Source organism: Rhinoraja longicauda, chromosome 21, assembly GCF_053455715.1.
Source record: "Rhinoraja longicauda isolate Sanriku21f chromosome 21, sRhiLon1.1, whole genome shotgun sequence".
In the NCBI taxonomy this organism is placed as follows: domain Eukaryota; kingdom Metazoa; phylum Chordata; class Chondrichthyes; order Rajiformes; family Arhynchobatidae; genus Rhinoraja; species Rhinoraja longicauda.
In genome coordinates, this window is record NC_135973.1 from 20,985,812 (window position 1) to 21,274,169 (window position 288,358).

The window sequence follows — 288,358 nt, forward strand, 5'->3', positions numbered from 1 at the left end:
ACCTTAAATAGTTCTTACATAACAAAAACATTTATAGGAGACCAAATAAAATTATATTTCTCAAGCAGAAATGTGAAAGACTTAGCAGGACAGGCACTATTTGTAGAGAAAGAGCTAATGGTTAAAATTGATAAAGGCTTCAACCTGACCATTAATTTGAACTTTTCAAATTGTCAGCAGTATTTTGCTTTTAAATATCAAAACAAGCATTGTTTAGATAGCGAATTAGGGTGGAACTCTAACCTTTAAAGAAAAATGCAAGAGCTATTTCTCTTCCACAAACAATGCCTCGAGGGCATCAAACATTTTTATTTCAGATTTTGAGCATCAGAAGTTCACAAAACTTCATTTTTTATATTGAGAGAACAAACTTCCATTTATAATATATCATGTCGGAACATTTTTGATGGAATAAAAACTAGGGGCATCGATTGCTGTCAATTCAATAAAATTAACAACTCAGGGTGGGTATGAGACGCTGAACTTGCAGAACAGATCACTTATTGAACAAGCTGTTTTTTAAATAAAAAGTTACAACCTGTTCAATGTGGATCATGAAATGAAGGTACAAATAATTTGGTACTTTATTTCCAACTGTCTGCAAAAATAATCAATTTAAATTTGGACTTAAAAGCCCATTCTTTTCAAAGCTTTAAAACAAATTGCAATTGGAAGCAGACCCTTTGAATTACCCTAATGAAATGAGCCCAGTATAAATATCAGAGTATTACCGACAAATACACTTGCCTTTAGAAAATTCAATCAGGTATCACTACTTGTAACACAATACATGCGAATGGATGGAACTAATTTCAATGCAGCATTTTCAGCACAAGACTCAAACATTAATGCTGTTCACACAAACCCTCGTCATCTGTCCTCCCTGACAACAAATATTCAGTAGAGATCCACTAAATTGATTTCTTTTTCAAACAACTTCAGATAAAAACTTTTCTAAGGAATTAATCACCAATACGGCTCTCTCAGGTCTAAAATTTGAAGCTAAATTATTTTCTCAAAAGACACATCATTCATAAGGTTGTCCAACATTTGCAGAAGACAGGAATGGCGATTTTGAGACTGTCACACTGGTCTGCCCACAGACGATACATTACCAGTACACCTGGAGGGAATTCACTTACCTTGCATTGGGTTATCATTTGCACCAAGATACCAGAATAACCTCTGCTTTGTATGTTATCCAGTCAAATCTTACCACACACAAGTATGTCAGCGGCACAAAGGAGAAGGGTGCAGATTCAAAAAAGTGCAAGAGGTGCAATGAGGTAGTTTGGAAGATCAGGAATTCATCTGTAGCATTCAAGAGTCCATTTGAAAGTCTGATAAAGGGAGGAAGCCATTTTCATGAACCTGGCAGCATATGTTAACTAAAATACTTTAATTATCAAATCCTTTTTGGACATAATACATGGACTGATTGTCCTATGGAATTAAAATGATACTCATAATGAAAGAGACACTGGCTCAGAAAGCAGGGGCAAGAACAGGCAAAAAGACAAAAGTGGTGGAGTAATTCAGCGGGTCAGGTAGCATCTCTGGAGAACATGTACAGGTGGCCCATTCAGGTTGGGAATCTACCCTGTCCATGATTTCCAGGGATGCTGCCTGAACCATTGAGTTACTCCTGCACTTTGTGCCCTTTTGTGTAAACCAGCAACTGCAGTTCCTTGTTTGTACGCGAGAACAGGCAAGCATCTTTAGGTACCTTAGGTAAGCGATGAACCCATCTTTTCAATGCATGTTATTTGTATTTCTACCACCACAAAAAGAATTACTGCAAAGCAGAGGCACTGATCTCAGATGACTCAACCCATTAAATCAGTAAATCAACGTATAAATGTAAACTTTGTCTTTAATTCCCATTCTGTCTTTTTGTTAAGACTGATATTATAGTCTGGGCAACATGTTGCTCCCAGTAGCTGATGGGATGCTCATCCATCCAAACCTGTGATGTGGGGACACAAGCATTGCCCCCACCATGGTGTGCACCCACTTCTATCAACATCCCCACTCAATTACCCTGCACCTTGCCTCTCCTTTGTACACATCTCCCATCCCCGAGTCTCACATCTTCCTTTTATCCCCCTCTCCTCGCCCGTCTTGTTCCACCCACATCCCTCCTTCAGCTTTGCATTGCACTCCTTTTCTCTCCATACCCAACACCCCTTGCCAATCTCCCCCCTCACCTGTGTCCACTTATCAATTGCCAGGCTTGCCCCCCCCCCCCCCCCACTACTATCGGTATGAAGACGCTGACCCGAAACATGACCTCTCCATTCTTTCCACAGATGCTGCCTGACCCGCTGAGTTCCTCCAGCACTCTGTGTTTTGATCAAGCCTGCAATGTGCCAGCTTAACCATGTGAAAGATCAAATAAAGTAAATACAAAGTAGCATCTTGTCCATTTACAGCAAGAAACCGGTAGACAGATGAAATGAGGAATCAGAACAGAATATCATATCTGAAAGATTAAACTCAGTTTCGACAACTCCCACGTCAGAAAAGCTCAGTGGCCTGAAACTAGGTACAGATGCTCCCTTTAGGCTTTGATGTGAATGCTGTGTGTTGTGAAAGCAAAGGCATTAACACCTTGTATTATATACAGTTCTTTTAGCTTTACTTGTTTTACATTCTACAAATTTCACATGCTACAGTACAATGTGGGCAGGTGGTTTATTCATCTCTCGACCAACCCAATTAAAGTTAAACACACTTCAGTACAGCCCTGAACCACACGCACACACACACACCCCCATGCACGCACGCACGCAAACACACACGCACGTACGCACACACACTTTCCTGTAAGAATCACACAGATTACATTTTTGTTTTAACTTGTTTTCCTGATACAGGACCATAGTTGATGTAGTTTGAGTTGTCACAGTTTGAGTGTGTCTCAGTTCTACTATTTATTGGCAGGATCAGTTTCTGTCTGCAGTTAGAAACATTTAAAGTGACTTGTAGTTGGTAATGGGGGCTGGAAGCATCTCATGCAATATAAAGGCAACTGCTGCCCTGCTGTAGACCACACCCAGCGTAAATGCACATCGGGAGTTTGTGTGATCGAACCAGGGCGAGAAATTCAATGGTCCAGATTAAATTACATTTCTTTCTTTTAAACAATATACTCTATGTACATTTCAGTACAGCATTGCCCCAAGGAACATTTTAAAACAATAACATTAAAAAGATTTACATTCTAAAGCCCTTTTGTTTTCATACACAAATTATAATTTGTGAACTTAAAAGACAAGAATTATACAAACCATGTTTAAAATTAAAAATCTTGAGAACTGGAACAAATGTTCAGAATTTGTTATTCTAGACCATCTATCTTTGAAAAGAGTCTTAAAAAAGTTTCTAGTTTCAGACAGAATCCCAATACAAATAAGCCACTGTCGAGATTCCTCTCATTAGCCTAAACTGTTCTGCTTCTACTCTTTGACTGCTTTTGTCCTTGAAAAGAAAAACTTTGGGTTTGTGAAATAAAATTTAGTGCTCGGTTTATTAAGACAAACCAATGATTTCACAGTCTAATGCACTATTCTTGCACACCAAGTAGCCGTTTCCTGGTCCTTGTGTTTTGCACCAGTTTGCACCAGATAGTTGACCACTAAAAATTACACATAACACTAGTTATCAAACCTGAGTCTGTGGGTGAGCAGCATTCGAGTATTTAAAAAAAAATTCAGGGTGACCATTTATATATTACAGCTATTTATACAGTATTTGTACAGTGTTCATCAAGGAACAGAAACTAACAATCCTTTTTGGATTTTTGTCACTAAACGTGTAAATTAAAAAAACTCCCCAAGAAGAAAACTAAAAGTGTTTCCACCCGGTTGGTAAAGCTCTGTACAGTAATTTAGAGGAATACAGCACTGCGTGCGGATCCCATAGTGTGAACTCTGTCAAGTTTTGTCACATTTTGTGGATATCTAAAAAAAAAAGACAGAAGATTACAATTAGGCTCAGCAAGAACAAAAACATTTGCACTGCCCAGGACTCTGTTCTATTAATTGAGTGCAAAAACCAAAAATAAATATTTGGTGTTAGTGAAAAATACTTCCAGATTATGGTACACCTTCCAGCTGTAGAAACAAGGAACTGCAAATGCTGATTTACACTAAAGGACATAAAGTGCTACAGTAACTCGAAGGGTCAGGTTACTCCAGCATCTCTGGAGAACATAGATACGTAATGTTTTGGGTCAGGACCCTTCTTCAGACTGATACTGAATGAGTCTGAAGAAGGGCCTCGACCCAACGCCAATCCATTCCTTCCTTAGCTGCTGTTTGGCCTGCTGAGTTACTCCAGCAGTTTGTGTTTTACTCAAGATACCAGCATCTGCAGTTCCTCAAGTCTCCGCATCAAAGATTGGATCTGATCCTACTGCAGATTTCCCAGTTTTTTTATTGTGGCAGCAGGGCAGGAAACAGCTGCAGGAAAACTGGGCCGCTTCCTCTTTGGTGTGATGTTCTGCAGCTTCACAGTCCACACAAGCTCTGCAGTTTGTCTAAACTGTGGCAGAGTCTTAATTCATTAACAGAAACCAGGTGCACAAATTAATAAAGGATGCGAAAAACTCAAAAGAAAGCAAAGGGGCAAGATCCCAGTGATTACAGGATACGGACCGCCCAAGGGGATTATTTTTCTAGTGGATAGAAGACTACAGCATAGGAACAGGCCCTTCGGCCCATAATGTCCATGCCAAATATGACGCCTCATCTCCTCTGCCTGCACGTATGCCAATCTAAAAGCCCCTTAAATGCCACTGTTATCCCTGCCTTCACTATAACCCCTGGCAACACATTCCAGGCACTCATCAATCTTGTCCCGCACATCTCCCTTAAACTTTGCCCCCTCAAAGCTAATGCCCCCTACTATATGACATTTCCATCCTGAGAAATGAGTTCTGTCTATCCCATCTATGCCTCTCACAATTTTATACACTTCTATTAGGTCTTTTGTGTTCAGAGAGCAGAGTGAAATATCCCAGAGTGGGTGGGAGGTTTATTAGTATTAAAAATGAAACAGAAATCCATTGTACGGTGATCAAAGGCAAAGCTAATTTGTTTAAAGAGATCAAGGCACTGGGTCTCTGGGAGTGGAATCGGGCACTGAGCCAAGGGAAATACCTGGAATAACAACACAGAGATGAGTTCCTGAATCACAAAACATGGCCCTACTCACAGAAGGATCATAGCTGGGGAGGCAGCCACATGGTCCATTGAGTTGATGCCAGCTCCATGTAAAAGCAATCTAGAATCTCACATCCCCATCCTCTCCCCACTGCCATAGCAACTCTTTCTGCTCCCTTTTGGATGACCTCCACTTCTACCCCAGCAATGTATTCCACACTACTCTTCTGTTGCAGGGAGAACCACCAGAGGAGGTAATTGAGTCAGGTACTATCACAACGTTTAAGAAATATTTAGACAGGTACATGGATAGGGTAGGTTTCGAGGGATATGGGCTAAATGCTAGCAATTTGAACTAGTGTAGATGGTACATCTTGGCCGGTATTGGGCAAGTTGGGTCGAAGGGTCCTTTTCCATGCTGTATGACTCTAATCTCAGCGAGTTGGACAGATATATGGCTCCCATTCACCTCTTCTGGACTCTGTCTGAAGGGGTAACCCCTTTGGAATAATTAAGGAATTAATTCCATATATTGCTCTAACCTTTTAGTTTCCCCAGTTTGCCACCCTGGCCTTTGATCATTTTTCTAGTAATACAACCATACAGCCTTTCTACTTTCGCCATCCTTCTCACCATCTCATCTCCTTCCTTTTTTCTTGCTTTGGTTAATCCCTAGATGTCAACTGCAGAAATCTCACACACTGCTTTACAATGTTTTGTTTTGTATTTAAACCTCTTGCTTTCTTTATCAGGAACTTAATTCCCCTTAGTGTTTTAAAGGTCCTAAAACGGATTGTCGTTAAGTAGGACGGGCTTATTGGCTTTTTCTCAAGACAATATTAAATGCACTTTTCCAGCTCACCCGTTGTTCTCTAGCTTTGAAAATGTCAGTCTTAAATGATCTTTGTTTGCACAAAATTAATCTTGAACAGGTCCTGGTAGGCAGAGATTGTATGAATGGGGTAATTCATTAAAAACCAGCACATTCCTGTGCACCTTTTGATCACCAACCTGTATTAAAGTTTGCCTTCCATGCAGGTGTAGTGAGGTTTCTGCTCTACACATCTCTTTTCATCGCTCTGTAAAACAAAACAACTACATGTACACAAGACAGAACAGCGGGCAGCTGTATCAGTTTACATAACAAGCACTTTTAGTTTTAGGTTTTAGAGATACAGTATGAAAGCAGGCCCTTTGGCCCACCCAGTCCACACTGACCATCGATCACCCGTTCACACCAGTTCAATGTTATCCCACTTTCTCATCCACTCTCTGCACATTAGGGGCAGTTTACAGGGGGTCAATTAACTTACAAACCCACACAAACGCGTGCAGCGTAGGTTTACTAGGTTAATTCCCGGAATGGCGGGACTGTCATATGTTGAAAGACTGGAGCGACTAGGCTTGTACACACTGGAATTTAGAAGGATGAGAGGAGATCTTATCGAAATGTATAAGATTATTAAGGTGTTGGACACGTTAGAGGCAGGAAACATGTTCCCAATGTTGGGGGAGTCCAGAACAAGGGGCTACAATTTAAGAATAAGGGGTAGGCCATTTAGAACGGAGATGAGGAAAAACTTTTTCAGTCAGAGAGTTGTGAATCGGTGGAATTCTCTGCTTCAGAAGGCAGTGGAGGCCAATTCTCTGAATGCATTCGAGAGCTAGATAGAGCTCTTAAGGATAGCGGAGTCAGGGGGTATGGGGATAAGGCAGGGACGGGGTACTGATTGAGAATGATCAGCCATGATCACATTGAATGGCGGTGCTGGCTCGAAGGGTCGAATAGCCTCCTCCTGCACCTATTGTCTATCTTTCGGATGTGGGAAGAAAACAGAGCAAAAGATGCAGAGGAAACCCATGCAGTCACATGGAGAATGCCAAACTCCACACACGTAGCGCCCGAGGTCTGGATCAGACCTGGCTCTCTGGTACGGTGAGGCAGCAGCTCTACAAGTCGAGTCAATGTGCTATAAAATAGTTTTACACACAAATGATGCGATAACTGAGAATAAGATAAAATTACATGAAGAACATGGAACACAACTCCAACTGTGTAGTACAGAACAAGCCTCTCGGCCCATAGTCTGTGCCGAACATGTTGCCAAGACAACTCTGGTCTGCCTGCACATAATCCATATGCCTATCTAAAAGCCTCTTAAACACCACTATTGTATCTGCCTCCACCACCAGTTCCAGGCACCCACCACCAGCTGTAAATAAAAACTTGCCCTGCACACCATCTTTAAATGTTGCTCTCTCACTTTAAAGTTATGCTGCCCATTCTTTGACAGTTCCCCCTCGGATAAAGGCTCTGATTGTCCACTCTATCTATCCTGTCATAATTTTATACAAGTCCATCAGGTGTCCCCTTACACTCTAATAATGTTCCAGCAAAAACAATGGAATTTGTCCAACCTTTCCTAATAGCCAATATCCTCTAACCCAGGCAGCATTCTGGTAGAAATAAAAGACACAAAGTGCTGGAGTAACTCAGCAGGTCAGGCAGTATATCTGGAGAACATGGATAGGCGATGTTTCGGGTCAAGACCATTCTTCATTCTGGTAAACCTCCACTGCATTCTCGCCAAAGTTTCATCATCCTTCTTGTAATGGGGCGACCAGAACTGTACACAATATCCTAAATACGGCTGAACCAAAGTCCTACAAAGTTACAACATGATTGCCTGTCTCTTCTACTCAATGCCCCGATCGATGATGGCATGCATTCCACATACATTCTTTACCACTCTGTCTACATACGAGACACACACACCTCATCTTTATTTCCAGACAACAATTTACAATGATGTAACTATTTTCCCGGCTACCGTCTTGAACAAAATACCGTGAAATCCTGCACCAGTCAGCTTAACATTGAACAATGTGTACATACCTTCCGCCTCGTAGAACCTCTGAAAGAACTAACACCAGAAAGACTGCTCCTGTTATCTGCGGGACAGCATTCCTTGTAACTGTGTGAGTAGTGTTTTTCTCGTACTGTCAAAGGAAATCAAACGTAAATTGGATGAAGTTTTTCAAAATCACAGCTAATATTCAAAGATTCCATTTCAAGTACTCCAAGATGCGAGTGTAGATTATAAACATCAAAACGACAAAACCCACAGCTTTGCAGGACAATAGAATGGAGCAAGAATATTTTCTCAAGTACTAAGTGATACAAAGATAAAATCAGCTCCCTAATTGAGCCAATGCCCCCTCCCTCTGGGCCAGCCATTAATAAGATGGCTTCTTGGGGTGTTTATCACATCTACACTTGCTGAATGGCTACAGGGTCAGGCTTAATGACTGTGATAGGATACCGAGATTCATAACCCAGGGTAGGTACTGTCCGATTCACCTCTACCACATCGCGAACATTGGACTTTGTCTAAATTGTCTTAAGTTCATAAGTTATAGGAGCAGAATTGGACCATTCAATCATGCCCGATCTATCTTTCACTCTCAACCCCATTATCCTGCCTTCGCCCCATAACCCCTGACATCCGTACTAATCAAGAATCTGTTCATCTCTGCCTTAAAAATATTCATTGACTTGGCCTCCACAGCCTTCTGTGGCAATGAATTCCACGGATTCACCACCCTCCGAAAAAATAAATGCCTCCTCAGCGCCTCCCAATTCTGAGGCCCTGGCCTCTGGTCCTAAACTCTCCCAATAGTGGAAACGTCTTTGGAACTGATGGTGGAACTACAATGCTGAGAACTACATTCTGCACCCTGCATCTTCCCCTGTGCTCTACCTACTGTATTTGAGTTTGTCTTGATTGTATTTATGTATTGTATTATCTGATCAGATAGCATGCAAAACAAAACTTTTCACTGTACCCCTGTACACGTAACAATAATAAACCTAAACCTAATGACATTGGCTCGTCTTAATGTCAGCAGTGAACAACAGCAAGGCATTGTTCTGCCACTTGGAATGTTTTAATGGCAAGGGTGGCACAGTGGTGCAGCTGGTAGAGCCGCTGCCTCAGCTCCATAAACCCAGGTTCGATCCTGATCTCGGGCACCGTCAGTGGAGTTTGCACATTTTCCGTGACCATGTGGGTTTCTTCCGGGTGCTCCGGTTTCCTCCCACACCCCAAAGACGTGCAGGTTTGTAAGTTAATTGACCCTCAGTAAATTGCCCCTAGTGTGTCGGGAGTGGATGAGAAGGTGGGATAACATATAACTGGTGTGAATGGGTGATCGAAGGTCGGCATGGACATGATGGGGTGAAGAGCCTGCTCCATGCTGTATCTCTAAACTAAATGGGACACTTGATTCCACTAACATCATAAAAACAAATTCTTTCAGCATCATTGAAAGCTTATTGAAACTAAATCTTTGAATTGCATTAAAAAACACTCGCCTCCTACATTCTCTTGCTGTCATTCACGGTGGCTGAAAGGACAAGTTCCACCTGTTCTTTGTTAAATTCCAGCAACACAAAGAATAAACTGGCTGAACTGGTCAGCCCAGTGCTGCAGAGATCTGGCCGGCAGCTGTCAGTGTGGAGGAGGAGTTGTGGTGACAGAAGGCTGTCGCAGCCGCCCAAACTAAAGGCAGGCTTTGTGTTGGCACGCATACCAAGAGCACAATGCAACCCATGGTGCAATCAAGCCTGTTTGTGGTGGATAGCACACTGAGAATGATACGCTATACACAATCTCACCATGCCTTTATGGCGCGGCACTTTAATGGCATAATGGACCTAAAGAACCTCTTCAGTGCTGTATTAGAACATAGAACCATACTGCACAGGAACAGGCCCTTCAACCCACAATGTCCGTGCTGGACATGATGCCAAGCTAGACTAATCTCCTCTACCTGTGCCATTTTTTCTAACTCCTAATATTCTGAAAGTATGGACCTTCTTTCACCTTTGTAATGTTCTGATAAAAGACCATTGACCTGAAACATTAACTTGCTCTTTCAACAGACGCTGCCTCACTGATTTCTAGCATCTGATAAAGATTCCCGACCCAAAATCATGTCCTCCGGAGATGCTGCCTGACACACTGAGGTACTCCAGCACTTTGTGCTCTCGGCAAGATTCCAACATCTGCTGTTCCTTGCGCGTTATTTCAAACTTCCACCACTCTCAACGTTCTTGGAACTCCTTGCACCTGCTAACCTTGGGCTTCTTGTGAAAGGACATTCTGCTTTTCTATTCTTCCCACTAATGTGGCTCACCTCATACTTCCCTGTGGTTTATACTCCATCTGCCTGTTTTTTTAACATCTGTTGCTTAACCTCTTGGCCATTACAGACAACCATCCTTCCCACTTATATTGGAAATTACACACATTACTCAATGTCTTTATCCATGCCATTCACAGACTGCAAATAGAACATAGTGCACTACAACACAGGAACAGGCCCTTCGGCCCACAATGTCCGTTCTGAACATTACGCCTAGCTGAACTGATTTAATCTGCCTACACACGATCCATTTCCCTCTATTCCCTGTGAATATCTTTCCAAAAGCCTTTTAAAGGCCACTGTGGTGTCTGGCTGTACCACCAGTTAGATGCGTTGCCCCCCCCACTCTGTAAAAAAAACTTGCTCTGCAAATTTCCATTAAATTGTCCCCCTCTCGCCTTATTGCAATGCCTAATTTGGACATTTCCACCCTGGGAGAAAAGGTTCTGAATGTCTACCCTAATAACCCGAGGCCTTGAATAATCACAGCCATCATATCCTGTCAATCTGACTTGGTTTTGTCTCTTAACCAATCTTCTATTCTTAATAATATAGGGAATTAGGGAAACAAGGGGAAATGAACTGTCTTTTATCCAGGGTAGCGAATCAAGAATCAGAGGCCACAGGCTGAAGGCGAGTGGGTAAAGATTTAATAAGAGATACAAGGAACAACAGATGTTGGTTTACAAAAAAAGACAACATGCCGGAGTAACTCAGATGGTCAGGCAGCAACTCTGGAGAACATTGATAGATGATGTTTCGGGTTGAGTCCCCTCTTCAGACTGTGCAGAGGCCTGAACGGAAAAGTCACCTATCCATGTCCTCCAGAGAGGCTGCCTCACCCGCTGAGTTACTCCAGCACTGTGGATCAAGACTAGATCGGAACCTGGGAACAATTCTCTCCACTCAGAGTGTAATAGTTTGATGGAACAAGCTGCCAGAGGTGGTGATTGTAGCAGGCACAATAGCAACATTTAAAAGACACATGGTCAGGTACAAGGATGGGAAAGGTTTAGAGGGATATGGACCAAATGCGGGCAAATGGAATAGATTAGATGGGGCATCTTGGTCAGCATGGGCGAGTTGGGCCAAAGGCCCTGTTTCCATGCTGTATTACAGGTGCTCCCCAAATTACGATGCTTCGACTTTGTGATGGTGCAAACTGCAGTGACCCGCAGCGAGGTTCCGGCCACGTGATCGGGTGTATTAAATGCATTTCGACGTAGGATATTTTCGGTTTGCGATGGGTGTCTCGGAACGTAACCCCATCATAAGTTGAGGAGCACTTGTACTCTTAAAAAATATGACCCATCTCATGATCTCGTGCAATCACTTTGAAAGAGGCAATTTCTGCAGCACTTTTGGTTTTTGGCTTCTATTGATTTTCAATGAGCAGAACTAATTTAACGATCCTCGTCAAAACTTGACATTCAAGGAGGAAAGCTGAGGAAAGGTAACCAATTTAAATCAAGTTAAATATTTTTAATGGTAACATAACAACTGACTTACAGTGTTCTTTATCTGGTTTTGAATGTCTGTATAAATCACTGCCGTTTTCCAACCTCTTCCTGGCCCACTCAGTGTGACGGTCAGAAATCGATCCGGATCCTGTATTGTCTAGAAGATGCCTGCTAATGCCTCCATTATGCTCGTTCAATATTTCCTCTGTAAAGCAGTAGTATTATGATAAGGAATCATCAGAAAAAGTGGCATTACAAATTAAAATATTTAATAAATGTTTAAATCTAGTCCAATGATTCAATGGTCTATGTGAACAATGGATTAGGTGTGCAAATGGGCTGCACAGTGGTCGGTCTGCTGCCTTGCAACGTCGGAGACCCAGGTTCGATCCTGACTCAGGTGCTGTCGGTGTGGAGTTTGCACGTTTTCCCTGTTACCTCGTGGGTTTTCACCAGTTTCCTCCCACATCCCAAAGATGTGTGGGTTTGTAGATTAATTGGCTCTCTGTAAATTGCCCCTAATATGTAGGGAATGGATGTGATAATCAGACAACGTAGAACTACATTGAATGGCACAAACAGGAGTTTCGTGTACTGGTCCAGTTGCGCAGATGTAGAACAGCCACTGAGAACATTGTGTTGATGTCTTGCCAACATCCCACTCTCACCTACCTCCCTGCCACCCACCTTTCCAACCTCTTCCACCTTCCTCCCACCCCAACACCACAATGCTCACATTACATTAGGTCTTATATTTCTGGTCAAGACATTGCACAATTTCACGATTGATTGAAAGATACCGCATAGAAGCAGTCCCTTCATTCCACCGACCCAGGCCGACCATCGATCACCTGCTCACACTAGTTCTATATTATCCCATTTTCTCATTCTAGGGACAATTTCACTCTAGAGACAATTTTTACAAAGGTTAATTAAACTACAACCCACACTTTTTTGGGAAGAGGAAACCGGAGCACCCGGAGGAAAGTCACACGGCCACAGGGAGAATGTGCAAACTACGTACAGGCAGTACCCGAGGCCAAGATCGAACCTCTCTGGTATTGTGAGGCAGCGGCTCTACCAGTTGCACCACTGTGCCGTCCTTCAATTTTGCATGAGTTTCAATTTGTAGACTGGCAAGGAGAAAACAGCATGTGCTGGTCTGCCATTGGGAGCCTGCTGTTTCCAACAGGGTGATTGGAATATGCATTAGCCTGTCACTTACAAAAATAGGATCTAGTTCAGATCCTTGCATCGTCAGGAACAGCCCCAGACAAAGACTAGTTTCCCCAGGAAATGTGGTTAATCAAGGAGTTAATTTTTAAATCAGGTTTAAATCTTAAACAAGATTCCAAAGTGAGTTGTGCAGCTGTTAAGACCACTATCTCCAATGCAACAATGTAAAATGTTGACATTTTGAATAGGTCTAATAACTAGCACAAGCTAACAGCATTCACCATGTTCTCTGAATTTACTATGATTTTTTCTGACCGAACACATTCCTTCTCTCCTGAGATGCTGCCTGACCTGCTGAGTTACTCCAGCATTTTGTGAAATAATTAAGCTCTAGGATACCAACAGCGACAAATAATCGAAAGTAACAGACACAATGAGCTGCAGGTGCTGGATTCTAGCGTAGAACACAAGGCGCTGGAGTAACTCAGTGCACCAGGCAGTATCTCAGGACAGGGCCGAGCAAAAATATGAGGAATTCTATGGTTCAATTAAAAAAAAAATTATTATGTGTACCAAGGTACAACAAAAAAACGTTTTTTTGCATTCAGCTCAGCAAGACTATCCCTGTACACCAGCACAGCCCCCCCAGCTAGTACAGAATGTACAGAACATCCCACTGAATCCATCACTTAAACTGAGGCCCTGATCTTAAATCAGTTAATTAGGTTAACCTTTTAACAGAAATGTCATATTACTGATCACAACTGATCACATTTATGCCTGGCATATCTGTTCCATTGGATAGCGTTGCAAAACAAAGCCAATCACTGTACCTTGGTACACAGACAATAATAAACCTAATCCCAAAGCTGAACTCAGTATTACATCCTACCTCTGCCTTGGAGGTGAGGACCGTTCTGCTTGTCGTCTGTGTGTGCAGCTTTATCTTTCTGTTGCATTCGTAGGTCGCACGTGAGTTTATATCTGTGCATCTTATCTTCAGGGCAGCTGCTTTGGGCTGCTTCACAGATGCGCTCCCGGTCAGCCGTAACGCTGGCCGATTTCACACTCTGGTGCTTCCTGGAATGGTGGTGATCTTTTTGGTAATGGCTGTCTTTGTCATCGTGATGTCGCTTCTTCTTCTTCTTCTTCTTCTTCTTTTTCCTGTGTTTTCGTTCATCAGTTCCAGAACCTAGTTCAGACGTATGCAACGGATATTGCCTAGAAAATCGTACAGCAAAATAAAAATGACACCGTAAGTGAAAAGCATTTGTACTGACTGCCCAGACCAATTTTTCAGTAGAAAGAATTGGTACTCAAAATTCTGGCCAAGTTTCTACTGAAAATGTCAGCACTACCTTCAAATCTACAAGTGGCACAGTGGTAGCGTTGTTGCCTCACAGCGCTAGCGATCCAGGTTCGATCCTGACCCAAAGTGATGTCTGTACAGAGTTTGCACATTCTCCCCGTGACCATGGGCGTTTCCTCCTGGTTTCCTCCCACCTCCCAAAGATGTGCAGGTTTTTAGGTTAATTGACTTCAGTAAATTGCTCCGAGTGTGCAGGATGCAAAACTAGGATGACATAGAACTAGTGCACAGGTGATCATTTGTCATTACTGACCCAGTGGGCTGAAGGGCCTGTTTCCACGCTGCATCTCTTAACTAAGGCACTTTAGAGGTTGCTACTTAGAAATTTGCTGTTCTTCGAACTGAATTAATTTTGCTAAAAACTTTTTCTAAAGTAGTCTTGCTTTGGGGTAGACGACTTGTTACTGTTACATATCTCCAGTGGCAATCAAATCCAAATATGAATCGCAACGCAATCAAGTCATGAGTGGCATGCTGGCGTAACTGGTAGCGCCACCACCTCTATGTGCCAGCAACCCATCTTCAATCTTGCTACCTGGAATATTTTAACTGGTAAGGGTGGCACAGTGGCGTGGCTGCAGCTCTCAGTACCAGAGACCGGGGTTCAATCCTGACAGTGGATGTTGTCTGTGTGGAGTTGGCGTGTTCGTCCATCGAATGTATTTTAGAACGGGGTGAGGAAGATTTATGATGTGGCCAGAATTTGAGGGCCGAGGCTATGGAGGGGTTGGGCGGGTGGGACTTTGTTCCTTGGAGTGCAGGAGGCTGAGAGATGATCTTATAAGGTGCATAAAATCATGAGCACGGTAGCGCAGCGGTAGAGTTGCTGCTTTACAGCGAATGCAGCGCCGGAGACTCAGGTTCGATCCTGACTACGGGTGCTGCACTGTAAGGAGTTTGTACATTCTCCCCGTGACCTGCGTGGGTTTTCTCCGAGATCTTCGGTTTCCTCCCACACTCCAAAGACGTACAGGTATGTAGGTTAATTGGCTGGGTAAATGTAAAAATTGTCCCTAGTGGGTGTAGGATAGTGTTAATGTACGAGGATCACTGGGCGGCACGGACTTGGAGGGCCGAAAAGGCCTGTTTCCGGCTGTATATATATGATATGATATGATGATGATATGAGGTGAATAAATAGGATAAATGCAGAATATTTTACCCAGGGAAGGGGAATCGATAACAAGAGGACATAGATTTAAGTTGAGAGGAGCAAAATTTGATAGGAACCAGAGGGGCGACTTTTTCCACTCAGAGGGTGGTGGGTATAGGGAACGAACTGCCAGAGGATGTAGTTGAGGCAGATAGCATAAGCACATTGAAAAGACACTTAGACAGGTATAGGAAAACATTTAGAGCGTTATGGACCAATTGTGGGCAAATGGGACTAGCTTGGATGGCGACCATATTGGTTGACATGGACAAGTTAGGCCAAAGGGCCTGTTTCCGTGCTGCATGACTCCAAAGTTTTGGGCCAAACATCTTAAGACAAAATTTTGAGCTTTAACCACATGAAAGTCATTTTACCTATGATTTCTATCTTTGTGTTTGTCTTTTGACGCCTTTTTCTTCCTTGATTTCTTGTGCCTTTTCATTCTCCTCTCTTCGGATGGCCAATCCCGGGTGAACCTTTTCCATTTCCGTTCGCCATCACTGTCACCAGTCTCGCTGTCGCAGCATTTCCTTTTACGTTCGCCTCTGTATTCCAGTCCGTTGTACTCAAACTGATTGCTCCACGGCTTCCCAGTGGAACTCGAGCTGTATTTCTCTCGGTGAAAATTATCCTGGTAAGAGTGATGGGAAGACAGCAGTGGCTTTGAATTGCAGTAACTTTGCCTGTCAGGTGGACACTCATTATCTCTTTTATATTTATCAACTCTCCCATCTTGATGGTCTACTTTGTGAGACCAATTACTGTAACTGCAACTTGATTTTTCAACCTCTGTTTCATTTTGAGATAACCTCCTTTCTCTCCGTTCCCTGGACCTGTAGTTGGAGTCACTCTTGTAATTATCCCGTTGCAATAGTCTACCTTTCTCTTCACTGGTCGATGCCCTACTCAGAGGTTCTGCGTGGACAGTAACAGTGCTCTCCTCCTGAATCCTCCTTTCCTCTGGACCAGCTGTAACTCTGACTGGTGAAAGGACTGCTGTTTTGTAAGTGTTGTCAAGTTCTGAATTGCTGTTCTTATTTTGATTGGAGCTCTCCTTTACAGTTGCGGTAACCAGCCCAGTTGGTTCCTGCTCTGGTTTCTGGTGTGATTCCTTTTTGATAAACTCTTTCTGAAGCCAAACTTTGTTGACAAGTTGGCCATTTTCCTCAAACACCCGATTCTTCTTTTGATCATCCGTTTCCCTATCAATCTGATGTTTCTCAGTTGAACGATCGTATTTCCCCACTGGAGAAGTTTCATCTTGACTTATATTTGCCTTATTATGAGCGTGGACCGCATTTGCTTGGATACCACTGTCCAAGACGCCTTTATGGTTGGAATCAGATTGAGGTTTAATTCGGTGATTTTCCATTTCCGACAATTTACTGGCAGGATCTTGGCTGGACTGTTTACTATTTTCAAAACTGTGTCCATTGGTCGTGTGGTCCATCGCCCAGCCCTTTGTGCTCTGACTTTGTTTGATTCTCTCTTCGGCTTGTTTCTCAATGTCTGTTTTCTCCTGGATGGTTTGCACATTGTGAACAGGACTCTGTTTGATGGGGATACTGCTGAGAACACAGCAGTCGTCAGCGTTTCTCTGAAAATCACCGTTACCTTTACAGGGATCAACTGGGGATAATGTAGACATTCCATCAGCGGCTTCCTGCAACGGGGAACTCAAGCTCGATTCTTTCTTCGTCAAACACGTTTGGACTGTGTCTGCATCACCACCACCACCACTGTGATTTATTGCAGAACTGCTCTTTGATAGGAGAAGCAGGTGGTGTTCATTTCCCCTGTGTTACAAATGTTTTATTAGTGACTTGAATAGGAATTCAATATGAACATTGCAAACAGCTGAAAAAGTACTTATCCTGCTGTTGTAACATACCCAACTGTATTACAATCCCTCCCTTCACCCCTCTCCCCACCCCATTCAACCTATATCCCTCCCTCTGGCTTTACATTTCACTCCACTTCTCTTCCTTATTTGGCACCCTTTTGTCTGCTTTTCATCTCGACATCCACTCATCTGCCAATCAACTCTTCAACTGCTGAGGGTCTCAGCTGCTGACTCGGGCCTGCCAGTAGATGGCAATGATTAACTCACAGGGACATGGATCTTGTGTGGCACTTCAAGGTTTGGATGAGATGGTTGACCAATTTTTAAATTACTGGGGCATCAGTTTATCCATTTTTTTTTTTTAAACACACACAGGTCAGAAAACCAGGAGTTCACTTCTCTCCGAAGAACTGGCCAGGTGATCTCTGCTTTACTGTGGTTTAGGGCAACGACAGGAACACTGTCTTAGATAAGAGTCTATACGTGTGTATCTCACTGCTTAATTAGATGAGACCTACAGGTATGTAGGTTAATTGGCTTGGTGTGTGTGTAAGTTGTCCCTAATGTGTGTGTGCAGGATAGTGTTAATGTGCAGGGATCGCTGGACGGTGCGGACTCGAGTGGGCCGAAGGGCCTGTTTCCACGCTGTATCACTAAACTAAACTGAGTTATTCAAAGCCCTGACTAATATTTTCCCCTCAAATACTGCTTGCAATTATATCATGCACAAAAATGATGTCAGGGTATTTTAGAAGTTAAGTATGTCAAAAGATACCAGAGCATTACCATATCAAATCAGATTGGATTATAAATTTGCTTCTTAAAGTGACCCAGGTTGTTCCTGCATCAGAACTGTTCCTCAGGACTACTGATCTTACCTGGCTTCTTCACAGCCATTTTTTCTGCCTGTAGAGTTGAACATTGTGTTTTCTATGTTTGGATTCTGGACAGAAGGACGGACCTGCAGTGATGAAAAGTTTGAAACAATCACCAACATGGCACAACACAGAACCAATAAAACAACTTGGGTTTCTATTAGTGTGGCAGTGAAGGAGGTGCCCTAGTAGGCCAAATGATGGCTAAGGAAGGTGTAATCTCAAGAGGGAATCAATGTGGTGAACTGTTTAAACTTTAGGATGAAGGGGCTCTGGTTCCATTATTCCTGGATTACATTTTTTTTGGGGGGACATTAGGCTTGGGAAGAGCATAATGCAATTTAACTGGATAACTTTGCCAAAATAAATAAAGTATTGAATTTACAGTGGAGCTTGGTTTAGCACTCAAGCCTCATCAGAAATGGCATTGTTCATGTATGTAGCGTTAGAGGCCATTACTGCATTATGTATTTAGAGATGGGATGGTGATATTTTGGATTGGCGGGTGAGATTCATTCTCGCTAGAGAAGGCCACTTTGATCTGGCCCACAACATCCTGATGCTTGTCCAAATCCTTAGCTCTGGCCTTCAGGGTTCTACACTGTGGTTGATCGAAACCGCGTCACAATTCAAATATCTGCTCCTGATGCCATCTACTGGCCAATCTCTGAATAGCCACAACATCCCAAAGTCAGTCAGACAGCGTGGAAACAGGCCCTTCGGCCCAACTTGCCCACACCGACCAACATGTCCCATCGACACTAGTCCCACTAGTTTATTCATCTCAATAAATAACCTTCACAGAATTACTGAACCCACACTGGACATCCATATCCACTCACACAAGTTCTGTTATCCCACTTTCTCATCCACTCCCTGCCCACTAGGAGCAATTTACAAACCTACAAGTCTTAGTTACTTTGGGAGGAAACCTGAGCACCTAGAGGAAACCCACACGATCACAGGGTGAAATGCAAACGCCACGAGGTCAGGATCAAACCCGGGTCTCTGACACTGTGAGGCAACCAGCTGCACCACTGAGTCGCCCATTATGTGCCATTTCACCCATTTCCCTTCCTCTAGCTTCACATTTCACTCCTCATCTCTCCTTATCTTAACAGCCTTATGTCCTCTTTCCATCTCTGGTCTTTATCCAACCACCTGCCAAACAAAATCCCTTCACATGCTGTTTGTGCCCATGTATCACTAGCCAGGCTTTGTCCCATTCCCACTTATTTTTCAGCTTTCTGCCCCCTTCTGCAATCATTCTGAAGGATCCCAACCAGAAAAGTAACCCATCCATGTCCTCCTGAGATGCTGCCTCACCCGCTAAGTTACTCCAACATTTTGCGTCTTTATAAACCAGCACCTGGAGTTGCTTCTCCCCATGTGCATATACAAAAGCCCTCCTGATGCGGAAATATACTAGAAATGATAATAAAATGTAGCATCATTTATAGGATCCTAATATTGAAAATAAATTTTATTCCTCAGCACGTTTTAAGCCCAACCAGATCAGTTGGTTGGTGCAGGGAATGGAGGGATGAAGATTATGTGCAAGCAGATAAGAGTTGGTCTTGCATTATGTTCAGCACACACTTTGTGGGCAAAAGGGCATGTTCTTGTGCTGTACTGTTCCATACTCTACAGCTGGCGAAAGGACAGTTGAAGTGGCAAAGTAGTGCAGCGGTAGAGCTGCTGCCTGAAAGCGCCAGAAATCTGGGTTCGATCGAGACTTTGAATGATATCTACGTGGAGTTTGTACGTTCTCCCTGTGACCGTGTGGAATTTCTCTGGGTGTTCTGGTTTCCTCCAACATCACAAGTGTGCAGGTTTGTAGGTTAATTGGCCTCTGTAAATTGCCCCGAGTTTCTAGGATCCAAAAGTGCGATAACAGAACGAATGTACGGGTGATTGATGATCAGCGTGGACTGTGGGCAGAAGGGCCCGTTTCCTCGCTATATCTCTAAACTAAACTAAGCTGTTAAAAAAAATTCCAGGCCTCGCTCTAAGTAGGGAGAGCAGATGGAAAACAAGTTTGAAAGCAAACAAATGTGAATAAATATAACTTTAGCAGACTACTAACTTCAACAGTGGGTGGTGATCCCTTTGCAGACAGATCATTTGCAGGGCAATCTGCAGACAACATCTGAGGAACAATGGGTTCAGATGCCTGATGCCTGCCATTGTCCCTTGTGCCCCTAAGTGCATCAGTGGCATCTATCTCAGGCGGCATTTTTGGGCAAGAGTCATCACTGGTGGCTGCAGACATGGAATTCATTTTGAGATACAGGCTGGGTCCAGTTCCATTAATTGTTCTGTTCAGGGACTTTGCGTAGCCATTCTCCTTAATCAAGCCCTTGGGCTCTTCATCAGATTCCTCCGAGGATTCCTCGTTATACGGAACTAAAGAACTGGCAGGTCCCTTGGACTGACCGTTCACCATTAAGTGAGAAGAGGCGGTGTTGGACTCCACGGATTGAGTGGCTACGACGGTAGCAGCAGGTGGAATGGAGGGTGGGGATGCAGCAGCTGAGGTTCCCGAGGTAGATGGTGAAACACTGGTATGGGAAGCAGTGGACGGAGCCTTGTATAGGTTTTCCAACGGACTACTGTGGAGCTTGGTCGGGGGCTGGGCCTGTCTCGTCCCTGGCTTGGAAGGCTGTATACTGAAGGAAAGCTTTTGCCGTTTGGACGATTCGGGCAAGGTGGTGGGCCTGGGCAGTAACCGACTCGGAGAGGGCCCAGGAGGTGTAGAAATTGTCCTGCTGCCACTCGTGCTGGCTGCTGCATTATTGTGAACATCTTTCAGAGAGCAGTTCCCATTTGTTAAGTGATTTGATTTCTGTAATACAGGAAAATAATTCATTAAACACAAAATGCAGTGAACAAAGTTAATGCTAAGTTTTAGTATTAATGCAGTTTAAAACCAAACTAAAACAGCACAGACTATCTATGATCAATAAAGAAATAGCATTATAAAACACTGAAATAGGCCCGGTAGACCAACTCGTCCCTGACCAAGATGCCACTTCTGAGCTAGTCCCATTTGCCTGCATTCAGCCCATATCCCCCTAAACCTTTCCTTCCATGTACCTGTCCAAGTGCCTTTTAAATGCTGTTGTAACTGCCTCAGGTACCTCCTCTGGCAGCTCATTCCATATACCCACCACCCTCTGACTAAAAGAATTGCCCCTCAGGTTCCGATGAAATCATGACACAGAGTGTTGGAACAATTCAGCGGGTCAGACAGCATCTCTGAAGAACATGGATAAGTAACGTTATTAGTCAGGACCGTTCTTCAGACAGCATTACTTCTACAGATGCATAACAGAAGTATACATTTGGGTTGCATAACAGCCTGGTTTGGAAATAGCTCTGCCCACGACCACAAGAAATCGCAATTGTAGATGTAGCCCAGTCCACCACAGACCTTCCTCCATTGATATTTCCCGCTATCGTGCCACTCTTGCCTCCCCCCTGCACCCCCATCTCCTTCCAACTACATTCCTCCCTCTGGCTTTGCATTTCTCTCCTCACCTTATCTGACACCCTTTTGACCCTTTTCAGGTCCGGCCTTTGTCCACCCATCTGCCAATAAAACCTCTTCTTCTGTTTCTACCTATCACTTGCCTGCCCTCACCTCTCTTCCAGCTTTCTCCCCCCTCCTACAATAAGTCTGAAGAAGGGTCTCGAGCTGAAACGTCACCTATCCATGTCTTCGCTTGATGCTGACTGACCTGCGGTGTTATTCCAGCACTTTTTGCTTCACTGAGGATTCCAGCATCTGTAGTTCCATGCGTTTCGTTTATCATTCCTACCTTGGTCATTTGCGGGGAGAGTTGTGGTCCAATAAATCCAGTGAGAGTTTGGTTGTTGGTCAACCTCTGATTGACAGGCGGCCTTGGAGATGACTGGCCCATGTGATTTGAATGCTTTGACCCATTTTTTGTGTCATGCGATCTGCAAAAAGGATGGATCTTTGTTTTAGGAAAAATGGTAACAGTCCTGAGCATGTGGAAATTCCAATTCCCAAGTATTTTGAAAGTACCTGATGTAAAACAGTACATAAGCTTGTTGATTCAGCACTGATCGGATGTCACTTGTAGATACAAGAGAATCGTTCATCTGGTACCATTGTCCATTGCTTGCCTGGGAATACATGCATTTCCAATTTCAAATATAGTTGCTAACATTTGAAGACTTGTGGAAGTTTCCACCAACAAAATCATGTTCTGAAGGCAAGCAACTTGCCCGATTTACAGACTGTAGAGAACTTTTGATGCAAATACTTTTCTAGTAATGTAATCGCTTTAAGTAATTACCTTGATGTAGCAGTAGTAATGTCCAGCATGACAGCTGAAGCCTGAATGTACCAACACTGCATACAAGGCATACACAACTGGCTCTCCATTTGACTGGGACATGTAGGGCCGAACGTCCAGATACTCAGAATACCGCACTTCCTAAAACCAATCAAAACAAAAATAATCGTTCACTTCCTAAAATGGTATTGCGAATGGCAGATTTCCCTCCTTGTATTCTTAACTGATTAATTCATCTGCTTGTGAGGGAACGATCAATGTTGTTCAAGTTACAAAATATTTGTTATAAAGAGCAGCTTTATCGGGCAGCTAGCTAGTCTTGTGGCACAAAACACAAAGTACTGGAGGAACTCAGCGGGTCAGGTAGCATCTGTGGAGGGAATGGCCAGATAATGAAGGGTCCCGACCATTCCCTCCACAGATATTGCCAGACCCGCCGAGTTACTTCAGCACTGTGTTTTGCTCAAGATTCCAGCATCTGCAGTTCCTTGTCTCTTCAAAGTTTTGTTGCACATTAGGAATCCTTGTGCATTAAAACCCCAAGGGTACTTCTCGTCATTAACTACTTTGGGATATTGCAAAGTAAAGACACTATAAATTGCTTACATAGCAATAAAACAAGGTGTTCTGGATCAGTGTCTTCCTCTGAACACCACCCTATATCTTCAGCAATCTACATGAAACGGGACTGTCATTTTGCCCTATCACAGAAAATATATAGACGCTGTTTGCCTTCAGGCAGATAGAATGGTTATTCTTAAAGGGTCAAGCAATATTGATGAGACATAAATAAAAAAAGCAACACAAATATCTCATTTAACCAACTAAAACTTCTGTCCATAAACCGCAACACTGGGTCTCAGTAGAAACTTAATTAAAATAAGTATATTCAGAAGAAAATAAATTCAACAACTTGTTGTCCTTAATTAGTACCTGCACTTAATTCCTGAAGAGCTGACCAAAATGCATTCTAGGCAAAATACTGGGTTAAGAGGAAGTGGTCAGAGATAAAAACAGAGTATACCATCTGCCCCTCCAAATCTTCTCTGACATTTTTCACGAGCGTGGCTGAACTAACTGCACCCCATTTACTTGTATTGTCCCTATTTCTCACGACTACTTTAATATTCTAGAAATCTTTTTATGTCTAGTTCAAATAAATTGAATGACCGAACTCTCCAGGGTAGAAAATTCCAAAGATTCATCACCCTTTGAATGAAGGATTGTATTTATGCACGGTACATCTGATCTGTTTGGAGAGCATGCAAAACCAAACTTTTCACTGTATCTCAGTACAGTTGACAATAATAAACCTTAAAACTTAATACCTAACGGAATTTGTCCTCGCCCCAGTCCCAAATAGCCTACTCCCTATTCTGAGACTATGACCACTGGCTCCAGACTCGTCAACCAATTTGCCCTGTTGGGTTCTATAAGAATATTTTAGATCGCAAAGAGATTACATCATATTCTTCTAAATTGTGGAGAAAAAGGGCAAAGTCTATTAATTTTCTCCCCATTTAACTAACCTGCCATCTCTGGAAACAGTGAGTCGGTGAATTGTTACTCTGTTCCCTCTACGCCAAGTACTTCCTTTGAGATGAGAGCAAAATAATACTCCTGCTGCAATCTCACCATGTATATTTGCTGTAAGGCAGCTTTCACTTCTACACTAAATTATCTGGTATGAAAGTTCAAATTTTCTTTCTTGATCACTTAGACCTGTACATTGTCTTTCAGTGACCTGTGTACAAAGACAGGTCTCTTTAAACATCAATAAATTACTTTTTAAACAATGTACTTGTGCTATAATGCTCAACCAAGAAAACCAAGCCCAATGCCAAAGTGGTATCCAAACTGCTTTTGCACTTATGCTATAGGACAATAACAAAAGCCATGTTCAGTAATGTAACCTAATCTCTTAATACTCTGCTATTTGATTCTTTGCACCAAAATGGATAAATTCGCTATCACATTACATCTGCCATGTTCTAGCCCACTCATTCAGCTTGTCTATATCCGCTTGAAGCCTCTTTACATCTTCTTCCCTCAGAATCCTATCCAATTTACTGTCACATAAATGAATACAGAAATTAGAGGCTGTGAACAGGGCAAAGAGAATATTTTAACATGCATTTTTAAGGCAGTCATCATATGGAATAGCTTGCCTCAAACATTGGTGCATTAATTTCCAAAACAGTAAATACCTTTGTGATCTTTCCACCTGTAAAGTTAGCAAAGCGCTTTAGAGAGAGTGTCAGCACATTTGATGCTCGGTGGATGGTGAATCTCTTTGAGGCAGGCACCATTTTCTTACACCTAGTTTTATTACAAAAGAAATGCTATATTAGATAATTAGCCCACGATCTATTTCATATTGAATGAATTTAATACATAGCTATCATGTGGCTTTGTTCATTATTTTTAAAATAACTGTGTCTGAGTGCTTTTCAATGCAGAAGATTTATCTTGCAATGGATCAGGTGTGCTTGAGGAACTAAAAGTCTGGTGTTTCAGGTGAAAAGTTGTCACAAGAATTTGTCCAATGCATTTGACGTAATTGGCAATTTCTTTCCATGGATTGTTTTACAGAATCTCTTTAATCGTGCAAGTGTTTGGCTGACAAAATTATACCGTGACAAACTGTAAATGAAAACTCAAATTAACAGTCCATATGTACTTTATAATTAAAAAAGCAGAGTAATCGCAATAAGCATGTAATTACAGCAAACCCCCATTATAATGGGCCATGGGGGGAGGGGGGAGGAAATGTTGTCTACTATTGCTGACTGTCCACTATATCCGAGCAAGTGATCATCATATTAGTAGTGGAACTACTAATAACTACAGTTGCTGGTTAATACACAAAACAACACGATACAAAGTGCTGGAGTAACTCAGCAGGTCAGGCAGCATCTATGGATAACACAGATAGGTGACATTTCAGGATGAGACCCTTCTTCAGTCGCTTGGTCTGGAACTGGGCCTGGAATCTGGCTGGCGGTGGGGGAGAAGCAACAGCAAAATCAATGGTCATGGACTGAGGGCAGCTCAGTGGCGGTGGCAGGCACGGCCTGGAAGTGGCACGTCAGCTGCGGTTGTAAGTGGCAAGGGAGGCTGCGCGTGCCTGGGGTGGTGTCGACACCTGTCAGTAGGTCCTTCCGTTATAGCCAAAATCCATTATTAAGAGGTCCATTAAAACTATGGTTTATTGTACTTTGTTTTCCCCACAATTCCTCACATTCAAAACCTGGATTGAGCGATCATTTTCAGCTATTTACGATGAGAAATCATCTCTGGTTCCTCTGTGCAATAGAGGAATTCTAAATAAACACTTTAAATAATTTGAAATTACGGTCAGACTTTACATATGTACTCAATACAAAGTTTGCTTACTGTAACACAGCAGAAAATGCACCAGAGATACTGTTCTGGACTACTCTGACAACATCCCCAAAACTTGCGACCTCTACCATAGGAAATAAGGACAGCAAGCATGTGGGCAGCACCACCTTCAGAGCCATGCACCACCCCGATTCAAGAATTAGTTCTCCATCAACACTTGGGCCAATTCCTTGAACTCCCCCTGAACACAACTGCGGGAGTATCTTCACCACGTTGTAGCACAGGTACAGGCCCTTCTGCCTATGATTTCTATGCAGACTGAATGTCTCCATGCCATTACAATAATTATTAAATAAGGCATTTGTGTATTTGTTTCTATCCAAACCTTGAGTGTTGCAATCTTCATTTTCTGCTCTGCAAAATGTTTAAGAAGTTGGTTAAAATTGTGCATGCTATCTCCTGGTTTGTGGTGTGAGAATTAGTACAGTTGGACACTTGGTCAGCATGGACAGATTGGCATAAAAAAGCCTGTTTCTGTGGAGTACGGCACTATGAATGTACTGTTAGCTGCCTAGCCTTCTTGATGAAGGCACTACTTCTGGTTGTAGTGATCCTCTACTGACATAAACAGACATTGAGAAATACAAAATCCATGTCAGTTCTTGTCAGATCTTTGCAGGTAGCTTTCAGGTCAGTGAATGCTAATGCTTGCCACTGTCCAGAAAACAGGCCTTTATTCATGTTGTTCACAAAAATGCAAGAACTAATATTTTGAAGCAAAATGGTTATGCACAAAATGTGCAGTATATCTAATAAAAACATCCCAGATTTTATTAATTTATGGAATGAACAGATGACTCACTCGTGGCCTGACTAATGCCTTAGTGTTTCCCAAATGCTTTACTGTTGAATAATTAAAGTGAACGTCACACAGCATTTATAGACACAGAATCACAGCATGGAAAAAGGCTCCTCAGCCCACAGAATCTCTGCTGGCCATCAAGCACCTATCTATACGAATACCATTTTCCAGCATTTGGCCTAACCTTCTGTGTCATAGCTTTTCTAAATACTTTGTAAATGTTCAGAGAGTGCCACCCCTCTATCTGGTAGACTTCAACCATCCTCTGGGTGAGAAATCATCAAGACCGCTCTAATTCTTCCTCTTAACCTAAAGCTGTGCTCTCTGGTTGTACACATCTTTGCGAAAAGTTAGGTTTCTCACTATTTCCTCTATCCATGCCCCTCATGTATATCTCAGTTAAGAACACTCCGTTTCCCTCATCCCTCCTGTCGCACCTTTAGCCTTCTGTTCAGCAGAAAATCAAACCCAGCCTATCCCTCTTTCCTCAAAGTGGAAACGCTACTCCTGACAACACCCTAATTAATCTCCTCTGCACCCCCTCCAGTACGATCACTGGAGTTTTATGGAGTGATACCATACCCTCTTTGCTCTTAAATTCTTCTCCCCTGTTAATGAAGCAAAATATCACAATTATCTTTTTAACTATCTTACCTACCTGTGCTGCTGCCTTCAGGGTTCCTTGGATATGTACACCAAGGTCCCTCTGTTCCTTGTTATTTCCTCAGGTCCTATAGTTATTGTGCCTGTTATAGCCTTATCTGAAAATGCATCACCCCACTTATTCCAGCATTAAATTCCACCTGCCGCCACTCTTACCAACTTATCAATATTGTTCTCTTGTTGAAAACTACCACCCCTCGATTATCAACATCACTGCTGATTTGTGTTACTTGTCTAATCTTTAAGTTACCACTAATTAAGCCAAACACAAGTACAAAAGATAGAGCAAAGAGAAAGATACCAGAGTGCAGAATATTGTTTCTCAGTATTGTAACATAACAGATCCAGAGAAAGCTCCAATGTCCACAATGAGGCAGGTTAGAGAATCAGGATTGTACCCCAACTTACAATAAGACGTTCAGAAGTCTAATAACAGAGGGGAGGAAGTGGGGTGGGTAACTTTCTTCCACTGTCTTATGGACAAAGTCAGATAGAATGCATTGAGATCATCAATGATGATTGAATGATAGAATGCATTGAGATCATCATGGAGTGACATTTCTTTTTAAAAAAAGAATGAAAACATCTCTTCGGCCCACAAAGTCCATGTTGACCATCAATCATCCATTCATACCAGTTCCATGTTATCCCACTTTCACATACTCTCGCTAGAGACATCGCAATTTACTGAGACCAATTAACCTACAAACATGCACGTATTTGGGAGGTGGGAGGAGCCTGGAACGGTGGACCCAGAGGAAACCCACAGGGAGAACGTTCAAATCCACAGACAGCACACAAGATCAGGATCAAACCCGGGTCTCTGGTGCTGAGGCAGCAGCTCTATCCGCTGCGCCACAGTGCCACCCCTATTGGACTCAACTGCTGTCGCCAGCAATACTGCCCAAATTGGCCGTGTAGCCCGTTATAGCAAACAAGCCATGTCTCTAAATAACATCCATTAATCTGGAAAATTTGCCTTCCTAGTTCCAAACTGGCTGGATTATCAGTTTTACTTCACATGAAAGGTCACAGTCCATGTGGAATCAGTATGTCACACACAAAAGAGCAATTCAACTGTTTGCTAACAAATGTTTACTGCAGTAACAAGTCAGTTTACTCACTTGGTACATTTGTAGGCATTTTCTCCATCAAGCTGCTCAGGCTTCACAAACTGCTCCAGAGCTTTTGTGATGTTTGGTGCCGTCTATAAAATATTTCATATATTCAGATGAGACAAAATGATAGAATTCCTAAAAAAAATCTAAACACATTAAAATACATAAATTCTTCAAAATATTTTAATAATTTTAAATTTTGCAACCATCAAGAACTGGTCCTAAAATGGAATTCAACCAAAATTCACTTGCAACATGAAACTTAAAAGCAGCACAAATCAAAATCTAAACTGAACAGAAATTCAATTATAAAATAAGCATGTAACCAAGATCAGAATGGACTTTAGAATGTAATCATTACCATCTTTTATTATCACAAGCTTTGCAGTAATACAAAGTACTAAATGCAATTGGATGCATCATCACCCTGCCCTTTCTATCAGATGTATGATGTTAAATTGCAACACCAATCTTTTAACTTCCAGACTTTTTACAATGGAATCATATAATAATTTGGCAAAGACCGTGTTGGCTGATACACTTATGACTGCATCCAAAATCCCTACAAAAGACCACGCAGTAATGTAGAACAATTCCACCTACATTGCAAGCCAAAAACAGAATCAACTAACCACACTGGTCATTTGGTCTGTACAGCTCTTTGAAAGCTTTCCAATTAGTCCTACTCAACGGATCTTTCCCCACAGCCTTGCAGTAATTTCTTCTGCACTTTCCCAAGATAACTTTTTAAATATGGAGGGCAGAATTGGCCATAATCCAGCAATTGAGCCCAAACCAGAGACATTCCATGTAATTTCCATTCAGTTTCGATTTAGATTAGTTTATCATATAACCACAGTGCAATGAAATTCCTTGTTCACATGAAGTTCATAGAGTATACAGTTTATGGTAATGATAGCTATTACAATAATTATAACAACGATTATAAAATAGAAAGGTGAAATAAAATGTAGTGCAAAAAATTAAAATTCAATAAGTTAAAAAACAGTAAAAAGAGTTAAATGTATACGGCAGCATCTCCGGGAGGTGTGTGAAAGATTGGTTCAGGAGCATGAAGGCAGTGGGGAAGAACTTGTTCTTGCCTTTTTTCATCTACAGTTTGCTTCCCCCCCCCTCTACTTTTAGTCTGAAGAAGGGTACTGACCCAAAATGTCACCTATTCTTTTTCTCCAGAGATGCTGCTTGACCTGCTGTTAATCCAGCCTTTTATGTCTATATTTGATTTAAACCAGCATCTGCTGTTCCTACACAAGCTGTTCTTAAATCTGGATATCTGGGCTCTTAAGCTCCTGTAGCTTCTGCCAGAAGGCAGAAGAGAGTAAAGGGAATAAGTAGGAGGGCCAGACTTCCTGATGCAACACACCGTGAAGATGGAAGGAAGTGATAAGCCTGTGATGGACTTTTTCTGTCTGCTTCTATTTATAAAGATAAGGATCATGATGGGTTGGTTAGATACGATTTATTTGAAATGCTACTGACAAGTGCACACCACTCTGAGTACATGGACTGTCCACAAAGACAACCGCATAGTTTGCTACACTGGAAACAACTATAACCTCTGAGCAGTGTTACTAATGCAAGGAAAATGCTTAGAGGAAGCGAACATCTGGGTTACGAAGACCAACATCGACTAATGGAAAAAACATGTACAATACAGAGACAGGGAATGGCTTGTTAAAAATGCAAATGTAGTATGCTTTAATACCTTTATTTCCAGAGCAATATCCAAATATGGGTCATATGTGTCAGAAACTCCTTTGCAGTTTAAGCATTTAACTAAAATTAGGAAAAAGAGTTAGAAAAATGTTCTCGCTCATGGATAATACAAAATCTTCAAGATTTTATTTTTTAAACACAGAACTTCAGCTTAATACAATAAACATGCAACTTTCAATGATCAGGTAAATTGATGCCTAGAAAGCAAAAAGCAGTTTTGCATTTATACATTAAATTTTTTTAATTTAAGTATGTAAAATAATGCTGATCTTTGCAAAAAAATAACATACCTCTCGACCTTAAGTAACCTCCAAAAATTTGATATATCATTGTAGTGGCCTGTGTTTGTCTATCCAATCTACAGAAGTACCAAAAAGAAAATTCAGTATATTTTTAACTCTAAAATTAGTCTTCGGATATAATTATACACATGTTGGTAGCACAAAACACTGGTGTTGACATGTTATCAGGCTTCTGAATGGTCCTTCCATAAGCTAGGGTACAGTCCAATTCTCTACCTCATTGTGGTCTAAGAATGTCCCCTCGCTATACCTATTGTAGCCGAGTTTGGCTTGATTGGCATGCAAGCAAAGAATTTTTCACAGTACTTTTGGTACACATAACAAACTTAAACCTAAATACAATACCTCAGACCTAGCTCCTAAACCTCGCTTAGGTAAAATGTGATACTAGACACAAGCAGCACAGAATAATACCAAACACAAACACAGAATGATTTGGGAAGCCCAAAACAGTTCATTATCAATTATTCCATACAGTACTTGGTAACAACAGAAACACAGAGCATTTAAAAATCCCACCCACAAGAAATTGAACTGATCAGACTACAAAGTCTAGGAATAGGGTACCGGGTGTGAACCCCAGTGAAACAATGGTCGCTTTAAATTAAGTAGATGTCTGCCAAGTTTTATTTTAAATGACATATATCTGACTTTATTTATAAAAACCTTCCACATTAGTGTGAAGTGCACGGAAACGGGCCCTTTGGCCCAGCTCCTTCAGGTTGGCTAACATGCCCTATCTTCCCACCAGTTACATCTTCCCATCTCTATCCCCTTCCACCTTCCGCAGAGGCCTCTCCCACTGCAATTCCTTGGTTCATTCATCCCTTCCCACCCAAACCACCCTCTCATTAAGTACTACTGTCTTTTCATCTCTGGCCTTTGTCCAACCATCTGCCTATCAACCCCCCCCCCCCTCACTTGTATCCACCTATTACTTGCTAGGCTTTGTCCTACCTCCCCTCTTTCAGCTCCAACAATCAGTCAAAAGAAAGGTCCTGACCTGAAATGTCAACTATCCATGTTGCTGTCTGACGCGCTGAGTTACTCTAGCACTGTCCTTTCTATTGCCCCATTTAAGCTAGTTCCATTTATCTGCATTTGCCCCATATCCTATCCATGTATCCAATCCATTGTCCAAGTGTTGATATAGTACCTGCCTCAACTTCCTCCCAAGGCAGCTTGTTCCATATACCCCCTATCCTCTGAATGGAAAAAGCTGCCCCTCAGGTTCCTAATAAATCGTGCTTCTCTCACCTTAAACCTATGTCCTCTGGTTTTTGATTCCCCCTACTCTGAATAAAATACTCTGTGCATCCACCTTATCTATTCCCCTCATGGTTTTATACACCTCTATTATCTTCCACTTATCCTATAGGGACCTTCACCTTTTTGCAAAACACAAATTGCTGGAGTCACTCAGCAGGTCAGGCAACATCTGTGGAAGGAATGGACAGGTGACCTTTTGGATCGGGAAAGCACTAGTTTGCTTTTAAGATAGCATTGTAGCCATTCAATATATTTTATCGTGCCATGATATTTTACATTATGCAGCATATAAATTCAATCTTTGCATAGCCATTAATATTCAAAATATCAAAAAGTACTGCTCAATCTCAAAACCTATAATTAGACACTCACTTGTTGCTTCCATTTAGGCATGCTTTCTGGAGAGCATCCACTGTGTAACGGAGAAATTCATGTGCATCTTCCTGGTTTCCAAATCGAAAATGTTTAGCTATTCCTAAAAGAATGCAAATTTAACAATGGAATTGACTGGTAACCATGTTCAGAATATTTTGAAAAATTAATCTTTTAATACAAAATGCGTTTTCGAGCTCGTTACCATGGCAAAAGTTTATTCCGACAAGTTTAGGGGGGAAACTAAAGGGTAAAAGAGAATTTTGACCTGTGCTGAATTGGCTGACCAGAGACAGGGCTATTGTCTTTAATGCTCTAGGGAATTGGGGGAAAAAGTCCTGTCTTGATCACCATTCTAATGGACACTGCTGAAACACAACTGAGGGCAGGTCCAAGCTCAAGTGTGATATAACCTATCTCTAATAGTATGTGAACAAGACTACTGATCAATAACCCAAATATCAAGACTGCAGATAACTATTCCTAAAGCTACTGCCCATAAGAAAAAAGATGGGCTACCCCCAATGGTCTGGTTTGAACTTGAATGTAGATTCAAGCTGTAGTTGGCCATATATTATGTCAGAGAACATGAGAGATCAGTTTAACGAACCAGAAGAATGTAAATCAGGCAGAGATTGTAATGATAATTCATTTTAATCCACTGCAACAGCGGAAGTAATCAATGTGCGTATACTAACACATGCAGTCACAGGTGATGGAGACAAGGAACTGGTTTACAAAAAAGACAAAGCGCCGGAGTAACTCAGTAAGTTAGACAGCATATCTGGATGACATGAACAGATGACTTTTCGGCTGGGATTCTTTTCAAGAGTGAAGAAGGGTCACGACCCAAAATGTCACCAATCCATGTTATCCAGAAATGCTGCCTGACCCGCTGAGTTATTCCATTCTTTTAGTGTCTTTTTCGGTCAAAGTTCAAATACTGTGCTAAATTCTTATGTCCAATGTACATCTTGTATACGAGCAATGAACTCCAAAAACTATTGATCTAGTCACAATGCAATAAAAATATCATTTATTTGATTTATGTAACACCAACTGAGACCATTGTTACAATTGTTCATGTTGATAAATGCAAACCCCTGGAAGTTCAAAAATTCCCAGACTTCATCTGGATATCCCAAACAGTTCAGCACTAAATACAGGAGCTGCCAATTAGTAAAATTCATGAAGCAAACCTTCAGAATAAAATGTAATAATATTTTTATTTTCTCTCTAGCCACAACGAAATAACAGTTATCAATTAGGATTAGTTTAGTTTAGAGATACAGCGCAGAAACAGGCCCTTCGACCCACCGAGTCCATACCAACCAGTGATCCCCACACACTAACACTATCCTACACACACTAGGGACAATTTACAATTTTACTGAAGCCAATTAACCTACAAACCTGTACGTCTTTGGAGTGTGGGAGGAAACCCACGCAGGTCACGGGGAGAACGTACAAACTCCAAACAGACAAGCACCCGTAATCATGATCGAACACTGGTCGCTGGCGCTGTAAAGCAGCAACTCTCCCGTTGTGCCACCGTGCCGCCCAAATATACACATTCTATAAAACTCATCACAGAAGAGATCTCAGATTATTCCCAATGAAATATGAATAGCTGTTTCAAAGAATTCTATGTGAACTTAAGAAACAGATAAGAAATGGGAAGTTTAATGGTTTCACTTTCAGGTACCAGTGTAAAACACTTCCCTGTATAAATACAATAAGTCACAGCACCACCAGTCAATTGGCTGATTGGCCACTCTATTGGCTAAAGAATCTGGACTATTTAAGTTTGTTATAAAATTGCCTGGCAGTTCTTTTAATATTTCTATTTAATGCACAAGTGTGCTAATCTTTTCCTGAAACTCACCAGTTCCATTGCACGCAATTAAAGAAGAATTCAAAAAGACTAAACGCCAGGACAACTGCACTACTGTAACATCATAAATTGAGTAGTTGATCTGGCAGGTGTGCCTTCACCTTTTAAACAAGGCATACAGTTCATTTCAGCTGCCCAAGTCAGCAATAAACAAACCTGTTCCTGCTGAACTAATAGATCCAATTTATAATTTGAAATGATGTATTTGCTATTTATTAAAGTGATGCCTAGTCATTTATGTTATCAAACGTTAAATTAAAGATGCAAAATAAATAAGTACCATATTTCAAAATGCAGAGTGGCTAACTTTCTACAAATTGCCATAAAACTGATGCATACTCAGCAAATACAGAATTAGACACAGAGGATGGTCTGCGTATTTATAATTTTAATTAAACTTTTCTTCTGATGTCTGCAGTTCCACCATTTCAAGTTAAATTCAAAATGTGTTACCAGTTATTATTTTACATGATGACCCAGTACATAATTAAGTTATTCAAAAGAGAGAACTTTCAAGAGGTTACCGAGACATTAAACCTTGGGAGTGTAGCAACAAATTCAACTCCTCTTAGATACGAACACCAGCTAATTCTGTGGCATTAAATCAATCATCGCACATACACCAAAGATACTCTGTTTATAGAGGCAGCTCTAGTTTACTGTCAATGATCGACTCTTTGAGCAATTCATTATGAATAAATTATCCAAATCCTGAAAATATTTAAATATGTTAAAGGGAACTACTCAGTTAAAACATCATCTATTTCATGTGTCACTGGAAAATTATACAGTAATTCAAAATGTTCCACCTTTCTGGAACACAAAAGATTACATTAAAAAAAAGGGCAGAAGCTTAAAAGCAAAGAATCAAAAGAATAAAGTACACTGTAATTAAAAAGTTATATTAAAACGGGGCCTGATTTTCAGCAATTCAGCACTCGCAAAAAATGTGTTTTAGCACTTTTATGTAGGTCTGTCACTTTGCAATGAATTTATTTTTGGCAATTTTGCAAATTTGAGCATTGATCAGGATATCAAATTAGTAATCACAAATGCAAAGTTTTCCCATTTTTAATGAATGCATCAAGTGTAGAGGAAGTTCCTTATAAGTTTGGTAAAAATCTAATAAAGTCTAACTTACTGAGGTCACGATTCAGTGCTTAGGTGCTGTATCCAGTTCACCTACTGATTTATCAAAAGGTACCACGAGTCTGAAGAGAAAAATCACTGATCAAGTTTGGTGAAAATCAGATAAAATGTTAAGTTACTGAGGTGATAAGTTAGCGTTCATGTATAAGGTCTACAGAAGCACAGTCCAGCACACCAGGCATGCCATTTTCAAAAGGAATCCGAGATAATAGATAGGAAGTCACGAGTTCTGTTTAAGTTCTCATGAGTTCTCGGGTTATTGGGATGAAATATCAATGAAGTGCTTTTACACAAATAAAAAACAAACCTCCAAACCTTTTGTATCTTTAAACTTAGCTTGTATCTGGTACAGCATTTTTAAGAATCCTCCCATCTGGTCCACTGACTTCAAGGGAATATTGGGTCAAATTTTGTGGAGTACTTGGATTTTTTAAAACTAAGGATTTTGGGGAAAATTGCATTCCATAAAAATTACAAACCAGTAGCCTAGTTAGCAGTTTCAACTCAAAGTCAGCAAAATTCTCAAACTCTAGACACACACAGTGGAACTTCCATTATCCACATTTCAATTATCTGCCAAGACTTTTGTACAAAATCTTACCTTACTACACAGCCTGCTAATATCAATCTCCTTCAGACAGAAGTTAACCTTAGGCATAAAAAAGATTAAATTTAGTTTTTGTTATGTGAATAAATCTTTTCTGTGCCAAGAGTATTCTTTTACGCTACACATTTCAAAATTTGTGAATAGTGCTATCAATTGTCAATATTTACTGCAGAATATCACATTAAAGCAGATAATTGAGGTTCCACTGTATTGTTATTTTGACAGTTTATTGAATTGAGTTAACTCAAGAAAAAGCAGTTCTTACGTCTGAGATCATTAATGACGGACATAGGCTTGATAACATTCCCAGAATTGGAAAAGACCTGGGTAATATGGTTCTGCATCATGCACATCATACAGAATCCCTGTTCGTTACCTATAAGGAAAAATAATGACAATTATTGCCTCTTAGTGAATCAGACAATGTACAGTGTTTATTGGGAAATTAGCTAAGTCGGTGTACCCATCCATTGTTAAACAGTATGACCATACCCTAACACTCACGTCACTCATTTTTCTTTCAACCTACACCTGCTAAAGTTCTCTCACAAAACTTACTCTCAGAATAATCCGAGTCCCATTTATGATCTTCTCACAACAGCAAAATGTACAAAACTAAAATTCCCATTAATACTGGGATCTTAGCAGGTCATTGCGCTTTATTGAAAAACAAAACTGCAGATGCTGGAAAACTAACACAAAAACAGAAAATGCTGGAAATACACAGTAGGTCCCATGGATATGCAGGGAATGGTGGGAGGTGGATTACATTCAGGCGGAGGAGATTGGATGAACTTGGCATTGAGTTTGACACAGACATTGTGGGCCACAGGGGTGTGCTGTTTTATATTCTAAATGGGACTAGGATGCATATATTGGGCGGCATGATTGAGCTGGTGTGCAGGGCCTGTGTCCATGACGATGAGGTCAGGTGGCATTTGTGTGAAGAGAAACAAGAGTTAATATTTCAGGTTAGAGACTTCTTCAGAACCATTCTAACAAAGGGTCTCCAACTTGAAGTGTTGATTCTGTTTCTCTTCCCACAAATGCAGCCTGACCAGCCGAGGATTCCCAGCATCTTCTGTTATCCCTCTTCATTGTTAGCCTCCATGAACGCCTCCCGTTAACTAACTTTGCAGGCTTCCACTCTCTAAACAATGTTGCTAGTGATATCTAATTGTGCACAGAATCCCTCAACAATTAATCCCTGTCTGTGTGCTGCCTACAGTGTAACTCGTACATGTCTTTGGAGAGGTAACATCCAGTACTACAACTCTCCCATCTACAATTGCTCTCAGTTTTAACTATATCAGTGTGGTCAGGCTGCCTGTCCGAGATCTAGCACAGCAAGGTTTTCAATTTGGCCAAGCTCACTGCAACAAAAACTGAAGTCATCGCATTTGGCCTTCATCAACAAACATTTGTTGTTGCAACCCCCTCCAGCTGCTTTCCAAGTCACTCTCCAACCTTTTGACTCAAACCTCACTCAAATCTCTCCTCGTCCGACCCTAACCATCTAAAACCAAAATTTCCATTACAGAACCCTTTACTTTTCCTTTTATGTTCTCAGCTGTTCTTAGTTTCTCCTCCTAATCTTGTTTTCACACAATCTAACCTTCAAACATCACATTAAAACATTTGAAATATTCATATAAAGCACCACTATATTCCGTTTGCAATAATATTATTCACATTAAAAATGCTCTAACATAGATGCTGAAAGTAAATATTGGTGTAGGAAGGATCTCACTTTCAAGCATGTTTGGACACGTTCGATGCAAGGCTGCGGGAGATGCACCGTAAAGGGTCTTCAAAGACGAAAAATAACCTCCAGCACTCCAGGAATTTCATTTAAACTACTCTTAACAAGAGGGCATGTGCGAACAACAGAGTGCTGATGCCAAGTTGTTTTAACTTCATGTTTAAAATGCCTTTGGCAACAGGCTAGCACACTGGGCAATTAGCTGAAGGCACGTATATTAACTCCTAACCATGAGGGGTTCATCAACTTTTAACAGAAACAAAAATCATCCCTGCCTTTGATAATGCAATTCTGGCGAACATTCTTAGTCAGAGTCAAAGTCATACAGCATAATGACAGGTCCTTCGGCCCAAATCTTCCATGCTGACCAAGATGCCCCATCTAAGCTATCTCATTTGCACGCGTATGATTTTATACACCTCCACAAGATCACTCCACAACCTCTTGTGCGCCAAGGAATAGAGACCTAGCCTGTCCAACATCCCCCTCTAGTTCAGGCCCACCATTCCTGGCAACATCCTCAAATCTTCCCTGCACTCTTTCCAGCTGTTCAACACTGCCAACTTAATGAGCCCCAAAGCTGTACCGTGTCCTGATTTCCGTTCACACATCACCTCCAGTATGTAGGACGGAACTGCAGATACTGAAGATAGACACAAAGTACTGGAGTAACTCAGCGAGTCAAACAGCATCTCTCGAGAAAAAGGATGGGTGATGTTTCGTGTTGGAGCCCTTCAGACCTGAAGCAGGGTTCCAACCCGAAATGTCACCCATCTTTTTACTATAGAGATGCTGCCTGACTCGCTGAGTTATTCCAGTATTATGTGTCTACCTCTAGGGTTCACTTCATTGTAGGACGACAGGCCTATTCCTGCACTGTACTGTTTGTTGGAATCACATCTATCCCGCTGGGCAAAATGGCAATTTGGAAAAACTGCATACTTATTTTAAACTCTTCTCTATCATTGAGGCGTAACCTCAAGGAATATTTGCACACTTCCCAATCTGATCTCTCAATCCCATATTAAATTGTTCCATTGCTGGTGGCTGCGCTTTCAGTTGTGAAGGTCCCAAGTTCTGGAATTGTTTCCTACAATTTTTCCACTAGCTTTCTTCCTGCAAGAAGCTCCTTAAAACCTTCCTCTTTAATCAATAGCAATCCGAGAGACCGGTATTTTAATGCGTATTCTCAAGAGGGGAGGGAGGGGGATTGGAAAGAGAAAAAAATATCTGGAAACAGATTAGAAAATTGCTAAGGAGAGACACAAAGTACTGGAGCAACTCCACGGGTCAGTCAGCACCTCTGGGGAAAAAGGGTAGGAGTTGTTTCTTCAGACTGAAAGTAGGGGATTGGGGGGGAGGTGAAGAACTGGGGGAGAGAAAATTGCTATCTACATACATGTTCTGGAATGTTCCCGGGACAGCATGTAGTTTGCAAGTGGCGGCGTATAGGTCAAGCACTGCAGAGCAGAATTCAGGAAGCAGGTGTTGCCCAGGTTTTGGAGGCCAGCTCCAATTTTATGGATCTGCTGCCATTTCAACAAAATCTTCTCTGTTGGAAACAATATTTTCTGTGGGGGTGCTATCCCATCGCCACTGCCCAGCACATCTGAAATAAAAATGGTAAAATAAATGGAGATCGCATTTCAGATTCCTCAGCATTAAATAAACATTATATATTGGGCATATTACTTTCATTAAAGGATGTTTATAATAACAATGTTCTAGCTGAGAATAATTGGTCAGGATAGATCAAGCTAGATGACCACTTTGTGGCAAGTGAATAAATCTGACTTTTCGTCCATAACTTATACGAATCTTGGTGGTGAAATCACCCTGCTTTCCGAGTGTTCACACCCTATACCTTAGGGGCAATTTTACACAGGCCAATTAACCGACAAACCTGCACATCTTTGGGATGTGGGAGAAAACTGGAGCACCCAGAGGAAACCTGTACAGTCATAGGGAGAACGTACAAATTCCACACAGACAGCACCCAAGGTCAGCATCGAACCCAGGTCTCTGGTGGTGATATAGCAGGTCTACCAGCTGTACCACAATGCTCTGAGTGAAGTTGAGTATACAATATACTACTTGCTGTGTTATATCCCCACCCAACTTCCAATTGATTGGCAAAATCTGCTGCCAACACACACAGTACATTAAAAAAAAGCAGGATTCTGCATCATCTGTTTTACTCTACACACAGTTCTTTAGAATAAATTAAAAGGCAAAAATGAATGGTAATTCTTGAGATCTGCCTGTCATATTTAGCTTAGTTTAAAGATGCAGCGTGGAAACAGGCCCTTTGTCCAAATGAGTCCACGTTGATCATCAATTACCCATTCGCACTAGTGCTGCTATCCCACTTTCCCATCCACTCCCCACACACTAGGGGCAATTTAAGACGCCAATGAACCTACAAACCCGCACATATTTGGGATGTGGAAAGAAACCAGAACATCCAGAGGAAATCCAAGTGGTCACAGGGAGATTGGGCAAATTCCACACAAATAGCACCAAGATCAGGATTGAATCAGATCTCAGGCTCTGCGAGGCGGCAGCTCTACCAGCTGCACCACCCTAAATATCATGGTAGAATTGCGTGTTAACTAAATACATGCTTTGCACAACAGAGCAGTATCTGAGTTTTCAGTAGCTTGTGCTCAAGTCAAATTTAAGCACACCCACACTAGGGGCAATTTACAGTGGTAATTGAACAAAACCAGCATATCGAATGAACATGGGAGGAAAGTGGAACATAGGGGTAAATCCACGTGGTCACAGAAAGAATTTGCAAATTCCATGTAGGCAGCAGCAGAGGTTAGTATTAAATCCCATTTGTGGAATGGGGACAGCTGCAATACCTGCAGCAGCTCGATGGTGCCTCGTCCACAAATCACTGTTGGTCATACATCACAAATACTAACTAGTAACCACAAATAAATATTATTTAACAACTTCCCCTCAGGCAGAGGCAGTGTTCACCAAATATTTGAAAGAGGATTCAGCATAAACATCCAACATTTCTACTCTCAATACCCACACACATACCCAAGTAGTTTCATTTCTGTCACATTTTCTGAAGGAAAATAAGTTTTATTTACCTTTTAAAATAGCTGTGGATTTATTGCAAAATTTTGAAACGTCATTAATTTAAGCAAAACAGTACAAGCTGATAAGGACATGAAATTTAGCAATCCATAAGTTAATAAATCCTATGTTTTGCATGCTGCTCCAAATAGTCAAACAGACACTGAAAGCAAACCAATATGGATAATCAAAAATATTCTTGAAGTTCAAGCAAATATTCTACAAGCAAACATACAAAAAAGGGAAATAGGAATCATGCACAAAAGTCAAAGTCAAGAGTGTTTAACATGTGTAGCGACAATGGAGAATGAAATTCTTACTTGCTGCAGCTTAACAAGCCCACATATAGAATAACATACAGAAAAATAATCCAGGAAGATTTCAGAGGTCAGTAAGTGTTTGACAGCTGAAATATTTTGAGCTATCCAAGGACCTGCTTATCAGTACAATTGCTGCACTAGGTAGAAGGTTAAAAAACCAACACACAATTTGATCATAATCTTGACTGACAACTTAGTGCATTAGTGCGAGTGCTATACTGTAAGGAGATGACAGCTTTTAAGTGCAACATTAAGCTGAGCTCCTGTGGCTGTTCATATAGATGCAAGCGATCCCATGGCGCAATTTGAAGATAGGAATTTAAGCTTTTGCACACTACACACAAGCCTACAAGTCAATCACCTCACTGGCTGTTGAGACTTCACAGTATGCAATCGACACTTGCATCCATCTATATAAAATGAGTAGATTTCAGGAGTAATTGGTTGTGAAGTGGCAAGACAACCGATGAGCAAGTTAAACCATGTCTACACAATACAGGAAGGAATACAAGGACCATTTGATATAGTTAATGGGGAGCAAATTGGTGGATTATAAACATCAACCTGAATTACCTCAGAGAAATTACCCGCCCTTCTGGAAATATAATGTAAAAGTATGTTCTTCTGTTCCATAGGGAGTGGTAAGAAAAAAAGTTACTTAACTGGTTCCAGTGTAAATGCATACTAAACATAGAAACATAGAAAATAGGTGCAGGAGGTCATTTGGCCCTTCGAGCCAAATTAGTACTACTAATAGGGTATTAAAACTGGCCAGCAATAGGAATACATCGCCCATCAACTCCACTGACTGCATCGATACTTCACGATGCCTCGGCAAGACCACCAGCAAAATCAAGGACGTCTCAACCCAGTCATTCCCTCTTCTCCCCTCTCCCAGCAGGCAAGAGGTACAGAAGTTTGAAGATGCGTACCTACAGATTCAAGGACAGTTTATTCCCAGCTGTAATTAGGCAGCTGAACTGCCTCACTCCAGCTAGAGTGCGGTCCTGACCTCCCATCTCCTTCACTGGAACCCTTTAAACTATCTTTAATCGGACTTTATCTTGCACTAAATGTTGCACCCTTTATGCTTTGGCTGTGCACTCTGGATGGCTTGATTGTAATCATGTATAGTCTTTTCTTTGACTGGATAATACACGACAAAAAATAAAATACAGGACAAAAATAAACTAAACTAATGGCTGGAACTTATCTACACAACCATTTTTCAGATATAATAGATTCTGCTGTGCAGGTTGAGAACAGGAAGAGTGACGAGGAGAAATTTTTACCAAGTTTAAGTAGAATATTGTATTCCAATTTCTTTACTTGCAATAGGATCAAAGGTTCTGTTTTTGTCTTAAAAATTGAGAATTGCCACTGCAGTGCATCTTAAAGATAGTAGCCCAGAAGATGCCTGGCTGCCTTGTCCATGATCTCATCTCATATCTCACCAACATTTCAACATCACTGCAATCTGTCATTCCCAACCCAAAACCCTTAATTCTGTTAGCTCTTGCACCCTGCACCAGTTCAATGTATTTCCTACAGTTGGGAAATATCATGATGTGGATTTTTTGTGACAGGAAAGCATGGAGCACAATTTAAGGGTCAAAGTACAGAAATGAAAAGTGGAATTGCCCTAATAAATATGGTGCAGAAAACATTATCATTTTGAACTGCAGAAGTTCTTTTGTATTCAACAATATTTTCTCTCTTACATTCCATGTCCCATATTCAGGATTTCGAGCAAATTACTGGGATTAATCAGTGGTCCAACAGTAAACCCGGAGCAAATGATCAGCAGAACATCGACGTCCATCAGACAGTGCTTTGCAGAAGAAACGGCATATAAATCATGTACCACCACCAGTGCATGGTTTACAAATTAATGAGAAAGTGTGCAACACAGCATTTAGGTTTTGTCACTGAGAAAGTGTAATAATGAAGGAAATTCAAGTGCTGAATTAAAAAGACAAGCGATTTTAACCAAAAGAACATCAAGGTAGAGACACTAGGAACTAAAGATGGTGGTTTACAAAAAAAAGTGCCGGAGTAACTCAGCGGGTCAGGCAGCTTGTCTGGAGAACATGGATAGTTGACATTGTGGTTGGGAACATCATGTCACCTATCCATGTTCTCCATAGATGCTGCCGGCCCTGTTAAGTTTCTCCAGCACCTTGTCTTTTTATAGAACACTAAGTTGGGTGGCAATAGAGAGAGAAAAAATTGACCCTGTTGTTCAAATTGAAGCATGCATCAAAAAAGAAATAAAAGCTATTTTGTCTCATCTGGTGGGCAAATGGTTTCAGATAAAGGAAGAAAAACACACGGAACTGTAAGTTTGGCATTACTTTAGACAAAGAAAACTTAATTGAAAACTTACTTTGATCTTTTTGCACTGGTTGCTTTGATTTCTCTTGAAGAGACATTGCATTGGTGTATAAAGCAGTTCCAGGCATAGGTCCTAAGATTTTGTTCTTGGGTACCTCAGTAATGGGAGATGTTGCACCCCAACTTGCAGTTCCTGGCTCCATGTTCTTCTCCTTGGCGATTCCAGAGAAAGGTGCCACGGAGCTGCAGATCTGGTTCTTGCAAGCTGCAGTGTTCGACGCCTCAGTCACTTTATCAACTATGGTCATTATTCATTTCTGGAAGAATACGGTGCAAAGAAAGGCTGTTATCCACAAGGTCACCTTTAACTATTAGATCATAAGACATAGGAGCAGAACAAGGCCATTCAGCCCATTGAGTCTCCTCCAACCATGGATAATCTATTTTCCCTTTTAACCCCATTCTCTTGCCTTCTCCCCGTACCCTTTGATGCCCATACTAATCAATTTCCAATGTAACAATACCCAATGATTGTAAACATTGCCATCTGTGGCAATGCATTTCACAAACTCACCGCACATTGGCTAAAGAAGCTGAACTGTTTACCTAATCCATAATAATTTTAACAATCACACATTCTTTAAAATGTTTCCCTCTGTATAAATGTTGCCTTAAACACGTGTCAAACACGTGTCTCCTCACCACTGCTCAACTTTCTATTCATGCATTATTGTTTAATGAAAGTATTAATACAAGTATTAAGGTGCTTTGTAGGAGTATTATCAAACAAAAAATACTGATTCTGTGCCACACAAAGTGATAATTGAGCATATAAGCTAAGATTTTAGATATACAGCGTGGGAAAAGGTAATTCGGCCCATCAAGTCAGCGCTGACCAATGATCACCCCATACACTAGCACTATCCTACACACTAGGGACAAGTTATAAAACTACCAAAATCAATTAATCTACAAACCTATACAATTTTGGAATGTGGGAGGAAACCAGGGCTCCTGGAGAAAACCCACTCAGTCACAAGGAGAGCATACAAATTATGTACAGACAGCACCAATAGTCAGGATCGAACCTGGGTCTCTGGCGCTGTGGGGCAGCAACTCTACCGCAGCACCGCAGTGCCACACTCTCCACCCATTATTTTAAATACAATTTCTCCATTACAAAGCTTAAGAAAATGGTATGTTTTACAGGGAGGTTCTGAGAGAAAGAGGGGCAGTAAGGAACCGGGAAGATTTGGCAGTCAAAGGCCAGCATGAAATTTAAGGCCAGAAAGAGTGCAAATATCTCTGAGGGTGATAGAGCTGGAGGAAACCTCAGGGATAAGAGAGCAAGCATGTGGAAGGATCTGAAAACGACCATGAGAATTTTAAAGTCAAGGCAAATTGCTCAGGGGAGGTAGGTGGGTGTATGAAACTTGGCCTGAGTTAGTACAGAGATGGAGCTTTGCACGAGCTTCGAACAGAATGAGGAGGTCTTTCAATTAGTTAAGTAGTAGTAGTAACAGGCATGGATAAAGCTTTTGGTGGATGAACTGAAGCAGTGCCCCAATTAGTCATTATATTTTCCTCACAAAATGTTAAAGGTCTGAGTATAACCATATTCCTTTACACTCATACTTTTGATTACTAATGCCTCAGTAGAGAGGAAAAATTCATCAATTAATCTTGAGATTCACTGAAGAACAGCACCTCACTTTCCGCATGGATAGCAATATACCCCAACGGAATGAAGATTGATTTCTCAAATTTCAAGTAGCAACCCCCCGCCCTCTTCTCTTTCTCCTGCCCCCCACTCCCCCACCCAGGTATGCATATATCTATCCACCATCTCCCACCAACCTAGTCACCCTGCTCCTTTCCCCTCTGCCGTACGCTCATCTCCCATTCCCATGTCCCAGATTTTTCTTTTCACACTCTCTTTCCCCTTCCACCCATATCTATTTACACGGTTATTTATTTTTCTTTACATGGTTGTCCAAGAGTTCTTACTTCTTTCCAATTTCTGTCATGGTCAAGTACGGGTCATTACTTTTGCACAAAAAATAATGTAGGGTACAGAAATGGAAGTTTCCTAATAATTTTCTGCCCAATACAACAAATAAGAAATATAATAAAAAAGGAACAGCAGATGCTGGTGTCTACCAAAGATAGCCAGAATGTGCTGGAGTAACTCAGCGGATCAGGCAGTATCTCCGGAAAAAATGGATAGATGATGTTTAGGGTCCGGACCCTTCATACTGAGATATCAAACAAAAAATGTCTTCTACTTCTGGCCACAGCTTAATTGCACACAAACTAATTAAAACAACCCAGGGAAACAACATGGGTGGGCTAGAATGGAAATTGATATATAGAACATAGAACAGCACAGGAACATGCCCTTCAGCCCTTAACAGGTGTGCTGAACATGTTGTCAAGATAAACTAATTTCATCTGCCTGCACGTGATCCATACTCCTCCATTCCATGCATATCCATGTGCCGATCTAAAAACCTCTTAATTACCAACATATAAAATATGCTGGAAAGTTTTATGAACAATGAGTATGTCTATCTTTCATCCCTCAACAGGGTCAATGATCAGAATTAAAATCTGTTAAAAATCTCCAAATTTAGTAAGTGAATCCGAGGTACATGCACCTTACTGGACTCCTAAGGTATTGAACAATAACTTTTCTTGAGAGTCAGAGAGTTACACGACTTCTGGGATATCCAAAGGGTATCAACGTGGTTGATGATATTGTTGGCATGTTAGCACTGGCTGTTCTCTCCAATGGAGAGGTTCCTAATGTCCACTGTTCTACACCCGTGATGGTGCCATTCACATATGGCAAAGGAGGAGCAAGGACTTCAGGACAGCTGTATTCCCTCCAAGTACTGGTTGTCAAAAACCATAAGATAGAGCGAAGCAATCAGGGTCGCTGGAAGACGATTTGTAGTACTGTCATTTATCATTTTGTGCTATTTATGTTTGAGGATCTCCAATGTTTCCAGATTCACTTCTCCTTTGACCTACCCTGGGAGTTAGCATGACTCAAGATCATAGCAGAATGACATCAGGAAGTAAGCAGCAGAGTTGCAGGGAGAACCTCCCCAAAGCTGACAGGTCTTGCAAAAAAATTGAGCGCAACAAAATCTATAGGTAAAAGTCATAAAAGCATGCTAACAAAGTATATGAAAAACTCAATACTCAATCCAGCTATTACAAAATTGATACAAGTAGAAAATTGCACAAAAGCATATTTGTACCAGCCGCCTACACAGAAAGTGGCAATGAATGTTTTACATTCACTGTACAAGGCAGCACAAATGGAAGAATGAGATACAAAAGAGCAGGGATTAAAATGTTAGCATATATTTTACCTCTGAGGTTTCCGCCTGCTTTAAGACAACCATCATTGCTGTGCATTCATTCAAGAGAGAGCTAGATAGAGCTCTTAAGGATAGCGGAGTCAGGGGGTATGGGGGAAAAAGCAGGAACGGGGTACTGATTGAGAATGATCAGCCATGATCACATTGAATGGCGGTGCTGGCTCGAAGGGCCGAATGGCCTACTCCTACACCTATTGTCTATTGTCTAAGGAAAGCAATGTAACATGCCTTAATGACGACTGTCCAGTGGCTCTGACATCCACCATCATGGAGTACTTTGAGAGGCTAGTCATGGTGCACACCAACCCCAGCCTCCCAAACAACCCTCGATTCCTTGTATTTTAACTACCATCACAACAGGTTCACTGCAGACACCATTGCCCTGGCTCTGCACACATCCTTGGAAGGTCTGGATAACAAGGACATCGATGTCAGACCTCCAATTATTGGCAATAGCTCCACCTTTAAAGCCATACTTCCCACAAAATTCATCTCCAAACTCGTGGATGTAGGACTCAGCATCCCTCTTTGCAACTGAATCTTCAAATTATGACTCACAGACAGCAATCAGTAGCAATCAGTAAGGATAGGCAACATAACATACACCACAATAATTCTCAACAGTAATTATAAGGCTGCATTCTCAGTCTCTCACTATACTCCCTTCGCACACACGATTGGCCAAGTTCTGCTCTAACTCCATTACCAGTTTGCAGTGACACCTCTGTACTGGGCCGTATCTTGAACAGTGCCAAGGAGAGAAAGAACTTAGTAATATGGTGTCAAGATAACAACCTCTCCTTCAACGTCAGCAAATCATGGATTTCAGGAGGCGGGGTGGAGTGCCGCAGTTTGCCTCATGATGCTGAAGTGGAGATGGTCAGGAGCTTCAAGTTCCTAAGCAAAAAAACGACAATTTATCCTGGTCTAACCAAATTGATGCTACAGCCAAGAAAGCACATTATTGCCTCTACTTCCTTGGAGGTTTAAGGAAATTCTGCAGGTCTCCAATGACTCTAACCTATTTCTGAAGATGCAGAATACATCCTATCTGAAAGCAGTAGGAAAAAAACGGCAGATGCTGGTTTAAATTGAAGGTATGCTTCAAAATGCTGGAGTAACTCAGCAGGTCAGGCAGCATCTCTGGAGAGAAGGAATGGGTGACGTTTCGGGTCGAGACCCTTCTTCACACTGTTATCAGGGGAGGGACAAAGATAGATAGTGGGAGAACTGGGAAGGGGGAGGGTATAGAGAGGGAAAGCAAGGGCTATCTGAAGTTAGAGAAGTCAATGTTCATACCGCTAGGGTGTAAACTACCCAAGCGAAATATGAGCTGCTGTTCCTCCAATTTGCGCTGGGCCTCACTCTGACAATGGAGGAGGCCCAGGACAGAAAGGTCAGATTGGGAATGGGAGGGGGAGTTGAAGTGCTGAGCCACCGGGAGATCAAGTAGGTTAAGACAGACTGAGCGGAGGTGTTCAGCAAAACAATCGCCGAGTCTGCGCTTGGTCTCACCGATGTAGGGAAGTTGACACCTGGAACAGCGAATACAGTAGATGAGGTTGGAGGAGGTGCAGGTGAACCTTTCCCTCACCTGGAAAAACTGTTTGGGACCTTGGATGGAGTCGAGGGGGGAGGAAAAGGGGCAGTTGCAGGAAAAAGTACCTGGGGAGGGGGTGGTTTGGGTGGGAAGGGATGAGTCGACCAGGGAGTTTCGGAGGGAACAGTCTCTGCGGAAAGCAGAAAGGGGTGGAGATGGGAAGTTGGGCCAGTAGCGGGATACCGATGCAGGTTGCGAAAGCCATCTCACTATCTGAAAGTATGATAATTTCATTTGGCAACTACTCTGCCAATGACCTCAAGAAATTGCAGAGCTGTGGACTCTGTTCTGTCCATCACACAAACCAGCCTCCCTCACATAGACTCCATCTAGACCACACTGCCTCAGGAAAGCAGCCAATATAATCAACGGCGACTCACATCCTGAGCATTCCTTCTTCCCACCACTCCCATAAGGCAGAATATATTAAAACATGAAACTACACACCAACAGATTCAAGAACGGCTTCTTCCCCACTATCATGACGATTGAACGAACCCCTCACAAACTAAGGAGGTGTTCCCAATCTCTTTGCAGCCCTTCCATTTTTAAAATCTGCAATTTCTCCAAAGTTGTATCATTGCATTCTGCATCTGTTTCATAGAACATCAAACAGTGCACTACAAGAACAGACCCTTCGGCCCACAATGTCTGAGCTAAACATAATGCCAAGACTAAGTCTTATCTGCTTACACATAATCCATATCCCTCCATTCCATGCATATCGATATGCCTATCCAAAAGCCACTATCATATCTGCCTTAACTACCAATTCCAGCAGCATATTCCAGGCACATACCATGCTCTGTGTACAAAAAACTAGCACCACACAGCCCCTTTAAATTTTGTCCCCATTTCATTTTGCACCACCTGTTATATTTGTGTATGGTGTGATTGTACTCTGGTATAGCATGATTTGTCAGGACAGCATACAAAGTTTCTCCCTGTATTTTGATACTCGTGACAATAATAAATACCAAGACACTGATGGATCATCTGATCTTGCACGGTGCTGTGAGCTCACAAACTTGTATGAGAGAAGAAATAAAGGCTGGAATTTGTATCCTTCATTACTTTCCTTAACTGGAAGTGTGGTTGTGCGGATGATGGAGAAACTTTGTTTAAAGGAAACACTGAAGTCCAGAGGACATGGGAAAACCACTGAGGAAAAGACAATAATTTCCACCAATAAACTATTATTTGTAGACTAAATAAACTAAATTATTTAAACTGAGGATCAACAGGGTATCATTAGACAGAGGTCAGTCCCTCTCCCTGGGTGAAAGAGCAAGATTAAAGAGTCTTTAAATTTAAACAGCAATTTTGATTAATGAGGATTTTTAATACAAGTCTGGGTATAACTGAATGCATATTAATGGTTAAAGGCAGAAGTACTTTTTAAATTGGAACGGTGTGAATTTTGTCAGTTAATCAGCCCCAGGGCAGATCAACCAAATAACCGTCAAACCAGCATACCAAGTGAAGCCCAAAACTTCCATTTGTTCATTTTTAATCATTTATTTAAAAAAAATTATAATGATCAAAATGCAGTTTTAAACTATTTACGATTTCTTTAAAAATGCACCCTTTTCCCTATAGCTAATGATGTCTAGAGGTCCACTGTTAATTGAAGTAAACTATACTATATTTCTGAAGGCCTGTATAAGGGAAGAGGAAGTATAGGTTGGAATTTATATCCTTAATTACTTGCAGTAACAAGAAACGTGGTTGTGCAGGTCATGGAAGACCTGAAGGCGGGACTGAGACAGGGCAAGGACGACTACAGGAGGAACCTGGAGCTGAAACTTCAGCAGAACACAATGAGGGATGTGTGGAGTGGTATGAAGAGCATTACAGGCTACAAGACCAGTGGCCTGGGGAGGGAAAGCAATCAGGACTGGGCCAACGAGCTAAACCTGTTTTTTAACATCCTCCCCCCTGCTCCCCGACAGACTCTCCCCCTCAATCCCCCTGGTCCACTTCCTCTGCCCTTTCTTTGTCGCACCTGACCATCAAGGCTGAGCAGCTGTGCAGACTCCGCCCAGGCAAAGCCACCGATCCCGATGGTGTCAGCCCGAGGATACTCAAGGCATGTGCCAGCCAGCTGTGCTGAGTATTCCAGCACATCTTCAACCTGAGCCTGGAGAGGGTTCCTGAAATGTGGAAGACATCCTGCCTGGCCCCTGTACAAAAGAGGATGCACCCAGCTCCTCCAATGACTACAGACTGGTGGCGCTAACCTCACACATCATGAGGTCCCTGGAGAGGCTGGTGCTCACTCACCTGCAATCCCTGGTTACCTGAACCCCTTGCAGTTCGCTTACCAAACAAAGATGGGGGTTGAGGACCATCATCCACCTGCTCCAAAGTTCCTACGCTCACCTGGATAAGCCAGAAAGCATTGTGAGAGTTTTGTTTTTTGACTTCTCCAGTGCTTTTAACACCATCCGGCCTGCACTGCGAGGGAGCAAGCTGACGATGATGGGGGTGTATGCTCTATTGGTGTTCTGGGTCACCAACTACCTTACTGGATAACCACAATTTGTCAGGCTACAGAACTGTGGCTCGGACATGGTAGTGATCAACACAGGGGCCCCAGAGGGGACAGTCCTCTCCTTTCTTGTTCACCATCTACACCTCGGACTTCAGACATAATTCGGACTCCTGCCACCTGCAGAGGTTTTCAGATGACTCTGCAATTGTGAGGGGAGGGAAGCTGAATACAGAGGTATAGTTAACGACTTTGTCAAATGGTGTGGGCTAAATCACCTGCAGCTCAACACCGACAAGACGAAGGAGTTAATGGTGGACTTTAGGAGGAGTGCAGTAACCTCCATCAATGGTGTGGATGTGCAGTTTACCAGGGAGTACAAAAACCTTGGAGTGTACCTGGACAGTAAACTGGACTGGTCCAGGAACACTGAGGCCCTGTACAAGGAACAGAGCCGGCTGTACTTTTTGAGAAGGCTCCGCACCTTCAACGTCTGCAGTAATATGCTGCAGATGTTCTACCAATCGATGGTAGCCAGTGCCATCTTTCTGACTGCACAACTGGGCTATCTCGTGCAGGTTTCGCTCGCGTGAGTACTGGTTGCAAAATAGTTATTTAGATTTTTATGTGGGCTAGTTTGGTGAGATGATCCATGTCCAAGTTGTCGAGCTGTGACTTGAAGAGTGACAAGGTTGGTGCACATCTGGTGGTGTCGGGAAGGATGTTCCATGGATATAGTGACTATATGTAGCTATTTTTGTTTGCTCTAATTCTAGTATAAATGAAGTGACCTGAGGACTGTCTTGTAAATTTCTGGGTATGGGAATGAATAAAGTGAGATGTTACTGGGGATGACGCCATGTGTCTCTTTGTAGACAGCACATAAGCGGGCTTTGGTGCGTCTTGACTCCAGCGACTCCCAGCCAAGGCGATTTAACATATCAGTCGCTTGACTGTCTTGAATACTTGTCACAAACAAACCGTGCTGCACACCTCTGAACCTTGTCATGGGTGTCAATGTTATTTTTCTGGTGAGGGTTCCATATTGTCTGGTAATATTCCAACAGTGGGTGGACAAGTGTTTTGTACCTCCTTTGTTGGTTTGTCAGAGCCGGATAAATTTCTCCAGAGAAGGCCCAAAGTTTTGTTTGCTTTTGTGGCAATCTGGTTTATGTGTCTGTTCCAGGATAGGCCAGATGCGAGTTCAACTCCCAGGTATGGGTGGTGATCAACTTCTTTACTGCCATGTGCTGGGCCAGCCGGGTGAAGGCCGCAGACACCAATAGGATTAACAAATTCATCAGGAAGGCTGGCTCTGTCCTTGGCGCAGTTGGATTCATGGGTCGTGGTCTTGGAGGGGTGGATACTCCTCAAACTGCGGAGCATCCTAGACAATACAGCTTACTCCCTCCCTGACACACTGGTCAACCTGAGGAGTACCTTCACCAATAGACTGGTTCCACCAAGATGCAGGACAGAATGCCACATAAGATCCTTCTTCCCTGTGGCTGTCCAACTCCCCCCCCTTCTGTCATGGGGTAAACTGAGACTGACCCCCCCCCCCCCATCCCAATCTTTGCACATTCCCAATTCTTTCCACTTGTCACTTTAATTTCATGTTACACGTATTTTGTGTTTTTGTGACTGTTGGCAGATCAATTTCCCTCCTGGGATAAATAAAGCTCTATCGTATAAAATCGTATCGTATGGAGAAGACAAGCTTAGTTCAAAGGATACACTGAAGAATGGGGGAAACTGTTGAGGGAAGAATAAGTGGTGTTTAAGGTGAGAATGAATTGGGTAAAGAATCAATCGACAGAGGGCAATTCTATGGAAACAAAACTATTAAATTCCTATTACAATTGTCTTATTGTAGTTCAATGAATATCTTTTCATGAAGGCACTCCATGTAGGCAAATGTCAATAACCTTGTTGGTATAACCTAAAAGGCGACATAATTCTCATACAATTTAGGTTTAAACATAGCCCTTACCACCAGGAAGAAAGGTTCTTTGTCAACCAGATAACATGCTTGAAAAATCTCACTCTATCTAATGGGTAGGTGCCATCTTCACAACTCCCTGTAATATGAAACTGGCTGTTTGGAATCTAACAAACTAGGTCAACTGAAGTCTACTGACTACTGCAACTAAGGGACATTCTAAGCAGGTAGTGACCTACGGTATACTGTAAGCAGACTGTATCAGATAAAGTAGAAGACCATTTCATTTTTGAGCATTAATGACCTTGATAGAACAAAATATTCACTGCAAAATACATAGTTAAAATACATCAATTCAATTAGATCAAATGCTTTAAAAGGTGACTTTAATGAATTTTGATTGCCAAAAGCTACTTCCTTGCATTCTTCAGCAAGACCTCCTGAGTAAAGTGGATGAACTGAGCAATTACTATAAGCAATGGTGCACACTGCTTAACATGCAGCTGAAACATGTCAACACCTTTGTAACATCCGGAACTGCAAATAAAGACAATTCATGCTCACACTGGCTCGTAACACCGTTGTCAAAAGCAAATCGCGCAACCTATTTCGGTAAACTTTTCTATTGTAATTTTTATTTGTTTGGTCACCGGGTGTGAATATCGCTGGCAAGGACAGCAGTTGCAGTCCTTCCCTACATGTTTCTGAACTGACCAAAAGACACTTGGGCAGGTACATGGATGGAAAAGATTTAGAGGGATATATTAGACCAAATGGACCCGTTGGGCATAAACCTCTCCTGCATTGGTGCAGCACCCCCCCTCCCCTCCCTCCTCCATCCTCTTCCCCTTCAACCCCCCCTTATCCTCCCCCCACCCCCTCAGAGATAGATTTAAACTTCAAAATGTGAACAACTTAAAAAATATAACACCGATTTCAATGAAACTTCTTCCATTAGCACCAAAGGAACGACGGTGAGTAAGGTGGGCCTAAAATTGTCGCGCTATCGTGTACCCGTTTGGCTGTAGTTCAGGAACAAACAAACAAGCGAGTTTTAGTATATAGATAGGCAAAATGTGGGCAGGTGGGACTAGCGTAGATGGAGGTGTCTTGGCCGGTATGGACAAGTTGGCCCATAAGGCCTGTTTCCCCCCCAAATGAGATTAGGTTTTTATTTTGTACTAGACCAAGTGGACCCGTTGGGCCCAAACCTCTCCTGCATTGGTGCAGCACCCTCTCCTCCCCCACTCTCCCTTCCCCTCTCCACTCCCATCTCCCCTCTCTCATTAGCACCAAAGGGATGACGGGGAGTACGGTGGGCCTAAAATTGTCACGCTATCATGTGCCGTTTTGGCTGTAGTTCAGGAACAAACAAACGAGAATTTTTGTATATAGATTTCAAAATGTTATTCAATTATTAAATCAAATTCCTTGGCTACCATAGAAGGATCTTAACACAAGTCTCTGGATCAATGTCCAGACCTCTGAGTCTAATCCATAAATTAACCACTATGCTACCATACTTTAATGTGCAGTATGGCTGAAATTAGGAAAATCGTTGAGAAGCAAATTTTATACAAGATGATATTAGTTTACCTACGGCTCAAGGAAACATTAAATATTTGTATTATAAATAATACGCTAAGCACAAAGTACTGCAGTAACTCAGTGGGTCAGGCAGCATCTCAGATTCCAGCATCTACAGTTCCTTTTGTCTAATTAAGTAGTTAATATTGAAGGTCTTCGAATCAGGACAGTTCTATGTATTCTTCACACAAAATCTACAGTGTGCTTTGATGTTTCAGAAATATGCTTTACGAAGTGATGATTAAAAACTGATGTTAATTGAAGAATACTGGAAAATGATGCTCTTTAACAGCTTCCAAATGATTTGAGCAAACCAGGGGTTGATAATAGGCTTATTCTCTATATTGTAAATAACAGTTACATTCCAAAATTATGAGGCACTCATACAAGCAGCATACTTACTTAAAATGTACATTTCAAATATTCACCTCTAACATCAACATTAATAGTCATCCACAGATCTACTCATTACACTGTACAAAGAAATGTTCATGTTAAACCTGAACATAGCCAGTGTTTTCGTTCCACAGCACTTGTCGGCAAACCAGGTTTCGATGCTCAGCAGAACATGAAAATGCAATTTAAATACTCATTTAAGTGACAATTTAAACTTGCAGCAAAATATTTAATTTTACAGCAAACGTCTTCACAGCCATACATCATAATAAATTCCATCACACAAATGCAAGTCTACCTTTGGAAACCTGACATTTTAAAAGCTATACGGATTGGTGATATTAGGAAAATGTGTCCTCTAAATTAATGTTGTGTCATTTCAATGACACTGGCTGAGGATGCTACATAACCTCACAAAAGATAAATTTTGATGGACAGCCAGTCAAGGAAGCAGAATAGCAAAAATGTACACATACTGTTTTCCTTCATTATTTTACCAAAGTTCACATCCACAAACCGAATGAATATCGCAGTCCCAATTCATCCATTCTACATCAGAAATGTAGTTACTCACATCCAGATTCCTAATTAGTTATACGTGACTCATGACCAACGTGCCTCAAAAAGACAGCCAGCATCAGAGACCCACACAACCCTGACCACACACTCATTTCACCCCTGCCATCGGGAAGAAGGTACAGAAGCCTGAAAACAGTAACTTCCAGGTTCAGGAACAACTTCTTCCCTGCAGCCACTGGGCTATTAAACACTACAACATCAAATAAGCTCCCAACTTCATAGACTATTATTGTTATTATTGCACTATTATTGTATGTTTATGTGTACATATACATACACACACTGGACATTTTTCTCATTTGTTATATTGTTTACAGTGTACTATGTTTACATGTTCCGCTGCTGCAAGTAAGAATTTTATTGTTCTATCTGGAACATATGACAATAAAACACTCTTGACTCTCTTGGACATAATTGCTCTAAAAAGGGTACAAAATGCTGGAGTAATTCAGCAGGTCTGGCAGCATCTCTGGAGAACATGTTTAGGTGACATTTCAGGTTGGATCATTTGATCTGAAATGTCACCTGCCCATGTTCTCCAGAGATGCTGTCTGACCCACTGAGTTACTCCAGCATTTTATATCCTTTGGTGTACACCAGCATCTGCAGTTCCTTAATTCTACACTTCTAAACATCAATGTCCATGTAAAGTGCACTTTATACAATTCTCATTTAAAATGCTTTTTGGTAAACCTGCTAGCTTGAAGCATGAAACATAAAATTCTTTAACACAGTACTTCACATGAATGCACTTGAAAGGCAAGAACAAGAGTGCAAAACTAGCATAACTTCTAACCTGCAGCACATGTCTGAGGGACAAATCTCCATGCCACTTAAAAAACACTTGCAGGAATGTGGGTCTCCCAGGCTGGAATGGGATTAAATGACAAGAAAGATTGCCCTAAATCTGTGTAACAGTTGGATAGAATTTGCTAAACTATGCCAGAAAACATCCAAGAATTAACCAGATCGCTGAAAGACTATGTACTGAACTGAGCAACGGTGGCAATGAGCAAAACGTTTTGTTAAGCAATCTAATAACTTTGTAGTCATTTTTAAATGTTTGAATTTAATCACTTTAGTTGTGCATGACATTGTGGAGGCTGCATTAGCTTGTGTTCAGATTGAGTTCAGTTTTGATCATCCTTCTTTAGGAAAGATGCAGTTAATCTGAAATGAGTGCAGAGAACATTTACACGGGTGTCAGGACTTGAGGGGCTGAGCTATAGGGAGAGGTTGGGCAGGCTAGGACTTTGTTCCTTGGAGCACAGGAGGATGAGGGGTGGCCTTATAGAGATGTATAAGAGAATGAGGGAAATAGATAGGGTAAATGCACAGAGTCCTTTACCCAGCATAGTGGAAATCAAGAACCAGGGGGTAGAGGTTTATGATGAGGGTGGTCAGATTTAATAGGAAACTGAGGGACAACATATTCACTCAGTGGTGGGCATATGGAACAAGAAGCCAGAGGAGGTAGCTGACACAGGCACTATAACAACATTTAAAAGACATTTGGACAGGTACATGGATAGGAAAGATTTTGAGGGATACGGGCCAAATACATGCAAGTGAGGCTAGTGTAGATGGGGCATTTTATTTGGCATGGACAAGTTGGGTCTGTTTCTGTGCTGTATGATTCTAATACTTATTCAATTTGGCTGTAATATTTTTTATAGATACAGCTATTCTTTGGTACTAATCGGCATAAAGACTTGCATGATGGCGTATGTATTCCATTCAGAACTCTCAAAGCATTTGGCACTATAACGACATTTTAAGACATTTAGACAGGTATATGGATAGGAAAGGTTTAGAGGGATATGGGTCAAATGCAGGCAGGTGGGATGAGCAAGATAGGGCATCTTGGCATGGGCAAGTTGGGCCAAAGGGTCTGTTTTAGTTGAGAAACATGCCCTTTGGCCCACTGAGTCCACACCAATCATTGATCATCCATTCACGCCAGTTCTATGTTATCCCATTTTCACATCTACTCCCTGCACACTAGGATCAATTTACAGAGACCAATTAACCGAAGAACCCAGAGGAAACCTACACCGTCACAGTGAGAATGTGCAAACTACATACAGACCAACCACACTCAAAGTCACACTCCAACATGACCCCACTATTGGCCACATCTTCCCATCCCCTCCCCTTTCTGTGTTCCGCAGAGACCGTTCCCTCTGTAACTCCCTGGTCCACTCGTCCCTTCTTACCCAAACCACCCCATCCCCGGGCACTTTCCCCTGCAACCGCAGGAAATTCAACACCTGTCCCTTTACCTCCCCCCTCAACTCCATCCAAGGACCCAAACAGTCTTTCCAGGTGAGACAGAGGTTCACCTGCACCTCCTCCAACCTCATCTATTGTATCCGCTGCTCTAGATGTCAACTTATTTACATAGACGAAACCAAATGCAGGCTCGGCGATCGTTTTGCTCAACACCTTCGCTCAGTCCGCCTCAACCAACCTGATTTCCCGGTGGCTGAGCACTTCAACTCCCTCTCCCAGTCTGACCTTTCTGTCATGGGCCTGCCTCCTCCAGTGCCATAGTGAGGCCCACCGGAAATTGGAGGAACAGCACCTCATATTTCACTTGGGCAGCTTGCAGCCCAGCGGTGTGAACATTGACTTCTCCAACTTTAGATAGTTCCTCTGTCCCTCTCTTCCCCTCCCCCTTCCCAGTTCTCCCTTTATCTTCCTGTCTCCACCTATATCCTTCCTTTGTCCCGCCCACCTGACATCAGTCTGAAGAAGGGTCTCGACCCGAAACGTCACCCATTCCTTCTCTCCTGAGATGCTGCCTGACCTGCTGAGTTACTCCAGCATTTTGTGAAATAAATACCTTCGATTTGTACCAGCATCTGCAGTTATTTTCTTACACTCAAAGTCAGGATCAAACCCAGGTCTCTGGTGTTGTGAGGCTGCTGTTCTACCAAGTACTCCACTGTGCTGCCATCTCTCTTCCCCCAAAACAAATATGGATAGAAAGTCAAAATAAAATTGCACAAAAATATATACACAAGAGTAATGCCATCAATTTGCATTCAAATCAAGATGGATAAATAATTTTGTATTGAAAAAGATTTAATATGCAGTTACTTGAGTTAATGTAGTGACTAGTGGGGTGCCGCAAGGCTCAGTGCGCAGTTTAGGTCTCCTAATTTGAGGAAGGACATTATTGCTATTGAGGGGGTGCAGCGTAGGTTAACCAGGTTAATTCCCGGGATGGCAGGACTCATATGATGAAAGAATGGATTGATTGGGCTTATATTCACTGGAATTTAGAAGGATGAGAGGGGATCTTATAGAAACATATAAAATTCTTAAGGGATTGGACAAGCTAGATGCAGCAAAAATGTTCCCATGTTGGGGGAGTCCAGAACCAGGGGGTCAGTTTAAGAATAAGGGGTAGGCAGTTTAAGAATAAGGGGTAGGCCATTTAGGACCGAAATGAGGAAAAACTTTTTCACCCAGTTGTGAATCTGTGGAATTTTCTGTCACAGCAGGCAGTGGAGGCCAATTCACTGGATATATTCAAAAGAGAATTAGATATAGCTCTTAGGGCTAATGGAATCAAGGGGTATGGGGAAAAAGCAGGAACAGGGTACTGATTCTGGATGATCAGCCATGATCATATTGAATGGCAGTGCCGGCTCGAAGGGCCGAATGGCCTACTCTTGCACCTCTTTCTATGTTTATATGTTAAGCCATAACATTACTGAAAAGATCTAATGTTATAAACAAATTGTCTCACAACATTTATTAATTTGAAAAAAACCCCATTTCACTTCCAATTGTGATCGTGATTGGCATTAATAGGACTAAATCTTACACCTGAAATTCTGCCCCATAGTATTTCTGAATTTTAGAGCAACGGCAATCGCAAAAAAACCTTAGGCATACATTCCAAACAAAATTCCATTAAACCAAGACCGGTGGCGGGGATTGCACGCTCCTATATTTGCGAGTATAAAACGAGCAATTAAAAATATTTGCAAATAGATCACAGAAAATAAATTTAATCGCTTGTCAATACGATTCGTAGAAAAAGATCAAAAAGGAACCACAAATCGGCATAAAGGTGGAAAAGAAAATCTTTTCAGATGCAGATCCCCATTCTTTTTTTTCGCGTTCCCGGATACTATTGGTTAGTAAAACGCGCGACTGGTTGTAAGAGTGACTTGTGGAAGAATTCATTCAGAAAAAAGACAAGGCAGACACGCTGAACCCAACCCTGGGAGAAGCGGGAGGAAGAGGAGCTGTGCCTTGCAACTGGTTCAGCCTCTCCTTACCCTGTACCCCGTTACCTTCAGACACCCTTTCGCCCTTGAAAGGGCTAGGTGGGATTGATACCTCGGTGCGTTTTTTTAATCAATTAAAGCCTGCACAAGGGAAACAAAGCGGCGGCTGGCTGACACGCGCAAGCGCGCACACGTGGGCGCCCGGCCGGCGCCCTCAGTCCCTCTCTCCCCAGTGAATGGGTCGGGAGTGGCGGGAGAATGGACGCGAGATGGCTTGGTGAGGAGGGGGTACACCCTCGGTAAGGCGGAGCTGGCCAGCCCAGGCCTCACCGGGAGCACAGGCCCGGGGGGAGATAGGAGAAGGGGAGCAGTAACCATGGAGGAGATTCGCCGGCAAGGCCGGTAAGTGAAGCGCGGCGGGGAAGGTGTAGGCCTCGGTTGGCAGTTGGATAAGGGTGCGAGGCGTCTCCTACCTAACCCGCCCGGAGCCCCCGGTATATCCCGCGAGTGTTTCCATCACGACGGCGGTAAAGGCTCCCCTCCTCCTCAACGATTACGACACGGGGCGAGCTCACAATCAAGCGCATCCGGGCACCGCGGCCCGGCCCACAACGCACCGCGGAGTCGTGGAGCAGCTGCTCGGCAGCGCCGCCGCCGCCGGGAGGACAACGCTGCAGCCGTGGCTGTCGCAGCAAAGGGCGGGAGTTGCTCGGCGGCAGCGCCACCGCCGCCGGGAGGACAACGCTGTGGCAATGCCTCGTCACGGTAACTGCTCGGCAGCGCCTGCCAGTGCTGAAAGGAGGACACTGCAACCTAAAAGGTGCTCGGCAGCGCCGCTGCAGCTGGGAGGAGAACATTACAACCATACGACTGCGGTGGATTACTCTTGATTGTGCTTCTGTGATCCTTGGTGGGAGTTGGTTATGTGCAAACAGATGACCAGTGTAGCTGGTGCATTGTTGGCCGATGTTGGCAGAAGAGTCTGTTTCCACACTACATCACTCTATGACTGCAACTCATGCATCAAAAGAGATGCTGATCAAGATAAATGAAAGAGAACTAGGAAGGGGGAGGGATGGAGAGAGCGAGAAAGCAAGAGTTACTTGAGGTTAGATAAGTCAATATTCATACCGCCGGGTTGTACGCTGCCCAAGCGACATACCACCGGAGTGTAACCAGCATAAGCGTAACCTTCCTAGTTCCCTTTTCCAGTCTGACTGTCCCCAATTAAATTGTATCTGTTTGCTTCGTTGTCACCTTCTCCCAACTAACAATGATCTCTCGTTTTTACACCCTTCTTTATCTGTGTCTCCCTCTTCCCCTGACTCTACCTGACGGGTCTCGACCCGAAACGTCACCCACTCCTATCCAGAAATGCGGCCTGTCTCGCTGAGTTAACCAGCATTTTGTGTCTATCTTTTTTCTTTCTCACTCTCTCCCTTTTCTGTCTTTCTCTCTATCTACCTTTCTCTCTCCCCCTCTATCTCCCTTCTCTCTTTCTCCCCCACTCCCTCTACCTCTCTCCCCATCCCCACTCTCTAGTCTACCTCTCTCCCCATCCCCACTCTCTATTCTCCCTCTCTCCCCGCCCCCTTTTTTTCTCCCTCCCTCTCACCCTCTATCTTTCCCCCTCTCCCTTTCCTCCTCTCTCTCTTTCTCTATGCCAGTGTGGCTGACACACTTTCTACCTCTACCTCTACCTCTGTGAGGCTGACACCTCCCCTCTCTCCCCTGTGTGACTGGTACACTCCCTCCTCCCCTTTCTCTCTTCTCGTGTGATTGACACACCTCGTCTCTCCCTCAGCCTCCGAGCCGGGACCAGGGCAGCGGTTGCGGCCGCCTCCCCGCTCATGTCGAACGAAAGCAAAGCGCGGCTCGGGCCCGACTCCGAGGCCTCCCGGCCTTGCGAGGAGGCGGAGGCCGGCGGCGATGGGCGGCAGAAGTGCCGGGCCAGGTTGGCCTTCACCCCGCCACCCCTCTGCCCGCCTGCTTTCGACGGTAAGCCGGCTGTTCGTGGTTTTTAGTCATAGGCACATGTAAAGAATTAAGGGATATGGATTATGTGCAGGCAGAGCAGAGGAGATTAGTTTAACTTGGCATCGTGTCCGGCAGGGACATTGTGGGCCAGAGACGGTGTGTTAACTGTTTCAATGCATTTCCCCCAATGGCAGAATCCGATCTGTTGGAGGGCTGTGATCTGGTGGATTGCCGTCGAGAGGTTCCAACTCTGATGGATTTCACTGCGGCGATTCCCAACCAGCTGCTTCTGGTCTCACTTCTGGAACATCTCTGTTTCATCTACGAGAGAAATCCTCGCAGATCCATCGTCCTGTTCAAATGTAAGTACTGTGGTGTGGAGAAATCTAGAGCACGGAGCAGCGGCCACGATGCAGGATGTTTTGTTTCGAGATACAGTGTGCAAACAAGCCCTTCGGCCCACCAAGTCCGTGCCGATCAACAATCACCCGTACACTAGTTCGATCAACCACACTTGCGACAATTTACAGTAACCAATTGACCTACAAACAATAGGCAATAGGTGCAGGAGGCGGCCATTCGGCCCTTCGAGCCAGCACCGCCATTCAATGTGATCATGGCTGATCATTCTCAATCAGTACCCCGTTCCTGCCTTCTCCCCATACCCCCTGACTCCACTATCCTTAAGAGCTCTATCCAGCTCTCTCTTGAATGCATTCAGAGAATTGGCCTCCACTGCCTTCTGAGGCAGAGAATTCCACAGATTCACAACTCTGACTGAAAAAGTTTTCCTCATCTCAGTTCTAAATGACCTACCCCTTATTCTTAAACTGTGGCCCCTGGTTCTGGACTCCCCCAACATTGGGAACATGTTTCTTGCCTCTAACGTGTCCAACCCCTTAATAATCTTATACGTTTCGATAAGATCTCTCATCTTTCTAAATAGTGTATAAAAGCCTTGTCGCTCCAGTCTTTCAACATATGACAGTCCCGCCATTCCGGAAATTAAGCTAGTAAACCTATGCTGCACGCCCTCAATAGCAAGAATATCCTTCCTCAAATTTGGAGACCAAAACTGCACACAGTACACCAGGTGCGGTCTCACTAGGGCCCTGTACAACTGCAGAAGGACCTCTTTGCTCCTATACTCAACTCCTCTTGTTATGAAGACCAACATTCCATTGGCTTTCTTCACTGCCTGCTGTACCTGCATGCTTCCTTTCAGTGACTGATGCACTAGGACACCCAGATCTCGTTGTACGTCCCCTTTTCCTAACTTGACACCATTCAGATAATTGCCTTCCTATTCTTACCACCAAAGTGGATAACCTCACACTTATCCACATTAAACTGCATCTGCCATGCATCCGCCCACTCACACAACCTGTCCAAGTCACCCTGCAACCTCATAGCATCTTCCTCACACTACCACCCAGCTTTGTATCATCTGCAAATTTGCTAATGGTACTTTTAATCCCTTCATCCAAGTCACTAATGTATATTGTAAATAGCTGCGGTCCCAGCACCGAGCCTTGCGGTACCCCACTAGTTACTGCCTGCCATTCTGAAAGGGACCCATTTATCCCCACTTTTTGCTTTCTGTCTGTCAACCAATTTTTTATCCATGTCAGTACCCTACCTCCAAACCATGTGCTCTAATTTTGCCCACTAATCTCCAATGTGGAACCTTGTCAAAGGCTTTCTGAAAGTCAAGGTACACCACATCCACCGGCTCTCCCCTGTCAATTTTCCTAGTTACATCCTCAAACCTGCACGTCTTTGGAATGTGGGAGGAAACCAGAGCATCCGGAGAAAACCCACGCAGTTACAGAAAGACATTCCGTACAGACATCACCCATAGTGAGTGTATTTATTCACAAAATGCTGGAGTAACTCAGCAGGTCAGGCAGCATCTCAGGAGAGAAGGAATGGGTGACGTTTCGGGTCGAGACCCTTCTTCAGACTCACCCATAGTGAGGATCATCAAACCCAAATCTTTGGCGCTATAAGGCAGCATCTCTACTGCTACGAATTATGTAAGAATGTATATATGAATTCTTATTCAAATATTCTTATATAATTGTATTAGAATTGCGGAAATAAAACACAGTGCTGGAGAAACTCGATGGGTCAGGCAGCTAGGGTTGCCAACTGTCCCTTATTAGCCGGGACATCCCGTATATTGGGCTAAATTGGTTTGTTCCATACGGGACCGCCCTTGTCACTTATTAGGCCCAGGGGGGGGGGCGCTGTAGGCCCACGCGCCGCCTAACGGAGGTTGCGTAGCAACCGGCCTCCCGGCCCAGGCAGCCGCCATTGGTGGAGCGGGAGCACGTAGCCGCTGGCTCGGTGAGGTCACGTGGGGCGCGGGGTGGTGACTTCACCCGTTGTCCCTTATTTGGGCGTGAGAAAGTTGGCAAACCTATAGACAGCGCCTGACCTTATTTCCACTCAATGTTCATACCATTGGGTTGCAAGCTAACATAGAAAGCAGCGTTTTTTTTGTACAAGTGAGTCCGTACTGCAGGCTGACATCAAAGGCCTCCATGCCAAAGGTCCTTCGGCCCACTGAGTCCTTGCTGACCATCCACCACCCATTTACTCTGACTTTCGATTCACTCTTCCCACATTCTTTTCTATTATTCCCCATATTGTACCACCCACCATAGATGTACTGTTCTATCTATCTATCTGGCTCAGCTGGCTCTTTTTGCCACTCAAGGGTTGATCTTATATAGGTGTATAAAATATGAGGTCGAGCACAGGAACAATGTCTAAGCAAAACATAATGCTGGTCAGTAGATTGTCAGAATATCATATCATATCATATATATATACAGCCGGAAACAGGCCTTTTCGGCCCACCAAGTCCGTGCCGCCCAGCGATCCCCGTACATTAACACTGTCCTACACCCACTAGGGACAATTTTTACATTTACCCAGCCAATTAACCTACATACCTGTACGTCTTTGGAGTGTGGGAGGAAACCGAAGATCTCGGAGAAAACCCACGCAGGTCACGGGGAGAACGTACAAACTCCTTACACTGCAGCACCCGTAGTCAGGATCGAACCTGAGTCTCCGGCGCTGCATTCGCTGTAAAGCAGCAACTCTACCGCTGCGCTACCGTGCCGCCCTATATGTTATGCGACAAAAACAATTTCCAGCTTAATGCATTCATCGCAACTTTTCTCCCCGCTGCAGTGCTGTGCCAGAAGCTTGCAGAGCTGCACCTGATTTCGCCCATGGCCTTCAGCGATGAGCTCAGCACTGTGAGACTGCAGCACAATCAGACCTTTACTAAATTGCTGCGGGCAGCAAGCAAAGGTTTGTCGGTACAGGTGAGTGCGTACTGCTGGCAAAACATCAAATGCCTCTATGCCAAATGCCCACTGAGTCCATGCCAACCATCCACCACGCATTTACTCTCATTTTAATTTTACTCTCACCACATTCTTTTCAACTGCTCCCCAGATTGTATGACCCACCTCTCCCGGTGGCTCAGCACTTCAACTCTCCTTCCCATTGGCAATCTGACCTTTCTGTCCTGGGCCTCCTCCATTGTCATAGTGAGGCCCAGCGCAAATTGGAGGAACAGCATCTCATATTTCGCTTAGGCAGTTTACACCCTAGAGGTATGAACATTGACTTCTCTAACTTCAGATAGTTCCTCTGTCCCTCTCTTTCCCATTCCCCTACCCAGTTCTCCCACTAGTCTTCCCGTCTCGTACTAGCTCCTATCTTCGTCCCGCCCCCTCCCGTGACATCAGTCTGAAGAAGGGTCTCGACCTGAAACGTCACCCATTCCTTCTCTCCCGAGATGCTACCTGGCCCGCTGAGTTACTGCAGCATTTTATGTCTACCTTGTGTTGACCCACCATAGATGTACTGTTCTATCTATCTATCTGGCTCGGCTGACTCTTTTTGCCACTCTAGGAGTGATCTTATGTAAAATAACGAGGGGAATTGATTAGGTGGAACAAGTCTGATTATGTTTCTCCGAGACAGTGTGAAGTGTCGATGGTGGGGAGTCTGGTCTGTGTGATGGACTGGGGAACACGTTGAGAAATGGTAAACTTTCTTTGGGACGCCAGGGGTCGATGGGCGATCCAGCCTAGTTGCGGAGAGGCGGGCTGTTTGCATCACCACACTCGGGTTGCTTTCTGTGTTCCAGGGACGTGCTACCAGTGAAGAGGTTCACCCCCAAATCCGCTGCAGGTAGGTGTTGAATGTAGAGTATGGAACACAGCGGGTATTTACTAGATGCAGAGAAGGTGTTTAATCCCTGTCACTGACACCTTGAACTTCTAAACTGTTTTTATAAAAAACTAGACCAAGTGGACCCATTGGGCCCAAACCTCTCCTGCTTTGGTGCAGCACCCTCTCCTCCCCCCTCCCCCCCCCTCTCCCGCCTCCCCCCCCTCCTCCACCCTCTCCCTCCCTAGGAGATAGATTTAAACTTTAAAATGTGGATAACTTTTAAAATATAACACCGATTTCAATGAAACTTCATCCATTAGCACCAAAGGGATGACAGTGAGTAAGATGGGCCTAAAATTGTCGCGCCAACGTGTACCGTTTTGGCTGTAGTTCAGGAACGAACAAACAAACAAACAAACAAACAAACAAACAAGAGTTTTAGTATATAGATTTAGAACTGAAATATTGCAGTTTAGTTTCGAGATACAGGATGGGAACAGGCACCTCCCGCCTCCTTCCTTTCTTTTATCCCACAACAATGTCATTATCCATGTTTTGAAAAAGAAACTGCTGGAAGAACTCAAAAATCTGAAGAAGAGTCTCAACCCAAATGCCCTCCACAAATGCCTCCTGTCCCGCTGGGTTCTTCCAGCGGTTTGTTTTTTACAATTCCAGCACTGCAGTCTTTGGTGCCTTTGATTAGGAATGCAACATGGAATCCACTGAGTCTACGCTAACCATCGATCACCCATTCACTAGTTCTATGTTATCCCACTTTCTCATTAACTCCATGCACACCCGGGGCAATTAACAGAGACCAAATGACCTGCAAACACACACGTCTTTGCGATGTGGGCGGAAACCGGAGCACCCGGAGGAAACCCACGCAGTCACTGGGAGGAAGGGCAAACTCCATACAGATAGCACTCGAAGTTAGGATTGAACCCGGGTCCAAAGTGCTGTGAGGCAGCAGCTCTACCAGCTATGCCATTGTGCCACCCAAAATATTGTTGATAAAACTATCTGGGAATTAATTTTCTTTTAAAGTTTATTATTATCACGTGTATCGAGGTGCAGTGAAAGGCAAGTCAAAAGTGTGAGTGTAAGGTATTTAAGTTTGCTGATAACATGAAAATATGTGGGAAGGCACCCAGTGAAGAGGATTCTGCAGCAGTGGTATAAACCAGAATCTGCAGTTTCTTTTTATTTCATTCTGGTCTTCTCCCCCATTTATGCCTCTCATAATTATTTATACTTCTATCAGGTCTCCCCTCAGACTCCGATGTGCCAGAGAAAACCAGTTATTTGCACCCTGGGGAATAAAGTTCTGACTCCGCCGTATCTATGCCTTGGCAAGGGATAGTTACAGTTACAGACCACATGTGGACAGGAGGATCATCAGAAAGCTTTCACAGACCACAAACGCTGGCTTTACCAGCGATGTCCACATTCCCAACTATAAACATTGATAAAGCTCTGCTTAGTAAGTGTTGACTACAACTCTGAAAATTGATGGGTTGCGTTTTGATTTTTGTTTTGATCAGGACAAAAGAAACACTCTATCAAGGACAGACATCTCGGTTCGTGAGTGAATTTGAAGAAATCGCTCGTCTGGGGAAAGGAAGCTATGGAAAAGTGTACAAGGTGCATGGCAAAATCATTTCTAGATTCTGCTTCGAATCTAAGTAGAGCTGACGTTTAGAGACACAAGGAATTGCATATGTGGAAATCTGGAGTAAAACACAACTTGTGTTTTGTTTTACTTAATGTAAGTGGAATCAGGTGTTCCTTTTTTGGCCCACTGAGTCCACACTGTCCATCGATCACCCGTTCACACTAGTTCTATGTTATCCCACTTTTGCATTCACTCGTACAATGGGAGTTTAGATTGAAACACTATTTTTGTGCCTAGATTGTTTTTGTTACCAAGACGGCATTTATTCTGCTTGCCAATTTCCAAACAAACTTTCTCTCCATTCCTTCTCTCCAGAGATGCTGCCTGTCCCGCTGAGTTACTCCAGCATTTTGTGTCTACCCAACTTTTAAGTTGTTCTGTAGTGCCTGATTGAAGTTGCACTGTAACCAATTCGGCCCGCGTACTACAATTAGTGATCCCCGATTCACCAGTCACGCTATATTGAATTAGCATTATGTAAACACGCGTTATAGCAGAGCTATGTGTACATCAGAAGTGAATTAAGTCATTCGGCTCCTCAAGTCTGCTCTCTCATTCATTTGGACCGTGACCAAACAGTATATTCAATTATCCACCTTCATTCCACAGCGCTAGAGACCCTGGTTTGATTCTGACCTTGGGTGCTGTCTGTGTGCAGTTTGCACGTTCTCCCTGTGACCAGATGGGTTTCCTACTGTTTACCCCCCATATCCCAAAGACGTGCAGGTTTGTAGGTTACTTGGCCTCTGTAAATTGCTCCTTGTGTTAGTAGCGAGTAGATGAGAAAGTGGGATAACATTAAAGTGGTCTGAAAGGTTGATGGACGTTCAGCATGGGTGGTAGGCCAAATAGCCTGTTTCCATGCCGTATCTTTCAATCAATTCAATCAACCCTGAATAGCCATAGTTAACAACAATCTGTTAAACTTACATTAAATCCTCAGGCTGTGAGAGTTTTGTTTGTGGTGGGGTGAAACATTTTAATAGCTCTTATTAGCTCTATACCAAAATAACCTTGAAACACACTATCTTTAATTTTAAGTTTATACCTGGGTGTTTACATTATATTATGCATACATTGAAGTCACTTGGATATTAGCTTGTTTAAAGGAAAGAAGGTAATGGCCCACAAAGTAAAATAACATAAATGTACATGTTCATCCATGGTGAAAGTAGGGCAGCAGAATGGAGTAGTGGTCGAGTTGCTGCCTTGCAGTGCTCAAATCTCACTACGGGTGCTGTCTGTATGGAATTTGTACATTCTCGCTGTGACCGTGTAGGTTTTCTCCGGGTGCGCCGGTTTCTTCCCTCATTCCAAAGACGTGCAGATTTGTAGATTAATTTGCTTTGGTAAGTTGTCCCTATTATGTAGGATAGAACTAGTATAAGGGGTGATCGCTGGTTGGCGCGGATTCAGTGGGCTGAAGGGCCTGTTTCCGCACTGTATTTCTAAACTAAACTAAATAGGTCAGAGATGTTAAGTTAACCACTTGTATTTATTTCAGGTCAGGAATAAATTGGACGGACAGTTCTATGCTTTGAAGAAAATTCTCATGAAGAAGTTTACAAAATTGGGCTTTATGAAGGTATTCCATTTTTATCAACAGGCTGGTGTTATTATTCACAAAGCAAGATGACACAAGGACAGGTGACATTTCAGGCTGAAGAAGGATTCCAACCCAAAACGTTGCTTATCCATGTCCTTCAGAGATGCTGCCTGACCTGCTGAGTTACTCAAGCACTTTGTTCCCTTTTTTTAAAACGCCAGTGATACTCAGCAGGTCAGGTGAGAACAACAGAGATAATCTCTTAGGTTGAGGAAGCTTTGGTCAAAACCAGGAAGATTTGGAGGTTGTAAAATGCAGGGGAAGTGGGAAGGGGAGGAGAGAACAGAAAAAATACAACATGCTAGGATGAAAGGTAGGAAAGATTGAATAGGAAACATGGTACGAGTTTTTTCTTAAAAGATGTCTAAAAGAAAATGTTTGTTCTGCTTTTAAACTTTTTGGCATTTTTTGTTTTATTTCAGATTTCCAACATTGGCAATATTTTGCTTTTAGATTATTTACTACGCATTAGTGTTCATTGCCTCTTCATTGGCTGATGAAGAACTTTCTATCTGACTAATCTCCTAACCCTCTGAGAAATCCAATCATCAGTTCCAACTTCTTGCATGCCTTCAATTTCCATCTCCCCACCATTGGTAGTCACAGGGAACTGCAGATTCGGAAATTTTGAGCAAAACACGAAGTGCCGGAAGAACTCAGCAGATAAGGCAGCATCTGAGGAGGGAATGCACAGGCGACATTCCGGGTTGGGACCCTTCTTCAATCTGGTGGTGTATGCTTTCAAGCTTCTGTGCTTTTTGCCGGTCGGAAGCGGGGAGAAGGAATTTTTGGGAGGTGTAGGAGGAAACAGCACCTGGGAGAAAATCACGCTGTCACAGGGACAGCAAACTCCACACAGACAGCAGCCAAGGCCAGGATCGAATTTTAGTTTAGTTTAGAGATACAGCGCAGAGTCAGGCACTTCGGCCCACCGAATCCGGGCTGACCAGCAATCCCCGCACACAAACACTATCCAACACACACTAGAGACAATTTTACCGAAGCCAATTAACCTACAAACCTATACGTCTTTGGAGTGTGGGAGGAAACTGGAGCACCCGGAGAAAACCAACGAAGGTCACGGGGAGAACATATAAGCTCTGTACGGGCAGCATCCGTAGTCAGGATCGTACCCGGGTCTCTGGCACTGTGAGGCAGCAACTCCACCACTGCGCCACCATGCCGCCCCTAACCAACTTGAGTGGCTTAATTGTGAGGCTTTCATGTTTGTGGATCATGCCTTTATAAAACTGTAGGAACTGGAAGTAGATTTTAATTTACATCCGTTCAACCATTCACATTGATCTTGTGTGATTATTTCTAAGTATTGTGGGTTTTGAGGTATAACTAGAGTCTCGTCTTTTGTTCTGTTTCAGGTTTTGCGAGAGGTTAAGGTACTGGCGGGTCTTCAGCATCCATACATTGTTGGCTATCACACTGCCTGGATAGAGCACTTACAGCCACTGGTCTTAAAAAGTAGTTAAACCTTGTATCTCTATATAAAAAAATAACTAAAGTAACACTCCATTCTCTATCACATTTTAATCGATGTACTTTCTCTGTTTCTCACTGCAGGTAATCAAGTGTCGCTTAGTAATCTATACGCATTGAAAGGTCTTCCTGCTCAGGGGGGTGGAGGGTAAGATGCTTTTACAGTGAAAATTAGTGCTAACTCACCACTGCTTTAGCCAGTGAATACAATGGCACAGTGGTAGAGCTGCTGTCTTACAGCGCCAGAGACCCTAGTTCGATCCTGATTACGGATGCTGTCTGTACGGAATTAGTTCTTTCCCCGTGTGACCACGTGGGTTTCCTCTGCCTGCTCCGGTTTCCTCTGCCTGCTCCGGTTTCCTCCCACACTCCAAAGACATGTGGGTTTGTATGTAAATTGGCTTTGGTAAAATGGTAAGTTGTCCCTAGACTGCAGGATAGTGCTAGTGTATGGGGTGATTGCTTGATAGTAGCGTGGACTCAGTGGGCTGAAGGGTCTGTTTCCATTGCTGTGTTTGTAAAGTCTAATGTAAAGGATGGAACGGGATGCATGTGGCCAACTCTCTACAGCCAGAGTGAGGCCACAAGCAAAGTGGAGGAATAGCACCTCATTCCACTTGGTTAAGTTACAACCCAATGTACGAATATTAAATTCCCCAATTTCAAATGATACCCCACCACCTCTCTTTCTCCCCTCTCTTACTTCCACCCACTACCCCAGTGCTCACCATTCTTTCACTATCCCATCCAGTCCCGCTTCCTGTCCCTTTCAACCTCCATCCCTCTCTCCGATTTCACATTTCACTTTTCTCTTGTCTGATACCCCATCTCCTTTCTATCTCTAGCCTTGGTCCAGCCATCTGTGGAATTCAGTGCCAGAGATGGGTGTGGAGGCCAAGTCACTGTTTAGAGATTAGAGATACAGCTCGGAAACAAGCCCTTTCGGCCTACGGGGTCCGCGCCGACTAGCGACCCCCGCACATTAACACTATCCTATACCCACTAGGGACATTTTTTTAAAACATTTACCAAGCCAAGTAACCTACAAACCAGTAGGTCTTTGGAGTGTGGGAGGAAACCGAAGATCTCGGAGAAAACCCACAGGTCACGGGGAGAACGTACAAACTCCGTACAGACAGCACCCGTAGTCGGGATCGAACCCAGGTCTCCAGCGCTGCATTCGCTGTAAGGCAGCAACTACCGCTGCGCCACCGTGTCGCCACAGGATATCACAGGATATTTTAAAGCGGAGATTGAGGTTCTTGATTAGTAAGTGTCAGTGGTGACAGAGAAAGCAGGTGAATGGGGTTGAGAGGGAATAATAGATCAGCCATGATGGAATGGCGGAGCAGACTCAATGGGCCGAATGGCCTAATTCTACTCCTATATCATTACTCTGTGTAAACCAAAAACATGCCCATACACCACTTTTAAACATCTCACCTTAAACGTGTGCCCTTCTGCTATTTGACATTTCCACCCTGGGAAAAAGACTAATTATCTACTCGATCTATGCCTCTTGTCGTTTTATAAACTTCCATCAGGTCTCCCCTCAGCCTCTGATGCTCAAGAGTTCCTTGTACAGGTCCACTGATGATTTTTCCGGCACCCTTGGTTCCAGAGCCTTTCTGGATTATCCGTTTTGCCGGACCAATTGACATCATGGCCTGGGGGCTGGTGGTTGAGACATCACCCCACAAAGTCGGCCATGGGAACGGATCTGCCGGCTCCTGCTGGGCAGAAGTTTCCCAACTCTGGCCGCAGTGGGTAAACACGACCCGCCGATCAGCTGTGGAAGTCCTGATGGGGTAGAGTGTTGATTTTATATATTCAATTGCTTAAATTTGTATAACTCGCATTGAATTTATTTCTGTAGAGACCCTGCAGTCCATAACACACAAACCAGCAGCTCAAGTATCATTTTTGCAGACCCTAGTTCTGCTATGAGATTGGGAGAGCCTTTGTCAGGGTGCAGATTGGTGGAGGAAGAGGTGCTTGTGAACAGTTCAAAGGAAGATGTCAAGAAAACCACCATCCAAAGTGAAGCAAGTGGAGTGAAACTTCCAGCCAACAGTGGGCAACGACGTCTGGGAATAAAGGACTTTGGTAGGCACCTACCTTGCCTGTACTCCAAGGATTTGTCTATGTACAGCGACACAGATCTGGTGTCCAAGCGACAGATATGCCAGGACAGGAGGTATAAACTGAACTCCTTGGTTGAAGCATTCGAGACCGAGACACAAGACCTCGAGATGAACAAGGAACTAGGATGTGATGATGTGGAGATTTCGGGTTCGTCTGTAAACCCGAGCAGTAATTCAACATCAGAGAGTGATTCATCATTCACGGATGTACTGCCTGTCGCCAAGGTGAGAAAACGTCAAACCCGACGAGAGAGATGGCGCTGTAGTCTGGCAGGCTGATCTTGACATTGCCGAGACCAAGCACCAGCTCTCCGACACCTCATAGCTATCAGTTTGAAGATGCGTCCCGACCCAAAACGTTGCCTATCCATGTTCTCCTGACCCGCTGAGTTACTCCAGCACTGTGTCTTTTCTCATGCCTACCCCTTAACCCTAGAGATGAACACCACCTCCCAGACCGTCACTGATCTCATCCCCACCAGCGATCTCCCCTCCATAGCCTCCAACCTTCTAGTTCCCCAACACCGGCACTATCCGCTTCCATCTCTCTCCCATATTTCACAAGCAGGACGGCCCTGGCAGACCCATTGTTTCTGCTTGCCCTTGCTCCCCAAAAAACCTGAAGACGGGTCTCGACCCGAAAGGTCACCCATTGCTTTTCTCCAGAGATGCAGCCTGACCCACTGATTTACTCCATCATTTTTTTTGTCTATCCTTGGTGTAAACCAGTATTTGCAGTTCATTCCTACACAGATTATTTTAGTTGTTTGATTTCAGAGAAACAGCGTGGAAACAGGCCCTTCAGCCCACTGAGAATCGATCATCCATTCACACTAGTTCTATGGTATCCCAGTTTCTCATCCACTACCCGCACACTAGGGGCAATTTACAGGGGCTAATTAATCAACAAACCTGCACGTCTTTGGGATATGGGAGGAAGCTGGAGCACCCAGAGTAAACCCACGTGCTCACAGGGAGAATATGCAAACACCACACAGGCGGCACCCGAGGTCAGGATCGAACACATTTCTCTAGCGCTGTGAGGCAGCTCTACCAGCTGCACCATTGTGCCGCCCTTGTCTGCTTGGTTACCTCATTGCTGGGTGTGGGATCTCTCTTTGAATAAATTGGCCACTGGATCTCTGATCACAACAGTGACTGCTGCCTTTGCCTGGTCGTGAGACTGAGAAAACGGTTTTATAAATGCAAGTTGTGTTGAATATTTTGCTTATTTGTTAGATTCCTTTCCATCTTGTGCTTCACATACAAATGCAACTGTGTGAAGGGTCCCTTCAGGAGTGGATTTTGGAAAGGAATACCAGACCAAGAAAGGGTCTGAAATTTACATGTGAGTTGCTTAATTCTTTGTTATTTGTTATTTCTTATACTGAGTTGGTTCTTGCCACTATTTTTTCATTGAAACCGTTTGCGGTTGTTCAGGTCAATTTGCACTGCTGGAATTCGACTGCACCATGCACATATTCCGTCAGCTCGTCGAGGGAGTACGTTTCATCCATTCTAAGGGTGTCATGCACAGGGACCTGAAGGTGAGTCTGTCTCACAATGTTGTCAGATGACATTAGACATACAGTGCAGAAACAAGCCCTTTAGTCCACTAAGCCCGCACTGACCAGCGACCACCCCATACACCAGCACTCTCCTAGGGACTAGGGACAATTTACAGAAGCCAAATCACCTACAAACCTCCACTTGGGGTGGGTGGAAACGAGAGACTTGGAGAAAACCCGCGCGGTCACAGGGAAACTGCAAACGCCTTAGACAACGCCTGTAGTCACTATTGAACCCGGGTCTCTGGTGCTGTCAAGCAGCAACTCTACTACTGTGCCGCCACAAGTAATAGTGTGGTATCGGGCTATTCAATCCATTTTAAAGTCGTAGAGCCATACAGCATGGGAACAGGCCCTGCAACCCAACTCGTCTATGTCGACCAAGATGCCCCATCTAAACCAGCCCCATTTGCCCCCGTTTGGGCCCTTATCCCTCTAAACCTTTCCTATCCATGTATCTGGTCAAATGTCTTTTAAATGTTGTAAGTATCTGCCACACCTACCTCCTCTGGCATCTTGTCCCATTTGGCCTATCTGTATACTAAAACTCTCGTTTGTTTGTTCCCGAACTACAGCCAAAACAGTACACGATAGCGTGACAATTTTAGGCCCACCTTACTCACTGTCGTCCCTTTGGTGCTAATGGAAGGTTTCATTGAAATCTGTGTTATATTTAAAAAGTTATTCACATTTTAAAATTTAAATCTATCTCCTAGGGAGGGAGGGGTGGATGGAGAGGGGGGATAAGGGGGTGGGGTGGGAGGGGAAGGGAGGGGGAGGAGGGAGGGGGCGGGGGGTGGTGGGAGAGGGGGAGGGGGGGGAAATAGAGGGTGCTGCATCAATGCAGGAGAGGTTTGGTGTAATATCCCTCTAAATCTTTTCTATCCACATACGTGACCAAGTGTCTTTTAAATGCTGTATCAGCCTCATCTACCACGCTCTGAGTGAAAAAAATGCCCCTCAGGTTCCTATCAAATCTTGCTCCTCACACCTGAAACTAATGATTCTTGATCCCCCTCCTCTGGGTCAAAGACTCTGCATTCACCCTATCTATTCCCGTCATGACTTTGTAGACCTCTATAAGATCAACCGTCAGCCTCCTGTGCTGGTAGAAAATGTACAAGACTATTTTTAATCATTGTTGGTACCCAGTAATTTTGTCTGTGTTGGCTCTTTGAAGGAGAGGTCTAAGATTGGTCTCAGAGTCTGCATTTTCGCCGTATATTTTAGGTTCAGACAGTGCATTCCACATTACGGCAGACTTAAACTATCTTGATGTAGATACACTAATTACTTTGGGCAACCACAGTGGTGCAGCTGTTAGAGCCGCTGCCTCACAGCACCGGAGACCTAGGTTCGATCCTGACCTCAGGTGCTGTCGGTGTGGAGTTTGCACGTTCTCCCTGTGACCACGTGGGTCTCCTCTCATGTCCTAAAGACGTACGGGTTTGTAGGTTATTTGGCCTTTGTCAAAATTGCCTCAAGTTTGTAGGTAGTGGATGAGAAAGTGGAATAACATAGAATTGGTTTGAACGGGTGATGGATGGTTGGCATGAGCTCGGTGGGCCGAAGGGCCCGTTCCTGCGCTGTACTGTTTTATGTTCAATCTAGGTTATGTAATAAATGAGTGAATTTATGCTTCTACCACCTTTTTGCCACATTACAGAACTCCCCCCCCCCCTCCTCCCTCCTCTGTATAAAATACAAACTGCAGCTCAGCGCTAATTCATTTATATTACATCCGCACATTCTGGTTTAATGTTAGGCACAGAGAAGTCTTGAATAAAGCAGAAAAGATCCCGGATACAACTTTCGCTTTCACCACCACCACCAGATGCCCAAATACCACTGAAATTCCCTCACCCATTCCTCCTCATTTGCAACTTAAAACCTATTTGATTTCTAGATTCACCAGGCACGAATGAAAGCCGGAACAAAAGCAGTTTGTCTCTGCTGGTGCAGACTAGCATAAAGGAGGGTGGGTGGGTATTTTTAAAGCAGAAACTGATAGGTTCTTGTCAAAAGTTACGGAAGAAGGCCAGAGAATGGGGTTGAGAGAGGAAAAATAGATCGGCCATGTTCGGATTGCGGAGCACACCTGATGGGCTGAATGGGCTAGTTCTGCTCCTATGTCTTAATTCAGCCCCACTTGCCTGTGCTGCCCCTTTCAGATTGTTGGGTGGAAAGACTCGCAGCCTGAGTTTGTCTGGATGTAAATGAGGTGGGGGACGACAGGTTTTTACATTTTTGTTTCAGCTCGTGGGGCGGGAGGCTGAGCGTTCACTGGGGTGAGGATAGTTCAGAGGTGCAGGCCGCCGATCCTGTCGTCCAGTCCGTCCTGGGCCTCGGGTTCCTGCCGCTCGTCCGGCCCTCCGGCCACTTCCTCCAGCTGCTCGGCGAAGTCCTGGTGCCCGTAGACGAATCGCCAGACGGGGGTGGGCAGAAGCTGCTGGGCCTGGTGCCGCCCGTGGGCCCGGCGCACCGCCGCCCGGCACAGGTCGCGGAGAGCGGGCGGTTGCCGGCTCAGGGCCTGTAGGAACTCTCGGTGGCGGCGCGACTCGGGGCCGAGCAGGCCACTGGGCAGGCTGCCGCCGGCGCCATGGATGCGGGGAGGGCAGGAGAGGCTGAGCAGCTTGGCCAGCAGCCGGCGGCAACGCAGGTTGGGGCGGCGCTCCAGGAAGAGGGCGAGAGGTGACTCGCCCAGCTCGGTGCAGAGGCTCAGGTCGGCTCCATGATCCAGCAGAAGGTCGACCACCTCCTCCCGCCCGCCGAAGCAGGCCTCATGGGCCGCCGACCGGCCCCGCCAGTCCCGGGCGTCCACCGACGCTCCAGCCGCCAGCAAGGTCCGCACGCAGTCCAGCCCGGCTCCCAGGTGTCGACCGGCCTTGCCCGAGGCGGCTCCCACCGCCAGCTGGAGCGGCGTGCAGCCGCTGCCCGGCACGCGGGCGTCCACCCGCGCCCCCCGGCCCAGCAGCTCCTCAGTCAGCTGCCGGTCCAGCAGCCCGCTGGCCATGTGCAGTGGCGTCAGGCCGTGCTGGTCGGCGGCCTCCAGCTCGGCTCCGTGCCGGGCCAGCACCGCCACCGCCGGCCATGCCCCGTGCCGCACCGCCAGGTGCAGCGGGCCGTCCCGGCTATCGACGCCGGCCTTGACGTTCACCTCCACGCCGTGCCGCAACAGCAACCGCAGGCAAGCCTCGGCACGGCCCTGCATGGCCGCCATCGCTTTCTCAAACTTGGTCTTGGGTACCAGCCGGTCGCGGGCAGTGTTGGGCCAGTGCATGAGGACGAGGTGCAGCGCCCTGCGACCCCTGCCATCCCTGGGAGAAAGAGAGAGAACCTGTGAGGAACAGAAAGTAGCTGCATTTCCAGAGCACCTTCCCCAAACTTGAGCCAGCTACAAAGAAAGAAAACCTGTGAGAAACTATAAGCTCAGCGAGACCAAATGTAGACTTGGCAATTGTTACTCTGAACAACTTCCATTCCCAGACTGACTTTTCTTGCACGGCCCTCCATTGCCAAAGTGAGGCCACACGCAAATTGGAACAGTACCTCATATTTTGCTTAGAAGCGGTATAAACAGTGAATTCTCTAACTTTAAGTAACAAATCTTATATTCTCCCCGCTCACCCCCTTACTTTGTCTGAGTCTGTACAACCTCTCCCTGTAGTTAAAGATGGACACACAGTACTAAAGTAACTCTGCTGGTCAGGCAACATCTATGGAGAAAAAAGGATGGGTGACCTTTTCTGAAGAGCCAACCGATGCCCTCACTTGCCGCACTTACTCTGCCTCCAGATCAGCCTTGTGTTGAATTAAGCACTCCAGACTCCTTGCCTTTCGATACGTTGCAGCCAAATGAATCGGAAGAATAGACAACCCCTTGGGATCATAGAAATTGGACAATCAATTGTAAAGCAAACAAAAATCCTGCAGATAACGAATATCTGAAATTAAAAAAAATTACAAGGATGTTCCTTGGTCAAGGGGCCTGAGCTATAGGGAGAGGTTGAGCAGGCTAGGACTCTTGGAGCGCTGGAAGATGAAGGGTGATGTTATAGAGGCGTACAAAATCACGAGATGAATATATCGGGTAAATGCCCAGGTTCACTTGCCCAGAGTAGGGGATTTGCGAATCAGAGGACAAAGGTTTAAAGTGAGAGGGAAAAGATTTAATGGGAACCTGAGGGGTAACTTTTTTACACAAAGGGTAGGGGGTGTGGAACGAGCTGTCGGAGGAAGTAGTTGAGGCAGGTACTATTGCAATGTTTAAGAATCATTTAGACAGGTACATGGATAGGTCAGGTTTAGGGGGATAGGGGACAAATGCAGGCAAGGTGGGACTAGTGTAGATTTGATATTCTGGTCGGTGTGGGCAAATTGGGATGAAGGGCGTTTCCACGCCGTATGATTCTATGACTGGCAGGAAATATTCAGCAGTCCAGGCAGCATTTAGAGTAATTGTTTATGGAGATACAAAACAATTGGTGTTTCTTTACATCGGAATCTTATGGAGGGGAATAAAATCATGAGGGGAATAGATGGGGTGAATGGAGAGTCTTTTACCCAGAGTAGGGGAATTAAGAACCAGGGGACATAAGTTTAAAGTGAGAGTGGAATGATTTAATAGGAAACTGAGGCAGCTTTTTCACACAGAGTGGTGGGTATATGGAACGAGCTGCCAGAGGAGGTAGTTGAGGCAGGTACTATACCAACATTTAAATGTTGACAAAGGACAAGGGCGGCACAGTGGTGCAGCGGTAGAGTTGCTGCCCTACAGCGCCAGAGACCAGCATTCGGTCCTGACTCCGGGTGTTGCCCTTAAGGAGTTTGCACGTTCTCTCTGTGACCGCGTCTTTTCTCCGGGTGCGCCAGTTTCCTCCCACATTCCAAAGACGTACAGGTTTGTAGGTTAACTGAATTAACTAAATTCTTCCATGTGTGTAGGATTGAACTAATGTATGGGTGATTGCTGCTTGGTGAGGACTTGGTGTTTTCATGCTATATCTCAAACTATAAACATTTGGACAGGTACATGGATAGGAAAGGGTTTGAGGGATATGGCCAATCGCAGGCAAACGGGACTGGTGTAGGGACATACGGATTAGCGGGGGGGGTCTCAAACCCTCGGTTGGGTTAACGGGTCACGTGGTGCGGGAGCGCGAGGTATAGTTGTGTCTGGCGCCAAACTGGGGAGATTAGATTAGATTATGTTAGCAGTTAAGTAGTGTGTGTCCAAAGTAAGTGCGTTGCGCCTTGTTACGGTTTTTACTAAGAATAAAGTCTTTTGATAATAACGCTCGTTTTTGGACTCACTACATTGGTGACCCCGAACGTAAGATCTGAAGCGAACACGCAGAATGTCACAGGTGGGAGCGAGCGCGGGCGAGGTTCACCTACCGCCGTTCTGGGCCCATCAGCCGCACCTGTGGTTTGTGCAGGCGGAATCACAGTTCCATATCAAGAAGGTGGAGAGCGACCAGGAGATGTTCCACCACCTGGTGAGCTGTCTGCAGGCGGAGGTGGCTGCGCGGGTCAGTCAATATCTGACCAGTCCACCCCAAACGGAGCAGTACGTGGGGCTCAAGAGGCTCCTACTGAGGACTTTCGGCTGGAGCTACTCCATTTACCAGAGCTGGGGCAGCGGCTGCCGTCGGAGTTGATGACTGAGATGCTGACCTTGGTGGGCGACCATCAGCCGTGTATGGTTTTTGAAGCGGCATTTCGGGAGAAGCTACCCCGGGACGTCAAGCTAGTGTTGGCCGACGTCTCGTTTGAAGACCCGGGAGCGTTCGCCGAGAAAGCCGACGCGCTCGTCAGGGAGCGGCACACCCGAGAGGACTCGGTTAATCGGGTCTCGAGTCCCAGCGACAGTCGGTGGAGCGGCCAAGAGAGTGACGGATCGGCCGCTGTTTCGCAGTCTGCCAGCCAAGAGGGAGCTGCGGAACATGTTTATTGGTTGCGGGCACAAGCAACACGGCAGAATAGGCGCGGCTGGTGTTTCTTCCATCGGCGGTGGGGCGGTGACGCCCGAAGCTGCAGAGCCCCGTGTGCGTTTCCGGGAAATGCCTGGGCCGATCGAATGTAGAGGCAGTTTCGATTGGCCGTAATTGCCGCCTCTACGCGACGGACCAAGGTACCGGTATTGTTTTCCTAGTGGATACGGGAGCGGTTGTGAGTATTGTGCCCCCCTACGACTGTGAAGTTCAAGCGGGGGGAAGGGGCCGCCCCTCATTGCAGTGAACGGTAGCCCCATCCGCACTTACGGTAAAAGGACTATGTCCCTGTCCTTTGAGTCCAGGACCTACCGTTGGGATTTCATCGTGGCGGATGTGGGCCAGGCCATTTTGGGTGCGGACTTCCTATGGGCGTTTTCGTTGGTCGTAGACGTCCGCGGTAGCGGCCTGCAGCCCTCGGCCGGCGTATGGCCCCGAAGTACGGGGCCTGCGGCCCCTCCAAGCGCCGTCCCACCCAGTTCAGCGATCCAGGCCATTACCACGGCCCCCGGTCAGTTCGATGCGGTCCTGGCGGATTTCCCGCAGCTCCTCGTTCAGCGGTTCGATGCACCTTCCGAGAAGCATGGGGTGGTGCATTTCATTCCGACCGAGGGGCCGCCGGTTTTTGCCCGGGCACGGCGCCTCCCACCCGAAAAGCTGGCCATGGCTCGAGAGGAGTTCTTGAACTTGGAGAGGCTGGGAATTGTTCGGCCTTCAAGTAGTCCGTGGGCCTCCCCCTTGCATATGGTTTCCAAAGTATCTGGGGGGTGGAGACCATGTGGGGATTTCCGACGACTTAACGCGGCAACACGGCCGGACCGCTACCCGATTCCGCACATACAGGACTTCTCAGCTAGCCTGGAGGGGGCTACAATTTTTTCAAAGATCGATTTAGTGCGGGGATACCATCAGATCCCGGTCCACCCGTCGGACATCCCAAAGACGGCTACCATTACTCCGTTCGGGTTGTTTGAGTGGTTGTGCATGCCTTTCGGCCTTAAAAACGCAGCCCAGGCATTCCAGCATCTCATGGACCGTGTGGGTCGAGGTTTGCCGTTCGTGTTTATTTATCTCGATGACATTTTGATTGCCAGCCGTTCGGCCCAGGAGCACTTAGTCCACCTCCGCACTATATTCCAGAGGCTGCAGGACCACAGCCTGATCCTGCACCTGGACAAATGCCAATTCGGCCTGTCGGTGGTAGATTATTTGGGTCACTGGGTTACATCGGCCGGTGCCACCCCATTGCCAGCTAAGGTGGAGGCGGTCCGCTCTTTTCCACTCCCTACTACCATCAAGGGTTTGCAGGAATTCGTGGGCATGGTGAACTTTTATCACCGGTTCGTGCCTGCAGCAGCTCGGGTCATGCGCCCCCTTTTTCAATGCCTCGCGGGTAACCCCGCTGAGTTGGGTATGGTCCGCAGCTGCAGAGACGGCTTTTGTCGCGATCAAACAGGCCCTCGCCAACGCCACCATGCTGGTGCACCCGCGCTCCTCCGCCCCCACGGCTCTGCCGGTGGACGCCTCAGACGTGGCGGTGGGTGGGGTTTTGGAGCAGCAGGTCGAAGGTCAATGGCAGCACCTGGCGTTTTTCAGCCGGCAGCTCTCGCGAGCCGAGCTCAAATATAGTGCGTTTGATAGGGAGCTCCTGGCCCTCTATTTAGCAGTCCGCCACTTCCGTTATTTTTTGGAAGGCCGTTCTTTTGTGGCCTACACGGATCACAAACCTCTGACATTCGCTTTTGCTAAGGTTTCTGATCCGTGGTCGGCTCGCCAGCAGCGGCACCTCACCCTAATTTCGGAGTTCACCACCGATGTCCGTCATATTGCGGGTAGGCTTAATGCTGTTGCTGATGCCCTGTCCCGGCCGGCCATTCCCTCCGTGGCCGTGGTAGGCGGACAGGTGGATTTCCAGGAGCTAGCGGAGGCTCAGCGCCTGGAAAAAACGGCTGGGATGTACGCCTCCACAACCTCGGGACTGCGTTTGGAGCAGGTGGCATGTGGCCCCACAGGTACCAAGTTGTGGTGTGACGTTTCCCTGCCACGCCCTCGCCCGGTGGTGCCTGCTGCCCTGCGTCGTAAGGTTTTTGAGGCCATTCATGGCCTGGCACATCCGTCCATCAGGGTGACTTCGGCCATGGTGGCCGCCCGGTTTGTCTGGCACGGCCTGCGGAAGCAGGTGGCGGCCTGGGTACGGGCCTGTATTCCGTGCCAAACCTCCAAAGTTCATCACCATGTCCAGCCCCCATACCAGAGATTCGAGGTTCCCCCAGTCCGTTTTTTCCACATCCACGTGGATTTGGTGGGTCCATTGCCCTATTCCAGGGGTTATACTCATCTGCTGACGGTGGTGGATCGGTTTACACGTTGGCACTCCTATTGTCGGACACCTCGGCGGCCTCCTGTGCACGGGCCCTGGCGTTGCATTGGGTGGCCCGTTTCGGCGTACCGGCTAGCATCACCACAGATTGGGGAGCCCAGTTCACCTCCTCCCTCTGGGCTGCGCTGGCACAGTTGTATGGGTCCCGTTTACAACAGACCACCGCCTACCATCCCCAATCCAACGGGATGGTTGAGCGCTTCCATCGACAGCTGAAGGCGTCCCTCTGTGCCCGACTGACCGGCCACGATTGGGCTGACCAGCTGCCTTGGGTCCTCCTCGGCATTCGTACGGCCCCAAAGGCCGAGCTAGGCACATCCTCGGCCGAGCTCGTCTACGGTTCGCCCCTGCGGGTGCCGGGTGACATTCTCCCTTCCGCCCCCGCCTTGCCGCCGCCCCTTACGTCGGTGTTAGGTTCCCTCCGGGCACGGGTGGGTTCTCTGGCTCCAGTCCCGACCTCCAGGCACGGAAGCACAGCAGTCCACGTACCGTCGGACTTGCGTGACTGCGATTTCGTGTTCCTTCGGAAAGATTCCCACCGCCCCCCTCTGCGGCCGGTTTATCAGGGCCCGTTCCAGGTGCTTAAGAGAGGGGCTGTTACTTTCACCTTGCAGGTGGGTAATCGCCAGGAGCTCGTTTCGGTATCCCGGCTCAAGCCGGCCCATTTGGACAAGGACCTCCCTGTGTCGGTGGCCCAGCCGCCGCACAGGGGCCGGCCTATGGCCGCCCCACTGGTCCCGCCAGCGGCGCCTTGTTTGCCACCTCTCGGCCCCCCGCCGCCTATGGTTGGGCCCGGGCCGCCGTTCCCGATCAAGCGCTCTCCGTCACCTACACCCTCCGCTGCCGTGGCCCCCCCCCCCCCCCCCCCCCATCGCCTCCCCGCCTCCCGTCACATTGGCGGTATCGGTTTCTCCCCTCCGTACGCGTTCCGGGAGGGAGGTCCGGGCACCCGTGAGGTATGGTTTCGAGGGTTCTGGGGGGGGGGGGTCATGTAGGGACATACGGATTAGCGGGGGGGGTCTCGAACCCTCGGTTGGGCTAACGGGTCACGTGGTGCGGGAGCGCGAGGTATAGTTGTGTCTGGCGCCAAACTGGGGAGATTAGATTAGATTATGTTAGCAGTTAAGTAGTGTGTGTCCAAAGTAAGTGCGTTGCGCCTTGTTACGGTTTTTACTAAGAATAAAGTCTTTTGATAATAACGCTCGTTTTTGGACTCAGTACACTGGCTTAGATAGAGTACCTTGGGGCATCTTAACTATTCAGGTTACTTAATAAATAAGAGGATTTCTGCAGGGGTGGTGATGGATGCAGATATGATAGAGGTGTTTAAGATATGCAGGGATATGGATCACATGCAGTCAGTAGAGATTAATTTAAATTGGCATCATGTTTGGAATGGACAATGTGGGCCGAAAGGCCTGTTCCTGTGCTGTACAGTTCTGTGCCTTGCTTGACTTGCCTGATTTTCATACATGGGCACCATGGCGCAGTTTTTCCAGATGGTTATGGGCTCATTGACCGGATGCACCTTAAGCAGGGTTGTGATGTTCCCCTGGTCACCTCTCATTATAGCATCATGAAGCTTGGCGTGGACATCATCAAACTTGCCCTGGCATTCACACATTTTCTTTGAACATTAGTTCCTTCAGCTGCGGTTCTCCGCAGAGTGGCCGTTCACAAGGGGGACATTTTCTCGCTCCTGAGCTCTCCGTTCAAAGTGCCAGGGATGAATGAGATCGTCTGCCGTCGCTCGCGGTAGTCGGTTTGGGATCACCGCAGCATATGACTTGTGGCTGACGTATCCTGTTGGGAGTTGTGTCAGAACAAATCAGCACAATTTTGATTTGTTTCAGGTTGCGATGGCAGCAGATTGTGACATCAAGGTCTTCGTGTTCCGCGCGGAATTAGCAATACAGCTCGCCTTCTTGAGCGGAATATTGGAACCATAGAAACATAGAAAATAGATGCAGGAGTAGGCCATTCAGCCCTTCGAGCCAGCGCCGCCATTCAATGCGATCATGGCTGATCATCCAAAATCAGTAGCCCATTCTGGCTTTTCCCCCCATATCCCTTGATTCCCTTAGCCCGAAGAACTAAATATAACTCTCTCTTGAAAACTGGCTCATTACAGTGATCAGTCTCTTTGATCCCACTAAGTTAACAGTGCACTAGCTGTACTAGTATCGGGATGCATCACAGTATGGTTTGGGAATAGCTCCATCCAAGACTGCAAGAAATTGCAGAGAATTGGGGAATATCTCAGACCATCACACAAACTAACCTCCCATCCATTTGCTCCATTTAACTTCATCCTGCCTTGGCAAGGCCACCATCATAATCAAGGACCAGCCTCACCCTGATCACCCCCCTTCAGGGTAAGAAGTACAGAAGTGTGAAAAGGCATCCAGATTCAGGGACAGTTTCTTCCCTGTTGTTATCAGGGAACCAAACCATCCTATCAACAACTAGAGAGCAGTGCTGAGCTACTATCCACCTAATGGGAGACCCTCAGACTATCTTTAATCGGACTTTACTGGATTTTATCTTGCACTAAATGTTATTCCCTTTATCATGTATCTGTACACTGGATGGCTTGATTGTAATCATGTATAGTCTTTCCACTGACTGGTTAGCACGCAACAAAAGTTGTTCACTGTACCTCGCTACACATGATAATAAACGACACTAAACTAAATTAGTTATACAGAATATGTGCTATTCTTTAGATAACTGATGTCCTTGGGTCTGCTCATTCCTGTGCAGTTGTATAGAACATTGGTCAGAGCACATTTGGAATACTTTTTGCTTCTCTGGTTGCCCCACTACAAGAAGAATGGAAGCTTTATAGAGGGTGCAAAAGAGGTTTACCAGTTTGCTGCCTGGATTGAGAGTACTAGCTGTTAGGAGAGACACATAGTGCTGGAGTAACTCAGTGGGTCATGCAGGATGTTTATAACTTGGTAAATTCACATTGTCAATACTAATTCCAGTTCTTTTCTTTTAAAAAAATAAACACGATTATTAACTGGATTTAAATTCCACAGCTGCTACAGTTGGATTTTAAGGTAGACAATAAATGCTGGAGTAACTCAGAGGGTCTGGCAGCAACTTTGGAGAAAAAGAATAGGTGACGTTTCATGTCTGAATGCTTCTTTAAACTCGAAACATCGCCTATTCTTTTTCTCCAGAGATGCTGCTTGACCCGCTGCGTCACTCCAGCATTTTGTGTCTTCGGTATACACCAGCATCTGCAGTTCCTACGTGGTTGGATTTGAACTGGGTCGCTGGATTATTAGTCCTGGTCTCTGGGACATTGCACTATCACCGAATGGATGATGGCCAAATGACTGCTGTGCTGTTAGCGTCTAGAATGCAGGGCTAGGTTGAATGCAAGCAGTTTTGTTCGTGACTCATTGATGAACAAACATACTCACCCTGCCTTATGTTAAAGCCAAGGAACATCTTTCTCCACGCTCCTGACTGCCACGTTCGGATCGGGGATTTCGGACTGGCCTGCAGTGACATTGTTGAGACGTCAGATTCATGGACGACCAAGAATGAAGGTCCTGGTGAGTATTGGATAGAGACAGAAGGAACCACAGACACTGGAATCTCGAGCAAAATACAAAGTGATGGAGTAACTCAGTGGATTTATTCACAAAATGCTGGAGTAACTCAGCAGGTCAGGCAGCATCTCGGGAGAGAAGGAATGGGTGACGTTTCGGGTCGAGACGTAACTCAGTGGGTCAGGCAGCATCGGTGGAGGGAAATGGACGGGCCCCTTTAGTCTGATCAGTAAGATGCTGCCTGACCTGCTGAGTTCCTCCTGCATTTTAGAGTATTGGATGGATATGATAGACATATGTTGTCCAATGAAAAACTCACTCCGGAGACACAAGGAACTGCAGATGTTGGAATCGAGCAAAACACAAAGTGCTGGGGTAACTCAGCGGGTCAGGCAGCAAACGCCGAGAACCTGGAGAGGTGGCGTTTCAGGTCTAAACTAAAACTAAAACTTCAACTAAACTAAACAAAAAAACATCTCAGACATTTATGTTAATTGGTCTCTGTAAATTGCCCCTAGTGTGTAGTAGATAAGAAAGTGGGATAACATAGAACTAGTGTGAATGGGTGATCGATGGGCGGCATGGGCTCGATGTGCCAAAGTGTCTGTTTCCATGCTGTATCTCTAAACTAAGCTGAAACTAAAACATTTCATGAGAAGGCACGGTGTCACCATTTTCAGCATTTAGCCTGTCCTTTTTTTCACCCAGATTCAAAACACACCTCGGGAGTTGGTACCTGTCTGTACGCTTCCCCTGAACAACTAAAAGGGTCTCGCTATGATTTCAAGGTACGCATCTGTTTTTATACTGGAATCCTCCTATTTAATTGCCCTTTATAATTGAATTATTATTCATAACTCCCTGAAAGTGGCAATACAAATAGATGGAGTGGTAAAGATGGTAGGTTTACCTTCATCGGTTGGGGCATTCAGTATGTGTCAGAAGTCATGCTGCAGCTTTATAGGACTTTGGTTAGGCCGCATTTGGAATATTGCTTGCAGCTTTGAGTATTGGCTAGATAGGGTAGACATTCAGGACAAGGTTTGAAGCCCTCGCTTTAAGATGAGAGCGGCTAGGTTTAAAGGAGATGTGTGGGACAAGTTTCTTTTTTTTACACAGTCGTGGGGGCCTCGAACACACTGCAAGGGTAGTAGTGGAGTGGCGTTTAAGTAGCTTTTGGGTAGGCATATGACATGCAGGGAATGGAGGGATGTGGATCAGAAGGCAAGTTGTGAACTGGGACAAATTTTGTAAAATTACAAATAATTGTTAAGATTTAAGAACTTAATATAATTTATAGTCAATAGATTAGTTGCCATCATGTTCGGCATGGACATTGTGGGCCTTAAGGCCTTTTCCTGTGCTGTACTGTTCTATGTATACGTTCCACGTTTAAAGTCAGCGTGGGCCTAGTGGGATGAAGGTTCTGTTTGCGGAATTAGACTGCAGAATGCATTTCAGGATGATGGGATCAGACACTTTGATGTTTGAAAAGTATGAGAACAGGGCTCACATAGGTAAACCATGGTGCAGTGGTTGGTCTGTTGCTGTGTTGCAATACTATTGTGTTTCCATCTGTACTTTCAGTCGGATATGTACAGTGTTGGCATAATCTTACTGGAGCTCTTCCATCCATTTGGAACTGCGATGGAAAGGGCAAAGGTAATCATGGCACTTCGAGAAGGCTACATCCCTAAGGACATTGCCCAATGGTGGCCTCTCCAAGCTAAATACATCAAGATGCTAACCAGCAAAGATGCCTCCCACCGACCAAGTGCAGACGAGATGTTGGACAGTGAACTCTTCTCTTCTCTCAAGGTAAGGATGTACACCGTGGTTCTTTAAACTTGTAATAATGGCCAGAATTGTACTGTTCTTTGGGAGCTTGCAGTGCATAAATTGACTGCCACATTTCGTAAAACATTGAGCATTGAATAAAGCTCAAAGTTTATTTTGAGCATTTATTTGACTCCACGGTGAAAGAGTCTACGAACATAACACTTTATCTTGGGCAATAGATTATAAAGTCATACAGCATGGACAGGGCCTTCGGCCCAACTTGCCCATGTCTTCATGGATCAGAACCCTTCTTTAGACTAAACACTTCAGATTAAACTGAGTGAGTGAGGTTGCCTCATCTATACCAGTGCCACCTGCCTGCTTTGGCCTATAGCCCTCTAAACCAGGGAGGTCAAACTACCGGCTCGCGGGATGATCTGGGGGAAAAAAAAACACTCCCGAGCTTCCAGGGGTGAGTGGAAGCTATGCCTATATCCGACCATGCAGTGACGTGGGCAGGAAGGGGCCGGCGCTGGGGGGGGAGAAGAGTCTCAGCATTATTGAGGACACCAGAAAGTGCCTGGGCTACTGCCACAGAGACCGCCACCATGTACCTGAGACCCAGGTGAGTGCGTGGATAGAGGCTGGTGGGAAGTCGCCGCACTGTAAACGGGGCCGCACCCAGCGATTCAAATTCTGAGCTGCTCTCCAGGGTGGGGGCTCTGGGTTAAGGTTAGGTGGGATGTGCAGACATGCTGGTAGTTATGTGGGAATAGTGAAGGGAGAAGATGGTGGTAAAGGAAGGGGTGGGGGAGCAGATGAGGGAAGGGAGGGTTTTTAGGGATGAGGAAGGGAAGAGAGGGTGTCGAGGGAGGGGAGTGGGGGAGTTGGTGGTAAAGAAAGGAAGTAGGGAGGGAGGGGGTGAGGAAGGGAGCAGGGAAGGAATGATGTTTAGGGATGAGGGAAGGGAGGATGTAGTAAGGGAGGGGAGTGGGGGAATAGTTGGAAGGAAGGAAGTGGGGATGAGAGAAGGGATAGGCTGAGGAAAGGGAGGGGGCAGGTGAGGGTAGAGAAGGACATGAGAGGTGAGGGGAGAGGATCTGAGGGGAAGAGAGAAAGGCATGAGAAGGATGGGAGCGGGACCTTCAGGTGAGATGATGGACAGACCATCTTTCACCATGCCAGGTAGCTGCTGTTTGGCTGTTCACCACCCAGCCAGCCCATTGTGGGCAAAACAAACACTGTAGGAAGACTAAGACGGGAACAGTATTAGGCCATTTAGCCCATCAAGTCTACTTTGCCATTCAACCATGGCTGATCTATTTTCTCTCTCAACCACATTCTATTGTCTTCTTTCTCCCTGTAACCTAATCAAGACCTATCAATCTCTGCCTCAAAAATACCGAATGTCTCAGCCTCCGCCGCTGTCTGCAGCAATGAATTCCACAAATTCACCACCCATTCCTCCTCATCTCCATTTTGAATGTATGAACTTTTATTCTGATGCTGTGGCTTCTGGTCCTAGACTCTCCTATTACTGGAAACATTATTTCCACATCCACTCTATCTAGGGCCTAGATACCAATCTAAAAGTAATGCTTGCTAGGCAATCTTCTTCAGAAGAAACGAAATTCGTAAAGTGAAACACTTTGTAGTTATAGCAGAGACTGAGACACAGAGCAGGTTGAAAAAATAAAGTAACGAAAGCTGTAGGAGCACGCGCGTGTGTTCACGCGTACATAACTGATCCGGCCCACGTGAAGTCACATTTTGCCCATTCTGGCCCGTGACCTAAAATGAGTTGAACACCCTTGCTGTAAACCTATCCCATCCATGTATCCGTTTCTTAACATTGTAATAGTACCAGATTAGAGTTTAGTTTTAGATACATCGTGAGAACAGGCCCTTTGGCCCACAAAGTCAGTGGCAAACAACGATCCCCTGTAGTTCTATCCTACACACTAGGGACAATTTACAGAAGCCAATAAACCTAGAAATTTGCATCTCTTTGGAAGGTGGGAGGAAACCAGAGCACCTAGGGGAAACCCACACGGTCAAAGGGAGAACATCTCCACAGTGTGAACTGGATATTGATGGTCAGCATGGACTTGGTGGCCAGAAGGGTCTGTTTCCATGCTAGCACTCAGCTGGTCTAAGCTGCTCCTATGTCTTATGGTCAGGCTGCAAATCCTTTTACCTCAAAGCAATGTCACTCACTCAGTTTAATCTTTAGTCTAAAGAAATGTCCTGATCCAAAACCTCCCCTATCATTACCCTCCACAGATGCTGCCTGATATGCTGAGTTCCTCCAACACTTTGTATTTTTCTGAAGATTCCAACATCTGCAATTTCTCGTGTCACTCGTGTTTAATCTTATTTATTTACTGATTTTTGCCCTCATGAAGATTTCACATTCTTAATGTTGAAGGGTGAGTCAGTAATTTCCAAAGAGAATCCATAGCTGTTTCAGATTTGCTTTGAGTTACCAAGCCTCTGTAATGTTTGCTTTATGCCTCACTGTTTTTCACACAGCTCACTCCACTGCAGGAGAAGCTCAACCAGAAGGTGGTGACCCAGGAACAAGAAATCAAAACCCTTCAGCAGAAATTGATTGATCGGGAAGAGGAAATCCGACACCTCAAGGAACAAGTCAAATTACTGGCCAGGGAGGGGGAGAGCAGATAGAGATCTTCATAAATGTCCTAGAGAAACACTTATTTTTCTTCCTTTCTACTCAGATTTACTTGAATACCTCATGAATATTGATGGTGTATGTACTTTGAATATACGGGTTTATTTAAATGATCTGTGAGGAGTGTGGGATGAACTATTAAAATTATTCATTGGCTCATTATTAAGGTGTTCCACATTAAAATTTGCGGTATTTACTTGTGGGTCTAGGTATAAGGTTGCGTTTAAGTCCCAGTCACAAAATTTGAGCACAAAGTCCAGTCTTAATAAATGTAATCAAGGACAGTTTCTTCCAGGCTGTTATCAGCAAGAGTGCAGTCCTGACCTCCCATCTACCTCATTGGAGACCTTCGAGCTATATTTAATTAGACTTTATCTTGCACTAAGTGTTGTACCCTTGGATAGCTTGATTCTATTATGTACAGTCCTTTTTTTTTTTACTATAGCATGCAAAAGCTTTTCACAGTAGGTCAGTACACATGACAATAATAAACTAAATCTAAATTAATTCCAAGATCAACAAAGTCAAGTCAAGTTTATTTGTCACATACACATACACGATGTGCAGTGAAATGAAAGTGGCAATGCCTGCGGATTGTGCACAAAAAAGAATTAGTTACAGCATATAAATAAAGTTAATAAGTTATTATAGTATAGACAAAAATTTAGTCTCTGGAGTTATAAACGTTGACAGTCCTGATGGCCTGTGGGAAGAAACTCTGTCTCATCCTCTCCGTATTCACAGTGTGACAGCGGAGGCGTTTGCCTGATCGTAGCATCTGGAACAGTCCGTTACTGGGGTGGCAGGGGTCCCTCATGATCTTGCTTGCTCTGGATCTGCACCTCCTGATGTATAGGTCCTGCAGGGGGACGAGTGTAGTTCCCATGGTGCGTTCTGCCGAACGCACTACTCTCTGCAGGGCCATCCTGTCCTGGGCAGAGCTGTTCCCAAACCAGACTGTAATGTTGCCGGACAGGATGCTCTCTACAGCCCCAGAGTAGAAGCAATGAAGGATCCTCAGAGACACTCTGAATTTCCTCAGCTGTCAAAGGTGGTAAAGGCGCTGCTTTGCCTTACCCACCAGTGCTGCAATGTGCGTTGCCCATGTCAGATCCTCTGTGATGCGGACTCCCAAGTATTTAACAGGACTATCTTGGTAGTCCCATCGTCTTTGAATGCTTTTGACCCACTAAACTGATTTCTTCTTACCTCAAATCTATTCTATCTCCCCTTGTTGAGTTCCTTCCACTTACATCTGAAAAATCCCCAAGGCTGTATTGTAAATAGTAGGAATTATCCCCTGTGTCCTACCCAATATATACCCCTCAAACATAATTACTCAGTGGTCATTACAAATTATTCTTCACATTTTCTTCCCTCCTGCAGCAAAGAATAGTAGGAAGAGATGCTAAGCTTCTCAAAGACAATCTAATTTTTAGAAAGAACTATGTTAATCTGAGGAAAGACGTTCTTGCCTTAGAGGGAGTACAGAGAAGGTTCACTAGATTGATCCCTGGGATGGCGGGACTTTCATATGAAGAAAGACTGGATAGACTAGGCTTGTACTCGCTGGAATTTAGAAGACTGAGGGGGGATCTTATAGAAACATATAAAATTCTTAAGGGGTTGGAGAGGCTAGATGCGGGAAGATTGTTCCCGATGTTGGGGGAGTCCAGAACCAGGGGGTCACAGCTTAAGGATAAGGGGGAAGTCTTTTAGGACCGAGATGAGAAAACATTTCTTCACACAGAGAGTGGTGAGTCTGTGGAATTCTCTGCCACAGAAGGTAGTTGAGGCCAGTTATCATATCATATACAGCCGGAAACAGGCCTTTTCGGCCCACCAAGTCCGTGCTGCCCAGCGATCCCCGTACATTAACACTATCCTACACCCACTAAGGACAATTTTTACATTTACCCAGCCAATTAACCTACATACCTGTATGTCTTTGGAGTGTGGGAGGAAACCGAAGATCTCGGAGAAAACCCACGCAGGTCACGGGGAGAACGTACAAACTCCTTACAGTGCAGCACCCGTAGTCAGGATCGAACCTGAACCTCCGGCGCTGCATTCGCTGTAAAGCAGCAACTCTACCGCTGCGCTACCGTGCCGTTCATTGGCTATATTTAAGAGGGAGTTAGATGTGGCCCTTTTTGCTAAAGGGATCAGGGGGTATGGAGAGAAGGCAGGTACGGGTTACTGAGCTGGATGATCAGCCATGATCATAGTGAATGGCGGTGCAGGCTCGAAGGGCCGAATGGCCTACTCCTGCACCTTGTTTCTATGTAGTATTGTTGGTTTGCTTCAGGCAAAAGGTTCCTCAATACCAAGCTCCCAAAATGATTTATTATACTTACAATTTACACAAGGGTGGCACAGCTGGTGGCATTGTGCCTCACAGCACCAGGGACCCAGTTTTGATCCTGACCTCAAATGCTGTCCGTTTGGAGTTTGCACGATCTCCTTGTGGCTGCTTGGTTTTCCTCTGGGTGCTCCAGTTTCTTCCCACATCCCAAAGACGGGCGAGTTTTGGTGTTGTAGTCACATGGCACCGAAACAGGCTCTTCGGTCCAACTTGCCCATGCCAACCATACTTCATCTAAGCTGGTCACTTTTGCCTGTATATTGTCAATTGCCCTATAAAATTGCCTCAAGTGTGTAGGGAGTGCATGAGAAAGTGGGCTAACATAGACCTAGTGTGCAGATGGTGGCCATGAACTCGGTGGGCTGAAGGGCCCATTTCCATGATTATGTCCAAGTTCAAATTTCATTTTTACAGACACCCATTGTATGATTTTACTTGCATCAATCAACAAACTCCCAATTAGTTCAGCAGCAGAAAGAACCGACGCACAGCTCCCGTGACCTGACCTCAGGTGGAGTTCACACATTCGCCCAGTGACCATCAGTGTTCCCCTGAGTGCTCCAGTCACTCCCCGCACCCCAAAGACAAATTAACCGGCTATGGACATATTCCCCCTTAGTAGGTGGGTGGCAGGAGAATTCAGGGCAACTGCTGGGATCTGAAGGAGCATAGATTACAAGGAAACAACTGATGAGATTGTCAGAGACAATAAATGAAGGACCAAACAGCTTCCTCCTACCTTGTACAAAAATAAAGCAAATGAGTTTCATAAAGAATGCAGTACTGTACAGGAAAAGCCCCTGTCTGTGCCGAACATGATGCCAAGACCATCTCCTACCTGCCTGCACTTAATTCATATCCTTTGCATATCCATGCACCTATCCAAAAGTCTCTTACATTTTCAAATCAAAAACTGCCTTTAAAAATATTTATTACGTATTTTAAATAGTTACCTTCTCGTAAGTAAATATTTAGGTACAGGGTTATCAGATGCTTGCAAACTGACATTTATTTCAGCAGTTTCAGTGCTAGATTAAAGCATGCTAGATTCTGGCAGCATTGCACCCATCGCTGGATGTTGGCTGGGATGCCCACCAACTCCATCTCCTGCAAGACACAGTACAGCACCACATCAGCCAGAGTCAGATCGACTCCCACCACCCAGGGGCTCTTGCTGAGGGCAGAGTTCAAGGAGCGCAGGACCGCAGCCTTCGCCTTGTTGCTTCCTTTCTTCAGCTGGAAGATGGCCACGTCAACCCAACTGTCGATCTGGGTCGAAGTCACTGCGTCATACTGGTGGCCCAGCAAGGCGAAGAGGAAGCGGGCGATGTTTCCCTCACCTTCGATGGAGCACATGCTCTGGATGCTGAACTTCATCTGAGGTTTGAGCACTGCCAAAACAAAAACAAAACTGTCACAGCTTCATCCGAATTGGGTGCAAAGACCAGGGTCAACACTGCACCAAATATTCACCTTATTATCCATGGCCAAACTGACAATTAGTGCTCCTGACAAAAGAACATCTGAAACAGATAAGACCATTCAACCCCTTGGACCTGTCCTACCATTCTTTCACTTCAGCCCCACTTTCCAGAAGCAGCTCCATTTCCCTTGATTAATTTAATATTTAAATGTAAGGATGTTGACTGGAGCATAGCAGAAGAAGGGGTTGAACAAATTTGTTTCTATTCTGAAAGCCTGGTAGGGAGAAGAAAGCTAGAGATGTGAATGAAGGACAAAGCCAGGCAAGTTTAGATACACATGGCCTAGCAAGTTCACACTGATCATCGGTCACACTAGTTCTACATTATCCCACCATTTAATCCACTCTACACACTAGGGGCAATTTTTCAGCAGGCAATTAACTACAGACCCACGCGTCTTTGGGATGCGAGGGAAAACCAGAGCACCCAGAGAAAACCCACGTGGTTACCATGAGAACATGCAAACTTCACACTGACCGCACCCGAGGTCAGAATCAAACCGTTCTCTGGCACTGAGGCAGCAGCTCTACCAGCTGCACCACTATTCCGCCCTCGTGGTGACAGGTTGATCCAGGTGAAAGGGTTTGTTCTGCCCCACCTCTCTTCCAGCTTTCTTCCCTCTACTGCAATCAGTCTGAAGGGTCCCAACCCAAAGGCAGAGACCCGGATTCAATCCTGACTACAGGTGCTGTCTGTACATAGTTTTTGTACATTCTCCCTGTGACTGCATAGGTTTTCTCGGGGTTCCTCCCATACTCCAAAGATGTTTTGTTTGTACGTTAAATATGTAGGAAGGAACTGCAAATGCTGATTTAAATCGAAGATAGACACAAAATGCTGGAGTAACTCAGTGAGACAGGCAGCACCTGGAAAGAAGAAATGGGAGACGTTTTGGGTCTGAAGAAGGGTCTCAACCCAAAATGTCACCCATTCCTTCTCTCCAGAGATGCTGCCTGACCCGCTGAGTTAATCCAGCATTTTGTGTCTATCTTCATATTGTAGGTTAATTGGTTTCAGTAAAATTGTAAATTGTCCTTAGTGTGTAGCATAGAACTAGTCTATAGGATCAGTGAGGACTCGGTGGAGTCTGTTTCAGTGCTGTATTTCTAAAGTCTAAAATCTAAACATAGTTGATAAAGTGGTTTTACCTCTCCAAAATTCCCTAGATTTGGTTGTTTCCCGAGATTGTAAAGCAGCAAATCTAACCTTTTATTATTTAGAAAAGGCATTTGTTTAGCTGCTACGCCGCTACGGCAAATGTTATTGCATAAAATAATAGTTTATGGTATAGTACATAACACTAGTGTCTTCTCCACTGCCAGAGTGTTTATATTAGTTGAGAGATATACTACAGAAACAGGCCCTTCAGCCCATCAACTCCACACCAACCATTGATCACCCGTTCACACTAGTTCTATGTTATCCCACTTTCTCATCCACTCCCTACGCACCAACGGCAATTTACAGATGCCGATTAACCTACAAACACGGGTCTTTGAGAGTGAGCCCAGATACAAAGTGGAAGAACATATTTTAAGACTTTGCTCTTTAATGCTTAAGGTTTGGACACGTTGAATTACTGCTAAACTTTGAACTTCAACAAATCAATTTTTCCTCACCATCCTTCCAGACGAGAGTGAAACCAAGCTGATATTCCTGTCGGGATTTACAAATGCTTTCATTTCCCAGACAGTTCCAGAGTTGAGAGGGAACGTTTTGAATGGAGGAGTGCACGTGCACTGAAGACAGGACCCGGTATTGTTCACACAGCAGGTTGTGCAGCACCAACAGGGACAGGGGTACCTCAGACGGGTTGGCATTGATGACGATGTCTCGGAGCACACTAGAGGTCTAAAGCAAGATATAATTAAATTTAAAACTTATGAATGTAACATAGAAGTACTCACAACACACCATGACCACCAGGTTCAAAAACAGCTTCTTCCCTGCAACCATCATCCTCTTGAAAACTACATGACACTAACCTCAATGACTATGATCTTCTGTAGACTGTGTCTTTACTATGGATTTTCTTTTGCACTAGTATTAGTTAATTATTGAATTTTTTAATTACTATATATATCCGTGCGTATTGCCTTTATGACTGCCTCGGCAAAGCAGCCAGCATAATCAAAGACCTTTCGCACCCATTCCCACCCGATCATTCCTTCTCCCTGCTCACGTCCAGCACAAGGCACAAAAGGTTGAACGTGCCAGACTCGGGAACAGCTTCTTCCTCTTTATTATCAGGCTTCTACACATTCCTTCCATAAGTTAGGGTACTGTCCAATGCACCTTTCCCCCATTGCAAACATTGGACTCTCTGGAACATGGAAGAGTTCTGTCCACGACTGAAAGAAATTGTGGAGTAGTAGGCGTAGCCCAGTCGTTCACACAGACCAGACGTCTGACCATGGACTCCATCTACACTTCACACTGCCTTTAGAAAAACAGCCACATAATCAAAGACTTGGCCCAACACGGTCATTCCTTCTTCTCCCTCCTCCTGTCGGGCAGAAGCTTGAAAATGTGCACCACAAGACACAGGACTTCTTCCCCTCTGTTATCAGGCTTCTGAATGGTCCTTTCATAAGCTAGGGTACTGTGGTGTATTTACCATTTTGAGTTTTGTGTTTTGGCAGCTGAGCCTTGCCGTAGTTCCGGGTATAATGCATTGTGGGATACCTGATTACACTCTCTGGTGGTGTTGAAGTAAAGCAGCCATATGTTGTATGCTAACCTGTCTCACTCGTCGATTCTTATCATAATACACCACAGTTAAAGTTGGCGACGAGGATAAAACAAGCAGAAAATGCCTATCATAGGTTCCATAGGGGAGTTCGCCCCGAAGACAGAGTCTTGGTCGGCGTATGTGGAACGTTTAGAGCAGTTTTTTGAGGCTAACGACATTGCAGTGGAGAAGCAAGTAGCTACTCTGTTAAGTGTGATGGGAGCATCTACATATGGTCTGTTAAGGAACCTGGTGCAGCCGCTGAAGCCAAAAGATAAGTCCTACGATGACATTGTGAACATTTTAAAGACTCATTTTGAACCCAAGCCGTTGCTTATTGCGGAGAGATTCCGCTTTAACCGATGCAACCAGCGGGCGGATGAATCTGTGACCAGTTACGTTGCGGAGCTGAAACAGTGTGCAGTTAACTGTGCGTTTGGAGCGACGTTGAATGAGACGCTTCGGGACCGTTTTGTCAGTGGGATTTGTAACGAGGCAAGCCAGCGCCGGCTGTTGTCGGAGTCCAACCTGACTTTTGCACGGGCATTTGAAATCGCCCTCAGCATGGAGACTGCGGAGAGAGACACGCAGCAGCTGCGGGGACACGAGGTACGTCCGAACCAAGTGCATAAAGTGGATGCGCACACGGTTAAGCAAACGGGGAGGAACTGCCATAGATGTAACGGCAAAAATCACAGCCCACAGGTGTGTCGCTTTAAAGATGCAAAGTGTTACAACTGTGGTAAAACCGGGCATATTAAAAGGGCATGCAGAGGAAAAGTGGCGGCGGCACCGACACAGAGCAGATATAAACGACAGACTGATAAAAACACAAAGTATGTGGAGGCAGAGGAAATAGTGTTGCCAATGTTTTCATTAGTAAATGGCAACAACTGTAAACAAGCATACCGGGCATGTTTTGTGGTTAATGGCAAAGAAGTCAAACTAGAAATTGACACCGGAGCTGCCGTGAGCATTATCTCAGAGGAGTTGTTTCAGACCACCTTTTTAAAGCAACCACTAGGGCTTGCTGAAGTCACACTGAAGACATACACAGGGGAGGTTATTCCTGTGTTGGGACAGTTTGAAGCCACTGTCAAATATGAGAGTCAGAGTGAGCAGCTACCAATGATTGTGGTAAAGGGAGCAGGACCAGCTTTGTGTGGAAGGAACTGGTTAAAAAAGCTCACCTTAAACTGGAAAGAAATTAAACATGCCAGTGACAAGTCTTATCAGGAAGACATAAAGCATATTAAGGAGATGCCTCACCTGACATCAATACAGGATGTACTGGAGTTACACGCTGAAGTGTTTAAAGATGAACTTGGCACTCTGCGTGATGTCAAAGCAACAATTCTGGTGGAACCAGGGGCCCGCCCAAAGTTTTGCAAAAGCCGTCCACTGCCATTTGCCATGAAAGCACGAGTGGAGGCTGAATTGGACCGACTGGAAAAGGCCAATATAATTACTCCAGTCAAACATAGTGAATGGGCAGCACCCGTTGTTCCGGTTGAAAAAAAGGACCATACCATTTGTCTGTGTGGAGATTACAAACTCACTGTAAACCAAGCTGCCACTACAGAGACTTATCCCTTGCCACGGATAGAGGAGTTGATGGCAACCCTCAGTGGAGGAAAGGTGTTTTCAAAGATTGACCTCGCCTCAGCGTACCAGCAGGTACTTCTGGAGGAAGAATCAAAAAAACTGTTGACCATTAACACACACCGAGGCTTATTTGTCTATAACAGACTGGCTTTTGGTGTGAGCGCAGCACCCTCCATCTTCCAAAGAATCATGGAGAACCTCATGAAAGATCTGAATGTAGTGGTGTATCTGGATGATCTCCTCATCACAGGAAAAACTGAACGAGAGCATCTGCAAAACCTGCATAAAGTGCTACAGAGACTGCAGGAGAGCGGACTGAGAGTCAGGGACTCAAAGTGTGAGTTTGGAAAGAAACAAATCGAATACTTGGGTCATGTGTTAAACAGCCAGGGGATTCAGCCGTCACCGGAGAAAGTCAGAGCAATAAAGGATGCACCAGCCCCCACCTGTGTGAAAGAGCTGAGAGCTTTCTTGGGACTAGTGAATTATTATGGACGGTTCATGCCCAACCAAAGCACCGTGCTTGCTTCCCTGTACAGGTTGCTGAAAGACCAGGTGTCGTGGGAGTGGAAAAGTTGAGAGCAGAAAGCTTTTGACAAGTGCAAATCGCTGCTCACAAGTGACAAGATCCTGGTGCACTATGACCAAAAGCTTCCTCTCACTCTGGCCTGTGACTCCTCAGCGTATGGCATTGGAGCTGTCATACAACACAAAATGCCTACAGGGGAGGAGCGCCCCATCACCTTCTCATCACGCACATTATCCCCTGCTGAGAAGAAATATTCTCAGATTGAGAAAGAGGGACTGGCGCTCATTTTTGGTGTAAAGAAGTTTCACCAATACCTGTGGGGGAGGAAATTCAAACTTGTGACTGATCACAAACCCCTGCTAACACTGTTTGGAGAACACAAAAGCCTGCCTACCATGGCTGCAGCTCGAATCCAAAGATGGGCAATAATTCTCTCTGCCTATGATTATCACATTGAGTACTGTGCCTCAGGGAAACATGGTAATGCAGATGGCCTCTCAAGAGTTCCGCTGCCTGACACAAACGACGCAGGGACCACAGCCATCACTGACAGCGTATACACACTGTTAACTGAACATCTTGAGCAGGCTCCACTGAACGCAGACCAAGTGGCACGTGCAACATGCACAGACAACGTGTTGTCAAAGGTGCTGAAATTTGTCATGGGTGGCTGGCCTGCTGAAGTGGATGAGACTCTGAAAGCTTTCCACACGCGTAGATGTGAACTTTCAATAGAGCGAGGATGTGTCCTGTGGGGCACCAGAGTGGTGATTCCTGAAAAGTTGAGAAAAACTGTTTTAAAGGAGCTGCATTCTGGCCATCCAGGAATTGTGAAAATGAAAGCACTAACACGCAAGTACGTATGGTGGCCTAAAGTTGATGCAGAGGTGGAGCAAGTTTGCAGAGCATGTGAGTCATGTCAATTGGAGCAAAGGATGCCTCGTCAGGTGCCTTTGCATCCATGGGAATTTCCTGGCCAGAGCTGGAAAAGACTACACATAGACTTTGCTGGTCCATTTTTGGGACACACTTTCATGTTGGTGGTGGATGCTTACTCCAAGTGGTTGGAGGTGTTTAAAATGTCTAGCATCACATCACAAGCCACTATCACACGACTGAGAAGACTGTTTGCAGCTTATGGATTGCCGGAGCACATTGTCACGGATAATGGAACGCAGTTCACGTCAGAGGAGTTTAAAAACTTCATGCAGCAGAATGGAATCCTTCATTCTACAAGTGCTCCTGGTCACCCTGCCTCGAATGGCCTGGCAGAACGGTACGTTCAGTCATTCAAGGGTGGAATGAAAAAGCTGACACACACCGCAATGGATGTGGAGGACAGGGTCTCCATCTTTTTGATGCAGTATCGCACCACACCAAACTGCACTACTGGTCAGTCACCTGCTGACCTGTTTCTGAACAGACACGTGCGCACCCGTCTGGATTTCATCCGTCCGGACACAGCAGCCGCTGTTCGTAAAAAACAGTACAAGCAGAAGTTTCACCATGACCTCCGTGCAGCAGACAGGTGTTTCTCAGTGGATGACCCAGTGTATTTATACAATACGGCTGGGGGAGGACGCAAATGGATTCCTGGAGTCATAGTGGATCAAACAGGACCGGTGTCTTACAAAGTACAAGGAGGAGACACCGACATCACCTACAGGAGACATGGAGATCAGCTGAGATTCAGAGTCATGGGAGATGGACTGGATCAGGACACTGAAAACTCAACCACTGACACTTCTGCACCGAGCCAACCCGCACAGCCGGAGGACATGTCATCATGCAGCGAGCCAGGGACTGTGGACCGTACAGCTGCAGCTGCTGCGCCGCTGAGTCCACGCCGATCATCAAGGGTCAGGAAGCCTCCAGACCACTATGTCCCTTAAGCTTCATTTTTTTTTTTTTTTTAAAGGGGAAATGTTCGGCATGAAGGACTGTTTAGTTGTTTAAGTTGTTTTCATTAATATGAACACACAGATGGACTGAGACTTGTTAAAACTACAAGAGGGTCTCTAGTGATAACAAGTAACTTTGCAAAGTAGTAATTTTGGGAATGGTTATTGTTAGTAATAAGGCACTTGCTAATTTCAGTTATTTAAGATTACCTTCATTTTAAAAAGGGGGTAATGTGGTGTATTTACCATTTTGAGTTTTGTGTTTTGGCAGCTGAGCCTTGCCGTAGTTCCGGGTATAAAGCATTGTGGGATACCTGATTACACTCTCTGGTGGTGTTGAAGTAAAGCAGCCATATGTTGTATGCTAACCTGTCTCACTCGTCGATTCTTATCATAATACACCACAGTTACAATTCACCTCTACCCTATTGCGGATATTGGGCTTTGTCTATGGAACTGATGCACTACAATGCGGAGAACTATATTCTACACTCTGTATCTTCTCCTTTGCTCTATGTATTGTACAGTACATGGATTGGATAGTATTATTTGAACCAATTGGATAATTAGAAAAACTGTTTTTCTTGATTTGATTCTTCCAGAGGCACTGTTACACATGTTGAAACATCTTCAGCATATCTTTAAACCTTCAACTCCATGAATAAATGACATCAGACAGTAATTTGGGAATGACAAAATTGATATTGACTATTTTAAAATAAGGGCTAATTTTATAACATACTAGACTTAGTGGACCCGTTGGGCCCAAACCTCTCCTGCATTGGTGCAGCACCCTCTCCTATCCCCCTCCCCTCCCCACTTCCCCTTCACCCTCAACCCCCCTTATCCACCTTCCTCTCCCCCTCCCTAGGAGATAGATTTAAACTTTAAAATGTGAATAACTTAAAAAATATAACACCAATTTCAATAAAACTACTTGCTTTACCATTAAAGCGACAACGGTGAGTAAGGTGGGCCTAAAATTGTCACGCTATCGTGCACCGTTTTGGCTGTAGTTTGATCACAAATAAACAAACGAGAGTTTTAGTATATAGATAAAATGCAACGATTGCAAAAATGTAGAATCCAATTTAAGAATTAAGCTGCCAGTATTATTAGAATTATACTTGTAAACTTGCAATACAGTGCAGGTAAAAATTAAAATAAACAAAGTGCTGGAGTAACTCAGAGTTATGCAGCATCTCTGGAGGACATGGTTAGGCAATGTATTGGATCAGGACCCCCCCTTCAGTATGAAGGAGTGTGCATCCTGCCAAGCATTAACTGCTCCACCTGTGGGAGAGTCACATAGGCCTCTTTAAACACCTCAGAACCTTTGGAGAGCACAGTGGTGCAGCTGGTAGAGCTGCTGCCTCACAGGACTAGTGACCCAAATGTGATCCTGGCCTCGGGTGCATCAGTGTGCAGTCTGCACGTTTTCCCTGTGACTGCTTGTGTATCCTCTTTATCACCCTTAACTCGTATTCATTTATAAAGAGTCGTGCAGAGATTCTAGCCTACCTTTCCTAGTACAGAATCTAAACTGACTGCAGTCCAACTTGTCGGCTCAGAGCAAGCATGATTAATTTCTGCCACATCCAGGTCAGCGTCTGGAGTGAGAACAGTCTTTGAGAGACCATCGACGACAGTCTTCAACTCATACAAGCGATTCAGGATTTCTGTCTGTCTTGATTCCAAATTCAAGAGCTCGAGAGACTCATCTCCATTCTGAAAGACAAATGGCAAATACATTGTAGACACAAGAGACTGCAAATGCTGGAATGTATTGGCAAAAAAACAAACGCTGGATGAACTCAGCGGATCAGACAAAACTTGTGGAGGGAAATGGACAAACCATTTCGGTTGGAATCCTTCTTCAAGACATTAAGACAAAGTATTCCTCTATCACTTCTTCATTCCCAATATCTGGTCACCCCATTACAGGAAGGACGTGGAGGCTTTGGAGGGGGTGCAGAAGAGGTTTACCAGAATGCTGGCTGGATTAGAAGGTATTAACTATTAGAGACATTGGACAAACTTGAATTGTTTCTCTGGAACATCAGAGACTGAGGGGTGATTTGGCAGGTATATAAAATTATGCGAGATATAGAGGTATCACAAAATGCTGGAGTAACTCAGCGGGTCAGGCACAATCTCTGGAGAGAAGGAATGGGTGACGTTTCAGGTCGAGACCTTTCTTCAGACTACGACCACGTTTTGACCCAGGCTTACTCTACGATCACGTTTTGACCCAGAGTTGCTACCACAGCCACGTCTGTTTTCTTGGGTACACAACTAGAGATATAGAGAAGGTAGATGGTCCTAACTCTCTCACCCCCAAGTATGGAAGTGTCAAAGAGGGCTTTACAGTTAAGTGGGCAAAGTTTAACAGAAATGTGGAGCAATTTTTTGTTACAGAGTGGTGGGTGCCTGGTTTGTGCTCCCAGAAATAGTGGTGGAGGCAGATACAACTGTAACATTTAAGATACTTTGAGATAGGCACATGGATAAGCAGGAAATGGAGGGATGTATATCAGGTGCAGGCAGGAGAGATTAGTTTAACTTGACATGTTCAGGACAGACGTTGTGGGCTAAAGAACCTGTTCCTGTGCTGTGCTCTTCTATAAATGCTCCTGTATCTGTCTGTGTGGGTCCCACATCCGTTTCTGATTTAATGCATCTAACTACATAACTTTCATTTTTGATTTCCCCTTTATTAATTTCTTGGTCATCCTTTATTGAACTCTAATGTTTCCACCCCTCAGGCATTCTGGCATTTGCCTTAGATTGATTAATATTTTAAATTTCTCCTGCAATTGGACTATTTTTCTTTTGTCTTTGTCCCTTAAAATAATATGTATGTTGCCAATCATCTATTATTTCTGTAAATGGTATTTCTTATTTTTGTAATTATTACCCATTGTCTGTCCACTGTAATCTCCTGCCTCATATCCAGCAATTCACCCACTGCCCTTTTCCCCTCGTATCCATCAGCATGGAAACAGGCCCTCAGCCCAACCTGCACACAGCAACCAACATGCTCCCCCTACACTGGTCCCATCTGTCTGTGTTTGGCCCATATGCCTCAATAGCCTACTCCAGCAGCTCTATATACACCCCACCCTTTGTGTAAGAAAGTTACCCCTCATGTTCCTATTAAATCTCCGCCCGCCCCCGCATCTTATACCTATGCCCTCTGGCTCTCGATTCCCCTACTCTGGGCAAGACTCTGTACATTTACCCGATTTAGTCTTCTCATGTTGTACACCTCTACACGATCATCCCTCATCCTCCTGCACTCCAGGGAATAAAGTCCTAGCCTGCTCAACCTCTCCCTACAGATCAGGCCCTCGAGTCCTGGCAAATTCCCCGTAAATCTTCTCTGTACTCTTTCCAGTTTGACAACGTCCCCTATTATTACTGTATTTGATCCACTACATTAACACTCGGTGCTGCATCTCTATAACTATTTGGAAGCTTTAAGCAAGAGCCACTAATTTGGCCTGAGTGTCAGAGCAGTGGGGCATGTGACAGCCTGGCCAACCTTCCCTCAGACACGTACCTGAGTGTCCACAACGACTCCGTGAACATTGGGCACCTCGTACATACAGGTGGGCAGCTCCACAGCGCCCTCGCCCAACTGATAAGACTTTACTTTATACATTAGCGCCGCTGACAACCGGGGTCCCGCTCACCAGCCTGGCCACCATTAAACCTTCCCATCAGCCCTCGCGCCCGCCTAGGTATACAGTATTTAAAATGGAGAAAATATAAAAACCAAACAATTTAGCACTGATGCAAACATAGTAACTCAATTCGCGCTTTCTTATCGAACATGTTTATTATTTATGGAAAAAACAACGATGGTCTTTGTAAGCTTAGTACTGTCAATAAGGCAGCGGGCAATGTTCTCAAATGGACTACATGTCCCAGTGGGCAGTTTGCCGCGATGGGCTTCTGGGAAGGGTGGCCTGCGGCTGCGTGGAATGTTCATAGCAGGACTACAGATCCCAGAGGGTAGTTCGCCATCCTTTGCTGGGCGGATGGGCCGAGGCTGCGGGGTTGACTGGAACTACAAATCCCAGCGGGCAGTGCGCCAACCGTTGGCGGTCCGGCGGCTTGAAGCGGCGCGCGATAGGTGGTTGGCCCGGGAACCTCGTTACTCACAGAGGCGATGGAAGCCTGGTGAGTTCCGGAGAGTGGAAGCCGATGAATGAGCCTCATTCAGGCCGAACGCGAGGGCAGGGAACGTTCTCTGGTACCTGCAATGGAAGTGCCAACCTTGAGCAAGTTGGCACCACATCAGCCTCAAAGTTCAAAGCTCCGGCCCGACCTGATTCATTCAACATGGAAACGGGCCTGTATGAAGTTGTGTGAATAACGACATGTAGTTAAACTTCATTCTGTGCTTTATTGACTGCGAGGCTGCAGCCTGTGCATTCCATTCCATCACTCCCTGAAGACTGTCCAAGCCTCGCTAGTAGCATGTACCAGATAAGGCATACCAGAAAAAGTCAAAGGGAAAACCCAACATGGATCAGGAATATAGTGACTGATCTACAAGGTCCTTCAGCCCAACTTGCCCATGCCAACTATGGTGCCCATCCATACTAGTCTCACCTGCCCATGTTTGGCCCACATCCCTCTAAACCTTTTGTATTCAGGTACCTTTTCAGATTCCAACTCTTAAAGAGCTGCATATCTAATCAGTCTGATGAAGGGTCCCCACCAGAAACATCGCCTGTCCATTCCCTCCACAGATACTGCCTGATCCCCTGAGTTCTTCCAGCATTTGTGTTTTGCTCAAGATTTCAGCATCTGCAGATCCTTGTGTTCAAGAGATTCAAGAGATTCAAGATAGCTTTATTTGTCATCCAATATTGGACGAAATTCACACATCCAATACTCTACTGCCGTGTGCCAAAGCATCCCAACCTCCCATATAAACTAACGCACTGATTTGGTGCTTTAACATCTCGGTTTTAAAATACTTATTCTTGTTTTCAAATCCTTCCCAAGTTCTTGCCTCTCCCTATCACCAAAGCATCTTCCCATTTTTTTAACTGTTGGAGATTTCTGCAATACATAGAACAATATAGCACAGCACAGGAAACTACAGCACAATAGCAGGCCCTTTGACCCACAATGTCTAAGCCGAACATGATCCTGTCAAACTGATCCCCTCTGCCTGCATGTGATCCATATCCCTCCATCTCCTGCATATCCATGTGCCTACCTCAAAACCTCTTAAATGCCAGGATCATATCTGCCTCCACCACCACTGGCAGCGCGTTCTAGGCACTCTGTGAATAAGACTTACCCCGCACTTCTCTTATAAACTTTGTTCTTCTCAGCTTAATGGTAATCTTCCAATAACGACATCTGCACCTCTAACTTTACAATTTCTAAGGCAGTCCCTTGGGGTGCAGAAATATTGTTTCTGTTTCACTCTTGTGGGCTCTGAGGCGGTTTGAGGTCAATGTGTGGAAATTACAGACTCTTCTACAGATGGGGCTGGGACAGGTGGATTGGTAGTTTGTGAGACACAAGGAACTGCAGATGCTAAAATCTTGAGCAAAAATCAAAGTGCTGGAAGAACTGCACTTTTCGGGTCAGGCAGCATCTGTACAGGGAATAGACAAGTGACATTTCGGGATGGGAAGCTTTTGGTGGTTTGTGAAGTGTTGTGCACTTTCCGTTGCTTACGCAGGGCCTCTATGTGCTCCCAATGTATTGACTCAAAATTCTTAATATCATCCCAAATGCTCCTTCTCTACATTAAGCAGTCATGAGCACATATGATAATTTATCACTCTTGGCTTTTAACAAAGATTTTCCAAGGTGCCAATAGGGGTGTTGCAATCTTCAAGAAGATTTTGATCATTTCCTTAAATCTTTTCCTCCGTTTGTCTGGTTATCTCTTCCCATGAGAGAACTCATAATAGAGTGTATTTTGGGAGGCCTGTGTCAGGCATGCAAATAACTTGGCTGGCCCATCATTACTGCTGTGCCTTCAGCCGTGAAGGCCATTAACTCAATTTTTTCTGCAGCTCTTGTATTGCTTTAAGATTTCTGATGTGCATTTGATCACCTGATCTAACATGTCTAATCTGCCATCGATGCATTTTTTACCTTCAGGCTCGGCTATTCGGACACTTTTCCATTCACACTGATATGTCTACTTGCACTAAACCTGAGGCCATCTAAGATTAGGATTCTGTTGACTGTGCTAACTACTATGGACTACAATTCCCCATCACCTCTTTAAATGCTGACCCACGTATGGTGCCGTCTAATCAACCCATCACTTTTGATTATTAAAATTGTCATCAAATCCAAGCATGGTTGTGTTCTTTCTTATATTTGCAAATTACTCCTGATGTACAACCATTTGAGACCCCAACGTTCAGGAATCCAAGAGCCAGCTGAATTGGCATCTGTCCTGTATCTGGCCAAAGATTCAATTTCCATTTTGGAGACAATCATGAAATATAGCTACTTTAGACTTTAGAGATACAGCGTGGAAACAAACCTTTTGGCCCGCTGAGTCCATGTCGACCTGCGATCACCCCTTACGCTAGCACTATCCTACACACTAGGGATAATTTACAATTTTATCAAAGCCAATTTACCTACAAACATGTACATCTTTGGAGTGTGGGAAGAAACCGGATCACCGGGAGAAAACTCACGCTTTCACAGGGAGAATGTAAAAACTCCGTACAGACAGCACCCATAGTCGGGATCAATCCTAAGTCTGCACCACTGTGCCACCCATAAACCCTTTCAAACCCTTTAAAAAATATATATAATCCTTTCTTCCATCTCGACGATTAATTGTCAACGTGTAAGAAAATAACTGCAGATGCTGGTGCAAATCGAAGGTATTTATTCACAAAATGCTGGAGTAACTCAGCAGGTCAGGCAGCATCTCAGGAGAGAAGGAATGGGCGACGTTTCGGGTCGAGACCCTTCTTCAGACATTTGTAATTTATTGAATGTTTAAAGTGTTGGATTAACATTGTTGTATTTGAAGAATTTCAAGGAACTCCAGGTGTTGGTTTACCAAAAAAGACACAAAGTGCTGGAGTAACTCAGCGAGTCAGAACATGACTAAGTGACATTTCTGATCATGACCCCTCTTCAGATTGTTGTATTTAAAGGTTTTTTTGTGGTTTGTTAATTATCGATGTCAATGCCTTCCATGTGTTTTGTGAGTTTGTTTCAATAGTACTTTGTTTTCTGTTCATTTAGTTTGGAGCCTGCAAGAGCGATCAAGGCAATTGACCAGAAGTCAGTGCACCAGATTTGTTCTGGGCAAGTCGTGCTAAGTCTCTGCACTGCTGTAAAAGAACTGGTGGAAAATTGCATAGATGCTGGAGCTACCAACATTGGTGAGGACAGAAATAATTAAATTATATCTTTAATATTTTTCAACAGTGTACATTTGTATAGGTCTTTTCACGGAAATGGGTCAGTCATGATAGGCCAAGTGGGTTCCACCTATATCATTCTGTGATAAACAGAACAGTACAGCACAGGAACAGGCTCTTCAACCCACAATGTCTCTGCCGGACATGATGCCAAGTTAAGCTGATCTCATCTGCCTGTACATTGTTTGCTCTATTACTCAGTGTAAAGGTTACTTAATTTATACAAGGTGCTGTATTTGCTTTTTATAAAATCAATACAACTCTGAACAGAAACTGTACAAATAGATGTCTGAATTTCTCTTTAGATTAGAGATAGAGCTTGGAATCAGGTCCTTTGATCCGTTGTGTCCACCGCAACCATTGATCAACCGTTCACACTCTTTCTGTTATCCAACTTTCGCATCCACTCCAACACACTAAGGCAATTTACAGCAGCCGATTAACCCGCAAACCTGTATGACTTTGGGATGTGTGAGGCAGCAGCTCTACCTGCTGCCCATTTTATTATTGCAGTTAAATGTTTAACTATAATTAGAGCAGGTGACTTAGAAGAAATATTCAACGAGGGATTAAATGTAATCCTTTCTCTTACACTGGATCTTTTTTCAGAGATTAGATTGAAAGAATTCGGAGCAGACTTGATTGAAGTATCGGATAATGGAGATGGAGTGGAGGAGAAAAACTTCAAAGGACTAAGTAGGTCTTTCTTTCTTTCACGGAATAGGTACACCAGCAAGCTCATATTTATTGTGATTTCCTAACAGAGTTAGTGCTGAGCTGCTTTCTTGAATCATTACAACCTGTATGTTGAAGTAACTCCTTGGAGTACGAGATGGAGATTTCAAACCAAACATTGTCCTATTCCAATAATTTTAAGTTGACAGTGATCTCAATGGCTCAGTGATACATTATTGTCACATGCACCTAAGTGCCGAGATAATTAACTTATTGCATACAATTCAGTAAAATCTTACTATACATGAGCACAACCCAAGAGTGTAAGAATAGTAGATTACTGAGGCAGTACACAAGAGTCGCCACGTTTCCGGCATCAACTTGTATACTTCCAGTTTCATCTCTGTTGTGCCTTTCATTTATTTAGTAAAGAGGTGCTTAGGTGACCCTTACTCTGGGTGCAAGACATTTACTTAGTCTGATAGTCCTAACCCTTTATAAAGAAGATGGCTCAAATGTCACCTGTGGTTTGGTGTTGAGACTCTTTTAAAATATAGATTAGAAGTCCATAGAATAATGCCTCCAAGGTTTTAACTTTAACAGTGACTAAGAATTTGTTATTGAAATACAAATAAAATATACCTGCTAAATTTACATGATAAATTAATATTTTTATATATATTGCAAATGTATATTTCTTCATTTTTTTAAGCACTGAAGCACTACACATCCAAGTTACAAGATTTCTCTGACCTTTTGCATGTGGAGACATTTGGATTTAGAGGAGAAGCCTTAAGCTCCTTATGTGCTCTGAGGTACAGTGAGATCTAAAATCTTCAGTTCTGTAGCTCTATATGTAGATTCTGGGGTAGGCATTATTGTTTTCTGGATCCACGCAGTTGTGGGGATGAGTGTGTAGAACTGGAAAGATTTATAGTATGATTAACCTACTTGCAGACATTGTTGTGAACATTGCTTTCATGGTTTTCCTCACCCTCAGTATGTTCATGTGCAGTCAACTTTGTATTGATCTCTTAGCAAGCAAGTAAGAATTTCATTGTTCTATCTATGATAATGAAACAGTCTTGATTCTTGACTCTTATGTTTAAGATTTGTACCGAGACTCTTCCAAAGTAAAAGTAAAATGGTTTATTCCCAAAATTGAGACGACAAAAGATGTGTACAAGAAATGTATATAAACATAGCACAAAAAGTAAGGAAATTTGTGTTTGGTAGATTATTTCTTTGTTGTAACAATGCTTCTTGGCAATAAATCTTATACCGTTGGAAAGCCTGTTTATTTCCCTTTTAAATGGTGCCACATTTGTAAGGAACATGCATTTGTGGGATGAGCAGCAGAGCTGAGTATGTGGGTTGCGTTCATGAAAAATCTGCCAAATCTTCTCTGCCAATGCCAAACAGCTTATTCTGCCATTGACTCTTGTTCGGTGTTGTTTGGTGGATTGGATGATTGAAGTCTGAAGAAACAAGACATATTGGCAATTTAACAATTTATTCATTTAATAAACAGGAGCCTCAGTAGCGTGTGGAAGAACCATACACAGCCCCAACAGCCTGGCACCTCCTCCTCATGCTGGTCACCAGCCTGGTCACACACTGTTGTGGGATGGCATCCCATTCTTCAACCAGCATTTGTCGCAAGTCAGCCAACGTGGATGTGTTGGTCACTCTGGCACGAACAGCACGCCCAAGCTGATCCCACAAGTGTTCAATGGGGTTGAGGTCAGGACTGCTGGCAGGCCATTCCATCCTCTCCACTCCCAAATTCTGGAGGTAGTCTCTGAGAAACCCTGCTCTGTGGGGGCGAGCATTGTCATCTTGGAGGATAGAGTTCGGTCCCAGACTGTGGAGATATGGGATTGCCACTGGTTGCAGAATCTCATCTCGATATCTCTCTGCATTGAGATTGCCTCCAATGATGACAAGCCTCGTTTTATCCAGTGAGGGAGATGCCGCCCCACACCATCACACTGCCTCCACCAAAAGATGTTACTCTATCGGTGCAGCAATCAGCATAGCGTTCTCCGCGTCTTCTCCACACTTTGACCCTATGATCCAACTGCCGTAGGCAGAATCTGGACTCATCGCTGAACATAACGTTCCTCCACATGTTCAGGTTCCAGTGCACGTGTTGCCGACACCAGCGCAAACGGGCCTGACGGTGAAGGGCAGTCATGGCAGGCCTCCTGGCAGCCCTATGAGACCGCAAACCTTGACTGCAAATCTGTAGAAGACAGCCTAAGTGCTGACAGGGTGAGGAAACGGTCTTCTTCGGGTGTCGTCTTCTTGGGACGCCCACTTCGCGGCCTGTCTCTGACATCCCCCGTTATATGGAACTTGGCCTTCACTTTGGAGATGGTACTAGGGCTCACTCCAAATAATGCCGCAACTTGGTTTTGCGGAACACCAGCTTGAAGTTGCCCTATCGCACGGGCCCTATCCAGATCAGTCAAACGTGGCATGCCGATTCTTGGAGCAGACACCTACTGACCACTGTAGCAAGGCCCATGCTCACAGATGCTACCAATCAGGTGCCAATCAGGCACCTGATTGTCAGCACCTGGGGGTACCAGAAGCTCAAAACAAGAGTCAATAGCAACAGCAGAATAAGCTGTTTGGCATTGGCAGAGAAGATTTGGCAATTTTTTCATGGGCGCAACCCATATACTCAGCTCTGCTGCTCATCCCACAAATGCATGTTCCTTACAAATGTGGCACCATTTAAAAGGGAAATAAACAGGCTTTCCAACGGTATAAGATTTATTGCCAAGAAGCATTGTTACAACAAAGAAATAATCTACCAAACACAAATTTCCTTACTTTTTGTGCTACGTTTAGTTGTCATAAAGTATTTTAGATAGGCACATGGATATGGGTGTTTCTGTAAATTAGGGTACCAACCTGTGACATGGGTGGTACAACCTGTGACATGGGTGGCCAAATTTGAAAGTTATTAAATCATCATGAAATACCACAGCATTAAAAATGGGCCCACCTTTGATCCTTTTGAGCTAATTTGTGATAAAAACTTTACCAAAATTTAATATTTTTAGAATTTGAAAAAAAATAATTTATAAGACATATAAGGCATATGGGACACTTACTGATTTCGAAGCTCCCTTACAAAATATCGGCACCTAACCCACCACGAGGCCTGTAGTTCAAGCCAGGGTCATTATAATCGTGATGTTTGAATTTTGTAAAAAATCACATCGTGCAAAAACCCGCCTTTTGTAGCGCTGTAAATAGCATTCACGACGTTACTCAACAGCGGGGGGGGGGGGGGGGGGACCACAGAATAAGACATTGCTAAAATAGGTGAGCAAACTAGATTTTTATTTCATGATTTTAAGTTCTATTCATTATTAAGTATTTCAATGGAAAGCTTAAACACAAAATATAAACAATAAAAAAAGAAACAATAAATATAAAAACGGTTACTCTGCTTGTAATTCACACATTTGGCACGTGACCAAATTGACACTACTACTTACATTCTGCTGCAAAAACTTGGGGCATCAGAAAACCATCTTATCGGGTGATAAATGATAAAAATCATAAGCATAATCAGAATTTGGCTTAAATAGTTATTTAATTGCAAAATTAATGTAATCTTTCTGGTATAAATTAGCCTAAGAATTTGATGAAATCCTGCTTGAAAAAAGGCAAAAAAACACGGACATATTGGATATTTTTCTGTGTGATAACAGATATATTTTTGCTTCATCACATTATTTTGGCTCTCCACTATGATCTGTACTACTTAAAATACAGGATATGAAACAATGGGAATATTACATAAAAAACAGGAAAATAACCTGGAAGTTTGGAGACCTTCAGTTTCACAACTGAGTGCTGTATTTACGGAAACACCCATATGCAGGGAATGGAGAGAGATAAATCGTATGCAGGCAGAGGAGATTAGTTTAACATGGCATTATGTTCAGCACTGACAATGTGGGCCTGTGTTCTATGTTGAGGAATTGAATCCTAGGAAGAGATTTATGAACAAAGACAAGATTTTTGAGCTGAATATTTTGTAAGACAAGAGCCGTGTATATCGGTGAAAGGCTGTGTGGTTAGTTCGAAGAATGAGTATTCTTCACGGACTGAGGTCCAGCAAGAAAACTAAGAGTTGGCCAGTCTGGATAGCGTGAAGCTTTTGATAAATAATGGTTTAACTAATACTTTAATTCAAAAGAAGGTTAGACTGTGCTGGGAATCTCTTAACATTATCCTTTTGCTCTTGCCAGCAACCTGTCAATTGTGACTTGCCACAAGACTGCCAAAGTTGGAACCCGCCTGTTATTTGACAACAATGGGCATATCAGCCAAAAGATGCCACAGCCTCGACAGCAAGGGACAACTGTAAATGTTCAGCAGCTGTTTAATACACTTCCGGTCAGACACAAAGAGTTTTTGCGACATATTAAGAAGGTGGGTTATATTTTATTTAGAAGTTTATTTCAAGTAAACCAATACAAATATAGGGGGATGGCACAGTGGCGCGGCTGGTAGACCTGCTGCATCACACGTCAGAGTCCTGGGTTCGATCCTGACCTCAGGTGCTATCTGTGTGAAGTTTGCACGTTCTTCCTGTGAACACGGGGGTTTACTCCGGGTGCTCTGGTTTGTTCCCACATCCTAAAGACGTGCGGGTTTGTGGGCTGATTGGCCTCTGTAATTTGCACCTCTGCGAAAATAGGATAACATTTTTGAATGTTATTGAATGATCAGTGGTTGAGTGGACTGAAGGGCCTGCTTTTATGCTGTGACTTTAAATTAAAGAGTCAAGGCAAAACATTTACAAATTTAAATCATTCAATCCCTCCCTGGGTGTAATGTGGGTTCCTAACTCCTATGAAGCTGAGGTGGTCCAACAAATGGAACGCTCTATGATTCCCATACATGACTGGTAAAGTGGGTGGAATTTATAGACCAGAATTAAAACCTAGACTGCTGGAAACAGAGTCTGAAAATTGGAAAGCAAAATATCCATTGTAGTTTAGTTTAGAGATACAGTGCAGAAACAGGTTCTTCAGCCCACCGAGTCCACACTGACCCAGCGTTCACCCATACATTAGTTCTATCCTGCACACTATGGCCAATTTGCAGAAGCGAATTAACCTACAAACCAGCGTGTCTTTGGAATGTGGGAGGAAATTGGAGCACCCGGAAAGAACCCGCACGGTCACAGGGAAAACATACAAACTCCATGCCGACAGCACCCATAGTCACGATTGAATCTGAGTCTCTGACACTGTGAGGCTGCAAATCTACCGCTGTGCCACCGTGCTGGCCCAAGTTTAGATTTGGGAAACTTGTTATCCAACAATTCTAATCACACAATATGCATTGTATTGAAAAGAAATTGTTCAAATTGCACAGTTTGAAACTCTGTGTGAAACTCTGGAAATTCTGTTTCAAATGTAACTCTTTTGTTTTTAAATTTAAAACAGGAATACAGTAAAATGGTGCATGTGCTCCAGGCCTATTGCATCATATCCACCGGGGTACGGATCTCCTGCACAAATCAGGTTGGACAAGGAAAGAAAAACCCTGTCATTTCCACAAGTGGCTGCTCCTCGTTAAAGGAGAACATAAGTGCTGTATTTGGAGCAAAACAGGTGAAAAGGTTCATCATGTATCTTAACGTGGCACAGAAATCCTTTAACTACATTTGCAATCTCTGCTTGGTCAGTCCACTTAACTCGTGCCAAGAAATTACCATAGTGCCTCCTACGTGAAGTGGATTTGGAGTATTACTTCCAGCCAATTTGTCAGCAGTTAGATTCTCTTGGAAAGAGAATTGTAAACTTATAACTTATTATTAACTTATTGTGTTATTAACTTAATGGGTCATAGAATTGAATCATAAAATTAATACAATATAGACTAATGCCATTGTGTTGTGCAGGGTATTTGTCAAACAATCCAATCAATCCCATTAGAAGATAGAACATCCAGTACAAGAACATGAGTTAGATTTAGCTCTAAGGATTAACGGAATCAAGGGATATGGGGAGAAAGCAGGAACAGGGTACTGATTTTGGATGATCAACCATGATCATATTGAATGGTGGTGCTGGCTCGAAGGGCCGAATGGCCTACTCCTGCACCTATTTTCTATGTTTCTAACAAGCCCTTCAGCCCACAATGTTGTCTGTGCCGAACATTATGTCAAGGCCTGCACAAGCAAAATAGTTTCATTCTGCGCACATAATTTTGTGCAGTATAACTTTTTTTATATTTACAGTTACAGAGTCTTGTCCCTTTTGTTCAACTAAGTCCTAGTGAAGCTATTTGTGAAGATTACGGAATTAATCCTGCTAACATTCCTGAAAAACTATACACGTAAGTAATAAACAATGGTTATCACTAAATTCAGATCCGAGGTAGTGAAAAACTTTGTTTTGCATGCTATCCAATCAGATCAGATAATATTATACATAAATACAATTGTCAAACTCTAGTACAAAAGGAAGAGCAAAGAGGAAGATACAGAGTGCAGGATATAGTTCTCAGCATTGTCGTGCACCAGTTCCGTAGACAAAGTCCAATGTCCACAATGGGTAGAGGTGAATTGGATAGTACCCTAGCAAATGGAAGGACTGTTCAGAAGCTTGATAACAGAGGGAAAGAAGCTGTTCCTGGGTCCAGTGTGCACATCTTCAAACTGCCTGATGGATGTGAGGAATAACCGGGGTGGAACATGCCTTTGATAATGTTAGATTAATGAGGATGGTTAGAACTAACACAAATGGAGTGTAAAAGCTGCAAAGTGTAAGGAATGCAAGCAAGTCAGGTCAGGCTAATGGAGATAGAAAATCTGCAATTTTGGTTCAGTTGGATGATTTAACCACAGAACTATTCGATCTTTCCTCATATTTAACCCATTCAACCTGAAAATCAACCTACTGAACCTTCTCTGAACACCTGCACAAGTATATTGTTGCTTAAATATGGTGAACAAAATGACATTGTTTTATGTGCTGTAACATTATCTTTCTTCTCTGTGCTATACTGAAGGATCACAGGTTTTGTGTCTCGTAGCGATCATGGAGTTGGTCGCAGTTCGACTGATCGACAGTTTTTCTTCATCAATCAACGACCGTGTGATCCAATAAAGGTAAGCAGCAGTCACGGTGAAAATGTATTAAATGCTAAACATGGATAGTTTACGTTTGGGTTCAGTACCCTTTGGTCTGATTGTGGTGGTGGGGAGTGATAACAAAGCTGGAAGAGAGGTGGGGGCAGGACAAAGACACACAAAGCTGACACACTCGGCGGGTCAGGCAGCATCTCTGGAGAACATGGATTGGCGACGTTTCAGGTCGGAACCCTTCAGGCTGGAGTCTGAAGAAGGTGAAGAGATGCTACCTGACCCGTTGAGTTACTCCAGCATTTTGTATGTATCTTTGATATAAAGCAGCATCTGCAGTTCATTTTTATGACATATTGACAAATGATAAGTGGTTATAGGTGAGGGGGGAATTTTGATAGGGGGATGGTTGGACAAAGGCAAGAGATGAAAAATCAAACAGTGCGAAATAAGGATTGAAGTGTGAATTGTGAAGCCAGAGTTATATGAAAGAGAAGAGGCAAGAGTGGAGGGGAACAAAGTGGAGGAAGGGGATTGCAAGCATTACTCAACGAGCCGGGATAGACTTACTGGGCCCAATTGTAGAACTACGATTGGGTTTTTTTACACTTGAGTCTTCTCCTGTTCTTCTTCATCACTCTCCACATCCTGCAAACCTTTATTTCTTTTGCCCTTGGGTATTTTTCTTCCAGCTTCCCTTTAAATTAATGCAAATGCAAGATGTGTGGCAATAGGTTGCACATTTTCTCCTGAATAAGGGCTGTTTTCCTGAACCTGTCTCATTTTTTGGTGACTGTATCATATCAATGATGTCTACTTTTCCTGCCCTCGAATGGAAGCTGACTCTCTGAGCTTGCTCAGTCGTTTACACCACCCCCAAAGTTAAAATAGCAGATAGTTTAATTGTTACAAAGGGAGAGAATATATCATGGTTAAACACAAAGTGCCGGAGTAACTCATGGGGGTCAGGCAGCAACTCTGGAGAAAAAGGATAGGTGACGTTTCAGGTCTGGACCCTTCATCAGATTGAAATAGATTATATGAAGGCAGATGAGATTAGTTTATCTTGGCATTGTGTTTGGCATTAGTATTGTGGGCCAAAGGCCCTGTTCCCCAACTGTACATTTCTCTATTATAAATAACACAAGTTTTTGTTTTCTTTTAGATTTCAAAGCTTGTAAATGAAGTATATCACATGTACAATAGGCATCAGTACCCATTTGTTGCCCTGAATGTCTGTGTTGATTCTGGTAAGTGGAGTTAAACACTGTATGTTTTTTTTAAAAAATCATTCCTAATCAGAATTTTAGATGCAAGATAAATTAACCGATTTTCTTTAAATTGGGAGAAATAAATAATCTGTGGATTGAATGTTATAGACAATAGGTGCAGGAGTAGGCTATTCGGCCCTTCGAGCCAGCACGAATGGCTCAATTGGTCCATTGAGATCAATGTGATCATGGCTGATCATCCACAATCAGTACCCCGTTCCTCCCCTCTCCCCATTCCCCCTGACTCCGCTATCATTAAGAGCTCCATCTAACTCTCTCTTGAAAGCATCCAGAGAATTCGCCACCACTGCCTTCTGAGGCAGAGAATTCCACAGATTTACAACTCTGAGTGAAAAAGTTTTTCCTCATCTCCGTTCTAAATGGCCTACCCCTTATTCTTAAACTGTGGCCCCTGGTTCTGGACTCCCAAATATTGGGAACATGTTCCCTGCCTCTAGTATAAGAAAATAACTGCAGATGCTGGTACAAATCGATTTATTCACAAAATGCTGGAGTAACTCAGCAGGTCAGGCAGCATCTCGGGAGAGAAGGAATGGGTGACATTTCGGGTCGCCCAATCCCTTAATAATCTTATATGTTTCAATAAGATCCCCTCTCATCCTTCTAAATTCCAGTGTATACAAGCCCAGTCGCTCCAGCCTTTCAGCATACGACATTCCCGCCATTCTGGGAATTAACCTAGTGAACCTATGCTGCAATCCCCCAATAGCAAGAACGTCCTTCCTCAAATTTGGAGACCAAAACTGCACACAGTACTCCAGGTGTGGTCTCACTAGGGCCCTGTACAACTGCAGAAGGACCTCTTTGGTTCTATACTCAATGTTGCAATGGATTTCTGTTCTAATAATTTACTTGCTGAATTTGTGGAATTCACTGCCACAGGTGGCTTTAAAGGCCAAGTCATTGGGTATTTTTAAAACAAGAGATTGATAGATTTTTAATTAGTATGGGTGTTAAAGGTTACGGGAAGAAGGCAGAAGAATGGGGTTGAGAGGGAAAAAGAGATCAGCCATGATCGAATGGCGGAGTAGACTTGATGGGCTGAATGGCCTAATTCTGCTGCTGTGTCATAGATTTAATCAAGCAAGAGTATGTATCCTCGTGGATAAATAACCACACATGAGATGACTAGATCCACTAAGATCTGTTTTGCTATTTCTAGAGTGTGTTGATGTCAATGTTACACCGGACAAAAGGCAAATTCTTCTTCAGGAAGAAAAGCTCCTTCTTGCAATCCTGAAAACGTCGCTGGTTCAGATGTACAATTCTGATGTCAACAAGCTCAATGTTAATCAGAAGTTTCATCAGATGACAGGTAAAAACTATTGTGGCTGTTTGTTTGCTGTGGAGTTGCCAATTTTTTGATTATTGTTTTCTAATGGTTACTTCAAAGACTAAAAATGGGATGATGCAAACAAAATTACTGCTGTATTTGAGAGTAGATTACACTGGCTCAGTTTGTAATCCTGAGCTATTGCAATATGGTTACTGTTGTCATGTAGTCAAACACAACAGTCAGATTTTGCACAGAAAAATGTGCTTTAAGTTATACAACAGAACATTTATACAACAGAACAGAAAAGTGTGGCGCAGGTGATAGAGCTGCTGCCCCACTGCACCAGAAACTCAGGTTTGATCCTGACCTTGGGTGCTGTCTGTGTGGAGTTTGCACTTTCTTTCTGTGACCGCATTGGGTTTCCTCCAGGTGCTTCAGTTTCCTAAAGATGTGCAGGTTGGTAGGTTAATTGGCCTCTGTAAATTGCCGCTTGTTTGTAGGAGAGTGGGAGAATCGAGGGGAGTTGAACACAATATGGAGAGAATAAAGTTGGATTAGACTAGTGTAGAGTGTGCAAATGGGTGGTTAATGGTTGGCTGGTTGATGGGCCAAACGGCCTATTTCCATACTGTATCTCTTTTTTTTAAATTACATTTTTTGAAGGCGATTGAGGTATTTATTGCTTTTAGTTGCACCTAATTACGAATAAATTATTTCCAGCACAGAATTCTTGTACATCTTGATCAGCGCTTCCAAAAGGAAATTATCTGATCTGCTTCAATAGGATGCAGCTTTTCATTGTACCTCCATGGTCATGAGTAGTAAACCCATACCTCAAACCCATCCTTTGTATTTTGGATGATTTATTTTGTGCTTCTGTTTTCAGTTTTAGGCACCTCTGAGAAGGCTCCCCAGGCAGTAGGTTCGGAGTCCTTTATTCACGACGAACAGGAAGCTGCTCCTGTGCATTCAGAGAGGAATATAAGTATTGCCAGATTACGTGAGTCATTCTCCCTACAGCAGTCCTTGTCCTGCAGTTCAAAGTGCAGTGAAAAGCAGGGTCTGCCACTGCAAAGGAAGCTGCATGTGTTTTTGACCAGTTGTAAGCGGAGCAGAGCTCAGACTGGCTCCCATGACGAGTTGCCACCCAGAACCCCCAATCATTTGGAGAGAGACTGCAAAAGTTCTGAGAGTGAAACGGATTCTGGAAAAGGTAGCACACCATGCTCATTGATCGGAAGTAGCACACCAGAAGTTAACACTCCAGCCAAATCTAGCGACGCCTCTGACAGTGCAGCTAGCTCACCCATCGCACTGCTGAATTTTGCAGAAGCTCAGAAAAGGGATGATGAGCTGAAAACTGCAGCAACAATCTGTGATGTTTTAATTCCTTGCACCACAGAGTCCACAGAGTCCACAGAGAGAACTAGTTTAACAGGAAGTTGCAGCCAGCCACCGGAGGTTTCCCACTTGTACGATAACACCTTCCAGGGTGCAAAACGCACCAAGGTTGAAGGGCTGTGTTTAGATGTTGACTTGTCTTTGGGTCTCGGACCTTCTGAGAAATTAGAATTTGATAGACCAGTAGAAATGAATAAAAAGACTGTGAAGTTCCCATTTTCCATGAGCTGCCTTGCTGAAAAGGTGAAGCTGATCGGTATGCAGCAAGCACAGCAGGAAGAGGCACAGAGACGTAGGCGATTCCGTGCCCAGATTAATCCTGGAGATAATCAAACGGCAGAAGAGGAACTCCGTAAAGAAATCAGGTAATGAAATTGTCAGTATTTGTATGAATAACAAGCTTTCCTCAGTAAGGGCATTGAGCATATATGTTAGGATGTCCAAAACTGGACACAATACTCTTTAAAAAATCATGCTTAAATGGTGAAGAAGGGTCTCGACCCGAAATGTCAACTATCCATGTTCTCCAGAGATGCTGCCTGACCCGCTGAGTTACTCCAGCACTTTGTGTCCTTTTGTGTATTAACCAAGATCAGCAATTCTTTGTTTCTACATTGGGTTGCAGTTGGACAAGATGTTGGTGAGGTGCAGAAACAAGGAACTACTAATGCTGTTTAACAAAAAAAGACACAAAGTGCTGGAGTGATTCAAAGCGTCAGGCAGCATCTCTGGAGAATATGGATAGATGACGTTTCAGATGGAGCATTCTTCAGTCTGAAGAAGGGTCACGACTCGAAACGTCACCAATCCATGTTCTCCAGAGATACTGCCTGACCTACTGAGTTACTCCAGCACTTTGTGTCTTTTGGATTCTCTCTGGGGCTGCTGCCCGGTGCCTTGTAAGGATCCAATAGGCCAAACAGCTTACTATATTGTCATAAGTGTAATATAAAATATATTATATATAACATTAAAGACAGAAACAGTTTTGGAAGATTGGCGTGTTTTCTCCAGTGATTTATGGCCGCAATGTATTAAATGGTTTGTTTTTTCTTCCCTGCAGCAAAGATATGTTTGCAACCATGGAGGTTCTTGGCCAGTTTAACCTGGGATTTATTATTGCCAAGCTTGGATCGGACTTGTTCATTGTCGACCAGCATGCCACTGATGAGAAGTACAACTTCGAGATGCTGCAACAGCACACCGTTCTCCAAGGTCAAAAGCTGATAGCGTAAGACTTTCGCTTCTTGTATGTTTTACTTCTAGCAAAATGCTTTGCACTCAACAGTAGGCATTTTGGGAATTCTCTGCCCTTGCAAGGACAATCGATTTCACAGTCAAGGTCACTGTTTTTATTAACGGTGTATAAGTGAGGGAGCACAAAAGGTTGAAGAAGGGTCTCGACCCGAAATGTCACCCATTCCTTCTTTCCCAAGATGCTGCCTGACCCGCTGAGTTACTGCAGCATTTAATGCCTAGCACAAAAGGTTCTCTCTTTATCTTGGTACATGTGACGATAATAAGCCAATAACAATAACGATCAGCAATGATCTAATTGAATGTTGGATCAAAAATGAGAACTGGTCTCCTTCACTTCCTGTGTTCATAGCCTTTTACAAGTTCATAAGTTATAGGAGCTCCTCCAAGCGCCAGAGACCCAGGTTCGATCCTGACTATGGGTTCTGGTTGTACAGTGTTTATATGTTCTCCCTGTGAACTGCGTGGGTTTCCTCCAGGCGCTCCGGTTACCTCCCACATTCCAAAGAGGTACGGGTATGTAGGTTAATTGGCTTCTGTAAATTGTTCCTCGTGTGTAGGATAGAACTGGTGTACGGGTGATCGCTGTTCAGTATGCATTCAAGTGTTAGGCACTAGTGCTTTCAAATGATGGGCACTAAAGGGTAAATAATTGCTGCCTGTTGGAAAGAGCAGAGGAATTGGACACAGTGCTGGAGTAACTCAGCAGGTCAGGCAGCATCTCTGGAGAACGTAGATAGGTGACATTTTGGGTTGAGACCTTAGAAGACTGAAGAAGGGTCCTGACCTGAATTGAATCTGAATGGATTGTTCCAAGAGCTGCAATAGACTCAATGGGCCGAATGGCTCCTTTGCCATTACAATTTTGTTTTACTAACAGAATTGTTTTCTGTTTCTGTTCTATGATTTCAGACCCCAAAATCTTTACTTAACAGCAGTGAATGAAACTATACTGATGGAAAACATGGACATCTTCAGAAAGAATGGGTTTGAATTTATTATAAACGAGGAAGGTTGGTTTTACCCTTTGCACTTACAACACATGGCAGAGATTTTATTAAAGAGTTTTGTTTAGATCTATTAAATATCTGTATTTTTGCAAACATTGGAACAAGTCCTCCCTGAATTACGAACACCCAACTTATGAACAGTCCGTATGCATAGGCGGGTGAGATGGATGGAGATGGATTTGCCAGCTGCTCTAGGTTGCAAGCATCTTCTGCCGGCGGGATCAGGGTATTTCTGCCTGCCGGCCGTCACTCTTCCCTCCCCCCTCCCCCAACTCCACCCCCCCCCCCCCCCCCCCAAGAGCTGCACCAGTCAGAGGCTAGATTGAACAGTGCTGAGCAGACTCTGCACCCTCCTGCTCTCTCTCCCGTGGCACAGTGGAGCAGTTGCTGCCTCACAGCACCAGAGACCCGGGTTCGGTGCTGATCACAGGTGCTGTCTGTATAGAGTTTGCACGTTCCCCCGTGACTGCATAGGTTGCCTCCGAGTGCTCCAGTTTCCTCCCACATTCCAAAGATGTGCAGGTTTGCGGGTTAATTGGCCTCTGTAAATTGTCCCTATTGTGGAGGATAGAACTAGTGTACGAGTGATTTTTACTGCGTGGACACCTGTTTCATTGCAACACCTGCTCACGGATTTTTATCTTCAATTTCCTCTACAGCACCTCCCACAGAGAGAGTGAGACTGGTTTCTTTGCCAATGAGCAGGAACTGGACGTTTGGCGTACAAGATATCGAGGAGCTGATTTTCATGTTGAGCGATAGCCCAGGTGTCATGTGTCGGCCCTCCAGAGTGAGACAAATGTTTGCTTCCAGAGCCTGCAGGAAATCAGTAAGTGCTCCCCAGCATGTTTCCACTAATAAGTACAATTAGGCATAGATAGAGTAGACAGTGGCATAGATAGGGTAGATAGTCAGAACCTTTGTCCCAGAATGGAAAACTCAAATACCAGTGGGCTTAGCTGTACGGTGAGAGGGGCAAAGTTTAAAGGAGATGTGTGGGACAATATTTTTACGCAAAGGGTGGTGAGAGCCTGGATCATGCCACCTGGGGTGATGGTTGAGACAGATATGGTATTGGCATTTAAGAAACTTTTTGGATAAGTTCCTGGATATACGGAATGGAGGTGAATGGATTATGTGCTGGCAGATAAGAGTTAGTATTGGCACCATGTTTGGAACAGACATTGTGGTCCAAAGGGCCTGTTCTTGTATAGTACTGTTCTATGTATAGTTGGACATCAGAATGATTACCAGAATTTTTGTTTTGCAGCATGTTTAATGTCTCTAGTGACACCAAGCCTGCAGTGTAATGCGACCAGTTCCTCAGAAATTAATTTTCTGAATCTAAATCCCAACGAGACTTACCAACTTTTACAGATGCACCATAGAAAGCATTTCATCGGGATGCATGACAGCTTACTCATTGCAGCACTCTGTTCTCTCTTTGTAGCTAGCGGGTGACATTCACATTCAGGTTGTTAATGTAAAAACAACTAAGGTCCCAACCTTTCATCAATCATTGATTCCTCACAAGAGTCGGCCTATTCCAAGACACAATCTTGAACCCAAGGATGGTATCAATGTATTTACATTATGCAACTCTCTTATCAACAGGTGATGATTGGGACTGCGCTTACTGTCAATGAGATGAAGAAGTTGGTTACGCACATGGGTGAGATAGAACATCCCTGGAACTGTCCGCATGGACGCCCAACCATGAGACATCTAATCAACCTCGACATGATATCTGGGGAATGATTGTCTGTGCTTAGACCATGTATATTAAACAATGAGTTATAGAATAGCTGCATTGGTGCTTGCTGTTCAATATGCATTTCTATTAAGGAGAGTGCTAAAGGAATCTGCATTAAACAGGGTTTCAACGACATTATATGTTGAGAGAGGTATTACTGACCACACTACTATGGTAGAAACCTGGCTAAGTTGGAAACTGCTACTCTCCCTACTGTTGTTGGCTGGGAATCTGGAATCCAGCATTGAATTGCCCATAGTTTGGAGTGCAGAAGCTGTGTGTATCAATGAGCTGCCAACCCTAGAGGTAATACAGACATTAGTGTGGAGATCAGGCCTGCATTCTGGCCAGCAGGGTGGGTCTGGGTGTTGGACTAGCAGCATCTAAGCCCCACCATTGAGCATGAGGCATCTGTACTCTTCACCCCGGCCCGCTCGTCACCAGGCAGCCTCCTCACATCAAGCCATGAAGGGATTCCTTGCTGGGTTGTGTTAGCAAAAGCATAGGGATTCGCACAAGAGTAGGAAGGATAGGTGTTTGTGGCAGCTTCCCACTGCAGTAAAGTGGATGGGTGTCTGCATCAGCTTTCCAGCATAGCTGCTCACAACCTGAGCAGTTGTCTTTTTAAATGCAGCAGGATGCTATCCGTTAGTGTTCAGACTGGAAGACCAAAAGCGCTATAATGCTCAGCAGAATAGCGCTAAGTGGGTTACCAGAACATATTATTCTCAAACTTGGAGCATCAAACACAATTATATTGTACAGTAGCAAATTACCCTCTTTTTGGAATAGTGCATTACATTGTAAAATGTTTATCAATATTTTAGTTGTGGAAATGCCAAACACTTGTTTCATTTCTATTAAAATTTTAATTTGAAAAGAAATCTTTGTACTTCCATTTACAAAACAAGCAAGCTGGTGAATTCTCAACAGGGAGTTTGACGATGGCATGTCGTAAAGCCCAATGTTATTTGGTTCCTTAAAAAACACATTGCTGGAACAAAAGCAAATGCTCAAATATTTTTTCAAGCATGATGGATGATGGAACAGATTGAATCAGTCTAACGAAGGCAGTCTTGAGCATATCTTTGAACAAAATGCTGATTCTGTCTCTAATGCACTTCAAAGCATTGGATAGTTTAGAATTTAATGAGTAGTCCTTTAGCAAAAGTTTGAATACCTGGTTTATGAAGCTCCAACAATCTACATGAAGCTCAATGCCCTCCAGGACAAAGCTGACTGCTATGTGACACACATTCCATCCATCATTATAAATGTTTCTCCTCTACTGCTGATGCACCGTGTTTGGACTGTGCACTATCTACAAAATCCATTGCAGTTACTCACCTGGGCTTCTTGACAGCCTCTCCCATACCCACAACCTCCCCACAAGGTCACCTGCTGCAGAGAACCATCACCATCTGCAGGCTTCCCTCTATAGTGCACCTATTCCTGAGTTATTAATGGATTGGCAATCCTCATTGTTGCTGGGTCTAAATGCCAGAACACCCATCCAATAGTACTGTGGGAGAACATACAGCTGACGAACAGCAGTTGTTCATGGTGGCTTACCGCCCTCTTTCTCCAGGTCTTCCTCCAGGGTGGCACAGTAGTGAAGCTGGTAGAACTGTTGCCTCACAGCACCAAAGACCTGTGTTCGATCCTGACCTTGGGTGCTGTCTGCGTCAAGTTTGCATGTTCTCCTTGTCTGACTACATGGGTTTCATCCGAAAACCCAAAAAGTGCAGGTTTGTAGGTTAATTGGCCTCTGTAAACTGCCCCCTAGTTTATAGGGAATGGGATAACATAGAACTAGTGTGAAAGGATGATCTATGTTCAGGGTGGATGGTGGGCCGAAGGACCTGTTTCCACGTTGTATCTTGAAAGTAAGACATTTGGACAGTTACATAGATAGGATAGATTTTAGAAGGATATGGGCCAATTGCAGGCAGGTGAGACTAGTGTTGGTCGGCGTGGGCTGGTTAGGATGAAGGGTCTGTTTCCATGCAGCATAACTATAGAAATCCAGGACATTTAGGAGACAATGAATGCTGACCTTACTAGCCATGACCACATTCTGAGCAATGAATAACTAAAATAGTAATTTCAACAGCGTGGTTGGGCTTTACAGAATTGGTTGGTATTGGCAAGTTGGGCCGAAGGGCCTGATCCGTTCTGTATGACTCTTTAAGAGGACAAATGGCAGGAGAACGCTATTTAAACCCAGTGTTCGAGACATTTTGCGTCCTTGCGACGCCCCGTAGATCACGTGCGCAAGCCCACGTCTTGGTAACAGCGGCATACGTTGCCAGGGGTGACGGCAAGATGGCGAAGGGGGTAGACAAGAAGAAAAAGAAAGCGAAAGAGGAGAAGGAGAAAGAAAAAGAAAAGGAAAAAGAGAAGGAAAAGGAGAAGGAGAAGGAGAAAATCAAACTCAAGAAAGGGAAGTCGGGGGATTTGACGGAGGAGATGGAGTTGGAGGTGGCGCCCTCGGAGGGGAACGTGATGTGCCGGGTGGTGTCCGAGGCGCCGGAGGAAGGGACCCTGGAGCCGGTGCCCGAGGAGCCCGATAGCCATGAAATGTCGCCGGAGCTCACCATCACCTACTATGAGGAACCCATACTGACCAAGCTGATTGTGGCGAGGTGCGGCTCTGTTGGTGGCCCTGCTTCTATAACCTGGGAGACACAAGGAACTGCAGATGCTAGTTTACACACAAAAAAGACGGAAAGTGCTGGAGGAATTCAGCGGGTCATGCTGCACTTACGGGGGAAAAAATGTGTCCAGAGATGCCACCTAACCCGCTGAGTTATTTTGTGTTTGCCTCTAACCTTAGTGACTAATTATTGAGATCATTTCTGGATGCAAGATTTAAATAACGTTGCTGGTTATATATTTCCAGGAACTGCAGATGCTGGAATCTTGAGAAATTGCTGGAGGAACTCAGTGGACCAGACAGCATCGTTGGAGGGAAATCTATTTCCATTTCGTTGCTGAGTTCCTCCAGCACTTTGTGTTTGACTAATTACTGAGGCACAATAGACTGCAGATGCTGGAAACTTGAGCAAAACACAAAGTTCTGAAGCAACTCAGCAGGTCAGACAGCACCTGTCTAGGGAAATCGTTTCCATTTCATTGCTGAGTTCTTCCAGCACTTTGTGTTTGACTATTTACTGAGATGGCCTCCCCCATTCCTATATCGCATTCTTTAAAATGAATCTTAAAATTTCCAGTGAAACTCAAGTGTTAAATATTTCACTCAAGATTCTGCCTCTGATGCAAAGCAGGCTCAAGATTGTTAAGCTGGAAAGAGTGCAGAGGAGACTTATAAGGATGCTGCCAGAACTTGAACTTGAAGGCCTGAGCTATTGCGAAAGGTTGGGCATTCCTTGGAGTGCAGGAGGATGAGGGTGATCTTATAGAGATCATGGGGGAAATAGACAGAGCAGATGCACAGAATCTTTTACCCAGCATAGGGGAATTAAGAACCAGAGGACATAGGTTTAAGGTGAGAGGAGAAAGATTGTCGGAATCGGAGGTGCAACTTTTTACATAGAGAGTGGTGGGTATATGGAATGAACTGCTAGAGGTGGCTGTTGAGGCAGATACTATGACAACATTTAAAGGATATTTGGACAGGTACATGGGCAGGAAGGTTTGGAGGGATATGGGCGAAGCATGGGCAGGTGGGACTACTGTAGATGCACCATGGGTAAATTGGGCCGAAGGGCCTGTTTCCATGCTGTATGACTTTATTCCAGCATTTGCAATTCCTTGTGTCGTTCTAAAATGTCCAAGCACTAAACCCTCAGGATTAGGATGAAGATCCTATGCATTAACCCTCTTCGAACTATGTACATTCTCACTGGCAAAATTTATATTTTGCCCGTACCACATGTGGGGGATATAAGCAAATAAAACTGTTCAAGTGCATGAGCAACATGCAAGTGACTGCTGCCAGTGAAAAAAAGAAAGTGGAATGTGAGACGATCAAAGATAAATGCCATCAGCTTGCTGCATGTAAAGTTGAAACCTAATTTTAAACATGAACTATAACCCCTTCTGTGATCATGATCTTTAAGCATGAACCGTAACTGTAAATGCCTATCAAATTATAATTTGAAGTCTAAAGTGAACCACTGACCTTAATATGGGTCTTAAGCTTCAATGTAAATCAGGAAACAGAAATGTACCCAAATTTGTATCCCTGTCCTTAACTCAATTATTGTTGGCACCACTGTAGTGTCAAATGCCATTGCTAATTAAGAACTACTATGTTGTCAATGTGTTTTAATAACTTTACAACTTCCAATGGTTCACCAGGAGCGGAAACAATGCTGCTAAACAAAATGAAACTCTCTAACTAATGTAACTAAACAAAAGCTTGGAATTGGGAACAAAAAGGCGGCATTGTAGCATAGCTTGTAAAGCAAATGATTCACAGCGCTACAGACCCAGTTTTGATCCGGACCTCGGGTGCTGTCTGTGTAGAGTTTGCACGTTCTCTCTGCGACTGCATGGGTTTCCTCCGGGTGCTTCAGTTTCCTCCCAAATCCCAAAGGCGTGCGTGTATGTTGGTTAATTAATCTCTTCCTGAGTGTGTAGGGAGTGGATGCAAAAGTGGGATAACGTAGAACTAGTGAAAACAGGTGATTGATGGTTGGGTTGTACTTCAACCGAAGGGCCTGTTTCCATGAAAGGAAGAAGAAAGGGATAGAAATAAATGCAGTTTTAGTGACATTAACAGTGAAGTGTGAGGGTGCTCCAGTGGAGTATAAACATGATTGGACTGGATAGGAACAAATAGCTTGCTTTTGAAAAATATAGGAAATATTCAGCAGATTAGTGGTCTTTCACAAAATAGATTAATTAAAAATATTAAATTATTACATTAGTCACCAAATACAAATTATGGATAAAATTGCAATTATTGCTCAAAGTCAGTGCCTTCATAGCTTTTGTAATTAATATCATCAATTGAGAATAAGGAAAGACTTGCATTTATTTATAGAGAGCACATCATGTCTCTTTCAGGATGCTCTAAAGAAGACAAAGTAGATAATAATTGCAGTGAAATGAGGAAATGTGTTTATCTCTAAAAAGGATCCATTTCTTTTAAAGCTACGAGGGAGAGAAGATGCGAGGTCTTTATGAGGGTGTAGGTATTGCCCAATTCCAAGGAGGTCATGTATATGACGTAAGTGAATTCTAGTTTCAATTCTCTCTCTTTTAACAGTCACCTTCAGAACGAATACCCTTTGTGTGCTGAATATTGTGCCATTTTAGTGTGGAATGCTGTATTTCTCAGGCAACTGTTTATAAGATTATTGTTAGCCAAATACGGAAGCTGGACAGTTTTGTTCTTTGTTTCTTCAACTACCACGTGAGCTTTTATGAATCAAAACACAAAATACCGGAGGAACTCTGGAGGTCAGGCGGCATCTCTGGAGGAAAAGGATATGTCCCTCTGAAGAAGGGTCCTGTTGCAAAATATCACCTATCAATAGAATCCCCCTTTAGTCCCAAATAGAACCCAATCTTTCCTGGGGACCCACTTGCTCCTTTTCCATTCGCATTCACTGGTGGATATCTGTGGCCAATGTTTTGATGCTAATGATGGCACAGAGTCCCACTTAATAATGGGTGCAAGAATGCTTTATGTGATGCCCACGTCCCGACCCAACGTCCAATAGTATCCATGTCATATCTTTTGAAAGGTTTGCTCACAAAGATCTTTGCTCCATTTATTGATGGTCTGCATTGTTATCATTATTCACTGCTGCTATCATCAGTCTTGTAAAGCAATGCCCTTTAAGTGATGAAGCAAATGCACTTAACAGCACTAGGATTTTGGGTGGATATTTTTGGTACTTTGTCAGGAAATATAACTTACTGCTGCATAGTGGTTTGCAAGTTGAATTCATAATTGTATTAACATTTTCATAAAGTTGAAAATGAAATTTTAGTACATTAGTACAGGTTAGGCACACTAACTCATTCTAAGATTTGTCATTCATGTTTTGCCACAGGGCATGTTTTCGGAAGGCATGATGCATGGCCAAGGTACCTATGTGTGGGCGGACGGAATAAAGTATGAAGTAAGAGAACAGCCGTGTATGTCATAGAACATAAAACAGTACAGCGTACCTGTAAATGGGTGTTCTCTGTCTTGTCAACGTGCTTTGCACTGAAATATCATTTAAAAAACTGCAGATGCTGGTTTATACCAAAGATAGACACAAAATGCTGGAGTAACTCAGCAGATCAGGCAGGATCTCTGATAAAAATGGGCTGTCTGCTTTGCACTGCATGTCTGCTGCTGAGCAAGTACATGTATAACGAGACTGCCATATTTTCTTGTAGAAAGAAGGAATTGCAGATGTTGGATTACAATAAAAGACGCAAAGTGCTGAAATAACTCAGGGGGACAGGCAGCATCCCTGGAGAACATGGATATGTGACGTTTTGGTTCGAGACCCTTCTTCAAACTGATGGATAAGTGACGTTTTGGGAAGGGACCCTCCTATCCATGTTCTCCAGAGATGCTGCCTGTCCCGCTGAGTTAGTCCAGCACTTAGTGTCTTTTTTCGGCGTACTTGGTTGTTGTACCACAATAATTACTGAATAATTTTATTTTGTAATTAGTCAACCTGAAGTTAGTCCAACTCCCCACTCTCTTCCCACAGAAAATTCGTTCTTATCAGATACTTACACAACAATTGGATCTACTTCCACCACAACCCATACCAACACATTCCAGAGCCTCACTACTCACTGTGTCAAAAGAAAATCCTTGTGTAACTTTTCACTTTCTTCTAAAATATGTTCATTCAGGGTCCCATAGCTCTTTTCCACTTTGTTACTGGGAATTCTATTCTGTCAAGACACAGCAAGATTTTAAATATCTCTATCATATCGTCCCGCAACCTATTAAAGGAAAATCATCTCAATCTTTTCTGTTTATTCACGTAAGTTCCTCATCCCTGATATCATTTTAGTAAATCACATCTTTACCCTCAAAAACCTTTATATCTTTCCGAATGCTTGGTATCAGAACTGGACAACAATATTGCTCTTGCAGCTGAATCAGCGTTTTATGAATGTTTATCATTAAATCCTTTTTCTAGCTCTCATTTATTGTTGTCTGCAGAGTATCAGTGACTGAGGTTAGACCTGATAGAAATTTATAAAATGATGAGGGACATAAATAAATAGGATAGAGAGTTAGAATATTTTACCCAGCTTGGAAATATCAAATACCAGATGGCATAACTTTAAGGTGAGAGGGGGAAAGTTTAAAGAAGACATGCAGGGCAATTTTTTTACATAAAGAGTGGTAGATATCTGTAACGCACTACCAGGAGAGATGGTGAAAGCAGATACAATAGTGGTGTTTAAGAGGCTTTTAGATATGGATGTGAAGATGCAGGGTATGGAGGGATGTGGATCATGTGCAGTTAGAAGGGAGTATTTTAATTTGACATCATGTTCAGCATGGAGATCGTGGGCCAAAGGTCTTGTTCCTGTTCTAACCAAAGGATAGGGTGAATTCTTCCTGATTTTCTGGCCAATTGAGTGAGGCTTTTTATGGATTGAGCTTTTTTCCCCCTTTTTTTGTTTGTTTATTATGTTATCTATTGAGTACTGCCTTTACAAACCTATTATGCTGCTGCAAATCAGATTTTTTTTGTTCTGTTTTGTTACATCTATATACTAAAACTCTCGTTTGTTATCTTGTTTGTGACTGAATTTCAGCCAAAACAGTACACGATAGCGCGACAGTTTTAGGCTCACCTTACTCACCATTGTCACTTTACTGATAATGCAAGTAGTTTTATTGAAATCGGTCTTATATTTTTAAAGTTATTTACATTTTAAAGTTAAAGGGAGGGGAGGAGGGAGAAGGGAGGGAGGGATGGGGGAGAAGGGAGAAGGGAGGGGGTGGTTGAGGAGAGAGGGGAGTGGGGGAGGACAGGGTGCTGCACCAATGCAGGAGAGGTTTGGGCCCAACGGGTCCACTTGGTCTAGTATAACAATAAAACTCTTAACTCTCGAAAATTTAAACCATCAACGAAAATATGTATTAAATGATCTGGCAATATATCATCAGATTACTTCTGACTCAGATCACAGTGGCGCAATGGTAGAGCTGTTGCCTCACAGCGCCAGAGACCCAGGTTTGATCGTGACCCAGACTGCTGTGTGTGTGGAGTTTGCATGTTCTCCCTGTGACTGTATGGGTTTTCTCTGGGTGCAGTTTCCCCCCACATTCCTTCTATAAATAGCTCCTAGTGTGAAGAGAATGGATGCAAAAGTAGGAAAACATAGAACTAGTGTAAACGGGTGACCGATGGTCTGAAGAGACTGTTTCCATGCTGTATCTCTAAACTCTAAACTTCTATATGCTGGAACTTTCTATACTCATATTGGGTGCCACATTTTCTCCATTACACAGTGCCTGTTGTTTAAAGGTGCTTCATTGCCTTTAAGGTGCTTTGTGATACAGTGAGGCAATGAAAGGTACTGCAGTGCATATATCAGAATATTCATTTTCTCAGGGAGATTTTGCGATGAATACTCCCTCAGGCCACGGCACTTACACATGGACTGACGGCAACACCTATGTTGGTGAAGTACAAAATGGAATACGCCACAGACAGGGAACTTTCACGAATGCTGATCGATCTATTTCTTACTCTGGCGAGTGGAACTACGGCAAAAGGCACGGAAAGGTAAGAGTTAATGCATTAACATTGGATTACTGATGATACCATTGGATTGGAGCACAAGTGACAGCATCAGACACAGTATCTTTGACATCTGACCATCCTTTCTCAGGGAACAATATACTATGAAGAAGAAGGAAGCTCATGGTATCAAGGCGATTGGGTGAACAATGTTAGGGAAGGCTGGGGCATTAGACGGTAAGTACATTTCTAAAGAAATTAATCTTTTTATACTCTCCTGTTAATACAGAATCAATTTCAGATTTCTGCTAAAATATTGAATTATCAATCTGTCTTAAATGACAGTTTAGAATGTTAGCACCTAAAAGATGATCTGAATTAAATTTAATATTTGTTTTGTTTTTAAGAACACTTAGCAAATTTCCAGTCTTTAAGAGTATGGAAGATGAACCAATTTTAATATATTTCCATGTAATTCTTGCACTGTGATGAGCAGCAGTAAATGTCAACAGTTTCTAGTGTCTCTGGAGAATGAGCTCTTTGACCCAAGAGAACACAACAGATAACTTTAATCTTATCCTCTCCATGGACCCAGAAATATTCCAGCATCTATATTCTCTTGTGTCTCCATTCATAGACTCATGTCTTGACAGTTTGAAGACAGTTTGAGGAGCTGCTTGATTTTCCAGAGTTCTTTCCACTTTCCCCCCCATTGAGAATGGGTTGGTATTTTATATGATTCAGCAAAAGCCTTTAGACTATAGACTTTATAGAGATACAGCGCAGAAACAGGCTCTTTGCCTCCCCGAGTCCACGCTGACCAGCAATCACTTTCTTACACACTAGAGACAATTTTCACAAATTTACTGAAGCCAATTAACCTACAAATCTGTATGTCTTTGGAGTATGGGAGCACCCTGTGAAAATCCACGTGGTCACAACGAGAATCCTACAAACTCCATATGGACTGCACCCATAGTCAGGATCAAACCAGGGTCTCTGGTGCTGTAAGACAGCAACTCTACTGCTCAGCCCTTGAAACCACGAACTAAACGTGGTAAGGCAAGTGGATGAGTCACCATATTATTCTGGTGACTAGTAGAACATTACTTGTTCCATAGCTTTTCGGATGAGATCAAACGTTTCATGATTGGGCACCATTCAGATATTCTCTCTTGGTGTTTATTATTTTGGTGACCAAATTTTGTACGGAAATACATTCAGATATTCTGTGTTATGACATAAGGGTGTCTCCCTAGGTATAAGAGTGGGAATGTGTACGAAGGGGAATGGAAAAACTTTATCCGTCATGGAGAAGGCACGATGAGTTGGATTTCCACTAATGAAGAATACACAGGCCAGTGGGATAATGGTATCCAGGTGAGATTGCAGCCATTTATATTAAGCTTCCATCTCGTTCGAGGAAGTTACTATTGTCAACATTAAAATTATCCCATTATTCCCAATTATAACTTCCCAAACCCCCTCCCCTGTGCCCTACCTGCACTTGGACATATTTCTCTCCTCCCCATCTTCCTCTTCCTAGATTCCTTCCTCTAGTTTCACAATGTGCAACTCTTCAATCTTTCTGTCTCGCACAAAGACATAAACTGCTGGACTAACTGAGCAGGTCAGGCAGCATCTCTGGAGAACATGGTTAGGCGATGTTTCATTTCGGATCAAGACTTCTCTGATGCACATCTGTTTTAATTTCTGTCCTTTGTTCCAACCATCTGCCTACCAACCCCCCCCCTCCCAATAATTACCATGCTTTCTCCTACTTCTCCTATCTCCCAGAAGTAGCAGTAAGAACAGGAAATACGTAATAAAATGGTGCCACCAGTTGCTGCAATGCTTTGCAGATTTTATATTTGGGAATCAATTTGAAGATTTTTCAAGACTCCTGTTTTCTTTTTCCAGCATGGATTCGGGAACCACACCTGGTTTCTGAAGAGGGTGTTGGGTACTCAGTACCCACTAAGAAATCAGTATGTAGGACAGTTTGTGAAGGGGGTCCGACAAGGTCATGGCAAGTTCTTCTATGCAAACGGAGCCGTGTACAGTGGAGAATGGATGGCAAACAAGAAGCACGGTTTTGTAAGTTTCCTCCATAACGTACTGGCTTTTTGTTCACTCACTGTCAGCTTTCAGAGCGCATTAATTATTAGTCTCCATAAAAGAGTCAGTCAAATTTATTATTAGCTGAAAAAGTGCAGGGAATTTTACTTTTTTCATCAAGTGGCTTTTACGTAAAGATATTTATTCTCTCTTGGTGTTTATTATTTTGGTGAACAAATTTTGTACGGAAATACTACCACATCCTAAAGGGAATGCTGCAATCCTTTGATGTGGTGCAGCCACAAGGAACTGCAGATGCGGGAATCTCAAAGTGCTGGTTTCCAGACCGCAGGAGTACGTGCTGAGTAATGCACTGAAGCTTTGTGTGGCCGAAGCAAAGACTTAGTGGGGGAGGTCCACAGTCTAGGGTCCTTCCGCTGCTGGACATTGAGGGGCTGAGTCAAGTAGGGACACCCCTCAAAAAAGGGAAGGAATATCACCACAGGGTGCCACTTAAGTGGCAAGGGTGTTTTGTTTAAAGATGGGTGCGAACTCTACTGACTGTGACACTATTGAATGTATAGAGAATGTAAGAAGAGTTTTTGCACAGTTTTTGTTCTGTATATTTCTTTTACTGTGAATAAAGTTAATAAAAAACTCAGCGTCAGGCAGTATTTAGGGAGGAAATGGACAGACGACGTTTTGGTTTAGGAACCCTTCCGTGGACTGATATAACTAGGGGGGAAGAATGCTGGAAAGGAGAGGTAGGGGAGGACAAAGCCTGGCAAGTGATAGGCGGATGCAGGTGGGGGGAGGGGTATAATTGGCAGATGAGTGGACGAAGTGACAAAGTAGAGGTGGAAAGGAGACAATGGGGTGTAGGATAAGGAGAGAAAAGAAGGCGTGCAGTTGGACATTAGAATTGGGTGGAGGGGTCAGTAGTGAGGATCAGGGAAGGATTATTGGAGTTGTGTGGATGAGGCATGGATCAGAATCTGTATTATGAATGTACATGCATCAGTAACATTGCGGGGAGTTCAGGATTTTGACAGAGCTAATATTATTATGGGTTGGGGGTGGTGGGTAGGAGAGTGCAATTTACAGCCAGGATTTGAAAGAGGAACGGGGCATTGGAGGTCCGGGTTTCACATGGGGGATTATGGGATTCAGGGAAATGCAGACAGGCGGAAATTGGAACTGGGCAGTGGTAGTGATTTAGGGTTGTCTATTCCATTTTGCTTTGTGTTTTAGCTGACTATAACAAATCTGCGAACGTTATTTTCAATATGATTAAGTCTGAATTGTTGAGTTCAATCATTTTTCTTTCGTAATATCAGGGAACATTCTTGTTTAAGAATGGTCGTACTTTTGAGGGAGAGTTTTTTGAAGATCGTATGGCAGAGTTTCCTAATTTTTCAATTGATGGGATGAACACACCAGATCTGAGTTCCATACGCACCCATTCACCAGTTCAAACTGGTAAGCAATTTTGCTGACATTTTGATCTATATATAATAGAAAGTATTTTCTTCAAATATATGTTGTGTGAAACTTTCTCTCCCCAATATATAACTGATGGATATTTTAATTATGCTTTGTAAACAAAGGTACATGTGTATTTGTTGCAAATCTGATCCATGGTTACAATATTTCTATATTGAAAATTGCAGGTTAGATGACTTAAGCCTTTGACATGTCCACCGGTTTGCAAGCTTGGTGATGAGAAACTGATGCATGAAGTAGTGGCGTACTTGGAGTGTGGGGTCTAGTTCAATGGTAAATTGGAACTTTATTGTCAAGTGTACCTAAGTACAGTGACATTCCTTTATTTACACACAGTTCAGTGACAATCCGAGTATACATAGGCACAATCTGTCTTACTGTAGACACTACTTTGGCATTGGGCTTGGTTTTCTTGGTTGAGCACTTATCCTGGTGTTGTAGCACAAGTACTTTGTATTTTATCCGTAATTTAAAGTATAAGAGCGTGAGGTAGTAGACCATACTGAGTCAGTACACAAGAGTCACAACATTTTAGGCACCATCTTGGACCCTTCAAGTCCAAATTTTAATAAAAAATGTTAGAGTCTTAACTTTAAATAAAAGCCCCATTGTCCTGGCATCAGCATTGGGTCGGCGTCGGCTTGACCAGACAATGTGGCGATGTCCTCCACCGCTGCTCTGCTGCTCTGTGCCACTGCAGGCCGCATCCGTTCCATGCGCTTGGCCACTTGGAGTAGCGCACAATCTAATAAAGCCCCAGGCTGCTTCAGGGGCTCGAGCATTGACCTTTCTGATTATGTTTTTTAATGCCTTGGCCAATTAAGGGAAATATCTTAAATGCCTTTTATCTACCTGTCCTTCAACCTTTATGAACCTATGGACATACACACCGGATATTCCTTTGCTTGTGTGCTTCCTAGCATTGTATTATTATTGTGTATTTACTTCCTTTGTCTACTATTCTTAGAAGTATTACCTCACACTTCTTTAACAATAGGTGCTGGAGTAGGCCATTTGGGCCTTTGAGCCAGCACCGCCATTCAATGTGATCATGGCTGATCATCCACAATCAGTACCCCGTTCCTGCCCTCTCCCCATACCCCCTGACTCCGCTATCATTAAGAGCTCTATCTAACTCACTCTTGAAAGCATGCAGAGAATTGGCCTCCACTGCCTTCTGATGCAGAGAATTCCACAGATTTACAACTGAGTGAAAAAGTTTTTCCTCATCTCCGTTCTAAATGGCCTACCCCTTATTCTTAAACTGTGGCCCCTTGTTCTGGACTTCCCCAACGTTGGGAATATGTTTCCTGCCTCTAGCGTGTCCAATCCCTTAATAATCTTATATGTTTCAATAAGATCCCCTCTCATCCTTCTAAATTCCAGTGTATACAAGCCCAGTCACTCCAGTCTTTCAACATATGACAGTACCGCCATTCTGGGAATTAACCTAGTGAACCTACACTGCACTTCCTCAATAGCAAGAATGTCCTTCCTCAAATTTGGAGACCAGAACTGCACACAGTACTCCAGGTGTGCTCTCACTAGGGCCCTGTACAACTGCAGAAGGACATCTTTGCTCCTACACTCAACTCCTCTCGTCATGAAGGCCAATTAGCTTTCTTCACTGCCTGCTGTACTTGCATGCTTACTTTCAGTGACTGATGAACAAGGACACCCAGATCTCTTTGTACTTAGAAATCCCTGTAAAGCGTCTTTGAGTGTTTGAAAAGCGCTATATAAATGTAATGCATTATTATTATTATTATTACTTCCCCTTTTCCTAACTTGACACCATTCAGATAATAATCTGCCTTCCTGATCTTACCACCAAAGTGGATAACCTCACATTTATCCACATTAAACTACATCTGCCATGCATCTGCCCACTCACACAACCTGTCTAAGTCACCCTGCATCCTCATAGCATCCTCCTCACAGTTCACACTACCACCCAGCTTTGTGTCATCTGCAAATTTTCTAATGTTACTTTTAATCCCTTCATCTAAGCCATTAATGTATATTGTAAATAGCTGCGGTCCCAGCACCAAGCCTTGCGGTACCCCACTAGTCACTGCCTGCCATTCTGAAAGGGACCCGTTAATCCCTACTCTTTGTTTCCTGTCTGCCAACCAATTTTCTATCCATGTCAGTACCCTACCCCCAATACCATGTGCTCTAATTTTGCCCACTAATCTCCTATGTGGGACCTTATTAAAAGCTTTCTGAAAGTCCAGGTACACTACATCCACTGGCTCTCATATACATATATATACAGCCGGAAACAGGCCTTTTCGGCCCTCCAAGTCTGTGCCGCCCAGTGATCCCCGTACATTAACACTATCCTACACCCACTAGGGACAATTTTTACATTTACCCAGCCAATTAACCTACATACCTGTACGTCTTTGGAGTGTGGGAGGAAATCGAAGATCTCGGAGAAAACCCACGCAGGTCACGGGGAGAACGTACAAACTCCTTACAGTGCAGCACCCGTAGTCAGGATCGAACCTGAGTCTCCGGCGCTGCATTCGCTGTAAAGCAGCAACTCTACCGCTGCGCTACCGTGCCGCCCTGTCCCTTGTCCATTTTCCTAGTTACATCCTCAAACAATTCCAGAAGATTAGTCAAGCATGATTTCTCCTTCGTAAATCCATGCTGACTCAGAACAATCCTGTTACTGCTATCCAAATGCTGTGCAATTTCTTCTTTTATAATTGACTCCAGCATCTTCCCCGCCACTGATGTCAGGCTAACTGGTCTATAATTTCCTGTTTTCTCTCTCCGTCCTTTCTTAAAAAGTGGGATAACATTTTATCATATCATATGTATACAGCCGGAAACAGGCCTTTTCGGCCCTCCAAGTCCGTGCCGCCCAGTGATCCCTGCACATTAACACTATCCTACAGGACAATTTTTACATTTACCCAGCCAATTAACCTATATACCTGTACGTCTTTGGAGTGTGGGAGGAAACCGAAGATCTCGGAGAAAACCCACGCAGGTCACGGGGAGAACGTACAAACTCCTTACAGTGCAGCACCCGTAGTCAGGATCGAACCCGAGTCTCCGGCGCTGTATTCGCTGTAAAGCAGCAACTCTACCGCTGCGCTACCGTGCCCCCCTACCCTTTTTCTACCCTTCCATCCATGGGAACTGATCCTGAATCTATAGAACATTGGAAAATGATCACCAATGCGTCCACGATTTCTAGAGCCACTTTCTTGAGTACCCTGGGATGCAGACCATCAGGCCCTGGGGATTTATCAGCCTTCAGTCTCATAAGTCTACCCAACACCATTTCCTGCCTAATGTGAATTTCCTTCAGTTCCTCCATCACCCTAGGACCTCTGTCCACTAGTACATCTGGGAGATTGTTTGTGTTTTCCTTAGTGAAGACAGATCCAAACTACCTGTTCAACCCATCTGCCATTTCCTTGTTCCCCATAATAAATTCACCTGTTTCTGTCTTCATGGGACCCACATTTGTTTTAACTATTTTTTTTCTCTTCATATACCCTATAGAAGCTTTTACTATCCTCCTTTATATTCTTGGCTAGCTTACCTTCGTACTTCATCTTTTCTCCCCGTATTGCCTTTTTAGTTATCTTCTGTTGCTCTTTAAGAGTCCCAATCCTCTGGCATCCCGCTCATCTTTGCTATGTTATACTTCTTCTCTTTTATTTTTTTACTGTCCTTGACTTCCCTTGTCAGCCACGGTCGCCTCTTACTCCCCTTAGAATCTTTCTTCCACTTTGGAATGAACTGATCCTGCACCTTCTGTACTATTCCCAGAAATACCTGCCATGTTGTTCCACCGTCTTCCCTGCTAGGGTCTCTTTCCAGTCAACTCTGGCCAGCTCCTCCCTCATGCCTCCATAGTCCCCCTTGCTCAATTGCAATACTGACACTTCCGATTTTCCCTTCTCCCTCTCAAATTGTAGATTAAAACATCATATTATGATCACTACCTCCTAATGGCTCTTTAACCTTGAGTTCCCTTATCAAATCCGGCTCATTACACAACACTAAATCCAGAATTGCCTTCTCCCTGGTAGGCTCTAGTACAAGCTGATCTCGGAGGCACTCCACAAACTCCCTTTCTTCGGGTCCATTACCAAGCTGATTTTCCCAGTCTACCTGCATGTTGAAATCTCCCATAACCACTGTAGCATTACCTTTGCGGCATGCCAATTTTAACTCTTGATTCAATTTGCATCCTATATCCAGGCTACTGTTTGGGGTCCTGTAGGTAACTCCCATTAGGGTCTTTTTACCCTTACAATTCCTCAGTTCGGTCTTGCTCATATCTTTTTGCAGTCTGCAATATTTTCCTTCAGTGTAATTCATCTGAAAAATCATTCATTGTGGCCCTACATTTAAGCCTGAATCACTGATATATGTCTCAACCAAGAAGGCACCAAGAATTAAGACCTGTCAAATTACACAAATTATGGACTTTCAGTCACTGAAGTTCCTATTAATGAGCCAATTATAAATCCAACTTATCATTTACCACTTTCCCTAAATACAATGTGAGCAATAGTAGTCATTACTACTTAAGTTCAGGAAGGCAGAAATGCCTTACAGTTAAGGGTGGCATAATTGAGGGCGTCACATTGACGCAGGAGTAGAGTTGCTGCTTTACAGCCCTTGCTGCTTCCATGCTGGCTGTATGGAGTTTGTACGTTCTCATTGTGACCACGTGGGTTTTCTCTGGGTGCTCCGGTTTCCTCCCACACTCCAAAGACGTACAGGTTTGTCGGTTATTTGGCTTTGGTAAAAAATACATATTGTCCATAGTGTGTAGGAAAGTGCTAGTGTACAGGATGATTGCTTGTCGGTGCAGACTCGGTGGGCCAAAGGGCCTATTTCCACATTGTATCTCTAAAGCAGAAAGTAAAAAGTCTAAAGTTAAGTCAACATCACAGGCATGACACACAAAATAATGGCAATATGTATTTTCCATGATTCCAGGACGTCCCTGCTATAAATTTTATGTTAAACAACTATAATAACAATAGGTATTTAAAAAAACAATAGAGCAAATAAAAGATTAACATTACTTTGTTCGAAAGGCAATATCAAAGAAGGTGGATCAAAAAGTGCAATTAGATCAATTCTGCAACATAATGTGGAACTTAATATCGCATCAGTTTTGGAGAAGATGCCAGAAGGAGACAGACAAAACGAGGTTTTGCAGGTAAAACAGAACTTGTCAGATCATAGAATTGCAGATGCTGGAAATCTCAAATAAAGACGGAAAGTAATCAAACCATTCAGTGGGTCAGACAGCATCTGCGGAAAGAGAAATAGAGTTAGCAACTCTTCATCAAAACCACAATGAAGTTAATTTTAAGTTGCAGTCAGGGTAGGAGAAATGGATAGAACTTTTAAACTTTAAAATTGAATGTTTAAAAAGCTTAAAGTGAGAAGGGTGAAGTGTAAATGAGATTAATATGTTTTTTTACGCAGTGAGTGTAGATGGACACTGCTTGGGGAGGTGGTAACACAGTTATGATAGCAAAGTTTAAGAGGCAATTAGAATAAGCAGGGAAAAGAGGGGTAAAGACCATGTGCAGGCAAATGGGATTAGTTTAATATTGTATCATCTATATTCTATGTTATCCCGCTTTCGCATCCTACACATTTGGGGTAATTTTACAGAAGACAATTAACCTGCAAGCCTGCATATCGCTGGAATGTGGGAGGAAACTGGAGCACCCGGAGAAAACTCATGGGGTCATAAGGAGAACATGCGAACTCCTCACAGACAGCACCTGTAGCCAGGATCGAACCCAGCTCTGGCGCTGTGAGGCTGTAGCTCTACCAGTTGCGCATTGTGTTCGGTATTCTATGTTCTTTCTCCTTGACCAATCATTCCCTCGCCTCACCATGACCTCTGCTAAAGTTTTATGAAGCTGCTTTATTTGAGATCAATGCTATGTTGCTTTTGTTTTGCACAGTTAGAGTATGCTATTCTTCGAAATTTCACACAACTGAAGAAAATATACAGTTTCTACAGTAGTCTGGGACACCAGCAATCTCCGGATAATGCCTTCCTACTGAGCCAGCTCCAGTTCTGGAGATTTCTCAAAGACTGCAAATTTCACCATTATGGTTTGAGTCTGGCTATCATGGATAGAATTCTTCACGGTAATTAAAACTTCCTCAGATGTTTTCCTCTTTGAGACTATAGATTTTACTTTAGACATTAGAGATACAATGTAGAAGCAGGCCCTTCAGCTCACTGACCAGCGATCTCCCCATATACTAGCACTATCCTACACACTAGGGACAATTTACAATTTTTAACAAAGCCAATTAACCTACAAATCTGTACATCTTTGGAGGAAACCGGAGCACCTAAAGAAGACCGACGTGGTCACAGGGAGAACTTACAAACTCCATATAGACAGCATCCGTAGTCAGGATCGAAAGCGGGTCTCTGGACCTGTAAGGCAGCAGTTCCACCGCTGCGTCACTGTGCCGCCCCAATGTGGATTTGTTGTGGATGATAATGTTGGTGTATTGTAGCTAATAACCACAGGTTTTCCCTTTTGAATACCATGGAGCTAATGATTCCTCAGAGGTTGACAGTCAGAGTGAAGAGGGATTCAATTGTGCAGGAGGGAGGAAGAGGAGTTAGACAGCATAAGTGATACAGGATTTAAGATTTCGATGGGTATAGGTGTTTCAGTGGCAATAGATATGATGAGGGCGGTGACTTGCCTTAATGCTGGATATCACTGAACCTGCAGAATATGCTGAATATGAACAGTGCAGAAGCAGATGTTGTGGTCTACATCAGTACCAACAACATTGGTGGAAGAAGAGATGAAGGCCTGTTTCCAGTCATAGCAGATTCTAGAATCCGAGGGCACACCTCAGAATAAAAGGACGTACCTTCAAAATGGAGATGAGAAAGAATTTCTTTAGCCAGAGGGCGGTGAATCTGTGGAATTCATTGCCACAGACGGCTGTGGGGGCCGACATTGGATATTTTTATGGCAAGGATTGATAGGTTCTTGATTAGGAAGGGTGTCAAAGGTTACAGGAAGAAGGCAGGAGAAAGGGGTTGAGAAGGAAAAATAGACTGGCCATGATTGAATAAAGGCATAGTAAACTCGATGGACTGAATAGCCTAATTCTGCTCCTATGATTTTAAGAACCTGAAAAAAGAGGCTTCAAAGATAGTAATCTCAGAATTTCTACCAGTGCATGTGGTAATACTTACTAGAATAGGAGCATCGAGTCAATGAATGTGTGGCTGAAAAGATGGCGCAGGAGGGAAATATTTAGATTCCTGAGGCAAGTGTACAGACTGAATGGGTTGACTTCAGCTGGATGTGGACCCGTGACCTCTCAGGTGGAGGTTTGCTAGTGCTACTGGGAGGGTTTAATAAGCTTGGTCGGAGGAGGAAACCCCAAAGGTAATTCAGAAAGCAGAGAAACAAGGCAGAACGGAGAAGTTAGAAAAGTAGTAAACAAAGTAAATCGGCAGCAGAAACAATGGTAAGCATCAAAATGGAGACACAATAAAATGCAGATGCTGGAATCTTGAACAAAACATATAATGCTGGAGAAACCCAGCGGGTCAGGCAGCATCTGTGGAGGGATTGGACAGGCCCTCAACAGATGCCCCCTGGTCGGCTGAGGTCCTCCAAAGCTAAGCAGTATCTGGGATCAAAGTATGGAAGCATGTTAAAATGACACAAGCAACTGATGCTTTGTCTAGATGTTTGCAGCATTCTCAACAAGGTTAATGTTAAGGGTGAAATCAATGCAATGGTTAGAAGCTATCTTGTGTCGCCAGGACATGATGTACAATTATAACCAGGCCAGTTAAAATAACGTTGTACTTCTAGTGACAGTTTAGGCAGTACTCAGCAATGGATATGTCATCACAAGAATACCCTCCACAATTTGAAGAGAGCCACCCACTTCTATTCCAAATTCTATCTAAAAATCTAATTAAGTTTTAAAAAAAATAATGTCAAGGGTGCCCGAGATCATTGTGCTGCTGGCTTGTTCAATCTAAGGAAAGGTCAGATAGTTATCTAATGAATGTACATAAAATATTTAAATTAGAATACAATCTTGCAATTTTACTAAGGATACAACCAATTCCATTTTAAAAATTTGTTTTAGAATTAAAGCTGTATTGATAAAAACTGACTTCACCATCTCTACAATGTCCTAAATTCAGAGTATTTTGAATATAGTAAATGTTTATCCTCCATGCCTGCCAGATGTAAAGCCTCTAATTTTCTGTCTTCTGCAGAACAATTTACTACAGTGGAGGATACTCACTCTCCGTTCGACACACTGTTGTTGGGGAAGTTCCTGAGCTACATTGTCATCTTGGCCTACCATATTTATCACAAAGAGCATGAGTAAGAGACTAATATTTAGCCCATGGAGACATAAGGAACTGCCACTACTGGTTTACAAAAAAAAGACACAAAGTGCTGGAGTAACTCAGCGGGTCCCCAGGCAGCATTTCTAGACAACATAGATAGGTGGAGTTTTGTGTCGGGAGCCTTCTTCAGACTAAAGAAGGGTCATGACCCGAAACGTCATCTATCCATGTTCTTCAAACTAAAGAAGGTTCCTGACCATAAACATCATAGCCTCCATCCATTTTCTTTTTTTCTTAAATTATTGAACTTTTTGTTGTTTATTATGGTATCTACTGAATACTATGTTAACTTACCTGTTGTGCTGCTGTAAGTAAGAATTTCATAGTTCTGTTTCAGGACACATGACAATAAAACTCTCTTGACTCTCTTCTCCATTAATGCTGCCTGACCCGCTGAGTTACTCCAGCACTTTGTGTCTTTTTTGGATTAACCAGCAACTGCAGTTGTTTGTTTCTATTGCTTACAGTGATAATCCCTGACTCGGTTATAGCAGACAATCAGCAATAATGGACACCATTCCCCTAACATTCTCATTTCAGAGGCCAGCGTCCAATTCTTGAAGATTGCTTTTCCAAACTAATGGCCAACAATCTTATTCCTTATGCCTGCATTGTTCATGGTACGTAAATTCTACACATGCCCTTGATACTATGTAATGGCTTATTGTAACTCATACTGTACTTAATCCAACAAACTACATGTGGAATTGCCAATAGTATGAATGCATTATAAAGATTTTTAATGCTGATTTGCAATCCATGAATGTGCTGGCTTTGCCATTTGTAAATTAAAAACTGTGTCCTTTTGTGTATTGTTTTGCCAGTCCCTCTTCCTCTGCTTGTACATACTAACTATGCAACATCATTGTAAACTACCCTTCATGATTTCTAAATAATGCCATTCTTTCCTAATACTGATTTGTTGTTTTCCATGTGCAGGTCAAATGGACTTGCACAGGTAAGGGTAGATTTAAACTTTAGAGATAAAGCATGGAAACAGGACCTTCGGCCCACCTAGACCGGAGAAAGCCCAGGGAGAACGTACAAACTCCGTACAGACAGCAACCATAGTCAGGATCGACCCGGGTCTTTGGCACTGTAAAGCAGCAACACCACGGGTGCACAACTGTGCTGCCCTGAATATTTAGATATTTAGACTTGATAGAAGTATACAAAGTTATGAGAGGCATAGACATGGTGGACGGTCAGAATGCTCCAAGGATGGAAATATCAAATACTAGAGGGCACAACTTTAAGGTGAGAGGGGCAAAGTTTAAAGGTGATGTGCGGGGAAAGTTTTTTATACAGAGCATGGTCTGTGCCTGGAGCACGCTGCTGGTGCTGGTTGTGGAGGCAGATGCGATAGAGGTGTTTAAGAGACTATTGGATAGGTATTCAAGAATCAAGAGTGTTTTATTGTCATATGTCCTGGGTAGAACAATGAAAATCCTACTTACAGCAGCACAACAGAATATGTAAACATAGTACACTGTAAACTATATAATAACGAGAGAGGAAAAAAAAGTTCAGTGTGTGTATATATATATATATGTATATAAATATGATACTGGGACATAGAAACGTGACATAGACACCCAAAAATTAATTGTTGCAAAAACCAATGCAAACACATTTATTTACAAGTTACACTGTCTGACTCTATCAAAAAGAAAGAAGATAGTTCCACAACCGCAAGTAGTCTTTTCAGGTAATGTAAAATTTACCACACAAGTGTTAACGTATGTAACATGGTGTCTCAATGGCATTTGATAGCAAAGGTAGAAATTCTTTTTTCTAATTCATTAAAGTGTAGTTATACATCCTATCCATGGCGGTCTACAATGAAATTGGACAGTAAACCTCTAACTTAATTATGGCTGTGTAATACTAGATTGATTAGAGGACACCGTTACGTACATTATCTATGCAAGGAAAGATTACGTTTAGTTCCATTTCTGCATGCAGTACATCAAATAACCATTTAATATTCACTTTAGAGCAATGTTCTCCTCTCAACTGTTGGCTTTTTAAATAGTAATACTTTCCAGTTTTAGGATAACAGTTTGTTTGATGACAATATCACGTCCATAATGAGGACACCAAAATGTGGCATACAATGGAGTGTGTAAAATTCAATTCATAATATGGAACAATGAATTTATGTAATATAAAATGGAGTTGTCTACTAATTAACCTTCTTAATATTACAGTGAAGGAGTGGCAAGAACTTACTATTGCTTGTCTTTGGATTGTCAATATTGTCAATATTTTCGTACGCGGTCCGGTCGGGTCGTGTGACCGCCGATGCGTTTCGTGCCTCCGGTTCTGGGGAGGGGGGTCCTGTGGCGGCTCCCAAGGGTCGGGCCATACCACTACCGACCTCTCGGAACAGGAATGGACCGGTCCAGGGGGGCGGCCCTTAGCTAAGGGTATAAAGGACGGGGTTTTAGGCGCGATCGCTCTCTGGCAGACTCGACTGGTCTAGAGAACGTAATAAACACATCGCTCCCGAAATACCCGGCGCCTTGCCTTTATTTCGGGCTTTTTCAACGCGCCACAATATCATACATAAACTGAATTTGGGAGTTGCAGCTACCTCTTATTAAATCTGTAGTCCCTGGCAATAACTTGTGACCACTTGTTACTTGTAACTTCACACCTGTACTCTGCTATGCACAAAATGCATACAATCCTGAAATCTGCAGAGTGAACTTTATTTTTAAAGAACACTGATATAACAACTTTTTGTTATAGCAAAACAATTTTTCCAGTCCCAAACATTTAATTTTCTTTGTGTTTTGTTTTTGCAACGCTGATATATTAAAATGTCAATTCATGTCAAACAAAGTAATTTTCTTGGTCCAAGGAGTTTGTTACAACGAGAGCCACTGAACAACTGCTGAGGAATAAACATGAAATGTATTCAGTACAACATAGCAAAATGCTGCTAACATGAAAATCATTCCCAAGTCCTGGTTCTCTGAAATGTGCAAGTTTATGACACACAGATTCAAGGCTGTCGTATATAACACAATTCTTCAAGAGTCCACATCAAAGTTTCTAAAGTATCATGCAAAGAGCTTTGCTTAAAAAAAATAGAAACAGCTGGAGTCCTGCAGCATTAAACAGAAAGTAAGAAATTTATTTCAACTTGAATGATTTAGCTTTTACAAGTTTGTGGATCCGCTGGAGGTCAGGTGCATTAAACCGAAACTGCTCACGCTTGTTTGCAAGAATGGGGTATCCTACAACACACACAATGCTTGTCTTAGGTTCCCATGATGTGTCATCCTGCTGCGGCCACATGTAGAGATTATCACCGCACCGTTTCATATACTTTACATGAATATCGCTGCCATCCTCCGACTCTTCAAGGACCTAGTAGTGACACAAGATAAACAATATTTTAATACATGATGGCAAAGTGGTTGACAGGTAAATAACATAGCAATGCTATCCACTATGCTCTACATACTTTTCAAAGTAGGCATGCAGTTTTGGGCTGAGAATCTCAATTTATGATTTACACATAATTTGAAAGAGACTAGTTAGTAACCTGTCAACAATGTTAAAAAGTCTAATTTATTTTGCATAATTCCCCCCCCCCCAAAAAAATCATAAAAATAAACATTTTTTCAAAATTTCATAACAATAGAAAAAAAGTTTAGTGTGTATATATATATATATATATAGATATACACACACACTCGCAAATACACACACACATGTGCGTGTGTGTATATTTGTGAGTATGTGTATATATATATTTTTTTTTAAAGTTTAGTGTGTTTATATATATATATATATACACACACACTCACAAATACACACACACGTGTGTGTGTGTGTGTATATTTGTGAGTATGTATATATATATATACACACAACTTTTTTTCTATTTTCTCTCGTTATATAGTTTACAGCGTACTGTGTTTACATATTCTGTTGTGCTGCTGTAAGATATATATATATAATTGTTATTATTGCTCTATTATGTTTGTTTTTTGTGTGTACGTATGTGTGTGTGTATATATATATATATATATATATACACGTATATATATGTACACACACACACAAACGTATACACAAAAAACAAACAATAATAGTGCAATAATAACATTAATAATCTATGAAGTACAGAGCTTATTTAAGGCTGTAGTGTTTAATAGTCGAATGGCTGTAGGGAAGAAGCTGTTCCTGAACCCGGACGTTACAGTTTTCAGGCTCTTGTAGCTTCTTCCCGATGGCAGGGGTGAAATGAATGTGTGGCCAAGATGGTGTGGGTCTCTGATTATGCTGGCTGCCTTTTAGAGGCAGCAATTCCGGTAAATCCCTTCAATTGTGGGAAGGTCAGAGCTGGTGATGGACTGGGAAGTGTTCACATCTTTTTGCAGTCTTCTTCGCTCCTGGGCATTCAGGTTGCCAAACCAGGCCGTGATGCAAGCAGTCAATATGCTCTCTATTGTACACCTGTAGAAGTTCAAGAGAATCCTCTCTGAAATACCAAATCTCTGTAATCTTCTCAAGAAGTAAAGGTACATGGATATGCAGAGTATGGAGGGATATGGTTTTATGTGCAGGCAAAGAAAAGTTGGTCTTGGCATCATTTTCAGCATAGTCGTTATGGGCCACAGGGCCTATTCCTGTGCTGTACTGTTCTGTGTGGTAAAGAACTGCAGATGCTGGTCTAAATCGAAGATAGACACAAAATGCTGGCGTAACTCAGCGGGATAAGCAGCATCTCTGGAGAGAAGGAATTGGTGACGATTCGGGTCGAGACCCTTCTTCAGACTGATGTCTGTAGACTGTACTGTTCTATTTTCTACTATTGTTTTTTAATTCAAATGAATCATTCAGATAGAAAACGGAATGCAGATAGGGGAGCATTATAACAATGAAAAATCTAGGAGATAATGCCATGGATACAACTAACTGTGTGCTTACTCCTTGGTCTCTGATTCCTGATGGATTCCCTTTTTCTGCAGGGAGATTATTTCAAGAACGTGAAAGTACTATGATCACACTTGGCTATGCAAATAAATGCTGGGACGTGTACAGAACCTATTGTGAGCAAAACCGGAGGCCAGGCAACACCAAGATCATGACAATGAGGCACTTTCTGTGGATGCTCAAGGTACATATTTGTTTGATGAATTGAATGAATGAATGAATGAATGAATGAATGAATGATGGGTTGAATGGATGATGGATTGAATGGATGGATGATTGATGGATGAATTGATGATTGATTGATGGATGGATTGAATGAATGAATGAATGAATGTATGGACAGACAGATTGAGAGATACAGCATTGGAACAGGCCCTTCAGCCCACCAAATCCATGCCGACCATGAGACATATTAAGTAAAATCCAATATTTATGATTAGAGCAAAAAGCACACTGAGGGACTCAACCGGCTAGACAACATCTGTGGAGGGAAATGGACAGAGGCTGCTTCATGTCGTGAACCATCTTCAATATTGAAGAAAGGTCCCGACCCCAAACGTCATCTGTCCATTCCCCTCCACAGATGTTGTCTGGCCCACTAAGCTCCTCCAGCAATTTGATCTTTGCTCAAGTTTCTAACATCTGCAGTCTCTTATATCTCCATTTTATGATTAGAAATTACTATATTTTGTACAATCAATTTTATATATTTATCTAAACAAAAGCATTTGTCTCACATTTTATTTTATTCCACAAATGCAGGATCTAAATTTATTGAGCAAGTATTTAACAGCAACTCGTATTGTCCAGATCTTGTCTCAGGATAACCCGGCAGTGTCTGACGGAACCTTCAAAAACATGGACATTGAGGTACCAGAGGTCTTATTTTAAAAGTTTCCCAGGTCTCTGGCACTGTGAGATGGCGGCTCTACCAGCTGCACCACTGTTCCGTCCCAAATATTTCTCTTAGTAAATATGTTAACTATATCAAACAGTATGGTTAATGTGACTTACCATTTTTTTTCAGATGGTTTTCTTGGAGTTTTTGGAAGCCCTGCTCTCGTGCGCAGCAGTATATGTGACCAAAAGAGTGCTTGAGAATTCGGAAACATCATCTGGATCGCCAAGTGGTGTGAATCTAACACACTTGCCAAATACTATGACTGCTCAGCCAAGACTAGAACCTACAGACCCAGTAATCGAATACTTTTGATTTTTTTTTTTAAAACAGAAATTGCTGTTTAACATCAAATCAAATAAGAACAAACGCATCATGTGGATACATTTTATTTCTGTGCATTACAAAACATCACAGAGAGTTATAGAGTCATACGGCATGGAAACAGGCCCAATTCTTCCATGCAGACCAAGATGCCCCATCTAAGCTAGTCAGTCCCATTTGCCTGTGTTTGGCCCATATTCCCCTAATCCATGTACCTGCCCAAATATCTTTTAAATGCTGTTATAGTTAAGCGTTGTGAAAGTACCTGCCTCAACCATCTCCTCTTCGTATATCCACCACCCTCTGTGTGAAAAAACTGACCTCAGGTTCCTATTAAATCTTTCCCCTCACTCCTTAAACCTATGTCCTCTGGTTCTTGAGATAGAGTCAAGAACAAGAAGAGCTGTGAGGCAGTGGCTCTGTGGCTGGTAGAGCTAGTGTGGGGTTTGCACGTTCTCCCTGTGACCACGATTCCGCCAGATGCTCCAGTTTCCTCCCACATCCTCCCAAAAAAAACGCGAGGGTTTGTAGGTTGATCGACCTTTGTAAATTGCTCCTAGTGTGCAGGTAGTGGGTGGGAAAGTGGGATAACATAGAACTAGTGTGAACAGGTGATTGATGGTCAGTGTGGACTCGAGGGGCTGAAAGACCTCTTTCCATGCTATATCTCAAAACTAATGTATTAAAATTATCTTTTAAATTAATCAGCCGGTCACCATCCAAGAATACATTTCTCCTGAACCAAATGGACGCAGCGCAAAATCCACCCAGAAAAAACGTGGAGAAGCTAATGGAGGCAGTACAAAGAGGTCAGAGGTTTGTATGATGATTATGGATCTCATTTACACATAAGCAGAATAGCGGCACGGTAGCGCAACGGTAGAGTTGCTGCTTTACAGCGAATGCAGCGCCGGAGACTCAGGTTCGATCCTGACTACGGGCGCTGTACTGTAAGGAGTTTGTACGTTCTCCCCGTGACCTGCGTGGGTTTTCTCCGAGATCTTCGGTTTCCTCCCACACTCCAAAGACGTACAGGTATGTAGGTTAATTGGCTGGGTAAATGTAAAAAAAAATTGAAAATTGTCCCTAGTGGGTGTAGGATAGTGTTAATGTACGGGGATCACTGGGCGGTACGGACTTGGTGGGCCGAAAAGGCCTGTTTCCGGCTGTATATATATGATGATGATGATGATGAGATGTAAAAAAAACCCTTCTTTTTCTGGTGCATTTTCTTTGCCAAATACTCTCCGAAAAAGATGACAACTCCTTCCTGGGGCACAATTCCTTAGCAGCAGTCAGTTCACTGGAAACAAAGGTTGAGCCAGCTTGTTTGATGTTTATGTGTGAACCAGAAGCTTGATTGAACAATAACTTCATAAGTGATAGGAGCAGAATTAGGCCATTCGGCCCATCTACTCCATTCAATCATGGCTGATCTGTCTCCCGCTCAACCCCATTCTCCTGCCTTCTCCCCATAACCCCTGACACCCGTGCTAAAGAATCTATCTACTTCAGCCTTAAAAATATCCATTGACATCCTCCACAGACTTCTGTGGCAATAAATTCCACCTATTCACAACCCAATACCATTCTTGCCTGTTTCACCCATTTGGCACTAGAACACAACATGCTGCAGTAACTCAGCGGGCCAGACAGCATCTCTGGAGGACATGGACAGGAAATGTTTTGGGTCGGGACGTTTCTTCACATTACAGAGATGCTGCCTGACCCGCTGAGTTACTCCAGCATTTTACGTTCCACACAAGTTTCCAGCATCTTCTGTTTCTTCACAGTTTTGACAGGGTGGGTTCAGTTAAAAGATAACCATCAGGAGAAAAAAAAGCTCAGATTCATAACAAATATAAATAAGTTCTGGATTTTAGCAACCATATCAACAAGCTGCTTTGATAGATCACCTACAAAATACTAAAAAAGAAAGTGTTGGTGTTACTCGGGGCAGTATCTCTGGAGACGCAAAGTACATGAGTAACTCAGTGGGTCAGGCAGCATCAACCCGCTGAGTTACTCCAGCATTTTGTGTCTTTTTTGTAAGCCAATGTCTGTAGTTCCTTGTATCTAAGGAGAATCATTTGTTTTGTACAATTGTCCAATGCCCCAGGGCTTGGAAGTTGCAAATTGTGTAAGGGGCAAAGATTAACCTTCATGTCTTTTCAGCGGAGGAAAAATAAAGCATCTGCCTCATCAGCTGAGAAATCCACAAAAGCACCCGCCCATCATGGTAAGTTCAGCAAATGAATGCATGTAGCAGTCACAACATAATATGTGGATTTCTATCTACAACAGTTACTTTATAAAATGGATATTTGCCTGCTTGGCTCTACTCGGCCTTTGCGAATTCATTGAACAATAGTTTAATTTAGTTTATTGTCACGCGTATCGAGGTACAGTGAAAGGCATTTGTTGCGTGCTCACCAGTTAGCAAAAAGAGTATGCATGATTGCAATTGAGCCATCTGCAGTGCACAGACACATGATAAAGGGAATAATATTTAGTGCTAGATAAAGTCCGATTAAAGATAGTCCAAGAGTCTCCAATGAGGTAGATAGTAGCTCAGGACCGCTCTCTTGTTGATAGGATGGTTCAGTTGCCTGGTAACAGCTGGGAAGAAACTGTCCCTGAATTTGGAGTTGTGCGTTTTCACACCTCTGTATCGCTTGCCTGATGGGAGAGGGGTGAAGATGGAGTGTCCGGGCAGGGTGAGTGTAAGAAAAGTGTGTAAGAGTCCAGAGTGTAAGAGTGCAAGAAAATAACTGCAGATGCTGGTACAAATCAAAGGTATTTATTCACAAAATGCTGGAGTAACTCAGCAGGTCAGGCAGCATCTCAGGAGAGAAGGAATGGGTGACGTTTCGGGTCGAGACCCTTCTTCAGACTGAATAAATACCTTCGAGTGTCCGGGGTGAGATTGGTCTTTGATTATGCTGGTGGCCTTACCGAGGCAGAATGAAGTATAAATGGAATCAATGGAAGGGAGGTTGGTTTATGTAATGGTCTGGGCTATGTCCGCAATTCTTCACAATTTCTTGTCTTGGAAGGAACTGTACCCAAAAAATAATGGTAGTGGGAACTTGAACATTGGTTCTATAACTCAATGGTCATCTGACCCATGGAAACCTACTTCTCACCCTGGACTTGGACACCATGGACAAGTTGGGCTAATGGGCCTGTGTGGCTCCTTTGACCCATTGAGTTCCATCAGTTCCCTGTGGTTCTATCTAAACGTATTGATGGGATAGCCATATTGGGTGGTGGCAATTAACCAGGTTTGATCTCTGGGGTGATGTCCACCATTTGTGGTTCCAGCTGAATTATGCTGGTGGGCTGAACTATAAAGAACCTTCAAGTAGAATTGTTGAAGGCAGCAGATCAAAAGGAGACCATTCAAAGTATCTGACCCTGGGTGGCATAGAAAGAGCCATCTAATTAGTCCCATTATTGTGAGCGATTTTGGGCCCCATATCTGAGGAAGGACTTGCTGGCGCTGAGAGGGTTTAGAAGAGGTTTATGAGAATGATTGGGTTAACATATAATTAGCGTTTGACGGCTCTGTGCCTGTACTCGCTGGAGTTTAGAAGGATGAGGGGGGACCTCATTGAAACTTACCTAATAGTGAAAGGCCTGGATAGAGTGGATGCGGAGAGGATGTTTCTACTAGTGGGAAAGTCTAGGACCAGAGACTATAACCTCAGAATAAAAGGATGTATCTTTAGGAAGGAAATGAGGAGGAATTTCTTTAGTCAAAGGGTGATAAATCTGTGGAATTCATTATCACAGACAGCTGTCAATGCCATCAATGGATATTTTCAAGGCAGAGATTGATAGATTCTTGATTAGTGCGGGTGTCGGGTTATGCGAAGAAGGCAGAATGGGGTTGAGAGGGAAAGATAGATCAGCCATGATTGAATGGCGGAGTAAAGTTGATGGGCCGAATGGTCAAACTCTGCTCCTACGACATGAACTTATGAACTCAATACTGCTTTTACCCTAGTAGCCCTGCAAATCTTCTCCTTTTAGTTATCAAGTATGTTACACTTAATCTTCCTGGGCTCCAGCATGGTTTCAGCCAGGCTCTTGAGTCGGTAACAGAAATCAAAAAGTTTTAGAACATGCACATGAAAATAATGGAAGGTCATGACAGAAAGATTGGCAACCCACCTTGCTGTGTGTACCATGGTATGAAAGGATTGTGGTTTGTCCCCTCAAGATGGATGCATTATTTGTTCATGTGAGTAAAGCATCGTTGTATATACGGTCTGAAGGGGGTCCTGCCAGAAACTTCACCTATCCATGTTCTCCAGAGATGCTTAGTTTAGTTTGGTTTAGTTTATTGTCACGCGTACCAAGGTGCAATGAAAAGCTTTTTGTTGTGTGCTATCCAGTCAGTGGATAGACTATACATTATTATAATTGAGCCTTGTACAGATACAGGAAAAGGGAATAATGTTTAGTGTGAGATAAAAGTACGGTAAAGTCCAATTAAAGATAGTCCAAGGGTCTCCAATGAGGTAGATGGTAGCTCAGGACCACTCTCTTATTGTTGATAGGATGGTTCAGTTGTCTGGTAACAGCTGGGAAGAAACTGCCCCTGAATCTGAAGGAGTGCGTTTTCACACTTCTGTACCCCTTGCCTGATGGGAGAGGGGAGAAGGGGGAGTGACCAGGATGAGACTGGTCCTTGATTATGCTGGTGGCCTTGCTGAAGCAGAGTGAAGTGTAGATTGAGTCAATGGACGATTCTCTGAGTTACTCCAGCACTTTGTGCCTTTTTCTGGTGCATATACATTAAAGGAAATTGGAGCATTGGGTCCTACCCCACTGCCACAACAGTGAAAGCCTGGGATTTCTGGCACAACTCAAAATGGACAGAGATCTGGAATCCATGACTTTTAAACTTATTTTTCTCTTTTCTCTGAGCCTGCTGGATGTTGCTGTGTGTGTGTGTGTGTGTGTGTGTGTGTGTGCGTGTGCACGCGCGCGCGCTTAGGGAGACACAGGAACTGCAGATGCTGGTTTACAACAAAAAAAACCCCACAAAGTGCTGGAGTAACTCAGCGGGTCAAGCAGCATCTCTGGAGAACATGGATAGGTGACATTTCTGCTTGGGACACTTCTTCAACCTGATTATAGCCTGACTGTAGTAGGGGGAAGAGAGGGTTGGAAGAGAGTGGAGATGGGACAAACCTGGCAAGTGATAACATTTACTCTCACCAGTTCTGCTATAGATTCATTCATTTGGGATTGAAATAAGGTGATACCTCTTTAGTCAGAGGGTTGTGAGTTGTTTGTATATTGCATCATAGAGGGCAGTGTATTTTTGTCATTGCGTATATTGAAAGGTGAGACTGATAGAAATTTAGACACCTTGGGAATGAAGGGACACAGGAATTGGGCAGGAAAGAAGATTGGTGGTGGAAGTGATGCTACTGATTGACAGAGCAGACAGAGAGGTTGAATGACGTAACCCTGCTTGATTGATTGATTGAAACATACAGCATGAAAACAGGCCCTTAGGGCCACCAAGTCCATGCTGACCATCGATCACTTGTTCACACTAGTTCTATGTTATCCCACTTTCTCATCCACTCCCAACACACCAGGGGCATTTTACAGAGGCCAATTAACCCACGAACCCCCACGTTTTTGAGATGTGGAAGGAAACCGGAGTGCCCAGAGGAAACCCAAGCAGTCACAGGGAGAGGGTGCAAACTCCATACACAGACAGCATCTGATGTCAGGATTGAACCCGGGTTGCTAATGCTGTGAGGCAGCAACTCTCCTGGCTGGGCCATTTGGAAATGGTGATTTTCTGGACATCCGCCATGTTTCAACGGGTTCTAACAATGGGCTTATTGACTTGCACAGATCAGGGCAAACCTGCACCTTTGATGAAATCAGCTCAGAAGGAAGAGGAACTAAGCCAGAACATTTCCCAGTTGCTGCCTAGTGAGAACATCTCTGGAGATTCACAGAGTGAAGTGAGTGAATATGGTGAGACTTGTTTTATTTGGGGCTTTTTCTGCATTTTCACAGTGAGGTATGATTTCAGATCTCATTGATCTACAAAATCTCTGTAAAGCGTCTTTGAGTATATGAAAAGCACTATATAAATAAAATGTATTATTATTATTATTATTATTGCCAGTAGCCATTAGAAGAAGGAAGACATGACGCACGTAATTTAATCCAAATGAGAAGTTATTATCTTCCATAAGTTTGTGATCAAGGAAGAGGTGGTATTGGGTCTCTTGATATGTACTTGGGTGGATAAATCCCCGGGCCCCTATTGAGATCCATCTCAGGTTATTTTAGGAGCCAACAGAGGAGATTACAGGGGCCACGATGAAGATCTTTGTATTTTTTCTAGCTGTTGGTGAGGTCTCAGAAGACTGGAGAGTAACTAATGTTGTTTCTTGAGTTTAGTTTATGTCTAGTTTGAGTTTAGTTTATTGTCACGTGTACCAAGGTACAGTGAAAAGCTTTTGTTGCATGCTGGGTTGGGGGTCATTTTGGATCAACCTCTGTTTAAGAAGGGAAGTAGAGATAATCCAGGAAATTATTGGCTGCTGAGCCTCACATCAGTGGTAGGCAAGCTATTGGAGAGGATTCTTCGGCATAGGATTTGGTTGCTTTTAGAAAATGGGATAATTAGGGACAGTCAGCATGGCTTAGTTTGCACAGATCATGTCTTATGAATTTGATTGAGTCTTTTAAGGAGGTGATGGAGGTGATTGATGAGGGTAGGATGGCATATGTTGTCTGAATGAACTTTAGTAAGGCATTTGATAAAGTGCCTTATGGAAGGTGGATTCAGAAGCATGGGATCCACGGTGACCTGGTAATTTGGATTCCAAACAGCTTTACCCGAAGAAGACAGAGGGTAGTGGTGGAACATGTTACTTTGGCGGGAGGTGTGTAACTGGTAATGTTCCACAGGGATCTGTGTTGGGACCTGTTTTTGTGATATATATAAATTACTTGGATATAACGATAAATGGGTTGGTTTGTAAGTTTACAGGCAACACCAAAATAAATAGAGTTGCAGACAGTGAGGAAGGCTGTCAAAGGATACAGCGGGATATAGATCCGTTACTGAAATGGGTGGAGAAATGACAGATGAAGTTTAATCTGAGCAAGCATGAGATGTTGCACTTTGGGAGGTTGATTGTAAGGAGAAATATAATTACTTTAGTTTGGTTTAGCTTGGCTTATTATTGCCACGTGTACAGTTCAGATATTGGCAATACCTTTACAGCATTGGGTCCAAGTCCATTGCTCCGCATGATGAAAACTCATGCCCGCCAACTTGAAAGACTCCGCAACAAAACAGGTCTCACAATTCACTCCCAAGCCTACAAAGACCACCTGCAGCACTACAAAGATGCCCTCTCCCGTGCCCACTCCACCTACTACTCTCAAATAATTCACTCTGGCTCCGGAAACCCAAAAGCACTCTTCTCTACAATAAACAAACTCCTCAGCCCCCTGGACACCATCTCCCAATCATTCACAGTTGACAAATGCACCACTTTCCTTTCATTCTTCCAAAGCAAAATAGACAGCATCTACAGCACCTTAACCACCAACGCAACTGCTCCCCCTCAAACCACCTGCCCCCCCTTATCCTGTCAACCCCTGCCTCAGTTCTCCCCAGTCTCCACCACCGACCTCTCTGACCTCTTCACAGGAATAAAAACTGCCACCTGCTCTCTGGACCCCATCCCCTCCAGCTTTGTCAAGGCCTGCCTTCCTGCTCTCTCTCCACTTATCACTGCAACAATAAACTCCTCCCTGTCCACTGGCATCGTCCCGCCATCCCTCAAAATCGCTGCTGTCACCCCCATTCTGAAAAAACCTGGTCTCAACCCTGACACCCCAAACAACTTCAGACCAATCTCCAACCTACCCTTTCTGTCCAAAGTTTTGGAACGTGCTGTAGCTTCCCAACTCAAATACCACCTCTCTACCAATAACCTGTATGAAACTTTCCAATCCGGATTCCGCTCCAAACACTGTACTGAAACTGCGCTCCTCAAAATCACAAACGACCTTTTCCTCTCCTCCGACGCTGGCAACCTCAACATCCTCATCCTACTTGACCTCAGCGCCGCCTTTGACACCATTAATCACTCCATTCTCCTCACCCGACTTGAAACCTCCTTTAACATCACCGGCACAGCCCTATCCTGGTTCAAACCTTACCTCTCTGACAAGCACCAGTTCATCTCCATTAACAACTGTAAATCCCCCACCGCTCCCCTCCCCCAAGGTGTCCCCCAAGGCTCAGTCCTTGGCCCCCTCCTCTTCATCCTCTACCTGTTCCCCCTTGGTCAATTAATCCGCCGTCATGGTCTCAACTTCCACTGCTTCGCCGATGATATCCAGCTCCTCATCTCCACCAAGTCAATCTCCACCACCACACACTCTACACTGACAAACTGCATCACTGAAATAAAATCTTGGCTTCAATCAAATTTCCTCAAACTCAACTGCAACAAATCTGAAATCATCATCATTGGTCCAAAAACGCTCACCAAATCCACCCAAAACTTCATCCTCAATATTGATGGTCTCCCAGTATCCACCTCACCTCACATCCGGAATCTTGGAAACATCTTTGATCAAACCCTCTCCTTCGACAAACACATCAAACACATCACAAAGACAGCCTTCTTCCACCTCAAAAACATTGCCCGTCTCCATCCATCCCTCTCCTCCACAGCTGCAGAAACCCTCATCCACGCCTTCATCACCTCCCGTCTGGACTACTGCAACAGCCTCCTCTATGGCGCACCTTCAAAAATCATCAGTAATCTTCAATACATTCAAAACTCCGCTGCCCGTCTACTCACCCACACCCCGATCCGTGACCATATCACCCCCGTCCTTTACAAACTCCACTGGCTCCCCATCCCCCAGAGAATCCAGTACAAAATCCTCCTCATCACCTACAAAGCCCTCCATAACCTGGCCCCATCCTACCTGACTGACCTCCTCCACAGGCACACTCCCACCTGCACCCTCCGCTCTGCTGCTGCCAATCTCCTATCCCCCCCCCCCTCCGGACCACACTCAGATCCTGGGGGGACAGGGCTTTCTCCATCGCTGCTCCCACCCTATGGAACTCACTACCCCAAACCGTCAGAGACTCCTCCTCACTCACCACATTCAAAACATCACTGAAGTCTCATCTGTTCAGTACTGCCTTCAACCACTGAAGGTCACCTCACCTTCTGTCTCCTTTCTCTGTTTGTTTACTTATTTATCTATTTATTCACTTCCCTATGTTCTTTAAATCCCTGTAAAGCGTCTTTGAGTGTATGAAAAGCGCTATATAAATGTAATACATTATTATTATTATTAAAAGTGGCAATAAAAGTAGATAGAGCTAAACAATGAATTTGCTGTGCTTGCCTTCATCACTTGGAGTATTGAATATATGAGCCAGGATATTATGTTGCTGATTTATAAACGTTTGGTTTGTCCACATTTGGAATATTGCGTGCAGTTTTGCACAATCCATTACAAGAAGGATGTGGAGACTTTGGAGAGGGTGCAGAGGAGGCTTCCCTACAAATATGAGGTCTTCAGGAGATAGGTGGAGGGGAGATGGCACAACAGCACCGATGTAAAATCTCTGCAATTAATAATTATCTTTCATAAATTAAAACAGAAAATGGTAGAAACACTCTGCAGGTCTGGCAGTGTCTGTGGACAGAGAAGCAGCTCACATTTCAGGTCTGAAAGTGTTCACTCTTGATAACCTCGCATTGGTGATTCCGTGATCCCTGATTGTGAGCAGAACATATGTTTACACACTCAATCACACTCACACACTCAATCACACTCACACATTCGATCACACTTATAGAAAATAGAATAGTGCAGCACAGGAACAGGCCCTTAAGCTCACAATGTTTGTGCTGAACATGATGCCAAGTTAAACTAATCTCCTCTGCCTGCATGTGATCCATATTCCTCCATTCCCTGCATATCCACTCATAGACTCCTGCACTGATAGTCACTCTCAAACATTCATAGACTTACTAACAGATTGAAATCTGTATGTCAGTCGCAGATTTTATATTGTCATTCAATGTAATACTCTCAAGATTATACAATTCTGTGACATTTTTTTATATTGTCAATCAATATAACACTGCTCTCACAGTTCTTAATCAGATTGTTAAAAAGTCTCTACCTCCTCGGGTTAATTCTTATGCCCGTTGTGATGTCTTGAGAGGTCGGGAGCTTTTCTCTTGAAGGTTGGGAGGTGTGGGTGCCGGAAATGAAGACAGAAAAGTTCTTGTTTTCAAACTTAAATTCCATATATTTAGTCTTTTCCAAAAACAGGTAAACTTAATTGTTTGCAGACAGGCACACAAAACCAAAACAGGCAGTTAAATCAAAACTGTAGCTTGCTGCCTTCTGACAAAATATAACTCAAACACTGCTTCTCTCCCTTTTAGCTCTCTCACTGAGGCAATCAGATCATCTGGTTCAGCTGGGCAGCAATCAGTGTCAGCAGCAATCAGTGTCAGCAGGGCAGGCAGCCCTGTTGACTATGGTGTTTGTAGTCTTTTGCTGGCAGCCATGATGGTTTGTAGTCCTTGTTGCATCCACCGGGAGGAAATGTATCTCCCCTCTATGACTCTACCTCTCATGATATCACACCGTGAATAAATCTGTGATCAAATGTTTCTTTTCATTAAGGTAAAGAATCAGAAGATTTGCAAATTGTGCTCAAGGAAGCCAAAACAAAAGCAATGCCTGTCAAGGCTCCAGCACAGATACCTGAAGTCAAGGCTCCAGCACAGATACCTGAAGTCAAGTCAGGGGCTGAACTAGAATTGTGGCTGAGTCAAATCTGCTTCTTCTTCATGAAGAGACTATTCCCAGCCTATGAACATGCGGAGGTCTTGAAGCTAGAGGCAAGGAAAGACATTCAGCGAAAGAATGAACTGGAACACCAAGCAAGGATAAAGACTGAAATGAGGTCTGTACCCTGGCCTTACTGGAAAACCTCATAGTAACCACACAAGGGGATTCCCCTTCCAGTGGCCCAGAGGGGATCGGATGGTTCTACCTAACGTAAAGCAAGGTTACTAATCTAAAAGGCTCTTAAATCTCACTATCATATCTGCCTCCACCACCACCTCTGGCAGAATGTTCCAGGCACTCGCCACTCTGTGTGAAAAAAACTTGCCCCACACATATTGTTTATTATGGTGTTTACAGGGTACTATGTTTACATATCTGTTGTGCCGCTGCAAGTGAGAGTTTCATTGTTCCTTTTCGGGACATATGACAAAAAAACACTCTTGACTAAACTTTTCCCCTTTCATCTTAATGCTATGCCTTCTAGTCTTTGACATCTCCATCCTGGGAGAAAAGGTTCTGACTATCTACTCTATCTCTGCCTCTCACATTTTAAGAGACTTGTAGTAAGGCGCACGGGTATGTAGGGAATGGAGGGATATGGGATCATGTGTAGAGGAAATTAGTTGAAGATGGACACAAAATACTGGAGTAGCTCTGCATCACTAGAGAAAAATAGGTGACGTTTCGGGTAGAATCCCAGACTGAAATTAGAGGTGGGGGGGGTGATAAACTGGAGGTGAGAAAAGGCACCATGTACACCTTGTACACATGCACGTGAAAAAAGGTACAGTGAAAAACTTTTTTTTTGTGCGCTAACCAGTCAGCGGAAAGACTACACATGATTACAATCAAACTGTCCACAGTGTACAGATATACGATAAAGGGAATAACATTTATTCCTGTATTGACATTATGATCAGCATGGACATTGTGGGCTGAAGGGCCTGTTCTGCACCTGAATTGTTCTATGCTCATACCTGTCAAAGTTTCCTCAATGTTGCTCCAACTTTATCTGTTCTAATGTGATTACAGGTTGAAAGAGAAAGGCATAAAATGCAGCCGAGGGAATGGATCGTCATTGAATGCTGGATCACAAAGTGACGAAGATGATAAAAATTCTGTTCCACAGAAGGATGGTCTTTCTGTCACGTCTTCTAAAAAAGGCAGTGCAAAAAAGAAAAAAAGATCCGTATGACTTGGGTCCTCACATATAAACAGGGACTAATTTTAATAAATCATTTTTATTAACACAACAATTTTCTGACTTTCGCTGAAAGCTCAAATTGGAATAGCTACAGTGTTTCTATTTAAATAAACATAGCACAAAAAGTAAGGAAATTTGTGTTTGGTAGATTATTTCTTTGTTGTAACAATGCTTCTTGGCAATAAATCTTATACCGTTGGAAAGCCTGTTTATTTCCCTTTTAAATGGTGCCGCATTTGTAAGGAACATGCATTTGTGGGATGAGCAGCAGAGCTGAGTATATGGGTTGCGCTCATGAAAAATTTGCCAAATCTTCTCTGCCAATGCCAAACAGCTTATTCTGCTGTTGCTATTGACTCTTGTTTTGAGCTTCTGGTACCCCCAGGTGCTGACAAGAATGGGATACCATCCCACAACAGTGTGTGACCAGGCTGGTGACCGGCATGAGGAGGAGGTGCCAGGCTGTTGTGGCTGTGTATGGTTCTTCCACATGCTACTGTGGCTCCTGTTTATTAAATGAATAAATTGTTAAATTGCCAATATGTCTTGTTTCTTCAGACCAATCATCCAATCCACCAAACAACATCGAACAAGAGTCAATGGCAGAATAAGCTGTTTGGCATTGGCAGAGAAGATTTGGCAAATTTTTCATGGGCGCATCCCATATACTCAGCTCTGCTGCTCATCCCACAAATGCATGTTCCTTACAAATGTGGCACCATTTAAAAGGGAAATAAACAGGCTTTCCAACGGTATAAGATTTATTGCCAAGAAGCATTGTTACAATAAAGAAATAATCTACCAAACACAAATTTCCTTACTTTTTGTGCTATGTTTATATGTCATACCAGGGCTTAGGCAGAGGAATATATCTTAGAGGAATATATGTTCTATTTAATAGGTTCAAGGGTTATGGGGAGAAGGCAAAAGAATGGGGTACAGAGGGAAAGATAGATTAGTCATGATTAAATGGCAGACTCGACTCGAGGAGCAGAATTAGGCCTTTCAGCCCATCCAGTCTACTCCGCCATTCAATCATGGCTGATCTATTTTCCCCTCTTAACCCCGTTATCTGCCTTCGCCCCATCACCTTTAATGCCCTTACTAATCAATAAAGAGCTGGAGGCGAGAAAAGACCAGGGTTAAATCAGGGACAGCAGCAGACGACTTCAGGCAGGGAGGTGCCGTGGTATGTCAATTGATGGTTAGGGAAGTATGATATCAAGAGGGATACAATGTGGCGCACTGTGGAACTGGTTAAATGACTAGGGTGGAAGAAGGTGGAAAAGAGGAAGAGGTGGAGAGTGTGAGTAGAAGCAAAAAATGTATAAGCTCTATGTCATGGCAGACTCCAACCCATTGAGGTGGGGGCGGAGGGGTACAAAGGAAAGGCCTCTATAGAGAACATGACATTCTATGATTCATTCACTGACCAGACCTCTGCAATACAAGAGATGATCACCAGAGGGCACTCTCACTCCTCAGACTGCAACAAACCAAGCTTCTCTTTCAAGATTCACCTCCAGCTCGGTTGATTCTATATTTAACCCTCAGCTGACTGGAAATTCACCAAGCAATTCAGTTATTTTGTCGTCAATACCAAACCACTGATCTTGCGTACATGCTCTATACAACACTGAGTCAATGCTGCACTGTCTGTGATACCATCTTTCCATGTCGGGTGCTAAACTGAAGCTCTGGATGACTTTTCAGGTGGGTGTAATAGATTCTATTGGCACTGCAGTAGTCTGAGAAAAAACAAAGCAGTCTATCCATAGGCCAACATCTACCCATCTGCTAACGTCACCTGGGAGCAAATTAGTTCTGTATGGAGATCAGTTGCTGTGAGGTCCACAATGCAACAGTGACAGCACTTCAAAGTATTTATATGCAAGGATGGACACAAAGTGCTGGAGTAACTCAGCAGGTCAGGCGGCATCTTTGGGAAATGTGGAGTTACTCTAGCACTTTGTGCCTTTTTTTTTGTAAACCAGCAGTTGCAATTCCTTATTTCTACTCTATAATTTCAATTCCAGTTAGCCAAAATATATGCCAAATATAACAATCTTCCATTTTTACTTTATCTTTAATTTAACATAACTGTAGAAAGACAACAACTCCATATGTTAGTGCAGATAGATTTTATTTTATTTTAAAAAATGCATTATTACATGGATAAATCAGCACCATGTCTCTCAGACAAACCCGTTTCACTTTGAGGAAGTGAAGAAATTAAAGATGGCAGAACTCACAAATGCTAAAACATAATCTGTCTGGGTATATAGACCTGCAGTTGTCTGATATGAAAACTAAGTTTGACGTACAAAAGATTTGCTATTTTTTAAGCCAAGAACTTAAAACTATGCAACACACAATATCACACATCTAAGGACATGACTTTTGAGTGCTTTGAAAAATCTGCTTGCTATTAAGACTGGGAAGTAACGTCTATCTGCAAGTAGTTTTTAAGCTGAGAAAGGCAGGAACAGTGTGGGGGAACAGGATGTGGTGGTCTGGGTGCAAACCAAACCAACTGTCATAATGTAGCTGGCTGCCTCCAAAACCAAACACCACCACAGAAGCTGTTGGACAACAGAAAACTCCAATACTCTGGTAAATAAAGTTCCTTGGATTAACTAAGATCTTGTGTACAAATGTTTACAGAAAGCATATACGTCCCAGGACGCAAAGTACTAGAGTACCTGAGCGGATCAGGCAGCAATTCTGGAGAACATGGATAGATGATATTTCAGGTTGGGACCCTTCTTCAGATTAGGTGACGATTTGGGTTTGGACTCTTCTTCAGATTGAAGAGTCTGAAGAGAGGTCTTAACCCAAATTTTCGCCTATATACGTTCTCCAGAGATGATGCCTGACCCACAGTTACTCCAGCATGTTGTGTCCTTTTTATAAACCAGTATCTGCATTTCCTTGTGTCTCTATATTTCCCAGGCCTTGTTCCTGAAACAAATAGTTTTTATTAAACATACAAATGTGGGACACTCAGTTTCACTAAAATGAAATATCTTCAAAAATAAACAGATTTTCAAATCCCAATGGCATGTTACTCCCAGCGTCCGAGTCTGCAAATATTAGTATGTGTAGTGGTTTTGTTCAAAGTTAAAACTGCACAGGGCATCAGCAGCTGATACAGTGTAACTTACACAATAACCTGCACTATACTGCGCAAAAATACTTCCTGATAAACACAACTCACTTCACACAGAAACCCACGTCTACTTATAAAAAAGGGACCCTCATTATATCAGATCACGCAGATTTCATTAGAGAATACACTTTATTTAATGTATAAAATACCCAATGATCAACTCTCCTAAACAAAAGTTAACATAAATAAAGCAAAAATACACAGACACAATGGGAAAGTTAAAATCTCACTCAAATGTCATTGTTAATTTATTTTTTTACAATACAAGCTTGCCATATATTACAGAATGGAATGATAAAGTTCTCATTCTTTTAACTCCATTACCATAAATATTTAAAATCTGATTATCTTACATTTCATGGAAATTTCCTATCACAGCGACTGCTGTGCGCAAGCTGAAGGTGAGCCCTTTCCCTTCCAAGAACAAGCGGGATTAATGGGGATACCATCGCCGTCACTGGCATAACTTATGGGATGGAGTTTGTTGGCCACAGTGGCATCATCCATGGTTCCTCCATGTGCCCTCAGGCTGACTGGTGTCACCCCACATCCCTGTCCTGTAACTGAAGCCACGATGAGCAGTGAGATTCAGCTCCGTTAATCCAAGAAGAAAATGTTGTTAAACTGAGTTGCACAGAGTTTCTTGACTTCCTCTGGATGGAGTAAGAAAACGGTAAATGTCAGAAGGTTTTTACTAGCCAAGGGCATTTCATTGTCGAAACAATAGAAACACTAAACTGCAGATGCTGGTGAATACTCCAAAAGACACAGAGTACTGGAGTAATTCAGTGGGTTAGGCAACATCTCTGGAGAACATGGACAGGTGACGTTTCCGATTGGGACCCTTCTTCAATCTGAACAAGGGACTCGACCCGAAACATCACCAATCCATGTTCTCCAGAGATGCTGCCTGATCCGCTGAGTTACTCTAGAACTTTGTGTTCTTTTGGACATATAATTGTCGTACAACCAGCAACAAAACAATGAAATTCTTACTTGCAGCAGCTTAACAATTCCGTTAACACAGATAATAGATATTTTAAAATTCAATAAATTAATAGCCATAAAGACCAATGTCCATAGAAGTTCATAGTTAGTGTTTTGTACCGTTCACGAGCCTGATGGTTGTTGGGAAGAAGCTGTTCCTGAACTTGGTGGTCATAGTTTATGGGCTCAGTTGAATTTACTTTAGTTTATTATTGTCACATGTACTGAGGTACTGTGAAAGGCTTTTGTTTGCAGGCTATCCAGTCAAAGAAAAGACTATACATGATTACAATCAAGCAATCCACAGATAAAGGAGAAAGGGTACAACATTTACTGCAAGATATAACATTGAAGTCCAATAATGTTATAGATTAAAGATAGTTCCAAAGGTCTCCATGAGGTAGATGGGATGTCAGGACCGCACTCTAGCTGATGAGAGGACCGTTCAGTTGCCTGCTAACAGAATTGTTTACTTTGTACATCATGACTGCAATCTGAAGGTCCAGCAGCAGATTGATCCTTGATCCAGATTCCAGCATTGTAGTCTCTTATATCTCAACAATTCCATGACATTAAATTACTTTAGACACAGTGCGGAAACTGGCCTTTTGGACCACCGAGTCTGCGCTGACCAGCGATCACTAATACTAGCACTATCCTACACACAAGGGACAATTTACAGAAGCCAATTAACATACAAACCTGCACGTCTGGAATATGGGAGAAACCGGAGAAATCCCACAAAGTTACAGAAAGTGCAAACTACTTACAGACATCACCTGTAGTCAGGATCAAACCCGGGTCTCTGGCACTGTGAGGCAGCAGCTCTACTGTTACACCACAGTGCATCAACAGTCAAGAATGTTTCATTGAACTGTCCATGCGACAACATGTTAACGACAGACTGATAACTGCTGGCGAGACTGCAGTAGTAACACTTGGTCCCTTACCAAAGTTAATGCCCCAGTGACCCTCCATTTTGTGTCATTCACAAAGCCTCTCTCCTTCCAGTGTTCATCTAGCCTCTTCCCTAAAATATCTCAGTTATTTAATAAAAAAGGCTTTTGATACATTGGCCTTCATCAGACAGGGTATTGCATATAGAATTTGGGATGTTATGTTACAGTTGTACAAGACGTTGGTGAGGCTGCATTTGGAGTATTGTGTTCAGTTTTGATCACCCTGCTATAGAAAGGATGTCATTAAGGCATAGGGATGTCATTATACGCAGGTACTATCTGTATACTAAAACTCGTTTGTTTGTTTGTTCCTGAACTACAGCCAAAACGGTACACGATAGCGCGACAATTTTAGGCCCACCTTACTCACCGTCGTCCCTTTGGTGCTAATGGAAGAAGTTCCATTGAAATCGGTGTTATATTTTTAGTTATTCACATTTTAAAGTTTAAATCTATCTCCTGGGGAGGGAGGGAGGGGGAGGATAAGGGGGGTTGAGGGGGATGAAGTGGGGGGTAGGGGGAAGGGAGGGGGAGGGAGGGAGGGGAGGAGAGAGGAGGGGGGAGAGGGGAGGAGAGAGGAGGAGAGGGGAGGGGGAGAGAGGATGCTGCACCAAAGCAGTAAAGTTTTGGGCCCAACGGGTCCACTTGGACTGATAACATTTAAAAGCCATTTGGCTAGGTACATGGATAGCATAGGTTTAGAGGGGTATGGGCCAAACGTAGACAGATGGGACTAGTGTAGATGGGACATCTAATTGGTATGGGCAAGTTTTAGCGAGAGGCCTGTTTCCGTGCTGTATGACTCCATTTACCTCAATGTCTCTCGCACTATTGAGTTCAAAGTTCTGGGCACCTCATCACATTCTTTCTTGAATAGCCGTAGAAAGAATACAATATAATTTCCCCGCGGAGGGCAAAGATGCTACACCTAATTCTCTTAACTTTCCCTGTTTCACGTTGTTCAAAATAAAGAGCTTTTAACGGGGGAGACATTTATTTGGTTGGTGAACAGTCAATGACCAGTGGACGTAGACTTAGAATCACTGAGAAAAGTGGGGGCGCGACACAGTGACGCAGATAGTAGCTGCTAGCTCACAGCGCCAGAGTCCCGGGTTCAAACCTGACCCCGGATGCTGCCTGTGTGCAGTTGGCATGTTCTCCCTGTGACCGCGTGGGTTTCCTTCGTGTGCGGGTTTGTCGATTAATTGGCCTCTGTACAAATTCCCCCTTGTGTGTAGGGAGTGGATGAGAAAGTGGGATAATATAGAACCAGTATGAATGGATGATCGATGGTCAGCGTGGACTTGGTGGGCCGAAGGGCCTGTTTCCATGTTGTATTTCTAAATTAATCTAAACTAAAATTTAGAGGGCATATGTGTGTAAGTGTTCACAAAGGAACATGTACACAAACCTCAAAGCAGGCTGCAAAACTCAAGTGCCAGCAAAGAAAGGAGAGACTCTCCACCAAGGCATCCCAGCCCAACCACATCCCACCACCAGTACCCCTCATCCACGCCCATACTGCACATATCCCTCCAGTCCCTGCACATCCATGTGCTTATCCAAAAGTCTCTTAAACATCACCATCGTATCTGCCTCCACCACCACTCCTGACAGCACTTTTCAAGCACCCACCACTCTGTGTAAAAAAAACCTTGCCCTGCATATCTCCTTTAAACTTTGCCCCTCACACCTTAAACCTATGGCTTTTGGATAGGCACATGAACATGCAGTGAATTGAGAGATATGGATTATATGCAGGCAGATAAGAATTGGTTCATAAATTGTAAGAGCAGAATGAGGTCATTCGGCCCATCAAGTCCACTCCGTCATTCAATCATGGCTGATCTTTCTTTCCCTCCCAACCCCATTCTTCTGACTTCTCCCCATAACCCCTGACACCCGTACTAATCAAGGATCTATCAATCTCCACCTTAAAAATATCCATTGGCCTCCACAGCCTTCTGTGGCAATGAATTCCAGATTCACCACCCTCTGACTAAAGAAATTCCTCGTCATCTCCTTTCTAAAGGTACGTTCTTTTATTCTGAGGCTACGGCCTTTGGTCCTAGACTCTCCCACTAGTCGAAACATTCTCTCCATATCCACTCTTGGCATCATGTTTGTGGGCCGAAGGGCCTGTTGTGCTGTACTGTTCTACGTTCGATGTGCACTTGGAGATTAGCTCTCTAATCTCACTGGTATACCCGAGGAGATAGAGAGATTAAATGCCAAGAACAACTCCTCACCGTTAACTTCGATTAGATTTGCGTTCTTCTGACTCAGAATGACATAAAGCTCGCGTTGGTCGGACTTTTTGCCGACAACCCAATAATCCGTCATGGCCTTGGCAATGACCTCTTCATCCTCGTCGGCTCTGTTGGAAATGAGAACATGCAAGTCAAACGGAAGACAGGAGAACCTCAATTACCCCATAGTCACCCAGTCAAGGTCAGAAGGCGTTTAGATGAGCAAAAGCAGTGGCTGCACCTTGAGAAATCGCTGTTGATATCCCCCAGGATCTTCATGAGATCGGGGTGGACGGAGGTCAGGGACATGTTGGCCGTTTTGCGCATGTGGATGGTTGTCTTCTCCGCCAGGTTCATGTGGTTGAAATAAATATATTTAAAGTGAGGCTCCTTTTCAGGCCTGCAAGTGAAAGATCAAAAACTTTGTATTTGCAAATGGTAGCTGCAGTCACTTCTTACTTCAGCTGAATGAAACGCGATCACTGGTTTATTGCCACATCCCAAGAACATGCTGGTTTGTAGGTCAATTGGTCCTCTGTGAATTGCCCCTAGTGTGTAGGGAGTGGATGAGTAAGTTGGATTACATTGAACTAGTGTAAATGGGTGGTCGATGGTCAGCGTGGACTCGGTGGGTCTACTTCCAATGCTGTATCTCCAAACTAACTGAACTGGGCAAATGGATCCACTACTGAAGCACCATTGAACCAGTGAGGGATGACCATTATCTGAATGAGTTGGCTCAAGTGAAACACCTGCGTAACCTTTATATCTCTCTGGACAACACCAAACTTCTTCCCCACTGTTATCACTCTCTCGAACAGACCTCTCATAAGCTAACAACGTACTCCCAATCTTCCAATCCACCCTCATTGTGACCCTTAAACTTTTTTTAAACTTGCACTTTCTCTGTAACTGTAACACTATACTCTGCAGTCTTGTTTATGTTCTCTTTCTACATTACCTGGTGTACTCATGTACGGAAGATAGACAACAAAAGCTGGAGTAACTCAGCAGGACAGGCAGCATCTCTGTAGAGAAGGAATGGGTGACGTTTCGGGCCGAGACCCTTCTTCAACCCGAAACGTCACCCATTCCTTCTCTCCAGAGATGCTGCCCTGCCCCGATGAGTTACTCCTGCTTTTTGTGTCTATCTTTGGTTTAAACCAGCATCTGCAGTTCCTACATACTCATGTACAGTATGACTTGCACAAAACAAAGCTTTTCCACTAATAAAACTAGTTGATAAACAGGTTCCACCAATAATAAGCCAATAACCAGAGATTCCACCTGTACTATAAGTTATGAATTTCAATAAATTTAAAATTTAACATTAAAGTTTTCCAGCTTAAATTTAACATGATGCCCACGGGCTGTGTGAATACATCAGAGACGCAATATTTAAGAGTTTATTCTTACTTCCCCATCAGGGTGCTGTGTCTCCAGAAACAAGAGGCACAGAGATCCATGCTGTCACTCTCAGTGTGGTACAGAGGGAGGGATGCAGATTGAAGGCTGACGCATGACTCCAATGTCCCCGCCGCTCCTTCAGATGAGGTGGGGGGGTGGGAGAACAAACTGGCCCAACAATCTTCCCAGCTGTTATCAGGCAACTGAACCATCCTATCCTAGAGAGTGGTCCGGAGCTACCACCTACCTCATTGGAGACTCTCGGACTGTCTTTAATCGGACTTTATCTTACACTAAACGTTATTCCCTTTATCATGTGTCTGTACACTGTGGGTGGTTTGATTTCAATCATGTATATAGTCTTTCTGATGAGTGGACAGCACACAACCAAGAGTCTGAACAAGGGTCTCGACCAGAAACGTCACCTATTCCTTTTCTCCAGATGCTGCCTGACCCGCTGAGTTGCTCTAGCACTTTGTGTCTAGTTTTTCATTGTACCTTGGTACACATGGCAATAAACTAAACTAAATCTACAATGCTGTAAACTATATTCTATGCTTTGGTATTTTCTTCGCACTCTCGACCATACATGTGTATAAATTGATTGTAATCATGTACAGTATGATCTGAAATAATTGGATAGCACGCAAACAAAAGCTTTTCACTGTGCCTCTGTACATGTGATAATACAAAACAATACCAATGACAGAATGGGGCAACACTAGCACTGGCACAGCTGGTCGAGCCGCTGTCTCACAGCGCCAGAGACCTGGGTTAGATCCTGATGTCAGGCTCTGTCTGTGTGTGGAGTTTGCACGTTCTCCCTGTGACCCAGTGTTTACAACAGAAGTGCGGGTTTGTAGGGTTAATTGGTCTCTGTAAAATTGGCACCTAAAGTAGGATGACATAGAACTGGTGTGAATGGGTGATCAATTCTATAGTGGCATTTTAGAGAGTTTTGGATAGGCACATGGATACGCAGGGAATGGAGCGATATGCATTATGTAAAGGCAGATAAGTGTTTGTCTTGGTATCATGTTTCACCAGGCCGAAAGGCCTGTTTCATTGCTGCATCCTTTTATCTTCTTTGTTCTAATGATTGGCCTGGACTTGGTGGGGTGAAGGGCCTGTTTCCATGCTATATCTTTCTATTCAATTCAATCAATCAATCAACAGATGTTTTGACCATTGCTGTTGGTGGGAATTTGCTGTATTCAATGTTGCCTTTGTCACTACACAGGCTAAAGTATTTCCTGAGATGTAAAATGTTTTTGAAAGGTGCTATTTAGTCCAAAGAAGGGCCCCGACATGAAACATCACCTGTCCATGTCTTCCAGAGATGCTGCCTGACCCGCTCAATTACTCTAGTACTTTGTATTTTCTTTGGGTAAACCAGCATCTGCAGTACTTCATATCTAAATAAATGCATTGTTTTATAAGTGCATTCCACCAGTACTAAAAGATTTCCATTATAAATTTCAATACATTTAAATTTAACAATAAAATAAATTATGACTTAAATTTAACCTGATTTCCACAGGTTAAGTTAATACATCAGAGTCATCCATATCAAATAAGCTATTGTGTAGGAAAGAATTGCAGATGCTGGTTTAAACCAAAGATAGACACAAAACGTTGCACTAACTGAGAGGGTCAGGCAGCATCTCCGGAGAAAAAGAATTGGTGATGTTTCGGATTAGAACCCTTCTTCAGACTGCATAGACACAAAATGCTGGAGTAACTCCAGAGATGCTGCCTGACTCGCTGAGTTACTTCAGCACTCTGTGAAACATCACCTATCCACATTCTTCAGAGATGCTGCCTGACCCGCTGAGTTACTCCAGCACTCTGTGAAACGTCACCTATCCACGTTCTCCAGAGATGCTGCCTAACAAAAATGGGCTTAAATATCACAAAACTGTAAACACAAAATTATGTCTTGTTAGAAGTATTGCGTGAATCTCCTGGTCTCAGCAGATCTAACAATGTAGTCATCACCAATAAACAGGTCGCATCTATTTCATGCAACACCGTAAAATTTAATTAACAATGAGGCTGATTCGGGATATCAAGTAACATGGCACCAAACCTATTAAAAATGCTTCCGATGATCTCGAACAACTCATTCTCAATCTGGGCCGTTAGTTCCCTGTACAGGTTTAGGTTTAAGGTAGACACAAAATACTGGAGTAACTCAGCAGGACAGGCAGCATCTGTGGAGAGAAGGAATGGGTAACGTTTCGGGTCGAGACCCTTCCTCAGACTGTCTGCCTCCGATTTAAACCAGCATCTGCAGTTCTTTCTTACACAAGTTTAGGTTTAGTTTAGTTTAGAGAAACACATGGAAACAAGCCCTTCGGCTGGTGTCTAGTCATTCGGGATTGACATGAGATGAAATTTCAAACTGTTCGCTGTACAGGATAAAGGGAATAATGTTTAGTGCAAGATAAAGTCCAGTAATGTCCGATTAAAGCTTTTTTTTAGTTTAGTTTAGTTTATTGTCACGTGTAAAGAGGTACAGTGAAAAGCTAGACACAAAATGCTGGAGTAACTCAGCGGGTCAGGCAGCATCTCTGGAGAAAAGGAATTGATGATGTTTCAGCTCGGGACTCTTCTTCAGACTGAGAGTCAGGGGAGAGGGAAACTAGAGGCATGAAAAGGTTCAGAACAAATCAAAGCCGACACCAATAACCAAGGAAAGGTGGAGCCTCTATTGGTCCATTGTTGTCTGTGGAAGACATGATAATGATATCGAAGGGATATGAACAGTGGAACTAGCAGAGAGAGAGGAAATGCAAGAGAATTGGAGAAATCAATATTGATATCGCTGTGTAAAGAAGCATCTGCAGTTCCTTCCTACACAAACAGTGAAAAGCTTTTGTTACATGCTAACCTTGCCAACCACACCGGTGGTCGGGATTGAATTGTGGACTGTGGTGCAAGGCAGCGGCACTGACCTCTACATCACAGTGCTGCCCTGATGCATTAGGGTGTACGGAGTCTGCTTGTACTCACGCAGAGAGGCGCTTGTTTGCGTTGAACTGCTCGCAGATGTCGGAAGCCAGGAGAGTGAGCTGAGGACCAACCAGGTCATCCAGTCGCTGGCAGAACTCCCGCGTCAGGTCCACTGCGGCTGAGGAGTGGAGCCAAGCGATTACTTCAACTGCAGAGTCACCCAGTGGCACAGAGTCGCACAGCACCGGAACAGGCCCTGAGGCCCACCACACCCATACCGACCATCGCGCAGCCGTCTACACCGAGGGGCACAAGGGGTTTGGGGAAGTTCTTAAGTTCCAGGAGCAGAATTAGGCCACTGGGCCCATTAAGTCTACTCCACCATTCAATCATGGCTGATCTATCTTTCTTTCTCAACCCCATTCTCCTGCCTTTGCCCCATAACCCCCGACACCTGAAGAGGCAGGAACCTGGAACCGAGGCCAGGGTCAGAGCAGCAATGGTGTGGTAGCCCTGAGGGGCTGAATGGCCTGCAGGTTGCAACCCTCAGGTCTGGCATCCACAGGGCCTGACTGCATACGAAACCCGGTGTAGGAAATCCCGGAGTGCAGGAAATCACCCTGTGAATGCACCATGTAAACCAACGCCTAAACTCTATGCTTGCCAGTTCATTCTGCATATTTATTGCTGTGCCGTTACAGGGAATAAAGCTTAAAATAGAAAATAAAATAATTACTGCATCAGAGAAAGATTTGTTCTTTCATTAAATGTATAAAGATTGCCTTGCCAGTTTTCAAAGAAAACCTCTTGCGACCTCCCGCTGAGATCACTGTTCTTGGTAAACTAGTTCCGTTCTCCTTGTATGTTTTGGGTTTATTAATTTAGTTTCCACATAAACTGTGCAAGTCCCAAATGCCTGATGGGATCTTTCCCAGGTCTGTGTGGTGTCTGCACGTTTTCCTTGTGACCACGTGGGTTTTCTGCGGTGCTCCAGTTTCCTTCCACATCCCATAGATGGGTGGGGTTTGTAGGTGAGTCAGCCTCTGTAAATTGCCGCTAGTGTGCAGGGAGTGGATGTGAAAGTGGACTAACATAGAACTAGTGAGGATGGCCTACAGGTTGGAAACCTCTGATCTGGCATCCATCGGACCACCGAAGTGCGGAAAACCCAGAGCCCGGAAACAAGGAGCGCAGGAAACCCAGGAGTGCTGGAAATCCCGGGTCACGTCAAATAAGTCAAATGTTGCAAACTGCAAAGGGGGTGCAATAGGACTGAGGAAATGTTGTATCATTCTTCACCTGTTTATAGTGGCCTTTAATGCGAATGAGAATGCACATTGGAAACTAAAACAAGCACCTACATTCACACAATATTAAGCAAAACCACTCACCATCAATCAGGAAACACACCACTGCACTCATCGCCTGGAAGGAAAAACAACATTTTAGCGATTGTAAGCATTTTATTGAAATTCACGTCTTCAACAAAATAAAATCAACAAAGGCACCGCTTGTTTTAATCGTGCGTGACCTACACATTTTTAGAATAACCGCTTTTATTTTTAGAGATACAGCCTGGAAACAGACCCTTCGGCCCAGTGAGTCCACACCAACCATCGATCACGTGTACACTACCCTACACCTTGAGGACAATTTACAGAAGCCAATTAACCCACAAACCCATGTATCTTTGGGCTGTGGGAGGAAACCGGAGCACCTGGAGGAAGTCCACAAAGTTACAGGGGGAATGTACAAACTCCATGCAGGCAGTATCCATAGTCAGGATCAAACCTAGGTCTCTGGTGCTGTCTATTAGATCACCCCTCATCCTCCTGCGCTCCAAGGATAAAGTCCTAACCTGCCCAACCTCTCCCTAAAGCTCAGGCCCTCCAGTCCTGGCAACATCCTCGTAAATATCCTACCAGCACCCTTGGATGGAAGGAATGGGTGACGTTTCGGGTCGAGACCTGAAACGTTACCCACTCCTTCTCTCCAGAGATGCTGCCTGTCCCGTTGAGTTACTCCAGCAATGTGTGTATATCTTTGGTTTAAACCAGCATCTGCAGTTCCTTTCTACATATTTATCTGCACCCTTTTTGGTTAAGAAAATAGAAATATAGAAAATAGGTGAAGGAGGCCATTTGGCCCTTCGAGCCAGCACCGCCATTCATTGTGATCATGGCTGATCATCTACAAGATGTGGAGATTTTGGAGAGGGTGCAAAAGTGGTTTACAAGGGCCGTTAATGGGCACCTGTCCCTTTGAGCTTGAAAGCTCCAATATGCAAGCATCGTTTCTGTGGCCTCAATACCCGGTACCATCTGACGAGAGGACCCAGGCGTTTGGTTGATCAGTTACCATTGTTCTCCAACTATTGTAGTCACAAAGACATTTTCTCAGTTCCTTGAACAATACACCCATCAATCAGATTAATTAAGAAAAGGCACTAGACTGACTTGAGCTGGTATCAAATTAGTATCACTTATTTGTTTTCACCGTGTCATAAACCTTGAAGGCCAAGGCTCATTTACACTTTATTGTACCTACTGTGAATTTATGATTGTTTGAAATCCCTTGTTAAATATTCAGCACACGCTATATTACACAGGACACAAAATAAATGGGTTTTAATTGTTTCTTGGAACAGGAGGAAACCTGTTCCTCAGAAGATCACAGTGGTGCAGTGGTAGATTTGCTGCCTCACAGCGCCAGAGACCAGGTTCAATCCTGACTATGGATGCTGTCAATACGGAGTTTGTACATTTTCCCTGTCACCACGTGGACTTTCTCCGGACGCTCCGGTTTCCTCCCGCATCCCAAAGACGTGCAGGCTTGTAGGTTAACTGAATTCTGTAAATCGTCCCTAGTGTGTAGGATAGAACTAGTGTACTGGTGATAGTCAGCGTGGATTCGGTGGGCTGAAGGGCCTGTTTCCACATTGTATCTCTAAACTAAACTATTAAGCCCCCGACCTGAACTGTGAACATTATCCAACCACTAGTTCTCCCATGGCATTGTTACAGCATTTAGGTACAGTCCTTTACATGGGACATTGAACAGCAGTGGTGTAACTGGTAGAGCTGCTGTCTGACAACTCCAGAGACACAGGTTCAATCCTGACCTTTGATCAGAACTGTATGGAGTTTGCATGTTCTCGCTGTGACTGCTGGAATCTTGAACAAAAAACACAAAACTCTGGAGGAACTCAGTGGTTCAGACAGCATCTGTGGAGAACATGTGTAGGAAGGAACTGCAGATGCTGGTTTAAACCGAAGATAGACAGAAAATGCTGGAGTAACTCAGTGGGCAGGCAGTATCTCTGGAGAGAAGGAATGGATGACGTTTTGGAACGAGACCCTTTTTCAGACTAGTCAGGGGAAAAGGGAAACAAGAGATACAGACAGTGATGTAGAGATTATTTTGCATATCTCACATTCATTTGTTCTATGTCTCTCTACGTCACTGTCTATCTCTGTGTTCATTTGGGTCTATCTGTGGAGAACACTTGCCTATCCACGTTCTCCAGAGAAATGTTGCCTGCCCATCTGAGTTGCTCCAGCTTTGTATACTTTGCTCAAGGTTTAGAAGGGTATGGTCCCAATGGGACTTGCTCAAGAAGGCCTCTTGGTCAGCATGAATGAGTTGGGCCGAAGAGCCTCTTTCACAGGACGTCTTTAGTTGTTCCCAATTACGGTGCAATTTGCCTCGTGTTATTTATATATTTGGAGATCGTATTGGGTTACATTGGCAGCAGGTGGACGTGGCAAGCAGCAGCACAGTGGTAGACTTGCTACCTCACAGCACCAGAGACCTGGGTTTGATCCTGACCATGGGTGCTGGTGGTTTGGAGTTTGTACGTTCTCCCTGTGACCCTGTGGGTTTTCTCCAGGTGCTCTGGTTTCCTCCCACACTCAAAAGAGTACAGGTTTGTAGGTTAATTAGTTTTGGTAAAATTGTGTATAGGATAGTGTTAATTTATAGACAATAGGTGCAGGAGTAGGCCATTCGGCCCTTCGAGCCAGCACCGCCATTCAATGTGATCATGGCTGATCATTCTCAATCAGTACCCCGTTCCTGCTTTCTCCCCATACCCCCTGACTCAGCTATCCTTAAGAGCTCTATCTAGCTCTCTTGAATGTATTCAGAGAATTGGCCTCCACTGCCCTCTGAGGCAGAGAATTCCACAGATTCACAACTCTCTGACTAAAAAAGTTTTTCCTCATCTCTGTTCTAAATGGCCTACCCCTTATTCATAAACTGTGGCCCCTGGTTCTGGACTCCCCCAACATTGGGAACATGTTTCCTGCCTCTAACATGTCCAACCCCTTAATAATCTTATACGTTTCGATAAGATCCCCTCTCATCCTTCTAAATTCCAGTGTATACAAACCTAGTCGCTCCAGTCTTTCAACATATGACAGTCCCGCCATTCCGGGAATTAACCTAGTAAACCTACGCTGCAAGCCCTCAATAGCAAGAATATCCTTCCTCAAATTTACGGGGTGATTGATGGCCGGTGCGGAGTTGGTGGGCCGAAGGGTCTGTTTGGGCGCTATATGGCTGTGTTTAAACGTCTAAAAGACCTCACCTTGTAGACAATTAAGTGCAATTCTTCATAGGTGCTGTCAGTGTTCACAAAGATCCTGGGAAACCGCACAGTGAGTTCTGGATCGTTGATATTGTATGGGCCAGTGAGAAACCTGAGAAAAACACAAACGTCTCTACAGTTAGATCGCCTTCACAAGAAGCAGAACAACAAAGGGGTCACTGCTGAAGCCAAATCACAGACCAAACACATTGGTTTTCTCCCCCCCCCCCACTCCTCATGGAGTCATGCAGTGTGGAAACAGGCCCTTCAGCCCAAATTACCCATGCCAACAAAAATACCCCACCTACCTGCCTACGATTGGCATCCTATCAATATACCTGTCCAAATGTCTCTTAAACGTTGCAATAGCACCTCCTTCAACTACCTCCTCGAGCAGCTTGTTCCGTATAGCTACCAACCCCCTTTGTGTCAAAAGGTTACCCCTCAGGTTCCTGTTAAATCTTTCATCCCTCACCTTAAACCTATGGGCAAAAGGCTCCGTGCATTTACCCTATCTATTCCTCTAATTATCACGTACACCTCTCTAGGATCGCCCCTGAGCTTCCTGCGCTCCAAGTCCTAGCCTGCTCAACCTCTCCCTGTAGCTCAGGCCCTTGAGTTCTGGCAACATCCTCAGAAATCTTTTCTGCACCCTTCCCAGCTTAACAACATCCTTCCTTTAACAGGGTGCCCATAACTGAATACAATACTCTAAATGTGGCCTCCAGCAACGTCTCTTACAATTGCAACATGGCCTCCCAACCTCTCTACTCAGACCGATGAAGGTCAATGTGCAGAAAGCCTTCTTGACCACCCTATCCACCTGTGATGCCACTTTCGAGGAAAGTTCTGGAAAGCAGGTGCAGGGGAATTCAAGTGTCGTGTGGGGTTCTGGTACAAGTGTCACGGGAGGCACACAGGGACCTGTGCATTCAATACTGGGCCTGCAGAATCGTACCTGCCATAGTGGTGAAGGCTCCCAGTTATATCTCCTCTCCCTGGGGAATCACGGCCGATCAGCTAAAGGCAGAGAGACAAAACCATTTAGTCAGAGTCGCACAGCACAGTCACGCTCATTATCACAATCTCAAGAGTCGAGTGTTTTATTCTCATATGTCCCAAAACGGAACAATAAAATTCTTACTTGAAGTGCAAAACAGATATGTAAACATAGTACTCCGTAAAACCCATAATAAACAACAACAAAAAAGTTGTGTGTGTGTGTGTGTGTGTATTTATGTATATATGTACGAAAGAACTGCAGATGCTGGTTTAAATCGAAGGTAGACACAAAATACTGGAGCAACTCAGCGGACACAAAATCCTATATATATATATGTGTGTGTGTGTGTGTGTGTGTGCGCGTAAAATAAGCAAAAAGGTTCAATATATATACTCATATATATTCTGAAGAAGGGCCATTTTTAGTCACGTGTGTGACCAAAAAATGTGAAAAATTGTGGAATGCATCTCTTCTAATTCTGAAAGTATTACAGGTATATTGTTTTGTACTGTATATACGACTTATATATGTCGAAGTTTATCAAGTGAAATTTTGATATGTTACGCTGACAATGTTTGTTTAGGGTCAGAGGTCAAATATAACTGGTCTCGACCTAATATGGGTCTGAAGAAGGGTCTTGACCCGAAACGTCACCCATTCCTTCTCTCCAGAGATGCTGCCTGTCCGAGTTACTCCAGCATTTTGTGTCTTACACACACACACATATAATACACATACAAAAACACACACACACATACATATATTGAACTTTTTATATATATAAAAACAAATAAAGACAAATAGACCAAAATAGTGCAAAAATGTGAGCGTCAAATACTAATAGTTAAATAGTATTTAATAGTTTAAACTATTAGTTATTAAATTATTAACTATTATCCTGGGGGCGGAGTTGGATTCATGGGAGGTGGTCTTGGAGGGGAGGATGCTCCTCAAACTGCGGAGCATCTTGGACAATACAGCTCACCCGGTCACACTGGTCAACCTGAGGAGCACCTTCAGCAACAGACTGGTTCCACCAAGATGCAGGACAGAACGCCACAGGAGATCCTCCTTCCCTGTGGTTATCAAACTGTACAACACCTCCCCCTTCTGCCGTGGGGTAGATTGAGACTGACTCTCCTCCCCCTCACCCCTCCCCAATCTTTGCACATCCCCAATCTTTTCTACTTGTCATTTTAATTTTATGTTTCAAGTATTTTGTGTTTTTGTGACTGTTGGCAGGTCAATTTCCCTCCTGGGATAAATAAAGTTCAATCGTATCGTATTGTATACTATTAAACTATTAAAGAGTTTCTCTGGAGAACATGGATAGGCGACGTTTCAAATCGGGACCCACAATTTAACATGGCATCATGGACATTAAGGGCCCATGGGTCTGCTCATGTACTGCACTGTTCTAGCTTCTAATAAATCACTTGTGCTATGACTATGGAATGCTTTGTCATAGAGGGGTGGGGAGGGACAGCTTAATATTTCACCCTCTTACCTCTGGGATCGAAGTTCTTATCCTACTCCCGAGGCAGTGGATCATCAGCCCATCCCCTTTCCACCTCTATACCTCCCTCTGGGTTTACATTTCACTCGGCTTTTCTCCTAACCTGGTACCCTTTTGGCTCCTTTACATCTCTGGCCTTCGTCCGCCCATCTGCCAATCAACCGCACCCCCCCCCCCCACCTCTTTCCACCTATCACTTTTAGAAACAAGACCACCAAATCCAGTGAATTGTAGACACAAGGAACTGGAGATGCTGGTTTAAACCGAAGATAGACACAAAAAACTCAGAAGAAAAATCTCGACTCAAAAGGTCACCTTTTGCTTTTCTCCATAGATGCTGCCTGACCCGCTGAGTTACCAGCTTTTTGTGTCTGTCTGCTGGTTTACATACTTGTGTTTGACTTGATTGTATTTATGTATAGTATATCTGATTTGATTGGATACCATGCAAACAAAAGCTTTTCACTGTAACTTCAAGAAAAGACACAAAGTGCTGGAGTAGCTCAGCATATCAGGCGCCATCTCCGCAGAACATGGATAGGATTCCAGAGACGTGTGGGTCTGTGGGTTTTTTAGTTTTGAGGTACACCATGGAAATAGGCCCTTGGGCCCACTGAATCCACACCGCCCATTGATCACACGAGTTCTACGTTATCCCACTTTCACATCCACTCCCTACACTCTCAGGGCAATTTACAGAGGGCCAATAAACCTACAAACTTGCACGGCTTTGGGACTTGGGAAGAAATCGAAGCATCAAGAAGAAACTCATGCAGTCACAGTGAGAACATGCAAACCCCACACAGAAAGCACCAGAGGTCAGGACTGAACCCGGGTCACTGGCGCTGTGAAGAAGCGGATTTACCAGCTGAGTCACTGTGCCACTAACTTGGCCTCTGTGAACTGCCCCTAGTATGTAGGGAGTGGATGCGAAGGTGGCATAACGTAGAACTAGTGTGAATAAGTGATCAATGATCGACGTGGACTCGGTGGGCCGAAGGGCCTGTTTACATGTTGTACCTCTTTAAAAAAATCACAGTGCTTTGTTTTACATTCAAAAGACACTCAGGTCTGTAGGTTAATTAGCCCTCTGTAAATTGCCCCTAGTGTGTAGGGAGTGGATGAGAAAGTGGGTGAACGTAGAATTAGTGTAAATGGGTGATGGTTGGTCGGCATGGACTCGGTGGGCCGATAGGGCCAGGTATCCATGCTGTTTCTCTAAGCACTCTCCAGATACAACTGCAGATGGGTTGGAAGTACCTCAGGCTCCAGGTGCCGTGGGAAGAGCGACGTCGTGAGATACTTGTACAAGATCCGCATGTCATCCTGCTCCAGCCCGCTCCTGAAAGGAAGACTTGCATTTCTATAGTGCTCTTTACACAGCATTTCCATAGCACAACCTCAACTGCACTACCAATCCATAAAGTACTGAATTTAAACACGGCAAGATAACCACTCACAGCACTACGATTGTTTCCAATTCAAGACGAAATCAGGCCAAGAACTTGCTGACAGGGGTGGTGGTGGAGGCAGAGGCTTTTAGATAGGCACATGGATAAACAGGGAATGGAGGAATATGGATCACATGCAAGCAGAGGAGATTAGTTTAACTTGGGGGCATCACCTTCAGCACAGACATTGTCAAGCTGTTCTTTATTCGTGGGGCTAAAGAGACTTTAGACCCACGCCCCATGCTCCCTCAGGAGATGGAAGTGGGTGAATGGTCCTTGGGTGACATACGTTTGGTTTAACGAGGATGTTGCCAGGACTCAAGAGCCTAAGCTATAGGGTGAAGTTGAGCAGACCAACTCTTTATTCTTTGGAGCACAGGAGAGAGGTGATCTTATAGAGGTGTTCAAAATCATCAGAGGAATAGATAGAATTGAGAACCAGAGGACATAGGTTTAAGGTGAAAGGGGGGGGGGAGATTAAATAGGAACCCGAGGAGTAACTTTTTCACACAAAAGGTGATGAGTGTATTGAACGAGCTGCCAGAGGAGGTAGTTGAGGCAAGTACTATTGCAACATTTATTAAACATTTAGACAGGTACATGGGTTGGGCAGGTTTAGGTCGATATGAGCCAAATGCAGGCAGGTGGATCTAGTGTAGATGGGACATGTTGGTCAGTGTAGATGGGACATGTTGGTGGGCAAGTTGGGCCGATGGTCCTGTTTCCTCGCTGTATGACTCCATATTCCTATACTGGTTCAACCGACATTGAACGAAGAGAGACCCACCAGATGAGTTGATCGTTGTACAGGAACGCGGTGTACTTGACCAGCTCCAAGCTTTCCTCCATCCTGTTGACAAACGACTGGATTTTCAGGTAGGTCATCTTATCCAAGGGGAAGAAACTGATTCCCCCGAACACATCCAGCAGGTCACAGGAGTGCAGGTGCAATGTTTGCAAGTACTGCGGACAAATGAAGACCAGGAAAAACATGGGGTCAGAACGAAACACAAGAGACTGGAGACACATGGAACTGCAGATGCCGGCTTACAAAAAAAAAGTTTAGTTTAGTTTATATTATTGTCACGTGTACTGAGATACGGTGAAAAGTTTTTGTTTTTGTGCTGTGCAATCAAATCAGATAATACTGTACATGAATACAATGTAGCCTAGTACAGCAGGTAGAGCGAAGAGAAAAATACTCGAAGTAAAGGCCGGATGCTGAAATCTTGAGTAAAACACAAGGAGGAACTCAGCAGGCCAAGTGCTGAAGGAGATTACTGAGAGTGGTGGACGTCCATGATGGATACTGACCTCCCCACCATCAAAGGGATCTACAGGAGGCACTGCTTCAAAATGCAGCCAGCATCATCAGAGACCTACACCTCTCATTTCACTCCTGCCATCGAACAGAAAGCCGTGACCACCAGATTCAAGAACAGCTTCTTCCCAACAACCATCAGGATCTTGAACACTACACAACATTAACGGTGTGGTCACAGTGGCGCAGCAGTAGAGTTGCTGCCTTACAGCGAATGCAGCGCCGGAGACCCGGGTTCGATCCCGACTACGAGTGCTGTCTGTACAGAGTTTGCACATTCACCCCATGATCTACGTGGGTTTTCCCCAAGATCTTCGGTTTCCTCCCACACTCCAAAGACGCAGTTTGTAGGTTAATTGGCTTGGTAAATGTAAAAATTGTCCCTAGTGGGTGTAGTGTTAATGTGTGGGGATTGCTGGTCAATGCTGACTTGGTTGCCCGAAGGGCCTGTTTCCGCGCTGTATCTCTAAACTAAACTAACCTCAGCAACTATGAAGTTCTACGGACTGTCTTTGGTTGCGCGAAGGACTTTGGTTTGTTCATTAGTTATAGTTATTAATTCATTGGGAAAAAAAATCCTGCTTGTGTTATTGCATTTAGAGGCCCGTTAAACTGCTGCAAGTAAGAATTTCATTGTTTCGCTATTGGTACAATATTATGATAATTAAACACTCGTGACTCTTTTCTGATCCAGTGCAGTTTGTGGCCACTGCTTTAAGACAGTAAAGTTAAAATGAAATCTGAGCAGGCAACTCAATCCTGCCACATTTTATATTGAACATATTTTATATTGAAATACACTTGGGTTTAAATAAGAGAGTGAGGAAATTATTTTAAACTGTCTCACTGTCAGTTCCAATGAATTATTTAATTGCAACATTATACAAGATTCATTACAATGTTCGTTGCCACAAGCTGATATCAGGAGGGCTCATTTGAAGCACCAGACACTATAAATCAAGATGCCATACAGTATTGCGACTTGAGTTTGACTGGGGAGATATAATTCAAATAATGCACTGTAAAAAAAATTGGTTAGACCTGTTGGCTCTCAAATGGGTCATAAAAATGCAATGTTAAACTGGTCGTTAAAACTTCTGATTTCAGTGACATTTACCTGGCAGCATGTTTCGTGATTAAACTAATCCTAACATTCATTATTCAGGCTGAGATAACGACAAGGCAACAGGGATATTGGAGACTATGCGGAAGAGGGGATGAAAAGAAATTCAGCAATAAAGGTTCGACCCATTTAACACTCGATACAGTTTCAGACATACTTGATTGAATTGATTGAAAGATACAGCGTGGAAACAGGCCCTTCGGTTCACCTGGTCCACGCCAACCATCGATCACCTGTTCACACTAGTTCTGTTTTCCCACTTTCGCATCCACTCCCTATACTCTAGCGGCAAGTTACAGAGGCCGATTAACCTACAAACCCACACGCCTTTGGGACGCGCCCCGTTGCACTGTGGACAGCTTAATTGTATACATGTATGGTCTTTTCTTTGACGATAGCACACAAACACAAGCTTTTTACCGTGCCTCAGTACACGTGACAATAATAAACTAAACAGTCTCTCCTTACCTTTTAGAAACAGTTTAGTTTATTGTCGCCTGTACCGAAGTATAATGAAAAGCTTTTTGTTGTGTGCTAACCAGTCAGTGCAAAGAGTATGGATGATTACAATCGAGCCATCCAGAGTGTACAGATACAGGATAAAGGGAATAACGTATAGTGCAAGATAAAGTCCAGTGAAGCCAGATTAAAGATAGTCCGAGGGTCATCACTGAGGTAGCTAGTAGGTCAGGACTGCTCTCTAGTTGTTGGATTGGACTTGGTTTGGACCTGGCTTTCAATCAATTACGTTTTAAGTTTGATCACACTTCTGTGGAGCACCTTGGAACATTTTGTCTTTTAAAAAGAGGAAAATCGTTGCTAACAAGGGGGTCGAGAGGGAAAAAAGGGCAGCATGTTGGCACAGCGGTAGGGTTGCGGCGGCGCCTAACGGCAGCGGCTGACTAGCAGTCTGTCCGTCTTTTTTTTTCCTTTTTTTGTTGTGTGTCGGTGTTGGGATGGTTTTTATATATATTTTTTTGGTTGTGTATGTGTGGGAGGGGGTGGTGGTGTGGGTGGGGGGGAACTTTTCTCTTCCTCACGGCGCGGGGTGGGGCTCGGCTGCGGGGCCTAACATCCCCCGGTGCGGCTTGGCCGCTGGACTTTACATCGCCCGGTGCGGCTTGGCCGCTGGACTTAACAGTGCCCGGTGCAGCTCGGCTGCGGGGCTTAACATCGCCCGGTGCAGCTCGGCTGCGGGGCTTAACACCGCCCGGTGCAGCTCGGCTGCGGGGCTTAACACCGCCCGGTGCAGCTCGGCTGCGGGGCTTAACACCGCCCGGTGCAACTCGGCTGCGGGACTTAACATCGCCCGGTGCAGCTCGGCTGCGGGGCTTTACATCGCTGGTGCGGCTCGGCTGCGGGGCTTTACATCGCCCGGTGCGGCTCGGCCGCGGGGCTTTACATCGCCCGGTGCGGCTCGGCTGCGGGACTTTTCACCGCTGGTGCGGCTCGGCTGCGGGACTTGACATCGCCCGGTGCGGCTCGACCACGGGACTTAGCTGCGCAAGGCTTGGTCGCGGGCCTTTCATCGCCCGGTTCGGCCGCGAGACGTTTCAGCGCCCGGTGCGGGGACTGTGCGGGTCGGTCGGGGACGAGCTGTCTGTCCGTGGGCGTGGGGAAGAGAGTGGAAGTTTTGTTGCCTCCATCACAGTGAGGGGGTGTTTGGAGTCACTGTGATGGACGTTTGTGTTGGGGTTATGTGTCTTGTGTTCTTTTTTTTCTTTTTTCTATGACTGCTATGTAGTTTCGTTCGGTACTTCGGTACCGAACGACAAATAAAGCTCTGTTATACCTGTTATACCTGTTATACAGCGCCAGAGATCCGGGTTTCATCCTGACCACGGGTGCTGTCTGTATGGAGTTTGTACTTTCTCACTGTGACCGCGTGGGTTTACCAGTTCTGGTTTCCTCCACTGACGTACAGGTTTGTAGGCTGATTGGCTTGGTAAAATTGTAAATTGTCCCTGGTGTGTGTAGGATAGTGCTAGTGTACAGGGTGATCGCTGGTCGACATGGACTCGGTGGGACAAAGGGATCGTTTCTGCTCTGTATCTCTAAACTAAAAAACTAAAATAAAAGTCACGAGCTTTACCCTGTAGAAAAACTTCTGGATCCTCTGTTGCAGATGTTCGACGCCGCCAGCCTCTATCGACTTTACAAAGGTGCCGTTGAAGAGCTGAATATGCAGGAAAACCAGATGCCAACATTAAGCCGGGAAAGTTGGAGAGAAAAGAAAATGCGAAGAAGAAAATGGCTAGGAACTAGCCGATCCACATCACCTTGTACATGGAGTAGCACTGCTGGATTACGGCCCCGTAGACTGTGTCCTGGAAAGCAAGCAGACACACCGCGCGCCGGTGAAGGTCAGGTTTATGTGGCCCAAACAGATATAGCATGGAAACTGAGTCACTCTCTCCCATCACGCAAGAGGTACAGAAATGTGAAAACACACATCTTCAATTCAGGGACAGTTTCTTCCCAGCTGTTAACAGGGCAACTGAACCATTCTATCAACGACTACAGTGCGATCCTGAGCTATTATCTACCTCATTGGAGATCCTTGGACTTTCTTTAATCAGACTTTACGGGACTTTATCGTGCACTGAACGTTATTCCCTTTATCATGAATCTGTACACTGTGGACGGCCTGATTATAATCATGTATGGTCTTTGCGCTGACTGGTAAGCATAAAACAAAAGCTTTTCACTGTGCCTTGGTACACATGAAAATAAAATAAACTAAACATACCAACCGGTCGCTTCAGGACCATGAAATACATAATATGAATTGGTTTACAATGTTATTTCAGACTTCTGTTTATTTAATGGCAAATGAATTGAAACATAGCTACTCTGCGTAGGAAACACCAAATGAGACAGTTTGCAGCCAGTAGGGGCAGCACAGTGGCACAGCAATAGAGTTGCTGCCTCACACACCAATGACCCGAGTTTGATCCTGACTACGAATGCTGCCTGTATGTAGTTTGACTGTGTGGGTTATAGACAATAGGTGCAGGAGGAGGCCATTCGGCCCTACGAGCCAGAACCACCATTCAATGTGATCATGGCTGATCATTCTCAATCAGTACCCCGTTCCTGCCTTCTCCCCATACCCCCTGACTCTGCTATCCTTAAGAGCTCTATCTAGTTCTCTCTTGAATGCATTCAGAGAATTGGCCTCCACTGTCTTCTGAGGCAAAGAATTCCACAGATTCACAACTCTCTGACTGAAAAAGTTTTTCCTCATCTCCGTTCTAAATGGCCTACCTCTTATTCTTAAACTGTGGCCCCTGGTTCTTGACTCCCCCAACATTGGGAACATGTTTCCTGCCTCTAACGTGTCCAACCCCTTAATAATCTTATATGTTTCGATAAGATCCCCTCTCATCCTTCTAAATTCCAGTGTATACAAGCCTGGTCACTCCAGTCTTTTAACATATGACAGTCCCGCCATTCCAGGAATTAACCTAGTAAACCTACGCTGCAAGCCCTCAATAGCAAGAATATCCTTCCTCAAATTTGGAGACCAAAACTGCACAGTACTCCAGGTGCGATCTCACTAAGGCCCTATACAACTGCAGAAGGACCTCTTTGCTCCTATACTCAACTCCTCTTGTTATGAAGGCCAACATTTCATTGGCTTTCTTCACTGCCTGCTGTACCGCATGCTTCCTTTCAGTGACTGATGCACTAGGACACCCAGATCTCGTTGTACGTCCCCTTTTCCTAACTTGACACTATTCAGATAATAATCTGCCTTCCTATTCTTACCACCAAAGTGGATAACCTCACATTTATCCACATTAAACTGCATCTGCCATGCATCCGCCCACTCACACAACCTGACAAAGTCACCCTGCAACCTCACAGCATCCTCCTCACAGTTCACACTACCACCCAGCTTTGTATCATCTGCAAATTTACTAATGGTACTTTTAATCCCTTCATTCAAGTCATCAATGTATATTGTACATTCCAAAGACGTGCAGGTGCAGGTTTGTAGTATAATAGTGTGCAGGGTAAAACTGGTGTACAGGTGATCGTTGGTCAATGCAGGCACGGTGGGCTGAAGGGCCTGTTTACACGCTGTACCTCGAAACTAAACTGAAGTAGAATACTTATTGATAGAGTTTGCACTAACTTCCTGGCAAGGTTATACAACCAAATAATAATTTCCAATTGATTCTGTACCATGATGTATATCGAGTTAAGTGGGTTATAAGAAGTTATTTCAAAATTCACTTTAGTTAATGGCAGAGGAATGAAGCATGTCTACTTAATTGGAAATGCCAAATTAGACTGCTTGCCATAAGTAGAATACCCTTTTCATACCATTTGCACTAACGTTTCCTGATAAGGTTATATAAACAATGATTCACACTAGTTCAATGTTATACCCTGTTATCATCCACTCCTTACACACGAGGAGCAATTTAGAGAGGGCCAATTAACCTACAAACCCACACATCTTTGGAATATAGGGGGAAACCGGACCACCCAGCGGAACCCACGCGGTTACAGGCAGAACATGCAAACTCCACACTGACTGTGTCTGAGGTCAAGATCGAACCCGGGTCTCTGGTCTGCGAGGTCGCACCTCTACCTACTGCACCACTGTGTCGCTTTAACAGTGTTGCTACGTGTTGACAGCTAATCTCACACTCTGGTTCTGTAGTCATAGAGTCATACAGCATTGAAACAGGCCTTTCAGTCCAACATGTCCATGCTGTTCAAAATGCTCCGTTTAAGCTAGTCCTATTTGCGCACATTTGCCCATATCGTTCTAAACTTTTGCTATCCATGTACCTGTCCAAGTGTCTTTCAAATGTTTTCATAGTCCCAGCCTCAACTACCTCCTCTGACAGCTTGTTCCATTTCCCACCATCCTTTGAGTAAAACAGGTTGCCCTTCAAGTTCCTATTAAATCTTGCCCCTCTCACCTTAAAGCCATATCCTCTGGTTCTTGATTCCTGGGTAAAGGAATGTGCATTTACCCTATCTATTCCACTCCTGATTTTATACACCTCTATGCGATCACCCCTCAGCCTCTTGCACTCCAAGAAATAGTCCTAGTCTGCCCAATCACTCAAAGAGTCAAAGAGCGTGGAAACAGGCCCTTCGGTCCCACCTGCCTGCTTTTGGATCTAAACCTAGATCCATGTTTAAATGTTTCTTAAACGTCGCGATAATACCTGACTCAACTACCTCCTCTGGCAGCTTGTTCCATACACCCACGAATCTTTGTGTAAAAAAGTTACCCCTCAGGTTCCCATTAAATCTTTCCCCCCTCACCTTACACCTATTTCCTCTGGTTCTTGATTTCCCCAACTTTGGGCAAGAGACTCTGTGCATTTACCCGAATTATTACTCTCATGATTTTGTACACCTATTTAAGATCACCCCCCCATCCTCCTGCACTCCAAGGAATAGAGTCCCAGCCTGTTCAACCTCTCCCTATAGCTCGGTCTCTCGAGTCCTGGCAACATCCTGGTAAATCCTCTCTGCACACTTTCTAGCTTGACAACATTGACTCTCTCTACAGCTCAGGCCCTCAAGTCCTAGCAAAACCCTTATAAATCTTCTCTGCACTATTTCCAATTGTCTGTAACTGTAGAACGCCTGGTGAAATGTAACTCTGGGACTGGAGCAGATTACAAAGCAGTTGCCAACTAACCAGTAATTCATCCTCCTGGTACTCCGGTACCCGAGTGCCATCCTTGCTCACCCTTTCGATCATAGGATTTGACACCACCTGGACAGTGAAACACAGAGCAGTGGCTGTAACAGCACAGAAACAAAGACCGTCTCCATAGGGTGCAAGGAAGGGGGATGGGGAAAGGCAGAGGAAGGGAAGGAGGGTGTATCGGGTGAAGGGGGGAGACGAACAAAAGACGAGGGGTGGGAAAAACAGTGCAATTTATTCACAGAAAGCTCCCACTAACACCATGAGGTTAGTGACTCAATGATCTTGTGATGAGATACAACTGCAGATGCTGGTTTACAAAAAGAAATGGTAGAGTAACTCAGCGGGTCAGGCAGCATCTCTGGAAAACATGGATCGGTGATGTTTTGGGTCAGGACCCTTCAGACTGATTGTGGTGGTAGGGGTTGGGGGCGTGGGAGGAAACTGGTAGAGCGGAGGGGGCAGGACAAAGCCAGAAAGCCAGACTTTGCCCTGGTCCCACCTCTCTCTCCCAGCTTCCTTCAAGGATTTTACCTGCACCCACCTCTCTTCCAGCTTTCCAACCCCACCACAATCAGTCTGAAAAAGTGTCCCGACCTGAAACGTCACCTATCCATGCTCTCCAGCGATGCTGTCTGACCCATTGCATTACTCCACCAGTTTGTGTAATAATCTAGTGATGTTAGGCAAGAGATAAATATTGGCCAGGATAATGATGGGAACTTCTCTGTTTTGCGTCAAAATACGATGAGGACTTTGAAGGCTATTTGAGGGAGCAAACAGGAGGTCATTGTAGAGAAGAAGCTTCCTCCCTTGACAACACTCTGAAACGTTAATCAGAGTTACAAGATTATGTCCCTGGGTAGCAAAAACTCCATGACCGTCTCATTTAAGAGGCAAGAGTGCTGCGTTTAGAGCAAGTGTCAGCACAGATCGGCGGCACAGTGGAGCAGCGGTAGAGTTGCTGCCTTACAACGTCAGAGACCCAGGTTCGATCCTGACTAAGGGTGCTGCCTCTACGGAGTTGGTATGTTTTCCCAGTGACTGCGGGGTTTTTCTCCGGATGCTCCGGTTTCCTCCCACACTCCAAAGATGTGTAGATTTGTAGGTTAATTGACATTGGTTAAAAAAAATTGTAAATTGTTCCTGGTGTGTAGGATAGTGCTAGTGTACGGGGTGATCGCTGGTTGGCGCGGACTTGGTGGGCTGAAAGGCTTGTTTCCGCGCTGTATCTCTGAAGTCTAAAAGTCTAAGATTGCTTTCATCTCACGCTGGGACAACCAAGATTGGATCAGAACTAGTGTAATCGGTCATAGTCGAGCAGTCTCCTGACAACGGATCAGCCTCAAGACATGTGCAATGTACAAGCGAGAATTCCAGATGTCACACTGTTATGCAAACCACATTCTGTGCACAGTACGTCATGCAAGGTGTACCATAACCATCCAGAAATTCCCCTCAGCTTCGTAAAAGAACTGCCTGTTCTTCTGCGTGTGCAGGGACTTTGCGGGCTTGTTGGGGCAAAAGGTCCTGCAAACAACAGGAGAAAATCGCAGGTTAGTCTCGACCTAGAATCAGCAGCAACTATAGCCCAGTAATACCTGCATCTCTACAAAAAAATACTTGCATACGATTAGGACAAGTTGGCATACAACCGTGATAATGACAGGATCAGCTGTACTTAGAGTCAGTCATACAGCCTGGAAACAGACCCTTTGGCTCAACTTGCCCACACCGACCAACATGCCCCATCTACACTACTCCACCTGCCCGTATTTGGTCCATATCCCTCTAAACTTGTCCTATCTTTTTAGTTTAGTTTAGTTTAGTTCAGAGATACAGTGTGGGAACAGGTCCTTCGGCCCACCGAGTTCGCGCCGACCAGCGATCCCCACAAATTAGCACTATCCTACACGCACTAGCGACTATTTTTACATTTACCAAGCCAATTAACCATTACGTCTTTGGAGTGTGGGAGGAAGCCGAAGATCTCGGAGAAAACCCACGCAGGTCACGGGGAGAATGTACAAACTCCGTGGTCGGGATCGAACCCGGGTCTCCGGCGCTGCATTCGCTGTAAGGCAGCAACTCTACCGCTGTGCCACCGTGACCGCCCTATCCATGTACCTGTCCAAATATCTCTTAAACACTGCGATAGTACCTGCAATATTGGTTGACTATCAGCTTGAGCACCTGAAGTACTCTTCTTTTCGGCAGGATCTGACCTATCCACACAGACAGGGCCTCCATTTCACACCATCCAAAAGAGGGACCCTTGAAATGTGCAGCTGTCTTTCACCCTTGTACAGAAAACAATCACATGGATGGGGCGGCACAGTGGTTGAGTTCCTGCCTTACAGCGCCAGAGACCCAGATTCGATCCCGGCTACGGGTGCTTTCTGTGTGTGGAGTTGGCACATTCTCCCTGTGACCGCATGGGTTTCCTCCCACATCCTAAAGACGTGCAAATTCGTAGGTTAATTGGCTACTATAAATCCCCCCAGTGTGCAGGAAGTGGATAAGTGGGATAACGTAGAACTACTGTGAACGGGTAATTGATGGACTTGTTTCCATTCTGTATCTCTAAACTAAAGATAATGGTGAATTGACCTTGAATTCAGCTTTAATTTGGTGCCCATTTTGCTTCAAAATCACAACCCGCCTGTAAATCAAAACTCTGCTCCAGTCTTGAATAAACTTGATTGACTGATTGATTGAAAAATACAGTACACGTACAGGCCCTTCGGCCTGCTATGTTCATGCCGAACATGATGCTAAGATAAACTAATCTCCTCTGCCTGCACATGATCCATGTCCCTTGATTCCCTGCATATCCCTGTGCCTATCAAAAAGCCTCTTAAACACCACTATCGTATCTGCCTCCACCACCATCCCCGGAAGCTGGTTCAAGGCATCTCTGTGTAAAAAAAATCGTTCTCTGCACATCTCCTTCAAACCTTGTATCTTATTTTTAATTGTATTTGTTTTTTTAATTTACCGACAATGGAATAATTAAATTCTTACAGCAGCATTACAGGCCTGTAAACACAATACACATAGAAATATATAATATATATCTTGTAAATAAAAAAATCCTGAGCAAATTCCTTACCTTGTAAACTGCACTATTGCTTCACACAGTCCAACATTCCTAATCTTTTCGTTTTTATCAACCTCACTGGGATGATAAAACAGGATCTTTTTCTCCTCCTGAAATATGAACCACGAGTTAGTCATTCACGATGACCTACTCAACAACTAAAACTTGCTTCACAATAGCATCCTTAGAAGGTGGTAGAGTGGTGCAGCAGTAGAATTGCTGCCTTATAGCACAAGAGACCCGGGTTTCATCCTGAATATGGGTGCTGTTTGCATGGAGTTTGTACGTTCTCCCTGTGACCACTTGTGTTTTTCTCCGGGTGCTCCAGTTTCGTCCCACATCCTAAAGACGTGCTGGTTTGTAGGTTAATTAACTTCCTTAAATGGCCCCTAGTGTGCAGAATATAAAAATCGGGATAACAGGTGGACTAGTGCAGATGGGGCATGTTGTTTGGTGCAGACTCGGTGGGCTGTTAGATTACACACAGAAAGTGAGCTACATGACCGCTTAAACTTGCAGGAAATATGAATTTTGCGCAGAAGGAAAATGCAAGTCCAATCTGCAGCTGTCACCTCCCCACTCCCCAGCTCCCGGGGGTGAGTGGAAGCTACGCCCATATCTGGCCATATGGTGAAGGGACCGGCGCTGGGGAAGGTGGGGAGTCTCAGTATTGTTGTGGACACAGGGAAGTACCTGGGCCACCACCATGTACCTGAGACCCAGTTGAGTGCATGGATGGAGGTTGGTGGGAAGTTGGCGCACTGTGAACGGGGTCGCAGCCAGCGATCCAAAATCTGAGCTGCTCTCCAGGGTGGGGGCTCTGGGTTTAGGTTAAGGTTAGGTGGAATGTGCAGACATGCTGGTAGTTATGCGGGAATAGGGAAGAGAAGGGAGAAGGTGGTGGTAAACAAAGGGGAGGTGGAGCAGATGAGGGAAGGGAGGGTTTTTAGGGTTGAGGGAAGGGAGGGGATTTAGGGACGAGGTAAAGAAAGAGAAGATAAAGTAAGGGAGGGGAGTGGGGGAGTAGTTGGAAGGAAGGAAGTGGGGATGAGAGAAGGGATAGGCTGAGGAAAGGGAGAGGGCAGGTGAGGGGAAAGGTGAGGGTAGAGAAGGACATGAGAAGTGAGGGGAGAGGATGTGAGGGAAAGGAAGAAAGACATAAGGAGAAGGGTGGGGAGCGGGGCCTTCAGGTGAGGTGATGGACAGGCCATCTTTCACCATGCCAGGTAGCTGCTGTTTGGCTGTTCACCACCCAGCCAGCCCATTGTGGGCAAAACATAAACACTGTAGGAAGACTAGAAGACAGGGGAACAGAATTAGGCCATTTAGGCCATCAAGTCTACTTTGCCATTCAACCATGGCTGATCTATTTTCTCTCTCAACCACATTCTATTGTCTTCTTTCTCCTGGTAACCTAATCAAGACCTATCAATCTCTGCCTCAAAAATACCCAATGTCTTGGCCTCCACCGCTGTCTGTAGCAATGAATTCCAGATTCACTACCCATTTCTCCTCATCTCCATTTTGAATGTATGACTTTATATTCTGATGCTGTGACCTCTGGTTCTGGACTCTCCTAATACTGGAAACATTATTTCCACATCCACTCTATCTAGGGCCTAGATACCAATCATAAAAGTAATGCTTGCTAGGCAATCTTCTTTATAAGAAACAAAATTCGTAAAGTGAAACACTTGGTAGTTATAGCTGAGACTGAGACACATGAGAGCAGGTTGAAAAAACGAAGCAACGAAAGCCGTGGGAGTACGCGCGCGTGTGTTCACAACTGATCCGGCCCGCATGAAGTCGCATTTTGCCCATTCCGGCCCGTGACCTAAAATGAGTTTGACACCCCTGCTCTAAACAAAATTCAGTAAACACCTTAAAGGCAAAACTCAGCTCTGTTAACCAGTCAAAATGTAACACCAATGTGGATAAATGTGAGGTTTTCCACTTTGGTGGCAAGAACAGGAAGGCAGATTATTATCTGAATGGTGTCAAGTTAGGAAAAGGGGACATACAACGAGTTCTTGGTGTCCTAGTGCATCAGTCACTGAAAGGAAGCAAGCAGGTACAGCAGGCAGTGAAGAAAGCTAATGGCATGTTGGCCTTCATAACAAGAGGAGTTGAGTATAGGAGCAAAGAGGTCCTTCTGCAGTTGTACAGGGCCCTGGTGAGAACACACCTGGAGTATTGTGTGCAGTTTTGGTCTCCAAATTTGAGGAAGGACATTTTTGCTATTGAGGGAGTGCAGCGTAGATTCACAAGATTAATTCCCGGGATGGCAGGATTGTCGTATGTTGAAAGAATGGAGAAGGAATAGGTGACATTTCGGGCCGAGACCCTTCCTCAGAGCCAAAACATCACTTATTCCTTTTCTCCAGAGATGCTGCCTGACTACTGAGTTACTCCAGCAGTTTTGTGTCTATCTTCGGTGTAAACCAGCATCTGCAGTTCCTTCCAACACATAGAACTAATGTGAACAGGTTGGCATGGGCTCTTGGGCTGAAGGACGTTTCCATGCGGCATTTCTAAAACACAAACGATCATGGAGGGATTTGAAAATTAGGTTGAGAATTTTCAAGTTAGTATAACTTTTTATACACAGATGATGGTGCATATATGGAATGAACTGCCAGAAGAAGCTGTAAAGGCAGGTACAATTACAATGTTTAAAAGACATTTAGATAGGTACATGGATAGGAAAGGTTTCGAGGGAAGTGGGCCAAATGTAGGCAAATGCGACTAGCTCAGAAAGATATCTTGGTCGTCATGGAGGAATTGGGCCGAAGGGCCTGTTTCCATGCTGTGTGACTGGACCTGGAAGGTAGTGTCAGCCAGAAGACATAAGGCTGATGGATCAACACAAGGCAGGCGAATCCAGGCTCGAAAGCTGAAGGCGAATGTGCGTCGCCCCAATCTAGGACATTAGTTAGAGACAGCAGGCCGTTGCTCCTGGTACATCGAGCTTACCTCACCTTCCTTTGGTCCGAGCTGTGGGTTATAAATGAAAAAGCTCGACAGCGAGGGAGGAAACTGCTTCTCTTGTGCTGTTGTCATTCTGGGGCTTGTCAAAGAGAGAAGGAACAGGAAGGTTTAAGCGCTCCATTCAAGAAAAACATTAATCAAGAAAAACATTAATCATCAGGACAGGATCAGCTGAAACAAGGCTCATTATTTATAACTTATTAATTCCCTTGAATTTCGTGGTTTGCTAGACCTTTTGAAAGTCTCCAACACTGATGAGTCACAAGTAGTCCAGATTGCCTTCACTGAAGATATTAGGCCGGCACAGTGGCACAACTGTAGAGCCGCTGCCTTGATCCTGACTACAGGTGCTCCTCAACTTACGATGGGGCTACGTTCCGAGAAACCCATCGGAAACCGAGAATATCGTAAGTCGAAATGCATTGAATGCACGTGATCACGTGGCCGGAAGCGAGCTGCGGCTAGCTGCCGTTTGCACCATCGCAAAGTCGAAATATCGTAAGTCAAATCATCGTAAGGCCTGTACAAGCACCTGTACATGATTTATCTTACACACTAGGCACAATTTACCAAAGCCATTAACCTAAAACCTGTATGCCTTTGGAGTGTGGGAGGAAACCAGAACACCCGGAGAAAACCCACACACGGAGAACATGCATACAGCACCCGTAGTCAGGATCCTACCCGGGTCTCTGGCACTGTGAGGCAGCAGCTCTACCAGCTGCCTCACTGTGCCGCCCCCAATCATGGTTCAGATTATTTGTGACAATATGACTGTGGCACAGAAAAGCACACAAGAATTTAAACATTGGTTTGTTTCCCACACACATTCCCTGATGTGCCGACTATTTTGAGCATTTTCTGTTTTTATTTCTGATTTCCAGCATTTGTAATTTTTAAACATTTTCATTCTGTTTTAATTTATGTCCGATTCTGTTCCTGTGATGCTTTTTGCTATAAGTTATATAAATACTGACACAAAGTGCTGGATTAATTCAGCGGGTCAGACAGCATCCCAGGAGAAAATGGATAGGCGACATTTTGGGTTGGGGCCCTTTGTGATCCAAAACGTCACTATCCATGTTCTCCAGGGATGCCACCTGATTCCGCTGAGTTACTCCAGCAAATTTTCCCTTTTTTTTGTAAACCAACATCTGCAGCTTCATGTTTCTACATTATATAAATACAGTAAAACCTCGTAATAACAGACCATGGTGGGGGGGAGGGGCAGGAATGGTGTCTGTTATTGCCAATTATCTGCTATAACTGATTAAGTTATTTTCATTGTATAAGTACTAGAAATAAACTGCAGTTACTGGCTGATACACAATAGGACACAGAGTGCTGGAGTAACTCAGCAGGTCAGGCAGCAACTCTGGAGAATATGGATATGTGAGGTTTCGGGTCGAGACCCTTGTTCAGACTCCCGGACCGGAACTGAGCCTGGAACTGAGCCCTGAGGGTGCAGAGTTCCTAAGGGTCATCCAGGAGGGCTTTTTGAGCCAATATGTTGAAAGTCCAACAAGGGAGGGAGCGGTATTGGATTTAATCTTGGGAAATGAGGCCGGACAGGTGGCTGAAGTGTCAGTGGCAGAGCATTTTGGTGACAGTGATCACAATTCAGTGATTTTTAAGGTGGTAATGGAAAAGGATAAAGAGGGACCAGAGGAAAAAGGAAAATTTCTAAATTGGGGCAAGGCCGATTTTAATCTGATAAGGCAGAAGTTGGCCCTGGTGGACTGGGATCAGCTTCTCGTGGGGAGGACCGCATCAGAACAGTGGGAGCCATTCAAAGGAATAATTGAAAAAGTACAGAGGAAGCATGTTCCCCTAAAGTTTAAGGGTGGGACAAACAAGTCCAAAGAACCTTGGATGTCGAACGATATAGTAGGATTGATTCGAAAAAAAAGGGGGGCTTTTGGAAGGCATAACAAACTTAAGGCACAGACATCATTAGAGGAATACAGAAGGTGTAGGGCGGTTCTTAAAAAAGAAATTAGGAGAGCAAAAAGGGGCCATGAGATAGCACTAGCGGGCAAAATAAAAGAAAATCCCAAAGTGTTCTATAAGTATATCAAGGGCAAGAGGATAACGAGGGAAAGAGTGGGGCCCATCAGGGACCATAGTGGAAAGCTGTGTGTGGAGCCAGAGGATGTAGGAGATGTTTTAAATGATTTTTTTGCATCTGTTTTTACGAGGGAGGAGGGCGATGCGGACTTAGAAATGGAGCAGGAGGGTTGTGATGTTCTTGAGCATATTGCTATTGACAGGGAGGCGGTGGCTCTGGCAGGCTTAAAAGTGGATAAGTCTCCGGGCCCTGACGAGATGTATCCCAGGATGCTGAGAGAGGCAAGGGAGGAGATTGCGGGGGCTCTGGCACAAATTTTCATAGCCTCTCTTGCAACAGGGGATGTACCGGAGGACTGGAGGATAGCTAATGTGGTGCCATTATTTAAAAAGGGCAGTAGGGATAAACCTGGGAACTACAGGCCAGTGAGTCTGACATCGGTGGTGGGGAAGCTGCTAGAAAAGATTCTGAGGGACAGAATCAGTCTTCACTTGGAGGATCGAGGGTTAATTAAGGATAGTCAACATGGCTTTGTTAATGGAAGGTCGTGTCTGACTAACTTGATTAAAATTTTTGAAGGGGTGACCAAGGAGGTAGATAGGGGTAGTGCAGTGGATGTGGTATACATGGATTTCAGTAAGGCTTTTGACAAGGTCCCACACAGGAGACTAGTCAAGAAGATAAGAGCCCATGGGATCCAGGGCACCTTGGCAAAATGGATAAAAAAACTGGCTTAGTGACAGAAGGCAGAGGGTGATGGTAGAAGGGTGCTTCTGTGACTGGAGGCCGGTGTCCAGTGGGGTGCCGCAGGGATCGGTGTTGGGTCCCTTACTGTTTGTAATCTACATAAATGATCTGGATGTCAACGTACAGGGCATGATCAGCAAGTTTGCAGATGACACAAAGGTAGGGGGGTGGTGAATAGCGAGGAAGGGATCTGCAAGCTGCAGGAAGATATAGATGAGATGGTCAGATGGGCGGAGCGGTGGCAGATGGAATTTAATCCTGAAAAGTGCGAGGTGATGCACTTTGGCAGAAATAATTTGGAGAGGGAGTACACCATGAATGGAAGGACCCTAGGGAAGACAGGGGTACAGAGGGACCTTGAAGTACAGGTGCACAAGTCCTTGAAGGCAGCAGGACAGGTGGACAGGGTGGTCAAAAAAGCATATGGGTTACTGGCCTTCATTAGCCGGGGCATCGAATATAAAAGTAGGGGGGTATTGTACAGAACACTGGTGAGGCCACAGCTGGAGTATTGTGTACAGTTCTGGTCACCACATTATAGAAAGGATGTGATAGCTTTGGAGAGGGTGCAGAGGAGATTCACCAGGATGCTGCCAGGGATGAAGGGCCTCGGCTATGAGGAGAGACTGAGCAGACTGGGGTTGTTTTCCCTGGAGCAGAGAAGGCTGAGAGGGGACATGATCGAGGTGTACAAGATCATGAGGGGCATAGATAAGGTAGATGGCGGGGAACTTCTTCCACTGGTGGAAGGTTCAACAACGAGGGGACATAGATACAGGGTAAGGGGAGGGAGGTTTCGGGGGGATGTGAGAAAGAACTTTTTCACCCAGAGGGTGGTTGGAGTCTGGAACTCACTGCCTGGGGTGGTGGTGGAGGCGGGAACACTCACAACGTTTAAGAGGCATTTGGATGGGCACTTGAAATGCTACAGCATTCAGGGCTACGGTCCAAATGCGGGAAAATGGGATTCAAATTAGACTGTGTTTGGTAACGGGCGGCGCGGACACGATGGGCCGAAGGGCCTTTTTCTGTGCTGTAGGACTCTATGACTCTATGAATCCAGGTGAGTTGACGGCCCTGGCCTGCTGGCAGCAGGGGGAGAGGCGAGGATCGGCGGAGTCGATGGTCGCGTCCTGCGTGCTGGTGAGGGTCAGTGGTGACAGGCACGACCTGCAAGTGGCCAAGGAAGCAGTAGGTCTCACCTGGAAGGGGCCGGGGAGGCGGCTCGAGCCAAGTGTGGCACCAGCATCCGTTGGTAGGTCTGTCCGCTGTAACCAAAATCCGTTCTAAAGAGGTTCGTTAAAATGAAGGTTTACTGTACTGTAACTCTTTTTTCCTTGACACATTGTAAATCAGTGTGTCTGCTCTCCCCATTCAACCATATGAATACAGAAATAACCAGCTTGGAAAATTACCTTGTCATCAACATCGGCGATGTTTTAATTCAATTACTTTCTCTACCTCGGTGCTGAAGCACATTACTCAAGTCTCAGACAACCATCTACTGAGAAAGAGAGAGAAAGAGAGAGCACTGTCAGAGGAAGAGGTCCATTTCCCTCCGCTGCTTACGGCCGAGCTCCTGACCGCTCCATCAATTGGAAAGGGCCAAGGGCGGATCCGAGGGACAACGTTCTTTGGCTTGGATGGAGGATGGGGAATGAGACAAGGAAAGATGGGGTAAGGTTGTCCAGAGTACAATTCCCTGGCTTTGGCCTAATCAATGTTTCATACATGTTTGAGGAGTTTCGGTATGTCGACGCATACTCTCTTGAACCCACAGTAGAAAACATATTGACTTGTTGCATCACGGCCTAGTTCGGCAAGTCAAACTCCCAGGAATGAAGGAGATTACAGAGAGTGGTGGACACTGCCCAGTCCATCATGGGTACTGACCTCCCCACCATTGAAGGGATCTGCAGGAGGTGCTGCCCCAAAATGCCACCCAATATCGTCAAAAAAACCCACACCACCATGGCAACGCTCTCATTTCACTTCTACCATTGGGAAGAAGGTAGAGGAGCCTGAAAACTGTGACCACCTGTCTCAAGAACAACTTCTTCCCAACAACTATCAGGCTCTTGAACACTACACAACACTAACCTCAACTATGAACTTCTATGGACTGTCTTTGTTTGCACTCAGGACTTTGGGCTTTTTTTTGCACTAGTATTGTGGTTATTAATTTATTAATTTTTTGCTTATTATCTATATGGATTGTGATTACAGGCCTGTTATGCTGATGCAAGCAAGGATTTTAATGTAACATTGTCGGTTCATATGATGATTAAATAATCTTGACTCCTACTGAATATAAAGAAACAGTTTCTAACCACATCTATTCTAGTTATTCTCAGTCTTGCTACGTATTATCTCCTAAAAGTGGCTTTGTGGCACTATTTTTGACATTTTTGGGTAAGAAGGTTTAAGGCCATTCCAAAAGCTCCAACATTAAACAGTGCTGCATCTCTCACAGGGAACTCCTACCTCGTCACCTATAATGTACAAAGCTCCCTGTTCACTGGTTATGTATTCAAGGCTAACTCTACAAGTTCTCCTTCTGAGGAAGTAACGGCATTGTTGTGCTTTCTTAACCGTAGCGTTAATGTGATTGGACCTGGACAAGACTATTGTCGATATTTATGCCTAGGAACTTGTTTCAAGGGCACTTTAATGTCATGCGTGTACCTAGGTACGGCAAAATTCTCTTTTCGCATACAGTTCAGTAAAAATCTTACTATATATAGGCACAATCTACTGACGAACAAGAGTGTAAGAATCAAAGGTAGATCATAAAATGCTGGAGTAACTCAGCGGGACAGGCAGCATCTCTGGAGAGAAGGAATGGGTGCAAGAATAGTAGATTATGCTGAGGCAGTACACAAGAATCGCCACGTTTCTGGCGCCATCTTGTACCCTTCAAGTTCAGAGATGTTTAAACCTATTAACCACTTGGATTGCAGTGGCTTCACCTCACCCTCCGTGACGAAGGGCAGTGATGGTAGCCTTGCATAAAACACTGATATCTCCTAAATGAACACAGTAGAAGGTCCCAGCGAGTCGCGCCATATCCCGACAGCAGGCCTGGCTCGCCCACCGCGGAACCGGGAGAGGGAAACCGCTAAGCCCGGCCCCTGTTCAATCCCGAAGACAAGGAACTAGAGAGCAGAGGAGGTGGAGGGAGTCAGCGACAGATGCTGAACAAAGGGCCGGTAAGAAGAACTGGGGGTGCTCTTACCTTCCACACCCTCAAAGTCGGCTCAGGAGACGCCCCTGGGGCAAAGGTTGAAGATGGTCGGGCAAGGAGAGGGACGATGGTCGCTAGATGACGGCAGGACTTTACGGCCAGCTGCGGTTGGGACAGTGAAATGGCACCAAAGCCTGGGAGCTTGCATATAGACGCAGTGTGCTATTTCTATGCATAATGTACTTAACCAAGGATTGTACTTGTGTAATGCAATAATCTTACAGATCTGTATGACAGAAAAAAAATGTCACTGTACCTTGGTAGAGGTGATAATAAGGAACCATTGTCCATTGAATCCCATTGAAATTACTATTGTGATGTGGAAATGGAGCGGTCTTAAAAAACACAGCAAGCTCACATTGTGATCATATCACAATCTTCAGTTTTACTGATGTTGAAGAAAGCCAATCATTAACCCCAGGGCCTCAGAGAACTTTGCTCAACTGATACGGTGCTATTGGAAATGTCCAATTCGGTTATGGACCAAATGCGGGCAAATGGGACGAGTAAAGATGGGGCATCATGGTTGGCACGACGAGTTGGGCCGAAGAGCCTGTTTCCATGCTGTATGACTATGACTAGATCACCAATACAGCACTGGGAGCATCTATCTAATTGTCTGTAGTCAGATAAAGCTTGGACCTGTATCCTTATGTCTCCAACTGACCGCTGAGCCACATCTGACACCTGGAACTCCTTCCTCTTCACCAGCACAAAGTTCACTGATTTTCACTGATTATTCACTGATTATCATCTACAGGCTAACTTTGGGAGTTCACACTGTAGGGTTGCATTTTCTGGATTACAACCACACTTTAAAAGGTTTATCATTGGCTCTGAGTTTGTGGAAGGTACAATATTTCACTTTCTGTTTTGGATACCACGTGGTAAATATTTGACAAGCAAACACCTTCATTTTTTTTTTAAAGACACAAAGTGCTGGAGTAATTCAGCAGGTCAGGCAGCATCTCTGGAGAATGTGGATAGGTGACGTTTCGGGTCGGGACCCTTCTTAAGACTGATCTTAGCTTTATATAATCTCTTAAATTTATATTTTAGCTAGAAAAATGTCCAGAATTTATAGAAGCACAAATCAGAAAAACAAAACAAAAACCACACTAACATAAATGAGAGTGGGGATGTTATATAAATCATTCAGTTCCGCAAATTTAGAAATAACAGACATTAAATGTACTCAAATAGACCACTGATCTAATCTTAAAAGCTAGTTGAACATCCTTATCTGTATCCAATCAAGAAACTGCTTCTTCCAAAGCCTCTAACTCCGTTTTAAAATTCTTCCTTATTTATTAAAAAAATATTAGGAAGTGTTTCTATCTAAAATAAAGTTTCACTGTAGTTTTAAATAAAAGTCTACCTCCTCGGAGTGTAGGCCTCATTTGGAGCAAGGCTAAATTTGAATGCCAGCCCAGCATTCTGCTCCGTGGCCGGGTCGGATTTTCCCCCCCGAATCGGGGTCTCTGATGTGCAACCCGTCACCGAATTCGACTCTCCGCAGTAACAACACTCCTTTCACAGTGCGAAATTATAAATCAAACGTGGATAAAATAAACGCATTTGACTAAAAGATGCCGGGCGGAGATGCGTAGGCCGCGCCTCCGCCCAGAGTCCTTGGAACATACCCATCAACCACGTCCCACCTCAGCCAAACCTCTAGAGGAAGTTAATGTCTTATTATTCCTGCTGCAACTTTAATGATCTACTTTTTTAAAGAAAAAGAAACATGTAAGTGATACCTTGTTGATGTTTTCAGTCTGAAGTCCTGCCTCACAAACCATCCTGAAGTGTCTGCTGTAGGAACTCCACAGCACCACATACTGGATGCTTAAATATTTCTGACCCTCAGAACCATTGACCTGCTTTTTTGGCCCAAATTTCTCCTGCATCCTCGTGTTTTTAGAAGATAAAATCATTTCAATCAACAGTTTTAAGTGAGATATTTCCAAACAAGAGGAAGGAAAGGTTTAACGGGGTATGAAAGAAAGAGTTCAAGAAAGAAAGAAAGTGGTGGGACAACTCAGCATGTCAAGCATTATCTCTGGAGAACATTGACAGGTGATGTATTGACTTGAGACCCTTCTTCAGACTTAGAGGGATATGGATAGGAAAAATTTAGAGTGAATGTGGAAACAGAAAATTGTACATGCTGGTTTATACCAAAGACACAAAGTGCTGAAATAACTGAAGTTGTGGATGCAGATCAGACCAAAACACAAACCAATCTCCTTTCTATTGACTCCATTGAAACCACACAAAAAAGGCCACTCCCCTCTTCTCCCCTTTCCCATCAGGCAAAAGGTATAAAAGTGTGAAAACGCACACCTCCAGATTCAGGAACAGTTTCTTCCCAGTTGTTTTGGGCAACTGGATCATCCTACCACAACCAAAGAGTAGTGCTAAACTGCCATCTATCTCTGGTAATCCTTGAATTATCCTTGATTGGACTTTGCTGGCTTTACCTTGCACTAAACGTTATTCCCTTATCATGTATCTTTACACTGTAAATGGCTCGCTTGTAATCATGCCTTTCTGCTGACTGGATAGCCCGCAACAAAAGCTTTTCACTGTACCTCGGTACACGTGACAATAAACTAAAGGGTCTGTCCCACTTAGGCGATTTTAAGGCGACTGCTGGCGACTAGGCTGTCGCCGACAGTTCACCGGGGTGTCGCGGGCATGATCGTGAGGAGTCTTTCAAAGATCGTAGTGGATCGTAGTGGATCTCGGCGCGTCACCGAGAAATCAAATGGTTTGAAATCTCTCGGCGACAGCTGGCTTGTCGCCAGGCATCGTAGCTTATTGCGGTCGCTGTCGCACGCTGTCCCCAGGTTTGATAGGTTCTCTTAAGATGCATTTAGAAGCACATAGTATTAAAATAAGTAGTCATTTCAAATGACCTTAAAATGCTTGTGTTTAACCAATATATTTACCGTCAGGACATTTGACAGGTAGATTGGAGGCGACAGTTTGACGGTCAGGTAGGAATTTTCACGATATTTTTACAGCCATTACATTTAAAGTGGGCTCCAAACCCAGATATTCAACCCAGAAACCAGATATGCATCTCCCTTACATTTTCAAAGAATGCCCACACACGTTTCACAAAAATCCACTGAACCACTATTAAAATTAATTTTTTTAATACAGCTATTAGTAAACTGGAAGTAAATCCTGTTTATTCCTTGTTACAGTGAAGCTTGTTTTTTAAGTAACCCATACAAGGTGTTATAGTTCAAAACTCTCAAGTACGTAACGACGTCAGTGATTTCAGCGAAAACCAGCACGCCAGAGAAGCATTGACAGCGTGGGAATTTTCGGGATGTTTCAGAAGACGCTGTAATCTCGATCTGACTCGGCATTGTCGTGGTCATTGTCGTCGGGTAAAAGAAAAGTTAGGCGATCTGCTACGACTTTGATTGTCGCCGGCAGTCGCCAAAAAGATCACCTAAGTGGGATAGGCCCTAAAACTGATAAACTGATAATTCAGCGGGTCAAGCAGCATCTCTGGAGAAAAAGGTGTCACCGAATCTTTTTCTACAGAGATGTTGCCCGACCCACTGAGTTTCCCAGCACTTTGTGTCTATCTAAGATTGAGAGGGACAGAGGTCAAATGCGGACAGGTAGGACTAGCATAGATGGGGTATCTTGGTCGGCATGAGCAAGTCGGACTGAAGGGCTTGTTTCTGGCTGTACTCTAGGACTCTAAGACCAGCCCACATTTGTATATTTCTCTCTCTCTCTTATTGCTAACATCTTGGTGATCATCAACAATTCCAGCAGGGACTTGATCAGCTGGGGTATGTGGGCTGAGGAATGGTTAATGGGAAAAAAAGATACAAAGTGCAAAGGAATTGAGTGGGTCAAGTATCATCTCTGTAGATTATGAATAGGTGATGTTTCGGGTCTATACCCTTCTTCAGACAGATTGTAGTAGTGGAGAGACACTTAGTATTGATATTAGTTTATTATTGTCACATACAACTTCCTCATCGATATCCACCTATAACTTGCGAGGCCTTGTTCCACCCCCTCCCTACTTGCTAGATTTTCTCCCACCCCTGTCTCTCTTCCATTTTTCTCCCCTCACCCCCAACTCCCCTACTACAATCAGCCTGAAGAAGGATCCCAACCCAAAAGGTCACCTCTCCATATTCTTCAGAGATGTTGCCTGACTGCTGAGTTACCCCATCGCTTATGCCTTTTTTTGTAAACCAGCGTCCGTAATTCTTTGTTTCACTTGTTTCACTTGTTTCACTTTGTTTCACTTGTTTCACTTGTTTCACTTTGTTTCACTTGTTTCAATGTCACTTGTCAGTAGTTACCATTATGGACATCACTTATTGGTTAAAGATATGGGTTACGGATTAAGTGAGTTGGCAGCTGTAAATTGTCCCTCATTTGTTGGTGATTGATATTTTCTGGTGATGTTGGAAATATGGGTAGGAATAACATAGGATTAGTGCAAATAGGTGGCTGATGGTCATTATGGACTCAGTATGCCGAAGAGCCTGTTTCCATATGGTGCAGGAAGCATATATTTCATTCTTTGTTCTATATCTCACTTCATCATCTTCTATATCTCACATTTACCTTTTCCGTGACTTTCAGTCTGAAGAAGGATCTTAACTCGAAACGTCATCTATTCCTTCTCTCCAAAAATGCTGCCTGTCACGCTGAGTTACTCCAGCATTTTGTGTCTATCTGTTTCCATATGGTATCTCTATATGAATCTACAACTCCTTGACATTTCTGGCTACAGGCATCTGGCGGAAGGTTTAAATGTAAGAGCACATAAGGTAATAAGGAATAAGGTGTCTCTATTATATCCTAAAGACCGTCCCAAAAGATCTTTAATACTGCCAAAATCATGAACTCCACACCGAAGACCCTGGGATGAATATCGCAGGCAGAAATTTCATGATTCAGTAAAGGTAGGAACAATTTAATGAAGTCCACACAATCCATCTTTTATTTGCCCCTAGTGTGTTGGGAGTGGATGCGAAAGTAGGTTAATTGGCCTCTTTAGTGTTTTCTACCCTCTATTACAATCAGTCTGAAGAAGGGTCCCAACCTGAAATGTCACCTATCCATTTTTCCAGAGATGCTGCCTGACCCCTGAGTTCCTCCAACATTTTGCATCTATCCATCTAAAGTTAAGCTTCATTAGATAATATTTTGCAACTTATTGGCATCACATGGACCTCTGAGTTCATCAACTCTTCAATGAGAAAATCGAATGAGTCCAACCGTATGGGTAGCTTAAACAGTGAACAGTTTTCACTTGGTACGGATTAGTATACGCTTGAACTATTTCCAGTGATTAAATATTAATGGTGTCTTCTCTGTAACCCATATCTTTAACCAATAAGTGATGTCCATAATGGTAACTACTGACAAGTGACATTGAAGAGTAACATCTGTAGAATACTTCTGGAACAAGACAAGACAACAACAGAGATCAAAGGCGAAGAGTGAAAGTGAGAAACACAGCTAATCGTAAATTTATTTAGCTGGCTAGATTTTTAGTTTTGAAGCATCCACTTTTTGACTGCCATTTAATTCGGAGATTCACAGGGTCATACTTGGATAATTTAGTTTAGTTTAGAGATACAGCATGAAAATTGGCCCTTTGGCACCGATTGCAAGCCAACCATCGATAACTCTCTACGCGCTATCACTCCTACACACTAAGGACAATTTACAGAGGCAAATTCACTTATAAACCCTCACGTCCTTGGGATGTGGGAGGAAACCGGAGCACCCGGAAAAACCCCCCACGTGGTCATAGGGAGAACATGCAATCTCCACACATAGACAACACCCGAAGTCAGAATTGAAACAGGGAGCAGTGAGGTGGTGACTCTGCCAGCTGTGCCACCGTGCCACTGTACCACACTAAAATGTTACCTAAAATTGGAGAGTTCAGTGTTCATACAATTGGTTTGCAAGGTGCTCAAGTGGAATATGCGATGCTGTTCCACCAGTTTGCGTGTGGCTTAACTCTGGCAATGGAGCTTCATGCATTTACCAATTTGGACCCTTACCGACAGGTAGGAAAATGTTTGAAGTTTTGAGATATGCCCAAGGTAAGAGTGAGAGTTACGCTGTCAAAGGAACACCGAATCATTAGATCCGGCCTTCTGCTCAAATTTGGGATGGGGTCATTTTCATCACCAGTAATAAATCATTAATCAGAGTAAAGTCTACAGATCAGCGTGTGGGATGAAACAAGATCACTCTCACGGACGTTTCAGTGAAGCAGGCTAGGTGAGAAACTGGTTTGTGGTTACAGATCTGCCCGTAGACCTAATTGTTTGCAAGACTACACCAAGGCTCGATGTTACTGGAAACAAGCATCAAATGTACCCTGCCTGAAATTCAACCCCGAGGATCATTGTTCCATGTAAAGGCGTTTATTCTGCAGTTCTTTTTCATATCAAATGGAAAATCCCAAATTTGGAGAGTCCCACAAATTAAAAAAAATGATTGTGCTGTTTTATCATTTTTGCAGCAGTGAAGGACTTTTGCATCGACCCCAGTCATCATGTTCTGCAGTTTTGTCCTTGCTGGTGAACAAGATATCTGAGTATCCATTCCCTCTCCAGGCCTCAGACTTAACTAAGAATCCTTGGAGTCTAGGTGTGAGAGAGAGGTTGTGTGCAAATGTGCAGGATAAAGCCTGGAATGGATGTTCAAGGCACAAGGAACTGCAGATGCTGGTTGACAAAGAAACTCTGACTATGGTTCAATGGTTCTTTATTGTCATGTGTACCCAAGTACAGCGGCAGAGACCGGTTTGATCCTGACCTCGCATGTTGTCTGCATGTGGAGTTGCCACGTTCTCCCGGTGGCTGCATGGGTTTCCTCCGGGTACTCCAGTTTGTTCCCCCATCCCAAAGACGTGTGGGTTAATTGGACTCTGAATTGGGTGCTACAGTGGCATAACTGGTAGAGCTCCTGCCTCACAAAGCCAAAGATCTGGGTTAACTCCTGACCTTCGCTGCTGTCTGTGTGTGGAGTTTTCACGTTCTCCTTGTGACCATGTAGGTTTCCTCCGGGTGCCAAATCCAAAAGACAGGCAAGTTAATTGGCCTCTAAATTGTCCCTAACATATAGGGAGTGAATGAATATATGATCAGATAGAACTAATGTAAATGATGGTCAGCAAGGTGGGCCAAATGGCCTATTTCCATGCTGTACCCCTGAAATAAGAATTCCAACCTGAAATGTCACCTATACACGTTCTCTGGAGATACTGCCTGACCCGCTGAGTTACTCCAACACTTTGTGTTTTGCTCAATATTCCAGCATCTGCAGTTTCTTGTGTCTCCGGTTATGTTTGTCTCCCAGACAAACACACTACAACCAGAAATTAAACACAAATAATACATAAATGACACATACATTTTGCAAGACAGTAAAAAACAATGAAAGAATGAGCAAAAAAAACGTTAGTGCAAAACACAATTAGAAAAAAAACAAGCCCTTGGTACTGCAAGAGGTGGTCTGTAGTGTTCCATTGTTGAGGTGGGATTGGGGCTGTGTTAGGATCTGGCACTTCTTCCCACAATGTTCGTGCTGAACATAATGCCAAGTTAAACTAATCTCCTTTGCCTGCACATGATCCATATTCTTCCATTCCCAGCATATCCATGTGCCTCTCTTTAATCGGATGTTACTGGATTTCATCTTGCACTAAACGTTATTCCCTTTATCCTGTATCCGTACACTGTGGCCGGCTTGATTGTAATCACGCATAGTTTTTTCTCTGACTGGGTAGCATGCAACAAAAAAGCTTTTCACTGTACATGACAATAAATGAATAAACTAAACCAGACCCAAACCAAACACATCTAAAGTAAACTATCCATGTTCTGGATGATCAGCCATAATCATATTGAATGGCGGTGCTGGCTGGAAGGGCTGAATGGCCTTACTGCACCTATTTTCCATGCTTCTATCTAAAAGCCTCTCAAACACCACGGTCGTATCTGCGGACATGAGGAACTGCAGATGCTGGAATCTCGAGAGATGCTGCCTGACCCACTGAGTTATTCCAGCACTTTGTGTTCTACTGTCATATCTGCCTCCACAACCACCCATGGCAGCATGTTCCAGGCACCCACCACCCTCTGTGTAAAAAAACCTGCCCTGAGCAAACTTTCACCCACCAGAATAAGGTAATTTCCTGTTCAGAAAAAAAACTGAACACAGGACATATTAAGTAGAAAGAGTGCAGAGAAGATTTACAAGGACGTTTCCAGGCCTCGTGGGCCTGAACTACAGAGAGAGTTTGAGCAGGCTAGAACTTTATTCTTGGAGGATGAGGGGTGATTTTATATATAGAATAAAGAGCGGAATAGATAGGGTGAATGCAGAATCTTTACACTGAGTAGAGGAATCAAGAGCCACAGAAAATAGGTTTAAGGTGAGAGGGGAAAGATTTCATAGGAACCCGAGGGGCAACTTATTCACTCAGAGGATGGTGTGTATATGAAACGAGTTGGCAGAGAAGGTTGTTGAGACAGTGTTATAACATTTTAAACACATTTAGATAGGCACATGGCTAGGAAAGATTCAGAGGGGACAAATGCTGGCAGGTGGAACTAGCTTAAATGGGGAATCTTGGTCGTCAAGGACGGTGTGGGCCGAAGGGCCTATTTCCATGCTGTATGACTCTATGACTACAAATCCATTGCTTTTCCATAAATAATCCTGTAAAATATATGTGGAAAATGTGTGATTTGCCTTATGAGTTGATAGAACTTAAGGAAAAAAATAAAAGTAAATTGCCCATCTGGACAAGAAATCGCAATACTGCCCTTGAACCCAAGATTAATGAGGAAAATAATAGCAGCTACTGTTAAAGTGGCTGCACTTCATGAGTGCTTAATTGCCTGTAAAGTGCCTTGGGATTTTCTGAGATCATGAAAGGTACTATACAAATGCAAATGGGTTCTTTTATGGGTTGAGTGGATCATTTAGATCTCTTAATTAATCTAAACACTATATAAGTGTCAGAAAGTGGAACGCAACCTCAAGAATAGAGGGTGACTTGAAGGTTGGACAAACTGCCATTGTTGGACAGACTTGGATTGTTTTTGCTGGAACGTCAGAGGCTGAGGGGAGTCTTGACAGATGTATATAAAATCATGAGAGGCGCAGAAGGTGTATACAGTCAGAACCTTTTAACCAGGGTTGAAATGTCAAAGACAAGAGGGCATAGCTTTAAGGTGAGAGGGGCAAAGTTTAAAGGAGATGTGAGAGGTAGGTCTTTTTACGAAGAGAGCAATGGGTGCCTGGAATGTGCTGCCAGGGGTGGTGGTGGAGACAGATAAAATAGTGGCGTTTAAGAGGCTTTTGATTTGGCATGTGGATCAGGTGCAAGTTTATCTTGGTACCATGTTTGGCATAGACACTGTTCCTGTGATATCTTCTATGAAAGTTTCCATTCAGCCCCAAAGGTAATAATTCAGTTACGTATCAATTGATCTTAATGCAGGAAAACAAAATATCATGGAAAGTCAGCAAAATCCCCACATTCGTTTGATAGCTGACCTTATCTTTCTGACTCAGCAATTAATCAGATGCTGATGACTTGTTACCAGAAGATTGCAACTTATTGATTTCGCAAAATGTGAAACAAATCTCGCAATTTTACCATTCACTCGACCTATACCAGTAACCTACAGGGATATTTTCACATCCTAATGGGCCGCAAAGAATCATACAACAAATATCTACCGTGCCTCGGAAAAAAACGGCCCACATAATCAATGACTTGTCCCATCCCGGTCATTCCTTCTCTCCGCTCCAGTCTGGCAGAAGGTATAGATGGTATAGAATCTTGAAAGCACGCACCGACAGACTCAGGAACAGCTTCTTCCCCTCTGATATCAGGCTTCTGACTGGTCCTTCCATAAGCTAGGGTACTGTCAGATTCACCTTTACGCCATTATGGACATTGGACTTTGTCTCTGGAACTGATGCATTACAATGCTGAGAACTATATTTTGCACACTGTATCTGCCCGTTTACGCTATTTATTGTATTTGAGTTTGACCTGATTGTACATATATGTATAGTATTACATGATCTAATTGGACAGCATGCAAAACAAAGCTTTTCACTGTACTTTGGTACAAGAAAAAAACTAAAAGTAACCTTAACGTAATGGAAAATTAAAAAGCCCTTGTGCACTGAGACATCACACGAACAAAGGTTGAATGAAGGGAAAATGTTGGCCAGAACACCAGGAAGATCTACCCCACTCTTCTTTAAAATAATATCACAGGATATTTTAGGCAGCACGGTGACGCAGCTAGTAGAGCTGCTACCTCATAGCGCCAGAGCCCTGGGTTCAATGCTGATCTCGGTTGCTGTCTACGTGGTGTTTGCACGTTCTCTCTGTGACTGATTAGGTTTGTTCTGGATGCTTCCGTTTCCTCTCACATCCCCCAAAAAAATCCATTAAATATTCTCTCATCCTAAACCAGAATTGCATACAATTCTTTGGCTGTGGCCTAATCAAGGTTTTATACAAGTTTAACGGGATTCGGCATACCGACAAATACTCCCTTGAACTTCTACAGCATATTGACTTGTTGCATTGGGCCTGATTCGGCATCTCAAAAGCCCAGGAATGAAGGAGATTACAGAGAGTGGTGGACACTGCCCAGCCCATCATAGGTACTGACAGGAATTTGTAGAAGGTGCTGCCTCAAAAAGTCAGCCGATATCATCAACGACCCACACCAGCCTGGCCACACTCTTATTGCACTCCTACCATCGGGAAGAAGGTACAGGATTCTGATAACTATAACCACCGCGTTCTAGAATAGCTTCTTCCCAGCAACTGCAGGCACTTGAACTAAACACAACGCAAACATCAACTATGAAAGTCTATGGACTGCGTTTAGTTGCATTCAGGACTGTTTTATGTTGTGCAAGTATTGTGGTTATTAATTTATTGAATTTTTGTTTATTATATATTATCTATGTCTTTTGTGTTTACAGGCTGAAATGTTGCTGCAAGTAATAATTTAATTGTTGTAGGTGCATGTGACAGTTAAACACAAGATAGACACAAAGTGGTGGTGTCCTTTTTCCCCAGAGATGTTCCTTGACGTGCTGAGTTACTCCAGCACTTTGTGTTTATCTTTGGTATAAACCAGCATCTGCAGTTCTTTGTTCCTACTAACAAACACTTTTGACTCCATTAACTCAGAGATCTGACTTCAAATCTGACTTCAAATCCCTTCACATCTGCCACTGAATTTAAATTCAATTGATATATCCGGAATTTGGAACAATAGTTCGCAGGGCGGTGAATTGGTGGAATTCATTGCCACAGACGGCTGTGGAGGCAGAGTCTTTGGGAATGTTTAGTGGAGATTGATAGGTACTTGAACCGTAAGGGTGTCAAAGGTTATAGGGAGAAGGCAGAAGAATGGGGTTGAGAGGGAAAGAAGGATCAGCCATGATTGAATAACAGAGTAGACCCGATGGGCCGAATGGCCTAATTCTACTCCCATGACTTATGAACGACAATTTGTGGAAAAAGCTGGAGAGCGCTGTGGGTGCCTCCATTGCCTTCTGCAAAGGCACGATGAGTTATTGGAATTGGTTCAAGGAGGTATCTCACCATTAAAGGTGATGAGTTGATTGGCAATAAAAGCTGGTCTTAGGCACAGTGGCGCAATGGTAGAGCTTGCTGCCTTATAGTGCCAGAGACCTGGGTTCGATCCTGACTACGGGTGCTGACTGTAATTTGCACGTTCTTCCTGTGATCACGCCCATTTTCTATGGGTGCTCTGGTTTCCTCCCACGTTCCAAAAATGTGCAGGTTTCTAGTTCAATTGGCTTCTATAAGTTGTCCCTAGTGTGTTAGGATAGAATTAGTGTGAACAGGTGATCGATGGTTGGCATGGACTCGGTGGGCCGAAGGGCCAGTTTCCACACTGTATTATGAAACTAACTTAAACTAAATTAAAACTAAACTAAGCTAAAATAATCTAAATACTAAATACTAATACTTTAGCTAAACTAAGCTAAAGTAAGCTAAAGACATTGTGGGCCGAAGGGTCTGTTTCCGTGCTGTACTTTTCTATGCCCTAAATTCCAAATTCTGCTTAATCCCCCAGGAATCTCAATAATTTTAGCGGAACAGATGATGCACGAAGACATTTGGATACAAGGCAAGCTATTTTTTATTAATCTTCCAAAGGCAATCTTCCTTTACAGAGCAAGCTATAGCTCAAATAGTGGGCTCCATCTGAATCTCTGACCACTTCTACGATCTCGCCATTACAACGGAAAAACGTTGCTTATGCCTGCAGTCACGAAAACAGGAGCTTTGCATTTAATATACCCTTGCAATCAAACGCTGGAAGAGATGCCATCCTGGGAGAGTCTATGATAGAACTAGGTCAACAAATTCTGTAAAACAAAACAGCCCGTTAAGCTTTTCTTCAATTTATTAAAACATTCTTAATGCATGCAATTCAATAGCAAAATTAAAGATATATCATGAAAATAATTGATGTTGTGTGAAGCGGGTGACTCATTGGCGCAGCTGGTAGAGCTGCTGCCACACAGCGTCAGAGACCCGGGTTCGATCCTGACCTCAGTTGTTGACTGTGTGGAGTTTGCACGATCTCACTGTGGCCACGTGGGTTTCCTCTGGGAGTTCTGATTTCCTCCTACATCGCAATGACGTGTGTGTTTGTAGGTTAATTGGCCTCTGTAAACTTGGAATAACATAGAACTAGTGTGAATGGGTGATCAATGGTTGGCGTGAACTCGGTGGGCTGAAGGGCCTGTTTCCATGCTGTGACCATGTGGATTTCCTCCGGGTGTTCCGGTATCCTCCCACATCCCAAAGATGTGGTAGATGGGAGGTCAGGGCTGTTCTCTAGTTGCTGAGAGGATGGTTCAGTTGTCTGATAACAACACTGGGGTGAGACTGGTCCTTGATTATGCTGGTGGCCTTGCCAAGGTAGCGTGAAGTGGAGATGAGGTCAATGGAAAGGATGTTGGTTTGCATGATGGTCTGGGCCATGCCCACAATTCTCTGCAATTTTCATGTATTATATAACATAAGGAGTTCTGCAAAGATTTATCAACATACCTTCAGCACCAAGTTTCCCATCACTATCTTTATCGCCTCCAGCCATGAATATTTTGGTTTCATTATCACTGAGGACTCTGGCCCCAGCTGAGAATCTTTGCAGGAAAAATCTGCAGGAAAAAACATTGCTTTATCAACTGAAGATAACTCATAGAAGTTGTCCCAACCCGCAACATCATCTATCCATTTCCCTCCGCATTTGCTGCTTGATCCGCTGAGTTCCTCCAGCACTATGTTTTGCTCAAGGTTCCAGCATCTGCAGTTCCTTGTGCCTTTAGCATAACCTTTTACTTTAGTATTGTTTATTATTGTCATATTGTCACGTGTAGCGAGGTACAGTGAAAAGCTTTTTTGTTGTGTGCTATCCAGTCAGCGGACAGACTATACATGATTATGAAGCATCTGAAGAAGGGTCTCGACCCAAAACGTCAACCATTCCTTCTCTCCAGAGATGCTGCCTGTCTCACTGAGTTACTCCAGCTTTTTGTGCCTATACATGATTACAATCAAGCCGTCCACAGTGTACAGATACAGGATAAAGGGAATAATGTTCAGTGCAAGATAAAGTCCGATTAAAGGTTGTCCGAGGGTTTCCAATGGGGTAGATGGTAGGTCAGAACTGCTCTCTAGTTGGTGATAGCATGGTTCAGTTGCCTGACAACAGCTTTCACTGATATAACCTCCACCCCCACCCTTCCCCCATCACCTGAAAAATGTGCCTAACCCAATCCAAAGACAGTCAGTACATTAGAAAATACTTTCAGGTATCAATAAGATCAGGGCTTATTGTTACATTATTTTGTTAAAATTATCTTTTCCTCCACCCTTTGTACTAAAATGATAGAATTTGAGACGACTTTGAACTTGTTTTTAATTCATTTTGATTTTTCTTTAGAACGATGTATAAAAATCTAGTGTAATTTAGAATCCAGAATTAGAATGATTATTCATCCAATTTTAAATAACATCCTTTCCTTACTCCTCTTTTTCCTGTGTCCCATCCAATCCTGGTGAACCACATTTATCCCATTATCCTCCCCCCCTTCCCCCCTCCCTTGCCACCCTCCCATCCCCTTCTATTTATATCCCCTCCTCTGGTTTTACACTTCACTCCTCTTCTCTCCTCATCTGATACCTATTTGTTTCCATTTCATCTCTCGGCTTTGTCCACCCATCTGCCAATCAAACACCCTTCAGCTGTATCCACCTATCACTTAAGGAAACAAGGGACTGGAGTAATCAAAGGGTCAGGCAGCATGTCTGTAGAACATGGAGACCCGGGTTCAATCCTGACTACGAGTGCTATCTGTGTGCAGTTTGTATGTTCTCCTTGTGATCATGTTGGTTACCTTTGCCTGCTTCAGTTTCTCCCACATTCCAGAAACGTTTGGGATTTGTAGGTTAATTGGCTTCTGTAAATTGTCCCTTGTGGGTAGGATGCGAAAATGGGATAACATGGAACTAGTGTGCGGGTGATCAGTAGTTAGCATGGACTCGGTGGGCTGAAGGACCAGTTTCTACACGGTATCACTCTAAACTCTAAACTCTCTAAAAGGTGCTGTTTGGGTCAGGACCCTTCTTCCGGTGTCTGAATTTACCCCAACACTTTGTGTCCTTTTATGTTCCTTGTTTCTCCACCTATCACTTGCCAGGTTTTGACCCGTCCCCATCTCTCTTCCAGCTTTCTCCCCACTACTACAATCAATCTGAAGAAGGGTCCCGACCCAAAACGTCACCTGACCCACTGAGTTATTCCAGCACTTTGTGTTTTGCTTCGAATGGCTAGTTTAGTTTAATTTAGTTTAGAGATACAACGTGGAAACATGCCCTTCGGCCCACCGAGTCTGTGTCGATCAGCAATTACCCGTACACTAGTTATATCTTACACACCAGTGACAGTGCACAGAAGTCAATTAACCTACAAACCTACACATCTTTGGAATGTGAGAGGAAACCAGAGCACTGGAGAAAACCCACAGCATCACAGGGAGATCATACAAACTCTGTACCGACAACACCCGTAGTCAGAATCAAACACAGGTCTCCGGCGCTGTAAGGCAGCAACTGTACCTCTGTGCCATTGTGCCATCCCAGCTATTATTTTGTGTTCTCAGTGGAACCCTGCTGCCACTTTCAAATGCTAGTTCATACTGAATAATGGTGAAGCTTAATTAAGGTAATAGGAAAGGGAGATAAGAAGTCAAACTGGATTTTTGCCTTCATCAGCTAAGGAACGGAGTGCAGAAGTAGGAAGGTCATGTTGGAACTGAATAAAACATCAGTAAGGACACTTGGTGTCAGATTAAATTTCTGTTCGAATAAGATTGAGGGGCAATTTAATTGAGGAAGATAAAGTTATGAGTAAATATAACAGCATGGCGGCGCAGCAGTAGAGTTGCTGCCTTATGGCGCTAGAGACCCGGTTCAATACTGACTATGGTTGCTGTCTTTATGGGGTTTGTACTTTCTCCCCGTGACTGCACGGATTTTCTCCAGGTGCTCCAGTTTCCTCCCACATTCCAAAGATGTACAGGTTTGTAGGTTAATTGGCTTGGTACAATAATTGTAAATAGTGTGTAGGATAGTGTTAGCGTGTGGGGATTGCTGGTTGGCACGGACTCAGTGGGCCGAAGGGCCTGTTTCCACATTGTATCTCTAAACTAAACTAAACTAAACTAAACTAAACAGAACAGCACAGGAACAGGCCCTTCGGCCTATAATCTGTGCCGAACATGATGCCTAGTTTAACCAATCTCGTCTATCTGCACAAGATCCATAATCCCTCCATTCCCTGCATATCCATGTGCCTATTAAACCTTTTAAACACCACTATCAAATCTGCCCCCACCATCGACACTGGCAGCATGTTCCAGGCACCCACCACTCTCTAGGTAAAAAAAACTTGATCTGTACATTTCTTTTAAACTTTGCCCCTCTTATCTTAAAGCTATGGCCTCTAGTCTTTGATATTTGCATCCTGGGAAAAATAAAGGTTCTGACTGTCGATCCTATCTATTCCCCTCAGAATTTTATATACTCTCTTAAGTCTCAACCTCAAACGTTCTAGAGAAAACAATCTAAGTTTGTCCAACCTCTCCTTGTACCCTCTAATTCAGGCAGCATTATGGTAAACTTCTTTGCACCTTAAGTAGCCGAGAAAGATAAACAAGGTTATAGAGTTGTACAGTCATACACACGGAAACACCTCTTCAGCCCCATTAGCCCAAGCCAACCGAGATGACCCATCTTCACTAGTCCCACTTGCTTGCAATTGGCCCATATCCCTCTAAATCTTTCCTATCTATGTGCCTTTCCAAATGTCTTTAAAATGTTGTTGTAGTACCCATGTCAACTACCTCCTCTGGCAGCTCATTCCATATACCTGTCGCCTTCTGTGTGAACTAGGGACATTAATTTAAGTAAATGGTTTACGAATTGGAGGGGAATTGAGGTAAAAATGATCTGAAATGTTGTTAGTGGAGCTGTAGACCATCACGAGATTTCAAAGTTCCTAATGAGCATTTGAAGAATTGTAGGTATTTTTTCACAAAATGCTGGAGTAACTCAGCAGGTCAGGCAGCATCTCAGGAGAGAAGGAAGGAATTTGAAGAATCGTGATCTGCAGGGCAGAGACCTAAACACATGGATGTGGAGTAACTAACGTTGTATTTTCTCTGCCGCAGCCACAACAGGTTTAGACATTTCCATGTAGAGATGAATTGCTTACCCAAGGAAAAGTGAGTTGGTGGAAATTGTCACCACAACCACAACTCGAGCAGCACAGTGGTGCAGAGGCAATGTCGCTACTTCACAGCACCAGAGACCCGGGTTTGATCCCAACTACGGTTGCTGTCTGTATGAAGTTTATGAGTTCTCATGATTGCATGGGGTTTCTCTGGAAAACCCACGCCATCACGAGAACACATAAACTTCATACAGACAGCAACCGTAGTCAGGATCAAACTCCCACACTCCAAAGACGTACAGGTTTGTAGGTTAAATGGCTTCTGTAAATTATCTCTAGTATGTAGGATAGTACCAGTATACGGGATGATTGTTGGTCAGTGCAGCCTCGGTGGGCCGAAGGGCCAGTTTCCACACTGTATCTCTAAAGTTTAAAGTCTAAACAATACCTGAAATGTGGCCACGCTTGGAGGATTGGGTTCAGTTTTGGTCACCTTGCTGTTGAGAATTTGCCATTAAAGCTGGAAAGAATGCAGAGAGGATGTACAAGGATGTTGCCAGGACTCAAGGGACTGAATTATGGCTTGGACAGGCTAAGACTTACTTCCTTGGAGTGCAGGAGGCTGAGGGGTGATCTTGTAGAGATGTATAAAATCATAAGGGGCATAGAACGGGTATATACACAAAATCTACATCCCAGGGCAATGGAATCAAGAACAAGAGGGCATACTTTTAAGAAAATATAGGATCCTGAGCATCAACTTTATCACACAGAAACTTAAGGATGCATAGAACGACTTGCCAGAGAAAGTGGTTGAGGCAGGCACCATAACAACATTTGAAAGTTGTTTCGACAGGTACATAGATAGGAAAGGTTTGGAGGGTTATGGGCCAAACGCAGACAAATGAGACTAGCTGAGATGGGGCATCTTGGTCGGCATGGGCGAGTTGGGCCGAAGGGTCTGTTTCCATCCTGTATGACTCCAGATGACTCAATGAATACCAGAAAATATTTAGGAAGAGGTAGGTAAGTACATGAGAGAGGGAGGTTGTATGGGTAAGGTAGTTAAAGGCTCGCGTGAGACCAGGTGGGTTAAGTGCCTGCCCCTGTACTGCATGCTTTCATCAACACAGAGAAGAGTCAGTCACTTGGAACATGGGTTATGTCTGATTCATCCTACAAGGCCATCCAGGTCTACGCTAAGCTATAGGGCATCGGCAAGAGTCCGTGATTACAGAGTACACCAATTGTTGTTTACAGGCAATGTATGTGCAAAATGAATTAAATGAAAACAACAAACTGCAGATGCTGGTTTACCAAGGAAAGAGACAAATGCTAGAGTAACTCAGCAGGTCAGCAGCAAACCCGGAAACCACCTATCACTTGCCAAGCATTGTCCTGCCCCTAGATAGACACAAAATGCTGGAGTAACTCAGCGGGTCAGGAAGCATTTCTGGAGAAAAGAAAGAGGCGACGTTTCGGGTCGAGACCTTTCTTCAAGCTGTCCTGCCCCTCCTCTCTTCCCGCTCTCTTCCAGCCCCTCACTATCGTCAGTTTGAAGAAGGATCTCGACCCGAAACGTCACCTATCCATGTTCTCCAGGAATATTGCCTGACCCAAATGAAGGAACAACACTGTCCATTAGAAAATAGAACAGAGCAGCACAAGAACAGGCCCTTCAAGAACAGCCCACAATAACTTTGACAAACACAATGCTAAGACCGCCTCTTATCTCCCTGCACACATTCCATATCCCTCCATTTCCTGCATATCCATTGCCTATTCAAAAGTCTCTTAAATGCCATTAGGTATGTGGAAAGTTACAGACTGAGGAGAGAAGAGATTGAAAGGTGGGGGAAGGTACTGACAGGTTCTCAGTCCTCCATCTCTCCTTTCATGTACCCACACCCAGAATATGAACATGGGTGACCATTATGGATCAGACACGAAGTTGATCGCGCTTCTCACTTGCAGAATTATTCTCTGGCCGTACAAAATATGGAAGGGTAGGAAACCATACAGAATGAGCGATAGGTCCTCAGTGAAACTGTGCTGATATCACTTGTTCAAAGAGTTTTTTGAAGTACAACAATGGATTGAAGGATTAATTGCACATAGTACGACAAACAAAGAAACCACCAGGAAAGAATATGCATTTCTATAGCACCTTGCTCTGTCCTTGGGAGATTCCAAATCACTTTGTATCTAATTTAGTACTTTTAAATGCTGTGGTAATGCAGTGAATTTTGGGTGGCATAGTGTTACCTCTAATGGATCATTTGCCCCACAGCGCCAGTGCTGTCTCTGTGGAGTTTGCACGTTCTCCCTGTGACGGCGTTCCCCCATTTCCTCCCACATCCCAAAGGCATGCGGATTTGCAGGTTAATTGGCCGCTGTAAATTTCTTCCAGGAGTTGGTGGGAATGTGTGGAGAGGAAAAAATAGGGGATTTATGTAGGACCAGACGGGCGTGGATCCATGGGTCCAAACCTCTCCTGCAGGCGCGGCAACCCCCATTGGGTGCAAACCGTTCCTGCGGGCCTGGCAGCCCTCCCCAACTGACAACTCGTGGACCCGTTGCCAGGTGGGGAGTCTCCCCCGGGGCCGTGGGCGGGCGAGGGGGGAGAGGAAGGGGGAGAGGGAGCCACTCACTCCGGCCCCGGGCGGCCATGGCGGCGGCCAGAGCGAGCGGTGGACCCGTTGGGTGGAAACCTCTCCTGCAGCGGCAGCTGGATGGCGACGGCCATCTTCTTTGACCCTCTGCCACCGTGCTGCACCATGGGAGGAAGGTCAGGTGCGGGGCATGAAGGGACGGGCGCTGGTCGTCCCTGCCGGGGGGGGGGGGGGAGGAGCGCATTTATTAAAGTTTATTAAGTTAATTGCTTTGAGAATATGACAAAACTTGATCAATCGAGACCGCAGGGGAATGCTGAGTAGGGTGGGCCTAAAGTTGTTGCGCTATCAACTACCGTTTTGGCTGTATTTCGGGGACAAACTGATATACGAATATACAAGATGAGCGTTTTAGTAATATATATAGATTAGTGCAAGTGGCCGGTTGATGGTCGGCACGGACTCAATGGGCCGAAGGGCCTGCTTCTGCCCTGTACCAAACAAGCTTCCATGAACCACCCATTTGTTTCTTGACGCAAAATACTTGAGTAACTCGGGACCCTTCTTCGAATGTCCCGACCCGAAACGTTATCTATTCATGTTCTCTGGAGATGCTGCCTGACCTGCTGAGTTACTCCACCACATTGTGTCCTTCTTTATAAACTAGCATCTGCAGTTCCTATGTCTACAGCTGATTTTTGATGCTGGTTGAGGCAAGTTATTGGTCTTAATGATAAACTGCCTTAGTTTTTTAATTATTCTGGCTACCTAATATTATAGTTATTAATATGTTTTTTATTATTATATTTTATCTATGTGCATCATGTTTATGGGCATGTTATGCAGCTAAAAGTAAGAATTTAATTGTTCTGTTGTCAGTATATTTTACAATTAAACACCTCACTCTTACCACTTGATCTACTTTGCTCTTCTCCAATATAATGGCAATGGGTCTTTTACGTATATCTGAATAGAAAAAAAGGAATTTATTTTAAGGCCTTGTGGCATTCCGCATTACTGAAATGGAATGCCTACCTCTATATTATGGTGCAGGGACTAAAACTATCACCTTCACATGCTAGGAGGTTGAGAGGTAACCTACCAAATAATGGCTCCATAGAACATGGAACAGTACAGCACAGGAACAGGTCCTTTGGCCCATAATATCCGTGCCGAACATAATGCCAAGTTAAACTAATTGCCTACATGTGATCAACTACCCTCCATTTCCTGCATATCCATGTGTCTATTTAACAGCCTCTTAAAAACCACGATCGTATCTGCCTCCAATGCGTTCCAGGCACCCACCACCTTCTGTATTTAAAAAAATTGCCATCCATTTCACTCCTGCCATCGGGAAGAAGGTACAGGAGTCTGAAAACCGTGACCACCAGGTTCAGAACCAGCTTCTTCCCAACAGGCTCTTGAACACCACAAACACCAACTAAGAACTTTGGGCTTTTATTTTGTTTTACACTATATCTGATTTTTAAAATAAATTTAGCTTTTTTTTGTTTATTATATTATCTATTGAGTACTGTGTTTGCGAACACATTGGGCAAAAGGTATAGAAGTGTGAAAACGCACACCTCCAGAATCAAGGACAGTTATTATCTACCTCATTGGAGACCCTTTGATCAGACTTTACTGGACTTTATCTTGCACTAAAAGGTAATCACGTTTATCATGTATCTGCACACTGTGGATGGCTTGATTGTAATCATGCATAGTCTTTGGCATGCAACAAAAGCTTTTCACTCTGCCTGGGTACACCTTACAATAAACTAAACTCAACTAAACCTGTTGTGCTGCAAGCAAGAATTTGATTGCTCTGTTTCGGTACACGGGACAATTCAACACTCTTGACTTTTCTATTTGATTTTGATTTTAGTGTCAGGTTGCCAGAGAGGGTGGTGCCTTACTTTAACTCTTCTTCTTCGATGAAACCACTGTTATCATCGTCAATTGCCTGGAACACTTTTCTGATTTCTTCCGCGGTTTTTTTGGACAGGCCACAGGTTCGGAAGAACTTCTTACAGTTGAAGGACTCGTTGGCTGCGAAACAAGACAGGCGGTGAGTGTCAATGCCGCGGGCAGCCTCCGGGCAGAAACGTTTGGTGGGACAGGCAGGGTACGTTACCTTGACATTCCTTCAACGCGCTATTGATGTCAGCGACAGTGAGAACGTCGGTGATTTCCATTCTGAGTCTGTGGGTCAGCAAAACAAAGCAGCCAGTGCAGGTTGTCAGAGCTTGTTCACCCTCTCGAGTCCCTCTCCCTACATACCCCTCACACACACACACTCTCCCTCTCTCACTCTCTCTTCCCTTTATCCTCTCTCTCACACACCCTTACCCTCTCCCATTCCTTTAAGCTCTCTGTCTGTCTCACTCTTTCCCACTTCCCCAAACACCCTCTCACCCTCTCTCTCTCACCCTCTCTCCCTCTCTCACTCATTCACCCTCTCTCTCATACACCCTCTCTCTCATACACCCTCACTGTCTCTCCCTCTTTCACACCCTCTCACTCTCTCTCTCTCTCACCCGCACCCTCCCTCTCTCATCCTCTCTCTCTCTCTCTCTCTCACCCTCTCTCTCTCACCCTCTCCCTCTCCCACCCTCACCCTCTCTCCTCACTCACATGCACTCACTTGTTAAACCTCTCTCTCTCACACACTCTCTCTCACCCTCTCACCGTCTCTCCCTCTTTCACACCCTCTCACCATCTCTCCCTCTCCCTCTCTCACCCTCTCTCCCTCACACACTCTCTCTCACCCTCTCTCTCTCACCCTCTCATCGTCTCTCCCTCACACACTCCCTCTCTCACCCTCTCACCATCTCCCTCTTTCACACCCTCTCGCCCTTTCACTCTCTCCCTTTCTTCTAATACATTATCTCACCCTTTCACTCTCTCTTCTTCATACACCCTCTCACCCTCACTCCCTCTTTCACACACTCTCACCCTCTCTCACAGTCTCTCGCACTCTTTTTTCACTTTCACTCTCTCATATTATCTCCATCACACACACACTCTCCCTCTCTCCCTCTCTCTCCCTCTCTCTCACTCTCTCTCACTCCCTCTCCCTCCCTCTCCACTCTCTCTCCCTCTCTCTGCCTCCCTCTCACACTCTTTCTCACTCTCTCACACTCTCTGTCCTCTGGTTTTGACTCTGTCTCTCACTCTCTCACACTCATGCACCCTCTCTCTCACCCTCATAACCCTCTCTTTCTCTTACACTCACACCTTCTCTCACCCTCCCTCCCGTCCTCCCTCATCTCTCTCTCTCTCTCTCTCTCTCTCTCTCTTTCTTTCTCACACACACTCTCTTAACCCTAGGTCCTCTCACTCCCTTATTCTCGCACCCCCTCCTGAATCTCACCCCTACTCGTTGTGATACTCGCAGCACCCCACACTCTCACCCAGAGTGTCACTCCGTCTCCCCAGCTCACTCGCTCTCCCACACACCAGCATCAACCCCGAGCACCTAGACTCCAGGTACCGATGAAGCCACGAGAATATAACGCGACTGTAACGATCAGCCGACATCCCTAATGCAAACAATCTTCGGCACGGCCGCTCACATCTTGCGCGATGGCCTCAGAAGAACCTATTCTATTTGCGATATCAAGTAAATAAACATTTATCCATGGTGCCTCATCAAAAGATGTTGCAAAGGGGAAAAAAATGAGATCGATCGACCCACTCGAGGCTGAAGAAGGGTCCCGTTCAGACTCGAAACGTCACCCATCCATGTTCTCCAGAGATGCTGCCTGACCCGCTGAGTTACTCCAGCACTTTGTGTCTATTTTTGGTATAAACCAGCATCTGCAGTTCGTCGTTTCTACGCTCTGGGTGGTGCTGGCTCTTTAGAAGAGACCTCAACGCTTCCTCTTCACGTGAGGGGTTTCCGTGTTAATTTGAACCCTAGATCGCACCATCTGAGGTCCTCTCCACAAAGAGACCGTTTGCCTTCCCCCTTTCTAAATGTCCCGTCCACTGTGGCCCTCGCGTCAAGCATCGGGCTAACTACATCTCTCACACGCACACACAAACACACACACACACACACACAGTCTCATTATCACAGGACAAATCAGGCAGAAACTCAAGTCCTCAAACCTCCTTTCTTTACCAATGGACTTGCATGGAGTTTGATTTCATCAGCCGCCCTCTGGTTACTCACCTTCACTGTACCTTTGGCTTGACTAACACCAGACCAGAGCGATGTGCCTTCTGTGCCTCGGTGCCTCTGTCAGACCTGGCTTATATGCAACCCATTAAGGTGACTCTTTACTGTACTTGAATTGCATGGCTAGGATCAAATACACCAGTTCTACCTCCTATTGAATTTCTTACCCAGCTAATAATCACAGGCTATTTATATCCCCCTACACCTGATATAGCCTCTTACAAAGACAATCCCCTCCTGAGTGAATGACCACATTGATAAGCATCATGGTGGGGGACACACTGTAAAGATCTTTGGTGGGTCGATTTAAAGATGCATGTTTTACAATATAGGTTTAGGTTTATTATTGTCAGTGAGAAGCGTTTATTTGCATGCAATCCAAACAAATCAGATAATACCATACACAAATACAATCGTAGAATGAAGAACAATGCAGCACAGGGATGGACCCTACGGCACACAATGAATGTGCTAAATATGATGCAAAGTTAACTGATCTCATCTGCCCATCCATGATCCATGTCCCTCTATTCCCTGCATTTCCATGTGCCTATCTAAAAGCCTCTCAAACACCATTATTGTATCTGCCTCCACCACCACCCCTGGCAGTGTGTTCCAGGCCCCCACCACTCTCTGTGTAAAAAAACTTGCCCCACACATCTCCATTAAACCTTCCCCCCTCTCACCTTATAGCTATGCCCTCTAGTGTTGGACATATCCATCCTGGGAGAAAGGTTCTGACTGTCTACCCTCTCTATGACTCTCATAATTTTATATCAGTCTTTTATTTCGTCATCCCTCAACCTCCAGAATTCAAGAGAAGTCAAACTCAACGACAATAGAAAGAACAAAGAGGAAGAGTGCAGAATAATATTCTCAGCATTGTAGCGCATCAGTTCCATAGACAGAGTCCAATGTCCGCAATGGGGTAGAGGTGAATCGGACAGTACCCTAGCTTATGGAAGGGCCGTTCAGAAGCCTGATAACAGAGGGGAAGAAACTGTTTCCGAGTCTGTTACAATTCCAAATCCGATGCCAATTCCTTGATAATTCTGGCAACTTAAATGGTCACATTTTCCTCAGTGAGCTGGCTGGAAGATCAAGTTGGTTCAATGATATGGCTGTGATTAATAAATCAATGGAAATTCTACTTGTGGATGTTTGGGGAGCACTCCAGTGTTTGAGAGGGGCAAGTTTGTTTAAAAGAGACTGTGGATGCTGGAATCTTGAAAAGTGAAGTGCTGAAGGAACTCAGTGGGTCAAGCAGCATCTGTGGAGGTAAATGGGCAGATGACATTTTGGGTTGGGACCCTTCAGAATGAAGTTTTGATTGTTTGAAATACAAAAAATGTTTGAAACACTCAGCAGGTCAGGCAGCATCTGTGGGGAGAGAAACAGTTAATGTTTCATATCTGGGATCCTATATCTGATGACAGACTTGCACAGACTTGGGCAGAGGATCTATTCTGCGATCCTTAACATGAGAGGACCAAACTTTAAAGGAGATGTATGGGGCAAATTTATTTACACAATGGTGGTGGGTGCCTGGTACACTCTGCCAGTGGTGGTAGTGGAGGCAGATAAATGTATGACAGTGAACAAGAAATGACTAGTTTAGCTTAGAAACAAGGAACTGCAGATGCTGGTTTACAAAAAAAAGATACAAAGCGCTCGAGTAACTCTGTGGGTCGGGTATCGTCTCTCGAGAACACGAATAGATGATGTTTCGGGTCAGGACCCTTCTTCATATTCAATTTCTTCAGTCTGAAGACCCAAAATGTCACCTACCCCTGTTCTCCAGAGCTGTTGCCTGAACCGCTGAGTTACTCCAGCATTGTGTATCTTTTCTTGCTAGTTTGGTTTAAACTTACAGCATGGAAACAGGTCCTGCGGCCTACCAAGTCTACGCTGACCGCTAATCAACTGTTCGCACTAGTTCTAGATTTAGATTTAGAGATACAGTGCGGAAACAGGCCCTTCGGCCCACCGAGTCTGCGCTGCCCAGCGATCCCCGCACTATGTTATCTTACTTTCTATGTTATCTTACTTTCTCATCAACTCCCTGTACGCTAGGGGCAATTTACAGAGGTCAAGTGACCTAGAAATCGGCATGTTTTGGGGATGTGGGAGGAAACCGAAGCACCCAGAGGAAACCCACACAGACAGCACCAACCTGGGTCTCGCACTGTGAGGCAGCAATTTTACCAGCTGCACCACTGTGCTGAAGAATTAATACATAGTTCACAAGTAATAAACAGAGAGGAAGAATGGTGGTGAAGAGTGGTTAAAGATACGTGTTACATTAAAGGAAAAAGTGTATAATATCAAAAACCTTGAAACTGAGTATTGGGAAAAATTTTAAAAATCAGCAAAGGATAACTGGGATATTGATATGGGAAAGTTGAATGTCAGAACAACCAATTAAGAATCATTTAAAAAAAATAGTAATAACTTTCGTGGATACGGAAAAGATTAACAGAGGTTAATGTCTGTGCCATACAGAATGAGACAGGAGTCATTGCACTGGGGAATTGGGAAATGGGGGAGAAATTTAGCAAAGATTTTGTGTCTATTTTTAAGGAAGGTGACACAGAAAATCACGAAATTTAGCAAATATTTTGTGTAAATTTTTAAGGAAGGTAACACGCGAAATGATGAGCTGAAAGAAATTAAAATTTGTAAAAAATAATCTATATTAGTTATATTAATGGGACAAGTGATTGATTGACTGAAAGATACATCATGGAAACAGGCCTTTCACTCCACTGAGTCCACGCCGACCCGTTCACACTGGTTCTATTATCCCACTTTCACATCCGCTCCCTACATATCAGGAGCAATTTACAGAGAAGATACAAGAAACTTCAGATATTGGTTTGCAAAAAAAGACACAAAATGCTGAAGTACAGACAGAGACAGACTATCTCCATGCCAGTGTATCACTTCCAAATCATGCGAGATAGATAGATAGATAGATAGATAGATAGATAGATAGATAGATAGATAGATAGATAGATAGATAGATAGATAGATAGATAGATAGATAGATAGATAGATAGATAGATAGATAGAAAGAAAAGGAGAGAGAGAGAGAGAGAGAGAGAGAGAGAGAGAGAGAGAGAGAGAGAGAGAGAGAGAGAGAGAGAGAGAGAGAGAGAGAGAGAGAGAGATTGAGAGAGAGAGAAAGCTGCAGTTTAATATTCTACACTCCCAAAGGGAATATTTATTTTCAGTAGTTTTCATTATACTCTTGATCATATTTTTCCCATGACTAAACATATTAGAACATAAGGTCTGAATCTTGTTAATGTAAGATAGAGATTGAAATCAATAAGTAGAAACTCTTAGATAGATAAACCAATGATCTATTGGCACTGGGCAGGTAACATAAGGGCCGGATGGATCAGCTGAAAAATGACTTTTGGAAGTGTTTGATTATTTTCACAGTGGTGTAAAGGGCAAATAACAAATTTGTGGAGGAACTCAGTGGGTCAGGCAGCATCTGTGGAGAGAAATGGGCAAATGGCGTTTCGGGTTGGGACCCTTCTTTAGACTGATGGAGTAGAGGAGAGATCATTGGCGGAGGGAGGTGAGGGGAAGAGGTGGGGCAAGAGTTGGCAAGTGATAGGTGGATTTAGGTGAGGAGGGGTTTAATTGGCAGATGAGTCAGGAGGGGGAGTGATGGGTGGAGAGAGTGACCGAGGCTAAAGGTGATAAGTGGAGAAGACAAAAAGGTGGACTCGGACTGGTTAGGAAGGTGGAGAGTGCAATATAGACCCTGGGGAAGAGATGGTGGAACCATAAGTGTAAAATATAAAATGGGTCTTTCAGCCAAAGGGTAGTGAATCTGTGGAATTCATTGCCCCAGATGGCGATGGAGGCCAAGTCATTGGGTATTTTGAAAGTGGCGATTGATAGGTTCTTGCCTAGTAGGGCTGTCAAATGTTACTGGGAGAAGGCTGGGGAGAGAGAAAATCAATGGGGTTGAGAGGGAATAATAGATTCATCCTGATCGAATGGCGGAGCAGACGCGATGGGCCAAATGGCCTAATTCTGCTCCGAGGTCTTATGGGCTTGATTTGCTTGGTCCACACCAGTCAGTTGTGGAGTTCAAGCCTATTTGTGATCATATTCTGTGCTTCCTCCTACCCAGTTGTCTGTGAGAGAGGGGAAGGATAGAATCAGGAGTTTAGTGATTATACCCAGGACTGGCTTCTAATCCCAATCTGGGGTTTAACATTGACTGTGGATTGTTAAACAATCAGCAGTTTCACTTGGAGGGTGGCGCTGAATTATTTTACTCGACAGATTTTCTCTCTCCCCATATCCACTTTCCATTTTATCACTTTGTTTGGTTTAGTTTATTAGTTTAGTTTATCATTGTCACATATACTGTAAGTGCTGGGACTTTGAACAGCTGGGGGTCACCATTTTACTCTTTCCTAGTCATAGAGTCAATCACACAGCACGGAAACAGGTCCTCCGGTCCAACTCATCCACGCCGACCAAGATGCACCATCAACGCTAGTCCCACCTTCCCGCGTTTGGTCCATATCCCTTTAAACATTTCCTACCCATGTCCCTGTCCTAGTGTCTTTTAAGTGCTTTTATAGTATCTGCCTCAACTACCTCCTCTGACATCTCATTCCATAAACCCACTACCCTGTGTGAAAATGTTGCCCATCAGGTTCCAATTAAATCTTTCCCCCCTCGCCTAAAAGCTGTGTCCGCTGTTTCTTGATTCTCCTACTCTGGGTAAATTACTGAGTATTCACACTATATATTCCCCTCATGATTTTATACACCTCTGTAAGATCACCTTTCAGCCTCCTGTGCTCCAAGGAAGCAAGTTCTGGTCTACTCAACCTCTCCCTACAGCTCAGGCCCCTGAATCCTCGCAACATCTTCGTAAACCTTCTTTTAAAAACATTCCCAGTTCCTCAGTGGCGGACAACCCCTCCCCATCTCGATCCGTCGGTTCTCGATGTTCATGCCCTAAAGTGAAATTGCAGTCTCTTGTTTCTCTTTTTAATAATTCATTGCTTGGAAAGTAATGTATCTTCTCGTGAAGCTCTCTGGATAATGAATCTGCTCACTACGCATAATCAGGCAAGGAGTGACGTTCAGAGGACAAAGCATGTAAAATGTTGCTTTGTGAGACTTCAGTATGGAATTAGAAAAGATCCTAATAAGTCCAGTGTGTTTAGTTGTTTAGTTTATAGATACAGTGTGGAAACAGGCCTTTCAGCTCACTGAGTCCACGCCAATTGGCAATCACTCATAAACTAGTTCGATCCTACACATTTTTGCACTAAATTTACTTTTAGAAAATGTATATTTAACTTGCATCTAATTTGTTTTGGTCTGTTTGGTCTGAGTCAATGTGCCTGTGATGTGGTTAGTATATTTAGTTTAGTTTAGAGATACAGCATGGAAACAGGTCCTTCGGCCCACCGAGTCCGTGCCCACCAACGATCACTCGTACACTAGTTCTATCCTACAGACTAGGGAATAGACTTGTTTTTTTTCCTAGTTTAGTTTAGTTTAATTTATTGTCACATGTACTGAGGTACAGTGGAAAGCTTTTGTTGCATGCTAACCAGTCAGCGGAAAGACAAATCATGATTACAATCGTGCCATCCACAGTACGGATACATGATAAAGGGAATGATGTGAATAACATTTAATGCAAGGTAAAGTCCAGTAAAGTCCGATGAGAGGGTCTCCAATGAGGTAGATGGTAGCTCAAGACTGCTCTCAAGTTGTTGATAGGATGGTTCAGCTGCCTGATAACAGCTGGGAAGAAACTGTTCCTGAATCTGGCCGTGTGTGTTTTCACACTTCTGTACCTCTTGCCTGGTGAGGATTGTAATTGTATTTGTAATTCTGATTATATTCTAATTGTATTTTGCACTAAGTTTACTTTTAGAAAATGTATAAATGTATATGTCCCCCCACATCCGGACCAAACTCAGATCCTGGGGGGACAGGGCTTTCTCCATCGCTGCTCCCACCCTATGGAACTCACTACCCCAAACCGTTAGAGACTCCTCCACACTCACCACATTCAAAACATCGCTGGTCCCACCTGTTCAGTACTGCCTTCAACCATTGAAGGTCACCTCACCTTCTGTCTCCTTTCTCTGTTCGTTTACTTATTTACTTATTTATCTATTTATTCATTTCCCTATGTTCTCTAAATCTCTGTAAAGCGTCTTTGAGTATATGAAAAGCGCTATATAAATAAAATGCATTATTATTATTATTATATTTAATTTATGTATAATTTGCTTTGGTCTGTTTGTCTGAGTCTATTTGCCTGTGATGTGGCAAGTTTACTGTAGATTAGAGACACAGCGTGGAAACTGGCCCACCGAGTCCGTGCCGACTAATGATCACATAGGTATCACAAAATGCTGGAGTAACTCAGCGGGTCAGGCAGCATCTCTGGAGAGAAGGAATGGGTGACGTTTCGGGTTCGAGACCCTTCTTCAGACCAGCTGAGTTGCTCCAGCATTTTGTGATACCTTCGATTTGTACCAGCATCGGCAGTTATTTTCCTAATGATCGCTCATACACTAGTTCTATCCTACACACTAGGGACAATTTACCAAAGCCAATTAATCTACAAACCTGCCCGTCTTTGGGATATGGGAGCACCTGGCAGAAAACCACATGGTTACACAGGGAGAACATGCAAACTCCATTCAGACAGCAATGAAGGTTGGGATCGAACCTGGGTCTGTGAGGCAGCAGCTCTACCAGCTGCGCCACTGTGCCGCCCGTCGGTATCAATCATCCCAACAAGCATTAACTCTTTGAAAGGCTAGTTGACAAAATTGATCTGCAGATCATGGCGGCACGGTGGCACAGCGGTAGAGTTGCTGCCTTTACAGCGAATGCAGTGCCGGAGACTCGGGTTCGATCCTGACTACGGGCTCCGTACTGTACGGAGTTTGTACGTTCTCCCCGTGACCTGCATGGGTTTTCTCCGAGATCTTCGGTTTCCTCCCACACTCCAAAGACATACAGGTATGTAGGTTAATTAGCTGGGCAAATGTAAAAATTGTCCCTAGTGGGTGTAGGATAGTGTTAATGTGCGGGGATCACTGGGCGGCGTGGACCCGGTGGGCCGAAGGGCCTGTTTCTGCGCTGTATCTCTAAATCTAAAAAATCTAAATCTAAAATAACTTGTAATTACTTCAGTTGCAGAGTTCATATACAGCAGGGAAGAAAGATATATGAACAAAATAAACTCATTCAACCTCAAGGCTGCCTGATCAATCAAACAGATGACAGCTGATCTCTCTCTTAACTCTATATCTTAGGTTTATCAATCTTCAACAACTTATCCCAGAGAGATTTGGGGCAGAGCGTTTCAGATTTCCGCTACCATTAGAAACACAGCATACGATATAGCATTATCTGGAGCAGGCGTTTCGGCCCATCATGGTCGGTTTGCCACTCAATAAGATTGTGGTCATTTTTTTGCTACTTCATCTGTCTTTTCCTGTTTAATACCACACACTTTAAGTTCCTTAATATCTAAAAACTCATAGTGACTGAGCTATTACTTCTGTAGAGAATTCTAAAGGTCACGGACCTCTAAAAGACATTTGGACAGGTGCATGGATAGGAAAGGTTCAGAGAGATGTGGGCCAAACGTGGGCTGGTGGGACGAGTGTGGATGGGCTATCTTGGTCAGCACGGGTAAGTTTGGCAAGACCTGGGTTTGATCCTGACCATGGATTCTGTCTGTACTGGTACCGCCTCTACTGACAGTTTGTATATTCTCCCTGTGACCACATGGATTTTATTCCAGGTGTTCCGATTTCCACCCACACTCCAAAGACGTACAGGTCTGTCAATTAATTGGCTTTGGTAAAAATCGTAAGTTGTCCCTTGTGTGTAGGATAGTGCTACTGGACAGGATGATCACTGGTCATCATGGACTTGTTGGGCCGAAGGGCCTGTTTCCACGCAGTATCTCTAAAGTATGGTAAAGAACTAAAGGAAAGACATTAGGATTCTGGGGAAAGAAATGTTAATCTTGAATGACCAGACACCAGCATGTTCCAGGCACCCACCACCCTCTGAGTAAAAGACTTGTCGCATGCATCTCCATCAAATTTTGACGCACTCACCTGAGAGAGTGGTGTGTGTCAATTCTATGGTATCCCACTTTCTCACATACTCTCTGCACACTAGGAGCAATTTACACAGGCCAATTAAACTACAAACTCGCACGTCTTTGGGATGTGGGAGGAAACCGGAGCACCCGCAGAATACCATGCGCTCACAGGGAGAACGTGCAAACTCCACACAGACAGCAGATGAGGTCGGGATTGAACCTGGGGCTCTGGCGCTGCGAGGCAGCAATTCTACCTGTTGCGCCATTGTGCCACCACTAATATATTTTTAAAGTATTACATTGGCTGAAAGGAACCTTTATTTGGAGGCACAAGAAACTGCAGATGCTGAAACCCTGAGAGAAAGCACAAAGTGCTGGAGTAACTCAGCGGGTCAGGTAGCATCTGTGGAGGGAATGGACAGACCATGTTTCAGGTCTGACTTATCGAATTTATTTTTGCTTTAATTGTGATCTGATCATTCAAAAGTGCCTGAGAGCGGGGTGTAAAACTTCAGTTTAAGATATCGTCCTCAGGGGTGGCACAGTGTCGCAGCGGTAGAGTTGCTGCCTCACACCGCCAGAGACTATCTGTACGGAGTTTGCACGTTCTCCCTGTGATCGCGTGGGTTTTCTCCTGGTGCAGTACTCCCTCAATACTGTTCCTGTCCATGCATTGTGATTATATTGTTTTTCTCACAGATAAAGTGACACAAATAAATTTACTTTCAAAATGTACTTTATTTAGTATTGAGCTACCTTTCCTTGAGAGATACACAACCAATCATTTAGCACATTTCCGTCATGCTGTTTGATCAAAGGTGTCCAGATCAATGCCTGCCTCAGCGTTGGTAAAGTGGATGCAATAGAACATGACAGCCTTTCTCGGATTAGTTCTTGGCTTCAGGATTTCTCGACAACAACACTAGTTGTAGGAATTCTGCAATGGAAACACAGGGCATTATGCATTTACTTTAGTTTAGAGATGCACCGTGGAAACATGCCCTTCAGCCCATCGTGTCCACGCCGACCAGCTAGTTCTAGTTCTACGTTATCCCACTTTCGCCTCCATTCCCTACATACTATGGGGCAATTTACAGGGCCAATTAACTTACAAACCCGCACGTCTTTGGGATGTGGGAGGAAACCGAAGCACCCGGAGGAAACCCACGTGGTTCCAGGGAGAACGTACACACAGACAGCACCCAGGGTGAAGATCGAACCTGGATCTCTGGCGCTGCGAGGCAGCAGCTCTACCCCTTGCGCTACTGTGTCGTGCTAATTTGATGATAAATTTAATACTAGGTTATTCAGACTGCACTCAATGTAAAAACTAACAAGTGTGAAGTGTGGAAGTGGCGAAAGAAAAGACAAGGCCAAAGGACACCTCTGGGTTTAGACGCTCTGCCCAGAGACCATTGATGCTTAGATGGCAACCAGTGTCACAGAAGGCCATTCAGCCCATCATGCCTATGCCAGGTCTTTGGAAATAGTATCCAAAGTCCCGCCCCATTGCTGTCCTCACACCGCTGTCAAAAGTGTTCTCCTTTGGGCAAAGACAGAAAGACAGTGAACATTAGATGCATCTCACAGGCTCAAATAGTTGGTGCAGTTACCGGCTATAATTGGGAAAGATTTGGACAAATAGCAAGTGAGTGAGAGAGGAAAAGAGAAATAGAAAGAAAAAGAGAGAAATTGAGAGGCAGAGAGAAAGTGACAGTAGGGAGAGAGAGATTGAAAGAGAGAAAAAGAAATACAGAGAGAAAGGGTGAGAGATAAAAATACAGAGAAAAAGAGAGGGAAAGAGAAAGAGAGAGAAAGAGGGACAGAGCAAGACTGTGAGAGAGAGTGAAAGAGAGAGAAATAGAGAGGAGGAGAGCGCCACAACAGAATGGAGTTCTTGCTGAATGTGGGATGGGAAGGAATGGTAGTTGAGTTAGCTGTGGAAGTCAAGCAGTCAACCATGTAGAGTATGATTTGATTGGATAGCTTGCTGAACAGTGTACCTGTGTACACGTGACATTAAATAAATCTGAAAGTGCTACACTTACCCTGATATTTGATTTTCCCATCACCATCATTGTCCACAGCGGAAACCATGGACTCGGCCTCTCTATCGCTCAGCATTCTGGCATCGGGGGAGAAGTATTTAAGGAAGGACCTAAAGCAGGAAACACGATCAATGGATGGGTCGGGTTCTACAAACGAACCAACTTGCATTCTTGTAGCGAAACATCCCAACACGGTCATAATGTTGGACTGTGGTCAGGCCGCATTTGGAGTGCTGCATGCAGTTCTGGTCGCCCCATTCCGTGAAGGCTTTGGAGAGGTTGCAGAGGAGGTTTACCAGAATACTGCCTGGATTAGAGGGTTTCTGCTCCAGGGAGAGTTTGGACAAACTTGGATTGTTTTCTCTGGAACGTCAGAGGTTGAGGGCAGTATATAAAATTATGAGAGGCATAGATAGGGTAGACAGTCAGAACCTTTTCCCCAGGATGGAAATGCCCAACACTAGAGAGCATAGCTATAAGGTGAGAAGGGGAAAAGTTTAATGGAGATGTGCAGGACAAGTTTTTTTACACAAGAGTAGTGGAAGCCTGGAACGCGTTGCCAGGCAGGGTGGTGGAGGTGAATACGATAGTGGTGTTTAAGAGGTTTTTGAACAGGCACATGGAAGTGCAGGGAATTGAGGGATTTGGATTATGTACAAGCAGATGAGACCCTGATCTTGGGTGCTGTCTGTGTGGAGTTTGCACATTCTCCCTGGTAACCATGCCTGCTTCCCCGGATGCTCTAGTTTGTCCCCACATTCCCAAAACATGAGGGTTGGTGGATGAATTGTGATGTACTGTTCTATGCTCAATGTTCTCTGTAAATCTCCTCACACCCTCTGGTCTAAGAGTGCAGATCGCTAGACGGAAAATGAAAAATAGGACTGACTAGTTCTGATGCAAGGACATTCATCCGAAAGTTAATTTTTAGTTTAGTTTAGAGATACAGTGCGGAAACAGGCCTTTCACCCCATGGAGTCTGCGCCGACCAGCGGTCTCTGTACACTAACACTATCCTGCACACTATGGACAACTTGCAATTTTTACTGAAGCCGATTAACCTACAAACCTGAACGTCTTTGGAATGTGGGAGGAAACCCATGCGGTTACAGGGAGAACGTACAAATTTCATACAGGCAGCACCTGTAGTCAGGATTGAACCTGGGCCTCTGGCACTGTAATGCAGCAATTTACCGCTGAGCCACCATGCCACCCTAATGCTGCAAAATATTCAACATAAACTTTCAGAGGATATATTGACTGTTTCTCCACAGATGCTGCCTTTTATTTCAGATTTTCTGTACACAGAGTATTTGGCCTTTGTAGCAGTAGAAACCATGCTCTTCAAACCCCTTGGGCCACAACTCCTCCTGTCCTTACTTGAGTTCACTCTTGTCTATGTAGCTGCTCCCATCCTGGTCCAGAATTGCGAAGACTTCCTTCACTTCGTCATTGGATTTACTGGAGAGGCCACTTGTTTCAAAAAACTTCTTGAAGGTGAAAGACTCTGAGATGAAAAGAAAAGATAATTGTAGAGTCATACAGCATGCAAAGCAAACAGACCCTTCAGTCCAACTCAGCAAAGCCATCCAAGGTGCCTCATTTAAGATAGTCCCATTTGCTTCCATTTGGCCCATATCTTTAGACTTTAGACTTTAGCCTTTAGAGATACAGCTCAGAAACAGGCCCTTCGGCCCACCAATTCCACGCCAACCAACGATCACTCCGTACACTAGCACTACCCCACACTAGGGACAATTTTACAATTTTACCGAAACCAATTAAACCTACAAACCTATATGTCTTTGGAGTGTGGGAGGAAACCAGAGAAAATGCACGCAGTCACAGGGAGAACATACAAACTTCGTAAAGTCAGGATTGAACCTGGGTCTCTGGCGCAGTAAGGCAGCAACTCTACTGCTGCACCACTGTATTGCCCGCTCTCTAAACCTTTCCTATCCACGTACATGTGTCTTTCAAATGTTGTTGTAGTACCTGCCTCAACTAACTCGCCTCGCAGCTCGTTCCAAATACTCACCACCCACAGAGTGAAAAAGTTGCCCCGCAGGTTCCTATTTGAATCTTGTCCCTCTCACCTTAAATGTATGTCCTCTGGTTCTTGATTCCCCAACCCAGGATAAAAGACACTGTGCATCTACCCTATCTATTCACAAATAGTGTGAAACAAAATTATTTTAAAAGTCTGTAAGTCCATGGTAGTGCAAGAGATGGTCCATAGTGTTCCATTGCTGAGGTACATTAGGATTCTTCAAGAAACTGTGCTTTCACCGTTTTCATTCCCCTAATGATTTTATACACCTCTATAACATCAAAATTACAAAGGGAATTCAAGGTGAGATAGCCAATTGGATTCACAATTGACATGGAGGAAGGAGTGAAAGGTGGTTGTGGAGGTTTATTTTATCTAATTGGAATCCCATGACCAATGGAATGTCACAGGGGTCGGTGCTAGGTCCAATGGTGTTTGTTATCTTCATTAATGAAGTGAATGAAGACAATGAAGTTAACATCGTTAATAACTTTACAGATGGTACCAAAATAGTTGGAATAGTAGGCAGCAGAGAAGCTTATCTAAGTCTACAACAAGATCTAGAGAAGGTGGGACAAGGAATGGCAAATGGAATTTAATTCTGACAAGTGAGTGTTGCACTTTGGTATATAGTGTTATGTTTCATAGAACGAGCTGTCGGAGGAGGTAGTTGAGGCAGGTACTATCGCAACGTTTAAGAAACATTTAGACAGGTACATGGATAGGATAGGTCTAGAGGGAAATGGGCCAAACACAGGGAGGTGGGACGTGTAGCTGGAGCATGTTGGTCGGCGTGGGCCAGTTGAGCCGAAGGCCCTGTTTCCACGCTGCATGACTCTATGAGTCTATATCAAATCAGGGCAGGACTTACAAAATAAATGGCAAAGCCCTGGAGAGTGTTGCAGAACAGAGAGATGTGGGAGTACAGGTGAGAGGTTCCCTAAAAGTAGCGAGGCAAATGGACAGTGTGGTAAAGAAGGTGTCTGCCACACTTGCCTTCATTGGGAAGGGTATTCAGAGCAAATGTCGGGAAGTCATGATGGAGCACTTTATATTCTTTTACACCAGGATGTTACTTGGGCCTGTGGGCTTGAGCTATAGGGAAAAGTTGAATAGGCTGGGACTTTTTTCTTTGGAGTGTGTTAGGTGATCTTGTTAATATGTACCATGAAGGGCATGGATAAAGTGAACACTCACAGTCTTTTTCCCACCATAGAGGATTCAAAAACTAGAGGGTATAGACTTAAATTGAAAGAGGAGAGATATAATGCATTCAAGAGAGAGCTGAATAGAGCTCTTAAGGATAGCGGAGTCAGGGGGTATGGGGAGAAGGCAGGAACGGGGTACTGATTGAGAATGATCATCCATGATCACATTGAATGGCGGTGCTGGCTCGAAGGGCCGAATGGCCTCCTCCTGCACCTATTGTCTATAAGAGGGACCTCAGGGGTAACTTTGTTCTATCTATTGTACTTGAGTTTGACTGATCATATCTACGTATGGGGGTATCTGATCTATATCTATGTATGGGGTATCTGATCTGTTTGGATAGCATGCAAACTAAAGCTTTTCTTTGCATCTTGGTACATGAGACAATAATAAACTTAAATGAAACCTAAACCTTTTTTGCAGATTAATTCAAAGAAACTAAATACTTTACCTTTGCATTGTTCGATAGCCTTGGAGATGTCCCCAGCTCTCAGTATTTCGGTGATTTTCATGGTAAAACTACCCAGCAGAAATAACACAGTAAATTGTAACAAATTGTTTGCATAAAGCATACTTTTCCAATACATTTCAGACATGATATTTTCATCAAAACACAAGTTTTGAAGAAGGGTCCGTCATGTGTGAAACGTCTTCAGCCCATTCCCTCCCCAGATGCTGCCTGACCTGCTGGGTGGTTCAGAACATAGAAAAGTACAGCACAGGAACAGGCCCTTCGGCCCATAATATCCATGCTGAACACGATGTCATATCAAACTAATCCCCTCTGCATTCACCTGATCCATATCCCTCCATTTCCTGTATATCCATGTACCTATCTAAAAGCCTCTTAAACGCCACATTTGCATCTGCCTCCACCACCACCCTTGGCAGAGTGTTTCAGGCATCCACCACCCTCTGTGGAGAAAAACCTGCCCCGCACATTTCCTTTAAACTTTGCCCCTCTCACTTTAAAGCTATGCCCTCGAGTCTTTGACATTTCCATCCTGAGGGAAAGGGATTGATCAAGATTCCAGCATCTGCAGTCTCTTGTGTCTCTCTTTAGTTTCATCAAACTGGTACGACCAACAGTTACAGGGCATGAGTGTTGGATAACTTTCACCTATTAATGCCAGCATTTATTACCCATCCTTAATTGCCCCTAGAGATGCTGATGGAAAAACTTGGCTATTATGGAGTCAACCACATTGGCAGGTCTGGCGGCACGGATGGGCCAGGCGAGGGGACGAAGGGCAGATTTCCTTCCCTGTGAGACTTTAATGAACCAGGTGAACAAATAGCCAGTAATTATTTTAGTTCAGTTCCTTAGCTAATGACTACCAGATTACTAAATTGATGGGCAGCACAGTGGTGCAGTTGGTAGAGCCGCTACCTCACAGCGCCAGAGACCCGGGTTTGATCCTGTCTCGGATGCTGGCTGTGTGGAGTTTGCATCTGAGTCTTGACCAGGTGGGTTTCCTCAAGACTCAAGAAGTCTGAAGAAGGGGTCCCGACCTGAAACGTCACCTATTCTTTTTCGCCAGAGATGCTGCCTGGCCCAATGAGTTACCCCAGCGCTTTGTGTCGATCTTCGGTGTTGACACAACGTGGATCCCTGCACCACTCACCTGCTGTGGCCTTCTTCTTCCTCCGGCGAGAGAGAGAGCAAGTGGAACGAGCGGGGCTGGCTGGTGCCTGAGATGCGTCTGAGCCTTTAAATACCTTTCACCCTGCATGCCAGCACCACAACCGTGCGGTCATGCCTCATTTACCAACGGTGAAACCCACGTCAAAGCAAAGCTGGCTGATCTCGTCACAATGCCTGGGAACAACCACGTCGCATGGGATTGCTCCTGTGTGAGAGAGAGAGAGAGAGAGAGAGAGAGAGAGAGAGAGAGAGAGAGAGAGAGAGAGAGAGAGATAAAATGATCAGTCATCCTACAGGTATGGAACAGTTGTGTTGACTGGTGAGTGACGGGTTCCCAGCCACTGTGCGGGTGCAGTCACCTTTACCGTCTCACCGCAGTCAAAAGGTCACAATGGAGCAGTTGGTAGACCCAGGTTTGATCCTGACCTCAGGCACTGTCTGTGTGTGGAGTTTATTTTAATTTAGTTTAGTTTGGTTTAGTTTAGTTTATTATCACGTGTACCGAGGTACAGTGAAAAGCTTTTTGCTGTCAGCAGAAAGACTATACATGATTACAATCGAACCATCTCTCCCTGTTCTCCCTGTATACATTCTCCCTGTGACCCCGTGGGTTTCCTCCAGGTGCTCCGGTTTCCCTCCACATCCCAAAGACGTGCGGGTTTGTAGGTTTGTCGGCCTTCTGTAAATTTCCCCCTAGTATGTAGAGAGTGGATAAGAAAGTGGGATAACATGGAACTAGTGTGAACATGTGATCGATGGTCGGCGTGGACTCGATGGGCCGAAGGGCCTGTCTCCATGCAGTATCTCTAAACTAAATTAAATGTCACATGCATCAGGGGAAATTAGTTTAACTTGGCATGGCACCATGTGTGGCACAGACATTGTGGGCTGGAGGGGCCATTCCAGTGCTGTACTGTTCTACGATCCATGTTCAAAAGGAGACAGAATGATTGAACAAGTGGATGAGAACATAGAACATAGAATAGGGAACAGTACAGCACAGGAACAGGTACTTTGGCCCACAACATCTGTGTTGAACACAATGCCAAAGACTATCTCTTATCTGCCAGCACCTAATTCATATCTCCTCATTCACTGCAAATACATGTGCCTATCTACAAGTCTTTTAAACGCCACTATCAGATCTGCCTCCAACACCACCCCCGGCAGCACATTCTAGGCACCCACCATCCTTTGTGTAAGAGAGCCGCACTCACCTTAAAGCTATACCGTCGTCTTTGATATTTCCATCCTGGGTAAAAGGTTCTGACTGTCTTCCCTATCTATTTCTCTCATAATTTCATTTGCTTCTATCAGATCTCCCCTCAATCTCTGGCGTTCCAAGGGAAACAATATGAGTCTGTCCAACCTCTCCCTGTAGCTAAAGATAAACACAAAGTAACTCAACAACTCTGGAGAATAAAAGGATGGGTGACATTTCGGGTTGAGATCCTTCTTCAGATTCTGAAAAAGGGTCTCGACCCGAAAAGTCACCCATCCATTTCTCTCCAGAGATGCTGCTTGACCCGTTGAGTTACCTCAGCACTTTATGTCTATCGTAGGTATAAACCAGCACATGCAATTCGTTGTTCCTACTCTCCGTGTAGTGAATACTTGTTAATCACACAATTCTGTGTCACACAAAACACTCCTCTGCAACTGAAGGCGAGGTGGGGAAAGGTGAGAATATTTGGTGGGAAAAGTCTGAATACAGACCATGTTTGAAGTGATGAGAAAGCAGCAAGTGCTGTTCTGCAGGAGATCTGTGTATGCCGGTCTTTGCGAAGCAGGGAATAAACATGCTGACAAAGAGAGCGGTTATTGGGGGTTGTCAGACATTATGGCTCTATGGGTCTTGTCGATGTAGCCCGATCTGTCAAACAGACCAGAGTCCCCACCAATGACTCCATCTACATTTCACGCTGCCTCGGGAAAGAAGCCAACATAATCAAAGACTTGTCCCACCCCGATCATTCCTTCTGCTCCCCGCTCCCGTCTGGCAGAGGGTGCAGAAGCTTGAAAGCGTGCACCACCACGCTCGGAAACAGCCTCTTCTCTTTTTTTAAAAATTAAAAAAAAAAAAAAATTAATTCAAAAATATTTATTCAAATATTAAAATAATATATACAATACAATAAAACCAAAACAGAACCCACCACCAGAATATTATACAAACAAATATACCTATTGAAACTATTATACAATTATATTACAATCCCCATCCAGGATACATCCAATCCCCCGCGGTGCCCAGCGATCCCGGAAATCCTCCAGGGTGCCCGTGGACAGCGCGCAGTCCCTCTCCAACACCACCCGGGCACGGACGTAACCCCGGAAAAGGGGCAGGCAGCTGGCTCGGGCAGAGCCCTCTTCCGCCTGGCGCCGTGAGTCGCGGATGGCCAGCTTGGCCTGGCCCAGGAGCAACCCAACAAGGACATCTTCGGCCCTACCTTCTCCCCTACGCACAGGGTGTCCAAAGATGAGGATGGTGGGTGAAAAATGAAGCCAAAAAGCAAGGAGCAGCCCCTTTAGATATTGGAACAGGGGCTGCAACCTCACACACTGCATGTACACGTGGTACACAGACTCTTCCAACCCGCAAAAGTGGCAGGCGGCTGGCGAGTCTGTGAACCGCGCGAGGAACAGGTTGCAGGGGACTCCACAGTGCAATACCTTCCACCCCAAGTCCCCGATGGAGAGGGGTAGAATTCCTGCGTAGAGGGACCCCCACCGCGGGGTCACCTCGTGACCGGAAGGCAACACCGACCGCCCTCTTCTCCTCTTGGAGGCAGAGCTGACTTGTGTACATAACTCCATCTCGAAGAAGCCTCATTAAAGTTTACTGTAACCAGTTCTGTATCCGTGACTGGGAACTGTCTGCCCCCTGCTGGCACCACTGAATTATGATTGATTGAAAGATGCAGCATGGAAACAGTCCCTTTGGCCCAGTCCATGCCAACCATTGATCACCCGTTCACACTAGTTCCAGGTTATCGCACTTTCTCATCCACAATCTACACATGAGGGGCAATCTTCACAGAGGCCAATTTTCCCAGGTTGGGAATGCCAAAGATGATCGGGCAGAGCTTTAAGGTGAGAGGGGTAAAGTTGAGAGGAGATGTGCGTGGCAGGTTTTTTACACAAAGGGTGGTGAGTGCCTGAAAGATGCTGGGCTGCCAGGGGTGGTGATGGAGGCAGATATAATAGTGGCATGTAAGAGACCTTTGGATAGGCATATGGATATGCGGGGACTGGAGGAATATGGATCGCATGAGAACCGAGGAAATTAATTTAAGTTGGCCACATGTTCGGCATGGACATTATGGGCCAAAGGACCCGTTCCTGTGCTATATTGTTCTACGTTGTAACACAGGCAGCACAGCGGATAGAGCTGCTGCCTCACAGCGCCAGAGATCCAGGTTCGATCCTGACCTCGGGTGCTGTCTGTGTGGACTTTACACGTTCTCCCTGTTACTGCGTGGGTTTCCTCTAGGTGCTCCGGTTTTCTCCCACATTCTTAAGACGATTGGATTTGTAGGTTAATTGTCCTCTGTAAATTGTCCCTAGTGAGGCAGCAACTCTACTGTTGTGCCACTGTGCTGCCGATGTTTAGCCTGCGTCAGCTTTCTCCAGCCCACTGGTCTCTGCGTGTGTGAGGTGGTGGGATGGGTGGGCTCTGTGGCATTACCCTGTTACCTCTGACAGTGATGGATTACCTGCCCTGAGCTGCAGATAGTGTGGTGGAAAAGCTGATCTACTCTCCTCCATTGTTTGCAAGATGGTCTGGGGTGATAAAGCGTGGGAGAATTGAAACTGCCCTCATTCCCTCTTCTGTGTGACCTCAATCTATGGTTCACCTACGGCACTTTTTATAGAATGACAGGGCACGGAATGAGACCACTCACCCATTGCATCTGTGCTTGCCCTTTGAAAGAGCTCTCAGATCAGTCAGGAGTTTACAGATAGATCAAGAGTGTTTAACTGTCCTGTGTAGCGAAAACGGAATAATGAAATTCTTACTTGCAGCAGCATAACAGGTCTGTAAACCCAGTGCTCATAGATAACAAAACAAACGAAGATTGTTTCAATAGACTTTTAGACTGTAGAGATACAGCATGGAAACAGGCCCTTCAGCCCACCGAGTCCACGCCGACCAGCGATCATTCCATACACTAGCACTAAAGTACACACTAGGGGCAATTTACAATTTTGTTACCATAGTCAATTAACCTACGTCTTGGAAACAGGCTTGTTGGCCCACCAAGTCCATGCCGAGTCAAGAATCACCTGTACACTAGTCCTATGTTATCCCACCACCAGGCTCGTTGGCCCACCAAGTCCATGCCGAGTCAAGAATCACCTGTACACTCGTTCTATGTTATCCCAATTTCACATCCTACACACTAGGATCAATTTACAAAGGCCAATTAACCTCCAAACCTGCACAAAGAGTGGGTGGAAACCAGAGCACCTGGAGAAAGCTCACGCGGTCACAGGAAGAATGTACAAACTCCATACAGACAGCACCCATAGTCAGGATCGAACCCGGGTCTCACGCTGTAAGGCAGCAACTCTACCGCTGTGCCACTCTGCCGCCCAAGAAAATAAATAAATTAAATTTAAATTAAATATTAGTGCAAAATATGTCGGAGGTCCCTAATGCAACCAAGGCAGCGAAATGTCCGCCAGGGGAATGTTGCCGACAGGCCCGCTCCATAATGCAGGAGTACGTGCTGAGGGACGCACTGAAGTTCAGTGCAGCCAACGCCAAGGCTCTGTGGGGAAGACCCTAGTCTAAGGTCCTTCCACAGCTGGACATTGAGGGGCAGACTCTGGTTGAGACAACCCCTCAAACAGGGGAAGGGATATCACCTTAGGAGGCTTCATGAGTGGGAAGGGTATTTTGTCTAAAGATAGTTGCGAACACTACTGAGTATGACACTATTGAGTAAATAGACACTGAGAATGTCTGAAGAGTTTTTGCATGTTTCTTTTGTTTGGCATTTATTAAATTACGAATAGCCTTTGTTTTTTTTGGGGGGGGGGGAAATTAATACTGAACTTACTCCATGATCCTTGGAATCAATAAATATATTTAATAAATAGCAAATTCACAGAGACTCAGCTCATAAGAAATTTAGTTTTACTTATTTTTGTTATGATTCACCATTATCTGCGATGTTACAGAGTTTTAGAAAGTTGTTGATGTGTTTGGAGAGTGCAGGTATTTGGATTGGAAGGGAGGGTTAATTAACTACAAACCAACACCACCAGATGGCAGCACTGAGACAGATTGCTGCCAAAGCACAGATTCTAACCTTGAAGGAAGACAAGTCAAGTCAAATCAAAGGCTGGAATACTGAAGGGATATCACCTTAGGAGGCTTCATGAGTGGGAAAGGGTATTTTGTCTAAAGATAGTTGCGAACACTACTGAGTATGACACTATTGAGTAAATAGACACTGAGAATGTGTGAAGAGTTTTTGCATGTTTCTTTTGTTTGGCATTTATTAAATTACGAAGAAAGGTCCCGACCCGAAACATCACCCATCCTTTTTCTCCAGAGATGTTGCCTGACCCACTGAGTTTCTCCGGCGCTTTGTGTCTATATTTTATATTTGTTTCTTCAATTAATTGTCGACACAAGGAATTGCAGATGCTGGTTTACAAAAAAAGACACAATGTGCTGGAGTAACTCAAGAACTGCAATTGTTGGTTTGCAAAAAAACGGGCACAAAGTGCTGGAGTAACTCAGCGGGTCAGGCAGCATCTCTGGAGAAGATGGGTAGGTGACGTTTTGGGTCGGGATTCTTGTGCAGATTGATTGTGGTGGGGCGTTGCGGTGAAAGCTGGAAGAGGGGAGGGGCAGGACAAGGTACTGCTCCATGGTGAAATCTCCTCAAGTATGCCTAGTTTGAACATGTTCTCCTCCTCTTTCCGACGGGAGATCTGTGTTTTCTTTCTTATTGCTGCCCCTCTGTGATTCCTGCTGTTCTCCTACTCTACGATCGTGTTCTAACGTGATCATTCACCAGGCTTTGTGCTGCCCCTCCTCTCTTCCAGCTTTCTCCACCCCCCTCATCACTATCAATCTGAAGATGGGCCCCCACCCAAAACATCACCTATCCTTGTTCTCCAGAGATACTGCCTGGCCCACTGGTTTACTCCAGCATTTTGTGTCTTTTTACGATTAATTGTCAAATACACAAGTACAGGGAGGTACAAGTACAATGAAACTCTTGCTTACAGGCACTTAGACCGAGACCGAGACAACACACCAAAATATAAATGATACATAAATTGCACATAAATTCTACAGGATACTGACGAGAAAAAGATTGTGTAAAAACAGAGCATTAGTGCAAAACACAATTAGAAAACAAGTTCATGGTAGTGCAAGCGGTGGTCTGTAGTGTTCTGTTGCTGAGGTAGGGTTAGGGTTGTGCGGGTCAGTTCAAGAACCTGATGGTTGTAGAAAAGTAGCTGTTCCTGAACCTGATGGTGTGGAACTTCAGACTCCTGCCCAACGGTAGCAGCGAGAAGAGGGCACAGCCCAGATGGTGGGTATCCTTGATGATAGGTGATGCCTTCTTGAGACAACACTTCATGTAGATGTTTTTGACGACAGGGAGGACTTAAAGGATTTTAGTTTCATTTACTTCAGAGATACTGCATGGAAACAGGCCCTTCGGACTACTGAGTCCACACCTACAAATATTCACTCGTTCACACTAGTTTCTATGTTATACCACTTTCTCATCCATTCCCTGCACACTAGGGGCAATATACAGAGGCCAATCACTTTTGGACTTTTATCCGTAACTCCACGACCGACTAAGGCAAGCATGCTGTATGCCCTCTTTATCCCCCTATCTACGGGTTGTGTTTCACTCTCCACAAAGATGTACTGAGGATTTCACTCATTGTATTATGTTGCGGGGGGGGGGGGGGGGGGGGGGCGGCGGGGGGCCTTTCAGGCAAGTTGCAAGCACAAGCTAAATCTAAAGCATCTTATCGAGATGCACCATGGCATGGTTTGGGAACAGCTTCATCCAAGACCGCAAGAAATTGCAGAGCGTTGCGGACGTAGACCAGACCATCATACAAACCAACCTCCCATTCATTGACTCCATCTACACTTCACGCTACCCCGGCAAGACCACCATCATAATCAAGGACCAGAAAGATACACTCTCTCTTCGCCCCAGTCTCTCATCAGGCCAGAGGTTAGAAGTGTGAAAACGCACACCTCCAGATTCTTCTCAGCTGTTATCGGGCAACTGAACCATCCTCTCACCAGCTGGCGTGCGGTCCTTCCATCTACCTCATTGGGGACCTTCGATCGGACATTATTGGACTTTATCTTGCACTAAATATTAAACCCTTTATCCTGCATCTGTACACTGCGGAGTGCACCATTGTAATCATGGATAGTCGTTTCGCTGACTGGATAGCACGCAACAAGTGTGTGAGTTGTTGGGCCTGTACTCGTTAAGGGTTTACAATGATGAGGGGGGACATCATTGAAACTTTCAGAATAGTGGAAGGCCTGGATAGAGTGGATGTGGAGAGGATGCTTCCACTAGTGGGAGAATCTAGGACCAGGGAGCACAGCCACAGAATAGAATGGAGATGAGGAAGAATTCCTTTAGCCGGAGAGTGGTGAATCTGTGGAATTCGTTGTCACAGACGGCTGTGGAGACCAAGTCAATGGGTATTTTTAAATCAGAGATTGACTGATTCTTGATTAGTAAGGGTATCAAGGGTTACGGGGAGAAGGCAGGAGAATGGGATTGAGAGGGAAAGATACAGTAGATCAGCCATGATTGAATGGCGGAGTAAACGCTATGAGCCGAATGGCCTAATTCTGCTCCTATGACTTATGAACTTATGAACAAAAAGCTTTTTACTGTACAAGTGATAATAATAAACTAAACTACACTAAACTTTGAAGTATTTTTATGTTGAGGGGAGGGGAGGGGTGTGGTGGGGTGGATAATGACTGTAATAGCAGCTGTTTTTGTTATTTAAAGAAAAACACGTGTCTTTTCTTACAAAAGTCAACCTGCCACCCACACATGCCTCACTCTGCACTTTACGGCTGACTCTTGGTGTTCCATGAAGTGTCAGTCACAAAGCAACCTGGAGTAGACAATAGATGCAGGTCAGGCCAATGTTAAAAGCACCTACAAGTGGAAGCACTTGTCCCAGTTTTTAAATGTTGAATGATCAGTTGTTCCTTCATGATAATAATGCCCCAGAACTTTAAAGACACCCTAATTATAGAACAGAGAACAGCACAGGAACAGGCCTCAATGTATGTGCTGCATATGAGGCCAGGTTAAACTAATCTCCACTGCCTCCAAGTGATCAATATCCCTCCATATCCATGCGCCTATCTTAAACGCCACTATCGTATCTGCCTCCACCACCACCTCTGGTAGTGCATTCCAGGCATCCACCAGCCTTTGTGTATGTAAAGAACTTGCTTAAGGTTTAGGGTTAGATCTATTATTGCCACATGTGCCAGTGTACGTGTACAGGTGTAGGTGTGCTGGTGTACATGTGCTGGTGTACGTGTGCTGGTGTACGTGTGCTGGTGTATATGTGCCGGTGTACATGTGCCAGTGTACGTGTGCTGGTGTACATGTGCTGGTGTACGTGTGCTGGTGTACATGTGCCGGTGTACATGTGCCAGTGTACGTGTGCAGGTGTAGGTGTGCCGGTGTACATGTGCCGTACATTTGCCAGTGTACATGTGCTGGTGTACATGTGCTGGTGTATATATGCCGGTGTACATGTGCCAGTGTACGTGTGCTGGTGTACATGTGCTGGTGTACGTGTGCTGGTGTACATGTGCCGTACATTTGCCAGTGTACATGTGCCGATGTATATGTGCCGATGTATATGTGCCGGTGTACATGTGCTGGTGTACATGTGCTGGTGTACATGTGCCAGTGTACATGTGCTGGTGTACATATGCTGGTGTACATGTGCTGGTGTACGTATGCTGGTGTACATGTGCTGGTGTACATATGCTGGTGTACATGTGCTGGTGTACATGTGCCGGTGTACATGTGCCGGTGTACATGTGCCGGTGTACATGTGCCACAGGACATTTGTGTGGCGAACGCCACAGGAGATCCTTTTTCCCTGTGGCTATCAAACTGTACAACTTCTCCCCCTTCTGTCATGGGGTAGACTGATTCCCCTCCCCTCCGCTCCCTCTCCCTCCCCCTCCCTAATCGCTGCACATCCCCAATCCTTTCCACTCGTCACTTTTAATTTCTTGTTGCATGTATTTTGTGTTTTTAAGACTGTTGGCAGACCAATTTCCCTCCCGGGATAAATAAAGTTTCATCGTATCATATTGTATCGTACAGTGAAAAGCATTGTTTTGCATGCTATCCAAATAAATCAGATATATAACTGTATCGGCACAGTGGCAAGCAGTAGAATTACTGCCTTACAGTGCCAGAGATCCAGGTTCGATCCTCATTATGGGTGCTATCTGTGTGGAGTTTACACGTTCTCCCTGTGACCACGTGGGTATTCTTCGGGTGCTTCGGTTTCCACCCACATCCCAAAGATGTGCGGCTTAGTAAGTGAATTGGCTTCTGCAAATCGCCTCTAGTGTGTAGGATGGAACTAGTGTATGGATCGTTGGTCGGCACGCACTTGATGGGCCAAAAGGTCTGTTTCCACACCATATCACTATAAGTAATCACACATAAATACAATCAAGTCAAACTCAACTACAATAGGTGGAACAAAGGGGAAGATACAGAGTGCAGAAGATAGTTCTCAGCATTGTAGCTCATTACATCTCCTTTAAACATTGCCCCTCTCACCTCAAAGCTCTGCCCTCAAATCTTTGACATTTCCACCTTGGGATCAAGGTCACTCTTCTTTGTTCCAGGGAAAACAGTCCCAACCTCCGTGAAAACGGAGAGGATGAGACGGAGTTTCTTCCCACAGGCCATCAGGACTGTCAACTTTTATAACTCCAGAAACTAAATTTTTGTCTACACTATAGTAACTTATTAACTTTATTTATATGCTGTAACTGTAATTCTTTTTTGTGCACAATCCGCAGGCATTGCCACTTTCATTTCACTGCACATCGTGTATGTGTATGTGACAAATAAACTTGACTTGACTTGACTTGACTTGACTTGACCTCTCCAGTCTCTCCCTATAACTCCTTATAACTCAGGCCTCCAGTCCCGGCATCAGCCTTGTGAATCTTTCCGGCATCTTTTACACCACAATAGCTATATAACACTTTCAACATTTGATCAAACACCAAATAAAGATGAGAAAAGATTGTGGGATCAATGTTGATGGCAAGGCCATCATTTAGTTTAGCGATACAGCATGGAAACAGGCCCTGGCTTCGGCCCATCAAGTCTGCGCCAACTATCGATCACTCTTTCACACTAGATTTATCTTATCCCACTCCCTACACACTAGGGGGGGCGGGATTTATCTGGAGCAACAGATGCTGAGGAGAGACCTGATTGAAGTATATAAATCTATGAGAGGCATAGATAGGGTAGACAGTCAGAAACTCTTTCCTTCGGTGGAAATGTCAAAGACCAGAGGGCGTAACTTTAAGGTGAGAGGGAAAAAAAATTTAAAACAGAGGTGCGGGGCAATTTTTTACAGAATGGAGAGTGCCTGGAACACACTGCCAGGGGTGATAGTGGAAGCAGATATGATAGTGGCATTTAAGAGACTTTTAGATAGACTGATGGATGCGCAGAAAATTGAGGGATATGAATCACATGCAGGCAGACGGGATTAATTTTTGTCATCATATTCAATGTAGTCATCATGGGCTGTCAGGTCCGTTCCTGTGCTGTACTGTTCTATATTCTAAATATAGCTGGACTATATTAAATCTATGGGAAGGGTCTCGACCCGAAACGTCGCCCATTCCTTCTCTCCTGAGATGCTGCCTGACCTGCTGAGTTACTCCAGCATTTTGTGAATAAATACCTTCGATTTGTACCAGCATCTGCAGTTATTTTCTTACATTAAATCTATGGAAGTCTATGCCCTTCCATTGAAAGTACCAAGGTAATATACTGTACAATCAATAAAAATAGATTGAGGCCTGCGTAGAGTAGATGCGGAGAGGATGTTTCCACTAATGGGAAAGTCTAGGACGACCAGAGGCCATAGCCTCGGAATAAAAGGGCGTTACTTTAGAAAGAAGACGAGGAGGAATTTCCTTAGTCAGAGGTTGGTGAATCTGTGGAATTCATTGCCACAGACAGCTGTGGGGGCCGTCACCGGGTATTTTTAGGGTGGAGATTGACAGATTCTTAATTGGTACAGGTGTCAAGGGTTATGGGGCGAAGGCAGGAGAATGGGGTTGAAAGGGAAAGATAGATCAGCCATGATTGAATAGACTTGATGGGCCAAATGGCCTAATTCTGCTCCTATGACTTATGAACTTATGAAAACATTTAAGTTAACTTCTAGGTAGCAGGTTGAATGACTTCAATAGAGAAAATATTGTCAAGATTGAGTTAATGATATGCTTTAGGAAGGTTGTATTTAATGGGAAACTGGAGAGTCAGAGTGTAAATTTGGCTTGTACTGAACTGGACAATATATCGTGCAACATGCTTAATTACAAATAAGCTCTTGACAGGTCAACATTTGACACTCCAGCAGGCTGGATTGCCAATTCCAGATTACTGCCTTGTTTGGAATCACGGGTACAAGATTTAGCAGGTGCTGATTGCATTTCAAGAATTCAGTTGCTATAGAATTTCATTTCTGTATTTCTTGAATCTCTGAGGAAGCCACAGATGTAAGTTGAACAAATTAGTTCAAAAGATTTCTTCTGAAGAGGCCCAGTGGCGCAGTGGTACAATTGCTGCTTTACAGCGCCAGAGACCCGAGTTTGAACGTGGCTATGGGTGCTGCTTCTATGCAGTTTGTACGTTCTCCCTGTAACCGTATGGGTTTTCTCCGTATCCTCCCACAGTCCAAAGACGTACAGGTTTGTAGGGTGTAAGATAGTGTTAGTGTACGGGGTGATCGCTGGTCAGCACGGACATGGTTAGCCAAAAGGCCTGTTTCCATGCTGTAATCTAAAGTAAAATAAAAAACCAACAAAATTAACAATGCACACCCAGGCACTGTGAAAGAAAAACCAGCCCATCCAAATCACAGTGCCAGAGACCCTGGCCTTGTGTACTGTGTGTGTGCGCGCATTCTCCCTGGAACCACATAGGTTTCCTCCGGGTGCTCCAGTTTCCTCCCACATTCCAAAGACGTTCGGGTTTGTAGGTTAACTGGCCTCTGTAAAAATTGCCCCTCGTGTGTAGGGAGTGGATGTGAAAGTGGGATAACATCGAACTAGTGTGAACGGGTGATCGTATGGATTCGGTGGGGTGAAGGTGGTGTATCTGTATCTCTAAACTAAACTAAACTAAACGAAAATAAAATTGCTGCTTACCTTCTAACCTCTCCCCAGTCATGGGGTCACGTATTCATACAGCACAGAAACAGATCACTGGCAAGCACTTGTTTAAACTGATCCCATTTCCATGCTCTTGTTCCTGACCCTACATTGCCTTGATTTCTGTCATGGGGAGATTTGCATCGGTGGGAGTTGGGTGGTGTTTAGGTTTAAGTTTATTATTGTCACATGTACCGAAGTGCAGTGAAAAGCTTTGTTTTGTATGCTATTCAATCAAATCAAATAATACTATACATAAATAGAATCAAGTCACACTCAAGTATAATAGGTAGAGCAAAGGGGAAGGTGCAGAGTGCAGTAAATACTACTCAGCATTGAAGCACATCAGGGAATAAAGAAATGGCAGAGGAGTTGAATAATTTTTTTGTATCAGTCTTCACAGTGGAAGACACCAGCAACGTGCCTGAAATTCAAGAGAGTCAGGGATTGGAAGTTAGTGGAGTGGCTATTACTAGGGAGAAGGTGCTTGGGAAGCTGAAAGGGCTGAAGGTGGATGTCACCTGGACCAGATAGACTGCACCCTAGGGTTCGGAAAGAGGTGGCCTTCGAGATCATGCAGGCATTGACAGTGATATTTCAAGAATCACTAGAGACAGGAGAGGTCCCAGATGATTGGAAAATTGCCAAGATTACCCCGCTGCACATGAAGGGAGCAAAGCAGAATAGTGGGAAGTAGGCCGGTTAGTCTGACTTCGGCAGTTGGTAAGATTTTAGAGTCCTTTAGAAAGGATGAGCTTACGGAGTACCTAGAAGTTCACGATAAAATAGGCCGAGTCAGCATGGCTTTGTGAAGGGGAGGTCTTGCTTGACAAATTTGCTGGAATACTTTGAAGAAGCAAATAGCAGGACAGACAAATAAGAGTCAGTGGATGTTTACTTAGATTTTCAGAAAGCCTTTGATAAGGTGCACCATGTGAGGCTGCTAAGGAAGATGAGAGCCCATGGTATCAAAGGGCAGATACTGGCATGGATAGCAGGTTGGCTGGATGGCAGAAGACAAAGAGTGGCAATAAAGGGGGCTTTTACTGGTTGGCTGCATGTGACTAGCGGAGTTCCGCAGGGGTCGGTGCTAGGGCCGCTACTCTTCACGTTGTATATTAATGATTTGGATAAGGGGATTGAAGGCTTTGTGGCCAAGTTTGTGGATGATATGAAAATAGGTGGAAGAGCAGTGGAAGTAGAGAAAGCAGGGACTCTGGAGACGGATGTGGACAGGTTGGGAAGTGGGCAGAGAAGTGGCAGGTGGAATATTGTGCAGCAAAGTGTGGAGTCATGCATTTTGGCAGTAGGAATAAAAACATAGAATATTTTCTAAATGGGGAGAGAATCCAGAAATTGGAAATGCAAAGGGACTTGGGAGTGCTGGTGCAGGATTCCCAAAAAGTTAATTTGCAAGTCGAATCGGTAGTAAAGAAAGCAAACTCAGGAGGCCTTGTATACAAAAATAGGGATGCAATACTGAGGCTCTATAAGGCGTTGGTCAGGCCGCATTTGGAATATTGTGAGCAATTTTGGACACCATATCTGAGGAAGGATGTGCTGGCTCTGGAGAGGGTCCAGAGGAGGTTGACAAGAATGATCCCAGGAATGAGTAGGTTAACCTATGATGAGCATTTGTCAGCACTGGGCCTGTACTTGCTGGAGTTTAGAAGAATGAGGGGGGACCCTATTGAAACATACAGAATAGTGAAAGGCTTGGATAGAGTGGATGTGGAGAGGACGTTTCCACTTGTGGGAGAGTCTAGGACTATAGCCTTAGAATTAAAGGACGATCTTTTAGGAAGGAGATGAGGAAAAAATTATTTAGTCAGAGGGTGGTGAATCTGTGGAGTTCTTTGCCACAGAAGGCTGTGGAGGCCTTGGTGGTAGTGGATATTGTTAAGGCAGAAATAGACAGATTTTTGATTAGTACAGGTGTCAGAGGTTATCGGGAGAAAGCAGGAGAATGGGGTTAGGAGGGAGATATAGATCAGCCATGATTGAATGGCAGAGTAGACTTGATGGGCGGAATGGCCTAATTTTATTTCTATCACTTATGACCTTAAGACCTTATGATCAGTTTTATAGACAGTCCAATGTCCTCAATGAGGTAGAGGTGAAGGCAGTGCCCTTGCTTACAGAAGGACCGTTCAGAAGCCTGATAATAGAGGGGAAGAAGCTGTTCCTGAGTCTGGTGGTGCGCGCTTTCAAGCTTCTGTACCTTCTGCCCGACGGGAGCGGGGAAAAGAATGACCAGGATAGAACAAGTCTGATTATTTTGGCTGGCTTCCCTTTTTCCCAGGGGAGGGGGGGGGGGGGGGGGGAATGTCAAAAACTGGTGGGGATAACCTTCAGGTGAAAGGTATCACGTGAGTTTTTCTTTGAAATGCAGTCACAGGTGTGTACATGTTCCCAGAGAGCTTGAATATTCCTTGACTATTTAACTTTAACTTGTGTTTGCATGTCTTCGAAAACAATCATGGAGACTGAGTCGTATTTTTTTTTAAATGGTGATGATCTTTATTATTTTGTGAATTTGGTGTCTCGAGGCACTTTCCACAATTAAGACATCAAACAATAAATATTAATTAACGTTCACAGAAAATGTTCTGTTAAAAAGTTTCAACAAAGGAAACGACATTTCGACATTAATTAATGCCATTCAACTGTATCAAAATGTATAAATAAAAATGTGCTTGCTGTGTGATGTTAATAAAAGTGGTGGAACTGCTCGATACCGACAGAGTGGTCTTCCCTTTAAGTTTCTTTATGCTTTAGCCATAGTCTTGAACTCTGCAATACAAGGGAAAGATTCAGAATGAACACATATGGAAAAAGGGCAACACTGCCAATAAAAGTAATGCTTCAAATCTTAATGCATGCAATTGTTCTCACCCCCATCATTGGTTCAACTTGAGACAAGACCATTGTATGAACTAAATGATGGAAAGCCGATCATTCAAAGACCACGGGGCACGGATTTAAAAATAAGGGCAGAACGGTGGCATAACTGCTGCCTCACAGCGCCAGAGACCCAAGTTCGATCCTAACCTCGGGTGCTACCTGTGTGGAGTTTGTACTTTCTCCCTGTGAGTGCATGGGTTTCCTCCGGGTGCTCTGGGTTTCTCCTACATCTCAAGGACGTGCGGGGTTGTATGTTAATTATGCTCTAAAAATTACCCTTAGTGTGTAGGGACTAGATGCAAAAGTGGGGTAACATAGAACTAGAGTGAACGGGTGATGAATGGTCGACATGGACACAAAGTGCCTGTTTCTATGCTGCATCTCTAAAAACTAAAATTAAATTCAATCCAAAATGATACATGGACAATATGAGGAAACAATTGTGACTCAGGGATTTCACGGTGGAAACTAAATGCCTTTCAATGATTTAATGGGATAGGCATTTGAGAAAGAATAATTAGTAATGATATGGGAAAAGGGGGGAATGGGATAGAAGATATTGTTTCACCGGAAGCCACATAGACCCAATGGCTGAACACCTTCTGTGAATAACCGTTCTATGACCCTCTGATCGCCTTGGTATAAGATCTTAGAATGTTATTGCAGGGGAGGAGACTATTTGGCCCATCACATCCATGCTAGCTGGAAAAGGGGCCATTCAATCTAATCCCATTGTCCAGCTGTGGTTACTCAGTTCTAGTCTTGTCTGGGGAACACCCGATCCTCAATACAGTCCTGTTCTCTGTAAAACTGGGTCATTCCTAGGATTTGGCTGATGGCCCATGCTTGGGGTCAGGGCCCTGACGGGTGTTGTGGGAATTACAATTGGATTCAATGGGAGTGGAGTGAAGACACAAGTTCTCTTGCGGGCTCAGCGACCTTTGCTGGTAACTGTATACCCCAGGGAAAGATGTGACACGCATCCGAGTTAACAGGAGGTATAAAAGTATAGAGAAACATGGATGGGTGATGTTTTAGTTTGGGATCCTTCTTCAGACTGGTTATAGTTGGGGGGGGGGGGGGGGGGGGAGAAAGACTTTTTGGGTCAGGTCCCTTCTTCAGATTATCTTTAGTTTAGTTTATCGTCGTGTGCCAAGGTACAGTGAAAATATTTTTATCACGTGGTATCCAGTCAACAGAAAGACTACATGATTACAACTGAGTTGTCCACAGTGTACAGATCAGGATAAAGGGAATCATGTTTAGTGCAAGATTAAGTCCAGTAAAGTCTGATTAAAGATAGTCCAAGGGTCTCCAATGAGGTAGAGGTAGATGGCTGATCAGGACCACTCTCTAGTTGTTGATAGGGATGGTTCAGTTACCTGATGCTACGCCCCTCAACTACAATCGGTCTGAAAAAGAGTTCCGACCAGAAAAATCACCTATCCATGTTCTCCAGTGATGCTTGCTGTCTGACCCGCTGTTTGTGTATTAAATAAGATCTCCCTAGTCTATACAATACTGGCCTCCAAAAGGATTGCAAAAATATTTAACTCACCATCAACCCCGATCTTGCCATCATGATCACTATCTCCAGCTGCAAGGAAAGCATCGGTCTCCGCCTTATTCAGATCGCGGGCACCGGGAGAGAAACACTTCAGGAAGTCTCTAAAAACAAGAGAAGGAAGCAAATCAATAAATTACAACATCGATGAGAGACACAAAATGCTGGAGTAACTCAGTGAGCCAGGCAACATCTTTGAGGAAAGGAATAGGCGATGTTTCTGATCGAGACCCTTCTTCAGACTGAGAGTCGGGGGAAAGGAAAACGAGAGTACATGGAAAAAATGAATGGGAAATATGCAGAAAGCAACAATGATCAAGGAAAGGTGGAGCGCACAATGGTACATTGTTGGCTGTGGGAAAGATGAGTATCAGTTATACAAACAGTGAAACTGGATAGGACAACAGTAAAACTGGTGGGACGATAACCAGGATGAGGGACAGATGGGGAGAGAGGGTTACTTGAAGTTTGAGAAATCAATATTCATACCACTGGGTTGCAGTCTGCCCAAGCAAAATGGACTAACACTCTCCACGGTTTAGAAGAATGTAGGTGAAAGCATGCAGGTAAACAAAATTCTGACCTCCGGAGTCAGCCTGGGAAATGTGGAGTTGTGGGCACAGGACAAACTGTGGGCTGTTTAGGAATGAGTTGATGGTGACTATTCTGTACTTATTGGAGTTGGAATCTGGGGATACTCAGTGGTAGAGTGTCGGGGCATACTCAGTCACAGGGATGTCAAGTTCAAAATTAATAGACTCCTGAACACTAAGGGATATGGGGAAATAGAGATTGGGTGGGAAAATTATTGTGGTACAAAATCTTATTCAAAGGAGGTGCAGACTGCTGGTCACCTTATTGTATTGGGAGTGATTATTAATAACAAAGTTGGTTGCATATTACTGTATATCAACACATTATATTAATTTAGGGGCAGCACATTTGCGCAGTTGGTGGAGCTGCTGCCTCTCAGCACCAGAGGCCTGGGTACAATCCTTGGGTGCAGTCTGTACAGATTTTCCACGTTCTCTCTCTAACCGGTGCTCCGGTTTCCTCACACATCCCAAAGACGAGCGGGTTTGTCGGTTAATTGGCCCTATGTAAAGTGCCCCTAATGAATAGGGAGTGGATAAGGAGGTGGGATAAAACAGAACAGGTGATCGATGGTCGGCATGGTCTCAGTGGACTGAAGGGCTTGTCTCCATGCTGTATTTCCAAACTAATCATGAATGGGGATACAGTGGCATTGAGATAAAGAGTTAGTCATGATCATATTGAACGGCAGCACAGTTTCAAAGGGCCAAATGGCCTGCTCCTACTTTTTATACATGATTTTAAGCAGATCACATTCAGCAGGTAAACACAATCAGCACCATATATATCAACACCATTCATATAGATCACACATCTTGCACCTACTTCTCCTTCTCTCTAACATAGTGTGAGTGGGAGACAATAGAGGCAGTAGATGCTAGAATCTAGAGCAAAGAGCTGGAGAGACATGGTGGATCAGGCAGCATCTGTGGAAGGAAGATCGGAAGAAGGGTCCTGACCCTGAAATGTCATCCTCAGACGCTGCCTGAACCACCGAGTTCCTCCAACACTGTGCATGTTATACTCTTATGAGCACAGTTACTGCCGAATGGACTGAATAGCCTAATTCTGTTGCTATGTTTAAAGGTCTTATGATCTATTGTCCAGTGATGAAAATGCACCTATACCCAGCGTCTCAGGTTTAGTTAAAGACTGTGGCAATACATGGGACAAGCAGGCAACAATCACAAACATGGAATGTACATTCACAAAGAATATCAATGACAATTGGTCTCTAATTAACCTAAATGGATGCAAACGTTATTTCCAACAAAAAAAGTAATTGTGTTCAGTTTTGATCGGCATGTTCTAGGAAAGATGTTGTTAAACTGGAAAGGGCACAGAGAAGATTGACGAGGGTGTTGCTAGGACTCGAGGGCCTGAGCTATAGGGAGAGGTTGAGCAGGCTAGGACTTTATTCCTTGAAGCGCAGGAGGATGAGGGCTGATCTTATAGAGATGTATAAGATCATGAGAGGAATAGATAAGGTAAATGTAGTCTTTTGCCCAGAGTGCGAGAATCAAGGACCAGTGGACATAAGTTTGTGAGGGAGAAAAGATTTAAAAGGAACCTGAGGGGTAATTTTTTTACACAAATGGGTATATGGAATGAGCTGCTGGGAGAGCAGCTTGGGCCAGACATTATCATAAAGTTTAAGTGACATTTGGACAGGCACATGGATAGAACAGGTTTAGAGGGATATGAGGCAAACGCATGCAGGTGGGACTAGTGTAGATGGGGCATGTTGGTCGGCGTGGGCAAGTTGGGCCGAAGGGCCCGTTTCCACGCTCTATCACTCTATGACTGTACCTATCCCAGTCTATTTTGCAGTCACTTTAAGCAACCTCCTCAGATCTTCGCAGGAGTACAGAGGCGCAGATCCGTTGCTAGATATCGACTCTAATTTTAGGGGGGTTTTTTTAAGCACAAAGTGCTGGAGGGATTCAACGGGCCAAGCAGCATCTGTGGAGGGAATGGACAGACGACGTTTCGGGTTGAGAAGCCCAGCCTGTCCCATTCCCTCCACAGATGATGCCTGACCCGCTGAGTTCCTCCGGCACTTTGTGCTTTTTACTCGAGATTCCAGCAACTGCAGTTCCTTGTGTCTCGGTTTTAGTTTCCCGTGTGCTTGTACGGCCAAAAGGCAAGGTTATCTCCCCTCGACCCGACCCCTGATCCGTTGGCTTTGAATTCAGGAGAGATTTCAGGAAAGAAAAAAAAAGATTGCAAGTCAACGTTAAAGCAGGAAGCCCTGCGGCATCAGTGGAGTTCAGTCGAAGAAAGGGTGGGCGCTTACTTTAGCTCCTCCACCTCAATGAATCCGCTCTTATCTCCGTCCAAGATGCCGAAGATTGCGGCAAGATCGGCGTCAGACTTCTTACTGAGGCCACTGGTTGCGAAAAAGGTCTTGTGGTTGAAACTAGCTGGTAATGGCGATAGAGAGAGGGACATAGAAAGAGAGGGAGAGAGAGAGAGAAAGAGATTGAAACAACCGGAGATTGAAACACCCACTCGGATCTCCCTTCACTACCCCTCCCTTCTCCCCCTTCCCCACCTCCCCTTCCCCACCTCCCCTTCTTCCATTTCCCCTTCTCCTTTCCCTTCCCCCTCCCCCTTCCTCCCCTCCCCCATATCCCATCCCTTTCCCTTCTCACATCTCCCTTCCCTCACCCCCTTCTATCTCTCCCTTTCCTTCTCCCATCTCCCCTTCCTCCCTCCCCTCTCACGGCTCCCCCTCATCTCTCCCACCTCCTTTCCCCCACCTCCCTTCCCACTCTCCTCCCCCCCCCACCACATCTCCCTCTCCCCTCCCTGCCCATTCCCCTCTCCCCACCTCCCACCCCCTTCCCTCTCTCCACACTTTCCTCCCCTCCCTTTCACCTTCCTCTTCCCCTCACTCCTCCCCACACCCTCCTTTCCCTCCCATCCCCAGAGCCCCCTTCTCCGTCTCCCCACACTATCCTCCTCTCCCCACCCCAGACCCCGCTCCTCCCCTCCCCTCCCCTCCCCTTTCTTCCTTTTCCTTCCCCTCTCCACACCTTCCTCCCAACCCTCACCTCTCTTTCACCCTTCCTTTCCCCTCTCCTCCCCCAACCTCCACCTCCCTCTCCCCGCTTTCTTCCCCCTCCCCATTCCCCCCCCCTCACGCTTTCCTCCCTCACTTCTGACCCTTTCACCCTCTCTTCCCCAAATCTCTTCCCCACCACCCTCACCCTTACTCTCCCCTCCCGACACCTTCTCTCAATAATCTCAGTTCAACTGCATGCAATCGCAGACCCACACCCCTCCCCAGAGCCAGTCCCGCCGCTTGCTCCTGGAAGGTCAACTAGTACTATACAAGCGAATACTTGTACAGTGCTACAAATACTATACTGTATTATTTTATTCTATACAAGAATAAAACGAGTCTATTATTTCTACAATTTTTATTATTACTATTATTTATTACTATTATTACTAATGCTACTATTATTTATTACTATTATTACTAATGCTACTATTATTTATTACTATTATTACTAATGCTACTATTATTTATTACTATTATTACTAATGCCACTATTAGTTATTACTATTATTACTAATGCTACTATTATTTATTACTATTATTATTACTACTACTTTTACTATACAAGTACTATTTTATACTGGGAACATTTGAAGACTGTGGCCCCACCACCCCTCTACTCTAGCGGGTAACCATAAACACTCCCCAGAGAGCTGAAGCTGCGATTGGTATCTCAGCCCAAATACTAAACTACCAAGTGATTAAAAATATACTTCACCAGCGCACTGTTGCACGGCTTTGGTGACATCGGCGGCGTTAAGCAAGGAGGCAGCAGACATGGTGAAGCTAGAAAATAACAACGAACAAAGAAAATGATGAATCACTCAAGAGTCGCATCTTCATCAATCCCTAAGCATTTTTTTGTTTCCTTTTAAACTCTAGGTGTTCAAACCAAATGTCCCAGCATAGTATCTCCACGCGGAGAGGGTCTCGCTGTTTCGTCTTCTCTCTCTTCTGGGGGACCGTGGACCTTGAGTTCCTCCAGGAACCGAACCCCTTTCCTCGCAAGCCAGGCGGTCCAACTGTTTTAATTTCCAATCGGCCGTGCACGCTATCTTCTGTCGCTCCAGAGAGTCCAGGTTTTTTTTTAAAAAGGGGGAAAAGAGTTGGGTGTCTGGCGTTCCAAGGACTGAGAGAAGTCGGGTCGAAGAGCGGACGAGGTTGCCAAAGATTAGGACTTCTCCTACTCGGGGTGCTGAAGGTTGCTGGAAGAATTGATCCCGTTTCGAAAAAAGATCAGAAGGTAGAGTGAGAGGTCTGGGGTAACTCACCTGCTTTCTTCTTCTTCTTTTGCAAGTCGGCAGGTGTAAGGGAAGAGTGGCGCCCTGATGTGAGCGATTCCTTATATATGCTCCATTCTGCACAGCGTTTGCAAAATTCAAATCTCAGCGTCATCGCGTCTCCTTCAACATGGAGAGGGGATCAGTGTCAAATGAACCTACCAGCTAATCATTTTTCTATATCTATTTTTAACCGTGCAGAATTTATATTTAATAACAATCAATATCTTGCTATGCTGCCCAGAAGCCTCAGGGGGAGGTTTTTATCAAATGCCAAACGATGCCATAAAAATGGTCCAAATCTTTTCCATGTTTTAGAAAAAAAAGCATACTTTACTCAGCTGGATAATAGCTTATATATTGGCCCACTCACTTCTTGTACTTGAGGTTAGGATATCGTTCAGTTGGAAGAGTCACACGCTGCCCTGCTCTCCAATAATTCACTGGGTTTTACTGCATTTAGATGGGGCCTTTAACTCCTCAATCAATGCTGAATCTTTGAAGGTTGAGAGGAGATTTGATAGAAGTTTAGGAAATTGTGAGAGGCATAGATAGGGTAAACTTTTTTTCCAGGGTGGAAATGTCAAAGACCAGAGGACACAGCTTTAAGATGGAAAGGGGCAACGTTTAATGGAGATGTATGAGGGCAGATTTGATAGAGGTTTACAAAATGTTGAGAGACATAGATAAGGCATACAGTCAGAACGTCCTTCCCAGGATGGAAATGCCAAAGACTAGCGGGTGTAGGTTTAAAATGAAGGGGGCACATTTTAATGGAGATGTATGGGGCAGGTTTTTTTGCACAGAGTGGTAAGGTTTTAGATTGACACACAGATATGCAGGGAACGGATGAGTATGGATAATGTGCAAACAGATGAGATGAGTTCAACTTGGCATCTTGTTTGGCACAGACATTGTCTGCAAGCCGAAGAGCCTATTTCTGTGCTGTACTATTCTATGTTCTATGAACGATACATAAAATGTTTACTATTAAGATTAGGGGTGGGTGAAGTTTGAATATCCACACCATGTAAATGGTTTACCGTTGACAACATTTTGTTACTGACCCATATTTCTTTACGACAGTGAAAAAGGCCATTTGGCCCATCATAGCCATGCTCTCCCACAAAACAATCCCATTCCTCCCGCCAAATAGTTTTGCTTTTAACCCCTCTTCCCTGTGCCTCTATCAACCCCCCCTAGATTTGACCATTTATCTACATATCCTGGGTTTACACATAGCCTCTTCATCCCCAGTGATTCCCTCTTCTTCCCACTCACATTGGGAAGAGATACAAAGGCTCAAAGCACGTACCACTAGACTCAGGAGCAGCTTCTTCCCCTCTCTTATCAGACATGAACGGATCAGTCTGAAGAAGAGTCCCGACCTGAAACCTCACCCATTCCTTCTCTCCCGAGATGCTGCCTGTACCGCTGAGTTACTCCAGCATTTTGTGTCTACCTTCGATTTAAACCAGCATCTGCAGTTATTTTTCCTGCTGAGTTACCAAGTGCATTGCTCTCCAATCATTCATTAGATTTTGTTGCATTTAATGGGGTTTTAGCCCATCTAGGCCATGCTGGCTCTTTGACAAAAGCACTTCCCTGTCCTTGCTCTGTTGGCATGCTATCTTGTCCTCATCAAATATTTATTCATTTCGCTTATGAAAGCTCCTATTTGCCTTGTTTTCTCCGGCCTATTAGATACTGTATTCCTAATCACAATAGGATAAAGGGTTGTAGAGTCATACAGCACGGAAACAGCTCCTTTACCCCAATGTCCATGCCACCAAGACGCCAACCAGTTGCCCATATTTGACCCATACCCCTCAAAACCTTTCCTGTCTATGAACCTGTCCAAATGTCTTTTAGACATGGTAATTGTACCAGCCTCTACCACTTCCTCTGGCAGCTCATTCCAATACCCACCATCCTTGTGAATCTTTTCTGCATCTCTTCTAGCATAATTACGTTTTGGGCAACACAGTGGCGCAGCTGGTAGTCCCTATCCCACAGTATCAGAGACTTAGGTTCGATCCTGACCTCAGGTGCAGTCTGTGTAGAGTTTGAACGTTCACCCTGTCACCGCATGGGTTTCCTCTGGGTGATCCGGTTTCCTCTCACATCCCAAAGACATACAGGTTTGTAGATTAATTGGCCCTCTGCAAATTGCCCCTGTTGTACAGGGGGAGGATGAGAAAATGGGATAACATAGAACTAGTGTAAACAGGTTTTCGATGGTCGGTGTGGACTAGTTGAGCTGACAGGCCTGTTTCCATGCTGTATCTCTAAAACTAAACTAAGCCTTTTCCTGAAGTATGACAACCATAGCCTCACACAAAGTGTGGTCTTACCTGTGCTTTGTACCGTGGCATGTATACCACTTCAGTTCCTGAAGTCAAGAACTAACTCCTTTGTCTTGCTGACATTGAGGGAGAGATTGTTGTCTTCATCATGTTATTAAGCTTAGTACCTGCTACCTGTACTCCATTTCATCGTTATTTGAGATCTGGCCCACTATGGTGGTGTCATCTGCAAACTTCTAAATTAAGTTACAGCAGAATTTAGCTGTACAGTCATGAGTTTCATAATTAAAAGGCCTAGTTCCAAGTTATAGATGGAGTTAGCACAATAGAATCATAGAGTTATAGGCTCTAGAAACAGAAACAGGCTTCTTGACCTACATTGTCCATGCTGACGAAGGTGCCTTCCTGAGCTAGTCATATTTACCTACATTTGACCCATATCCCTCTAAACCTTTTCTATCCATATATCTGTTCAAATGCCTTTTAAATGTTGTTATAGTACCAGCCTCTACCACGTCCTCCTGCAGCTCATTCCATGAACCCATCACTCTGTTGAAAAAGATGCCCCTCAGGTTCCCTTTAAATCTTTCCCATCCCAACTTAAACGTATTCCCTCTTGTTTTAGTTAATGTTGAAATTGGCTACGATCTTATTGAATGGGGAATGGGATTCAATTCAGCGCAGCTGAATTCTTGTTTCTTGTGCTAACTTAATTGAATTATTTCGCTAGAACGCAAACTTTCCAATTCCTTGCATTTAATGAACAGAATAATTGCCCTTGTATTTAGTTATCACCAATCACCAACCTTATCATTTGATCTGCAGAATTTGAAGACATTGTTGAAGATGGACCTATTGCTGATATTGATAGCAGCCACTGGCGATCTTACAGTGAGTGTTAGCAATTTATTAGCTGGCAATTCATGCAAGTTTTCTGTCCAGAGATGCTGCCTGACACATGGAGTTACTCCCCCACTCTGTGTCTTTTTTTGTAAACCAGCAACTGTAGTTCTTTGTGTCTATATTGAGTTCATTATTTATTCCCTGGAGAGAGCGAGAATGAATCTACATTCTTTGTGAATGTCTGTGTTAGCTAATTACCCACATGGTCTAATTATTCAAGTCTGGTTCTTAAACTCTGCCATAATCAACAAATTTATATAAAACAGAAGGGAAGAAGCTGTTCCTGAGTCTGGTGGTGCGTGCTTTCAAGTTTCTGTAGATTCTGTCAAACAGGAGCAGAGAGAAGAAGGAATGGCTGGGGTGGAGAAATCTTTGATCAAGCAATCTGTCTTGGTGTGGTGACCTTAATACTCTGAAGTATAGGCTAGTCAACTGCAGGTCCAATAACCTCAGCAGACTTAGGAAATTCAGCACCTCTTCAACAGCTCATAAACCTCTACAGATGCACCATAGAAAGCATACAGTTGAGTTGCATCACATCTTGGTTTGGGAACAGCTCTGCCCAAGACAGCAAGAAATTGTAGAGAGTTGTGTTTGTAGCCCAGTCCATCATGCAGACCAGACTCCCCATCATTGACCACATCTACACCACTTTGCTTCGGGAAAGCTGCCGACATAATTGAAGACCTTTCCCACCCTGTAATTCTTTCTTCTCGCCACTTCTGTCAGGTAGAAGATAAAAAAGCATGAAGGTGCACACCACCAGATTCAGGAACAGCTTCTTTCCCTCTGATATCCTTCTGAACGATCCTTGTGCTACAATGCTGAGAACTATATTCTGCACTCTGTATCTTTCTCTACACTCTATCTTTTGTACTTAAGTTCAGCTTGATTGTATTTATGTGTCGTATTATCTGTTTCGAAAGCATGCAAAACAAAGTTTTCACTGTACCTCAGTACCCCTGACAATAATAAACCAAAACTCAGTGCGTTCACCCGTGACTCAGAAGACATAGCCTAAAATCCTGTGCCCATCACTGGAGTACATACTCCATAATAACACCCTGTACTTTGAAGGCCAAGATGTCAAACTCAGGCTCAATTCACTACTTTGTCCACAACAAGGTACGGTGGTGCAGCGGTAGAGTTGCTGCCTTACAGCGTAAGACTCCCAGGTTCGATCCTGTCTATGGATGCAGACTATAGAATTTGTACATTCTCCCTGTGATCGCATGGGTTTTCTCCGGGTGCTCCGATTTGCTCCCACACTCCAAAGACGCACAGGTTTGTAGGTTAACTGGGTTCGGTAAGAATTGTCCCTGGTGGTAGGATACAGGGGTCGCTGGTCGGTGTGGACTCAGTGGGCCGAAGGGCCTGTTTCCGTGCTGTATCTCTAGTAAACTATATAAAAGGTCGTAAAGAGAGCAATGAGATACTAAGATGTTGACAAGAGATAATATGTTTTGTGTTGAATGTGACATCCGCTCCAACCTTTCTTTTAGGCATTCGTGACGTTCACCTGTGCAATAGAACGTAAGAAATTGAGGTTAGTGGAGGCCAGTCAGTCCCTTGAGCCTACTTGCTGTTCCATACAGCTTCGCAGGTTGAGGGGAGACCTGATGAAAGCATATAAAATTTATCAGAAGGTGATTGTTGGTTGCTTGCTTTCCTTAAAATCTATTGATTTAGTTTAGTTTAGAGATACAGTATGGAAACAGGCTCTTCAGCCCACCAAGCCCTCACCGACCAACCCATTCACGAGTTCTATGTTATCACTGTTTCTCATACTATACACTGGGGGCAATTTACAGGAACCTTTTAATTTACAAACCCACATGTCTTTGGCATGTGGGAAGAAATCGGAGCACTTGGAGGAAACCCACACGGTTACAGGGGGAACGTACAAATTCTGTACAGACAGGATCGAACCCGTGTCTCTGGCACTATAAGAAAGCAACTGTACCGCTGGGCCAATGTGCCGCCCCTACCTTTATTTAAAGTCTCATTAGTAGTCTCCTGCTAAACTACCATAGTAAATGTACTGATGTTAGTGCACATTAGCAAATTTGGATGAACTGTGGAGGAACAAACATTTGTTTTATCCCCTTGTAAATATTTAATCTGGTATTGATCCTATTCTTTTGCAGAAATTGCATAAACTTTCAGAAGTGGAATGTAAGCTTGTTGTAACTGATCCAAAACATAACAGAGATGACAATGTACACAGATCTCGGTAGGTCTCAACCATGAAGTAAGTGGCTTCTCTCTGACTTTGGCCATATGTCCTCTCCTTCCCCTAACAGTTAGGGGAACTTTATTACTTCCTCTAACTTTTAGGGGAAGTAACGAAGTGATCACTTTTGAATCACAGTTCACTTAATTATCACTTGGAGGAAGGTGCAGATGAAACCAACAATGGTAGAAACGAGGAACTGCAGACGCTAGTTTACAAAATAGATACAAATTGCTGAAGTAACTCAGTGGGTCAGGCAGCATCTATTGTGTCGCTTTAGGATCCTTCTTCAGATTGTCTGACCCACTGAGTTACTCCAGCACTTTGTGTCTTTTTTGTAGTCTAAGGAAGGGTTCCAACCTGAAAGGTCGTCTATCCATGATCTCCAGGAATGCTGCCTGACTCGCTTTATGTCTCTATTTGTGAACCAACAATTGTGTTTGTTTTATCTCACCTCATCTGGTATTGATTAAATTATTCTACAGCATGTGTGCTTGTATAAGATCATGAGAGGCGTAGATAGGGGAGACAGTTTGAACATATTTCCAAAGTGGAAATATCAAATACTAGAGGGCATAGCTTTATGCTGGGAGGGATAAAGTTTAAGGGAGAAGTGCAGGGCAAGGTTTTTACAGAGGCTGGTGGGTGCCTGGAAGTCACTCCTGGGGCTGATGGTGGAAGATGATATGAAAGTGATATTTAAGAAACTTTTGGATGAGCACATGGATATGCAGGGAATGGAGGAATATGGATATAAGAAAATAACTGCAGATGCTGGTACAAATCGATTTATTCACAAAATGCTGGAGTAACTCAGCAGGTCAGGCAACATCTCGGGAGAGAAGGAATGGGTGACGTTTCGGGTCGAGACCCTTCTTCCAGGAAGAAGGGTCTCGACCCGAAACGTCACCCATTCCTTCTCTCCCGAGATGCTGCCCGACCTGCTGAGTTACTCCAGCATTTTGTGGAGGACTATGGATTATGTGCAGGCAGATAAGGGTTGGTTTTGGCATCATGTTCGGCACAGACATTGTGGGCCAAAGGATCTGCTCCTTTGCTGCACTGTTTTGTTCTCTGTTCTATAAGTCTGTATAAACGAACAAAAATGGATAACAGCAGGTGGCTAGATAAGGCGTTTCTTCCGAAGAATCTGGAGAAGGGTCCCGACCCGAAATGGTGCCCGTCAATACCTTCCACAAATGTTGCCTGACCGCTGAGTTCCTCCAGCACTTTGTGTTTTGTCACTAGCGTCTCTGACTCTGATTTCTCCAATGAGAGTGACAACCTCCCTGGCTTCAGCCTTTGAAGGTCTTTAAGAATTCCATCATTGGGATCACCCCTTGTTCTTCAGAAAAACAAAGACTAAGCACCATCTCTCATCATTTGTCCACCTTCCCAAAAGACGAATCAATCTATTTAAACAAAAGTAAGGAGATATTTGTGTGGGGAACCCTGGCAGAACCTTCCTTACTCCAACACCCTTGGAATGAGAGCAATGTTGCCTCAGGTAGGGTTGGACATTAACTACAGATCCATCTGCCCTTTTGTCAATGAGGTGCTACGGTGGAGGGGAAGAGGTTTGGGCTAACTCAATAAACTTACTCCACAAGCACATCAGAGGGCAAGATAAACTCAGGTCTAGAAACAAAGAACTGCAGGTGCCGGTTTACAAAAATGACACAAAGTGCTGGAGTAACACAGCAGGTCAGGCATCATCTCTGGAGAACATGAGTAGGTGATGTTTTGGGTTGGGACCCTTCTTCAAACTGTTTGTGATGGGTGGGTGGTGGGGGAAGCTGGAAGAGAGGAGGGGCAGGACAAAGCTTGGTGAGTGATAGGTGGATACAGGTGAGGTTTTTTTGATAGGCAGAAGAAAGGCCAGAGATGAAATGACAAAAGGTGTGAGATAAGGATAGAAGAGTTGTGAGTTGTGAAGCCAGATGAAGGAATGTAGGCAGAAGGGATAGAAGACATTTTTGGGTTGGGACCTATCTCCAATCTCTGACCTGCAGAGATGCTGCCTGACCCGTTATTCCAGCATTTTGTCTTTTTTTCTTTTGGAGGATAGTCTGTGCGTGGAACGAGCTGCCAGAGAAAGCTCTTGAAGTGGGTACAAATACACCTTTCAAAATACATACATATGGATAGGGTTAAGAGGGATACGGGCCAAATGCAGGCGAATGGGACTAGCCCAGCATGCCAACTTGGTCGACATGGATAAATTGGGCCGAAGGGCCTGTTTCCATGCTGCATAAGTCTTTGATCCTGGGTGCGAGGGAAATGGAGATGGGAATGAGAAAGGAGAGTGGAAAAAAGCTTACATTTTATATTAAAAAAAATATGAGCATGAAGAAGTGAGAATCCACTGTGTGAACCTGCACGTTCGGTGTAAACCTCTAGCAGCCAGCCAGTTAGATTGGCAGCCAATCACAACGGCCTTAGTAGGGAAACTCCCTGAACCAGTTAATTACTAGACTTTACGGGCGAGTTTAATGTGCAATTAACGCGAAGATACAAATCAGAGTACACTAACCGCTCTGCTTAATCAATGCGGAAGGGAAGCGCGCAATTTGATCAGATGGCTGAAAGCATTTAATTCAGGGACGGTCTGAAATAGTGCAAAAATTTGCGGAGCCAGTTAAATCGATGTAATCACAGCTGGGAACTTGAAACCGTGCAACGCAGGGTCCAAGTTTTCACATAAGCGAAAGTTATTGCAAGCAGTCACTTTCTGCGTGGCGAGTTCGCCCGTACAAGGAGAGTTTTGCCCGCTGACGACTTCATAGCCACCGGGAGGTCAAGGTTTTTGAAGGGAGGGGAAAGAACACATTGCTATATTCAGCGGGAACCCTGTCACGCTATCAGTAACCAGTGAGTTAGACGTTAGAAATTAATGTCTGTATTATATTTATCATTAATCCTTGCTGGAGGTTTAAAGCTCTATTTCCAGGCAGTTATAATATTGCATTTTTTTTTCTTTACTAATAATTTTGTAAAACTTGACTAATCTGTAGTTGGTTGCAGAGAGGCCTGATAGAAGTGTATACAATTGTCAGATACATAGATAGGGTGGACAGTCAGATCCCTTTTTTTCCCCACACGGTGGAAATGTCAAGGACTAGAGGGCATAGATTTAAGGTGAGAGGGGCAGTTTAAGGGAGTTGTGCGGGGTTTTGTTTTGCAGAGGGTGGTGGGTGACTGGATGCGCTGCCAGGGGGTGGTGGGGGAGGCAATAGTACAATAGTGGTGTTCAAGAGGCTTTTGGATAGGCACATGGATATATATGCAGGGATGTGGATCATGTGCAGGTAAAGGAGATTGAACTTGGCATTATGTTGGGCACGGTCATTGTGGGCCGATGAGTCGTAGTGTTCTATGTTCTTATGGACATGCCGCTGAAACGTTTAAACTGCTGGATAGTACATTGATTGCAGGCAATGCTTTTCCTGTTCTTACATCTACATGCGTTGCTCAGGGCCGTTTTATTGAGTCCCCCCCCCCCCCCCCCCCTGGAGTTGAACATTGGGGACCCGGGTCAGGTCGGGCAGGTACCCGGACCGCCCAGCGAGAAGGGACCCTTCTTCAGACTGAAACAGCCTTGCAGCAGAACTCTGGGCACTAACCTCAATTTTTAATCTTCCTCATTCATTTCAAAGCCAATTTGCAGATTACAACAGGATTAAATAAAAGCGGTATTCACACACTAAATCAATACCTCTACTTGAATCAAACTTTAGTGACAAAATGCCTGTTTTTGGATAACACTTGTCTCAAAAACTTAACCGATGACTGAGGGAGTTTAATACATCAAGTAATACTAACCGGGTTTAAAATTTAAATAAAATTTGGAGCGCAGTAGTTTGAGGGGAGACCTGATAGAAGTTTATAAAATGAAGAGAGGCATCGATAGGATGGACAGTCAGAATACCCCCTCGGGTGGAAATGCCAATGACGAGGGGCTCTTGGTTTTTGGTGAGAGGTGCAAAGTTTAAAGAAGATGTGCGGGGCATTTTGTTTTACACAGAGGGTGGTGGGTGCCTGGAATGTGGTTGATGCAGCCACGACCGTGGCGTTTAAAAGGCTCTTAGATAGGCACATGGATATGCAGGAAATTGAGGGATATGGATCATGTGCGGGCAGAGGAGAGGTTTAACGTGGCATCGAGTTGGGTGCAGACCTCGTGGGCCGAGGGGCCTGTTCCTGTGCTGTAATATTTTACGTTCTATGTCCAAACACGCCTGCAAAGGACTTCACTTATTCTGCTAGAGCAGTTGGAGATGTAACTGAGAATTCCAACTACCTGTCTTGTTTACCCGCCGCTCTACCACTGCCCTGTAAACTCGCAGAGAGCTTCTAACCACTGCCCTGTAAACTCGCAGAGAGCTTCTAACCACTGCCCTGTAAACTCGCAGAGAGCTTCTAACCACTGCCCTGTAAACTCGCAGAGAGCTTCTAACCAAATCAAGGTACAAGCAACTACAGGTGCTGTGATCTTGAGCAAAACACAAAGTGCTGGAGAAACTCAGCGGGTCAGGCAACCATCTCTGGAGAGAAGGAATGGGTGACGTTTCCGGGTCGTTGAATCAATTGTTTCTTAAAGTCTCTCGTTAAGCAACGAAGGTAGATACAAAAAGCCGGAGTAACTCAGCGGGACAGGCAACCATCTCTGGAGAGAAGGAATGGGTGACGTTTCCGGGTCGAAACCCTTCTTCTCGGTTTAAACCAGCATCTGCAGTTCCTTCCGACATTTAACTGGAGTCGGTCTCAGCCTGAAGAAGGGTCTCGATCCGAAACGTCACCTCTTCCTTTTCTCCAGAGATGCTGCCTGACCCGCTGAGTTACTCCAGCATTTTGTGTCGACCCCTAGCCCAGTCCGGATTGACATGGAAGCAGTCTGCTGTGGGTGGCACCGGTCCGACGAATCTTTATTTGAAGGTATTGTCTTTTGTCACTCAACAAATCATGCCCGATTGTTCTAGGGGCCAAAGGAATACTCGCAATCGGGTGAATGCAACTAATAACAAGGTGTCTGGGTTCAGATCGAGAGTAACAAAGGTCCCCTTTCCACCGACCATTCCTCGTATTTGTTTCCCAAACTCCTCGGGATTTGAGAGTTAGCAATTTTGAAGTCAAACTTTGTGGGACTCGATCACTGCGATTCATTGACAAATTTAGGAACATCGCTATAATTCATGGGCTGGTTGACAGTTCCTTTTAAGGTACTAAAAACAGTAACAGAATATTTGTTAAAAAACAAAGCTCAGCAAAAAAAAAGGATCTTCGAAACTCGCTCCAATAAACGTGACACGCATTCCGCGGGATCGCGGTCCCAGGTTTCCCTATAAAATGTATCATTTGCAAGCTGTCTGCATTTATATTGCTACCGGGGACCCAAATAAGGCAGCGAGAGACCGGGTGTTAAAGTATCCGGTTTCCCACTCCGGATGTTGCTTGATTAATGTGATTGTTGAAGGCAAAGACACCCCCGATGTGAACAGTGGAACGTTGCACTGATGTACGGAGAATTCTACTCGTTATTTTGAGTTAAGTGTATGAGCGATGATTTACAGGGCATTTTATACTTCTGCAGCGACAGGAGCCTGAAGTCTCACATCACCATGTTCAAGGACAGTTACTTTCTCTACAACCATCAAGTTATTGAACCGAAGATAGACACAAAAAGCTGGAGTAACTCGGGGGGTCAGGCAGCATCTCTGGATTAAAGGAATAATTGACGTTTTGGGTGGAGACCCTTCTTCAGATTGAGAGTCAGGGGAGAGGGAAACGAGAGAGATAAAAAGGTAGAGAACAAATAAATGAAAGGTATGCAAAAGGACAAGTCAAATGTGGGCTCCACCTTTCCTTGATCATTGGCTTTGATTTTTCCTTTTGCATACCTTTCATTCATTTGTTCTCTGTGAGAGGGGAAAGATTTAATGGGAACATGAGACACTTTTTTCACACAGGGAGGTGGGTAGATAGAAGGAGCTGCCAGAGGGGATAGTTGAGGTAGGTTCAATAACAGCATTTAAAAGACACTTGGACAGGTACATTGATAGGAAAGGTTTAGGGAGATATGAGCCAAACGCAGGCAGTTGGGACTAGTGTAGATGGGGCATCTTGGTTGGCATGGGCTAGTTGGCGAAGGACCTGTTTCCATGCTGTATGACTATATGACATGTGCAATTTATATCTAATTTATGTTTCTGTCTGCTGTCTGAATCTGTGTCTGTGATGTTGCTGCAAGATTGTCATTGTATCTGTACCGCACCATACTTGTACATTTGACAATGAGTCTACCCCGATACCCCCTACTCCATTCATAGAAACATAGGGGTAGGCCATTTGGCCCTACCAGCCAGCACCGCCATTCAATATCATCATGGCTGATCATCCAAAATCTGTACCCTGTTCTGGCTTTTTACCCATATCCCTTGATTCCCTTAGCCCTAAGAGCTAAATCTAACTCTCTCGAAAACATCCAGTTATTTGGCCTCCACTGCCTTCTGTGGCAGAGAATTCCATAGATTCACAATTCTCTGGTTGAAAAAGTTTTTCCTCATCACAGTCCTAAATGGCCCACCCCTTATTCTTAAACTGTGTCCACTGGTTCTGGACTCCCCCAACATTAGGATTTTTTTTTCCTGCATCTAACTTGTCCAATCCTCTAAGAATTTTATATGCTTCTATAAGATCCCCTCTCATCTTTCTAAATTCCAGTGAAAACAAGCCCAGTCGACCCATTCTTTCATCATATGTCAGTCCTGCCATTCCTGGGAATTAACCTGGTGAACGTAAGCTGCATTCTCTCAATAGCAATAATATCCTTCCTCAAATTTGGAAACCAAAATTGCACACAGTATTCCAGGTGTGGTCTCACCAGGGCCCTGTACAACTGCAGTAGGACCTCCTTGCTCCTAAACTCAAATCCTCTCGCAGTGAAGGCCAACATGCCATTAGCTTTCTTCACTGCCTGCATGCTTACTTTCAGTGACGGATGTACAAGCATACCCAGGTCTCGTTGCACCTACCCATCTCCTAATCTGACATGATTCAGATAATAATCTACCTTCCTGTTCTTGCCACCAAAGTGGATAACCTCACATTTATCCACATTATTCTGCATCTGCCATGGTTCTGCCCACTCACCCAACCAATCCAAGTCACCCTGCAGCCTCATAGCATCCTCCTTGCAGCTCATACTGCCACCCAGCTTTGTATCATCTGCAAACTTAGAGATGCCACATTTGATTCCCTCATCTAAATCATTAATATATATTGTAAACTGGGGTCGCACCCCACTAGTCACTGCCTGGCATTCTGGAAAGGATCCGTTAGTTCCTACTCTTTTGTTTCCTGTCTGCCAACCAGTTCTCTATCCATGTCAATACCCACCCCCAGTACCATGTGCTCTGATTTTGCACACTAATCAATCAATCAATCTGAATAAGGGTCCTGACCCGAAATGTTGCCTGTCCATTCTCTCCACACATGCTGCCTGGCCCATTGACTTCCTCCAGCACTTTGTGTTTTGCTCAGGATTCCAGCCTCTGCAATTCCTTGTGTATCCACATGTTTTTCCCTTCTTGTGTTTGGCACTAACAAGATGTTTTTTGCAGTTCTCTTCCACTGTTTGTAGAATTTATTCCTTTGCATGTTTGCTTGAGCAACGATCATCCTGTATGCTAACACTATCCTACACACCAGGGACTTTTTTTTACCAAAGCCAATTAGCGTACAAACCTGTACGTCTTTGGAATGTGGGAGGAAACCGGAGTACCCCTGAAAATCCACGTGGTCACAGGGAGAACGTGCAAACTCCATACAGACAGTGCCCATAGTGAGGATCGAACCTGTGTCTCTGGCGCTGTAAAGTAGCAACTCTACTGCAGTGCCACTGTGTCGCCCTGCGGCACTGTGCCAACAACCACACACTCTAGAGTGTAGTGTTAGCTCCATTTTTGAGGTTGGGTCACTGTTGTGACACCGTAAGGTGTCTCCAATTTGCACTCAACTGGCACATACAAATCAAATTTGGATCTGACAATCTGCCTTGACTGATTGACTGAATGATACAGCATGGAAATGGGCACTTCGGTCCACCGAGTCCACACTGACCATCCATCACTCGTTCACACCAGTTCTATGTTAACATCCACTCCCTACACACTAGGGGGAATTTACAGAGGCCGATTAACATCCAAGCCTGCATGCCTTTAGGATGTGGGAGGAAAACGGAGCACATGGGGGAAACCCATGTGGTCACAGGGAGAATGTGCAAACTCCATACACAGACAGCATCCGAGGTCAGGATCAATCCCGGTCTCTGGCGCCGTGTGGCAGCAGGTCCAACAGCTGCACCACTGCCCCGATCTTTGATGAGCATGCAGGCAAAACCTCCACTAATGTCACGGAATCATGCACATTTATGGAGTCATCTTGCACAGATGAAGTCCATTTGTCCCAGTCAGCCCATCCTAGCTCCTTGTGGAACAATCCAGCCAGTGGCAGTACCATTATCACCCCCCCCACTCCACCTCACCCCTTCAAATCCCCATCTCCCCCCCCCCCCTGCTTCACCCCTTCCACAACCATACAAAGTATTTCCTTGCAGGTTCCTATCCAATTCCCTTTTCAATAGTTACTTTACTGTCACCTGTACCTAGATACAGATTTAGGTTTATTATTGTCACAAGTATCGAGGTACAGTGAAAAGCTTTGCTCTGCATACTGTCCAAACAGTTCAGACAATACTGTACATAATTATAATCAAGTCAAACTCAAGTACAAAAGATAGTGTAAGAAAAAGGTACAGAGTGTTGAATGCACTGTAATTCTCAGCATTGTCGCGCATCAGTTGCATGGACAAAGTCCAATGTCCGCAATGAGGTAGAGGTGAATCAGGCAGTACCCTAGTTACGGTAGGACAATTCAGAAGCCTGACAACAGAAGGGAAGAAGCTGGTCCTAAGTCTGATGGTGCGTGCTTTCAAGGTTCCATACCTTCTGCCAGATGGGAGCGGAGAAAAGGAATGACTGTGGTATGACAAGTTTTTGATTTGGTTAAAAAAAGCCACAGTGCTGGAGTAACTGAACGAGTCAAGCAGCATCTCTGGAGAACATGGATAGGTGACATTTCAGGTTGGGACCCTTCTTTTGACTGATTAGGTCTTTGATTATGTTTGCTGCTCTTCCGAGGCAGTGTGAAGTGTAGATGGAGTCAATGGTGGGGATTCTGGTCTGTGTGAGTGACTAGGGTACATCTACAACTCTCTGCAATATCTTGCAAACTTGGTCAGAGAAACCGAGTCCCAAAACCGAGCTGTGATGCAAACAATTCAGTAAAATCATATTATATATATATATGCACAATCATTCATATGTAAAAGAGTGAGGTGAATGTAGTGTAAAAACAGTAGTAGATTACACTGAGGCAGTACACAAAGAATCACATGTTTCTGGTGCCATCTTATACCGTTCAATTATCAGCTTATTAAAAATATCAAGTCTTGTCTTGGCCATAAAGGCCTGTTGTCCTGGCAGCAGAACTGGATCAGTGATGTAGGGGTTGGCCTGGCCTAACAATGTTGTTAGTGTCATTCACCGCCATCCTGGGCCGCTGCAGGCCGCGGCCTACATTTCACACTGCCTCGGAAGAGCAGCAAACAAAGGAGGGAGAGAGAAAACGGGTAATTATAGACCAGTTAGTCTGACATCAGTGGTGGGGAAGATGCTGGAGTCAATTATAAAAGACGAAATTGCTGAGCATTTGGATAGCAGTAACAGGATCATTCCGAGTCAGCATGGATTTACGAAGGGGAAATCATGCTTGACAAATCTACTGGAATTTTTTGAGGATGTAACTAGGAAAATTGACGGGGGAGAGTCAGTGGATGTGGTGTACCTCGACTTTCAGAAAGCCTTCGACAAGGTCCCACATAGGAGATTAGTGGGCAAAATTAGAGCACATGGTATTGGGGGTAGGGTACTGACATGGATAGAAAATTGGTTGACAGACAGAAAGCAAAGAGTGGGGATAAATGGGTCCCTTTCGGAATGGCAGGCAGTGACCAGTGGGGTACCGCAAGGTTCGGTGCTGGGACCCCAGCTATTTACGATTACATTAATGACTTAGATGAAGGGATTAAAAGTACCATTAGCAAATTTGCAGATGATACTAAGCTGGGGGGTAGTGTGAATTGTGAGGAAGATGCAATAAGGCTGCAGGCTGACTTGGACAGGTTGTGTGAGTGGGCGGATACATGGCAGATGCAGTTTAATGTAGATAAGTGTGAGGTTATTCACTGGAAGTAAGAATAGAAAGGCAGATTATTATCTGAATGGTGTCAAGTTAGGAAGAGGGGATGTTCAACGAGATCTGGGTGTCCTAGTGCATCGGTCACTGAAAGGAAGCATGCAGGTACAGCAGGCAGTGAAGAAAGCCAATGGAATGTTGGCCTTCGTAACAAGAGGAGTTGAGTATAGGAGCAAAGAGGTCCTTCTACAGTTGTACCGGGCCCCGTTGAGACCACACCTGGAGTACTGTGTGCAGTTTTGGTCTCCAAATTTGAGGAAGGATATTCTTGCTATTGAGGGCGTGCAGCGTAGGTTCACTAGGTTAATTCCCGGAATGGCGGGACTGTGGCGGATCAGGCCACTCCTTGGGTCAGCCCCCTCGTTACGTGACGGACAGGCGAAAGGGGTTAAAAGCCAGGCCAAGGGAAGGCGTATCTTATCCCTAGGAGAACTACGCTGTGGGCAGGAGCTCACAGCCTAATAAAAGAATCTAACTAAACACTGCCTGGCGTCTTGCCTTTTCTCTGGCCTCCGCCAGGCCACTACAGGACTGTCATATGTTGAAAGGCTGGAGCAATTAGGCTTGTATACACTGGAATTTAGAAGGATGAGGGGGGATCTTATTGAAACATATAAGATAATTAGGGGATTGGACACATTAGAGGCAGGAAACATGTTCCCAATGTTGGTGGAGTCCAGAACAAGGGGCCACAGTTTAAGAATAAGGGGTAGGCCATTTAGAACGGAGATGAGGAAGAACTTTTTCAGTCAGAGAGTGGTGAAGGTGTGGAATTCTCTGCCTCAGAAGGCAGTGGAGACCAGTTCGTTGGATGCTTTCAAGAGAGAGCTGGATAGAGCTCTTAAGGATAGCGGAGTGAGGGGGTATGGGGAGAAGGCAGGAACGGGGTACTGATTGAGAGTGATCAGCCATGATCGCATTGAATGGCGGTGCTGGCTCGAAGGGCTGAATGGCCTACTCCTGCACCTATTGTCTATTGTCTATTGTCTATTGACTGATCCACGAGCTCGTTTGACCTCTGAGGGACTTCCAGTGGAGTTTCATCTACGCAATCCCCCGAATGTAAATATTGCTTCATGCTATCATTGCAAGTGGCAAAAATCACAGCCTTAGCAATGGGGAGGCATGTATGAAGTTCATTAAACTGAGTCCAACGGAAAGGACAGTTCAGAAAAAAACAGTGCAGAAACAAACCAGATAATTTGAGGCAGGTCTGAATACAGCATAGAAACAGGCCCTTTAGCCCACTGAGTTCTTGCCGACCACCCGTTCATACTAATTCGATGTTATCCTACTTTCTCATCCACTCACTACACACTAGGGGCAATTTACAGAGGCCAATTAACCTACAAACCTGTACACACTTGGATTGTGAAAAGAAACCCGAAGGAAACCCAATTTCTGTAAGAACAACTGGTTTAATTCCTTGTTTAAAAAAAGACGCAATGCGGTGGAATAACAGTGGGTGAGGAAGCATCTCTGGAGAACATAGAGAGGTGATGTTTTGGGTCTGGACCCTTTCTCAGACGACTGAAAAGTCACTTTTCCATGTTCTCCAGAGATGCTGAATTACTCCAGCACTCTGCGTCTTTTTTTTGTAAACTGGTATCTGCAGTTCATTGTTCTACTTCTTGATTCTTTAGTATTTTAGCAATTCACATTGGGACTAAGTGCAAAAAAAAATTACAACTAGCAGAGTTGCTGGAGGTAAAGGAGAATGTTTTGATTCGGACTTGGAGTGATGATTAGGAGCCGAGTGGGGAAGAGACCTCAACAGAAGTGGGAGATAATGAGGGGTGAGAGCAGCACTTGCCAAAGCAGGAAGGGGTAGACAGTCAACAGAGGGCAGATGCATTGGTAGACCAAACACATCCATAATGAGGCAGCTGAGGGGTTTATTTGCATGTAATCAGATTTTATTTGAATGCACACTGTGGTGTCAAGGGATGCATATTGACTGCAGGGGCACTTGCTGTGTAGTTATAATAAGATCTGTGGGTAACTGTCCCTTCCCTAGATAATGTATGCAGTGAATGGGGAAATACCCAACTAAAGGTCAGAAAGATTATTGCCAACTGACGGCAGATGCTCTGTGGCACTGCCCACGACTTGGCTTTTAATACTTACTCCGCTCCCATTCATTAACTTGGCTGGGATGACCTGTTATGTTTTATTTTATCTGATTGCTTAAAATAACAACATTGGCATACTTAATAAGAACCACAGTAATGTAGAATGCAATTATAATAACAGCTAATTCAGCTAGCCTGGGAACTTCTGATAACAAAAGTATTGAAACAACGTTTGGCTTCTTCTTAGGCACTTGTGTATTATGTGGTGTGTACTTTATATTAGAACATAGGTTTTGGTTTATTATTGTCACACATACTGATAGAACATAGCATAGAAACATGCCCTTTGATTCACAATGTCAGTGCCGAACAAGATACCAAGATAAACTCTCATTTGCCTGCAAATGATCCGTATCCCTCCAATCTCTGCACATCCATGTGCCTATCCAAAAGTTCCTTGATCACTATCGTATCTGCAATAGTATTATGAGATGTAAAGTGTGCATTGCATATTTCTGGATGTGAGGTGTAGAATATGAAAAGTAGGGATTATTTTAGAAGATGGAACATGTTTGTATATTAAAGTCAACTCTGTATCAAACATTTTTGACCATATTTAGAGCACTACACAAAATTTTGGTTGCCACGCAGTTCAGGGAAAGTTTACAAAGATTATACCAGAAATGATGGGGTCTACATATGAGTAGGTTTACGAATATCACTAAAATTGAAGGTTATCTAAGATTACAATAGGATCTTGTAATCACAGGATCTTGCAATGGGCCAAGAAATGGCAGCTGAAGTTTAATTCAGATAAATGCGAGGTGTTACTCTTTGGTAAGTCAGTGTTCAAGACGTTGGTGAGGTCTCATTTGGAGCATTGTGTTCAGTTTTGGTCAACCTGCTAAAGGAAAGGTGTTGTTAAGATGGAAAGCGTGTAGAGAACATTAACTAGGATGTTAACAGGACGAGGGCCTGAGCTATTGGGAGAGATTGGGCATTCTGGGACTTTACTCCTTGGGAGTGCAGGAGGATGATGGTTGATTTTATAGAGGTGTATAAGATAATGAGGAGAATAGTTAGGGTAGATGCACAGTCTTTTACCCAAAATAGGGGAATTAAGAACCAGAGGACATAGGTTTAAGGTAAGGAGAGAAAGATTTAATAGGATCTTGTGGGACGATTTGTTTTACACAAAAGGTGGTGGGGATATGGAATGTGAAGCCAGAGGAGGTAGTTGAGACAGGCACTATCACAAAGTTTAAAATACATTTGGACATACATGGATAGGATAGGTCTGAAAAAGGGTTCTGACCCAACACATCGCCGATCCATGTTGGACGGAGGGCCGGTAAGCAGACCGGCTGTGGAAGGGAGTACACTGCCTCGACGGTGGAGTGGGCCCCTCGAGGCCCAGCAACAGCCTGGGGCTCGCCTGGACCGGACACCGCTTCAAGAGGCAGACCACGTGAACTAGACATGGCCTACAGCGGTGGAGTAGTGGCGGAGGACACCATGGCTGCGCTTAGCCAGGCCGACTCTGCAAAGTTGCCATGACAACGGGCCTTCATGGTCGGGTCAAGAACCCTGCACTTACAACAAATAGGACTTGAAAATAGCTCAAAATCTTGCAACTCTGCATACTGTCTCAGTGTACTACTACTATCTACTTGTACTGTATCTGAGATGCTTATCTAAGATGATCTAAATGCTTATATATAGTGATACTTGTACTGAACTGTATACAAAATTGAATTTCACTGTACCTCAGTACATGTGAGAATAAATTACCATTGAATTGAATTCTCCAGAGAGTCTGCCTGACCTGCCTAGTTACTCCAGCACTTTGTGTCTTTTTTTGGACGGATTACATTTGGAGTCGGGACCCTGATTCAGACTGGCACATCCATTTACATTTCAGTTGAATATCTGAAACATTGTCTGTCCAATTCCTTCCATAGGTGCTGTCCGACCCACAGAGTTCCTTCAGCACTTTGTGTTATTTTCAGCTCTAGAGGTTAATTTATTGGTCTGTAAATGAAACACCATGGGCTGAATGGGCCCCTTCTGTGCCCCACTGCACAATTGGTATTGGTAGTGGTTTATTATTGTCGTGTTTACCAAGATACAGTGCTATCTAATCAAATCAGATAAAACTATATATGAATACAATCAAGTCATTCACAACTACAACAGGAAGAGCGAAGAGAAAGTGCAGAGTGCAGAAGAAAGATCCCCAGCATAGTAGTGTAACAGATCCAGAAAAAAAAGTCCGATGCAATGAGGTAGGTTGGAAAATCGGGACTGTACCCTAGCTTAAGGAAAGACTGCTCAGAAGCCTGAGAACAGAAGGGGGGAGAAAAAGACACAAAGTGCTGGAGTGACTCAATGGGTCAGGCAGCATCCCTGGAGAACATGGAGAAGTGACATTTATGGTCAGGGCCCTTCTTCAGACAGAACAGAGGGGAAACTAACAGAACTACTCTGCTTCTGGGTTCCCTACCCCTTTCCCAGAGGACTGGATTGATGGCTCTTGGACCTGCTGGCTGCACAGTCTGGTTGCTGACACCTGTGTCTCAGCAAAACCTTTTTTTAATGCAGCGCACACATGTTTATTCCAAGTTGTGCCAAAGCTCCTTCTTTATTTAGGCCTTGCATCAGGGTTATTGACGGATTAGGGAGCTCAAGTTGCTGCTATTTTTCTGCTATGGGTGGAAATTCCAGAGAGGGAAAGCCTATCCAATGTCACATTACCGAGCAGGATTCCCTTGGGCCATCCAGTCCACTCGTTAGTACACAGCTCAGCTCAATGCAGTTCGGACCATATTAGAGTTTAAAACCATCTTCGAGTCAACACCTTTGTATTAGTGTTGTAACCACTGATACACTAGACTCCTGTTTGTGTGGTTTCTATCAATCTTGCATTTGAGTCTTCCAAACTAATATTTCTCACTGCACCAACATGTTAATTCCTCTAGTTTCATTTAATCTCACTGGTGCAAAAGAAGAATGTTCAGTCCATCAAATCTAGTTAGGTTTATGTTTATTATTGTCACATGTACCAAACTACAGTCAAAACCGTTGTTTTTAGGGTACGAGTGTCAGGGGTTGTGTGGAGAAGGCAGCAGAATGGGGTTGAGAGGGAAAGATAGAACAGCCATGATTGAATGTCAGAGTAGACTCGATGGGCTGAATGGCCTAATTCTGCTCCTATAACATGAATTTTTCATGCAATCCAAACAAATCAGATAATGAGATACAAGGAACCTTGGAACACGCTACGATAATAAATTTGAACCTAGACCTAACCATTGTCTCCATTAAATGTTTCAAGTTCTTTGGAAGGATAAGCAAAGCAATGCCAGTTTCCTATCCCAGGCCAGCACCCCAGTATAGGGCCTTCAGAACCATTCAGTTGGTTGTATCAGACAAGGCATGGCGATTAGATGACTGAAAAAGGGTCCCGACCTGAAATGCCACCTATCCATGTTCTCCAGATATGCTGCCTGACCCACTGAGTTACTCCAGCATTTTGTGGGGAAAAGATGAATTGGACAGTATCCTAGCTAATGGAAGGACTGTTCAGAAGTCTTTGCTTAGAGCAATCGCATTAGTCCCATTCCCCAACTCTACCCCAAACCCTACAAATTATTTACTGTCGTGACTACCCAATTTCCTTTTTAAAACCCTGAATTGGACCAAATGGCTTTTCTTACTGGCACAATATCTCCAGGCTTGCCTTTAAACCATCCCTACAGCCAGAAAGTGCCAGGTCGTTGCTACTCAATGTCTGAAGAAGGGTCTTGACCCGAAACATCACCCATTCCTTCTCTCCCGAGATGCTGCCTGTCCTGCTGAGTTACTCCAGCATTTTGTGAATAAGCCTAAAAAATCTTTCCTCACATCTCCTTCACGTCTTTTGCCCATTACTTTAAATCTTTGCCCTTGGAAACTGCCTCTCACAATATACTATACTGAAACGCGCTGTGACCACATCCACTGCCATGAAATCTCCTCCAAAACCTTTTTGCTCCAAAGAGAATAATCCCAGCTTCTTTAATCTAACCTTGTAAATGAAGTGTGAAGGAAGGAGCTGCAGATGCTGGTTTATACCAAAGATAGACACAATATGCTAGAGTAACTCAGCAGGTCAGGCAGCATCTCTGGAGAAAAGGAATAGGTAATGTTTCGGGACGAAACCCTTCTTCAGACCTAAAACCGTGTTTGCATCCTTGTATACTCTTGTAGATGAAGTCCCTTAATTTCAGGACTACTCTTTAATTGCACCTTTTCTAATCATTCCTAAATTCAGCAATGCCTTGGCAATGAATAACATTAATCTAATGAGTATTTGCTTTGTCCAGTTAGAAATAAATACAGGGTGGCACAGTGGGCAGCTGGTAGAGCTGCTGCTTCACAGCCCCCAGAGACCCATGTGCTGTCTGTATGGAGTTTGCACATTCTTCCCTGTGACATGGTGGGTTTCCTCCCACATTCCAAAGATGTACAGGTTTGTAGGTTAATTTGCCCCTAATGTGTAGGGAGTGGATTTGAAAGTTGGACAACTTAGAGCTAGTGTGAACAGGTGATCGATGGCCGGCATAACTTGATGGGCTGAAGGGCATATTTCCATGCTGTTTCTCGAAAACTAAAACAGTGGAGAGAAAAATGGATCAGAATTGTGCTGATAAATCAATGGTTAGAGTCAATGAGACAAAGTTCAGATAAAAGTGAAACAAAAAAAGATCAGATTGGTTTGGAATTAAAGAGGTTTTAACCATGTATAAGCAAAAGGAAGAAGACAATGTCTTGTTAAAATGCCAGAGGAGCTGAAGGAATAAATAGTTACGTGTGGACACAGGACAGCTGTGAAAGAGAGTGAATCATTTTGTTGGAGAGAGATTCCGACAGCACACAATGTTAAGTATGAATCTCAGTATGTGGCAAGCACAGTGGCTCAGGGAACGCTAAAGATCTTGAAGATATTGATTGACTTCTTGAGAGATACAGCATGAAAATAGGCCTTTGGCCCACTGATTCCACGCCGACCATCAATCACCCGATCACACCAGTTCTATGTTATCCCCCTTTCACATCCACTCCTTACACATTAGGGGCAATTTCATAAAGGCCGATTAACCTACTAACCTGCATGTCCTTGGCACGTGGGAGGAAACCGGAAGACCTGGAGGAAATCCACAAGTCACAGGGAAGAACGTGCAAAATCCACACAGAAAGAACCCAGGTCTCCGGCGCTGTGAGGCAGCAACACTACCAGCTGCATCACTGTGCCGCCCTGTAGTTATGTGAGAGTGATTTAGACATGCATTTTAAACATGAAATGTCCAATTTAATTTGGAATTTGTGGGAAGATGAAAGTCAATGGGAGGTCGTTGATGTGAAATGTTAATTCCGTTTCTCCCTCCACAGATGCTGCCTGACTAGCTGACTGTTCCCAGCAACGTCTGTTTTTATTTCAGATTTCCAGCAGCTGCATTGTTTTGCTTTTATATTATTGCTTTGCCTGAGGCTTACCATAAGTCATGGTCATACAGCATGGAAACAGGCCCTTCATCCTAACTTGTCCATGTCGCCCAAGATGCCCCATCTACACTGGCCTCACCTGTCCGTATTTGGCCTATATCCCTCTAAACCTTTCCTACCATGGTCACCTTCTATCTTGGACTGTAAGCGGTCCTGCACTTGCAAATATCCATTTGTTATGTTCCGAGTCTTCAATGTTACATCCTGAATAGTTCCCAATAGTGGATAGGGACATCATTGTGAAAGTTTCATGGTGAAATTTTGACCAATTATTTCCATGCTGATCCCAAGGTCACAAGAGGTTGCAGAGAGTGGTGGACTCAGCCCGGTCAATCACGG

The 288,358-nt window shown here is 44.1% G+C and overlaps 10 protein-coding genes across 23 annotated transcripts; 3 read left to right on the top strand and 7 right to left on the bottom strand.

Annotated features, from left to right (window-relative positions):
- Positions 1–2,295: 2,295 nt before the first annotated feature.
- usp42 (ubiquitin specific peptidase 42) lies at positions 2,296–60,238 on the bottom strand. Of its 2 annotated transcripts, XM_078418055.1 has the most exons (20): positions 60,103–60,238; positions 43,454–43,718; positions 39,054–39,263; positions 36,158–36,268; positions 32,243–32,345; positions 30,590–30,657; positions 30,289–30,359; positions 28,569–28,651; positions 24,782–24,893; positions 22,575–22,715; positions 22,301–22,401; positions 22,071–22,212; positions 20,336–21,094; positions 18,253–18,335; positions 15,906–17,327; positions 13,902–14,230; positions 11,883–12,038; positions 8,062–8,165; positions 6,177–6,244; positions 2,296–3,962 (listed from the first exon to the last, which is right to left on the bottom strand). In XM_078418055.1, the coding sequence occupies exons 2-19, from the start codon at positions 43,707–43,709 to the stop codon at positions 6,182–6,184; spliced, it is 4,314 nt and encodes a 1,437-aa protein (XP_078274181.1). In that variant the 5' UTR covers positions 43,710–43,718; positions 60,103–60,238; the 3' UTR covers positions 2,296–3,962; positions 6,177–6,181. The 2 variants fall into 2 exon arrangements, with proteins under 2 accessions (XP_078274181.1, XP_078274182.1); XM_078418056.1 differs by lacking the exons at positions 36,158–36,268; positions 39,054–39,263; positions 43,454–43,718; positions 60,103–60,238 and adding an exon at positions 35,278–35,303.
- eif2ak1 (eukaryotic translation initiation factor 2-alpha kinase 1) lies at positions 59,847–91,169 on the top strand. 2 transcript variants are annotated; one of them, XM_078418057.1, is made up of 16 exons: positions 60,721–60,737; positions 61,434–61,627; positions 61,801–61,968; positions 64,811–64,947; positions 65,781–65,824; positions 67,351–67,450; positions 68,986–69,066; positions 70,464–70,563; positions 70,663–70,726; positions 72,455–72,947; positions 73,962–74,070; positions 74,163–74,269; positions 86,115–86,232; positions 86,938–87,017; positions 87,817–88,047; positions 90,541–91,169. In XM_078418057.1, exons 2-16 carry the CDS (start codon positions 61,480–61,482, stop codon positions 90,691–90,693), a joined length of 2,133 nt encoding a protein of 710 aa, XP_078274183.1. In that variant the 5' UTR covers positions 60,721–60,737; positions 61,434–61,479; the 3' UTR covers positions 90,694–91,169. The 2 variants fall into 2 exon arrangements, with proteins under 2 accessions (XP_078274184.1, XP_078274183.1); XM_078418058.1 differs by lacking the exons at positions 60,721–60,737; positions 61,434–61,627 and adding an exon at positions 59,847–60,031.
- LOC144604291 (ankyrin repeat domain-containing protein 61-like) lies at positions 76,590–84,287 on the bottom strand. Its single transcript, XM_078418537.1, has 3 exons — positions 84,123–84,287; positions 78,075–78,169; positions 76,590–77,607 (listed from the first exon to the last, which is right to left on the bottom strand). Exons 1-3 carry the CDS (start codon positions 84,285–84,287, stop codon positions 76,590–76,592), a joined length of 1,278 nt encoding a protein of 425 aa, XP_078274663.1.
- A 50-nt stretch (positions 91,170–91,219) lies between the features above and the next one.
- On the bottom strand, positions 91,220–105,043 carry aimp2 (aminoacyl tRNA synthetase complex interacting multifunctional protein 2). The gene is made up of 4 exons (XM_078418059.1): positions 104,878–105,043; positions 102,837–103,043; positions 96,169–96,400; positions 91,220–94,456 (listed from the first exon to the last, which is right to left on the bottom strand). The coding sequence occupies exons 1-4, from the start codon at positions 104,977–104,979 to the stop codon at positions 94,074–94,076; spliced, it is 924 nt and encodes a 307-aa protein (XP_078274185.1). The 5' UTR covers positions 104,980–105,043; the 3' UTR covers positions 91,220–94,073.
- A 333-nt stretch (positions 105,044–105,376) lies between these two features.
- On the top strand, positions 105,377–125,325 carry pms2 (PMS1 homolog 2, mismatch repair system component). 3 transcript variants are annotated; one of them, XM_078418061.1, is made up of 15 exons: positions 105,377–105,500; positions 108,570–108,709; positions 109,358–109,444; positions 110,136–110,238; positions 113,698–113,881; positions 114,904–115,071; positions 115,701–115,798; positions 116,474–116,573; positions 117,712–117,796; positions 119,001–119,153; positions 120,001–120,880; positions 121,579–121,746; positions 122,685–122,785; positions 123,442–123,611; positions 124,397–125,325. In XM_078418061.1, exons 1-15 carry the CDS (start codon positions 105,490–105,492, stop codon positions 124,538–124,540), a joined length of 2,592 nt encoding a protein of 863 aa, XP_078274187.1. In that variant the 5' UTR covers positions 105,377–105,489; the 3' UTR covers positions 124,541–125,325. The 3 variants fall into 3 exon arrangements, with proteins under 3 accessions (XP_078274187.1, XP_078274186.1, XP_078274189.1); XM_078418060.1 differs by lacking the exon at positions 105,377–105,500 and adding an exon at positions 105,805–105,979; XM_078418063.1 differs by lacking the exons at positions 105,377–105,500; positions 108,570–108,709; positions 110,136–110,238 and having other exon boundaries at positions 109,413–109,444.
- A 1,409-nt stretch (positions 125,326–126,734) lies between these two features.
- Positions 126,735–163,492, top strand: rsph10b (radial spoke head 10 homolog B). Of its 3 annotated transcripts, XM_078418064.1 has the most exons (20): positions 126,735–127,180; positions 129,657–129,732; positions 130,565–130,633; positions 133,094–133,267; positions 133,374–133,459; positions 134,482–134,602; positions 135,143–135,319; positions 136,618–136,759; positions 141,862–141,986; positions 142,750–142,939; positions 145,068–145,179; positions 145,746–145,825; positions 150,194–150,342; positions 150,921–151,028; positions 151,186–151,353; positions 152,089–152,196; positions 153,556–153,619; positions 157,264–157,389; positions 162,112–162,394; positions 163,312–163,492. In XM_078418064.1, the coding sequence occupies exons 1-20, from the start codon at positions 126,735–126,737 to the stop codon at positions 163,472–163,474; spliced, it is 2,967 nt and encodes a 988-aa protein (XP_078274190.1). In that variant the 3' UTR covers positions 163,475–163,492. The 3 variants fall into 3 exon arrangements, with proteins under 3 accessions (XP_078274190.1, XP_078274192.1, XP_078274191.1); XM_078418066.1 differs by lacking the exon at positions 163,312–163,492 and having other exon boundaries at positions 126,851–127,180; positions 157,264–157,376; positions 162,112–162,372; XM_078418065.1 differs by lacking the exons at positions 141,862–141,986; positions 142,750–142,939 and having other exon boundaries at positions 126,851–127,180.
- A 2,126-nt stretch (positions 163,493–165,618) lies between these two features.
- Positions 165,619–205,881, bottom strand: ccz1 (CCZ1 vacuolar protein trafficking and biogenesis associated). Of its 8 annotated transcripts, none has more exons than XM_078418067.1 (18): positions 205,799–205,881; positions 202,213–202,301; positions 202,000–202,083; positions 197,968–198,061; positions 195,007–195,104; positions 193,331–193,424; positions 191,886–191,963; positions 188,491–188,538; positions 188,304–188,387; positions 184,555–184,730; positions 183,577–183,658; positions 180,756–180,817; positions 179,798–179,909; positions 176,601–176,634; positions 175,270–175,387; positions 171,089–171,247; positions 170,848–170,975; positions 165,619–167,305 (listed from the first exon to the last, which is right to left on the bottom strand). In XM_078418067.1, exons 2-18 carry the CDS (start codon positions 202,224–202,226, stop codon positions 167,250–167,252), a joined length of 1,521 nt encoding a protein of 506 aa, XP_078274193.1. In that variant the 5' UTR covers positions 202,227–202,301; positions 205,799–205,881; the 3' UTR covers positions 165,619–167,249. The 8 variants fall into 8 exon arrangements, with proteins under 8 accessions (XP_078274193.1, XP_078274194.1, XP_078274195.1 ...); XM_078418068.1 differs by having other exon boundaries at positions 202,213–202,298; positions 205,799–205,870; XM_078418069.1 differs by lacking the exon at positions 202,000–202,083.
- Positions 205,882–216,429: 10,548 nt separating this feature from the next.
- On the bottom strand, positions 216,430–227,082 carry LOC144604292 (parvalbumin, thymic-like). The gene is made up of 5 exons (XM_078418538.1): positions 227,070–227,082; positions 225,629–225,696; positions 225,411–225,543; positions 217,192–217,301; positions 216,430–216,500 (listed from the first exon to the last, which is right to left on the bottom strand). The coding sequence occupies exons 2-5, from the start codon at positions 225,687–225,689 to the stop codon at positions 216,475–216,477; spliced, it is 330 nt and encodes a 109-aa protein (XP_078274664.1). The 5' UTR covers positions 225,690–225,696; positions 227,070–227,082; the 3' UTR covers positions 216,430–216,474.
- Positions 227,083–236,668: 9,586 nt separating this feature from the next.
- Positions 236,669–249,368, bottom strand: LOC144604187 (parvalbumin, thymic-like). Its single transcript, XM_078418392.1, has 7 exons — positions 249,256–249,368; positions 244,477–244,562; positions 242,741–242,807; positions 241,567–241,634; positions 239,237–239,363; positions 237,857–237,966; positions 236,669–236,745 (listed from the first exon to the last, which is right to left on the bottom strand). The coding sequence occupies exons 1-7, from the start codon at positions 249,366–249,368 to the stop codon at positions 236,696–236,698; spliced, it is 621 nt and encodes a 206-aa protein (XP_078274518.1). The 3' UTR covers positions 236,669–236,695.
- An 8,537-nt stretch (positions 249,369–257,905) lies between these two features.
- LOC144604293 (parvalbumin alpha-like) lies at positions 257,906–264,769 on the bottom strand. The gene is made up of 5 exons (XM_078418539.1): positions 264,639–264,769; positions 264,086–264,153; positions 262,597–262,723; positions 259,701–259,810; positions 257,906–258,031 (listed from the first exon to the last, which is right to left on the bottom strand). Exons 2-5 carry the CDS (start codon positions 264,144–264,146, stop codon positions 258,006–258,008), a joined length of 324 nt encoding a protein of 107 aa, XP_078274665.1. The 5' UTR covers positions 264,147–264,153; positions 264,639–264,769; the 3' UTR covers positions 257,906–258,005.
- Positions 264,770–288,358: the final 23,589 nt, after the last annotated feature.

Bases quoted from the DNA above. Each gene is read 5' to 3' on its own strand.
- eif2ak1 (XM_078418057.1), top strand. From the start codon at position 61,480: ATGTCGAACGAAAGCAAAGCGCGGCTCGGGCCCGACTCCGAGGCCTCC. The intron at 61,628-61,800 runs GTAAGCCGGCTG...CCCCAATGGCAG, and splicing joins CTGCCCGCCTGCTTTCGACG to AATCCGATCTGTTGGAGGGC. The intron at 65,825-67,350 runs GTAGGTGTTGAA...TGTTTTGATCAG, and splicing joins CACCCCCAAATCCGCTGCAG to GACAAAAGAAACACTCTATC.
- LOC144604292 (XM_078418538.1), bottom strand. From the start codon at position 225,689: ATGGAAATCACCGACGTTCTCACTGTCGCTGACATCAATAGCGCGTTG. The intron at 225,544-225,628 runs GTAACGTACCCT...CTTGTTTCGCAG, and splicing joins CGCGTTGAAGGAATGTCAAG to CCAACGAGTCCTTCAACTGT. The intron at 216,501-217,191 runs GTATGTTGATAA...TTTGTTTTACAG, and splicing joins TGGGAAACTTGGTGCTGAAG to AATTTGTTGACCTAGTTCTA.
- usp42 (XM_078418055.1), bottom strand. From the start codon at position 43,709: ATGACCATAGTTGATAAAGTGACTGAGGCGTCGAACACTGCAGCTTGC. The intron at 24,894-28,568 runs GTGAGTAAACTG...TAATAAAACTAG, and splicing joins AATGCCTACAAATGTACCAA to GTGTAAGAAAATGGTGCCTG. The intron at 18,336-20,335 runs GTTAGTAGTCTG...TCATCACTGCAG, and splicing joins GATCACCACCCACTGTTGAA to GTCCGTCCTTCTGTCCAGAA.
- pms2 (XM_078418060.1), top strand. From the start codon at position 105,942: ATGTTTGGCCCACATCCCTCTAAACCTTTTGTATTCAG. The intron at 109,445-110,135 runs GTAGGTCTTTCT...CATTTTTTTAAG, and splicing joins GAAAAACTTCAAAGGACTAA to CACTGAAGCACTACACATCC. The intron at 120,881-121,578 runs GTAATGAAATTG...TCTTCCCTGCAG, and splicing joins GAACTCCGTAAAGAAATCAG to CAAAGATATGTTTGCAACCA.
- ccz1 (XM_078418067.1), bottom strand. The intron at 193,425-195,006 runs GTAAGGAATTTG...TGTTGTTTGCAG, and splicing joins GCAATAGTGCAGTTTACAAG to GACCTTTTGCCCCAACAAGC. The intron at 167,306-170,847 runs GTGAGGAGTTGT...TACTCCATCCAG, and splicing joins AAATCTAATCGAAGTTAACG to AGGAAGTCAAGAAACTCTGT.
- LOC144604291 (XM_078418537.1), bottom strand. From the start codon at position 84,287: ATGTGTGAATGCCAGGGCAAGTTTGATGATGTCCACGCCAAGCTTCAT. The intron at 78,170-84,122 runs GCAAGTCAAGCA...TATGATCCCAAG, and splicing joins TGCCCATGTATGAAAATCAG to GGGTTGTCTATTCTTCCGAT. The intron at 77,608-78,074 runs GTAAGTGCGGCA...TCTTTCTCCCAG, and splicing joins AAGGCTGATCTGGAGGCAGA to GGATGGCAGGGGTCGCAGGG.
- aimp2 (XM_078418059.1), bottom strand. From the start codon at position 104,979: ATGTATAAAGTAAAGTCTTATCAGTTGGGCGAGGGCGCTGTGGAGCTG. The intron at 96,401-102,836 runs GTAGGCTAGAAT...ATCTTGCTTTAG, and splicing joins TAGATTCTGTACTAGGAAAG to ACCTCTAGTGTGCTCCGAGA. The intron at 94,457-96,168 runs GTGAGGAAAAAT...TTGTTTTGGCAG, and splicing joins CACTCTCGTCTGGAAGGATG to TGCTCAAACCTCAGATGAAG.
- LOC144604293 (XM_078418539.1), bottom strand. From the start codon at position 264,146: ATGTCTGCTGCCTCCTTGCTTAACGCCGCCGATGTCACCAAAGCCGTG. The intron at 259,811-262,596 runs GTAAGCGCCCAC...TCTTGTTTTTAG, and splicing joins ATTGAGGTGGAGGAGCTAAA to AGACTTCCTGAAGTGTTTCT. The intron at 258,032-259,700 runs GTGAGTTAAATA...CTTGTATTGCAG, and splicing joins TGGCAAGATCGGGGTTGATG to AGTTCAAGACTATGGCTAAA.
- rsph10b (XM_078418064.1), top strand. From the start codon at position 126,735: ATGGCAGGAGAACGCTATTTAAACCCAGTGTTCGAGACATTTTGCGTC. The intron at 133,268-133,373 runs GTAAGAGTTAAT...ATCCTTTCTCAG, and splicing joins ACGGCAAAAGGCACGGAAAG to GGAACAATATACTATGAAGA. The intron at 153,620-157,263 runs GTAAGTTCAGCA...TGACTTGCACAG, and splicing joins AAAAGCACCCGCCCATCATG to ATCAGGGCAAACCTGCACCT.
- LOC144604187 (XM_078418392.1), bottom strand. From the start codon at position 249,368: ATGAAGTGTTGTCTCAAGAAGGCATCACCTATCATCAAGGATACCCAC. The intron at 242,808-244,476 runs GTCTGTATTCAG...GACGCATCTCAG, and splicing joins TTCTCATCACTTCAAACATG to GCACCAGCCAGCCCCGCTCG. The intron at 239,364-241,566 runs GTAAAGTATTTA...TTTTCATCTCAG, and splicing joins GGCTATCGAACAATGCAAAG to AGTCTTTCACCTTCAAGAAG.